Source organism: Manacus vitellinus, unplaced genomic scaffold (genome assembly GCF_001715985.3).
Source record: "Manacus vitellinus isolate BGI_N305 unplaced genomic scaffold, ASM171598v3 scaffold_4_pilon, whole genome shotgun sequence".
Taxonomy (NCBI): domain Eukaryota; kingdom Metazoa; phylum Chordata; class Aves; order Passeriformes; family Pipridae; genus Manacus; species Manacus vitellinus.
The window spans coordinates 31,232,045-31,469,010 of NW_021940604.1; the positions used below are offsets into that span (position 1 = coordinate 31,232,045).

General features: G+C 40.0%; 5 protein-coding genes across 9 annotated transcripts; 2 read left to right on the forward strand and 3 right to left on the reverse strand.

Moving 5' to 3' along the window:
- Positions 1–10,758: 10,758 nt before the first annotated feature.
- Positions 10,759–12,102, reverse strand: GJA10 (gap junction protein alpha 10). Its single transcript, XM_018077782.2, has 2 exons — positions 11,583–12,102; positions 10,759–11,483 (listed from the first exon to the last, which is right to left on the reverse strand). Exons 1-2 carry the CDS (start codon positions 12,100–12,102, stop codon positions 10,759–10,761), a joined length of 1,245 nt encoding a protein of 414 aa, XP_017933271.2.
- Positions 12,103–19,459: 7,357 nt separating this feature from the next.
- Positions 19,460–38,773, reverse strand: CASP8AP2 (caspase 8 associated protein 2). Its single transcript, XM_008929957.2, has 9 exons — positions 38,695–38,773; positions 37,496–37,576; positions 36,127–36,227; positions 34,944–35,018; positions 33,730–33,845; positions 29,017–31,511; positions 25,090–28,030; positions 23,458–23,557; positions 19,460–22,120 (listed from the first exon to the last, which is right to left on the reverse strand). Exons 1-9 carry the CDS (start codon positions 38,741–38,743, stop codon positions 22,064–22,066), a joined length of 6,015 nt encoding a protein of 2,004 aa, XP_008928205.2. The 5' UTR covers positions 38,744–38,773; the 3' UTR covers positions 19,460–22,063.
- Positions 38,774–39,386: 613 nt separating this feature from the next.
- On the forward strand, positions 39,387–137,446 carry MDN1 (midasin AAA ATPase 1). The gene is made up of 103 exons (XM_029962825.1): positions 39,387–40,162; positions 40,528–40,690; positions 46,917–47,143; positions 47,731–47,955; positions 49,482–49,589; positions 49,669–49,858; positions 51,876–52,088; positions 53,332–53,463; positions 54,874–54,977; positions 57,998–58,112; positions 59,758–59,951; positions 61,003–61,084; positions 61,761–61,856; positions 62,795–62,907; positions 63,470–63,618; positions 63,721–63,781; positions 64,277–64,488; positions 65,935–66,038; positions 67,047–67,191; positions 67,723–67,819; positions 69,082–69,195; positions 69,818–69,965; positions 70,130–70,240; positions 70,959–71,110; positions 71,568–71,746; positions 72,100–72,308; positions 73,553–73,699; positions 74,395–74,536; positions 74,663–74,797; positions 74,874–75,012; positions 75,826–75,964; positions 76,059–76,189; positions 77,194–77,338; positions 78,153–78,282; positions 79,576–79,800; positions 80,218–80,415; positions 81,859–82,067; positions 82,598–82,720; positions 83,725–83,922; positions 84,014–84,121; positions 84,704–84,892; positions 85,679–85,768; positions 85,881–86,141; positions 86,264–86,534; positions 87,038–87,197; positions 87,510–87,626; positions 88,790–88,998; positions 89,098–89,243; positions 90,086–90,288; positions 91,426–91,646; positions 92,678–92,791; positions 93,331–93,463; positions 94,124–94,233; positions 94,895–95,028; positions 95,750–95,910; positions 96,240–96,360; positions 96,796–97,006; positions 97,149–97,380; positions 98,526–98,652; positions 99,510–99,680; positions 99,824–100,038; positions 100,137–100,518; positions 100,723–100,832; positions 101,946–102,642; positions 103,061–103,222; positions 103,939–104,212; positions 105,233–105,468; positions 106,137–106,232; positions 106,449–106,543; positions 107,266–107,390; positions 108,521–108,667; positions 108,838–108,947; positions 109,396–109,469; positions 109,656–109,851; positions 111,340–111,499; positions 111,652–111,798; positions 112,741–112,867; positions 113,796–113,901; positions 114,228–114,343; positions 115,525–116,004; positions 116,650–116,876; positions 117,227–117,373; positions 118,038–118,210; positions 118,587–118,748; positions 118,875–119,012; positions 119,238–119,379; positions 120,508–120,680; positions 120,913–121,056; positions 121,712–121,847; positions 122,479–122,795; positions 124,709–124,870; positions 125,222–125,323; positions 125,480–125,681; positions 126,142–126,312; positions 127,810–127,967; positions 129,805–129,894; positions 130,793–130,908; positions 131,536–131,710; positions 132,025–132,098; positions 132,192–132,306; positions 133,211–133,274; positions 134,972–135,114; positions 136,487–137,446. The coding sequence occupies exons 1-103, from the start codon at positions 39,387–39,389 to the stop codon at positions 136,673–136,675; spliced, it is 17,544 nt and encodes a 5,847-aa protein (XP_029818685.1). The 3' UTR covers positions 136,676–137,446.
- A 161-nt stretch (positions 137,447–137,607) lies between these two features.
- LYRM2 (LYR motif containing 2) lies at positions 137,608–139,464 on the forward strand. Its single transcript, XM_018077784.2, has 3 exons — positions 137,608–137,652; positions 137,840–137,980; positions 138,899–139,464. Exons 1-3 carry the CDS (start codon positions 137,608–137,610, stop codon positions 138,977–138,979), a joined length of 267 nt encoding a protein of 88 aa, XP_017933273.2. The 3' UTR covers positions 138,980–139,464.
- Positions 139,465–141,366: 1,902 nt separating this feature from the next.
- ANKRD6 (ankyrin repeat domain 6) lies at positions 141,367–232,197 on the reverse strand. Of its 5 annotated transcripts, XM_018078054.2 has the most exons (18): positions 232,071–232,197; positions 195,988–196,061; positions 190,846–191,001; positions 178,728–178,984; positions 168,886–168,984; positions 158,629–158,727; positions 158,022–158,120; positions 154,588–154,686; positions 153,445–153,543; positions 151,743–151,841; positions 151,433–151,510; positions 150,524–150,628; positions 150,145–150,279; positions 149,731–149,907; positions 147,732–147,884; positions 147,056–147,169; positions 144,960–145,302; positions 141,367–143,649 (listed from the first exon to the last, which is right to left on the reverse strand). In XM_018078054.2, exons 4-18 carry the CDS (start codon positions 178,845–178,847, stop codon positions 143,075–143,077), a joined length of 2,394 nt encoding a protein of 797 aa, XP_017933543.2. In that variant the 5' UTR covers positions 178,848–178,984; positions 190,846–191,001; positions 195,988–196,061; positions 232,071–232,197; the 3' UTR covers positions 141,367–143,074. The 5 variants fall into 5 exon arrangements, with proteins under 5 accessions (XP_017933543.2, XP_017933542.2, XP_017933541.2 ...); XM_018078053.2 differs by lacking the exon at positions 195,988–196,061; XM_018078052.2 differs by lacking the exons at positions 178,728–178,984; positions 190,846–191,001; positions 195,988–196,061; positions 232,071–232,197 and adding exons at positions 166,206–166,545; positions 178,622–178,696 and having other exon boundaries at positions 144,975–145,302.
- Positions 232,198–236,966: the final 4,769 nt, after the last annotated feature.

A 236,966-nucleotide genomic window follows, 5' to 3' on the forward strand; every position in this document is an offset into this window, starting at 1 on the left:
AAAAACCTGGCTGCAGTATTTATGAATTTTAAGAATTTGGCCAGTGGTCACTGTGATCTTCAGTAAGAATCTCCTTGCATTTGTCAGAGGACACATGCAGCATCTGTCCTGTCGGGCATTGCTTGGGAATGGCGTGGTGGGACCCCATCTCCCTGCTGAGCACTGACTCATGGGCACGCGAGTCCTCAAAGCTCTGTCCAGTCTGTATCTAGTCCTCCTTTTCCTCCTTTTCCTTGCTATACTTGTATTGCCAGGAAACCTGATTTCATTTAGGCTTGTTATGCTTTGTCAGGTGAGTACTACACTATATAATGTGTTTGTTTCTCTGCGTTCTCTAGGGGTGCCTTGAACACAATTAAAGCTCATTGCAAGCTGATTCTGGAACAAAAAGGTAGTGAAAAGATTTAAAAAAATTTAAAAAGAGAGGGAAAACAAAACAGAAAACAAGCAAAACAAAAGCAAAAATGTTGGTTGTATTATCAGGAGATCCCAGTATTTATATCACAGACTTCCTAAAGTGATGACTCAGGCGTCAGAGTTTGATGCTGCAGTATAAAACTATTATTTTATATATTGTACAAGTAATTTATTAAATATCTTTCTAAGGGTATATGCTGCTTTTAAGATGCACTATATTTTTGGATCTAATCCTTGTACTATTTTTTTTCCCAAGGAAGTAAAATGTGCTGCAAAGGCAAGCCACAGTGATTAGTATGCTAACTGCTATTTCTCTTTAAAAAGGAGAGTGGGAACTAGATATGTAACTTTGCTAAGTGGATTAACTCCTGCCAGAGAAATTATTAATGATGATAGTGTGGTTGTTAATCTGGAGTGCAACACTTTGTCAAGTCTGTATTCTAAAGAGTGCTTCAATAGAAGTTAAAATGCCTAGATATATAGCTAATTTTTTTAATATGCGATTTTATGATTGCCTAGTAAATAATACAGATCTGCATGCTGGAATCACTATAATCCTGTAATAAAATGAGAACTGATCCACTAGAAGAAAGCATGGTGAAGCATTGCAATTCCAGAATCAACACCACATCCTCACTTGTGTCTTGTAACACTGCTGTGGTAGTGAAGAGAGAGCAAGGGGTGCATTTAAAGAATAGAAGGCCCGTAGTGAATTTTGCAGTGAGACAAAGTGAACATTTCCCAGGTTTCCACAGGCTCACATTTTTTTCCACTTCACGTCCTCTACCTTTGCAACAAGAAGTGCTGCTTCCACCTTTTTTTTTCTAATCTGAGATGTGTTTGAAGGTGCCTCCGGGTGAATGTTGTAGCCCATGGCTACAGCATTTTAAAAGTCTCTATTTTAGGGCTGCCTAGAGAAGGTTTAGCTCAGTATGAGCAGCAACTTTGCATAAGGAGGGGATCTGCTAAGTATAGAGCAGTTTTATTTTTATCGGAAGTGAGGTGAAACTAAAACTATTAACATAAAGAACTTCTGCTCTCTTTTCTGTTAGAAATTCTCACAACAGATTTTGACTTCGTTTCAGTTTTGTCTCTGCCAACACAGTCCAGGTTAATTTTGCATCCATATATAAAATATGTGTATGTATGTATACATACATCTATAATTCTAGTCAGAGTGTGTGTTTGTGTATTTTCCTGTTTATAATACATATATGTATATTTATAATACTCCTTGGAGTATTTCATGACTCAGGCATCAGGTCTGATGCTGTAGAATACAATATATGTGTATATGCATATGTTCAAATACTGTGTGTATATTTAAAAGATCTATTGTTGGTGGTCTGTAGAATAATTATTTCCTTTACTCTCAAAATTTTAATGGCATTACTTGCAAAGACTAAGTGTACAGTATTTTCCTACACTCCACCAAGATAGGTATTATTTATATCAAAGTCAAATATTGATATGCATTTTAAGGTATTACTCAGATAATGTTGCCATTTTTGCAAAGAAAATTGCTTTTTGGCAGGAAGGAATGCTAAAAATATCTTTTTACAAGGTCATTACCCCCAACAAACAACTGCTAAAAAGCCAGTTAGATGACTCCTGTTCTTGTATGAACTTCAGTGACTGTGGGCAGAGCCCTTTCTATAGGTGAAAGTCACAGTGTGGTTCATGCAGTTGATCCCTTTTGGCTAATTAAGGGCATGCAGAAAGAAACTAGTATCCCAAAATAGAAATGGCAACTGGCAGTGTTTGATTTCATTGATTGCTTAGAAGCAGAGATGGTCCCAGGCTATGAACCCAAACGACCCCCATGTTTTGGAGGGATCCAAGTGGGGCCTGCATTTGCCAGCTGGGCTCATCCCTGCAGCCGGAGGAGCCCACACTCTGGGATGTGGGCAGAGGAGGGAGCAGCTACCCTGCGCTGGGGGTTGTGACTGGCTTCCCCTGCCCAGGCCAGCATTACCCTGCATTTGTGATGTACCCAGGAGAAACCTGCATGGTTTCAGTCCTGCTCTAACTACTCCGCTTGCTCTGCCTGAAGCTCTCTGGATCCCTCAAACCAGCAGGAATGATACTAAACACTTTGGTGATATTTTATGCATGGTTGTTTACTCATAGTTCCAAGCATCACCTTTGATTTCAAGGGTGGGGATGCCCTAAAAGTTTGTTCCAGAACCAGTTGGTTACAAGTGCACCTCTTATATATGCCTTACAAACTTCAGAGGCCATATTCAAAACAGGGTTTTATCAGTGTATGCAAGGGGGTGCAACCCCTCTTCTCTTCCTCCCCAGGTCAAACAGTATGGACAGTTTTCACACATATCTACCTGTATAACCCTCTGTACCTCTCATAACTGGTCAATGACTGTAACAGGTTACATCAGGTGTTTTTTCTACATACTTTTTACACAAATTCTATGCGATTAATGTAACTTAATTCAATGCATCATTTTATTGTACTAGTTCTTAAGCTTGTCTTTATTTTTTTTCTAGGTGACTGTGGTTTCTTGTGATTTTTATTGTATAAATAAATGAGGTGGCTGTTGATGCTTACTCTCTGTTACTAAGAATTTTTACCTTTTTGGAAGAAAGCATTGCTATGAACTAATGAATTTAAAATGTCATTTACTCATTGTAAATACAGTATTGTGCAAAAAAAATTAAACCACCCAACCCTTTTCATTCATTTGAATTGCTAGTGTTAACTGAATTTTGTCTAGACACCATTTCTGTTGATGAAATAAAGACATATCATTATGTATTGTAAATCGACTCATCTTGACTCTGAAATTGATATTGCAGGGCTCAGTTAACATGCAGGTTGTAGGTGAGATTTAGGAGGTAGGTTTGATGTGGTTGTTACTGCCTAGCAAATCTCTGGATTGATGAAGAGACCTCTACTCACATGATCCCATTGTTAATTCACTGCTAGTCTTTGATCCAGGGATCCAGTTACCTTTGATCTGGAGGAACAGCCCAGGGTGTTTCATTGCAAAGATGTTTTGGGAAGATCAAATAAGCTGTATCTATACCCATTCCCCTAGTGCATGACTTAAGGCAATTCTGATAAATCTTTGGGTCTTCTAAAGCACCAGTGTGCGTGTTGGAAGGTGAGGGGAGAGGCTAGGGTTTGTTTCCCCTTTAAGGAAAACCTGAGAAAAACTGAGGTTTCTGTAGAAACAAAATAAGATCTGAAAAATATCTGTAGTGTACCTCTCTGAAAGAGGAAACTTGTGCCATGGACCATTAGCATCACTTATACTGCAGGAAATCCAGAAAGAAAAGAAGAAATGACAACAGCCTTAGATGCTGTTACCACAAGCAGGATGCGAGGTCTAGTGGAGGATGTTTGCTCTTTGGGATTCCAAACACATAGCAGCCACCTCTCTTCTTGTGTTGGATCCAAGCTGAGAGCCTGCTCATCGGCTTGCAGGAGGAGACCCAGCAAGGGGGAAGTGGCATGACCAGTTGTCCTACCCCAGTCCACAGACTTGGTGGGATGATGCTCCGTGGAGTGGGAAGGAGGGCAAGCTGCTAGAGGGAGGTCCCGAGGCTTTTTTATCTCCAGTCAGGAAACCCTAAATCACATTCCCTAGGCCACTAACTTGAGGGATACAAGCTGCATCCTCCTCCATCTGCAGCAGTGAAAGTTGCCTGCGATTTTTCAGTCTGAAAATTCTCAGGGAAGAAAATCAAACATGTTACTTTACAGAGTTACTCGGTTTTCTGAGTCTTCCCACCGAGCCTATATGAAGAAAGCTTCCCACCCCCTCAAATCTGTCAGAAGATGTTGTATCCACCACATCTATACAGCCTGGCAGTAGAGAATGTACTTTAGCAAAGCTGTTTCTCCATCCCTGATCAGTTGTTGCTGGCACTTAATAGCCACTATCTCAAGTATTTCAAGTATTTCATTTTATTTTTTACCTTAAAATACTAAACAAATGCACAAGCAAATTGTCAAAGAGTTTCTAGTAAGGCAGAATATGAATGTAAATCTTATGCACAAGAAAAAAAAGACACTGCAATCTTTATGCTTTACTTATTTTCCTGCTGTCCTGCTTTCTGCTAGCCTTGCCTTAGAGTTGTCAAATCATAGGGAATTTTTATGCTTTGGGAAAGCTGCATAGCAAATGAGTTTGTTCCAAGCATCACTTGCTGCTGAGGTGATAGCAAATGTGAACTGTGATAAGCTTGACAAATAAAAGCAGCCTAAAGTATGTGGCCAGAAACAGGATCAGGGACAGTCAGAAGAAGGTGCTTTATTTTCCAGGTACATGAGTGAAAGGACTGCTTTCTTGGGCTGCTTCCTCGTGTATTACCCAGAAATCCAACCTTCCCGAGCTGGGATGTCCTAGCAAATTGAAAATGAGCTCTTTTTGGCTTTGCTTGTGTTTTGGTTCTTCTGTATGAGTTAATGAGACAGTGAAACAAATAAGATTTTCATGACTCCGATGTGATACCTTGCAGATTTTCTTGAACAGAAAACTGAAAAGTACGGATGTTTTACACTTAAAGTAAGTTGCCTGGTATCTCAGTTTCAATTTTGGAGCCTAAAGCTTTAGCTATGAGAAGGCTACATTAGTATGGAAAGTCTCTATCAGAGCTTGAGGATTGCATTAGCACACGCAGAGGAGCAGCAGATATTCTTCAGTTGTTTTTTTCTCTCTCTTAAATTCTTTGTCCTTTCAGATTCCACGAGTCTTTCCTCCATCTTTTTATTCATCGGCTGCTGAAGTCTGGGGAGATAGAGGCCCGTAGCCTCCAGGTTACTTTCAAATCAAACTAATCCTTTCTCGTGGGTGCCTTGGGTCTTAAAGTGCCTTGAAGGTCTGTGGATCAGGCTAGTTTCTGATATGAACACTACTAGCATACACAAGAACTTGTACATCCCATAATGTTCCCCCGAAGACACAAGGCTGTTTTTGCATTGGCAGCACACACTGACCAGGTCCAGCTCAGTCTACATGAGAAAAATCTTGAGCTGTGGAGTGAGCTACCCATCAGCAGTCAGAGTACAGTACGGTTGGGATTGGTGTAAAATGGAGGAATAAAGTGTTTGCTTTTTTAAAGTGTTATTATGAATTTGGCATTATAGCAGCGGGAGAGAGGAACATAGCAACAGAAAATCTGCTTTTATCTCTCTACTGAAGGCAGTTTGTGCTCAGTCCCTTAGTTTATTTCTTCTCCTTAGAATGTCATTACTTTTTCATGATAGACGATAGTTCTAGGAGCATGCTCTGAAAGATAACAAGAGAAAGAAAGCACAAAGCTGAATTGGCTTAAAGGAGAAAAAGAAATGTTGTCATAGTAATTAACCCCAACACATACACAGTTAAAGGAATCTGGTGTTTAGCTGACAACATACTTACCTTGAAGGGCTTTCTTCAGTAATGGCTTTAAACTGAAAGAAAGTAGGTTTAGATTAGATATTAGGAAGAAGTCATTTACTGTGGGGGCAGTGAGGCACTGAAACAGGTTGCCCAGAGAAGTTGTGGATGCCCCATCCTGGGGTGTTCCAGGCTGGGCTAGACAGGGCTTTGAACAAGTGAAAGCTGTCCCTGCCCATGATAGGGTAGGGGCTGCAACTAGATAGTCTTTAAGGTCACTACCAACCCAAACCATCCTGATTCTATGATTCTGTGGTTTAGTAATTTGTTTGAAATCAGTGGACCCATCCTAGAGCCCTTGCTTTACCTATTAAGAGGTTTTGTACATTTTTAAATGCTTTAAAACCATACAAAGAAGGACTCAAGCCAGTTCTGCTTTCTAAAATCCAGGTTATTTGTTTATTACTGCACAAATGCTCAGAGGGGTTCATTAGTTAAACTCTGGGCTCAACTGCTGCTGACCCCCAAAGTTTATCTGTGTTTTTGCAACTGGTGAACAGTTACCTTTGGGTGATCAAGTAGCTGTAGCATGATAATTGGTACACTTGCTGTCATCACCACCAGCTTCTTCTGAGTGGTCCAGGGCAGAATAAAATACAAATACTGTGGGATTTATATATTTATTTTTAAAGAGTTGTTTACATTGAAAAACTGTACAAAACCAGCAGTAATTAACAGCAGATGTAAATGTGAATACCTTTAAGGATTCTCAAAAATCCTAGAGGAACACAGGGGTTTGCCAGTCCATTACCACAACTGTATATTTTCCTAGTGGAGCTAAGCTGTATAACTAACTCCTCTGTGCTTATCAGGTTTGTTATTTCAATGTACATTCACTCTTATCAACCTGTTCCCAGCCCCAGGACCAAGAGCCGGTGAGCAACTAGTTAAATGAGTGGATATTTACTCTTCAAGTGTTGTTGAAAGGGTGAGTAAACATGCCCTGTTCTGAAGAAGACTGCAAGCATTCAGGCTGAATAGCAGCTCTCTCTTTCCAATCCTGCTCACTATGGAGTGTTTTCCCAGTGGGTAACAGGCTCAAAACTGAATGGAGAATTGAGAAGCAGAAAAAGAACTGAACAACACAGAGGAATAAAAAAGCAATGCAGTGAAGGAAAGCGAACCTAGTGGATTGTAAAATTTTCCCTAATTCAGCAGAGCCAGGATTTCAGCCCCCGAGACTTTCTTTTCTGCAAACAAATCGACAGCCCTTTCTCAGACCGATTCGGCAAACTCAGAGTATCAGTGTTGCCACTTGCTTCATTATCAGCTTCATTCCTCTCATTCACCACCAGAAGGAGGCCTTGCTCTTAAAGATACATTGGTTACTTTGTAGCCAAAAATACGGATTTAAAGAAATTACACTCAAAGCACAGATCTCTCTGGAGGAGAGAGTGGGGGAAATGCAGCACTTCTTGAAAAAAAAAAAAAAAAAAAAAAAAACACAAAAATCTGGTATGCCTAAAATGCCTAATTCTTTCTGAAAATCTTAATCTAGTAATTTTGGTTGCTAAGAACATTATACATCTTCTGATGACTTCCAAATTTTTTTGTGATTTAGCAACTTATCATTACTTCATGAAGAAATACAATCATCAAACAATGTCAAGGCCCCCATCCTCTTGGTATCCTTGGGTACCTAGCAAGAGGACTAGCACAGTAGTTCTCTTAACAGGCTTAGTCATGGATGCAAATGTGATCATTAATTCCAAGTCATCTGAAAGATGATGCTAGCCTAATGTAACTACTCACAATCCCAGTTAACCAAATTAAAACCCACAGGCTTTAGAGCATGCCATAGAATTCTTTAGAAAACTATCATATAGAGACAGAAAAGAACTGATGCTGGACATGCTCAGGTAGCATGCAATTGGAATCTTCTGCTTTAGAAAGGAAGGAAGAGACACAGATAGCAAAAGACTTCAAATGCAGCCAGCAACGAAATACCAGATGGCCTCCATCTTTTGTAGAAATGTTTGCATTCAGCTGTTGAATTGGGATGACATTGTGACACTCTAAAGATGCAGTGTCAGGATGTGGTCATGCTCCACTGAGCTTTCTGATGTTCTGCAATTGTTCCTTTGCAGAAAATGTGTGAGGAAGGAGACTGCTTGATTCTGGCAAAGGGTGACTTTGGAAGTAAAGCCCCCTTATTCTCTAATTATTCAGTTGGAGTGCTCAGATGTGATTTTCATCCCTCCAGAGAGAAGAAGAGAGTTATTCAATGGTCCCAATGGCTTCACACAGTCTTACATGCAGAGGCTGTGAGACAATACCTCTTAGTGCAGTGCTTCAAGAGCTAGGTGCTTTTTATAGGCTGTAATTCCTGGCCCTGCCTATTTTCAAGAGAGCACAGATTGTATCTGTACTCGTTATGTGCTGACCTTTGACTGCATCTGTCTATTAATCTTATCAGGCTTAAAAATGTATCATCCACCAGTCAAGGGCCTGACCGGTGCAGATTATGAGGGATTTTTCTCATACTATCATTCATGTGCAGAATCCTATTGACAGCAGCATTAATTCCTACAAATCTTTGTGAATTCAGCTCCCAGCTGTCAGTTGTGATTGTAGTTATACTAAATTCCATCCTGCTCTTTTCAATGAGTTGTGTGTGAAAAGCTGCCAGTTAAGGCCTGCTCGCCTAAGGGAGGCTGGCAGCCTAGGACCATGTAGAAGGTGCCCTTTTGCTCCATAGAGGTATCTCCCCTTAAATAAAAGTAAAAATGTGATGAGAGATGCAAACCTTAGGTCAGAACTATGTGTGTAAGCACAATATCTCTTAGAAGACATGATACCATATAGTCTCTAAGATGAATCCTGTAAGTGAGCCTTGGAAATTTAGTTTTATACAGTTATCAGTGAACAAATTGTTTGCTGTCACTTCAAAGATATGATCTTCAATACAAAGGTTTTGGAGACTTGCAGATAGCCTGTCTTCAACTGTAGACCATTGCTGAATTCCCCTGTCAATGCAGAGTTTTGTAACACTATTTAGGCTAGTTCCCCACTGAGCTGAGATTAGTTATCTGTATAGTCAGTGATGATATATCATTGTGTTTAGGTGGAGCAAAATAAGTTGGAAATGACACTCATGTCGTGCAATGACTCTCCACTTTTGCTTTGCTGTGTGCTTTTTCTGATGCAATGAAGGTCCAGTTTTGGTGGTCTGTCCTCAGAATCTAATAGATTGTTTAGATATAATAGTTGAAACTAGGTGATCTTTAAGGTCCTTTCCAACCAAATCATTCTATGATTCTGTCATTTACACACGATGATTGTCTTCTGGAAGTCAAAACGAATCTAACCAGTGCTGACTGCCTTTGACAACCAAAATTAATTAGTTAATACAGGAGCTTGGGAATACAGACTATTATAGGAATATCCAAGTTTTAATGCCCAGGTTCAGCATATTTATTATGCATCAGCATATTTCTGTATTGAAATCGGTATTCATAAAACACTGCAGCAATGCCAGAGTAAAGTGCATTTGCCAAAATCTTGACTCAATTTTGTTTAGAAGGACATTTACTCTTAAATATCATGTGCTGTAAGCAGGAAACACCAGGTAGCATACCTACATGAGTTACATTTTAAAATGCCAGGACCAGTCTGGTATATAATGATCCCCAAAGGCAGCATGCCAGAGGACTGCTACTTTCAAGAGTAATGACACTGTTTTGCAAACTGAATGTATTTCTCTGAAGATCTCCCCTGGAAGATAAAGTCATTGTCATTACAAAAGAAAAGCTGCCAAACAACTTCTGTGAGTTCTCAGCAGGGTGCTACTGAAATTCTGTCCTGCTTGAATAAATTTCTGCACTTCACCTTTTTAAAATGCCTTCTCTCTGAGTATCAAAAACCAGCAGATCGATTAGATTAGACTCTAGGCCCTCACTTAGTATTAGAAATATTGAAGTGGAAAGTGGTTAAATTGCACCTAAGTGACAATTTATTATGGCTTATGCTGACTGGCTTATTGTAGAAACTAACTCCACAAAAACTGGAACCCACAAACAGTTTTTGGATGAGCAATGTGTAACAGTGCCTTCTGTTTCTTTCCACAGAAGATTTGAAGATAGTTAGTTGTTCTCTTTTGTTTGTTTTGTATTTGGGCAAAAGTGTGGGTTTGGGTTTTTTTAGGAAGAGTGAGAAAAAAACCTGATAGAATCTATGACTTTGAGCATTGTGTAAAGTAAGCTTGTTTATTAGATGCCCTATAAAAAGTTATTTATGGGCTTGCTATTGCAAGCATTTGTAAAGGAGCCTCTATGCTCTCAGAGGACAAAACTGGTGATCTGAGGCAATCAGAATTCAAATAAAATCAGAATTTTAAGAAAGTCTTGTTGATTCTTGAGTGCAAGCACTATATGTTATCAACTCTGACTGTAAGCAAGCCTAGAGCATGTGGCCAAAGAAGAGAAACAGCTGCTGAAAAAGCAATTCTGTAGTCATTGGCTCTGCATTGCAATTATTTGGTGGGGTTTTTTATATGTATATCTTCTGATTTATTAATTGAATTACTGAACTCAGTGGTCACCTCTAGGACAAAGCCCCTGAAGCTGAGAGAAGTTGGGTCATTGAACTCAGTGAATTCAAGACTTCTCTTTCTTAGTGTCCACCTGGGTGGAGCTGAAGAAGTTTTCCCTGGCACGGTCCCCGTCGAGTTGATTGGGATGATAGAATGAGTATAAAGAAGCTGAGATTCGGTGACTTAGAGCTCCTCAGGACTCAGGAATTCCCTAGTGTTTCTGTTTTCACTGCAAAAGGAGACTCAAAGTTTGGCAGCTTGGCATGGTCCGGGAGACCGCGAGGCGCTGGGGCTGTGTTGGAAGTCCTGCCCAAGCCTTCCTGCCCCCTGGCTCGGCCTCTCCTCCCCCGTGCCGGGACAGGGTGCGGGGGCCCCCCTTCGCCCACCTCCCTCGGGCTGCCCCGGGCGCTACTTGCCATGGACACGCGGCGTCCCATATTTGGCGGCGGCGGGCTGGGCGCGCCCTCTCGGCGCGCTTCCCCTCAGAGCCGGACACGGACCCGGAGCCGGGGCCGGAGCCGCCGCGGGACGCGTGCCCTCGCTGTCGCTGCCCAGCCCGGCTCCGGTGAGGACGCGGGAGAGGAAGCTGGACTTGCGCGTTCCTGGGCAGTGCCCGCTGTCCGGGGAGTCGCCGCGCTCCTCATCCCAGATCGCGGCAGGTCGCTCACCGGCTGTGCCTGCGGGGTGCCCGGCGGGCGGCGGCCGGCGCCCACCGCTTCGGCCCCTGCCCCGCCGCCCGGCGCGGCGGCCCGCGGCCCTCCTCGCTGCTGGAGGAGGGCTGGTGCTGTCCGTGGTGCCGGCGGCGGGGCGGCGGCGTCCCCGGAGCTGCCCGCGGTGCCGCCCGGGCCGGCGGCGGGCCGGGCGGCGCCGGGCGCGGCGGCGGTAGCGGGAGCGGGGCGGGCGCGGGGCGCGGCGGGCCGCGTTGCTGGCCAGGCGGGGCGCGCGACGGCACCACGGAGCTCTTCTTGGAGTTGTAAGGCTGGGATCCTCCTCGGCGAGGCCTGCCGGCCACTGCGGCTGCCCGCAGAGGCTCTTCTGGATCTTCTTGAGGCCCAGGTGGGCGATTTCTAGGATGTTGAGGAAGAGGGAGACGGCGGCGATGCTGTTCATGAAAACCATAAAGATGGTCTTCTCTGTGGGTCGGGACACAAAACAATCCACCGTGTTAGGGCATGGGGGCCGAGTGCATTTGTAAAGAGGGGACATGTGAAACCCATATAAAAGATACTGACCTATCATAAAGCCCACTTCGACCACCGACCGGGTCAGGATATGTAGGATATAGGTGCGCAGCAGGGACCCTCTCAGGGGTGCCTTATTCACTTTCTTCTGTTCCTCCAGCTTACGCAGTTCTCTCTCTACTCTCCTGTGTTCCTCGAGCATGGGTTCCAGGTCTTCCAGCTGAGCCCGCAGGTGGGCTTTCCTGTTCTGTCGCTCTTTCTCAAGCGCCCTTAACCTATAGAGTGCATGGCCCATGTACACTAATGATGGGGAGGAGACAAATATGATCTGTAGAACCCAGTATCTGATCAAAGAGATGGGAAAGGCTTTGTCATAACAGATGTTGTTGCAGCCAGGTTGCTCTGTGTTGCAGATGAACTCGGACTGCTCGTCGTCCCAGACATCTTCAGCAGCCACTCCCAGCACCAGCATCCGGAATATGAACAGGATTGTGAGCCAGATTTTGCCAACTATGGTGGAGTGGATGTGCACTTCTTCAAGGATGCTGCCCAACAAGTTCCAGTCCCCCATGGTCAGAAGTTCATTTCTGAAACAAACAAAAGAAAGGTATTTTCATACAATGATGGTTTTCTTTTGGAAATCTCCCATTTAAGTTTGTTTTGTTTCATTTTGTTTTAATAATGATCTTTCATATACACTCTTTTGATAGCAAGAGAATTCCTAGAAGTTCATAATTATTTTCTACTTACTGGGTCTACAAATTAATTCGGACTTCATGATTACTGGTCAAAGATGCAAATATGAGATGACTTTAAGATTAAGAGAGATTGATTTCACCTGTAAGCCACACTGCTTGTAAATGCCTACAGTTTTACACTATTTTCTTCCCACTAGAAAAGAAGACAAATTTCTTTCCTAATTTGCAAATCCTCTGCCAACCACAGTTTAATTCTATACCCACTCCATTCCACGTTGACTGTGGCTTTGCCATAGTTTTGCCATAATATATAATGCTCATGACTTTAATTTCTTGGATAAAGTTTTGAGAAGTATCCTATAACTGTGAAAAAAAAAAGTTTATTTTTTTACCCTAAGGTAGTAGCATTATTAGTGCCATCCATCCAATATATTCCCATCTATCAAGGTAACAATTCACAAGTTTCTCCCTTGGCTTCCTAAAACTACAAATCCATCGCTGATTTACACATAGCTGTACATTTGTAGTTCTAGGATAATATACATGAGTGCTTCTAAGATAAATACCTTTCATTTTATGCATAAAGTTTTACTGAACCACCAAGACTTTGTCTTAATTATTAATTTCAACATATAAGATAAAAAAATCGGGGATTGCACAGTGGAGGGATATGGAGGTTTTTAGCTGTGAGTGTGCAATGATCTTTTTAACTACCTCGTTCCCAGGATCTCTTTGACTTACCAGGAAATTCATCTACATTCTGCTACCAAGCTGCTGCTTTGGAAAAACTTAGGAGCTTCAGGTAAGGTAGGGAATTTAAATGTAAGGTATTTGACTGTTTATTTGTGAATACACTGCATATTTGGTGTTGTGTCCCTGTATTTTTTTTCTGCTAATTTGGCAACAAATTATTGAAAGCATCTGGGATCATATCTACCGTAGGGTTTGCACTTAAATTTTTTATGCTACTGTACTTTCAAAACTTCCCAAATTCCACTAAACTACAGCCTTCAGTAAAATGCAATTTCTGAGCTTTTTTTTTTTGAGTGTGGCTGGATGACATGCCCAAAATCTTACACAAATTTAAATGATATCATAGTTGGGTGATATCACCATTATCGATATGGCTTGGTTACGGTTTATGATATGATCACAGGTACTACAATTCTGCTTTGAGTCTGTATTTATCCATAATGCAAGTAAAGTTTTCCAGTTGTAACCAGCATTCTCAGCATAGGCATCCTACAGATTTTATTATTACGTCTGGCATTTATTTTTTCTCTGCAATCTGAATTTGCACAATCAACTTTCCTTTTCACGTACATAACTGCTTAAGGAAACCTAGCTAGTCAAGTAATTTCTTAGGTGCTGTGACACACACTTGGAATGTCTTGTTTCCCCACTCCTTCCCTCCCATGTATATCACTGAAATAAGACACATGAGAAAAAAAGTCAGCAATAATTATTGTCACCTATTTTCCTCATCTTTAAATAACAATATCAAATCTTTCTTCTGATTTCATGTGGGTTTTATTCAGAGAAGATATCAAATTATTGCAATGTCATTGTCTGGGTGGGTGCAAAGATGTTAATCTGTCGATTGGTTTGCTGGAAAATGTTACATCTCAAGCTAGCCATGTCGAACCTGTTTTTCCAAGCTTGGAAGTGCTGATACAGAACATTTGATCTTCAGCAAAGGGAAAAGTAGAGGTTTACACAGAGCAAGTTCCCAGACCCAGAATACTAAGGAGGCCAAGTACAAGCGGGTGACACTTGCTGGTTGCTCCATTCTACTTCCCCTGAAAGGTGACTGAATGATGGCAATGCAATAGTTAAGCAAAGGAGCTTTGGGTATATTTGCTGCCCTGCAAATGGCTGATCCATCACTGAAATTGATAGATTCAGCAAAAAAATCCTAACATCAAGCAACAAAAACCCACGTGGGATGCTAAAATATAAATGCAGGAATAAAATGGGAAAGGAGACTCGTGTTAATCCCAAAGATGAAATGCTAGCATTCCTCTAGCAGTAGGAACTGTCATTGTCTGTTTTGGAGGAGAAAGTGAATGTAACCCTTCGGGGCAAGAGAGGAGTATAAGCATATCACTCTGGCTTTACAGATGCTTGTTTCTTAAGCTGTTTCTACCAGTATTTAAACAACTCTGTCCTCACCTTTCCTTTATAAAAGCAGACACAAGACAGTAATTGTAGGAGTGGTGTAATTCACCCTGTAAGCAGGTCTATTATACCAGGTCACTTTCCCTCAACTCACTGGTAGAAATGCAGTACAAATACAGACACAGTGAACATTGTGTATGAAGTAAAGAAGTCAGTTTAAAGCCACAAAACCCAGAGTTTCTAAGAAATTAGTCCAAACTGCTTTACAACATTGTCATAGCAGTGTGCTTCCAATTTTATAATTTTTTCCCCTTCCCTGGTCTTAATTGAATTCTATATAATAGAGTAATTTCAGTTTACTGTAAGAGAGTAATTTCAAATGTGATTGATATCATTATCAGTCCATTAGTAAACTAGAAATTCTAGTATTCTAGTACTACAGCCTATTCTAGACTATTAGCCTTGTAGACTAATAATACACCATTTTTAGTATAGATAGTACATACCTGAGCTATTTCTTATACCATCTGATGACCTTTGTGACTGCCCAAGTAGTTTTATATGGTTATTTCAAACAATAAAAATTTATCCATGTAATCAGTTAGAATCAGATGAAAATCTAACACTTCACTTAGATGAAATTTCTTTATTTCTCAATTTTGTTACTTCTTTAAAGTTCATCTGATTATTTGCCACGATTCAAACCACTTCTATACTAAATTTATGCCAGGTTTTCATCATCTGTGGTTGGAAAAAGCAGAGTTAAAGGTTTTGTCAGATAAAGTTAAATGTTAAGATGCAACTACTTAACAGTTGAATTTCCATTGATTCAAGTCTGACAGGACCTGCCTGCTCCGTACTGCCCTAGGAAGAACTATTTTTCTGCCACTTACCTTAGGATAAAGCCCTTGGTTAGTCTCTTGGAGCATTGCAGAAGGAGCATGCAGCACTGCTTGTTATGTCTCAGAGACCTTTCTTTGATAGTGCTAGGACACTTTTTTACCCCAAGAGCCAAAGCATAGATGTTGAATGGACTTCTCAGTTCTATGTAGCTGGATGCCAAGATTGCTCTGTCTAAACTATTCATGCACGGTTTAAAAATCATCAGATGATTGGATGGTGCCTCTAGCCAAAATTATCATGCAATTATTCTAGTCAGTGGCATCTAACAAAGCCATTCCCCCAAGGCTCAGTCTGTACATCAGTAGTTTGTGAAGTCCCTATGCCTGGTTTTAGTCAGTTCTTCAAACTTTACACTTCCATCCAGCTCCCAAACGAAATTTTATTTGTAAAATGGCTAAATAGTCAGCCTTTACAGTACAATAGAGCCTTACATTTTCTTTACATTCCATTAGTTTTGCTTTGAATCAATGCTCAAAGATCGATCGGTCATGTCCGATTTCATACTCTGTTGCCTGGTGAGTTAATTTAGGATGTGTTAGACCGAGTCCTTGCAAATGGAGGCCACAGGAACTAAGACTCGAGTCTTCAGTTAGAAACACAGCTTTTCAGCACAGTAACCCTTCTTCAGCTGGGTTAAAGAGTCACCCACAAGGCCATTAAGAACTGGTATCTATGAGGGACAAGGCTTAAAAAAGGAAGGTGAGAAGCCAAAATGAGATTTGGTGAGAAATCAGGGCCACAAGAGCTGAGATTCTGATACTTAGAGCTTCTGCTATCTAGTCGTGCCCATACCTAAATTTTATGGGATTCCCAAATATTCATTTTTTTCCTCTCTTGCTCTGGACTTTCTGGCTCTTTTCTTCCATCTTATAAGGCATATAACTGATTTTCATTTCAGATTCTTCTCCCTAAAGATAATGCCACTAACCAATGTCCAGTTCTCAAAAGACAGCAGCCCCACATCTTCTTTGGAATTATCTCTGATTGATGCACCATCACATCCTTCTCTCTCGGATAAGCTGTACTGGTCTCCCTGAAAGTCCCATTTGAATATGCCTTCAGAGCCTTGCCCTGCAGCAGATGAGGTGACTACCACATCTTTCCTCTAGCCTCAGCCTAATGCAACAGATGTGTGGTTTATGCACACATTACAAATGCTTTAGGGGCAGTAGGGCTACACTTTCTACTCCTGAGAGGCAGGCTGACATTCAGCTGAAACACTCAGACCTCCATAAGCCTTTCTCATCCATATACTCTCATGTACCTGTCATTGGCATTTCATTTTCATGCCTCGTCTTTCCAAATCTGGTCACCAAGTCCCTAAGGCTTTTCCTTGCTGCTTCAGCTGTCTTGGACCCTTGACTCAGGCCTGGGTGCTCTGTGCTGCCTCACCAGAAGGTGGTGTTGATCTGACATCTCCAGCAGCTTCCACAGTGTTTCTCAGGAATGCCGCCTTCACTTCTGCTCCCTCTTGCTATAAGCATCTGCCATAGATGAAATCAGCTTACAGAGTAAATGCTAGCAGGCAGCATGTATGGATATGTTGGGAGGGAATATCCTGGAGATCAGAGAGACAGGAGCTTGGCCAGTGGCACCTGGAATGGGCAGGAGTGAGCAGCAGCAGAGTGGGAACCAGCATATCTTCATGCCTGACCTTCCTGGACCACAAGTGACCTCCCTGGTGGTAAGTAGAGACCCAGGGAACGTAGTGCTGGGGCAGGAGCTGGTCACAACCAAGGAGGGTGAAAGCTTTAATCTTGCTTTCTTGGTTCTTCAATAAGCCCTAGTATGCAAATCCAGTATGGGGCATTTACTCTACCTTGCCTGTGACAGCAGGATTCTGCACCTGGGGATGGGGCAACCCTGGATGTACATACAGACTGGGGAACGTGAAGTTGGAGAACAGCACCACAGAAAGGGACCTGTGAGTTCTGCTTGACAGAAAGATGAATATGAGTCAGCAGTGCCCTGGCAGCCAGGAGGGCCAACTCTGTCCTGGGAGGAATCAGGCAAAGCATCACCGGCTGGTTGGGGGAGGGGATTGTACTGCTTTGCTCTGCACTGGTGCGGCCTCCCCTTGAATGTTGTGTGCAGCTTTGGGTACCACAATATTAAAAAGACATTAAGATATTAGAGAGTGTCTAAAGGAGGGCCACGAGGATAGTGAAGGGTTGGGAGGGGAAGCCTTGGTTTGTTCAGTCCGGAGGAGACTAAGGGGAGACCTCATCACAGCCAACAGCTTCCTCACAAGGGGAAGCAGAGGGAAGGTACCGATCTCTTCACTGTGGTGACCAGTGTGGTGACCTGAGGGAATGGCATGAAGCTGTGTCAGGGGAGGTTTAGGCTGGATATTAGGAAAATGTTCTTCACTCAGAAGGTGGTTGGGCACTGGAACAGGCTCCCCAGGGAAGTGGTCACAGCACCAAGCCTGACAGAGTTCAATAAGCATTTGGACAACGCTCTCAACCACATCATGGAATTCTTGCAGCTGTCCTGTGCTGGGCCAGGAGTTGGATTCCTTGTGGGTCCTTTCCAACTCAGGATATTCTATGATTCAAAATTGTAAGTGGTGGCTAGTACAAAATAAGTTCTTAAAACATTAGGTCCAAATACAGTTTTTATAGTATTGCAGCTTTTCATATTCTTGTCAGGGATTCACACATTTGAAAACCAGAAAAGGATATACATGGGAACCAATAGTAATCTTGTAACACAGTAGCATTTCCTTATACTAATACATTACTACTCTGATATTCACAACAGTTAACAGTACTAGTCTGATATTCAGTTAACAGTACTAGTCTGATATTCACAACAGTTAACAGTACAGGGTCAAAACCACCTCAAAGTGTATGCGCTTTCTACTGTCTCACTGAACCCATCACAAAACTCTGAAGCCAATGGATGGGGAAGAGTGAGCTGTACAACAGGATGCAGCCAAAGCAATTCAGGCATAGTGAAACGCCAGGACGAAACTACAGAATTTTACCGCCTTTAGCCTAAATCACTCCATGTACGGTATACCCTGTCTAGAACCACCTTGGCTTATTAAAAAAGTCACCTCACTTGAACTTGCCCATTTTTCCATTTTACTACAGATGAACATTACTGCTACTACAGGTACTAACTTGCTCCTTCTGTGGTCTAAACCAGGAAGGATAGCTGCAGTTTTGGACAGGACTAATTATCAAAGACCACTTAATTAATTTAATTACATAATTAATTTAATAATATGGATAACTATGTCCCAGTCCACGAATTCAAACCACGGGCCTCTTTAGTTTAACAAGAGCTGTGCGACTTCCTTTCTGTTACAGTATTTCTCTATTTTCTTTAATTCCCCATATCCTCTCTTGTGATTCAGATGGGTTTGCTTTTGGTGGCACAGCACAGTACTTTCAAACTCTGATGGGAGAGGCTGTGCCAGCCACCACTGAAACTTTATTCATCTTTCCTATCAAAGCCAATTTTGCTCCTGAAACAGCTCCTGCCCGATTTAATAGATTCTTCTAAGAAATCCTTAAACCTGTTTCTTGGCAGGCTTTATTACTGCTGCCTCTCTTCACGAAGATAAATTGCTAAAGAGTATTCTGCAGCTGATTTTAGAGTGAAGACAGTTAGAAGAAAGCCTTAATAGAAATAGCTACAGGTTGCTGGAAAGCCTTAATAGAAATAGCTACAGGTTGCTGGATTGACACCTAAGAGAACTGCCTTTAGTTAAGACAACTGAACTGTACACCATTAGCTGCCAGCAGACTTTGCCTTAGAGAGAACCCCTCCAAATTCAATACCCAGTGCTCTATCATTTCATTATTATGCACATCTTCATAAACTCTGCTACCTGAATTTCCACTCTGGAAAAGTTTTGGAAACTTGCATCCTTCGAGTTTTTAAAGGGAATCCTGTAATGTGTGTTGGATAAAAGCAGACCTATTCTTCAGTAGCAAGTTGGAGTAAGACTCTCAAAGGGCTGCCAGCTATACTTTTCCAGTGAAAGGCCTTGGATACAAAAAGGTCTTTTTCCTTTGTAGTACTCCACTCAACATTAACTGAACATTTCTAGAAAAAAATTTAAAGTTGTAGGTCCTAATTTGTAAGTAGTTAAAGGTTTTATGCAGTTTGTGCAACTGTTTAATTTCTGATCCAGTCCTATCCAGTAAGAAATCAGCAGTAGTATTGAGAGCAGTAATTACACCAGAGCAGCAGCTGAGGAGTTTCATGTTTATTGGCCAGAACATCAACATAGCTACTCATTTATACAAACTAACAGAGTTTAATGCTGCTTCACAGCCTGTGTAGTTGTCAAACCATTAGCCAACAATTCTAGAAAATATTTTCATTTACCTGAGGTTCCACAAAGAAGACTGCAGATTTACATACAGTACATTTTGCATATATGTATCGAAATTCTTGTTGGAGAAATAAATTACAAACAATGGTAGAAAACCACTCCAAGCCAACCTTTGTTCAACAAGAACATGTGTGTGAGTTTTACAGTTTTATTTTTTGCATCTCCCTTACCGTAAGCAATCTATTTAGTTTATACAAAATAAACCTGTAGTTTTATATAGTTAAAAAAATCATCTTTGGCTAAACAAAGCTCTATTTTTATACATGTATTTATATATATATACAAACATCAGATATTTTACATGACCATGTAGGAACCTGTACACATAGTTACAATAGAGAGAACATTAAACAAGTTTCATACTTTTCAAAAAAGGAATCCAAGTCAGACTCAAAACAGTCTAACCCTGTCCCCCATCACCTACACAGATACGAAAGTAAGTAAACACAGACAAGGAATAAACAACTTTGTAATAAAATACTGCCTGCTTTTTTGAGGCAGAGAGGAAGCACTTAAGTGAAGTGACTTCCCTCATTGCCTTCAGTACTGTGCACATTTTGATTTCTAAGGATATGGTTAAAAGAGTACTCTTAGTAGAGTCTGACTTTTCCACAAATATGAACAGTGTTCTGCAAACTGACTATTCTGAAAACAGTTTCAGCTAGATTTAAATCTCCAATTAATAAACAACTGTCACTTAACTGTTTGTTAAGAACAAGCATGGGTAGGTACACCAATCCCCCCTGAAATCACCAGGCACTGCCAGCATAGCATGGAAGGTGAGATTTGATCATCAAAAGCAAACATTTTAGAAGGAAGCAAGTAAGATGGAAGACTGCCAGAACTGACATCATCACCTACTTAAGTCATTCCTTGTAACAATTTCCAGAGCACTGCCTAAAATGAAGACAATGCACTGTTTGGCAGCATAACAATCCATTCCACAGGTCACATTTACAATACTCCAAAGGGGTTACTGACATCATCACTGACAAATTATATGACAGTTTATTAGAAAGAGAAGTCTGCCCCATTAGTTGGCAGAGGGAGCAAAAAAAACCATGCTGACACTGAAGAAATAGTCATTGGACTCTGAAAAAGAGCCAATTCAATCCAAGTTGAAAGGCAATGCACTTAGGTGGGGCTCTTAAATGAAGTCTAACTAAATTCAGCAGACACTCTGACTGAATAAAGACTACAGCAATTCTGATCCTCAATAAAGAATAAAACCTCAAAAATAAATGAATTTATAAAACAAAAACATTTGCAAACTTCCGGGAATGTTTCTCAGGGAGAATTAAAAAAAATCCTTTTAGAAATTTGGGATAAAACAGCAATAGGTATGAGATGTGTGTATATATATATATATATATATATGTATACACACACACACTCTTTAGGTATGTTCTAGTAAAACTGGAAACAGTTATAACAAACTCCTTAAAATAGAACATAATGAATTTTTAATACACTAAACAATTTGTAAAGATAGATACAATTGCTGTCAAAACATGCCAAGTTGACAAGCTTTTGAAACAGCTTGTTTTTATGGAAGTTTTGCTCTGGTTAGTAAGTATAAAGTCACATTCTATAAAACTGTAAAGATCTGTTTTTAAATTAATTTTTAAAAGAAAATCACTTCTCAATTTTATTTTTTTTTAATAGAACAGAATGTTCATTATGTTGAAGACCTAAATTAAGTACCTGTCCCAGATGTAATTTGGAGCAGTAAAACATAATGGGCTTTGCAGCATAGCGTTCATGTAAAATAACATTTATGCTACTCTGCAAACTGACTATTCTGACAACAAATTTAGTTAGATTTAAATCTCCAATAAGTAAACAATTGTCACAAATGTTTGTTAAGAACAAGCAGCAAGATCCACCTATTCCTGAGCATCAGAATTCAATTATTAGATAAGCAGCTTTTGGAATCATTGCTATCACTGCCCTGTCTTATTTTAAAAGAAAAAGGCCTCACTTCTTAAAATACGTTCCAAGGTAACCAGGATGACACACCCGTCATTTTCCAGGATTATCTACCAATTTGATTCCAAACCACTCTAACTTTTTAAGATCACAGTTTGACATCCACCAGTGCAGTACTCTGGCAATCGAAGCAAAAGCCACCACTTTGACTTGACTGCACACCCTTATCTCTGCTTACAGAACACATTTAACCAACTGGAGATGTCACCCCCTTGAAATGATGCTGCTCCATTTGTATGAGCCCATTCTTTCCTGGTCGCTTTGTTTGTGATGTTCCCGCTCTGTTACTCTGTTAAAGAACTTCAGAGGAAACACAGACAAGTAAATAATTAATAGTGCACCAGATTTACCAAATTTAGTATTCTGGCTTGGATATCTGTCAGTAATCCCATTGCCTGAATGCAGTGGTTGTGGTCCATCGTTGTAGGTAACAGCAAGTAAGCCCTGTAATCATGAGGCAACTTGGTGTGACTTTACTTGCACTTGGATTTCTTGAACAGCTTCATTAACTGCTTGAATCTTTCTGAAACCTAACGGAGACAAAAAACAGACATACCGTTAAGGCCTCAGATTTCCATATCTACCAGGACAGATTCATCTGACAGCATAAAGTGTTTTAAGACCACCACTATTTTATTTGCTTCCAATTTAGTAGGAAAATTGTAAGAGCACCATTATTAACAGATTAACTGGATCTAGGAAGTCTTCCTATACCTTTGACACCTGAAATGGCTCTAGCTCTGTGTGGTTAACTTGGAGCCTAACTACTGGTTTAACACAGGTTTCCCTACAAGAAGGAGTTAAAAAATGAAGGCCTCAAAGTCAACGAGCCTAGAATTTTGCAGGTATAACCGTGTGTAAGATTCAAATGTAAGGACAAAAACTTATTTTGTACTCCACAAAAAGCACAGTTTATTGGTTATCTTCTACCCTCTTGTATAACTGTTGCTTCAGGCATTTACAGCTCATTATGGAGTAATGTTCCTACTAGGGATTTTACAAAACTGGTCTGTAGAAGAGAGTCAAGCATCTTTTTGTTTAGCATAGCTACACCTTACATAGAGAACTCATTCAACTCTAAGTTAGTATTTCTTATTGCTACATGCATATTGCTATAGCATATGGACTATCCACCAAACAGCTAACTGGGAAGAGCGGTATAAATGAACAGATGACACTGTTTTATCCAACCAGCCACCCCAACAGCTTCTAAACCTCCCAAAGACCCTGCAACCACACAATACAACATCCTAAAAGCCAAATCCCAAGCATGCAGGATTTCCTAACTTAGTCAAATGGAGGTTTCTCCCTTTTTAGATTTGCAGGATACAGATTAAGAGAGTCATTCAAGACATGTACAAAGCTATATGTAAACCCCTCTGAAAATATTCTACATCAATTTGACGCCTATGTCTTTTGAAATTTCGTAATTAAAAAGTGCATGAAAAAAAAGCATTTTCATTAAAAAAATGCCCTTTCTGCACAATCCTGGTACTTTTTTTTTCCAGTTCTAATTTTAATGCTTTTCTAATTTCTTAAATGTGTGCAAAGGCTTTGAACCTCTCCAAATTGTCTTTCTTTATCTAAGAGCTGATCCGACAATAAACAATCCTGTTGTTCCTGGCGTATGAGTGGTATCAATCAAACAGGTACTACGGAATCCCTGGACCATAATATTTCTATAACATATATTTTTAAGTCACAACTGGGAGAATCTAAGATTCTTATTTTTCCAAGAACCCCCTTAAGAGAAGACATGAGGAAAAGACAACTCCAAATGTGCAGAAGACCTCCAGAGATTTTTGTTCAACTGCAATTGTAAACATAGGTCATTGCTGTTATCAAATATAAGAACGATATCACCTACCTGATTTGGGCTTTTGTTGAGCCTAGTGGCCAAGGAAACAAAGGTTTTGCTTGATGGTCCTTTTCTCTGACATTCCAGTAAAATTTCTCGGTCATCATTTCTATAACAAAAATGCATTTTTAAAATATTAATACAGATAGCTGTGTACATGCACACAAATAAAATAATACATACAGGCATATAAAAAGTTTTGAGTATATCCAAACCACAGAAAACAAGTTAAACCAGCAGCAATGAATTTATAGAGCATCCTCTCCTCTACCAGCACAGAGAAACAAGAGTTAGTACAAACAAGTAGTAGTGGAGATTATGCTCCACAAATAGGAACGGCAGGATTATTATAATAGAGTTAGCACCAAGCCAAAGTCAAAGAGTTTTAAGATTCTAAAGCAGACACTTAAACTGGAATTGAAAGGAACTCATAAATTCAATAGGGGTCAGTGGTTCCAGGTGGACTTGCCTCAGTTTGCAAGGCTAAACAGCAGCTTTCACCTATGGCCTGCTGCCATTCAAGGATTAACCAGAGAGGTGTTTGACTCCTGTAAGTGGCTTACTGTAACAAACATACTCAGAGCACATCTACTGTTCACATGAGAATAAAGAGCCAGGAGGTTAATTCTTTAATATGACACCGATTTGCTGTTTGTCTCATTAATGAATTTAGGCAAAACGTATAGACACAGTCATTATATTCGGTTGAAAGCTGTCACATTCCAATAAATGATATTTAATTTCTTCCATTTCAAGGAAAAATGTAACGACTACTTATTTAAATAAAGTTGGGGTTTTTTAGGTATTGTCCTAAGATAGACAAAAACTGTGACACTGAAAACCTAGTCATATTCCTGAGGAAAACTGTAACAGTCTCTTCCTACCTCATTGGTTTGTACATTAAAAATCAAATTAGCTTTTGCTGTCTTTTTTTCCATGAAGGAGTTAATTTTCTTTCAAAATGCTACCTAGAAACTTACTTTATATCTGAACTATAGTTTAGAAAAGCCTGTTCTGAAAATTTTAGAAGCCCTTTATAAAGCACCGATTGTATCAAGTTGTAGCAAGAATAGCAAAACCTGCCAACTATAGTTTCTTAAAAGTAAGAATATACCACAATAATTTTGCATGCATTTTCAACACATACAGTCATTTATCACCCACATCCTTCTAATTGGAATATATGGGTTGAATTGTTGACTGGTACATTTCTGCAGATTGAGCAGCCTAGACCCCAAAACAAAAAACTGCTCTCATGTCTTCTAAGTGGAGGAAATCAAAGACCTCCATCCCCTACCAAGCCTGGTTGGAATTTTTGGACAGTAAAAACATGGGCAGGGGAAACAAAAAGTACAGACAGTGCAATACAGTAGGTCTTGTTATTTGTTAAGGCATGTAAGCTTTAAAAAGCAAAGCAAAGAGGACACTTGCTTTGGGAGATCTGGGTAAGTGATGGACATCAATCTCACAGAGCTATCCTGCATAGATAGGAGGCTCCCACTCCACTATTCACAGCAGGATGTAGAGCTACTAAATAACTTCAGTCACTGGCTAAATATCCTTGTCTTCCCTCTTTCCAGTATATCACTTAGTTTAAAAAAAAACAACTAAGCCAATCAAACGAATCAAATCAGAAATTACCTTGTCCAGGAAACTACTACCTCTCCCTTCTTTTTAATGATGTTTTTGGCATACAGGCTAGGTGACGATGGAGATGAAACCAAAGGAGAAGAGTCTTTGTTCTGCTGCAGCTCATCCTTCTTATTGGAGCATTGTTTGGGTGGTGAATTTATTTCTTCAGACTTGACATCACTTCCATCGCTCCCCTCACCTCCTGAGTCAGTTTCTTTTCGTTGCCTTTTTGAGTTGGAATTATCTCTGACAGCCTCCTTTTTCCTCTTTTTACTTGTTTTATCATCTATACTTATCTGGCACCCTCCACCAGTCTTTGAAGTGGGTTTTATTTCAAGATTACATTTGTCTGCTACAGTCTCATTGGAAAGCTCTTCTGTTAAGTCTATAGATGCATCGAAGCAGCACTCTTTAACTTCTTCCTTTTTATCACTGACTTCTGGGTTTCCTGTAGAAGTTGCCTGTGTCCCATTATCTGCTCTGGATTCCACTGCATGACATGAAGTTCCACTGACAATATTGTCTGCTAAGGTTATGTATGGCTTCATGCTGCATTCAGCAGGAAAAGAAGCTTGAGATCTAACATGCATTTCATTTATATTTTTGGATACTTTCAACTTGTGTGCCTCAGATTGCTCAGAGCTTTTATGTGGGCTTCTAGTGTTGCAGCTCTCTGTGTTTGAGGGTCCAAGCAACCCTGTAGTTTCTTCCTTTCCAATGCTATTATGTGACTCCTTCGGAACCTGAGGTAAGGCACAAGTTTGTTCGTGTTCAGCCCAGACATGAGGCAACTGATCCATCTCAACCACATCTGGTTTGACAGTTTCTTTCACAGTGGCTGCTGTTGCACTCTGACTGCCCCTTTCTTTTCCCCCAGTTCTTATTTCTTCTTTTCCAATCTTTGTTGAGGATGCCTGCACCTCCTTCACTGAAGCCACGTGATCAAATGCTGGTGAGGCAGATGGCATTGCACGCCTAATCTTTACAATAAAATGATCGTTGGATTTCTCCATGATTACTGCTTGCATTGGAAGGCTGGGGCGACACTGAAAACTGGGAGCAACAGGCCGACTTGTCCACGATGATGAACAACTTGATTTACTGCTAGAGTTATCCGATTCTAAGGCCAAATGAATGTCTTGTTCAGTGGCATCCTCCTCTCCAAGAAGCGCATCTTCACTGTAATGTGCACTGACAACACCCTCAGGAGTTGAGCCAGAATTATTCTCAGGTTTTAGGAAGCTGAGGTGAGCATCTGATTTCAAAGGTGATGGAATAGTTAAAGAAACAGCCAAATCTTCGAGGAGGATAGAAGAAACACACAATTTATTCTTCTGTAAATTGCATTCATCTTCTTTGCATGAAGCTGCATTTGCAGAAACCTCAAACATACAGCTCTCATCCAGCACATCTGGATCAACAGGCATATGAGTCCTGGATGCTAATGAGGGAGCTCTTACAGGTGAAACAACAGTCCAGTTAATATCCTGTTCTGGTTTAGATTCCACACATGCCTCCTTTGGAGCAATCTCCTGCCCCAATTCTGCAGCATTACCTCTGCATTTATGACTGCCTAAAAACTGTTTTTCTGGAGTCCTGAATTCACATTCATTTCTGTTGATACTGCCACCATTTTTTTCCAAGAGATCAGAACCTTGTAATAAGCTTTTGAAAATTTCACCCATTTGAGCATCACTTACAAGATTAAATGTAAGACTGGATGCTTGTTGTTCTGTGAGAAGCTCATAACTAAGATCAGACTTGTTAGCATCTCTGGATAGCTGGAATCCTTCCTTTTCATATTTTACAGCCTTCAATGGAGTAAGAGTGCCTTGCAAATTATTCTCTTTAGAGAGGTGCACTTTTGTTTGAGAATTCCTTGTGTTATCAATGGAGTTAAGACATTTTGTAAAGGCAGTTTTTGGTGCACCTGTTTTATTTTTCTCATGGTGACACTTAGGTTGTTGATAATCCACAATCTGCTTTGAAATGATATATTCTTCAGGTTTTTGAGAACTGGCTTTCAGGGACTTTTTTCTTGATCTCTGCACATCATTTTTAATCTTGTGGTTTTGCTCTCCTGCCCTTTCAAACTTACCCTCCTCACTCCCATTTCCCACATCACATAGCTTTATTATAATTCTTCTTATCTTTTCAAATAAGTAATCAAGCTGTTCATCTACAAATTTCCACAACTGTTTTTTCATATCTGACACTTGCTGTTCAAAAAGACGGTCCACTATTGCATTCTTTTTAACTTTTTTAAGTTTGGACTCTATAATATCACAGATATTCAATTTTAATGTATCGCCTAACGTGCACATCTTGGAAAAGTTCAAGTATCTTATTAATGCTGTAAAATTTATGATCCCAGATTCTATAATTCTGTGAAAATGCTGAACTGGGAAGTGTACCTTGAACTTCATGTAACTTTTCCTCATCTGTTTTCGTACAGCTCTTAGCATCTGCATAATTTCTTGTATATTTGAAGGTTCAACAATAACATGAACTATTTTTTCAAGACAAGTAATGCTCACAGTTTTATTCTTCTGAATATCCCTTGAAGATCTGACTTTGAAAGTCTGACCTTTACGCCTCTCTCTATTCTTTGTGCTTACTTTCACAGAAACAAATTTTCTACTATCTTCATTGCAACGCACAGTTTTGCTATTTTGATTCTGTGGACTGCTGGTCAAATTTCGTGTCTCAGAAGAAGCTTTTGGTCCTGACTTTTCTGTATTTTGAGAGCCTCTTTCTGGTTTAGATTCTTCTTCATCTTCATCGCTACTTACAATTTCTCCTTCTTCTATTTCATCTGAAGAGATACTTAGCTGAGACTCCACCTCTAAGTGTTCATCAGACATGCTAATAGGCTTTTGATTTTCTTTGTTTACCTCCTTTGACAAATTCTTTGATGGACAGATGACAACCGTACTTTCAGGAATTAAATCTATAAAAGAAAAACAGTTTGCTAATCATCATAAAGAATACAATTACTAAACAGATATTTTTCTTCTGTAAATTGACTGTTCAGACCTGTTTGTTTGAAACTGGTAGGAAGTTTGAGCTATAACAAGTTTGGGTGGTTTGCTTCAGCAGCTGCTAGTTTAAGGGATTTTTTTGAGTTTTAAAGGGTAAATTGAGCTTTATTTTGAGCAAATTTTGAGCTTTAAAGGACCTCAGCATTTCACCAAACATGTGATTTATCTCAAAAATACATCAATTGAAAACAGAAAAATATAGCACTTTCCATCAGTTTTGAATTTCTTTCCATTTAGTTTAACAAGTTCTCTGAACTCTGCACAAGCTAAATTATAACTGTCACATAATTATGGACTAACATTTACATACAATATGTGGCTTTTCTTTGAACAGTTTCACAATGAAAACACAATGAGAACAAGTTACCTATTAATGTTTTAATAATCCTGCAAAGGATTATGGTCTGAAACATAAGAAAACAGATTTCAATGCCACCCTACCGTTCCTCTTCCAGTAAGAAATTTAAACTTCCAAGCTACTCTCAAATACTCTCTTCAGTTTTCTCACAAATATTTGAAAGAACATGATCCTGAGTAACTTTTGCCTCCATAATTTCAGAGAAAAACCTAACAAGATCTACTCAAAACTAGGCAAAATTAAGAAACTTATATGCCTTTTTTAATAAGTTAATACAAAACTCTTATTTCAACTAGTCATCTGTCAGTAGTGACTAGCTCCAATTTTTACAGCGTGAATATTCAAATGGCTACAATCTTGGCTGCAACGTTAAGTGGTTCCACTACAAAAAAAAGGGACCACAGAAACATATGCAGTTTAAGAAAAAACAATTTATATTTTTGAGAAAGGAGTTAAAAAAAGTAATTTCTGCTTTCCAGGAGTGGATCTTCTAAGCCTTAATGTAGAAAAGAAATTAGAACATACACATACAAATACCTTTGTTATAAGTCTTCACAAGGCCTTTACAGGGACTTTCCATCTTTACTGGTTTAGTCAAAGGGCGCACTGGACTGTTCAATGGGCTGATTGCCTTCGGAATATACCTCAAGTGATTGAGATCAATGCTCAGTATTGAGCTGTCATCATCAACAGGAATTGGGTTAGTTTCCCTCTCTTTAGTTACAGGACACATTTCACCACTGAGAGAAGATGCTGTTGCTGTACTGATATCAGCTAGGTCTGTCTCTAGATCACAAGCATTCTGATCAACCAGTGGTTCATCCCTATCAGTTATCATAGTTCTGTCCAGTGACTGGGACGTACTCATACTAATTTTGCAGATATCCTTTTCCTCAGTGGGATACTTAGCACTTTCTGCAGCCAAGTTACCATCATCCCTCGTTACTTTCATTAAAGAGTCTAGTTTTGTTTCACTGATACCATCTGCAACATCAGAGGACTTCACATCACCAGAACTTCTGGCTTCTGATTCATCTAAGACAACATTTTGAGAGCCACATTGGTCTGCAGAGCTTTCTATGTCAGCAGCTAGCCATATTTCATCTTCCTCTTTCTTCCCTGCTGCTGACTCTGGAAGGGCTCCCATACTTTCACTGGCAGGTTCAGATTGTGCGACTTCTGGTGCTGGTACATTATCATCCTGCATCACACCCACCCCTGTCCCAGGCAAGTTTTCACACTCTGTCACACTCCCTGTCACCTCCAGGGGCAAAGATACAGGGTGGTTCAGCCCCATCACTGCCACTGCTGTTACTGAGACTTCTGATTCAACCAGATCACAAGCCTCTGCAGCTCCTGACAACGTGTCAGCCTGCACCACATCAGGAACCAGCACCTCTGCTGCTCCTGGCAAGACTTGGGGCTGTACCTGACCCACTTCTGCTTCTGGTAAGGTTTCTGAGATCGGTTCATCAGTTGCCCCTGCTGGCAGCACTGCAGACTGTGCTGGATCTGCTGCTGTGACTTTCGAGGCTTCATTTTCAGAACTGACAGAAACAGGCAGTGCTGGTTCCATGTTGCTCTGAGCTTCGCCATCCAGAACTTGCAGAGTTTGCTCCATGGGATCACAGTCTACAGGGTGGGTAGAATGCAAGAGTTGTGCTTGCAGTGTGAGCTCTCTTCCTCTCTCGTCAGCGGCCTTTCGAAAAGGTGTTTTAAGTCCATCTGTTGCAGAGAGACATTGTTTCTTATTAGGAGAAAGAGTTAAATTTAGCTTTTCCATAAAGCTAAGTTTTAAGTCTTTGTTTTTTGTCCCAGTGTGGTTATCTTTAGTTTTAGGAACTTTATGGTCTTTAAAGCTATCTGCTACTGTGGATGTTTCTTCCAGCTTATAGAATTTGTTTCTCTCACTTTTTGTAACATTTGTACCTTTCTTGGAGTCTTTTACAGACTGGTGAGAAAATTTTTTTGCAAGTTTTTTTTCATTTCTAAAATGCCTATTTTCATCCTGATCCTCTCTTTCTCTTTTCCTTTTTTCTTCAGTTCTGTGTCTTTCTGATTTGGAATGTGCTGTTTCCCATTCATATCTACTACAGCTTTCCTTCAAGCGTGCATATTTATGCTCTCTGCTGTTGGAATTAGAAGGTGAAGTTCTTCCTTCTCGAGAGGTATGATCATCCGTTCCCCTGTCTCTCTTGCTGTCAATATGTTTCACTTTTCTAGACTCTTCCAGACGACATTTACGTGATTCATGAAGACTCTTTGAATGTTCATTCTTTGAGTGTGGACTGCTCCCCCTTCCAGACCTCCTTGGATGTCCTTGCAGCTTTTCATTTGGTTTATTTTTTTGGCCAGCATGCTTTTCTCCTTTATCATGTGTTTTAATGTCTTTTTTTAATGCATTTTGTAATCTCTCATCAGCATACAATTCACCTCTTGTTTGAAATCTGTCTTTCCCAGTTGTTTGTTTCTCCCAGGAAGAAACACCCCTTTCTACTCTTCTTTCTACACTTGGACTACATTTGAGTTTGACGCTCTGACTTTTTTGTTGCAACTCATTTTTACTAGCCTTCTCTGAAAGGGTTTTCAGCTTCTGTTGAAGATCTGAATTCCCCTCTTCACTGTCACCATCATTTCCAGTGCTCTGATGTACTTCTCTTTTGTATTTGCCGACATTTCCCCTGCTGCACTGTTCATTACTTTTAATGTCTTTTCTTTCCTTTCTGTTATCCTTGTTGGAAGCATGGTCATAGCTCAGTGGACACATACGAGTATCATCATTGCAGAGCTCTTCAGGAGGGTATCTCAGCAAATATGGAGTGTTACTTTTTTCAGAGCCAGACTTCCCAGTGTCTGCATTATAAGCTGAGTAAGTGTGGTATGTATCTTTTGAACAGTCACTTTTCATTCGATGGTCCATCTTTATACTGTCACCTAAATCAGAAAGTCTGAATTTGGAGTCATTTGGTTTAGCTGATCCTGGAAGGTATGTTCTGGTGAAAATACTTCGATGATTGGGAAATTCTGCTAGCCTGTTTATAAAAAGAAAAAAAGAGTTGTTTATGTTATTTTTGAATTTATTTATATGTAACTAAAGCTGAACTGCAATGAATCCATATATCTCTAAAAATTGTTAACACTTTCAGTTTCAATTTAGAAAAAAATGGGGGGAAAAATGGAAATTTAATAATTTCCATTAGCACACCACAAAAGAATATAATTTATACACATATTTTCCAAAGGAAATTCATCTAAAGAAAAGGCAAGATCTGTGGAAAAATGCTGTACTGGGCCTAACTAACCATTTCAGTAACTCTAATTAGTATTTCATTGTCCAGCATTATAAAGAGCTTCCCTCCAGGAAAAAAAAAGTTGTTCTTTACAGCATTAGTGATTTAAAATAATAATAATTTAAACCCCAGAAATTCAATTGTTTACTATTTGTTAAACTGGCAACCAAAAGAATAGGTATAATGTGACTGTCCTCACTCTACCCAGTAAGCAAATATACTACCATGCTTGGAAGTTGCTGCAAGCTACACAAAACAAGAAGTAAATTAAGATAATCAAGCCTTATCAAGGCCACATGCTACTGCTGAAAGGTCATCATATTAAAAATAATATAAAAAAAATCAATTTAAAAAGGGCACATGTAGCCTGTATGGTCTAAACTTCTACTCCTTACTGATGAATGCATCAGTTACCTCACTTCTAAAAAAAACAAACCCAACCTCCCCACACAACAAAACCCAAAAAAGAAACAGACACTTTTCTACCATATTCAACAAAACATTTCATTAAAATAACGTGATTAAAGACAATGTCAACCTTTTTATATACTCTCCACTACATAGAAAGAATGATAGTGTCTAATTCATACAGAAGGAAACAGAAGTAAAAGTTACACCAACAAATGATGGCAGTAAACCATGAAATGTCTGGCTCCATTTTAGAGTCAAAGATGAAGTGGCTGCTACACAGACATTTAGTTTTGGCCTGAAATTCTACGATGATTCAGCATCCAGTCATAAGGATTCAATGTAAGTGTAAAATAATTCCATATTTTTCTCCAATACAAAATGGGGTTGGTTTTGAGTTATAAAACCGAACATTTCCTATGGGCCAATACAGTAAATTTAAATTTGAAATGAACAGCTTACAACTGGCTCTACTCCAAAAATGTGACATTGTGATGTGAACTGAGGGTTGAACACAAACAATGCTGCAGCTGTTGGAACACAAACCCCCTTTTTATATTTCTATTTCATTGAAACTGATAAGTTTTTGCTGTGCTTTAGGCTGGCTATTAAATCTATATACATGTTTGATTAATGTAATTGTATCCAAGTGGTGTTCATTTGGTGTTGTGGGATTTTTCTAATAGTTGGGTTTTGGGGATTTTTTTAGATAAGCACTAACAATTCCCTCAGAGATATTAACTTTGAAATAGTCTTCACAGACAGGTGCATTGTTTAAGATAAGGTAATTTATTATTAACCATGCGGCAGGCATGGCATGTTTCTAAGATCTCAAAGTGCTACTTTACCCACAATTTTCCAGGATGGATGTTTCCAAAATACTTAGATCAAATACCTTGTTCATAAATTTTAATCACCATCAGATTATATTGCAATGTAACTTGTAAAGTATTTAATGATGTTAAATATTCAAAACAATTAAGCATTTTCCAAACAATGTAATTTAAAACTCAGAATACTGCACTCAAGTGTGTGAAAATGACAACTATTGTGTCAAAGCTAATCACCTGAAAGAATTACACAAGTTAAAACCTCTTGATCTCCATCAGATATTGTGTGGTAATTTTCAGTAGTTAGAAAAAAATAATTGCAGCTAATATGCTTTTAGCCTTTAGCACAGTAGTGTCAAATGAACCTTCTTTATGACACCTTTTGGCGCAAGAAAATATCAAATGGTCAAACTAAAATACAAACAAACCAATGATGTGGCTGATGTCACACAAGTGACAAGCAGGTGATCTTGTGACAAACTAGGGGTCCTGTATCTTGGACACCTGCTCTGGATTCATGTGCTTCAGAGGCCATACTCTCAGCTACTCTCCCATCCATACTTTACTGTTTTCAAGTCCTTGCAGTAAGACCAGTAGTACATAAAAATAACCAAGAATTCTCTAGTTGCTGTCCTCCACCACTGGAGACAGGGATTTCCTATCTTGACATAAAAACATGATAAGACAAAAACTACGTTTTCAGTTCCACTGTCTATTTGTACCTTTGATGGAGATGACTGATTTCTTCATCCTTACGGTTAATTTCCACTCTTGCTGTTTTGATAAGGGCTGAAATATTCTTTTTGAGGGCTTGGTTTTCATTCTGTAGAATGACATTCTATTTTAAACGTATACAAAACAGACAGCAAAAGAGAGAAGAAGAGAAAAAACAAGAATTAGCTTGGGTATCCAAACACATAATGAAAAACAGTGCAAGTCAACAACTAGAAAAATATCCCACCCTTTGCAAACTGACAGTAGGATGTTTACAAACTCTTTTGGAGAAGTCAGAATTACTGAGATCCAAAGATGTTTGTGCGTTTTTTTTTTTACATCACTCACATTTACGCTCATGTTTGTGTTCCTGGTCATTATTTAAAATGTCTTACACAATTTATTGCTTTCTTGGTCACTATGTCAAATGAGAGATGTAGCTTTTAAGCACTTTCGCAGAAATAGGGTGATTGTATTCCTTTCAAGGTATCAAAATCAACTTTGGGTGTTCTATCATTCTAAAATTTCTAGATATGATGTTCTAGAACCATAACTGTCAATCCTGAAGATAGTCCTTTCACTTGTTAATTGTCCTCAGCAAAGCCTGCTCAGAAAGGTGGACAAGTTTTGCAGAAGACAATACAGAAGTATCACAGGGCAGCAGCTGTTTACCATTGCAAAGCATAAAACCTTTAGGACTTATCTGTAATACACAGTAGAGCACACTGCAGAATTGCCTCAAATAATCTATCTCTGTAGAATGGCACAGCATAGGAACACTAGCTCAAGCTGAAGAGCAGTTCAGATTTATCAAAAAGGCACTATGTCCAAAGCAACACAGACATCCTCTTCCAGTTCTAGTGATAGCTCAAGCACCTTTGCAACCCCCTCCCTAGTGCATTAAAAAACCAAGAATACTGGATACCTTTCTGACAACTATTCATTTGACATGCTTATTTTCTAATTAAGAAGATGGAATACAGCTTTTAAGCAAATAAAGTCTTACTGCACCCAACATCATAAAACAAACAAATGTCCCTACTGATTTTGTCAGTAGGCTATCCCAACAACTATCCTAGGCAGACCAAGCTCCTAGCACCTATAGGGCTGCTCTACCAACCACACATGGATCAAGTCTGGAAAGCATGAAATTGCCTTCTCAAAGCAACATTCAATTTTCTTTACATAAATCTTGACCACGTTTCCCTTTGAACTACAGTACCTGTGCCTGTATTTCTTTAAATTTCTTCATCAACTCTTTAATTTGCTGCTGACATTTTTCATATTCAGCCTGCAACTGTCAAAGAGAGAAGAATTCACAGCACAGAAGTGCAGAAAACGTTAATTATAGAGAAAACTTACATCTCTACACTTATAGTTAGTTAACACAGTACTGCATATTACACAGCTCTGTTTTTTAACCAAAAGTAACATATTAAAGCCATATTTAAACAAAAGGCTCCAATTGGTATGCAGGTCTCTAAACCACCACAAACACTCAGACAAGAGGAAATCTATGTCTGCTTGCCTAACAGTAATAAAGAATAACAGGAAGTCATATTACTGTGAAATTAATGACATCATTATCAAGGAGCAGGAGTTCTGAGCACCAAATAGATGGGGACTTGCTTCTCAGATTTTATGTAACACGAAACAGATAAGGAAAAACACAACAAAAAGTTACTACAAACAAACTTGGGCTGCAAAGGACACGATCCTGTTAGGATCACAAAATTAAATAAAATAAATTTGGCATGAGCTCTTCTTTAAAATTAGATAGGGACAAAGCTTTCACAGAAGAATGGACAACTTCCATTCAGTCAACTGCTCACAAACTTTCAAAGTGACATCACTCAATAGACTCCTGGATATTTTGCTCCTGCTTCTTTTAACATCTGTGGATGTCTGCCCCTTTTACGCCGTTTAAATGTGTCTTATGGGCCAGAAGAGGTGGTGCTCCAGAAGTGAGTGTTCTGTTGATTTGCTAGAAGCAAATGGCTATTCTCAGTCTCAAGGAAAGAATTTAAGATAAATCCATGACCTGTCTGCTTTACTCTGGTAAAATCTGCTGGGAGAAATGTCAAGACTAGCTTTGTATCAGACATCTGAACAGATACTTGACTAGAGGGAAATTACAATACATTTTCCCATAATGTAGTTGATACATAAACTGTGTGCAAAGGATGCTACGTGAGAATGGACCATGTTACAAGAGTGACAGATTCACTTATTCTAATGGGCTTGTTGACATAACAGTTTATTAGCACAGTCTTGTTTTTATTTATTTAAAAGCAGTTTGCCTATTTAACAACAATGTGAGCATGCTGACATTTTCTGTGTTTCACACAAGAAAACTGGGAATAAAAAAAACCCCAAAACAGATTTTTTTCTACATTAATACATACCTCATCGTAGGATGCTTTCTTTGCAGTCCCTTCTTCAATTAATATCTCATCAAATAAATTTAAGCTGATTCTAGATGGAGTAGAACTTGGAGCAAAATTGTCTGTATAAAGAAAATTAATTACATAAGGATAAAGGTATTTTTCTAGTCATGTTGCATTGTGTACGCTGTTCTATGCTGCCCGTGCATTTTGTTTTTACTTTTTGTACTCACAAGGTAACAACACACAAAATAAAGAGCTATTAGATGCTTATGACATATCATGTTGCAATAACATACACTGAGATTTCTTGAGATAGTTGTCCATAAGTGAAATGAAAAAACCAAAACCAACCAATAACCCAACACCCAAGCATCCCAATCATTTAGATAACAGTGCTTTTTCCTCAAATCAGCCTGTGTGCTCTGTTCAGCAAATATGCATAACTGACAAGACCTGGCTTATGACACCTCTGAAATACAGATTCATTTGCAGAGAAATAAATGAAGTTAGCTATCCAAGCTGTGCTCCAATCCTTTGGACAATACCATAATGCAAAAAGTATTACCACCACACTGGAAGAGGACATACAAACATCTTATCCGTACAGAGCAAAAATCTCACCGCTCCTCTCTTCAAATTCCAAAAAAAACAAGGTCCTTCAGAGCTGGACTATATAGACTGTTTTCACTGCATTTTTATTCCTTCTTCTGGCTTTTACATTCACTAAACAACACATCTCCATATGTGAAATACTGACTTAAGAAATGCAAAATGTAAAGCAAGGAAGATATATAGATGCTTTATGTCTGTAGGGTATAGCTCTCCCATAAAAATTCAATGGTCTTACAGCAGTAAGGTCAGTAGAGAAACAATTGCTTAAATATAAGAAACAGCCTTCCATTGAACAGCACATTAAGGTTCCTAAAAAAGAACATGCTGGGTTCATTTTTTTCTTACCTTCAAAGAAGGGAAATTAATTTACATTACCATGTCAAATTATTTGGAAAATAAAAGGTTAAAAGGGTCTCCTGAACATACTGTATCATACAAGAAGTATATTTTGGATCTCTCACTAGGGATTTAGTGATCAGTGTCTGTTTGATCTGATCCAAAAGCTTACAAAACCACAAAATAAAGGTGTTTTTTCCAAGCTAAAATGTCCTATATCAAACCCAAGCCTCTTAAAATAGCCAGTATCACAGGAAAAACGTCTTTCATTCATTCAGCTAATAGATCTAAGAATTCTCTGCTCTATTAATACAGTCTAACATATGTCTTGAATTTTAACAAGTAGTTCAAAGCTAAAACCACTTGGTTTACTGGAAATCAGCCTAAGAAGCAGAGACTATAATGCTCCAAGCCAAAGAGCAAGACACAATCAACCTACCAGAAACCGACAAACTGCTGTCCAAGCCATCATAAATATCCACTGAGCTGTCGTCACCTTCCTTGAAGGGAGAAGCTTCAGCTAAAGCAATGAAAAAAAAAAAAAAAAAAAAAAAAAGGCCAAAGTAATAAATAATTTCATAAACTCCAACCTCTACCTTTCCCATAAAGTAAGTGTAGCTGTGATCCTAGACCAGTAGAGAATAGTAAAAGTAATAGCACAGACTAGTAAAAGACAAGGGAATTTTATCCAGTAATCTATTGCTACTGTGGAGTAAAGATCTTTAGTCACCAGGGAGCGAAGACAATCTCGTAATATCAGTTCCTAAATACAAGAACTGTGCACGAAGCAAATTATATGGCTTTAGGTACAAATAAATTTTAAAATTATAAATTAAATAAACTTGATCTAAATTTGAAATTGTTTTCTAGAACACACTGAATACAAAAGCTATACAACTAAAAACCAAAAGAATTGATATGATAAAACCACTGCTGTTAAAAGAAACATTTCTTGCTAAAAAGAAAGTACTGTAGCAGTCTGTATCATAATTCAAAACAATTTGTTTTAGTATTGCCATCTACTCACACACTAACTGGTTCTGTAAACGTATTTTAATCTAAATCTCCTCAGTCTCTCTTCATGTCTTTTTCCAATGCCTCTTATGACTGTCATCTCCTCCATGCGAACCTCTCTAGTTCTGTAACAAACATTATTTCTATAAAGAAACATGTCAATATCCACAGTCCTTCTGAGGCTGGGAATCTCAAAAATATGTGTCAAATCAACCAACTGCGGAGCTGGAAATAATGCTGGAGCACCTTGATTACTGGTACTACACCGGATGATAACACATAGCCTCTTACAAACAGCAAACAAAAGAGCAATTACCCTACTGTTCATATGCAAGCTTCACTAAGGTACAGCAAAGAGTAACTTATACACTATGAAACACAGGGGAGAGACCAATTCAGATACCCCCTCAAAACACTCCAGAAATCCAAAGTGCACAGTTATGGTTTTAAATACAAGCTTACTAGGGATGAGGCCACAGCCACAGCCGTTTAATTACAGTTGAAGCTTACCAGTATTTGTCTCAACTTTAAATTTATTTTTAAGTTATTTTTGGACCTTTCTATTTTCATAAATCTGTTTGTATTAATTCCCTGCAATCCAGAAAGTAATCCAACACATCTTACCACCGTAGCGGATATCAAACAGTCCCAGTCCATCCTCATCCGCTGCCATGATACAAACTTCCTATGGCTTCCCCATCTGTGAGTAAAACATCAGAGCAAAGAGAACTGATTAACTGGTAATTTCAGAATAACAAAAACATAAACCAGAAGCACCTTGAAATAAGACATTTACACCTGAGCTGCCCGTGGCCTTTCTTCTTCAATAAAATCCAACACCAGAATGAGAAAACTCTTACAACGAGAGAACAAAACACACTTTCAAGTATGAAGTTATCAAATAAGCATTCTGAAGACATTTAGTTGTATTTTATAGCTCCTATAAAGAAAATCTGATATGAAAAGAAGCACTTCATTCTATGAACAGGTTACCTGAAAGTGCATCTTAACCAGTCAAAACAACCTGATTCGATAATCCCGATTTCTCCTCTACTGATCATTTAAGAGCAACTTCCCCTTGTCTGATATCGCTAGTCAAACCAGTAACGAGCGGAGGCAGGCGGGGTGGAGAATGAGGATGGGACATTAGGAGGGGGCAGGATGAGGGACAGCGGGGGGTGGGGGTGGGAGCGGAGCAGTGCTGAGCAGCGGCCAGGCAGTTCAGAGGCAGCGGCCCTTGCTCACTCCTTAGACCTCGCCGTCCCTGTACAGGCGGGAAGGGACTCCCGCCCACCCCAATTCCCGCCACGGCGGAAATGCTCGAGACCTCTGTCGCGGCCCCCAAAACCCCCGGCGGCCCGGGGCGGCTGTGTCCGCAGTGGAGGGGCCCCGGCGTAAGCCCGAGTGGGCATGGCCACGTCCGAGCGTGCGTGGCCGAGCCGAGCCGTGCGGCGACCCGGCCTGACGAGGGCGCGGGGCCGGAGCACTCACCCGGAACTCCGCCGCCGCCGCGCCGCGGGGTGCCGCAGGCCGGTGGGGCGGGGCCAGACGGCCGCTCCAGCCAACGGCCGCAGCCGCGCCGCGCACTCGGCCGCCGTTACGTAGGCGCGGGACCCGCCCCCAGCGCCGTGCAGTTGGCGGCGCAAAAAGCGGCGCGCTGCTGGGGGCCGGGCCCCCCCCCTGGGCCACTGCCCCGCCCGCCGCAGCCCGCCCCGCCGCCCGATCGCACGCCCCGTTCCGCGGCCCGGCAGCCGGGAAGCCGTGCGCTGTCCCCGGCGGGGCTAGCCGCTGTCGCCCGCGGCCTGCGCCAGCCCGGAGATGACGGGCGCTGTGAGGCTGCGGCGAAGCAGGGACGTCTGCCGGGGAAGCGCCGCACGACACACGCGCGCTCACCTGTGCCCGTTCCCCGCTGCTGCGGCGGGGCGTGGACGAGGCAGTTTGTGGCGGCGCTCGCGGGAAAAACACGAAGTTCAATCCGGGCGGCTGCTGCTGCGGCGATCCGCTTCCGAACCCCTGCAGGGGAACATCGTTACCAGCCCGCGAGCCGCGCGGAGGGCTCCGCGAGCGGCCACGGCCGGACAGGGCACCGGGCGTAAACGCTCCTGCCCGCCCGAGCGGAAGCTGCCCGCCCGCCCCCGCCCGCGTCCGCGACCAGGACCGGTGAACCCAGACTTAAAGGCTCGCGGGGGGCGGGGCGGATCCAGCGGCAGTTGGCTCTCTGGGAAGCAGGGAGCGGCACAGGGAGAGCACAGGGCCAACGCAACCGCGCGAAGGCGGGCTCCCAGCGCCCTGATCCAGAGAGACCGCCCGCTCCACTCCCGGGCGGATCCCGCGGCTGGGGGGCGCGGCGCACGCCGGGAGGTGTAGTTCGACGCGGAGCACGCCGGGAGCTGTAGTTCGGGGCGGGGGCGGGGCAGGCTGCTCTTGTGTCCCGTGACGGAAGGCCGGGCGGAACAGTTGGTGCCGCCGCGCCGCGCCCGCACGTGCGCGGGAGCAGGAGGGCGGGGAAGAGGAAGGATGGCGGCGAGGACTGCGGTTCCGCCTGGCGGAGCAGCTGCAGTTGGTGGCGCGCAGGAACGAGAAGAGCAGCGCAGAGCTGAGCAGATTCCTGGCAAAGCAGGTGGGAAGCTCGGCAGAAGTCCCCGAGCACCCGCTCTCCCTCCAGGCGGGTCTCACAGGGACCACCGTGGAGGGGAGGGGGGCACCGCGCTGCCGTCGCCTGCTCCCCGCCCCGTGCCACCATCTCCGCCCGGCAGCTTTGTCTGCTGCCCCTCCGCCCTGTGCCGGCCCTCGGGCGGCGGCGGAGCCGCTCTGCGGGAGCGAATCCCCGCTCTCTACCTGCCCCTTCCCCTCTCTCCCCCTCTTGTGGTGTCTTGCCCTCCTCGCCCCTTTCAGGAGTGTAGTCCGTGAGGCAGGTCCTCTCCTGTGTTCTAGTCCCCCTCCCGAGTGGGCATTTCGCCCCGCATTTAAAATTTTCGGTATCTTCCATGTCCTTTAAGGTGACTCTGGAAGCGTGATAGCGAGAGGTGGGATGTTGTTATCAAGCACTAAGACAGTACTAGTGCCTACCCTGATGCTATTTGCTTGTCTTCTTTAATTACCTTAAAACTGCACGTGGGACACGTGGGATAAAAAGGCGGAGAGGCAGATTTCCTAGGGTTTACTTCGAGGGTTTTTTTTTAATCACAGTCTCACAAGTCGTAGTTGCTGGAAACTTGGTCCTTATATTCACTTTCATGCTTTGACTGCCTGAACTCTGAAAAGCACACCTGCGTTCTAGGAGAGTTGAGGCCAATCTCCTTTGTATCTCTGAAATCTTTGAAGAGATGTAATAACAGGATAACAACACACCAGATGTTGTTTTATTAATATGTTTTGTGATAAAGCTTTTGAAGCTCCGAAATTGTGTGCACATTTTGGGGCTCAAAGTCCATATTTCTCTTTTGAGTGTCTAGGAAATTTCGCAGTTGTTTGAAGATGAAAAGTCTAAAGTATCATGTTTTTTCAGAATATTGGCTTTTAGTCTGGATTGCTGTCTCTTACTTATGGTTGGGGAAGACTTTCATCCTGGTAGTCAAGGTTCTTTGTTGGTAGACAGATGGCTTTTTCTTCTGTCGCTAGAAATCACAGGATCAAAGTAAAATTGACACGAATATATATTCCTGAGATGAAGAGTTGATGCTAATTGGTAGGAAGCAGTGATGAAGGGTTGCTATCCAAGAGAAAGAAACAGCTGAGAAATAGAGCCGGGGACGATGTGGATACATGATGCAGCAGATAGAGCAGTGAACCAGAAGTGAGTCAACGAGAGCTGAGATCGGGAAAGAGATCGTGCCCTTTCCCTTCTGGTGACTGGAGATACACTTCACGTTTAAAAGTCTTGCTAGGTGGAAATTATTAAATAATGATTATATAGAGGGAGTCTTGAACAGCATGTTAATTAGCAATTATGCATCCTTTTGAAAACTGAATTGCTGTTTCCAGGCTTGGGAAGTTACAGATCTAGGATTATGTTAGGTTTATCTTGCCAGTAAACAATCTCCGTCTTCAGTTGTCATGCCTGATTTCCTACAAGTTACTTTGTATGTAACCGAGGAAGCATGCGTTCTGGAAACCCTTTGCCCTGCAGCTTCATTATGCCTTTCTGACAACTAATTTCTTCAGTATTACATAATGGAATAAAACTTGCTTACAACTGCTAAGTAAGGAACAGTCTTGAGGTTCATAGTAGGACGCTGTTTAATGTGTTGATGGAAGGTCTTGTTCCATTGCTTGAGTATGTAATAGAATTAGAGCCTTTTCTGTAGAGTATTTGTATCTAACTTAACTCTGCAAAGGTACAGCAACTGTCTGTGCTCTTAATGAGGAAAATAGGATGAAAAGCTCTCTAAACCAGTCTTTGTTTCCTACCTTACTGTTTTTGAATAATTTAAGCAAACTGTATAAGCAGTAGGGCTCCACAGACGGCTGTATTGTGCTTTTGGTTCTTTGGTGTGTCACCAAAGGTGTGTCAGGAAGACTTCCTTCATAGAATTTTAAGTGCAGTTTTTTGCAATGTATATGTTTTGGCTCCCTGTGGTGATGTAATTTCAGTAAAGAAGTTCATTGCTGTGAAGGTTAAAATGCTATTAGGAATGGAACTCTAGTGCAAAAATATCCGTATTCATTTCTGCCCTTTGCATCTACCACTGTGCAGATATGGAAAGATATAAATCAAAAAAACTGACCCCTTTTGATATTTCTTCTGTTTAGTTTATAGAACCATCTTAAGTGGACTGGAGATCTCGAGCACACCATTCTTAATTTCCTTCTTTAATTTGTTGGTAGTTTAGTTTGGCATCCTTCATTTTGCCTTCCATTTTGCAATGTAGCAGTGAAAATTATCTTTTAGTCCTTCAGTCTTAGCATTTGATATTGATAAATGCCTTTATTCACTTATATTAATAAATGTAGGGAAAAAGAGGTGACCTACCTGTTCCAAATTCACAAAGCTACTCATTTGCTGTCAGAAAAATGTCCTGGCAACCAAGGCAGACCTTTTCTTTCTCCTAAAATATGACTTCAGCTTTTTATTTAAAAGACTAATGAGGCTTTACATCATGTAGCATTATAAATAAAGGAAGATATGTTGCACTTTTGTTCCATCCTGGGCTGGATTGTCATCTTTTGCATCTAGTTTTTGAAGAGTTGGGATTTTTGGGAAACAGCCTGTTAGTGGTACAAAATCAAAGAGGAAGTTCTTGAGGGAGAGATCTGTCCAACCCTGTCAAAGATGATGTGCTGGGAGAGGTATAGGAAATTCCAGCCTGTGCTCCTTGTGAGACTGCATATCCCCTCTGCTTTTAAATTTTTTTTCTTGCGAAAGCAGGCTAGTGCTTTGCTTCATCTTACTGAACTGGACAGCTGCCAAAAAGAGTGGTGCTGCTCTGTTTTCTTTTTGCCTATTCCCAAGGCCAAGCCACACCTGTTTGTTGCTTCTCTTGTTTTGAACCCAGTGAGCCTGCTGATATGAAAAATCCGTTCAACTTTCTCACCCAGTGGAAGACTTTGTAAAAAGGATTAATTTGGATAATCTAGCAAAATTCATTACTGTACAGTCATACAATGATAGAGCTGTTGTGTGAGGGAACAGAGACAAGAACATGTATTCCTGTGTTGGAGGGGAAGAAAGATATCCCTTGCTTCCTCTTATGCCCTCCCACTCTTCAGAAGCATCCCATTGGTAAAGAAATGTGGCTTTTGTGTGGGACCAAATTGCTCATTGCTGTGATCCTTTCTTCTAGGAATCACAGGGTTTGGATTAAGCTGTTATTAATGAAGATTTCTGTACCTTGTGAGCGCTGAGTAAATTGCCATGCAGGTTGGGAAGGAAGTGTGGAACATGCTGCTAGAGCGTGGGATTGTGTTTGGCTCCCGGTCCCAATTCTAGCTGTGTGTGTCTTATTAATAATAGACAATGTTCTGTGTTTAAAGGCACAGTCTTTTATGATGGTTTCTTAAAGCAGCTGTTCAGAACCATGTGTGCAGATTTACAATCCCAGATTTGAACATTTTCAGATCAACTGTCTATTGCTACTGGTTGAGAAAGCTGAGTATTTCATAAGGCCATCTTTAGTTAAAAAACCCCAGTCTGACAGTATTCTTTTCCATAAAATTTTTAATTAGGCTCTGAAATCAAGCAGACGGTCTCTTTGTAGAATGCAATGTTGTCACTGATATTTGAACAGTTTTATATGTCCTAAGGGTACTACACACAATGACTAAAAAACCACTTGTTCTCACAGAATTGCTACTGTCATGAATTTGTCTTACAGTAGTCAAGTACTCACAGAATTTTACCCAGTCAGTCATATTATTTATTTTACTATTTTCTTGTTAACTGGTTTTATTTGATACTGAAAGATCTGGTTAATAAGTTAAGCACCCTGTTGTGCCTTGTGTGGGTAGCCAAAGATGTAATTGATTTGGAAACTGAAAGTACTTTTATTTTTTTCAGTGGAGTTTATTTCTGTTTCTTTAGAGCCATGCTGCCTTTGAACAGCTTGTCAATAATTTTGCCACTCAAAAGCTGATCCCCTGTAACAAACAGTGTCTTGCTTACTCCATTTTTTAATTATTTTTGATCCTGCTCTGATAGATGACAGGAAGATAAACTTATATCATGTTTTGTAAAAACAAACAGAAGACATGTAAGAAACTGCTTGCAATTAATGTGATAGGTTTGATATTTATAGTGTATGTATACTGCAGTTTTTCTGGTTTCTTACATACTGTTAGGGAGTGAATGTCTTTTCAAATTCAGGAGACCCAAGGAACTTGAACAGGTATGCATGTATTGTAGAAGGATGTCATCAGTGGTATAACCTTAGAAGGTCACCATTTCAAAGGACCTCAGCACTCTATATACCTTGTAACAATGAAACCAGCCCATCTGTGAGTTCAGGAGCAGGTTTTACTTGAGTAACAAGAGTCCAGGAGGAGCAGCAATTGGCTGCACGTCTTGCTAAAAACACTACCTGAGTTACAGAATATTTCTATCTTGAATAGGAAAAGGGTTCACTCAGTAAGGAGGAGGGAGAGTGGAGCATCCAAGAGCAAAACAGCTTCAGTGCAAATTCATAATCCTGATTTTCAGAATTACTTATACTGCATTATATGTTAAACATCATAGAAGTGGAGAGGTGCTTGGATAATAACATGAGAGCTCAAAGACCAGAGAAATTTAAGCATAAGACACAAGAAGTAAGTTGTTCTTCTTCTAGGAAGATTGGGGGGAATGTGAAGGAAATATGTGTTGGGGTTTTTTTCTTTCCTTTTTTCCTAGCCGATGTGAATATGTTTTACACGTATTCTAAAGCCTGGTATTTTGTTTCACACTGTTATGATCTGCCCCTGAAGGCAAGGGTAACTCAGGTTCTTTTTAATAGATCCCTTGGGGCGGATTAGAGTGAAGCAACACTGAATGATCAATGTTTATAAATATACACATGTAGGCTTTATTTTAGAACAATTTGGTTGCATGGAAAGGAGATATGTAGCCGTTTTGGTTATTAGCTATAGTAACATAGCTAATATGAAAGCATAAAAATAGCACTTAAGAAAATGTATTAGGGAAAAGAAAGGATAACAGTAGAAAGATATCCCCACCTGTGGATCCAGCAATGAGATTGATTGTTGCAATTTAAATGTCCCTTGGTCGAAGTCATAGTCTTGGTCTGTTGGGGTTGAGGGAAGCCCATGAAATACACAGTTCAGTGGGTTGATATATGTTCAGGTGGGAACACACAGGTACTTCCCTGGGGGCAGGGAGCTTTATACTGTCTGATGTAATAACATTGTGGATCATGGGGGTCTTTGTTGGCTTATTATTTTAAGACATTACAGTTTCCTCTCACTTCAGCAGCCAATTATGGCCCACGAAAAAGGGTGACTACCTTCAGATCTGCCTGTGAATGTCCCAGTACTTCCCTAGAGGGGGGTTTTCACACCTGAGTCATTTGTGTCAGGGAGGACATTGGCATGATAAAAAGCATTATCCCACCTCACAACGTCTGTTTCTTACTGGCCTCTTCCCAAATCTGGCTCAAAACCCAGCTTGTAGCTTCCAGTAGTGGGTGCTCACCCCCTCTGCACTTGGGCTGTTACCTTGCATACAGTCAGCAAAGCACCCTGATGCTTTTGCAAGTGCTGGATTGTTTTGATCCTTAACATTCCAGTCTCTCACACACAATAAATGGCCATTTCTATGTAAAAGTAAAGGAAAAAAAAGTAATCTCAACTTCAAAATTGCAGATACCTGCTGCTCATTGTCAAGAGCATTGCTTGCTGTAACTGCTATTAGAACTATGGAAATAAGGCTGTGATCATGCACAATTGAATGCTTTTTTTTTTGAAAAAAAGATAGTGAACTGGAAGCAACTTAAACTCTCTTTTAAACCTCAAATTCTTAAATGTTTTATGGCTTTCATGGGACAAAGCTGTTGAGAAAGTGAAAATTCTAGTAACAAAGATGTATTAGTTGTTATGACATTGTCCCAATTTTTTTCTTAAAGCAAATAATTGTAATCTTTTTTTATTTTTCAGCTGTAAAGTATAATTTAATATTTTGGGACTGTTTTGTAATTCCTATTTAGTGTATCATTCTGCATGTTACTGGGGTTTTTTTCAGTATTTTAAAATATGGAGAGGTGTGTCAATTAAGTACTTGCATCGGGACTTTTGGATTCCCTTCTGATTTTGAATGATTTGTTCCTGTAAAATTCACTCTGAATCCTGCATGTATAATTGTGAAGTTAAAAGTCCAGCTCATTTTCCATTTTACTTGTTCTTACTTTCCATTCCTTTAGATTTGGACTCAGCAGGATCGGCAGTGCATCCTCGATACGTTAGCACTGTTACTGCTGGATAAAGAATGTACTCTGTTGATTGGCCGTCAAGTTCGGCCAATCTTGTTGGATTTATTGGAAAGAAATGCAGAAGCCATTAAAGCTGGTGGCCAGATCAACCATGATCGGCATGAAAGGCTGTGTGTAGCCATGAGCAAGCTGGTTGCTGACCACCCTGACGTTTTGCCGTGAGTAACGTGATGTCACTTTGTGCAATGTTTGAACTTGGGGAGTATGTGTTTGTCAGTGTTCACTGGTGGTAGAATTTGGATTGTCTCCCACAGTAACAAATGTGGAAAGAATTATTTAGTAAATACGAGTTTCAAACACAACTTTTTAAAATTAAATCATGTTGTAAGATCTTTTTGTGATTTTCATCTGTGATCTAAAGAAGAGCAAAACAGTTGCCATGAACATTGTCCACAACCGAAATCTCTGCATTTAAAATTAGACCTGTAGGCCAGTAGAATATAAAGTTACGTTAGGAATCAGCATTACTTTTTTCAGTAAAAAAGAGTAATCAGAGAGATTTCACCAAAGGCAGTACTGTTTCCCCTTGATAATTAAGTAATGATTTCTAATCCAGTAAAGTATCTGTTGTCAGCTGATTGCTGAAGTGGTTTTCTTTCCCAACTGTGGACAAAGTTAATTATAGACCTTAGTTCTTAGTACCATCAATTACTGTCTTAGGACCTCTACCCTGGCATTTTTATTAGTAGCTGGTTTCCTTTCCTCTGGCTTAAATGTCTTTGTTCCATCTCTTTCTCTTCTAAAGATTTGCTTTAAGATACTTTAAGACTACATCACCAGTTTTCCAGAGGCTTTTCCTGGAGAGCTCAGATGCAAACACAGTCCGATATGGGCGCAGACGAATGAAGTTACGGGACCTTATGGAAGCAGCCTACAGATTTTTACAAAAGGAGCAATCAGTTTTCCGGGAACTATGGGACTGGAGTGTGTGTATTCCACTCCTAAGGAGTCATGACACTTTAGTACGCTGGTAAGTTAAAACCCCAAGTCTTCTCCATTAAAAAAATGTATCTGTATCTTGAACTGTAGTTAACAATGTTGGCATGCGTGTACAAATAATACCAGAAATTCCTTCCAATGGTATCTGTACCTGTACCTCTCACCTGATCTTTTGAAAGCTATGGTGATCTATCACAAAGTGAATTTTAGGCTAGCTCTTAGATGTGCTTAAAGCTATGGTCTGGAGAATCCTTTTGAATAACTTCAGTTTGCCCAAGTTGGCTTCAAGGAAGATGGTAAACATATGACTTCACCTCTGCTGTAAGCCTGTTGGTGTATTGCTCGCATTGTAGCAAGTTATCCTAGGAAACAGTAAAGATTAATATACGCTCACTCCTTCTTACATTCCAATGATATATTTTAGTATACTGCATTGATACATTATTAGCAAGTTGGTTCTTTTTTCTGTTCTGTGTCTATAGATTTCTCAGCCACTGTAAAACTTTGCTTATTTAAGCTACACTCCGTATTGGCCTTGTTACAGGTTTTGCATGTGATTTTGGTCAGATGTTTTATAGTGTCTTTCTGCAGGGCTTCAACCTAATCTCATGTTCTACCTTATTTATAGGAGTGATGGTATTGATAGTGCCTTTTATTTTAAAAAGGATTTTTAATAGTCTTCATTTTTTAAAACATAAATTCAGAATTACTTAAGTAATGCATTATTTTAAAGTAGAGCGTATAATTTAGAAAGGGCAGAAACTAGCGTTGTCAAATCTATGAGCCATTTATGACACTCTTCAGGATGAGATACACATAGATTGTCTTAGAAAAAGAGAGAGTACTTCTAATACATTGAACAGAAATGGTTTGCCTGGTGTTCAGCTAGTAATCTTAAGTGAATGAGCTGACTTATAAACTTTGTCCGAAAACAATCTTCTTCTGGCTGTTCTTCCCTCCCTCCCCCACCAAACACATTGAAAACTTAGTTCCTGGAATGTAAAAGCAGCATTATAATAAATGAGAAGTGGTTTATGATTTATGTTGAATGTCCTTTTGTTACAAGACAGCTTTATGTAGTAATGAAGTCAAACCATGAGACTTGTGGGATTCTTTTGGTCCTGAAAATTGATTTAATTGCATTAGGGTAACTTTAGAAATAGCATGAAATAGCAATTTTGGAAGGGAAATGGTAGGAGAAAAAAAATCAGATAAAGAAGACCTCATTTTCCTTGTCTCATATGTTAATGTTCATTTATTTGGGTAAGTGCTTTCCTTTACTATATTTCTGCTGATAATTCAGTTCTTTGGAGGAATGTTAGCTAATTGGTGTGTAAATGGTAAACTCTGCTGTGATAGAATTGCTTTTCTCAATTCCGAGGTGTTTCTCTAATCCCAAAGAATGTTAAGCGTAGTGCTAAAATAATTTCTATGACTTAAGTTTTCTCCACATTTTTCCGAACTTGATGTTTTGTTTTGCAGTTTACAGTTGTCGAACTACATTTCTTAAGAGTATGTTTTGACATGCTTTGTTCTGAATATAATTATAATTTTTAGGTATACTTCGAACTGTCTTGCCCTGGTTACATGCATGAACGATGAGCATAAATTGTCTTTCCTGAAGAAGATATTCAATCCTGAGGAGCTGATACATTTCAGATTAAAGTAAGGACTTTTAAAGTCTTGAATACTATTTGTTTTTCTTGATGGCTTTCAGTTGAGTTAATAAACATGGGTTTCACAGGCTACTGGAAGAATCTCAGCTGCAGAATGTGGAACAAGCTCTTGTTTTGGCCAATCCAGACTCCTCATTTTGGCAAAAGGAGAAAGAAGTGCAATATACACAGGGACATATTGTGTCAGGTGACCTCTCTGCACATGTAGTAGCTGTATGCGGCATTGTGCTGCCTAGACTACGTGTTTCTGAAGAGCAGGTACGTAACCCATGGTTAAATCTGTGCTTTCTTTCTTTTTTTTTTTTTTGTTTGTTTGTTTGTTTGTTTGTTTTTGTTTTTGGTTTTTTTTTTAGAAATCTCTTAAAGTACAGTGAACTGACCTTATTTCCTGATTAAATGCTGTTGAGATACTCTAAGTAATGTGTCGAGCTTTCTCCCTGTGTGCTGTTAAACTAGTGTCGCATAATATAGACACTGCAAAGAAGCTCTGAAGTGGAATGAAGCAATGAGGGAGCAACAGTACTGTTTGTTTTATCTTCGTGTAGCAGTATGTACAAATTACTGCAAAAGACTATTCACCCTTATGTAGTATCTCCAGTCCAAGTTAGGGTGATGATCCATAGCTGAGTAAAGCCAGGATCTGGTAGAGTTGCTTTTACCTGCATGATGTGGTGTTTTTGTTATAAACCATCTTATAAACAGCCTTTCTCCAAACATATGCTTAGTTCTTCTGTTAAAACAAAAGAAAACAAGGCTACTACTTAGTCTTCTAGAAGGCCAAAAAAAAGGGCAAGGAAGTGAGCGAGAACTTACTGTCTCCACTTGAGTGAAGTGTAATGCAGAATATAGTGCCTTATAGTTTCGGGAAGCCCAGCAAAGGCATAAATGTTTTTGAACACACAGTATTTAACCTTTTTTTCTCTTGAATTGCTATTTAACTTAAGCTGTTCAGGTTCCTCTTTGTAGCTGCAACTGTGTTCTTGACTGTTTTTCTCCTTTAGATATAGTTTTAGCTCTTAGCTGAGTTTTCTTGTTTGATTCTGCAACAGTGATCTACAAGGACAAAGAAATGAATGAAGACTACCAGTGTCTAGAATTTTTTGAGTAACATAAGCAAGGAAAAAAAGAAATTTTCCTTCAAATTTTTCTCCCTGCTCAGCTTCTGTTGTTGAATTTGCTCTTTTCTAGACTTTTAGGTTTTTTATAGGATTTAGAGAATGGTTTGAAATTCATTGTAGCAGGGGAAGAAACTCTAGAGCTGTTTAAGAAGATTGTTACTCCCATGCCAGTGTCACTGCTGTTGCAGCTGTGCTGAAGCTAGGCCATGCTATAAACTGGATTACAGAAAGGATACTCTCTGTCTGTGAGGGAGAAAAGAACTTCCCTGAACATCATGCTTTTATTTTTTTAATAGCCACAGATATTGCACTGATCTGGTCTCCAATGTAGTTCCAGTTATGCTAGAGAGGTTCCAGTAACAGCTTAGGAAGTCTGACAAAGATGTAAGAGCAAACTGTGAGGGGACGAGGTACTCTTAAAAACTAGCATTGTTACCAGACAAATACATGAAACTATTATCTGAAAAGAAGGTCAGACTTAAATAAAATACACTTATTTCAGTGTTCTGATCTCTTTCCTCTGTACCTTTTGGCAGAAAGCCCTGATTTTTGTGCCATATACTGATATATGACTGTAAGAGTCAAAATATTTGGAGACTATCTGTAGCATTGATTAATTACCATTCAATAAACTGCATTAATTTAATTTTTAATAAAATCACTGAATTAACCTTATTTTTTCATTCACTGAGTTTAATGATCTTTTATGTTGACCTCTGCAGAAACGAGTAAATATTCATATTTATTTGGTTAATATTCGTACTTACATCATCTGAATCTAACTGCTGTTTGATTTGTCCCGAGATTTGGATTCATTCTGATGACTTAATTTCGCTTACATTGTGAATTGCATTTGATTGACATACGTTACGATTAAATAGGTACAATGCCTATACTGACAATTTAGTGTGAAATCCCTTTGGGAACAGAATGTACATATACTTTTTATTAAGTATTTCACCTTTAATAGGTTTTTGATGAAATCTATTTTAATATCTGTCATTAAACACAGCTTTAGACTCCTTTATTTTATATGCAGATCTGCAGACAAAAATTTTTCTAGTTGTCAGACCCACTTTCCTAATTGTTCTGTGTTGTATAACCTATAAGAAAAGTAACAATTTCGGTGTATTAACCCAAATTTTATGTTTGAACAGGAAAATAACACAAACAGTTTTGTTTTGGTTGAATCTGCCTTCACAAATCTTCAGAACCTTGCTATTGCTGTAGCAAATCAGACTCCTGTTTTATTAGAAGGACCAATAGGATGTGGCAAAACTTCTTTAATTGAATATTTAGCAACTGTTACAGGAAGAGCAAAACCTCCTCATATTTTGAAAGTTCAGCTTGGAGATCAAACTGATAGTAAGGTAACTGATGAATTTGTTTTATGGTTGAATGATGGGATGTAATTTTTACTTAAATCATGGACTTAATTTTCTGATAAAGTAATGTTTTACTGAAGGACCTCATGGTGCCCAACTCTGTAGTATTGGTCTTACAATTGATGAGAATGAATAAATAAATAAATGTGAAGAAAAGTAATAATTAAGTTTCTATAGGTTTTAAAGTCTTTGCATAATTGTGCTATGTTTGTATCATTCAAATTGTTTTATCAGGGTTTTCTTTGTGGAAGAGCTATATTGATTAATTAAAAAAAAATTGATTTACATTGGAAAAAACATGATTCTAAAATTACTCAAGCTGGTGCCAAAGGTTGTACGAACACTTTCATTTCAGTTTGTGACCTAATGTCAGTTTAATCTGATGCCAGTTTTGTGGTAAGGGTGAGATGAAGCAAGATCCTGTGATGTTGAGGAGATTTGCACTTAAGTATAATGATCTAGCTCTATCTGGAGATATAAAACCAGAGGTGAAGATAATTTCACATTCTTTTGGGTTTTGCCTATGTAACTTCTGAATTTGAATTGATTTATGTTGTTTGGCTCAATTTTATTTAGTTTTCAAAGGTGGTTAGTGTCTACCAGAAGCGCTATCTGAAGGTTTTTCATTGGCATGCATAAGCACTTCACTTGCATGGCACATCTGGTTTCACCATCTTGCAACTGTATGTTTTCATATATGTGATTCAGACTGCCATATTAAGAAAAAGTGGTGAAGTTCAGGGTACAAAGTATGTAGTAGTGAAACCATAAACTTAATTAATTAAGCAATGCTTAAATATGGAAGTTACAATTTGAGAGAGAAGCAACACTTGACTGGTTTTTACCTTTGAATATTTTGCTTTACAGTTCCTTTTACTACCTTAGTCACAGACTTTTCAAAAATGTGAGAGAAAGTTCAGTGCAATCCTAGACAGTTTTCTGTTTGTAAGTTATGGTGACACAGCTCATGGATTCACTTCCAGTTACCTAGTTTGTTTTAATTACTATGTTTGTTAGATTAGCATACATGTAAAAGGGGGAAACTTTTTTTCATAATGAAAAAAGGTGTAATGCTGGGCACAGATTTTTAGATGGATTGTTTAGTAATATGAGGGCTAAGTAAGTGTTACTTGCATACCAACTTTGGTCATATTTGTAATTCTTTTCTCTGAGTTTCTTAAGGGATGTCATGAACACGTCTCTCATTTACTGATTGTTTCTGTCATAGACGCTGCTCGGTATGTATCGTTGTACAGATGTACCAGGGGAGTTTGTGTGGCAGCCTGGAACCTTGACACAAGCTGTTACCAAAGGTCATTGGATACTTTTGGAAGACATTGATTATGCTCCTCTGGATGTGGTAAGTAGGTTTATATTCACTTTAGGGTACTGGTCTTAATGTCCATGATGCAATTTTTGGCAGTCTAATTACCATGGGTTCTGCAACAGCATGCTGAAAATTCTGCTCTTCTTCTAACCTATCTGTCTTTGTTCACATATTAGCACACCACGTTAGGTTTTGTCATTGTTACAGAGTAGTCATGACCCTGCCACTGATGTGAAATTTCACTCTAAAGATTGGAATTGACATTGATAATGAGCTATGTGTCTATTTAATCATGTTTTGGTATTTGAAAACAAAGATGGCCCTGAACACCACAGAATATTGTCAGTGTATTAGGGTGGTGCTACTTTTAAGATCATTTTAGCGTTTTGTTGTGTGGCTGCTCTTTTGGTTTGGTTTTTTTTTGTTTTTTTCTTACACATTTTTTACCTCTAACTTGGATGTTAAAAGTGTGTTGTTGCATTAAGCATTATAGGTTTTAACAGATTTCCTGTTTTCAGCTCCAGAACAACTAGTTAGACTGTCATCCTTCCATTTCAAAAAAATGCCTACTGAAAATGTCATCTGCAAGAATGATGTGCTGTATAGGCCTGCCAGATATTCTGCAGATAGTTGTTTCCTTTAACATCTGTTCTGTAAAGCATCTTTTGTGTGACTGAATAACCTGACTGTTTGTTCGGTTCTAGGCTTCTGAAATATAGAAAATCTATAAAAAAGCTAAGAAGTACTGCCAGGGGGTCATGCACTTACTTGCTTCTGTGGATTCTACTCATTGCACTCGCCATAAGCATGCCTTGAGTAATATCCTGCATTTATCACACTCTCCCTTTCTTCAGGTCCTCCCTACAGCATCCTGTCTCCTTTCTCTGTATCAAAGTGTCTGTGCTTGCCTCCCTCTGTCCTGAGGGATCATTATGGTTCTACCTCCCTTTTTTCCTTCCACCACAATATCCAGAAAAGGATAGATTCTTTAAATAGATACCAAACTCTCCTGGGGGTAGCAGGGTATACACTGAAAAATGTTGATGTTTGAGAATGACATCTTTGAGATGCGTAGGTCATCTTTGTTCAGGCACATAAAGAAAATAAGGCTTCTGATGTGGAAGTGTCTAATAATTCATTCGACAATTTGAGAATAGTTTTGATTTGGACTTGCAGTGTAAAGGCTACAATTTCCATTCTTTTATAATTTAATCTGAATTCAGGAGAAAGAAGATAGTTAAACTTTACACCTGTGACTTCCACTGCCGATTAAAATGGCTCTGCAATTCCTGTTAGCCTCACTTGGAAAAGCAATCTGCAGGAACAGCAGTTGCTGACAATGTAATGGTGGAATTGCTCCAACATCCCAAATGTGAAATGAGTGTGGATGGTTGTGCTGTCTGTTATAGTTTCACAAAGAAAAATGTCATCTTTCACCTCCAGATCTCTGTGCTGATTCCTCTTTTGGAGAAGAGGGAGTTACTGATTCCTGGTCGTGGTGACTGTTTAAAAGTAGCATCAGGATTCCAGTTTTTTGCAACCAGGAGGTAGGTTTGTGAACTTAAATGAGATTGAAAGCATGGATATCTTATTTTTAAGTCCAAGGTACTTTTAAGTGCAAGGTACTTTTTTGGTACTTTTAGCAATTTCTACTTAACAAGCGATAGAAGCCATAGAAACTGTGAAATGTTTTTTTCGCTTATAAGCAGCCTTATGTTACTACTGGTTGAATCCATTACCTCAGCCTTGTTGAGAACCTCACTGCAGGGGAACCTTACAAAACCAACCCCTCACCAAAATAAAATACTACTCTGGAATTACTGTGTGAAGAAGGTTTATTATTGATATTTATGAGAGTCTTGTGTCAATATAGGTGTTAGTAATGTTTTCTAACCAGAAAAAGATTTAAGGTACTCTCCCTGATTGTTTCACTGTAGTAGTGGCTCATGCCTCAGATGTCAAAAACACTTCTTGTATGTTAAGACTTAATATTGTATCAGGATTAAAGGTTAGGGGGTCTATATGGGGAATGGTAGTTACATGGTTTTCAAATGTTTTGTAGTTTATTTTAAAGCCTTTCGCAAATTTTCGTGCTTTTATCTTCCATATATTTGTTTTTTTCTTTGATTTATCTGATCTGTTTTTTTCTGGAATCGAGTCTTTTGTATTCAACTCTTTTGGTTGCCTTATCTCCTAAGATTTTTTTCTTCTTAATGCTTGATTGTCATGGTTTAACCCCAGCCAGCAGCTAAGCACCACAAAACCTGATGGCTCCCTCCCCCAGAGCAGGATGGGGGAGAGAATTGGAAGAGTAAGAATGAGAAAACTCATGGGTTGGGATAAAGACAGTTTAATAGATAAAGTAAAAGTTGCTCACACAAGCAAAGCAAAACAAGGAATTCGTTCACCACTTCCCGTAGGCAGGCAGCTGTTCAGCTGTCTCCAGGGAAGCAGGGCTCCATCATGCATGACTTGAGAAGACAAACACCCTCACTCTGAACATCACCACCCTTCCTTCTTCCCCCAGCTTTATATACTAAGCATGATGGGAATATCCCTTTGGTCAGTTGGGATCAGCTGTCCCAGCTGTGTCCCTTCCAACTCCCTGTGCACCCCCAGCCTCCTCCCTGGTGGGGCAGTATGAGAAGCAGAAAAGGCCTTGATGCTGTGTAAGCACTGCTCAGCAATAACTAAGACATCTCTGTGTTATTGACACTGTTTTGGTCACAAATGCAAAACACAGTCCCATACCAGCTACTATGAAGAAAATTAACCCTGTATAACCAGCACATGGTGAACGGTTTGTATAGTAGGAAATTACAGTTTGCATTGGGCTAGTTAGAGTAGATACAATAAATCTGTTACTGTTTGTAGCTGGGGAATATTATTTAAAAATAAAAGACAAACACAATAAAGTGAATAAATAGATAAAACCAACCAAACAACAACACCAGAAAACAAAAAAACAAAACACAACCCGAAATATAACACTTTTGCATGTGCGAGACTACTTCCATAGTGGGTATAAACACATGGCTGAATAGTTATTTCTGCAGTGAAAAATAGAAAGAAACTGATGATAGAAAGGACTGTGAGTGAAGACTGAGGAAAAGTAATAGGGCAAGGCTGGGAGGTGTAGTGGGTTGACTCTGGCTGGATACCAGGTACCCACTAAAGCTGCTCTCTCACTCCTCTCTGCAACTGGACAGAGGAGAGGAAGAAAAAAAACAGCGAAGGATTCATGAGTTAAGAGCTGGGAGAGGTCACTTACCGATCACCTTCACGGGCAAAACAGACTCAAAGTGAGGATATTACTTAAATTTATTACAAACAGGATCAGAGCAAAAGAGTGAGAAGTAAAATAATCTTACAAACACTTTCCCCCCACCCCTCCTTCCTTCCGTGTTCTCCCTCCTCCCCCCCAGCAGTGCAGGGGGATGGGGAATGGGGGTTACAGTCAGTTGTTGTTTCTGCCGCTGCCCAGGGAGAGGTGTCCTTACCCTGCTCCTGTGGGGTCCCTCCCATGGGAGACAGTCCTCCACGAACCTCTCTGGCATGAGTCCATCCCACAGGCAACAGTTCTTCATGAAACTGCTGTCCTGTGGGTCACTTCTCCATGGGGTGCAGTCCTTCACAAATGAGCTGTACCAGTGTGGGTCCCCCACAGGGGCCGCAAGTCTTACCTGGGAAAAACCTGCTCCAGCGTGGGCTCCTTTCTCCATGGGCTGCAGGTCTCCAGCAGGACCCTGCTCCATCCTCGGCCTCCCACAGGGTCACAGCCTCCTTCATACATCCACCTGCTCCAGCATGGGCTCCTCCATGGGCTGCAGGGGCACAGCTGGTCCACCATGGTCTGCACCACGGGCTGCAGGGGCCTCAGCTCCAGTGTCTGGAGCACCTCTTGCCCCTCCTTCTGCACTGACCTTGGTGTCTGCATTGTTGTTCCCATGTTCTCACTCCACTCTTCCCTGGTGGGCATTTTCACTGCGTGACAGCCTTCTGTTCTTAAATATGTTATCACGGAGGCGTTACTATCACTCCTAATTGACTTGGCCTTGGCCAGCGTTAGGAAGCCCGTCCTGGAGCCGGCTGGCATTGGCTCCACCAGACAGGGGAAGCTTCTAGCAGCTTCTAACAGAAGCCACCCCTGTAGGCCCCTGGCTACCAAAACCTAGCCACAGAAACCCACTACAGGAGGGGACAAGGATGCTTTTCCTACATCTCCGCAATGGATCACAGGTCCTTTAAGATATTTCCCAGGCCACTTCTGTTAGGTTTCTCTCTGCACAAAGGATTCTATATATTGCTTCTGATAGACTTAATTACTGTCAGTTGTCTTTCTGAAAGTATCTCTAAGGAGATCATGCACTACAGGGAGAAAAACACTGTGATAAAAGAACAGACAATTTGAAAAGCATGGATAGGCAAGGTAGGGTATGTGACAGTACAGTGACAGTGTCATCTATGCATGCCCATTATGCTGTAGCAGCAATATGTAACATTTTTTGATGTAAAGGAGTGCATTGAAAATATTGAGTACACTCAGTATGCTGTGTTTCTTCATTAGGATATTCAGTTGTGGTGGAGGTTGGTACAGGCAGCAAAGCAGCCATGCTGCTCTTTTGGACAAATATTGGACAAAAATACATCTGGATAACATGAGCAAAGGAGAACTTAAAGAGGTATGGTGTATGTTGTTCTGTTGTGGCATGTGAAATAATAGTTTCAATTAAGGGTAATAAATGTTTTTCAGTAGTATTTTCAAGTTCCACAATATGCCCTCATAATTTCAGCTTTGTGCTGTCAATTTTGAAGTAAATGGACGGTTCGTCAGGAAAATTTGAAATGAATTAAGCAGAAATTCCTGGAGCTTGCTCTGACTAACACAGTTCTTTGTATGGCTCTAAGAATCACGTTACTTTGCCACTTATTAGCCCAGAGAGATTTAAAAGCAGAGAGAAAAAGAAAAATTGATCTTAACCTAATTTTGAGATCTAAGCTTTGAGTTGGAAAATAGTTGGTCAGTTATCAATTAAAAATAACTGCTTGACATCTTCTGTTAGCATCTCTGGGAAATGTTTGCTTTGTTTAGTTCTTTCGAAAATTAAAGGACCCTAGGACTCATATGAAAATAAAATTCTCTGGAGATTCTCCTTGTGATACAGAGCTCAGAATAGGATCTGATTTTGTAAGAACCTTGCCTAAGAGAAAAGGGGGTGAACAGTCTCTACCAGAAGAATTGAGAAGAAAGTGCTGCATTTTCTAGAATGAAGAAGATAGTTTTCTAGGAGAATTTATTCACTCCTTTGGATTTATTCAGCAACCAGCACAGTTATAGGTGACCTTAGATATCTGTGTGTTTTTCCTTTTTTGTCATTTGTCAGCTAATTGTTAGGAATGGGGCAAGAACAGCATTTATTTGATACTTGTAGATTTTGTTGGAGGGGAAGCACGTAGATGCATGGGGAGGCCTCTGCAGATGGTTTCATGGAGATGTGCACACTTGTGTGCTATAGCTAGAAAAAGATTCATGCGGGAAGCTCAGAGTTGCAATATTTAAAGTAAAGCTTGACTATCAAAACCTCAGGAAAAAAGGAGGCTTCAGTGCTAAATGTTTCACTTAGCACTATGTTCTTTTTGTTCTTCCTTTGTAACTTCGTAGCTTAAGTCACAAAATCACATAAATTAAACAGTGTAAGATTCCCTAGTAGTAATAGAAGAGATGAGGTTAGAGAATACCCACTCACTTGTCTTGAAAACAGACACATGTTCTTCTTAATCTTAAAATCAGTCTGACAGGGTAGGACCAGTTTTCCTGGCCTGTGCCTGTGAAAAGTAATTTTGGCAAGCAATATTTTGTTTGGCAAGCTTTAGCAGAGAGAACTGAAAGAAAATTACAGAAGAAAAATGAACCCCTTAATATGTTTTTGTCAGCGTAGCAAATAGACAACATGTATGCTCAAATAAATTCAGTTATAAAGAAGGACAAGAGGTATGAACTTCTATTATCAGTTGTAGAGTTGTATGATCATGATTTGGATTTGATAGGGTTGAATACCTTTTGTTTTTCCTGTTGGTATTTATGCAAATGTATTAAATGAATTTGATTAGAGTTGAGTTGGCAAAATTAATTTTTGGCATCAAAGTCAATATCAAACAAACCATAATAATTTCTGTTTTCTTCAGATGAGAGATTGCAGTTTTGTGTAGTTTCCTAGCTTAGGTATCTATTGAAAGCATCTCCTAGTAGAACTTGGGGGGCTAGTGGTTTCTTTCAAGGGCTAATGGTTATTTTTTTGTTGTTGTTGGTTTTGTTTTTTCTTTTAGATCCTTCAAAGGAGATATCCCAACCTTGCTCTTGTAACAGATCACTTGCTGGACATTTACATCGACCTTACAGGAGACAAGTATCAGGCATCAGAAAACAGTGCTTATGGCTCCAGTCATATACCAGAAGATTCATCAGAATCGAGATCAGAACATAGGAAACAAAATCTGGAAGGACGAGAACTATCTCTAAGGTTATCTTTTCTTTTACGTTTATTAGAAATCAACTAGCTACAGAGATAGAAAGGTTCTTTTTTTGTTATTTTTTAAAATTTTTTAAAATATAATGATAAAAGTTTGAAAAACTGGAATTTCGTAAAAACTGGAGAAATAAATTTTTAATTAAAAATAACGATTAATGTGTCTTTTAAAAAACTCAGTCTGGATTATTTAAACTTCCTATTTGCGGTACTTACACTTTTTCCTCAAAAAAAAAGGTAGGTTTTGTTATATGCAGTGCTCAGTAGGTATCAACCCATATGAATTAAATCTTAATTCATTTTAACACAAGGTATCAGTACTAGTTAAGAACTGAAATGTGCTGTGCAATGTTCTCACAGGAGCTAGAAGATAACGTTTTCAGGAACTGAATATATTTCCCTGTCTAGATTATTTCATATTGAACACTCACAGCATTCTAACTTACAGATGACTGAAAATAACCAGATTTGTAGTGTACTATTAATTTCAGAATTTTTACCATGAAATGTAGCTTGATACTCAATTATTTCTTCCTCTCATACCAAATGTCAGTTCTACTCATGTAGAATTTCTGTAACCAGTAGTGCTTTGTGAATTAGTCAGTAAATACTGGATGCCTATTATTTTTGTGGAGCATAAGAATGTCAGTAATTTTAAAACATTTATTTTTCTAGAATTATGTTGTTTCCTTTTCTTATCTTTCAGAAGATTTTGCTGTTCATAAGGAATCTGTATTTTGAAAAAATAGGGTTTTATACCTTTCTGCATTTTTAATACCTTTTAGTCTCATAGTTACTTTATGGTTTAATTGAATGTGTGTTATCTATTTCTAAGAAATGTGTCTGAAAGCAAAACTGTTGGTCTTTATGTGTTCAGCTACTGCTCAGAATTATTATCCTATTTATGTGTCTTCCTGTGTACAACTTGCACAACAACTACATGTACAACTGCCAGAAGATGATGTAGTGACCTAAACTGAACATGAAAGAAGGTGCTGTGTGTTTTGGCTTGTTTGTACCAAATCTTTGTGGTTTTTCTTTTTAGAGACCTCCTGAATTGGTGCAGCAGGATTGCTTACAACTTCGACAGTAATTCTTCAACCACAGCAGTGAATATTTTTCAGGAGGTGCGGTAAGACTTCATCCAGAAATCGCTTACCCAAGTTCTAGCATTGTCTCACAAAATATTCTATTTGGGAATGTGAGGTGGGAATTTACATTTAGTTTTGTTTGAAGCAGTTGGATTGTAGTTGGAATGTTTGTGATCTGTCTAATCAGAGGCTTTCAATGCTACTAGGAAGGTTGTTTGCAGTAACGTGCTGAAAGATTTACTGCTGCCATACAAACAGCATACTACAAAATAATTTCAGCTGATATGAGCTGGGATTGCATATGAACAAGAGTAAAGGTTTTAAGTTCTTTCCTTTTTGTTGTAACATGCATACTTTCGTATGCATCATTTTACATTCTAGGTTGGGAATTCTTCAGTGTGCATCAGTCAGAGGCAGTTTTGAGATGTGAGATCTTACAGTGTTGATTCTCTATGCATTTTGGTCCATTCATCTAAAAATAGCTTCTGGGCATTGAAAGGTTTTTACTTTTGGTAGAAACCCACTACATTACAGAGTTTAGAAGTTCTTATTACATCCTTTGGAACTCCATTGTTTGACTCTATATATGGGCTGTGAAATAATTTTACTTACCATGACTGGATTGGATTTGGGCTCATTTAGATTAAAATGGTGCTTGTGAGATCAAGTCATACAAAACTAGTGTTGAACAAGTTGTTTTTCCTCTTGACAGGCATTGGACTGTTTCACAGCTATGCTGTCCAACCAAGGGAGCAGACAGAAAATGGCAAAAGTTATTGGAAGTAAACTAAACATTTCCAAAAAAAAGGTATGTTGAGCTATAATTAGCATGATGTTTATTGCTAGTATTCTATAGCTTGCAGTTTTTCTACTGTTTTACTTATATGTGTTACGCTATTTTTTCTTAAAAATTATACCCACCTCTCTGTCACAAACACCATTTTTGCTCTCTCTTCTATCTCAGGATCTGTTTTTCTCGTGTTTTATATTCAGCTGCCTTTTTTTTTCCTGTAAAAATTCCAGTGAACCTGTTTCAGAGTAAATGGGCTCATCCTGCAAAAGAAGGATCACACAGCTGGAACAACACAGCTGCCTAAGAACATGATACTGCTGGATGCACTGAGTAGTGAAGAAAGTGTTTGTTCTTGGGTGGTTTTCTGTGAGCATTAATCACTTAAACAAAGAGATCAGAGAGAAACTGATCTTTACTGCTACTTGTTTTTAATCATTGATTACAAAATCAAGTACCTCTCTGGAGCCTAGTAATGCTCTATAAATGGCAGAATTAAACTAAATAATTTCTTTGTCAACTATTTCTGAGTATAGAAATTTGTGAAGAAAATCCCTTCTTTGTTACTTTAGGATGACAGATTGATCCCTGAAACTTCCATGTTTGTCCTTCTTTGCATGCAAATGGCAAAATATCCTTTTTTTACCCAAAGGGCTTTTTTGAGGGAGGTTTTTGTTTATTGTTAAAATAACTGTTCAAGTTTATGTAGTTGAACTACCATGGAAGTAGATGAAGTGTAGAAATACAGTGGCATAGACCTGTTACCAAGTTATTAAGTTGAAAATTGTTTGTACAGATAAAAACACTTCTGAGGTCCTTCAGTGCTTTTGGTGATGCATGTGTAAAACCTGCAAAATATAGAATCTTACCATGAAGAATTAGCTTGCTGCAGAGCAGGTGTTTTTACTGTGATGTAATCAATATTCACATTGGAAATGTTGATTCTTTTTTCACAGGTAGAGTTCTTTTGTGAACTCTATAAACCAGAAATTTTAATACGGGAACAGGAAGTCTCTGTCGGAAGAGTGCGTCTCATAAAGAAACAAACACAGGCTCTCGCTGTACAGAGGTAGAGTATCTTGTAGTTTCCATGTAAATTGAAATGTTTTGTGGCGGAATAGAATAGACTGCAAGTCACAGGGTTAAGAAAAATGCAAACTGGATATTTTCACTTTAATGGAAAGAATGTGAGAGTTCTTTCTCTTGTGATCCGAATTTTAACTTGTTTATCATGAAGCTTGTGTGCATCATACTTCTGGCAGCCAAAGCATGAAGATTGTCAGCTTCTTTGAACTAGAGTGTCTTCAAAGCAGTGTGGACCACAGCTGTTACAAGAAAATTTTGACGAATCTATTTTTATAAAGGGAGATTTTTGTAGTATGTGTCACTAACTCCGTTTTCTAGGAAGTTCTTTGGGAATCCTGAATTTCTAGGTTGTATCTTGAAAAAAATGTGTATCTTAAAAGGATACCTTGGAACTATTTTTTTCAGACCTGTAATAATAATAATAATAATAATAATAAAAATAATAATAAAGATCCCAAATTCACCCACAACGCAGAAGAAATAATAAACTTAAAATTACCTCCATGATAGATCTTAGTTTTGAATTGCTTCCTTTGTTTTTTCAGAGCAAAACAAACCTTTGCTGCCACACGGCCATCCGCAGTATTGATTGAACAGCTTGCAGTGTGTGTTGTCAAAGGAGAGCCAGTGCTTTTGGTTGGTGAAACAGGAACTGGCAAAACCTCAACTGTTCAGTACCTTGCTCATATTACAGGTAAATAAAGTGGTAAGACTGTAACTTACATGAAGATAATTTAAAAAAAAAACCAAATGAATAAACCCACAAGCTGATGGTGCTTTCTATTTCTGTTTCAAGGACACCGTTTGAGGGTTATCAACATGAACCAGCAAAGTGACACAGCAGATCTATTAGGGGGGTGAGTTACTGAACGCTGTTTTGTCTGTTCTGCATAACAAATTGGCAGTATTTATTTCATAGTAATATAAATGTCTTAATAAACATGTCTGCATTGAGAAACCTTGTAGTCCTTGCTGAAGAACAGAGCAATTTCACTAAATTGTGTGCACAGCTGTATGTGATGAAGTCACTTAAAAGCACAACCCAATGTTTCTTAAAAAATGGCTAAGCTGTTCAATATAAAAGTGATGTAATATTCACTGGACGTAGTGGTTGGTAGTATTAAAAATATTTTAATTATCAGGGTGGTCCTGCCTTTATAAAATCACCTCATGAGGTGCATTTAAATATGTACAGTTTTACTTTTTCATTAGTTGAGTAAAAAACTTCGGAAACCGGGGTTCATTCATGCACAATGTTGTTGTTTCAGTAACTGGTTTTGGGGTGGTTTTCTGGTTTTGGTTGACAGATTCCTGTGTCGTAAATAGGTAAATACTCTTTTGCTTCTCTTCAGTTACAAGCCTGTGGATAACAAGCTGATCTGGCTGCCTCTGCGAGAGTCTTTTGAGGAACTCTTCTCTCAGACATTCTCTAGGAAGAAAAATCAAACGTTCTTGGGACACATTCAGACTTGCTACAGGCAGAAACGTTGGCATGATCTGCTAAAACTAATGCAGCATATTCATAAATCTGCTATTAATAAGGAAGTAAAAGAAAATGCATCTGGTGAGAATTGAGACTGATCAAACACACATTAGCACTGAACCATTGCAGAGTAGATAAATCTGGTGATTTCTTTTGGCCTTTAAATTTGTGTTGGTTTGGGGTTTAGTTTTTTGTTGTCCCCCTTTATTACATTCTTCTGGTTTTGAAAAATGCAATGTCTGCCTACAGCAAGACATTCAACATGCTGTTAGAATAGTCATTGGGTTTGTATTTTGTTTAATTTTTTCCTTTTTCTAACTCATCACTGCTGTCAGCTATGTCTGACAGTGTGAAGGTTGATTTTTCTGATCTATGATGCCCTTGACATGTGGTCTTCACTCAGCAGTTACTTATTTGCTGTGCTGGTGAGCAGTCCTAGTCATTTGTGTGTTAGTCCTGCATGTGAATGCATTCACTTTCAGTCATGGAACCTCCTTGAATCTCACAAATATATCCTATTTAAAAACAAATAAAACAACAACATAAAAAACCCAGACCCAAAGTAATAGCTCTTTTAGGGTAGTAATGATATTAAGAGTTTGCTTTTCAATCGGTATCACTGTCAGTAACTTGCCTAGTGCTTTAATTTGTTTTGATGTGGTTTTGTCTCCATATAAGTTTGTTTTGTTTTGTTTTATACTTCACAACCCATTTTGGGGCAGAGGCAGTGTTGATAATTTGTCTTGCACGGAGTTGTTTCTGGTTCTAGACCAGCCGAACAAGAGAAGTTGTAGCTTTCATTCAGTATAGGCCAAGTAAAATTAATCATGAACTTTATCTCCACTCTTAACTGGTTCTTTTGAATGTGCAGATACTAAAATAAATACCCACAAATGTAAAAAAAAAATAAATTTAAAAATGAGTGTTTAAAGACCACTTATTGCAAGTATTTACAATCCTAAAATACAGACAAGCTGAAATTTGTAATTTGCAAAGTTACTTAAGTAATTTTGATGCTGTATGTAGCTCAGGGAGTGATTTTAAACAAATAACTGAAATCAGTGCAATATTAAATAATGTCATAACTGATGCACAACAGTGTTTTTAATTGACACTGAAGTGTTCATTGTTAATCTGTTCTGTCATAGGATTTATAAATTTGGATTTTTTTTTTTGATATGTCATTTTGTCTCTGGAAATTAGAGAGTGGTAACAGTCATTCTGGAACAAAGTGCAGCATAAGTATTTGTTCTTAAGCTAAGAATGAATGGCAAATTATCTGTACCCATATGTCAATAGTGTTCAGTTAAATTTAAAACACAGCCCTCCTCTTCCCAAAATGAAAACAATAAAATTTAAATTTTTTTTATTCATGAGATGCTATCTGTTGAACTTGAATGTTTTCGCTGCTCAGCCAAGCTTACTTTTGTATCTCTGTGCTTAAAACATCCTGATTAAAATACTGTTATTTAACATTTTTTATGATATTGTTATGATGGTACACACTTGAATTTGTTTTGCTTACAGGCTCACCACTGAAGGAAAAGTGGGAGGCATTTGGTCTTAAACTGAATCATGCTCATCAACAGATGAAAATGACAGAAAATGCTCTGCTCTTTGCATTTGTTGAGGTATTTAGAGTTGCATTTTGATGCTAGGAGGAATAAGGAGAAGTATTTAAAAGACTTTGCAATCAGTATTATATAAATAACTTCTTGGCAAGAACCTTGCTATGAAGTAAAACATATTCCATGATAGCTCTGTGAAACAAAGTGTGCTGCTTAAAGGGGGGAGTGGTTAGATGGGTGGTGGGAGAATGTTTTGTGGTAGCCCATTAATTCAATACTGTACAATAGGAATTAGGACTTGTGTGATAAAAGAATACCAGCAGTATGTCAGATCATCATTTCAACAGAATGAGATTAGAAAAAACTTCCCGATTAAGTCTCCAGTAGGACATGCTTCTGTCTAGGGATTCTTGTGAAGGATTTAATAATAAGAATCTGTGCTGTTTATCTAGAAGCGGTTTTTTTAAATGTTTCAAACCCATGATATGTTCTAATGCCATTAGATGTGATTAGGAGAAACTGTGAGGTTTATGCATGCTTGTTCCTTGTCACCCTGTTAGCCTGAGTATATTCTCTCAAATTTCATGTGAAGTGTGTAAAATGTTGACCAGTCCTCTATAAAAAGTGTGTGTATGAATAGTTGGAGAACCTTTGACTGACATATAGTTTTAATTAATAAGATATCATTTCCTTAGGAACATAATATTGTTTGTGTCTTTGGATTTCTTTGGATTAACTGTCTTTATTCTTGAGTGGTGTCAGTGAAGTGTATGCACTACAGTGTTGAATATTACTGGTAGGCAGCATTGCACAAATAAGAGAACCTAATTCTATAGGTTCTATATTTGAGCCAGTCTAAGTGGTAACTGATGTAGTGGTGATAACCATCTGACTTCTGTGGCTTGCAAAATAATTGCTGTTATTGAGAGAGAGCAGTAAAATTGCTATTGCTGTTAAAGGTCTGGAGTTGCCATTTGTCTAATCAAGCCACAGATTGCACACCAAGTATTTCCAGCATATGACTGCTTCAGTTGGTGGTGGCGTGATTTAACAAATTAATCTTATTTTTAGGGTACTCTGGCACAAGCAGTAAAAAAAGGAGAGTGGATTTTATTGGATGAGATTAACTTGGCTGCAGCAGAGACTTTGGAGTGCCTGAGTGGTTTATTGGAAGGATCATCTGGGTCACTGGTGTTACTAGACAGAGGAGACACAGGTACTATTTCTGTGCTTGGTTATGCTATATCTTGCTATTTAGTTGATTTCCCTATCCTATATGGCTCAAAATAATTCAAGAACATTTACCATTCAAATGAAAGTGTGCAAAAGAGAGCAATATGCTCTTGTTAGACTTCAAACTTTTATGCAAAAAGTGAGAGTTTTAATTCACTGTTGACTCAGGAGATTTCCACATGCAGAAATTGTAGCTTTTGCCTCTTTGAACTCAACAAGAGCAGATCTCTCCAGTGCTCCCAGTAAGCATGGATGTCTCTACAGACTATTGAAGGACTGAAATTTTTTTTCTTCATAAAGCTGAGGTAGCTTGATGGATGCTCGTGCAGATGCAGATATTTCTGATGAAATTACATAGGGTTATTCTCTGAAAATTTTTTACAGTGGCATTTTTAAAAAAAAATTAGTAGTGCAGCAATGGAAAGCTGGCCTAGATAAAGTATACCTTATTTAACATAATAAATATCCTGTGGTTATCATTAACCATATGTCTCTTATTTCTGTTTTACTTTAGAGCCTCTTGTCCGTCACCCTGATTTTCGCTTGTTTGCATGCATGAATCCAGCTACAGATGTTGGAAAGAGAAATCTTCCTCTAGGAATAAGAAACAGGTAGGAATAATGATTCTGTGACAAAATACTTAGTCACTGTCTTTTTCAGAGTTTGATTAGCTTCACGAGTTGACCCAGTGAGGAATGCCTTGTCTGAAGCCTAAGGATATAAGTTTGAACTCAAATTTACTGCCTGTGAGAGATGCTTTCCACATTATGGTGAAGGTTTTTCATGAAATAGCATTGGGAAAATACTCTGTGAAGTTGCTGAGCCATGAGCAGATGGTCTAGCAGTAGTATAGACTGTTGTCACTGGGGGCAGGGGAATGATTATTCTTTACAATTAAACTGTCAGTGCCTGGGAATGCTACTGCAGCATCCTGATGGGGATAATAAAGACAAGTGCTTTGTGTCTGCTTAGCAGCCTTTCTCTTGGTAACTCAAAAGCGTTGATGATCCTTGCAAAAAGCTGCATATCCAGCCTTGGAAGGTGGTTTGCGTGGTGAAGCAGATGTGTGATATTCAAAATATTTGCTGTGTGGCCTTAAAACATCTAAACTGTGTCCAGGAAATTGGAGTTGTGGTAAATTCATTCTTTGGTACTACCTACCTATTCCTGAATGCAAAGATCTTCTGCTTGTATTATTTGATGCTGTTTCCCTCCTGAGTGCCAAAAGTTGTGTGTGTGATGGTTAGAAAATACGTTCATTGGCTAGAGCTGCCCCTGCAGTGTACTAAATGGGAAACACTGGCATATTTAAAGGTAGTCAAAGCTTCTCTGTGTATGTGTTTACTGCTAATTTTCCTTTCCTTATTATCAAGTTTTATTATTTTATCGTTCCTGAGCTGGATATTTGTAAAAGGAGAAAACAACCTGAATATGCTAGTCATATCAAAATCAGAACGGGTGGTAGGTAACTCTGAAGTGTCCATTCTTTAAATAGAGATATCATTAGAGAGTCCACTTTGAAAAGTACTCTAGCTGTGTCACTGCTTCAGTGTTCAGGCTGTAACATTTGGGTATCCATTGCAGATTGTTTAGAATTTTAATATAAGAAAACAGTCCCATAGTTCATTTTCAGTCTTTCATTTCAGTTAAAATAATTCAGATAAATTACTTGAAATCAATAGAAGTAACTTATTTTCTTATGTACTCTGGTTCTTGAGTCTGTTTGTAGGTCATTTGACAATCAGTATTCTGCTACTTAAAAGAACGTAAATGATATATGCCATGAGATTAATATATAATGTGGTTTTTAAAATTTGGTCAGATGTCTGAGCATTATGGATTGATTTTTATTTTGATGGGTTGATTCTTATAGGTTCACTGAACTGTATGTAGAAGAATTGAGAAATGAAGGAGACTTGCAAGTTCTTATCATGGATTATCTGAGAGGCCTGAATGTGAACAAAAATACAGTACAAGGAATTGTGAAGTAAGTTGATCATAATATCTTTAAATTCTTGATGAAATAAGTCACAAAAAGAAAGTATGTAACAGTAGTCTGTGGTTAGATTGTTTTGGGAAACACTATAATGCTCCCTACCCAGCAATTTGCATAGCCTTAGGAAAAGGAAGAGAGTAGACATCCATCTTCTTAATTCTGAAGGTTTCTGTATTTGTGAGGAAGAGATTTATGGTTTTTTTTATTCAGAATTCTTTTCTTGGTGGCACCAGTTAAAGAGCACTGATGTTGCAGTACTCTGAGAGACTAAAATGTTTTGGTTTTGTGGATGATACCAATGGAAGTCCTATGTGTTTATCTAGAGTTGCCTTTCTTTCCCCTAGTATGAGGTGAACTATCTCATGTTTAGAATACTTGGAATTTATAGGCACTCTCTGCATATCAAGCTCTCTCAAAAATAATGGTTCTAAAAATACTCTGTTGCTTCGCTTCACTGGCTATACAGATGGCAGAGCTTGGCGTGGCTTTCCTAACCTGGAGCTTTTAAGAAAAGTAACAGTTGGAGATAAGCTGAAGTGTTCATACTTGGGTTTAATTCCTTAGTGCAATGGTCTGATTAGTAACAGGTCTTTGTAACTCTTTACTTTTGCAGCTTTTACTTGTCTGTCAGAAAGGAAGCAGAAACAAAGTTGGTGGATGGAACAGGCCACAGACCTCACTACAGTCTCCGGACACTTTGCAGGGCATTGAGATTTGCAGCATCTAATCCCTGTGGCAGCATACCACGCTCACTGTATGAGGTGATTACTTATGTTGGTGTTTGTTTCAGTGTGTGTTCACAACAAAGGTGGTTTGAGTAAAGGATAATCCTCTCTAAGTGCAGTGTTGAACAGGAATGGTTCTTTAATCTGTATATTTTTTCCTTATTTTTCATTTTATCACTGAAAATAGTTCTTCTTCTTAGGGCTTCTGTTTTAGTTTCCTGACACAGCTCGACAGAGGTTCTCATCCAGTAGTTCAAAAGCTAATTTGCCAGCATATAATCTCTGGCAACATCAAAAGCCTTCTCAAGCAGGTAGGTAACTAAGCTTCTAAAGACCTGTTTTTTACTTTGTTTGAAATGTCCATATGTTAACTAGTTTATTTGTTAATTTGAAAAAATATGCAAGTCTGAATAATTAAAGCATTGTGGAATGTGGGCAGCTTAATGCAATGACTGCAACTGTAAAGCTATCACAGACTTTTGAGGAGCTTTCACAGCTTTTTTAGACTCTGAATGGAGAACATATGGATACGATGCAAACATTTGTGATTTATCTCTAATGGGAAAGAAAGAAAGAATCTCACTAGTGCTGGGAGCCCAGCGTGGGTTTATGTGGAGGACTGGGCAGTGGGATGGGGAAGCCAGTTTAAGAGACAGGTATTTGTTTCAGAATAAACAAATATATGAATATGTATGAATATAAAAAGATGAAATATATATGTATGAATATGTATGAATATAAAAAGATGAAAGCAAATATCCTGCTTGGAAATTCCCTTCAATATTCAGTGCTAGAACTCCTGAACCATTCTTATCTTCATGGCACTGGCTTCATGACCCTGAAGTAATCTGGTCAGGTTTTTCCTGTGATTTGCATTCTGTGGTAAGGGGTCAGTGCTTACTGCAGGAGTACTCAGGGATTAATTTAAAATTACTTTTTACAGAATATGTTGCAGTGGTGTAACAGTAGTTTTCATTAGCAAATTGAAACTCATTTGTACAATCTGTTGTTTCTGTCATGTTTCCTTAGCAAATACCAAAACCCCAAGGTGGCAGTTTTATACTTATAGAAGGATACTGGATTTCAGCTGGGGACAAAGAACCTACTGTAGATGAGAGTTACGTGCTAACTCCTTCAGTTAAACTTAATCTGAAAGACATGGTCAGAGTTGTGTCTGCAGGGTAAGCGTTTCAACTTTTTAATTAAAAAAATAAGTTGAATATGTTTATTTAGGCCTTGAGTTTTGGTGCTTCTCTAGCCTTTATTGTTTGTATGAGTAATGTCTATTTTCCTTCTACTTTACAGTTAACTTTTCATTATAGAGTGACTTGAGTTTATACTGTACTTTTTGCTTTATTAAACCATCTTACTGCCATACCTTGTTTTATCTAAATTATAATCTAAAAATTTGCAGTTAGAATAACCTGCTTATTTCACAATGCCATGAAAAGCTTCATGGATAGCTGTTGGCACTTGGGAGTAAAGTTACTTATGTTACCCTGTTAGTCTCTGATCTTGGATACCCCGAGTGAGTTAAGTGATGATGTTTTTGTAGTGTGGTTTGATAATGTTGACATCTTGTATATGAGAAAGATAAGGCTCGTGCTTCAAACTCACTATTTTGGTTATGGCTCTTAGGACTCATCCAGTACTGATTCAAGGAGAGACCTCTGTTGGTAAAACCAGTTTAATTCGCTGGTTGGCTGCTGCTACTGGGAATCACTGTGTAAGGATTAACAATCATGAGCATACGGACATCCAAGAATATATTGGCTGTTATACATCGGACGCCTGCGGGAAGTTGGTATTTAAGGAAGGTGAGTGGGTGTGTTATATATACTCCAAAGTCCTGTCTCACTTCACTGTTGATTTTTTTTTTTCCTTCTTTCCTGCTTGTCTGTTCTATTACAATGGGGAGATGACCTGTCATAAAGTTAGTAGCTGCACATTAATGATAATCAGTTATGTGAATTTCAACAAATTCTGGAGTTCATGTCTGTCTCATCATGCTTGTCCTGTTGAACATAAAGAAGATAATTCAACAACTTCAATAAACTGGATTAGCATTTATACTGAGTGAAAATGGGTTGCTAAAAGTATCTGCAGTGCCCGCTTCTGTTAGATTTGCTTTGTTAGATTTTCAACTAGGACTTTTTCTGTTCTCTCCAAGGCATTCTCATAGATGCAATGAGAAAGGGTTACTGGATTATTCTAGATGAATTGAATTTGGCTCCCACTGATGTTCTGGAGGCTCTCAACCGTCTGCTGGATGATAACAGAGAGCTGTTCATTACTGAGACCCAGGAAGTTGTCAGAGCTCATCCTCGCTTCATGTTGTTTGCGACACAGAATCCTCCAGGTCTCTATGGTGGCAGAAAGGTCTGTATAATACATTCCTTTGAGTAGATAAGACTTTAGGGAATTAAACTCTCTCAGACATGTGTGATGTGAAAACATTTTGATGCGTAGCACAGAATTAACGTGAGTCCAGAGGGAGAGTGCTGAAGTGGCTGTGGACTAACTTTCAGTACAGCTGGGTTCTGTTTAGGGGAGTTGCTTGTTTTGCAGATACTAAATTTCTAATAATTTAGAGTAGTTGAGATTTTAAGTACTTTACTGAACTGGAGCTCATTTATATTGTGGGAGTAGCCTAGCTCATTTGGTAAGATTGTGGTGCTAATAACGCCAAGGTTATGGGTTCAATCCCCATATGGGCCTTTCGCTTAAGAATCTGACTCTGTGATCCTTGTGGGTCCCTTCCAACTGAGAATATTCTGTGATTCTGTAAATATTATACTTGACTCAGCATTTCTTTTTCAAGAACACTTGAAAAGAGATTCTGCTTAGGCTGTTGATGTCCATTTTGTACTGGTTTTGGCTGGAATAGCCACTTTTCTTCGAGGTGACTGGTATGGTGCTATATTTCCGATTTGTGATCAAAACAGTGTTGATAGCACAGGGATGTCTTAGTTATTGCTAAGCAGTGCATGCACATAGTCAAGGCGTTTTCTGCTGCTCACACTGCCCCACCAGTGGAGTAGGCAGGGTGTGCACGAGAAGGTGGGAGGAGACAGAGCCAGGACAGTCAACCCTAATTCACCACATTGATGTTCCATACCGTATCAAGTTGTGCTCAGGAGTCAAAAGTGGAGGGAGAAGGAGGAAGCAGAGTATGTTTGGTGTCTGTTTCCACAAATAACATTTCTGCCTGATGAAGCCCTTATTTCCTGGATGTAGCTGAACACCTGCCTACTGATGTGAAATGATGAATGAATTCCTAATTTTGCTTTTCTTGCACGTGCACCTTTTACTTTACTTATGAAAACTGTCTTTATCTCAGCCTACAAGTTTTCTCACTTTTACCCTTCCAGTTCTTTCCCTCATCCCATTGTAGGGAGAATGAACCTATGGCTTTGTGGTGCTACTGTGGTTAAAACACAACACATTTTAAAGTTTTTGTCTTCAACCAGACTATCTCTTATGATTTCTTTCAATATTTATGTGTGTGTGCTAATTTGTGTGCTGTGACACCATCTGTGTTTCCTTTGGATGTGTAGGAGAAGATATAACATGAGGAATATCAAAGGAAAAGGTTCAAGCAATAGTATGGTCTCCTATTTCAGGTTTTGTCCAGAGCCTTCAGAAATCGTTTTGTGGAACTGCATTTTGATGAATTGCCAAGTGCTGAACTGGAAACTATCCTGCACAGGAGATGCAGTTTGCCACCTTCTTATTGCAGCAAGCTTGTCAAAGTCATGTTAGACCTGCAAGTATGAGAGTCTTTCTTTTTTTAGTATAAGAAATGCAAGCGTATTTCAAAGTAATATGCACAAAGTAATAGAAATTCCTGAGGAGGTGAGGGGAGAGGTATTGTTATCTGAAAGATATTTAAAATCCTAAACCATAACTGATGGAAGAGAACCCACTAAGGTACTAATTCCTATGGTTAAAATAGAGAATAGGGAAGGTGATGCTGGATTTGAGAGAAAGCTAGCAGCAAAAAAATGACTGGAGACCTTGGGATTTGATACACAGAATTATCACTTGCTCTGGATCTAAAGTACAGTACTGGATTTGCAGCTGTCTTTGGTTCATGTGAAATTTGCTTTTATTTTTAAACAATAATTTGGGATGCGTTCGGACACTCCTGTGTTCAACAGACATTTGACATTTAGTGTGTAGCTGTATTTAAAATCAATTACAGCAGCACTAGATTTCCTTTTATTCCAGGTACCTATTTTATTCTTAGTATTTTTTTATTGCTATCTATATTATTTTGTTCCTGGTACCTATCAGATACATGCCTAAAGGGGGTTTGTGTTCGGGAGTTGTGACTGTACTAGACTTCTTTTTTTTCCATAGAATTTACTTGTAGAAGTGTCACAACAAAGACTTCTGCTTAGCTTTGCTTAAAGCATTTGAACAGGTTCCTAAAAAAGTGGCTCACGTTTTGTTCTCGTGACAGTCTTATCGCAGAGGTTCGACGGTGTTTGCTGGGAAGCATGGGTTCATTACCCTGAGGGATCTGTTCCGTTGGGCTGAAAGGTACAGATTGGCAGAACAGCTGGAGAAGGACTATGACTGGCTTCAGCACTTAGCAAATGATGGTGAGCTCTGCTGTGTCAGCTCTTTGAGTGTCTGTAGAATTGCGTTCCAACCCTAGTTCTTAACTGTAAATTTTTGTCTCTGATTAACCAGATAGTAATTGCTTTCTCTCTTCCTCTGTTTTATAGGTTTTATGCTTCTGGCAGGCAGAGTCAGGAAACAGGAGGAGGTGGATGTTATTCAGAGTGTCCTTGAAAAACACTTCAAGAAAAAAATATATCCTGAATCTCTCTTCTCAGGGGAAAGTGTCAAAAAGCTACTGGGTGAGTTTCCTAGAAGGACCTCACTGGTAGTTCTCTAGGTATGACTGAAACTGATGGATTGCTTTGTGTTGTGCAGCTAAATCTTCCACGCAGATGTCAGTGATGGATAGAGATTTTAACCATGTTGTCTGGACTCAGGGGATGAGGAGACTTGCCATTTTGGTGGGACGAGCCCTGGAGTTTGGTGAACCAGTACTGCTGGTGGGAGACACTGGGTAATCTTGCTTTTTATGATGCAGTTCTTTGTAATACTGCACCAGCCACTGAGTCAGACACAAAATGATTGTGTGGGCTTCAGTGCTGCTTTGATCTGGGACATTTGAGCCTCTCTCATGGCAGACTTGCAGCTCTTGTTTTTCACAGTTCCTTTTTGAGGGGCAGCAATTGCGTCCCTTTCAACACAAGTCTTTAATGGAATTATTTGCACTAAGTATAACTTCATAGAAGTTATACAGAAAGTAGTAAAATGGAAGTGAGCTGACTTCTGTCCCCACCTTTTACAAGGTGTCCTGTAGAATCTCACTGTGCCTCACTGGAGGGGCTGCTTCTGGGGAATTGTAGTGTCTTTCTATTTAAGAGTACATTCACTTTACATATTTTAAGAGCTTGAATATAGCCTGCTACCACTTCTCCGCTTCATATGCTGCAAAGGAGGTTGTGGAAGTAGATGCTGTCCCTTGGACTTGAGCTTGATCTGGGCATGTATCGTTTCCAATTAAGTGAAATGTTAAGCTGGTTGAGTATCCATAAGGGCACACTGAAATAAATTTGAACCTGCAAAAATCCATCAATACAGATATTGATTTAAATTTAATTAAAGGCGTCTTGTGCAAGTCAGCAACAGTTGTTGTGCCAAAAATGGCTTCACGTTGCATAAACTTCTTTCAAGGAAAGGAGCGGGAGGAAATTTGCATGCTGGGCCTTTACCTCATAGGTCTTCAATGAAAGTATGAATCCTGTCCAAAGCGAGTTGATTGAGTTTTGGTTTTTTTTAATTCATCCCTTTCAATTAAATTATTTTGTTGCAGGTGTGGCAAAACTACCATTTGTCAGATCTTTGCAGCATTGACAAATCAGAAGCTATACTCGGTGAATTGCCACTTGCATATGGAGACGTCAGACTTCCTGGGAGGACTGCGCCCAGTCAGGCAGAGGTCCAAAGAACAGGTTCGTCCTGCATCAGTAATAGCTTGGATAGTGTGACCACAGAAGCAAAAAGTAGCAATTATTATGACTTCTCATTTCCTTTTCTGTTTCTTAGGAAGAATCTGATGGTTCTAGACTTTTTGAGTGGTGTGATGGACCTCTTGTTTTAGCAATGAAAGAAGAGGGTTTTTTCCTCCTTGACGAGATTTCTTTAGCTGATGATTCCGTACTGGAGCGACTTAACAGGTATGTCTTAAATATGTTAGTATTAAGCATCCTCAGTGTGTTCATTACATAAAATTGAATGAGGTAAGTCTAGCACATTTGTTTCCTGGCCTAGGTGAGCTGCTCTCTTAGTTCTATAGTTCTTACTGAAAGGGACAGTGGCACAAATAACTGGCCTTTTTCATATTTCAGCTTCTGTGCCGGTTGGCTTTGTTTTTCTAATTGTCATCCATCTGTCAGTGGTGGTAGTTTTAATCACAGTAATACTTAGACCATTTTTGCTCTTTGAAATTTTGATTACAGCTAGGGTAGAGGATAGTAGGTTAAGACGACAATATGCTGTGTCTTGCTGAAGTCTTAATGTCTTGTATGGAAAAATAAAAGGTATTTCTGTTGGAAAGCAGATACGTTTATATCCACTTGACATATGTTGCTACACTGATTGTATTGATTTCAAATGTGTTGGTTGGTGCCATTACTTTATATTTGGCTTTATAGTGCCACTACAGGCTAATCTGCATTTAAATAGCTGTTTTTGTTTCTGTTTCATGGACAAAAATACAATGATTAAAGGATTTGCTTTATTCAAGATCCTATGTCCCTGGATAAAGAAATTAAGAACATAAACCTTAGTTCAGTTGAAACAGTTTAAACAGCATCTGAAGACACTTCAAACCATGAGTCAAGTTAGAAAATAAAACTAAAATTAAAATTTCCAGTTTAGCATCTGCAATATTAATATTTTCAACCTGTCAGTGAGCTCTTGAAAACTATACACCCTGTCAAATCCCAGGAACAAAATTTAGTTATTTTCCTCCTTACTGTGTGTAAAAAAATATTAAAATATAAATTTAATTTCATTATCTGCTTGCAGCAGTATCCCTCATTTTAGTCTTTTCTGTTACCCATTATATTGGGCAAATGAAAGTTTAACCAGGCCAATTAATTTGATTTTCATTTTTAAGTGACCTTTTGAAGTGTGAAACAAAATTTAAAATTAACAATTTTTTTGACCTTCTGTCTAGTGTTCTTGAAGCTGAAAAGACATTGGTACTTGCTGAAAAAGGAGGTCAAGATGATGAGGAGAGCGAGGTAGAACTATTAGTTGCAGGAAAGAAATTTCGTATCCTTGCGACCATGAATCCAGGAGGTGACTTTGGGAAAAAAGAGGTAAATGTCAAAACATCTGGAAGTACAGCATGCATTTTCAGGTCATATTTACCATTAAGTGATTAGAGGTCTAAGGTGCATTGTGCCAATTCTGGCATCCAGTGCTTTCTAGTAGGCATCTGCTTCATCGCTCTAAAAGAGGATTAGGTTGTATCTGTTTTCCATCGCTTTTGTGTGGTATCATTTTGACATTGTAAGTCAATACTCAGCAAAATGTCAAAGAAAGCTTCAGACCTCTCAATACTCTAGGTAGGCTTGATATATAGGATATTATCTTGTCTGTCTCAGTAAATATGAACATCACATCCCAAAAGGTCTTTCTTATTAAATGGAAAAAATCTGTTTCTAAACTTCAGGTTTAAGTAACTAAAAACAGGTCAAAGAAAACCCCAAAGACAACAAACTCCCCCCAAAGCCCCACAACTTTTAAACAGTGTTGGAAGCTAGGTCTAAGAAAAGAACTCTAGTTTGTGTCTGTAAGCAAAGGGAGATTCCAAAGCCATTGTTTGATACATGGTGTCCTAGAATGAAACGGAACTTGGGTGCTTGCAAACCAGGTTCATTTCTTCCCATATTGTTTTGAACTTTCTTTTCCAGCCATTTCCTATGTTGATGCTACTACTAGAAATCTTAAAATATGCATTCTCTCAAAGATTTTGATACATCCTTTTCAAAATTAGAAGGAAAGGTCTAGCCTTGTTCACTTTATTAATGGTTTACAAGTAGAGCGGCTACAAGGCTATCAGTTAACTGTGACATTAAGGAATATGATGTAATGTAATTTGAATTGCTGTATCATTCTACTTGTTTGCAGCTTTCTCCTGCATTGCGCAATAGATTTACAGAAATATGGTGTCCACAAAGCAATGGCCGTGATGATTTGATACAGATTGTAAAACACAATCTTTATCCAGGATTGTCTCTGGGTGCAGTAAACCATGAAGGTAGGTATTCTTGTGTGTTCGTATTCAAACATTGCTAAGAAAATAAAAAGTTTAAAGGTTGCCAACCCTTTCTCAGAATTTACACCACTGTGACCCTTTTTCTTCTAATTACATCTCTTTCTGAGGAGAGTTATATTTTAGATTTTGTTCTTTAATATGTATGTTATATGGCTAGCCAAATTAAGTTCAAGGCTGTATTTACTTCACCATCCAGGTAGTTGAACTATCCCCAGCTCTTCAGTGTCCCAACTTGGTTTCTATGTAGAGTGTTAAAAGAACTGTCGCTTTACTTTCTGCCAGCAGCTTCACTGTTAATATTAGTCACTTGATTCTGTCTTGTTACTTGAATTTAAAAGGATCTGTAATGACAGCATAGGCATAAACTTACTGTACCAGGGTGAATTTATGCTGATACTTTTGGTCTGTTTGGCCCTGCCACCTGTGAAAGCTTTGCTCTTTCCTTGCCAATTTATGGGAAAACAAGCACTGATAAACGGGAAAGTTGTCCTTGAAGAGAGCTTCTTGTATAAACTGTTTTAATTGGTATTCCATGATTGGCTAGTTATCCTCCAAGGTCACTGGAAGGAGAGATTGAGGAGGAGGATGACGAAGGCTCGGCCCCAGACTCAATTAAGAAAGTCCCCCAGAATGTACTGTGCGTGCACGAGGGGATTTCTGAAGTTCTTGCGTGTGCACAGAAGAGATGCACTTACATAATAGGGGGTGGGACTGAGGGCCTCTGGCTGGGTGGTGCTGGTCACACCTGGGGGTTGTGGCCACTTAATTAATTGTATAAAAGGCAGATAGTGCTTTCTTGGTGGGAGCTAACTTCACACCAAGGACAACGTTGCCTTTTGGCAGGGACGCCTGCCAGTTTGTCAACTTACTGACTCTCCAAGGATGCAGCTTCTGCTATGGGTAATTATAGGCATGCTAGGTCTGTAAGATAACTTTATGGGCAACAGCTGGGTAACTGGGGGCTTATTTCTCTCCTCCTTCCTCCCTTTTGGGTTTGTTCGTTTTGTTGGCCACCTTTTGGTAATAAATATTGGTTTTTGTTGAGCTCACAACAGTGTCTGTTTTTCACGTTCTAGTATATCTCGGACCTTCCCTAATACACTTACTCTTCAGTTATTCTGCCTGTTAGGATATAGAGTACCCACCCACGTTGCTCTGCATTACAGCTGTACCTACTTTAGAGATGTTTTTTACAACAGTGTGGTAGATGTGACCAATAAAATTATTTTCTAACTCAAATTTATTTGATTTTTATTTATTTTACTCTCTTTGTAGGGGCAGACATAGCAGAACTCATGATGGACTTTGTTGAATGGCTGACTAATCAAGAGTTTGGTCGCCAGTGTATTCTCAGTGTGAGAGATGTCTTGTCCTGGGTTAATTTTATGAATGTCATGGTAGACAATGAGTCGAATTCTGCCAAGGGATATAATCACATTTCTCCAATGATGTCTTTTATCCATGCTGCATGTTTGGTATATATTGATGGAATAGGATCAGGTAAATCTTCAGTGCTCATTAGTAGCAAAACATATGAAACTGTGTATTTGTATTAATATTTTTAGTCAAATGCAAACAAAATGCTTTGGGCCAGCATGGAACACTTCTGGGAGAAGTTTTCACTGCCATTTAACAATATCATGTATGTCATATGCCTTCTTGTGTTTCAGTAGCAAGAGTTTGAATAATACAGAAAGCTTTAAGAGAAGAACGAGCTTTGGAAATAAGGTGTCCTTAATTCTATTGCTCACAGAACAATTTGTCCATGGTAAATAGTACTGGAAGCATTTGCAAGCAAAAGCACTAAAATAAAATATAAACTTGTGTGCACAGAAGGAATTGAGTTTCTTAGTTATAAAATTAATGTGCCTAGTTATGTTTGTAAAGCACACACTTACTTAACTTTTCTAACTACAGGTACAACATCCTACTCAGCTGATACAGCTTTATTAGCTCGTGAAAAATGCCTGACATTTTTATGTGAGAAAATGAGTCAGTTCTTTGAGCTGACTGATTATCAGAAGAATGAACTGAAGATTTATGACAGAACAAAGGAGAAAGAGTTTGTATGGATGGACAGCTTCATGGGAATTTGCCCCTTTTTTATTCCAAGAGGCAAGAGACTTTATGGGAGTGGGTGGTTATTTATTCTGTGGTTTGTGTTTTCAGTAGCTTTGTTATTCGCTAAATCTAAGTAGGATACCTGAACCATCACAGAAAAATTTATTTGTTCTCAAACCTTAAAAAAATGCCTTTTCTGCCTCCACAAGTGTGTGGAATGCAAATCAATCACATTTATTAAGAAGACATATCTGTTCATCCCTTTCTTTGATGACTTCTTAATGGTTAATGGCCTAATTTTCACAGACTTTTTTGGTTTAACAAAGCTTTTTTAATTTTGAGTTGTAATTTTCTGTCACTTTTGCACAGTCAGAATGCCTGTTAAGTTCCAGTAACTAAAGCTGCAGCTCCTCCTGGCCCTTGTGTAAAGCATGGGAAGCAGGGGTCCTGAGTACAAAGCTAAACAGAATGGAGACTAATGCTGTAGGCTCTCAAAAATTTGCTGCAGTCTTTGCAAAAATTATTTAGTCCCTTCATTTCAGTTCTTCATGGGACAGATTAATGCAGATGGGACTAGCAAAAGAGTGCTTTTTACCCTTAAAATACAGTGACAGGACTAAAAAAGTGATGACTGTGAGCTTTCTAATTCAGCTGGTTAGTTTTTACTACACGGAACTGTGTGTTCCTAATGTTGTATTGATCATTCATATTTGAACATTTTGGCATTCATGGATTGTGTTAGTCGTGCATAAAAGTGGACAAGGTAATGCTTTTTTGTAAATTGCTGAGTTCCTCTGCTGATCATAAAAGGATTCTCTTTGGATCCTTTTCATACTAAACAGGTATCAAGATGTGTAAGATAAATTGGTGATTAGTGTCTTGTATACCTGAGTAATGCTGTATTACATATTTGGGGGAGTGATGTCCCAGTGAGCTGTACTAGCCGGAATTTGGCAGATGAACTCTGTACTCTCTCCCCACTGTATGCCATAATAACAGTAAAGAGAAAGCACATTTTAATTAAAGCAGTCTTCCTTCACAGAAATAGCAGTGTATGGAAAAGATTAATACATTATTCTGTAGCATGACCGAATTGGATCCTTCAGTGTCAGTTTTTCAAGAGTTGCGTTTGAGTTTTAAATCCTCACGTCTGAAGCACAAGGACAGATTTATGTTTTTTTTCAGCGATAGCTCTCTAGTTTAGTTCATGAACCAGAAGGTGTTGAAGTTTCCTGACAAAATCAATGATATATTCATATGCTTTTTGCAAAATCCAACATAAATATGCGGAGATGGGTTGAGACACAGCTGTGGGTCAAACAGAAAGTGTATGTGCCTGATCTCTGAGAATGGCATACAAGCTTGATCTCCACTGCTTGCTGTACTGAGATCAGCAATTTACAGACATAACGATCTCATTCAGAGGCACACTGTCAGCAGCTCCAGCATAAACATTCTGGTTTAATTGTTTTCTGTTTTACTTTTCCTTTGTTTTAGGCCCTGTTCTCCAGAGGAACAACATGACAGATTATGCTTTAAATGCTGGGACTACAGCAGTGAATGCACAAAGACTGTTAAGAGCCCTACAGCTTAACAAACCTATTTTGTTGGAGGGGTCACCAGGAGTGGGCAAGACCAGTCTAGTTGCTGCCCTGGCAAAAGCCTCAGGAAACTGTCTTGTTAGAATCAACCTGTCCGAACAAACGGTAGAATAAAGTACCATCTTTGTAACTTGGTGTTATGGCAGGGTAGAAGTTTTGTTTAACTTTAAAAATGCAGTTCTTTTTAACTTTGGCACTGAGTCTGAGATGTCAATTTTTCCTTCTTGGTCTAAAGATAAAACTGAATGGGTGGGGGAACCAGAAAGAGCAGTAAGCTTCTCTGAGTGAATGCCAATTCCCAGACATTTCTATTCTTTTCAAGTGAAGTCGTGCGTATCTTTGTGTACTGTGTTTTTCTTGGCTTCTGCAATGTTACTTGAAAACAGTTTTAAGGCTTCTTAGCTTTTCTGTTCCAACTTAAATTTTTGTTTTTAACAATAGTAGCTGGTCACTGGAGTACTGCAATGGAAAACCTTTTAGCATTTTGCAGTTACTGAAATTTTTTAAATAAACCTAAATGTAGGTATTAAAAAGGAAGGGAGAAAATGCTAAGTAAAGTCAACAAAGGCTGTTTATGAACTTTTGTGAAGTCTTGTAGTTCCCCAACTCCCCCGTCTTGTTCTCTACTCCCAAAGGATGTGACAGACTTATTTGGAACAGACTTGCCTGTTGAAGGTGGGAAGGGAGGAGAATTTGCCTGGCGTGATGGACCGCTGCTGGCAGCACTCAAGGCTGGACACTGGATTGTATTAGATGAGGTAAATTCAGGTTTGGGGGACAAATAAAATGGAATATTCTAGAAGAACAAACCTGATGTTTTGGCATGTAGGAGAAATAGCTTCAAAGGTTGATGACAGAAATAAATTTTGCTTACTTTTAGTTATGTGCGTGTAGTGCCACATTGAAAGTGATCATTACATGTATGAGAAAATTAATCTCCCTCTACTAAGTCCCTTTGCCCATTCAGTCTCCATAGAGACAGGCAAGGACTAGACTTCTTTGATATGATAGAACAAGGGTTGAATCCCAGCCTAAATTACTGCAGAAAACCAAGGATATATTTGAATTACATTGGAAAGTTTTTAGGGAAGAGTGTCAATAGAAGCTTTGGTATACATGATCTTACATGAATATAATTTCACTGAAATAGAAGATGTTTTACTGGGACAAATATATTGTGTTGGGTACTGATTTAATTGATATGGAGAAGAGTTCCATCATGTGAATATAAGCTGTCCTGTCACCACAGGTTTGTTTGTGTACCATGCAGCAAATGCTTTCAAGCGTACATGTGCACAGATCTGCCTTCTTGGCAATGTGCATTCTAATTACTACACAGTGCAAATTCCTGCATTTTTTAGCCTCTTGTATACCTCTTTTTTCCCCCCCCATTGAGTAGAATATGACTTTAAACAACCATTATATTTAAATAGCCTACTCTGCCGCCTTTTAAAAAACAAGCCAGCAAAACACTGAATGTCACAGAAGTTCAGAAGAAACATCTTGAACATGCAGGTTTTACAATGGATAATTGTTTTGATATCCAAATGAAAAAAACACAGTACAAATAACAAGTGCCCATAAGGAAAAGTGCTAGTTGCCCCAGTGTAATAGCAGTCTAGCTGGAGGTAGTAACATGTCATAGTTCTAGAACAGCAAAGAAATTGAATTTTACCTTCTATGTATTCCCGACTGTTAAACTAGAGGCTATGCAAAAATGTTTTGTGGAGCATTAATATTATATCCTTATTTCTTTCCTCAGTTGAATCTGGCTTCTCAGTCTGTATTAGAGGGGCTAAATGCATGCTTTGACCACAGAGCTGAGATTTACGTTCCAGAATTGGGAATGAATTTTCACGTACAGCACAAGACGACTAAGATTTTTGGATGCCAGAATCCATACAGGCAAGGAGGTGGAAGGAAGGGTCTGCCCAAGTCCTTTCTTAATAGATTTACACAGGTAAGCTTATTTGTTTGGCTTAAACTGTGTCATGATCCTGTCTTGTAGTTTTCTGATTGTGTCAACACTCTGAATCCTCTTGATTTTACAGGTGTATGTTGATCCACTGTCAGCAGAAGATATGAAGTTTATTGCGAATACATTGTTTCCTGCTATTGATAAAACTGTTATTGCTAAAATGGTTGCTTTCAATAACAAGGTAAGTATATTTTAATTTCTTTTGTGTAGAAGTAGGCAAAATGCAACAAAATTGGAAAAAAATTAAGTCTTACGTTATGCATTTTTATAGAGAGCTGCATGGGTAAAATGAGAGGGATGGAGGTATATGCAGAAGAAAGTAAAGAACACCGCTAAACCCAGTACCTGAATTCTTGTACCACGACAGTCAGGTTCTTGGTTGATGATTGATGAGGCATTGTTTTTCATGGAAGACAAAACATGCATACACAGTAGTAGTAATCTTAAGAGAAAGTAGTATTCTGTGACCTTATGTAAAATCTCCTGTGGCAGCATCTTACTGAATGTTAATTTATAAGAGTGCAAGAGTGAACAGGAAAATTGAGCTGAGTGTTGGAGAAATAGTAGAGGACAGACAAACTAAATCAAGCTTTAGTTCTGACATATTTTCAGCAAAGTGAATGTAACTTGCTCTTTCGGTTGTCATCTGTCTTGCAAGCAGTGCCAAAGGCAGAAGTTCAGTTGAGTTTTTTAAAAAATATTTGAAACCACCTCGTGGGTAGAATAAAAGATTATATTTTTAATTACTGCTTTTTTTTTTCAGATTGACAAAGAAGTCATGGCTGAAAGAAAATGGGGACAGAAAGGAGGACCCTGGGAGTTCAACTTACGTGATCTTTTCCGCTGGTGCCAGCTAATGCTTGTTGATCAGTCACCAGGATGTTATGATCCAGGCCAGCATATGTTTTTGGTATATGGAGAAAGAATGAGAACTAAGGAAGACAAAGAAAAGGTGAGCTGTGTGTTCTCCTTCCTTGCTCTTCAGATGGTCAGGAAATATTTACAGAAATCCAAGTGTAAATTTGAAGATTCTTTGCAATTCATTCATAGACATTATCCCTTACAAAAGAAAATAGGTTTGTTTAAGATTTTGAGGTTTGACATACATACCTGCTCCCCTTGCTGTTTGAAATATCAATTTATTTAGAATAAAAGCAGAAAGCTGGTGTAAGTGAAGGCAAGTAGAATAACAAAGGACTTAAACAGAGCAAAACAGAACGTATTCTTGTGTGATTCTGTTTTAAATAATGTTTGCCACCTACTTTTCCCTCTCTTGCCTGGAAGTCTTTTGCTTTTGTTTAGTTTCACAGCATTTAAAAGGTATTAAACTAGAAGTCAAAGACTGAAGTTACTGACTGTATGTGACTGCATATTTTTCTCATGGGTTTACTTTCCCCTCCCTGTAACGTTGTTATATTTTTCTGTATTGTCAAAGAGCTTACTCATTAAGTGAATTCTATCCCAGTAGTTTGTTAAAGAGAAGCATTGCTTACAGTATTTCAAGTCACAGGAAACCATGATTAATGAAGGGGTTGCTGCATGCAGCTCACACTCGTGTTAATGGCTGGCTGTACTTTGAGTTAAATGACATTTGTGATTTAACTGTGTTAGTGACTATCACACGGCTGTGGAGCTGAGAGGAAAGGCTACTTTAGAAGTAAATTTTTAGAAGTAAATCTTTGGAACAATGGATACCTTGAACTGATTAGTCTCTACTTTGCTCTTTCGATTGTTCTAGGTTATTTCCATATTTAGAGACATTTTTGGCCAGGAGGCCCATGTCTATACAGGAACCAGGGCGTTTCACATCAATCCATATAATGTTCAGGTAAACTGTTGACAAGAGATTTTGTGAGGGGAGAGAGAAGTAAGCAACTTGCACAGCTAAACTCCCGTTTGCCTCTTGGAGTATTCATCCATGTGTCTCTCATCCCTTTCAGATTGGTTATTCAGTTCTTTCTCGTGGCAACTATATTCCTCATCCTGGCAGAAATCTCTCATTTCTGCATCATTCACTGCAGTCCCTCGAGTCCATAATGAAATGTGTGCACATGAGCTGGATGGTAATCCTGGTGGGCCCAGCAACTGTCGGCAAAACCAGTCTTGTTGAGCTGTTGGCCCATCTCACTGGCCATCGACTAAAAATCATGGCAATGAACAGTGCAATGGATACAACTGAACTCCTGGGCGGATTTGAACAGGTAAATGCTGGTTTGGTTATATTTCTCCTTCCTACCTAACAGTGACCAGTCACTGTGAGCTTAGTGTTTACTACGTCACCACAGTCTTCTGCATGAGCTAACTCTGTATGGCCTGTTTGCAGGTTGATATCAATAGGCCATGGCAGCGCCTCTTGGAAAAAGTGGAGAATGCTGTGAACACACTTGTAAGGGACAGTCTTCTCCTGACAGAAATTTGTGCAGATGACGCTGAACTTGTGCTGCGTGCTTGGAGCAATTTCATCCTAAATTACAAACCCAAATCTCTGGGTGAAGGAGGTAGAAGTGTTACAGCTGAGTTAGTGAGCAAACTGGAGGGAATACTTGTGCTTACCCAGCGACTGAATAACAAAATAAATTCTTACTCAAAGGCAGGTATGTATGGTGGGCAATTTAAAGTACTGAAATTCTCCTGTATCGAGCTACTCAACATATGATTCAATACGAGCTCTTGTATTCCTAAGAAAGGGAACTTGGATATGCTATTCTTGTGTTTTTACTCTGAAATACTTATCAGCTGATCGTTATGAATGTCAACAGAGTTGCTTTTCCTTTTTTTTATTTTTTTAATCATTGTTTAACATAAGGCATTAATATCCATCAAATTTCATCTGATGGGATGAAGGGGTGGAGAAAAATATCTGTTTAGGGAGGAAAGTGTCAGTTTGGGTTTTATATGTCTCTGCTTGCAAACCCCTTCTGTTCACATGGATTTGGCTCACGGGAGGCTACTTGAAGAGTTGGAGCCTCTGCTGTTATGTGCCCCTAAAAAGGAGGAAGCATATACGTTTATGAACAAATAACAACTATTTTTCTTGAATGGAACAGGAAGCTTCCTCAGCAATGTAAGTCTCAATGTAAGATATACTTCCTTTCAGAGTTTGCTCACGTGGTAGAAGAGTTCCGGCGCTTCAAGCTACAACAAGCCCAGGCTGCTGACTGTAACAACCATGGCACTTTTGAGTGGGTGGATGGAATGTTGGTTCAGGCCCTGCAATCTGGAGATTGGCTCTTAATGGACAACGTTAATTTCTGCAAGTAAGAGATTTTAGTGACCTTGTTTCAGTGAGTGAATCCTTTGACCTACCCAATTGACTTTGCCTCTTACTGTATGGTTCACAGCTGAACATTTTGCATTAGATAATACACAGGAGTAGTAACTTAGGTTTTTTGGAAGAGTGTCTTCCTTCTTAGCTTCCTTCCAGCTTAGCAGTTGATGGTTGTCCTGTTACTTTATAAAGTAATTAAGTGTTTTGCTTTTTGTTTAAGACTGGTACCATTTTGATTTCAGATCAGAAAGGGGTCAGATTGTTACCTTTGCATAACCGTATGAATTTCTTTTGAATACAGCCCTTCTGTACTGGACCGCTTGAATGCTTTACTTGAACCAGGAGGTGTTCTTACCATGAGTGAGAGAGGTGTGATAGATGGCACAATTCCTACAATAGCTCCTCATCCAAACTTCAGGTGCATTGCATTTCTGTTTGGTGTTGTTTTGGGTTTTTTTTTCCTTTTATGTTCCCACCTTACCAAATAGCAGGTTTAGAATAAAAATGTCATCAGTGAGCCAGTCTTTTCGTATTTGGAATGCTGTTCAGTTTGCCATGTACTGTAGTAACACTGTCTGGCAAGGAAGAAAATTGCACTGTGATAAGCATATGAGAGAGAGCTTAAGAGGCTTTGCTTTATATCCCTGTTGTAGCACAAACTATATTCCAAAAAATTCATAGCAGTGTACCACTGTCTTGATTTTCCATTTCTAAATTAGTATTTCAGCACTTCCCTGTCTCACTGTAGTTGAAGTTGAGGGAACATGTGTTGAAGATGGTGAAGTATTTAGATATGCTGGTAATGAAAGCTGGTATATGGACATAATAATTTTCTTCCCAGCTTTTTCCATCTCATCTATAAATTTGAGTTTCCTGCAATGATAGAACTTTTAACCCCAACAAACCACCCAAACCCAAACAGGCAATCTGTTGTCTCAGATCTGAATGAGTCTGTGGGGAAGATGGGAGGAGAGCATACAGAGTATTCTGTATAATTCTTACCTCTTATAAATTCATGAAAAGAATATTGGGACTGATATGCTCTGGTTCCTCTGAATTGGAAATAACATTTTAACTTCTCAGAAACCTATTTTCACTGCATTGTATCTCAGAAGTAGATTTTCCTCCTTGCTTTTAAGAGATGTCTGCTGATAGTATTAATTACTTGAGTAATTAATATTTTAGTTTTTAAACAGCACAGATTTATCTGAAGCTGTTGCTAAGACTTTTAAAAGCCTTTATAACTCAGAGGCATAGCTTAATTTTTCTTTGGAAGTGAGCAAATGATAAAACAGACATAACTCAGATATGAGTTTAAAGTCATGCAGAATATCTGTGTCTAATTTCAAAGTATAACTATTAATACAGATTTCTTATTTAAATTCAGTAGATGTCTCTGGCTTTCTAGATATTAGTGTCCCTATTTTTATGAAGATGAATTTACTTTATGGAAGAGCAGATTTGGTGGTTCTGGAGTGATAGTTTAAGGACCTAAGTTACCTCTTAAGAATGTAAGGCAGTGGAACTAGATGATGTTGTAGATCCCTTCCAACTTGACTATTCTGTTCTAATATCCAACAGGCTTTTCCTTTCTATGGATCCAGTTCATGGGGAAATATCCAGAGCCATGCGGAATCGTGGGATTGAAATTTACGTTCCTGGGGAGAATGATGGAAATGTATTGGACAGTCTGGATTTGAAGTTACTCCTGCATGGCTTGGGTTTAGTTGGAGATAGTGTCTGTGATGCACTTATGGCTGTGCATTCAGAAACCAAGGCGGCAATAGCAGGTAAGAAAAGTCAGTTTGGTGTTTGTTAACAACTTGGGCTTATTACATACATATGGATGAGCTCTTCAGTATTAAAGCTAAATGCTGTGTGTCTTTCAGGTTCTGTGTCATCTTTGTCACCTTTGCTTCAGGCTGCTGTATTGATTGTGCAGCAAATACAAAGAGGTTTTGGATTAGCAAAGTCTTTTTACAGAGCCTGTTGGGAAGTTTATGGCCACTCACAACAACTGCAGATTAACCAAAAGGTAAAAGTCCTGTATTTGAAAGCTTCTCTTGTATCATCTAGATAAGTGAAAAATGTAATTTCCTGAGGCTATGTCCTGTTTCCTAAGTGCCTAAGAGTGAGGGATTGATGAAGATGGTGCTCTTGGAGAGATAAATCAAACAATTCTAAACATCTTCTCAATTATTTGTCAAGTGATGAAGAAAAGGGGTTAAGTGGCATTGGAACATTTTTTGTATCTTTTAGATACTGAGCCTTTTTTGGCTCCGGTATAAGCAGTACAGTTCTCCATGTAACTTAACAGATTGGTTGAAGCTCCAGAAGTTGGAGCTTTTTAGTATTGAATGGTGAAGTACAGTGAATTTCATCTGTCACCTGCCCTTTCATGACATATTTCCTCAGCCTTGTGGCATTGCTACTGGAGACAGAGGTCAGATGAGTGAGAGTTGCATAAAGACTCTGAATTTGTGATATGCTTTTTGAGATAATCCCCAGGGGATAAACATGATTTGTCCTACATTTTGTAGACAGTGGCTCACTCATTTGCAGCATAAGGGATCTGGAGAATATCCAGTTTGGACTCTGAGGCTGGTTTTTAACAGCTTCAGCTGAGACTTTAGGATATTAATACTGATGAGCCTGTAACACCTGCAGACGTATTCACTTCCTGTTTTGAACTGTACAATGTGTTATTCCACTTCTGGTAGGAATGTTTTGGTACTTTTATTGTGTTTCTAGAACATTTGGTTTATAGTGATTTCATAATAAATACATGTAATTAAAGAGTTTCCTGAGCTATTGCGCTTGAATATGTGTTACATGTTTAAATATGATTCTAAAGTGCTTTTTGGTTGTTTGTTGTAGCTTGTGTTAGAATTGGTTACAAAGCATGCTTCCTCTCTGGCTTCCCATGAAACTTGGGGTGAGTCTTTGCTAGCAGTGGGACTGTGGCCAGACTCCCTACCTACAGGTCTGTTTGCAGCTGAAGACTCACTTCTTTCAACAGTCCAGAGTGATGCACAGGTCCTAATGTATTGTCTGCATAGACTTAACCTTAGAAACTGCAGGTAGGCTGGAAACATTATTTTTGTCTAATAAATAAGAAGTGATATATGTGAACTACTCATGGCATGTCATTGTTCCTTGCAAAATTCTTCATCAAACTGCACAGGCAGAAACTGTGATCTTCATGCTCTGTAACTGTGTTCCTGTTACCTTTCCATGCAACCACTACAAATAAAAGTTTAATTATTTACTGTTTTATGCTTCAGTCTTCAAAATACTAAAAATATATATAAAATACTTAATTCTTTAATCTTCATTAAGTATACATTTGACCCATTTTGAGAGTTGCTAGGAGTATGCATTTAGCAGAAAATGTGAATGCAAACACTGGATTTAATAGGTAATAAGAGCTACAAAATTTATTCCTTCAGTTTCCTTCTGAGCTTTAAAAAACCCAAGTATTTAACTAATTCAAAATATACTAATGATCCTTGGCATTTCATGTTTTCATGTAATCGATTATTCATCAGTTATTTTAAGTCCTGTAGCTTCAGGTGAAAAAACACATTTTCTTCTTTAGACAGAGCTGTCTGAGAGAAGCAGAGGCCCATGTGCAAGGGCCACATGCAAGAATTTTTTTTAATGATTTCTTGTGCAACTTATTTTCACAACACTGATGTAAAAACTTCCTTTCTACCTTCTTTGCTTAGTAACCTACTCTGGACAGGTACCGTGGTTTGCTTCCAGTGAAAGAACAAACTGTAGAAATTATTATTACTAAGATATAATGTTGAAATTGTAAAACCTTAGCAACATTCCGTGGTGTTTGCTTTTTTGTTTGTTTTTGTTTGCTTGTTTTTTAATCAATTACACTTGCTTTCTTATCTTTGTCTTTTTTTTTTAACTTCACATATCGTTCTGGTGCACAAATCAGTTAGAATTTCTCAGTGATATGCTGTGCATATTCACTTTGGGTACTGCATGAATTTTTGGCAATAGTGAGTTCCTAACGGTAGACACCCCCAACTGATTTGAAGTTGGAAAACTGGTTTTAAAGATAAATAAAGGAGGAAAGATTACTGCGTTGCTACCCTCTTGCCTGCAGGTGGTTGCATCCTGAGTAGCTTGACTTGCAAAGTATATTATTTCCTGGATCTGGCAGTTTGAGCCCTTGATTACTGGAATTCTTTTTGTTTCAGGACACTACCACTGACTCTGCAAGATCTTCAAAAAATTATGCAGTCCACTAATCCCGAGAGTCTCAAATTCAGTCCTGTTGAGATAGATGCAAACTGGATGGATAAAATGGAAGTTCTCCATGCTTCAGTCAAATTGTTCATAGAAAAGGCAACCAATCAAGATTGGAAATTACGAGTTAAATGGCTTAACTCCTTAGCCAAAAATCTCTCACAGGTGCTTGGTATGTAATTATTTAACTTTTTGTTTTGCTTAAGGGATGATTTGTTGTATTTTCACAAATTGTAAGTCTTCCATGAAAACATTCAGACCATACAAGTTATATGACATGAAAACTCTCAACTCTCCAACTAAATTGAGGGCATTGAGGCTCCACAGAGGGACAGAAACAGGTTGTGCATATTAGGGACAACAGGAGACTTTGGGCTAAACGTTGTCCTTTATTATTCAAGCATGTGTGTAACTTGTACCACTTTTGAACTATAGTTATTTTTGGATCCCTCTTGGTCTATGTATGCAAATATGCCTTTCTTTTCACTATTTCTTTTAGTGGTAGTAAAAACAGTAAAATGTCTCTGTGTATTTGGTGTTAAAATACAAATGGTTAGAAAGCCGAGAAGGTGCAGAACTGAGATTTACTGAAGCAGTGTTCACTGAACATTCAGGATAGTAGCTGAGATGAGCTATTCACTGCTTAATTACATTATTAATCACATTAAACTTATGGAGAATTTAGACAGGAGTTAGTCCAAGTAATCCACACATTTAACTTCCTTTTATGGTGTGAAATTTCAGTTTGTGTTTTCCCTACGTTAATGGGATTGCTTCCCCTTTATTTTGCTGTCTTTTCAAGCAGGTAGGTCTATAAACTAGAAAATAGCTAGAAAATTACTTTAATGAAAAGTATGCGCTTTTTTTTTTTAAATTAGAGAGAAAACCCCCCCACAAAACTAGTCGTACTGAGAGGAGGATTTGAAGGTATAAGCTCAAGGATTTTCACAAGCCATATTTTTAAAGCATACATGAAGTATCACCAGTTTAACTAGAACTCTTTACTGGATTTATGTCTTCAACCATGACGTTCTGACTGCTTTTAAGACTGCTTGAAGCTAATACAAAATAGTATAAACCAGCATATCCAGAGTGCATGCACAGATTTGATTCAGTCTGCTTGTACTGGCTCAGTTGAATTTATTTTTCTTTGTTTGTATTAAATGCTCCTTTATGCCTCTGTTCTCTCCTCTTCACCTACAGATTCAGTGCGGATTCAGCTGGAAGCAGGTGCCATAGCCCTTGGTTGTTTCTATGCCAGTCCCCTCTCATCTGGAGTCAGTAACATGATCAAGTTGCTACAGCCAAATATGACAGGTACTTTGAAAAAAAAAAAGATGTAAGACTTAGGTGCTTCCAGAGTTAAGCAATATTTTGAAGAGTGATGCATATATCCCCTGCCTTTCTGACTTGGTAGTTTAGACACCCTCTTTTTCCCCAGGATTTTTTGTGTTAGCCCACCTGAAACCCACGTTGTGATCTATAATTTTCCCTTGGTGTTTTATAGAGTTCAGGCCTGTAGTTCCCTTTCCAAGCTTGTTAGGTGCAGTGACACTGGACCTTTTATGGGTGGTTGGCGATCTTTTGCCTAGGTTATGAGTGGGACTTGTTTCCAGGCTGTCTGTTTGGGTACTCTGACTGCTGTTTAATTTACTGTCACTGTTCTGTTTTACAGAACCTGCAGTCAACTTAATGTTTTTCTGCTTGGATATCTGGAGTGAGAGAGTTCAAGACTCTGCCTTCCTCTTAGGCTTCCTTCTTTCTTTCTCTGATGTTCTTGCATAGGCAGGGGGATCAAGAAAAGTCTTTCACTGAGTAATGTTTCCACTGCTGTCCTGTCTTGTCTGCCTTTCCAGATGAACATGTGATGCCTCTGGACCCAAGATGGAATATGCAGTTTTTGGAGATCATTAGAAATTCGACGAACTTGGATACAGAAATGGAACACACAGACCAGCTTCTAACCCTTTTGAAATCTGCAGCAAATCGGTAGGTTACAAAAAAAAACAACTTGTAAAGACTGTCCAATGACTGTAATCAGTGCTGAGTGAACACTTGTGGTGTCTGCCAAGTATGTTTTTAGGTTTTGACAGATGTGATCTAAAATACCAGGCAGAGTTTTTGTACAGTATTTAAATTCTTTGCTTCTGTTTTCTGTAGATGCATACTAAAACTAATCACTTAATATAAGGAGCAGAGCTCACAGCATTCCATATAGGCTGCAGTACTTCAAAGACAAACCACAACTGTGGGACAAAGCAGTAAAGAGGCTGAAGCAGCAGTGTGAAATCTCTAACGTAACTTAAATAGTTGCCCTACTTTTGAATTTGGACTACTTTTCCTAAAAAAGTAAAAATTATACAGATTTTGAGGTTGCAGCATAAGGAAGCAGCTGCTCACATATCCTACAGGCCACGATGTTGCTTCTGTTTAGTAGCTCACTACTGTTTTGTGCCTGATGAAGTCAGGAATCAGCTCTTTGTGAAGCCTGCTTCTCCAGAAACCATATTCAAGCAATTCTGCAAGTGCTGCACTTTGTTCTTTCATAATACAGTGAATGTAATATGGTTCACTTTGTAGTTCATCACCCACATAAGGCTGAGGCTTTAAAATAGTACTGGATTTTTAACAACTTTATTTTTACTTCAGGGCAGCATTATTTCTTGACCGAGAAAAAAGAAGTCACACTGAGAAGAATTTGATTTCCAGCAAGAAGCCAAGAAACAGTGTCTTAAGAATGTCTGTAGATTTCCGCAAAAGTAGGTTGATTTTCACTGTTCCCTTTGGTTCTATATTCAATTTGAAATACGGTTAATTTGCAGTATTATGAAATGTGTACTTTAAACATGGTATGTCCTGAGCGTGCAAAGAATGTGTGAATGTAAAGCAGTCAGATGAGGACTAATGTGGTATCTAACACTTTATTCTTAAATTAGATATACCTTATTTATGTCCTGCCTTTACTAGGTAATGAGTGAATATAATTTCTCTCTTAATTATCTAAACTTTAGGGTAATGGTGGAGAGAAATTAGAATAGTGTTTTGTCTTGAGCTAGTAAGAAGAGCCAAGTTCTTCAGACATGCTTTTGTTTTATGTATGTAGGAAGTTTAACTTCTAAAGCAAAGGGTAAGAATTCAGTGATGAAGTTACTGTGCTGCATAGAAGCAGTTGATCAATGATTCCCTCATTATGGGTTTTATATCTATAGATATATATAAAATGCATAGAGGTAATAGAGAATTGTGCAAATAGCGAAGGGCTACTTTTATTACTTCAATTCTTAGAACTTTTCAGATTGTTATTTTTTTCTCAACCTTAGAGAGGATCTAGTGATCAGAAGTTGACTCCTATGTATCATGTGATGTGGCTGGAATGTTTAGTCTCTCTCTGTCTTTCTTTCCCTCTTCTCCAAACCTCAGATCCAGGAAGTTACAACTGTCTTCCTCATGCAATTGTGGTCAACCTTGTTGCTTTCTTTGAACTTTGGGATGCGTTTACACTTCACTGGGTGAAGTCTACTCAGGTGGCCTTAAATGACGATGACATGCATGATGTGAGTAGACTTTTTGTCATATGGAAGTTAAATGAAATGAGATTGTGTGAAGAACACTATTTTTAGTTTCAGGGACCATGGAATAAAACACAGTGCTTCTGTGAGTATTCAGAATATACCTGGCAGCAGGCAAATGATCATGTTTGTTTTAGTGGCTGTATTTGTACTCTTTCTTCTCATTTGTTCTGTGTGGAATGTAGGTTTTCAGCCTGCAGATACTTGGGGTGGGAATTATCTTTCCTAAATGTACATACCTGGGATGCAGATAGTCAGAACTTGATCATCAAGCCTTCTAATGCCTGCTTAGGATGGCATGAATTGTGCTGTAGAAGTGCCTCTTTCTCTCCACTGATGGTAAAGGGACTATCCACATCTATCCGCGATAAGAACATCTGAACCTGGTGGCATGCAGGTCACGGGGGTGGTTCGCTTCTCCCTCTTCCTTTTCAGACCATGAATATCATTTTGCTGAAATCTTGACATTGTAGACATGGTGCAGGGATTGCTTGGTTTTGGCTTGTGGTTCCACCTGCCAGTACAGCTGTGTGATATTTTTAGAGAACCTATAGTTGAGTACTGGTTGTGTAGCAGTAAATACAAAGCATCGTGGGAGCTTGAAGTTAATGCAAGTGGTAGTGGGTTTGCTCTTTCTCTTGCTTGAAGTACAAAGTATTCTGTAATATGCAGCAGTGGTAAAACTGTGACCTTTTTGGCTCGTTAGATTTTATACTGCTTGCTGTGGCGTGACCGGTTCTGGGCAGTCTCTGACACTGTGACAGTGGATTCGCCAGGGTTGTCACTTCTGTCTCTGCACTGGCACTGGGTTATGAAACACCTAATTGACAGAATTCCTCAGATGCTTACTGGATCAGACCAGAACAAGTGAGTGGCTTTGTGTAGTGGCTCTTGATTTGTTTCTGTTAAATGTCTCTGTAAATTACTATTTTCTTTAGTATTATAGCTAATTTGCATTGTTTGCTATTAGTGATGCAAGTACAGTATATTAAATAGCTGTTCATTTTTAAAATTCAGGGTTCCTAACATTGGGCTTCTGCTTGCTCAAATGATCATCTAGAATTTTTACCCCATTGGTAAAAGGATAAGAGAGGGACTTGCCTTTCTTATGCATCATTTGGCCTTGTTTCTTAAATTTCTGTTAACTGGTGGGCTTTTTTCTCCCCCCTACCCCTCTTTTTTTTTTTTCCTACAAGGATTTCCAGGGAAATTCAGTCTGTTTCACAGCAGATTCAGAGCTGCTTGGTCAATCCTGCTGGTGTTTCTGCCAATATGAAGATATTACAGAAGTCTCTAGGAAGACCTCTTCCTTTTAAGGTAATTACTTTGGGGACTCTGAAGAACATTAAATGCTTACTAAGAACTTGAGGAGATTTTTCTAAGAAAATGTATTTAAAGTGCAGGTGTAAACTGCATTTTCTTATAAATGACAGTAGCTGCTGGTATTTTTTATTATTCTGTGTATTTATTGCCCCTAGTTTAGTTAGGTTGCCATGTTGAAGTGTTGTTTGTCTGCATATTTTATGTAGTTTCTTCACGAGAGAAAAGAAAAAAAAATTGACAAGGAGGAATTGTGGGCAATGATTTCAATTTAGGTTTTCTGCTGTATTGAGTAGGGCTACTAAAAGGTTGTGAACTTGTTGTGCAGTTGTGTGCATGTGAATTTGAAATCTTAGTTTTGACTGCAGTCACAAATCTTGTTTGCTGTTTTGTTAGTGCTGCTGAAACAAATTGTCCTTTCCATGTTTCCAGGATAAGCTGGGCATGGAATGTTTTTCTCAGTTAAAAGTCCTCAGCAAACCACTTAACATCTTGGAGCTAAGATTGGCCTTTGGAGAAAGTAGATGGCAGGAAAAAATGTGCTGTCTGAAAATTGCTGCCACTGGAATGAAGACGAAGAAAGCGTTGCTGCAAGCTGATGGCCTGATAATAAGAGCCAACCATTTAGAAGATGTTAGTCTGGGTAGGTCACACTTTTAAAGAGCCCAACAGGATGATTTCTGTCATCTCCATCCTTTCTGTATACAAATTGAAAGGATGTTAAATGTTCACTGGCAAGAAATACGGTACATGCATTTATGTACCTCTTACAATCTGTCAAACAGGTCAACTACAGATTTTTTTGAAAGCTGTGCATTCATACCTGAGAGCAGAAGGAGTTAAATATAGTCACGCAGAAGAAAGGTTTCCTGAAGACACCATCTCCAACCAGTTAGACCCTGCCTTGCTAAATCAGCTCTGCAGTCAAGTTCAGCTGTGGCCTGCAATGGAATACATAGGCGTGCTCTGGCAGTACAAAATGACAGCAGATTTTGTGGCCAGGGCTTGTACAAGAAGGTAAGAAGGCTGGAGAAAGAAATCCTGTATTCCTTCCATGAGATTCAGAATCTCTGGCTAGAAGCTGCAACTTAGGTGCTTTATTTCTGCATGTAAATCTCCATGTCTGTACACATATGTTATATATATATATATATATATATACATATATATATATAGCTGTGTGTATGTGCATGTATATCTCTGTAGGACACAAATATGTGTATTTGTGTATACAATGCATGTGCACTCCTTGTCTGCATGCAGAATTGCATCCGGGCAAATATAAAAAGTATCAGCAGAGAAATGGTTTAGTGTTATATTGAGAAAGTAATTTTTTTCTTTTCTAGCTTGCTTTATTAAGGCAAATACAGGGATGCTGATGTCCAAGCCCCTTGAAGTAAACACACGAGACTCCAGAAATTGCTTTATTAGTGGTAGAATGGGTTATAGATGACTGAAAATTAAAACCTTTTATGTAGCAAATGGCACATAGCATTTTTCTTTTGCAAATACATATTTGCCTTTTAATGAAATAGAAGAGTCCTTCAGGTTAGGAATCAACGTGAAGATGTTTATCACCATGTTGTTGGGGGCTGCTGCAGTCTGGATTACACCTGAAGACAGAGAAAGTACACTAGCATGCATGCTTCCTTTTGTGTGAACTATACACACATAGAATCATAGTTTAAATTAACATTATTAATTTAGGATGTGTTACTGTTGTTTTAAGGGGCCAAATATATTTATTTTTTATCTGGCTTCCCATTCCTTAAAAGAGAGCTATTCATTTATGGATTTTAGTCAAAGTATTGTTTGTGCAATGAGACTTAGGATCACTGGTTCACTCTTGAATTCAGCGAAGTTCTGGTTTTTTACAAAAACTATAAAGCTAGAAGCCAGTTTGTTCCCAAATGTTTTGTATGTTTTGTTGAACATGTAGCTTATAGCTACAGGAGTTTCCACTTCTTCCTCTTTTTCTTGTGTTTTTGTCAGCTTGGAAGGATTCAAGGTATTGAGTGCTTGTTCTTCAATGTTTGAAATGCTGTTGTTTTAACCTTTCAGTGACTTTGCCTGCCATTCTTGATTTGTTTTACTATTCAAATAATTTATTTCATGTGCCCTGCTTAAACATTACTTAGGTTGTAATTTTTTACCTGCTACAGGGAGAACTGCAGTCAAGAACTAAGCATGTGTTCAGAACTAGCTCAGTTTATAGCTTTTTCTCTGAAGATGACACCAGCTGCTTCTCATCAGCTCTCTGGACTGTGGCACTTGTTACACCTTAATGAAGTAAGGACAAGTTTTAGTTTAATTAGCCTTGCAGATGTTTTCAACAGATTATTCAAAATATGTATATCTCTCAGTTTCTTGACATGCAGTTTTCCTCCCCGTGCCTGGCAAAATCTGTTCCTTCTTTTAATAAGGAACGTTATTAACTGTGAGCCTTCAGAAAATGTAATTAAAATATGACGTTAAAACATAAATAAAATACAATGAAGTCTTAAATAACATAGTTCTGTATGATCTGTTTTGGTAGTATTGTTCCATTTATCCATCTGCGACCTAATGGAATGGCAGGTGCCAGCCTGGTTGTATCTATGTATTCAAAGTAACATTATGCTGAAAAATACCTCTGTTCCTGTGCATCTCAGTTTTCTTAGCTCTATGTTGCAAATCAAATAGACTGATAAAGTTATTTGATGCATTTTCTGTAGAACATTTAATAACTGGTTGATATTTATGATACAGTGGTTGTGTTCCCATAAAGCATAGTAAACCACAAGTTCACTTTCAATGCTTCAGAGCAGAGTATTGGATAGCTTTACCTGTTTCATGTTTCTGCACCCCTGTATATTGTAACAAAAGGTTGCACAGTCAAAGACTAGAAGCTATATTCTAACAAGTTGCTCTGTAAACATGCTGCATATTTCACAGGCAGGAGATAGTGCAGACTTCAGGAAGTGTACTCTTTTTGTTGAGACGAGCATATGCAAGAAAATGCTATATGAATTTGAAAAAGATCTAGAGTAATATCTTGTACTGTCTGTACTGAAAAACAGTATCATACTTTTTTTGTATGTGTATGTACCTAATTCTCTTTTGCTCCTGTACATTATTATCAACTCTAGGTTTTTCTTTTTCCTTAGATAACACCTGAAGAAATGTCTGTTCTGTCATCTCAACTAGTTAATGCTGTGTTAGCATCCTTTTGGAGCAGTACTTTCACAACAGACCCAGACTACTGGTTGACTTGGAGGCCACTGCCTGCAACAGAGGAAAAGAACTTTTCTAAATCCTATATGAACCGTTCTCTGAAGGTTTGTCTCTTCTGACCTAATCAAACTCTAGGCTGAATACTCTTATTGAATAATTCAGCAGTTTTCTAAAGCAATATTGAAAGTTCTAGCTTAGTTAGTGCAAGTTGCATCTGAAAAATCTAACTCTTGATCTCTTAATTTAGGGCCCAGGCATTTTGACCCGAGCCATTTTCTCAAAGTGCTTCTTTGAAATTCTAACTAGCAGCAGCAAGACAAGCCAGTGGGATGTGAGTGAGCTTCCTGTTCTGTTATCATCCCATGTAACACTGGGAGAATGGATGGAGAGAGCACAGCAGCTTCACAAAGTCAGCACAGCACTGTGGACCAACGTGGCTGTCTTTTCAATAGCAGATTTTAGGTATTAAGACCTTTCTTCCACATATATGTTATATAAATAAAACACATTACAGAAGCTTGCTTACCATGTGTAAACTTCTCTCATGCCTTTTCCTTCAGACATACAGATGCTAGACTACAAGGAATAATGATAGGCAGACAACTCTCTGCCCTGATTGATCTGGTTCCAGTGGATCTTCAAGAAGAATTTTTGGAGTGCTGTGAGAAGCTCTACCTCAAGGATCCTGTTGCATATGAGTACCTTCTCAGGACACTTGGAAGCATCACTGATCAGGAGTTACTTCCTAAAGAATTCCTGTTTCTTCTGCTCACTTGCTTGCATCAGTTCTATGGGGAAGGGCTTAAGGAGTTACCAGAGACAGCTTGGCGAGGAAGTCTCTGGGTGATTATTGGCTTGGTGCAGCTCCAGGTGTGGCTCCCACAGACCAGGTTTGATCCAGCTGTTAAAAGAGAATACAAGCTCAAGTATGCAAAAGAAGAGGTGAGTATGAAGCTGAATTGGCTTTTACCTTTGTAATGTATGGAATCAACACAGAGGAGTTTGGCTTGGGTATTCTTGGGCAAATATTAAGTCATGATTTTTAAACTATACAGTTAGAACTTCTTTTAATGTCCAAGATGATGATGTACCTACTTGATTATAAAAATCAGAACCTCTGCAAATGGTTTATTCTTTCCTTTTTAGTTATACCAGCTGGAGTGTGAATGGAAAACATACGATTTTTCGTCCCAGCTACATACAGGAAAAAGTATTGATGATGAAGCAGTCAGCAACTATATTCATCCACATATCAGGTAACATCCAGGCACTTAACTTGTCTCTTTTAGATTAGACATGTCATCTTTGTATGGTCAGGCTCTGAAGGTTTTCTCCAAGGCTTTACAATGTTTCTGTCTTTCTGTAGAAACAAGAGTTGCTGATTTTACGGTATCAATTTCCATATTGTGGTGGTAAAGATAAGTGCAGAGGCTGTGCTGTTTACTTGCAGTGACTAAGGAATTATCTGTACGCTCTTTTTACTGCTGTAAATAGAACAATTAAAGGATGTGGCCTTTGTATATTGATAAAGTTGAAGCCAGGCCCAGAAGTAAAAATAATGCCATACATCTAAAGTACAGTACTTTCTTTAAAATGTGACAGTGTTATCAATGAGTTGAAATTAGCTGGATTGCTTTATCTATCACTGTACTTCCTCGAGGCCTTTCTGCATCCCAGTGCTATTTTGCAGAGTTCTTCAGATGATTTTACTGGGGAGAAATCTCCATATGTATATTTTAGAACTAGCCTTTGCCTATGGTGCTGTGAGTGAATTAAATTTCTTACCACATAGAATACACTGTTGACATTCAGAATTTGTAGCCACTGTTATTTTGTTGGTTCGGTTTTTTGTTTTTTTTTTTTTAATCTGAGGAACTTGAGAAGGAGATTTTAAGTGAACAGAGCTTTTTCCTTTGCGCAGGTGTCCCGGTGTGTTCCTTGTACATGGAGATAAAAGCTGTCTATTATTCATGATTTTCCACTATTAATGGAAGTTTTTGATTTCACAGTGTTACATATAGAAGATCTGGTAGTTCTAGGCTATTGCTGAAGAGAAAGTCACTGAAAGCGGGTTCTGAATGACTGAGTCTTAGCAATTGCTTGCAGTGATATTACTTTTTTCTAAATGCTCACAGAGCTGTCAGGTAGCAAGCAAAAAAAGCAATTGAAGTTTGTTGAAGTGGTGGGGGGAAGAAATATACATCTGCATGCTATAAGGGTGTCCCTTTTTTTTTCCTTATTTGCTGTTTCACACAAACTAACAGAATATTTCTAATTAAACTTTTATGTATCTAACTGTTGGATATATTTAAGAAGTTTATATGAAACATGTTTCTATGTTTAAACTGGTTAATGTTATTTCTTAACAGACTGTTGCATGAAAGAATGCAGAAGTTGAAGGAACAAATGAGCAGCCTTTCTAGAAAAAAGGCCTTCAGGCCTCCAGCTCCACTATATGATTGCTTATTCCAGGAGGCCCACCAGTACATCAACAGCATAGCACGGGTTTCTTCAGTCCAAGATCTTCTAACCCGCCTTCTCCAGGTCCTCCGTGGAGAAACACCAAAATCGCTTCAGGCAATACAAAACCTGTTGAATGAAGAAGCATCGTGGCAACAATCCCACCATCAGTTTAGAAAACACCTGTCAGAGGAGTATGCTGTATTCCCTGATGCCATCATTCCGCTGCAAGCTGCCATCTTGCAGTTGCAACATGGCATGCGACTAGTGGCTTCTGAAGTTTTTGGAGTACTCCAAAATTTTGTGTGTCCAGCTGACCTCACCAACCTCCTCACTTCTTTGTTGACATTTCCTTCTGTTGGCCATGCCTTCCCCACCTACTTTGCTCGGGCAGAAATTTTATGCTCAGTGAATTCAGTTGAGGTCCTTCATGGACTTAAAAAATTTTCTCTGAAGCACTCTGAAGGAGAATCTGAGGGAGCTGAGCAGCCTTGCCCAACTTTGGAACAGCTCCTAGTGAATGCTTTGTTGCATCTTCGATGCCATATACTATCCAAAGGAGAGATGGACCAGAAATCTCTGCAGCTTTTTAGACATCTGTGTCAGGTAACATCTGGATGCCAGTAGCTGGGATTCTTGTACTAAACCACCTTGTCCCCTGCTGAAGACATGGATCTCTTAAGGCAGGTCTAGAGGAGGGCCACAGAAATTCTCAGAGGTCTGGAAGAGCCCCTGCTGTGAAGACAGGTTGACAAGGCAAACTTTGTAGAGACTTTCTTTATAAAATGGTTAAGAAAAGAGATTAGAACTTGGCCAAGCACTCTGTTGCACACTATTGTCTTTGTGTTTTCCTTATTAGCTTGTTGAGAGGGCAGTTCACAAATCTTAGATGGCTTTGATTTATACTGTTGTAGACTGTAGAAAGGGGAAGAGCCAAGCAAAATAGATGCTGTCCCTTTGATGAAAAATGAGATGATTTTAGACATTGACTTGTTTAAAAGCATACTGCTTTGTGTTTCCTTAGGCAATTGTAAATGAATGGGATGAACAGGAACGCCGTGCCCAAGAGCAGGAGGCAATGGAACGCAGTCTGTACAGATACAGAAGTAAAAGTCATGGGAAAAGACGGAGTGAGGAAGAGGAGGAAGAAGAAGAATTCAGGAGGAGATTTCCTTTTCATGAAAAGGTAATAATTGTAACTCTGTAAAGAAATACAAAAATTACATCTGAAGTAGCTCCTGAAAATACATGCCATAAGATGAGGACTGAAACTATTTTTCCTTTAGCCAAAAGCAAAATGTGGGGCAGATTTTGATAGGTGTTAAGTATTGTGCTTTTATTTTATTTTATGTTTTGGTTTAGGAAAGTTTTTGGAATTAACTTCTGGACTTGAAGCATGCTGTGGCTCAAGTGAACAATCCCAAGTTACGTAACTGAATGACAATATAGTTAGTTATTTGTTGTAAAATTCTGAAATTTGATTAATTTAGCAAATAAGGTCATATGAGATTGTATTACCTGGGTAGAAGGTTATTCTTGATTAAATAAAGCATCTGGGATGTAGCAGTTCAGGTCTTCGAGCTACCACACAGCACTGAGGTGTTTTATCAGCATGCACAGCTGCTGCTGCTTTTTCTGAAAGAGTTTTAGTTGGTAGCAGCTCCAAGGATCACTGTACTGCACCCTTGCCTGCTGTGGTTATGCCCCAAAACATTCTGTAGACCTGTGTTCTGTTTCAGACTGACATCTGAGATGAGAGGCAGGCAGTGCTTCTGTATGGTACCAGCTGCAAATTATTAGCATGTTGTTGCAAGGCCACAAAAAGTGCAAAAAGGCAGATGGGGAGAGAAGGCATTAAAAGAAGAAATTATAATTTACCTTTGATTATCATGTAACATGCAGGACTTTGAAGATATCACAGCTCAGCCAAGCCTAGAAGAAAAAATGGAAACTGAAGATCCATCAGAAGACTACCTGGAAGTTGACAGAGCCCTTTTGTCCAAGAGCTCCATGCAAACAGTAATGATGGTTCATCAACAGTTATGCTTAAACTTTGCTCGATCCCTGTGGTATCAGCAGAGGCTGCCTTCTCATCAAGCCAAGCATTATTTCAGTACATTTATTTCCTGCTATCAGACTGGAGCATGCCTGGTGAATCAGTTCTATCCTTTAATTGGTAAGATTGCTGGCAATATTTCAGATATGCAGGTTTAGCTTTCTAATGATTTGTTCCAAATTAATTGCATTACAGTCATGAAACAGATCTATTATGGGGAAACTGAATTTTCTTTTTCCAAAGAATTTGTCCTGTGTTCAGAATTGTCTTGTGGAATGCTTTGATTTTTATTCTTTTATCCTTTTATAAAAAAATTATTTTTTTTATTCCGTTTGGGAATGTATAAGACCAACACAGTTTAAAAATAAATTGAATGCTAAGTGAAATTTTGATCACATGGATCTGCATAGTCTATGGAAGATAATACACTTGCAGAAATTTCCCAGAATTAAAATTTGCAATGAAGTCCATAAAGGAATTGGTTTAAATGTAGCTTCTATATATAATTTAAAAGAAAAAAGGGGGACTTTTTTTGTGGGGTTTTTTGTTGTTTTTGTTTTGGTTTGGTTTGGTTTGGTTTTTTTGTTGTTGTTTTTTTGGTTTTTTGTTTTGTTTTGTTTTGTTTTTTGGTTTTTTTTTTTATTTTTTCCCAGCCTGAATTTTGGAACACTTGATATGTAAATTGTTTCAAGCAATTGTGCGAGACCTCAGGATCATCACTTTTCATAGCAGAGCTGTATATTTCAGTTCTGATCTAACAGATGTATGTGTGCAATTAAGGTGAAGCATATAAGGGCTGCTGTTTCTACAGTACCTTGTTTTTGTGTTTATATCTGAGGTGTAATGTATGTGGGATTTTTCTGTGTTTTGAGTTACTTTTCCACAGAGCCTGTGTTCTTCTGACAGGATCACAACCCACCTTTAGGATGCTGATTTTACTTTTACAGAAAAATTTGACAAAATAGAGAATATAAACTCTAATTATGTCTCTTTTGTTCCACACTCCCATCTCATTATTTATGAGTGGCATAGTCTAACATGCTAAGGCTTGGGGTACAGGGGAAGAAAGTCCCCAACTTCATCTATTCAACCGAAAAAGTATTAATTGCATGTGTGATGTCTTCCTTACTTGCCTCCTAGGTGCCGAAATGAATGATAGTCTTTTGGGAAGCCAGCTTCTACTTAGCACTCTTCTTCGCAATACCTTTTTTGAGGAATTAACTTCAGATCTTGTGCTGCAGCAAGATGGCCCATATGACTTCTACCAGCACCCTAATATTCAGCAAGTCCGACAGTGCCAACCTGTACTTGATAATTTTGCTAAAGAAATAAATGGGCTATTGCAGGAATGGCCAGAGCATCCAGTACTCGTGCAGGTAAAAACACCTCAACAAGTATTTGGGGGAAACTGGAGCATTTTAGGATTGCATTATGTATATAGATATGCATAAACGTGCAGAGAGGTTCATATTCTTGCCTAGATGTTGTCTGTAATTCTTACACGGATGTTTTGAAGTCATATCTGTTTATTCTTTAGAGGTATTAGGTATTATTAGCTGTTCTATTTTAGCTATGAAATGTTAAGTGGTATTCTGCCTACTCTTAGAGCTTTAAGCAATCTTCAGTCTGCCATAGCTCAGAGATCCCTGAGGTCTTTTGCTGTTTGTGCTCCTGTTATTTTCCAAAGTTCTTTCTTTCCTAATTCTTTAGTGTGCTTATTTTTAGTACCACTTATGGGACCTGTGTGACTATCAGGTTACATTTCTTAGAGCAATACAGAAACTCAGATTCTATTGGAAGTCTTTGCATTAGGTCATTTGTGCTCCTTTCCCCAAGTGCACCGGTCTTCACTGAACTAGTAGTGAGCTTATACTAAATTGAGAAAGCAGTTTAAAAATGAAAAAAAAAACACAACAAAACAACCCAAAACCATTCTTACTTCTTGCAGGGGAGGGTTACACTTATAAAAATTAACTTAACTTCATGACTACTTTTGTTGAAAAACTCTTACTATAGGTGGAATGCTTGTGTTTTTATTCTGCAGCTGTTAGTTGTGTTGGACAGAATCCGGAGTTTTCCACTCTCTAGTCCTCTCTCAAAGTTCCTGAATGGCTTGGAAATTCTTCTTGCAAAAGCACAGGTAAGAAAAAAGCTAAGAGGAAGTTTTATTTTCTCTTTCATACTTCTTTATTTGTATGGATACCATGTTTTTAATATGAAAGCAGTGTGCTTGCCAGGATTTGAGGAAGTGAACTTGCTCCAGGCTGACAGTTTGAAGTATCCAAAGTACTGCGAGCCTTGCCATGCAAGGACTAATTTCTGTCTTTGTATAAAGGGTAACTTTTTTGTTTTCCAGGACTGGGAGGAAAATGCTAGTCGAGCTTTGTCCTTGCGGAAACATCTTGATTTGGTCACACAACTGATTATTCAGTGGCGTAGATTGGAGTTGAAGTAAGAACTATCCTTCCATACTGCTTTTTCTTAGATACTGTAACCCTCCGTCTCCATATGAAGGCACAGTCGAATGGTGAATTGCCTTAATTGTGGAAAATGCTTCTATGTGCCTGTCCTTGTAAAAATGTGTGGGGAAAAAAACCCCATTAGCAGCTGTAGTGGTTCAGAATGAGCATGTCCAACCTGTGGGGACCCTATGTATTTGCCTCAGGAGAGGAGGAGAAGCAGGACAGATAACTACAGTATTTCATCCTAGTATTTTCCCAGTGCTCTCCTGTTTTCATCGTAGGGTTTACTCAACCTGCAGTGTTTTGTCTGTTTAACAACCCCCACATTAAATTTTCCTTAAAAATTATTGTCTGGTCTCCTGTTAAGACCATGTAAAATTTTTATAGCCACAGTATGCCATGATCAGGAATTCCACAAGCCTGCCTCAAGTTCTGAGCAAAAGAAATTTTTGAACCTGCCTCTGATGGGTTTTGTTTTACCATCCCTAGTTCTCACACTTCTTCTCTCATACTTCATACTATTGGCAAAGCAGTGATCCTCGAGAGTTGAATGTATATATTAAGCATGTGTGCAGATTATTCCATCTTGTTAAATCTTCCATTAGTTTAGTAGAAACAGAGAATAAAGTTTGTGTTGTTTTGAAGCCCAAATTACCCATGATATTTTTGCTTTATTTTTTTTTCTTTTCTCTCCTTCCTTATTGTTTCCAGTTGCTGGTCAGTAAGTTTGGACAATATTATGAAACAGCATGTAGAGAAATCCACAAAGCACTGGTTCTCAATCTATCAGATGATTGAGAAGTATGTTCAAGAGCAGACAGAGGCAACTACAGAAGGTAAGTGCTTGCCTTAAAATGAATGTGTGCTGCAGTTCTAGCAATTTCTAAGGATGCTTGATTAAGATCCTAAATGCCAGAGTTTGACAATGCACTTTCAAGTGTAGTTCTTTGCCCTACAATAAATTTCATGACTGTATAAGGTCTTATGTATGGAGTGAACTTTGCTTGTATGTGTTTCTGAAACCACCTGTGGCTCATAGGGCCAACACTGTAGGTGGTGTAAAGAAAAAAAGATGTCTGTAAAAAGCACCTAAAAGAACGTAGAACTATGGCAGCTTATGTCATGCACATATAAACATTTCAAACAGATTTGGAGGGTAGGATGCCTCCAACTGCAACTCAAAAAGGCTTCTCATTTTTTAGCTATAGAAAGCATTATTCATATTGGAGCTGAACTGCTTTGAACATTGTGTATAAAGCCTAAAGAATTCTTACAGCTGGTATGTTTTGGTACATGCTGTTCTTAGCAAATCTGTCTGCAGCTGTTCACATTACATAAAATAGGGTAAAGAATACAACTCTCGGTCGCTTGCCTCCCCCAGTTTAATGGAATTATAAAGATGAAAGCAGTATCCTCTGGCATGAGGCAGAGTTCTTCCAATCTCAGGATTAATTAACGCACTTCTGATGAGCTTCAGATCCTTGGGTTATATTATATAACCCATGTTATGTATGTCTTCTATAGGTAATACACTGTATTCTCTACCAGATTCGTCTATGATATATTTCTATCTTCATGATTTTTGAGGAGTTAAGGAACTGGCAGCAACTAATTCATAGTATGGCTCACTATGACTGAAAAAGCCATTCATTATAGAGAATAGCAAGTGTTCTTTAAATACTTGATGGACTCTGAAATTGGACACCTAAATGGCCTTCTCAGTCGCTATCTTAATGTTGCCTCTTGTTCCCTGTTCTTTTCTTCCACTGTGGTGTTTGTTGGTTTTACTTCTTATTAAATTAGAATTCTTGCCCTCCCTGCCTCTTTCCTATTTTGTTTGGAATCTTTCCTAACAAAGACCTGATGTTTCAGCTGAAAGTTTACAAAGAGCAGGCCACAATTTTCATGTTGATCTTTTGGTTTGTTTTCCCTTACTTCTACTCTAAATTTCTGATGCAATGTTCAGAAACTGAGCAAATGGATCTGAAAACCCTGGTCAGCACATTGCAGGCTTTCATTGAAGGCTCTACTCTGGGAGAGTTTCATGCACGGCTTCAAGCACTACTGGTTTTCCACTGCCATGTCTTGCTGATGCCTCAAGTAGCAGAAAAGGGTAAGTTGATTACCTGTGTTGAGTCACCTTTACAGCAATATGGCCATCGGGTATTCCAGACTTTCCAAGCTAAACTTTGTGATTCCAGATAGAACTGGGGTGCATTTATCATTGTGATAATGAAGAATATCCTATTGTAAAATAAGATTTTTATTGTCTGTCTCTTCTAGATGTTCTGTGCAGCATACTGTGGAATCTGTACAATTATTATAAGCAGTTTTCAGTGTGTGTTGAGGCCAGAATCACTGAACTTCGTCAACCCATAGAAAAGGAACTTAAGGTAAAACGAAACTTGGTTCAGACAATACACTGATCTAATTAAAGGAAGGGTGGAGCAGATATTATTTGAATTTGTATATAATAGTTCTGCTGGCCACTGAAATCCCTACAACACATTTTCTTTGGCAGGAATTTATTTTAGAGGGGGAGGGAGGGGGGCTGGTTGAAGGCTTTAAGGTTTGATCATTCCCATTTATCCATGAAAATTTCTGCCCACTGGTGAAGCCCATTTATATTTCACAGCATTTGGCTATGCAGCAGTTTTAGCATAAACACATATATTAATAGAATAAGATGTCTATGCAATAATATGCTCACTTATTGAAATGTCTTGCATTTTAAGACTACCACATCGTCATAGCTGATCAACTTTAAAGATCATCTTTGATATGGAAATACTTAATTTTATTTATATGAGTAATCCCACTGATGATTTATTTTCCTAATAGGAATTTGTGAAAATTTCCAAGTGGAATGATGTCAGCTTCTGGGCTATAAAGCAGTCAGTTGAAAAAATACGCAGGTAACTCAGAACTTGAAATTAAGGTCCCTATTTAGAAACTTCCTTCTAGATGATTTCTCTATGACATTAAATTTGAATGTAAGAATACTTCTGCTCATAACACAGTGGAAACATTTATTTCAAGTAGATGAGAGATTTCTAGGATTATAAAACCCAGTAACATTTCTGCTTTCCTGTGGTAATCAGAACCCTCTTTAAATTCATGAAGAAGTTTGAAGTTGTTCTGGATGAGCCGTGTCAGCCTGCCTTGGTGGAAATTGGTAAGGAAGAGCAGCTGGACTGCATGCAAAAGCAGGAGGAATCTGAGAACAAAGAAACCAAAGTTCAGAGGCTAAACAACACATTAAGAAAGATTCTCTCTGCTAGAACAGATGTTGCCAAGGTAACTATGTTCTTTATTCCACATGTGGGTAGAATATTTTCTCTGTTTTCATCCATATGTTGCTTTTCACTGATTTATGCAGAAAAATCTTATGTAAGTGTCAAATCTGTTGAATATATCATAAACTTTTTTAATCTTACTTGTGTTCAGTGTTATGAAACACTGCAGATGGGTGGGGATGCAGCATGGAAAGACAAGCATGATCTGTACTGATCTGGCACAGTGTCTGTGCTCTAATACAGAGATGAAGATTTCATCTTCAAGTTCCTTACATATTGTCTGCAACAATTTGTTACTTCCCTAATAGTGCAGTAAAACAGACTGCAAGTTGAAATTATTATTAGCTCATTTTTTCTAAACAAGGACCCAAACACATGATCATGTAGCTGTAGGATTTGTGCGCACATAAGCTCTTATTAAATATTGAATCACTTTGGGCTTGGATGATGAAACAGGGAATGTACTACATTGTCTTACATTTGCTCTTGACTGGCAATTTGTGTACTGTGAACATTTGCCTTGGACTAGCTTGGACTACACAGTGTTTAGCTTGGACTACACAGTTTTGTATATCTCCAATTAAGTTACCCAGCTCAGGGAGGAAGTCAGCTAATTTTCTTCCTGAAACAGATTCCTATTCACATCATTAATTTTTATTAATAAGATGCAAGGAGACAATTGTAACCCATCAGAATTTGGCAGTGAGTGGGAAATGCTCAGTTACTCTCAGTTTTATGCTAAGTTGCTCTCAGTTTTGTTCAGTTTCTTCAGACCAAGAGGGGGCTGATCTTGCACGTGTCCTGTGACAGTCAGGAGGGTAGAGTGAGAAGGCAGTAATCTAATGCAAATCTAATGTGCTTGATTGATTGAGGGTTTGGTTTGTTAGTTGGTGACTTCCAAACCTATTACTGATAGTTAATAGGGTTATTGGTTTTACTTCTTGAAGTTTCAAGTTGTCTTCATTCCTTAAAGAAGATGCAGCAAACTTAAATTGAACAAACTCTAGGGATTAGCTTTGGACATGCTGGGTAATTACTTATGTTATTTAATGATTTCTACTTGCATACTGGTTTTGTTGTTCTTTGGGAACAAAATTTGTGTCTAGTGAAAACTAAGTGAGGGTGTTCTTATCTAACACCCTGGGGGCTTTAGTGATTTAGGGTTGTGCTTTTGAGCTTGTCAGGCAGAGGAAGCTGACCTGAAGCAGTGATAACCTCTATGGAAGCGGTAATGACAAACACCTAAGACAGTAGGATCATACCATCTTCCATTTGATTGATTGTTTTTAAAACTAATGTATGTCTGACATGCATGTATTATGATTTTCCTCAAGTATTGGTGCTGAACTGTTCAAAGGATCATATGACGTGTTTTGGGATTTCAGATGAATGCAGAATTCAGCCCTTCTTTTTGCAATGATTTACCCTAAGTGGTAAAACAAGACAGCTTTGAGTATATGTGTATAATTTGTTTTCATTTTTTTCTCAGAGGGCACTCCCAGAAGTATGTCAGGATGGCATTACATTTCATACAGAATCTCTTCAGTATCGTCTGCCTAAGCTTACTAAAAAAATGAAGAAGATGTGTACAGCAGTTACAGAAAATAATTCATTCTTAAGTCTGGTGGAAGATCTTGACCAGTTCACAGGTTAGGTATTCTTGTGATTTCCATACTACAGTTGACCTTTGTAAAATAAATGGAACAAATCAGGAAAAAGTACCCTAGACTGTCTTCCCATGGTTGCTTTGTGTACATTAAATTTTCACATCTCTTACCTTTGTCTGCTGTCTTCTATACAGGTGGTATTATTGTTTCTGTAGCTGAACTGCAAAATTTAACATTTGATCAGACAGCAACTAAGGAGAAGCAGAAATCAGAGGCAAAGCATATTCAGATGCAAAAGCAACGGGCTTTGTCAGATCTCTTTAAAAGTCTTGCTAAAACAGGTGAGCTTTGGCTAAAAATAGGCTTGGTTTAAAAGCACAAAGTTCTTGAGCATTTTATTAGTTTTGCCAATATATCTAAACCCACCATAATATAATATGATTTCTTAAAGTCATTAAGTAACTAATAAATTTAGAAGCATTTAAGTCTCTCTCTTTGTCTGTTGACTATGAGGCCTGGTGTGTTTGCCATTTCAAATACTTACTATTTTTCTTACATTCCATTAGATTTGTAACAGTAGCTTTTCTGTAGCAGAAATCTTCTTTATCTCTAGTCAGAAGTCACTGCCCAGCTTCTAGAAACAAGAGGAAAGCTCATTACTTTGTAACCCTTCTCTGATATAAAAGTGAAATGAAGTTAGCTAATTAAATGAGAGCCCATCTCTCAGTTGACAGACTGTCAGAGATCAGATTGACAGAGGTGTGGTTGAGTTCTGGACACTGAATGATCTATTAATGGCATTTTTTGCACCCACTGGTGACAAAGGAACATCTGCCATCACTGCCCTGTGAAGTCTGTGCTGGAGGAATGACATACTATGAATATTTAATTAACACATGGGATTCAAATTCTTTACTGGGCTCCATTTTTGACTTCAGGTGACACCTTTACTTTCCTCATTTATCAACCTTTTCATATCTTTAAAAGGAGGTGATGACCCCTAACTCAGCTTTCTTAAAGGACCAGGAGTGGTGAAAAGTCCTTTATACACACAGGTCTATGTTTGTCTTATTTCAGCTGCATTGTTCAGCTTTATTCAGCTGAAATAGCTAAGCTACAATATGTTCTTACATTACAAAACTTGCAGCATGTTCAAAGACTTATCAAAATCAGACAGCATCAGAAAACCACATCAGAAGATTTTATATCTTAATACCATTAATAGTGGAGTGACATTTCTCATATAAAAGAATGAAGGGATGTGTGCTCGGATGTCATTCCAGGTTTGTCGTACCGGAAAGGTCTTTCATGGTCCCGTTCAAAAGACTATCATGAAGTGCTCTACCTACATCCACTGGACTTGCATAGTGCATTGGCTGTACTGAATTGTGCACATGAACTGGATGACATGTATGTACATGTACAAGTATTTTTTACTTTTAGATTGTGTTAATTACAGTTGGAATATATAGAATTCATTGCATGTTGATTTAGACTCGGATTTCTGGACTGTAATTAAGTCAGGCTTTGGCATATTTCCTTCCTCCCATTAATTCTCAGTTTGAGAATCCTGTACATACTGCACTGGGATGTGCAAATGAGCAAGGGTCGGGTGGGTTTTTTTGTTTTGGCTTTTTTTTAAATTTGCACTTTTGACAACTGTACCCTCAGTTTCATTATTTCCATGAATTAGGTTTCAGTTAGCCCTCCTCCACTGTCCTGCTTTGCCTGGGATGCTTTCCTAGCATCATATTAGAGTGTAAGCTGCTAATGCTTTTATTGAAGAGAGTTGTGATTTGCAGAGATTACTTAAATGTTTTGTCTTCATTAAATAATGGGATATTTCAAGAGAAGAATACATACACTTCAAACTGGGCATTTCTGGAAAAACTTTCCTAGAGGAAAGATGCTTTTTAATGTTTTCTTACTGTTTTCAGGCAATAAGTGCTTTTTTTTTGTCATTGAGACATGCTGGTTATTATCCTCCTCAGATGTTAGGGTTTAGTGTATGGTATCTTTTATCAAGGCCAAAATAAAGGCTTCCGTATGAAGCTGGATTTATCTGCATGAGGAAAGAAAAACAAAATCACTCTTTAAGTGTTAGATGATATTCAAAAATAGAGATCTCGATGCTATCACTTAGGATTTCCTTAGAGTTTATTATAAAAATTAAGTGTTTTCTTAAGATTAGGATACTTGTAGAGAAAATGAAGAATTACAAGATCAGTGCATTTGCAAAACAAGAAATTACAAGCAAAATTATTAGGTTGAAGAGCTGACCCAATGCCTTCCATGTGCTGAGGTACTTTCTAATACCAGATTTTTTGTGCTCTGTCAGGTTGCTGACAGAGATTTCTTCTGCCTGGGATGGATGCCAGAAGTACTTCTATCGGTCACTTGCACGTCACTCTCGTCTCCAGACAGCACTGTTAGCACCTGCCAAGGTAAAAACAACGAAGTGAAAATAGAAATCCTGCTTCTGTTAACTTCATTTTACCAGCTTGGACTGAAATTTTCTAGTAGCAGAAAGGTGATGTTGCAGAAACTACTTGAAAATAGAATTTGTATGCAAGATATATGGAAGATGCAGAAAAGATGAACATGGGGAAACTGTAATAATTATAACTCTTGTCTGTGTTTTAAGACTTTTTCAATTAAACCATAGCCTTTCAGCCTGCTCAGTGAAATGAAATGGAGGGACACAGAATGCTATTGTCTGCTTGTTCATCTAACTGTTCCCTCCCACTTTTTCTGTATCTGTTTTCTTTAGGATATTGGATTAGGTAGCATTGAACGATGCAGAGGGTTCACTGCACACCTGCTGCAGATGCTTGTCAGACAGAGACGGTCTCTTACTGCATTGACAGAGCAGTGGGTCTTACTGAGGTATTTGTCATTTTCCAACATTTTAAATGCTGGCAAGGAGTCTTGACAGTAAGCAATTCAGTTCAATAAAAATGGAAAATAAGGTAGAAGAAAATAAAAAAATTCCTTCTGCTTCCCCATTTCTCTCCTCCCCTCAATTTAGCCTAGTAGAAAAGATTTAAGTTGATCCTATCACTGCAGCCAGTATTTTGGAATCAAAATAATTTTGGAAAACAAGTTAGGCATACATGAAGACCATGAAATAACACAGTTAAACCATTAAACTTACAGATCGTTAAATCTCTCTCATTTGGTATTGGCCTAAGTTAATTTTGGTTACATTCAAGTTGTTGGCTTGATCTGAAGCAAATAAATGATCTGGATGCTACTTTGAGCTAAAACAACAAAAAAAAAGAGCTTACAAAGACAAATTCTAGAAGGGTGGGAGATACTAAATCTTGCATGAAAACTTTAAAAGGAAAAGTGTGTAAGAAATCTTTCTCGCTTGATTTTTCACTCCATTGCTTGACTCATCAATTTAATTGCAAACTCCACCATTGTTTGGCATATCTGTGCTCACTACTACTGTAATCCATGAAACTTTTTGAAGTCAGGTTAGGAACTTGTACCTTTGTATGTAGAAGGAAATCTGGACTGGAAATTACTGGTGCAAAATTTACTTAAACCCCATGAAACCTGAAAAAAACCCAAATAAAAAAAAACCAACAAAACAAACCCCTCAGCATTACAGTTGCAGGAATAGTAAGACTTCTGAGATATTTATCTGCACTACTGTGACTTTCATCACAAATCAGACTAATCATTTTTATGAGCTGACTGTTACACAGCAGAGAATGAAGGGGTGCTAGAATCTAATTTGCTTTTATAGTGAGGAAAATGAACAGTATTTGAGTATCGGGCCAGGAGTTTAAAGATTGTTTGAAAAAATGGTATAGATTGTGAGAAATATTACAAAACCCTGTTTTCAGGACAACTCAATGCAATGGAGAGAAAAATTCACTAATTAAAAAAATTTTTTTTTAAATACCCTGTCATTATAGTTTTCCCAGATAAAGTTTGGCTTCCACTGAGTCCATATTATCTAGTTTATGTTTAATTAATTTAGACTGAAGGTTGAGCTTTCAAAAGGGAAGTATAACATAAAAATCAGTGATTATAACTTCTTCTTTCTTCTCATCTAGGAACCTCCTGAGTTGTATACAAGAGATAGATTCTAGGTTGACTGCTGACAGAGAATACAACGTAGCATTTCCTCCTCAAGACAGTATTCAACAGTGGACTGACAAACTGCAGCAACTTTCCATGCAGTGCATGATGGTTCTCGAGGAGCTGTCTTGGTTTATCCAGTGCTGCCCAAAAGAAGAGTTAGCCAAGTGCACTGACAGTGAAAGGACGGATGTCAAAACAAACATTTTTCAGAGTTTGGAACCTGAAATTGGAAACATTTTTACGGGAATATCTGACCTGATTCCCTCAGAGCTGAAATACTTGTCTCCAGTAACAATTGAGCAATTGCCTCCTGGATGTAGGATGCGAAATAAGGATCAGTTATGGCTGCAGGTGGCTACACAGTTGACCACGATGCTGGCAAATGTGAAGGCAATGAAAGCAGAAGTGGACAAAATAAGACAACAGTCACGCGAGACCTTGTTTTACTCCTGGTGAGTTCTACATATGCATGAAATTGAATCTCTCCTTTGTTTTCATATAAGAAGTTTGAAGTCATCTTGTAAATGTTTGCCTATGCATATCTTGAGAAGTGGGTTCAGGTGTTTTTGAAACATTTTTTTCTGTTAATTTTTTTTGCAAAATGCAGTGCCTGACTTTTTAGAGGAGAGTATGTCTTCTCACACTCCCCTGACAAGTCAGAAAAACTGCTCCATCTCAGCTTCTCCCTTTGTCTTTGGTCTCCTAGGATTTCATCCCCATAGCTCCTTAGTTAATGAGGTGAATTCAAGTGTCAATTTAGTGAGGAAATTTTTATTTTAAAAGAAAACTGTAGCTTATTTAATAACAATTCTCTGATTTTCTCTCTGCTTCAAACAATGTGAGTATAAGCTTGTTGTCAAACTTTTTATTTAATAAATTCAAGATGGGAGATCACAGAATATTCTGAGTTGAAAGGGACCCACAAGAATCATCAAGTCCAACTTTTAAGTGAATGTCCCATACAGGGCCATTGTTGTTATTAGCACCATGCTCTAACCAACATCTGCTACCTCTCCCTTATTCATGCCTCAAGAGAAGGTTTAATCTTAAATTGGACTGTTTGTTCTTCTTTCACTATTATGGTATTTCTGTTGCAGGAGAGATTTTGAAGTTTGCACATCAGCTGTGAGTTGTTTGCTGGAAGTCTCAGCTCAGTTACAAGGCATAGAGTCCCTGTTTCTTCCAAATGGGGAAGACAGGCAAGCTGCAAGTCAGATGGCCCTAATCAAGAGCCTAAGCTATATTCAGGAAGAAGTTACTAATACATCTGCAGACTTCACAGCCTGGAGAACACAACTTCTTGCTTCCATGTCCAAGTGCAGTGGTAAGGACAATTTTTCTTTGCCTGGTTTGTAATATAGATAAAGACACAAGAATTCATTAGTTTGGGTATTGTTGAAGATGGCCCTGTGTTCATTCTGATACCCAAAAACACTTCATGAAATTCAAACTTGCAAAATTTTGTCCAGACTTAATTTGTTTGGTATAATTTTTTTTACCATCACTGTTGACGACAGATCTTACACCATAGTTGTAGGTCAGGATTAGCAAGATTTTGGTAGAAGTGTGTAGAAAAAATTGCATAATGGTGTCATGGTCCTTGGATAAGGAAAGCATAGAAACTTGTAATCTGATGTGTTTCCATGTAAAACTACCTGTGTTATGGTTTAAAAGGAAATCAACAGTCGGATGAAGAGTTCATGGAGCAGTTCACAACAAAAGTGGAAACTGTGATCCGTGTTGTTCTCTATGCCATTCAGTGTTTGGTCGAGAGGAAACAGGAAGGTGAAAAGGAGGAAGAAAAATCTCCAGAGGAAGATGGTAAATTTGTTAATTTACCTCAGTGGTATAGGGGTAGGTGCGCTTTCGGAACAATTTGTAATGGGAAACTAGAACTCATTTTTCTCTTGGGAAGCTTTTTTTCTGCCTGCAAAGTGCAGCTCTCAAGAGGGGTAAATGGGTTTTTTTCCCCTTCCACATTTCAGAGAAAGTTGCAGAGAGGGTGGTGAGTGAGGCCTCTCTCTCTGCTATGCAGAAGAGAGAAGTTCTCAGACATTTACAGGGCCTCCTCGGGCTGGAGAGGGTGGGGGAGGACACAGAGAAGACAAAAAAAAAACCCCTGGAAGAGCGCAGGAACCTGTCTTTTCCCTGAGGCCTGGTGCTGTCTTGCAGCACTGTCAGGTTTTTGTAAGTTTTTAGTGTCCTTGCCTCCAAAATAAACCTTTCTGAATCCTTTCCAACTGCCTTGGCATTTTTGGGGAAATACCTGCATGTATTTTACAGTGGGGAAAACAGTTTAAACTATGCAAACCTTAAAATTTCTTAAATTGTGTGTCTAGCAGAGGTACCAATACACAAGGAAATTGCCATTTTAGTAGAAGTTTCTATTTAAATAGATAGAATGGGTATTTCTAGATTGCTTACTGTAACGTTTTTAGAATGTCTGACTTGATTTCCGGGTTTTTTTTATGTATTTCAAACAAAGAGGATGCAGCCTCATTTGATGTGATTAAAGCAGGACATATAACTAAACTTTTGGATGAAGATCTCTCTGCTGATTTGGATTCTTTACATGTGCAAAAAGCAATTTCAGAGGTTTCAGAACTCCTTGAAATCCTGAAATCCTATGGGGAAGATTACACTTCAAATAAACATAAGGTAAAATTGTTCTTCTCAAGAGTCTTTTGGCTTTAGGTGTCTCAAGAGATTTGGAATTGTGAACTTCGGCACTTAAACGTGCATTGCTGCTTCTTGCCCAATATCTCAGAGCTAGAAGCATGTGAGAAATTATGGCCGAATATAGGTAGTCTTCTGTAGTGCAAAAGCCAGATGTTCCTTTAGTGAGAAGACAAAGCTTTAGTTTTTTGTGAAACATCTAAAAAAAGCTCCAGAAACTTTAGAAATTGTACTTAAACTCGTCCACTGATACGTTTGCTTTGAGCATCTGTTTTCCGTCGGTACCATCACCCTCTCTGAGGCACATCTCAGTATGTACCAAATCATGTTTGACTGCTGGTTTTTGTTTTAACTGCAGTTCTTCAACCAGTCCTGCTATTTGCTGGTGCGTCTAATGCCCATGCTCTGCAAGTATTCAGATCTTCTCCTGTTCTATCTCACTGTTTCACTGGCGTCTCACAGGAGTACTGGAAAATTGCTTTCTGTTCTAACCAGCATTTTTACAGAGCTTGCCCAAAAAGTAAGTTATTAACAGTGGATATATGGTAAGCATATATTTAAGGTGTACAAAAGTCTTTAGTAGAAACTAAGCTGAAAGATGTACTTACTACTACAGAAGGTTTTGCATTTCTGTTTGCCTTTGTAGGGGTTTTGTCTGCCAAAAGAATTGCTTGAAGATGAGGCTGGAGAGGGAGCAACAGAGTTTCATGATTATGAGGATGGTGGTATTGGAGATGGGGAAGGCACGAAGGATGTGAGCGACAAAATAGAAAGTGAAGATCAGGCAAGTGTTTGGGGTTGGTCTTGTTTAATTGAAGTAAAACTGAAAAAGCTCCTGAAATCCACAGTGTGGATGTTTCGGGTAAAAGAAACATGAAGTTACCTTCAGTATCCTATTTCTGTTGGCTTTTAATTTTGCATATCAGCTATAAATATTGTTGTGGTAGTTAAATAAGCTTTAATACATAGGCAAGATCCATTGTAATTTTTGACTTTACCAATAATTCAGATAGAAGACAGTTTTCGAAAGGGTGAAGAGAAGGAGAAAGAGGATCAAGATTCTAAACCAGACATTGAAGGAGAAGACAATGCAATTGAAATGTCAGAAGACTTTGAAGGAAAAATGCATGATGGAGAACAGGAGAAAAAAGGTTTGGTTCTTCCACTATGGCAAACTTGTAAGAAAAGTTATAGATGGTTGATACTTTTGTATAACAAAACATATACTGAAAAGTCTGTGTTCTACAACAAAGAATATCCTAAGTTGTAAAGGACCCACAAGGGTCATTGAAGTCCAGCTCCTGGCCCTGCTCAGGACCATCCCCAGGTGTCACACCATGTACCTGAGAGCATTGTCCAAACGCTTCTTGAACTCAAACAGACTTGGTGCTGTGACCACTTCCCCGGGGAGCCTCTTCCAGTGCCCAGCCAACCCTCTGGGTGAAAAACCTTTTCCCAGTAGTGCCATTTGGGTACTAGAAGTATTAATAGGAATGCAAAGAAGCGTACGAAGGAAATACTATCTCCTTTCACTGTGATGGTTTTGGAATGGAGACACTCTTTTCTTTCTGTTGTAAGTTGACCTATAGACACCTTTTAAAACTAGTCACAGACTTTGTGGAACTGTTGAAGATCATCAGAATACTTTGAGAACATGGCTGCAGTTAATTTCGGAATGTGACTATGAAGTTATTGCTAACTTTTAAGCAATGGAAAGAATGTAAGTTTACCTTTTTAAAACAGATAAATGAGCAACATTTGGTAGATTTGAGTTGCTACTCACCCAAAAGGTAGCAGTTCTTCGCTTTGAAGGGTAACAGCTTGAACATCTGAAACTAATGTAGCTTAGAAATTACAGTAGTGTTAATCACTTCCAAATCTCTGAGAAAATGCTAAGAATAATTTCATCTGCACAAGAAGGGAGATTCCAAAACTAATAAATAGGTAAAGTGGAATGGATCTTCCCCAAACTGGTAATGCAAAAAATATTTTGAAAATGGAGGATATTGAAGGTAAGGAACAGAGAATTTAAATCATCCAGGTTTTACACGTGGGACTTGTTAGTTGGAGGGAGAGAATGCTGTGTGTGAACACAAGACTTGGAAGCACTTAATTAGGACCCTGCTTGTTTGGGTGTTGGTGCATGTGTGTCATTTTCCACCTATCTCAGCTGCATAGGGTGATGAAATTAAGATGCTAGGTATGATTGCTTTTTTGTTTATGAAGTTAACAAAAACATTATCTCTTCTGTACTGAAACACATTCTGAACTGTACACAGAAAATGAGGAAAACTCAGATGAAGAGGAGGAACTTGATAAGCAGATGGGAAATCTTGATAATGCTGAAGCTGATGATAAACTGGATGAAAGGCTCTGGGGGGATGAAGATGATGATGATGATGAAGATGCTAGTAGTAGTAAAACAGAAGAAACTGGACCAGGAATGGATGAGGTAAAGAGAAAACGAGTGGGAACAAAAGTATTGAAGGAATTAAACTCTGTGAACTTGGCGTGACTTAGAGTGTGAGCTCTTTTTCACAGCTCTTGATTCTGGAAAGGGATAGTTTAAGGGGATAAGTTTTGTTTAGTGTTGTCTTTTTTTCTGTAGAAAATGATGTCTTATCACTGAGACTTTGAGAACTGGGTAGCATAAATGAGTTTCTTTTGGATTTGTTGGTTAATAGGAGGATTCAGAGCTCGTTGCAAAAGATGACAATTTGGGGACAGGAAAGAAGGATAATAAAAAACAGCCTCCCAAGGATGAGGAAAAAGAGCAACAGGAAGAGGATAGTGGAAACAAAGAGAAAATCCATGAACAAATTGATGAGGTAAAAATTATTTGGACTGCATGGAGTATCTTGCTGTTAAACCACATTGTGTTGCTCATATCACATGTTTCTGAGAATTTTAAATACTCTTTACTTAATAGTGAAAAAAGTTAGTTCATTTCAGAGCTAAAAGTAAACCATATTATATCCATTATATTATAAATATATTTTCTGATCCATATTCCAGAAACAATTTTTGTTTGCACTAACTTGAACTTGTAATAGCTGCCAAAACAGGCTTTACACTGAATTGATGTTTTAACAGAAAAAACTCTTATTCTGTTGTGTTTAGCAGCAGAAACACTTTAAATATGCAGAACTCTTCCTAAAACCTGTGTAGAGTGTGCTTGAAGATTCTGCTAGGATGCCAATTCTGTTTAGAATGTTTCAGCTAGGAAAATTGGATTCTGAAAACAAAACATTCTGGTTTTAAGTACCACCAGTTTATGTAAATGCATTTGCTGAAATTAATCTTTCTGCTCTTTATGCGTGAGGATGTTTACCACTGGAAATCCATTCTTAACTGATCAGAATGTAATATTGTATCCAGTATTTCTTTGTCCTAGAGAATACAATAGAATCTTATGTCTTATCTTTGCCTTTCCTCACACTTATTACATGCCTGTTATTTTTTCCCCCATTCTTTTGCTGGCAGCGTGAGTATGATGAGAATGAAGTAGATCCTTATCACGGCCAGCAAGAAAAGGAGGCTGAAGTTGAACCTTTGGACCTTCCTGATAATTTGAATCTGGAGAATGATGAGAAGAGTGATGAGGAGGAAGAGGATGAAGGTACAGTGGAAAAATCTCTCTACAGATTCTTAGATGAAAGCCAAGTGGAAATAGGGAGGGACAATGAGATAATGAGCCCTTTTTCTCTATAGAAAGAAGAGAGGTGGTGGTGAGATTCTGTAGAACCACCAAGAAGCTGCAAATTCATTTCTGTGTATCAAAATAGCAACATACCAAATGCAGGCCAGATAAGAACTCAACATTACAACATTCTCCTTTACCTCCCTTTCGTGAACTCTGTGGAGCAGCCTTTCTCACACTATCCAAGTGATATACCCTGTCTTACGCTGGAAGCTCCTTATTTAATTGGCCAGTTGCTTTTGTGGTTTGGGGTTTTTTTCTTCTATTGTACTTACAAGTATTTGTACTCTTAAGTCAACTGACCCTCAGAAATATTAGGTTAAAGGAAATTAGTAGGAATTCATCCTACTGTATTGTTAGTTAGAAACCAATTTTCATTTAAAGGAATTATCTTGCTATAGAAAATCATAGATTCTGTGTATAGAACTCTCAGTATTTTAAGATTTTTTTTTATATAGACTGGGCAGTTTTATTCCAAATATCTGTAATATTCAGTCTCTGTACTTTACTGAAAGTTTTATACACCTTTCTGATTTTTTGTTTAATCCAGAAGAGAATGCTTTTGAAATAGATGAGAAACCTGTGGATTTAAATGAGGCAGAGAAGACAGAAGAACAGAATCAGGAGGATACTGGTGAGACAGAAAGAGGTGATCAAGATGCAGAAGCAGCTGAAGAAGACCTTTCTGAAGATAAAGAGGAGAAGGAAGATGAAGGGGACAAAGATGCTCATGATCAAGAAGAAAATGCAGGGAACACTGAGGATGCAGAAGAAGAAGAGGAAGAGTCACAGCCACCTGATGAGTCAAAAAATGAATCTACTGAAGACAAGGGGATCCCTGCTGGTGACCAAGGCCTTCAACCTCAGGTAGAGAGTAATAAATAAAAGCCTGATTTTCTTTGTTGTTTTAATTACCTTACACGAGAGTTAAGAAATGGATGGTGTTCTGTGATACTCTGAAACAAATTTGACATTAAGTAGGTGTAATGTTAGTGAGAATCTTCATCAAAATAAGAACTGTGCTTACTACTAAACATGTATTTCTGCCATCTGTATTCCTACTATCTCCTTGGCCTTGTGTTAGAACAGAATAGACTATTTCAGTTGGAAGCAACCTACAGTGATCATCTAGCCCAACTGCCTGATCACTTCAGGGCTGACCAAAAATTTAAGCATGTTATTAAACATGTTGTCCTAATGCCTCTTAAACACTGACAGCTTTGGGGCATCGACCACTCTCTCGGTAAAGAAATGCTTCCTAATGACCATTCCCATGCATCCTGTCACTGGGTACAGGGAGAAAAGGTCAGCATCTCTTTCTCTACACCCCCTCAGGAAGCTGTAGAGAGGAATGAGGTCACCCCTCAGCCTCCTCTCCAAACCAGACAAGCCCAAAGTCCTTAGCTGTTCCTCATAGGACACTGTTTCCAACCCTTGCACCAGCTTTGTTGCCCTCCTCTGGACACATTCAAGGACCTTCACATCATTCTTAAATTGTGGGGCCCACAACTGTACACAGTGCTCAAGGTGAGTGTAGGTGCAAGAGACCTTCAGAAGAAATAGTGAGGAGGGAGAGCTTCCTCCTGCTCAAGGAAACTTTTGCTGCCAGGGAAAAGCTTTAATGTGGGAAGGAATTCGTTCTGATGCAGGATGCTGTGTATGTTCACTTTATCTGTCTGCCAAGAGGTAACTCTCTTGCTACAAGTGATAAAATTCTCACAGACATGCCTGGAGGCCCCTGCAGGGGGGCCAGGAAGGCCATAAAGCACAGGGGAGAATTCAGCCTGGAGTTTTATTGCATATGCAAAAGGTGTTGTTATAAAAGCAACAAAACAGGTTGATGTTTTCATCTTCTCAGATAGCTGTATTCATCATTAAGATATATATATATATTGCAGTATATAAAATAAGTTTTCTTTAAAACTTAAGCCACAGCCTGGGTTACCTGCATGCATGTCAAGCCTTACAGCAAGGCTGCACCAACGCTGAACAGACCAGGACAATCACCTCTTTTGACCACGTGGTGTTGCTCTGTTTGATGCACCCCAGGACAGGGATTACCCTCTGGGCTGCCAGGGCTCACTGCTCACTCACATTGAGCCTGCTGTCAGTCAGCACCCCCAGATCCCTTTCTGCAGGGCTGCTCTCCAGCCACTTCTCTCCCAGTTGTGCCCAGCATTATTCCATCCAAGGTGCAGAATCCAGAATTTGTACTTGTTAAATTTCATCCCACTGATCATAACCCAGTGCCTCAATCTGTCTAGATCCCTCTGCCAGGCCTCTTATCCCTCAAGAGAGTCAACAGCACCTCTCAGTTTGTATCATCAGCAAAACTTGCTAACAGTGCATTCAACTCCTGTATCCAAATTATTGATAAATATATTGAACAGGACTAGTTCTAGAGCCGAGCCCTGAGGAACAGCACTGGTGACTTGTCACCAGCCAGATATAGCCCCATTCACTACAACCCTTTGAGCCCTGCCCTTCACTCAGCACACTGTGAATCCACTCATCCCACAGCTGAACAACTTGTCCAAAAGGATACTATGAGGGACAGTATCAAAAGCCTTACTAAAAATCCAGAAAAAAAACATCCACTGCTTTCCCTTCATCTACTAGGCTGGTGACCTCATCACAGAAGGCTATGGAATTACTTAAATAGGACTTTCCCTCTGTGAACCCATCCTGACTGTGCTGATGACTGCATTTTTCTCTAAATGCCTTTCAATAATACCCAGTTCCTGATGTTTTTTAGAATGTTAAAATAATCATTATTTCAGGAAGAAGATGGTAAAGATAATACAGAGATGGATGAACAGATTCCTGAGGCTGAGGAAAGAATGGAACATGAAACACAAGGGCAGACCGGGCAAGAAAACCTGCAGAGTGACAGTGCTGTTGAGCTGGCTGGAGAGGCTTCAGAAAGAGACCAGTCTAAAGAGGTAAACTACATGGAAGTGTCTGAGTTAAAAATGCTAAATTTGTGAATACATTTTTGAGTTACAGTCAAGGAATTGCTGCCATAAATTTTAAGAACTGTGTATAAGATTCAGTTTACACCAGTTATAAATTCATTGAAAAAAATTGAAGACCATGTAGATACCCTGCAGTTTTCACTCCTGTAAAGGTAAGTTTAGGGTAATTGTTGAGCTGCAGAACTGGCTTGTCTGCTCTCCATAAGAATAATACTTATATGAGCCATTTGTCATTCACAACAGAAGGTAGCAGAGCTTCCTTCTGAAATTTGTTTACAGTAGTTGCTACAGTTACAGTTGAATTTTTTTTTCTTTCAGGAAAGTGGAACTGGAGCTGCAAGTGCAAATCAATCAGAAGGCCATGAATCCACACGCATGGCCCGGATGGCTTCTCAGAAGCAAAGCAGGAAAAATACACAGGTTCATCTCTCCATTTTAATTTTTTAAAATTTTTATTTAAAAGTCTGAATATTAACAAATAGGCAGGACTCAGTTTCTCCTTGTTAGAACACTGCTCTCATTAGTGTTGGGTTACACCCCACTTGAAGTTCATGGTGTTAATTTATTCTTTTTCAGAGTTTCAAGAGGAAGCCTGGCCGGGCAGACAATGAACGCTCAATGGGAGATCACAACGAACATATCCACAAGCGACTGAGAACCATAGAATCCAGCAGTGAAGCAAAGCAGGATACAACTCAGCCTAAACAAAACGTGGAGGAGGCTGATGCATTTGAACATATTAAACAAAGCTCTGAATGCTATGATGCACAGACATATGGTATGGTGGCATTTCTGGGTGTAAAGAGTTATTGCAGAATCAAATCCTGAAACAGTCCCATTTGCTGTAATTTTCTCTGTTTGCTTTTTAAAGTTATGTTTAACAATCCTTGCAACACCATTTTGCTATGATAAATGCTACTCTTTCGCAGTCAGATTCAAACTAACAATAACATTTTTGAAAATACTGAATTGACTCATGAAATGGATTTTAGCTTAATAAACATATTTAAAATCTGTTCTCACCAAATCTTACTTCAGTATATCAGGTTTCCAGGGCAAGAGCTCACTGACAACACAACACAGTGAAAGATAAAACTGAGGTCTGAGACAATAGTTCATATTTCTTCTGAAGTTCACTAAAACTGATTCACAGTGGCCTCAGAATGCAACATTTATTTTGCAACTTGACTACTTCTCCTTCCACTTGCCCCTTAATAAGTATTGTTGTCTTTGTACAGATGTAGCTAGCAAGGAGCAAGAGAAATCTATCATGCCTCTTGAAGAAAAGGAAGAGGGAGATTCTGAAGATGCAGCTATGGAAACAGAAATGCAGAATGAGGATCTCACAACAGTAGATGCAGAAGAGCTGAAGCCAGAAAAAAAGAAGTCTACTGCCACTAAACCTTCTGGTACATTAACCTAAAAAACCATTTTAAATATACACTGATGTGGATCTTTAAATGTATATGTAGGTATTTACATTTGCATGTAATGGATGAATATCATACGACTCATCTGTCATAAGATGTTTCATAAGACTAAAATGTCTGCTCTTACTTGATTTTTCTGCAGAAGTATTCTTACTCAGCATTAGCCTTGCTAAATTGGTTGAGTGACAGAGGGGTTTGCTGCTTTCTTTCAAGTTAATGGTCTCTAATCTTTATCCACTACTTTGAAGAAATAAAAAGCAAACACTTCCCCGCTGTTCAACACAATGCCAATTCAGTTAATTAATTGGCATATAACAATGCATTCCAGTGTCACCACCATCAGCACCACATAACTCAACTTTTTAATTATAACTTCTGAAAAAAAAGCCTAGCAAGAATTTGAGGAGCTGGTCTGAACAACATCCGGTGAGGAAGCACCAGACTGTCACTATCTCACTGGTTTCTTCCTTAAGTGGGAATGAAACAAAACAAACCCAAGCTGCTAACAGAAAATGGCTATTGGATGCAAATGGTTGGTAGATGAGAAGACAGGTCTGACTTGTCAGCCACCCAGCCCCCCCCCTCCTTCCCCCAAAATAAGCAAGATAAAAGCATCTCTTGCCAATTGCATCAGAATAATTTAATTTTGATGAATCTAAGTAAATGCAGCATAGTTTGGAATTTTATAGTTTTCTTCTCAAACAACACACAGGCTGGCTAGAGAGGGGAGACAACTCTTACAAACCTATATTCTTGCTTTCCACTCCTTTCAGGTTTAATCACTTAAATATCTTGCTAGACTCATTTGCATTATGGTACAGGTGTGCATGGAATCAGCCTATTTGTTTTTCCACATGATTCTCTAACAGGCTGTTCTGAAAAACTAGAATCTCTGAAACATCTCCTACAGTGTCATATTTTTTCCTTTAAAATAATTATGTAAAAATTAGTTGTTAAACAGTGTAGTATAGTAGAAACAATTATAAAAGAAAATCTTTAATCCATTCCTTTATTTGTAAATTGATTTTTGATTTATAGAAAACTGTTCTGTTAAGATCAAGAGTGTAAAAGCTAAGAAAAAATTGCCATTTTTTAATGATAATTTTCTGAATGTTTTCTAGTTACCTTATACTTCCTGTCATCCTGTCAGAGAGGCTATGAAGATCAAAAAAACATACTTCACTAATGTAATTTTCAGGTTATAAAGATCTGTTCACTCATTTGGCAAGCAGGTTATAACAGAGAAAAACAATTTCCTTTAGGAAATGCATATTCATCTGTTCCAGTGAGTTGCAAGATGTATTCATCCTATTCCTAGAATTAAATGTCTTAAAATTTGGGCACTTCTCTTAAGCAAAGTTACGTCTGGACTGCACTACAAAGCATGTGAGATGCTTCATAAAAGAGTCAGGATACAATATTGCTTCTTGTATGATGTGTGATCCACAAAGTTAGTAATTAGTTTTGTGGTTGTAGGACCAGGTGATGTGGAGCCAGAGATCCAGACTTTTGACTCAGAGGATGTCAATGACTCTGCAACAGAAAAGGTGCCAAAGGTGACTGAAGAGAAGCCAGAGAGAAGCAAGGACTCGACTATACATACAGCCCATCAGTTTTTGATGGACACTACCCAGGTATGATACCCAGTTTGCCTTCTTACAGATACAGTAGCAGAAATAGACTCTTTTACTTGACCTGCGTTAATGGAGTTCTATGAATGCAAAAGTTCAGAATTACTTGTGTTCAGACAACTGAGTAGCTTGCTATTATTTAATAGCAGAATGAAAAGTAACAACTAACTGCTGTATATGCAGCTGAAAGATGCCTTTAAAATGAAAAGTCCTCCCCATCCTTAGGGTGGAACCTTCCCATGTCACTTTTTAAAAAAACTTCTTTTTTTCTAACTGTAAAGAACTGCTTTGCACAGATGAATCTGCAGAGGAAAGGCTTGGGTAGATTGGAAAGCAATAGGCAAATGTGTAGCCTGAAGATAACAGAAGGGTTCAGAGTGATGAGGGAACTAGGCATCAGTGACTTTAAAACATTGTTGTGGACAAAGAATTCACCTCAGTTAATTGATCACAGTATACTACTTCTTCATAAAAGCTGATTGCAAGTATTTTAGAACCTTTTGAGCTTTTTATGAATGTCTCAATTCAGAAAATGTTATCATAACCTAGAAAATCCTAGAGCTTCATGTGACACTCATAGTTTCCCAGTGCAAACTGTTGGCTGTGAAAAAGCACATTTTATCATAAAGACTAAGGTGTAGAAGCACATGGTGGTGGATAACCAGTTGATAAAGTAAAAATATTTTCAGTCTCTGTTTTTTTAGAAGTATTGACCTTTCATTCTAATAGTTTTGTGTCCCAAGTACATACTTGGAAGGCAGTATTTTACTGTTTCTACGTATACCACATAAAGGATTGTGTGCCAACTACACCAAGTGCTTCCGTCTTAATGCCAAATGTTGCAGCTGTTTGGAAAAAGGCTGCTGAATGCAAGAGTGTTCTCCTGTTGTCAGAATAGTTAGGTCCCTGCTGTTTTCGGTCTTGGGGATTTTCCAGTTGACATGCAAAACGTGGAACAGGAGGGGGAGCTCTTGCAGCACCAGTTCAAGGGGAGGGGAGAGACGCTGCTGGGGGAAAAGTGCAGGTCATCACCTTTCAGCAAAAGGGAGAGGAAAGAAGTCCCCTCCACGTGTATTCTTCCTCCCTTCCTTAAACCTGCAGTCGGTGACCGAAGGGACAGCTGCTGCTTCTTGAGGAATGAGAAGTTATTGGGACTACTGAGTTTGCAATCATGGGCTTATTTTCCTTAATCCATAAGTCTGCAAGTTATGCAGACTATATAGTGTTGTTTGGCTAAACTGTGGTTTTGTAAGTCAGGAGCAGAGCTTGTCACTGAAAGCACAGTGAAAGTAAAAGAAGTATCATAAAGCTTGAGTGTCCTTTAACAGAAGGGCTTATCGAAGAGTATTTGCTGGGAGGTGAAGAGGAAGATGTCATGCAATTCTTCGAGTGGTTTGAATGAAACTTTTAAAAAAACATAATTAAGTGAAGTATACTATATTTTGGAACATACTAGACAGGTAGCATTCAATAGTTTGGTCTCCATTATGTTGTCATTAAATCTGGAATTTGTCAAGATAATTTCACTGATTTATCTTGAAGTTCTGTATTTTATTATGTTCAGTGTTGGTATCATACATGTCCTAGCTTTCTTTCTATGTTGATTATGTCACATATGAAGGTATTTCTGGGGAGATACTTATCCTTCCTGTACATGGAAACTATTAAAGGGGGAAAAGATTTAGAATCTTCATTCAAGTGGGTTTTTTCAGGTCTTTTTGTGTCTAAAAGAATAAGAACAATGCATTTATACTTTTTTTTATGGTTTGCTATATTTTGGGGGTCACCAGATGTGTAAACTTTTTTTTCTGTCTCATAAATTGCATAACTACACTTCTAGCACATTGTTAGAGATCCTGAAGAGCTAAGAAAGGAACTTGAAAGACAATTGGAAGCTTGGCAGACACAGCAGCCTGGAACTCCAGAGGAGGTTTGTGACCTCATTTTAATATAAACCTGTTATAAGAATCCTTTGTTGCATTATTTCATCTTGTTTTACTGCTAAAACATTGAGGAAGCCAAGCAGGCTGCAATCTAAATACTCAAAATCACATGATTTAGATGCTATTTTTGTTATTATGTTTAACTACTTCTGAAAAAAAATTACATAATTCTTAAAGCAGGATGATGTTTCAGATCTTGTTTTGAATGTGCTATGTGCAGGAAGTTACTCTGTTGATAATGACTTCTAAAACTTGCATAGTTAAAAACATTTTTCTTAGTCCTGTCAAGTTCCTTCCATTTTGAGTTGTTACCTTCAGTTAAATGCTGGACACACCACTTCCACAAAATGATGATAAAGAGAAGCCATCTCCTTCAGTTGCAGTGGTGGAGTTTGACCCAACAGCAAAACCAGAATATTGTACTTGCTCTGACTAGTCCTAGTTTACATGAATTGTGAACCATATTTGGAATTACTTCTTGAATATAATTGCCAGTGTAGAGCCTCAAGAATTGTGCTGAATTTTAATTAATTTTAATTTTTGATGGTCAGTGAAGAACCTAGAGGACTTCACAGTTTGCCTTTCTGTAATACCAGCTATCAGCACCTGGCTGTTCCAAGATCATCTTGTATCAACAACAATGCCAGAGTTGCTTTGGGTACCCCTAGAGAAAAGATCATTGCATGTTGCAGCTTTGTAGCAGCCAGGAGCATCCTAAGTTGAATGCAAATTGTCATAGGAGACACCCTGACAGTTTTAGCTGGTAGCTCCCTGCTTACTGCCTTCCCCTCCTACACTGAGGCTTGTTTTCTTTTTTCAGACAGTACTTTCCAACTTTTTTGGTTTTTTCATAATTCACTTTTATTTCTTTGTGTAATGTTTTAGGAGAAGGAAGCAGCACAGTTGTGGCAGAGGTATTTAGTACTGACAGCTCCTCTATCACAGCAGCTTTGTGAACAGCTGCGACTCATACTGGAACCCACTCAGGCAGCCAAGTTGAAGTAAGTTGGATCTTTCTGAGGCTTCCAGTTTCTTTAAACTCCTGGTTTTTGGCAGCTTTAACTTCTGTAAGACTGCGGCTTTGTTATTCTTGCTTTATAGTAATTATTCCTGTTTGCAACTGCATTTAATTTCCTTTTGTAAGGGAACACTAGGTTATTTTCTGAAAAGCAAATATGATATAGTAGTAGGCACCTATCCTGAGGGTACTGCCTCCTACTTTTTTTTCTCCTGTGCAACAGGTGATCAAATCAACTTAACCATTTAAAGATAAGTCAAAGATTGTGTTAAATGTCAAAACATTTTATGTTGTTGTTAACATTAAGTAATCTTTTTTAAGAGATCTAGACTTGTTTCAAACTGGAAGAATCTAAATTCAAAGCCTGCCTTCCATTTTAGGCACATAGATATAAATTTCTTTTAAAAACACTGAATATCCATCTTACATTGAAAATGTGATATATTTTTGTCTATAACTAGATATGAATATTAAACTATTAATTTTGGGTTTGTTGTATTTTACAAAGAAAGTGTTACTTTGGTGTATATGGTGCATAGGCCAGGGATTTCCAGAATGAGATATTTACTGATAATCCCTGTCCCCGTGTCTTTTTTTTCTTAACTTCCAGAGGAGACTACAGAACTGGGAAGAGACTGAACATGCGCAAAGTGATCCCGTATATCGCCAGTCAGTTCCGAAAAGATAAGATCTGGCTGCGAAGGACCAAGCCCAGTAAACGACAGTACCAGATTTGCTTGGCTATTGATGATTCCTCTAGTATGATCGACAACCACTCTAAACAGGTAAAATGAAACCCCAGAAGAAGTATGAAGAAACTGCCTTTTGTTGATGAGTATGTCAGCTGCTGACCTATTTCATACTGGGCTGGTGGTTGCTGAAAAGTCCGACTGGTAATTCCAGAGCAATCAGCTGATGCCCTCATGCAGAACTAGTGCAGTGACTGTCTCACATAACTGTAACAGGTAAAAAGATAGGCAGTCCCTTAATTTATTTTTCTAGATGATGGAAAACTAATTTCAGTAACATTCTTCATATTTAATACTGAGCTTTGAGTAAAACTTTGAATATCCTATTTTTGATGTAACTTTTTTAACAGCTTGCATATGAATCCTTGGCAGTTATTGGAAATGCACTGACTCTTCTAGAAGTGGGACAAATTGCTGTGTGTAGGTGAGTTTATTTGAAATACTGGGTTTTCTTCAAGACTTCAGAGCAGAATGTAAATACCAGTTTTGTGCTGTAATTTTTTCTTCTTTTCTAAAGCTTTGGAGAGAGCGTTCAGCTGCTGCACCCATTCCATGAGCAGTTCAGTGACCGGTCAGGGACACGGATATTGCGTCTTTGCAAGTTTCAGCAGAAGAAAACAAAAATAGCCCAGGTACACAAGAATGCCTCTAGGGCAACAGGTTTGCCAATCTTTTCCCGACAAGGTATCGGCAGCTTCATGGTTTCATGATCACACTGTAATGTTGACCAGTTATTTATATTTGAGATAACAAAGAGATCCAGTGGTCATAATTTTGTAACGGGAGGAGTGTTTTCTCTTTTAAGCATTCATCTTTCTCTGTATTGGGTCTTAAACAGTATTTTGGGTACAAGCTATTGAGTACCCCAGCGCCAAATACCATCAAAGTTTGTGGGACTTTAGAAAGTTTTCATGCCATGGATTCCACAGTAGTAGGAGGAGGAAGTTTGTCAGACTTGACTGATTCATGAAGAAAATAACTTTCTATACTAGTACTTTCCAGAGAGCTGCTAAGTTGTCTTCTTTTAGGAAGGTTTTAGCATTCTTACCTTTCCAAACTCAAATAAGATCTTCTGTTAATATTAAATGGAAACAGATAAGACCCAAATAGCTCAATGGCAGTCTTATAAACCAAAATTGGGAGAGCTTGACTGTTGATTTTCTTAATTTTAATGGGGATTATGAAACTAGATACTTCTATTTCAAGTTGAAACCAAAGAAGTTCAAGCTAGAAATAGGATATATATTTTTAATTATTCCATTAATCACTTCAGCAATGTACTGTTTCAATGGCTTTGCTAGCACTGGAAAAAATTAAAATCCAGTTCCAAGGCTTCTTGGAAGATTCTTTAGTTCAAAAATACTTATTAAATTTGAAGCAGGAGTTAATATAGGAAAATGCCAAGGACTGTGTCTGTGTTGGATGGTCAGACTATCATGGCATTTAAAATAAATATGTTCTTTAAAATTTTTTCATTATTAAGTTTATTATTTTTATTATGAGATAACTTAATCTTCTTATTTGTTTCCTCTGCAGTTTCTTGAATCATCAGCAAATATGTTTGCTGCAGCACAGCAGTTGTCTCAAAATACTAATCCGGGTGAGCTTTTTTTTTGTTACTGTGCTTGTTGCTGTGGCAGCAGAATGCTCACTACAGTCCCAAAGTAGGATCCTGCCAGGAAGGCTCCTAGCACTGAAACATGACTTGCATTAGGGCTTTGGGTTTTGCTTTGTCAAAAGGAATGTTTGGTTGAAATGTAGCTCAAAACCCAAGAGACACCTACTTCATATTTGTCAATAATTCACTAAAATTTTAAGACTTTTTAAAAAGGCACACATTACATGTCTCCCGTTACCTTATGTCTCCAGACTGTATTTAAGTCTTAGACACTCCCAGCTTAGAGCACTGTCCAGCTTCCCAGTGACCTTGACTCTCCAAACACTTCTGCTCTTGCTTGAGAGCTTGAGTTCTCTAAGTACCCAGAAGCACAGTGTTCTGAGGAGGGCGTTTGCCTCCTACCTGCTGCAAGTCTAGGTCATGAGCTGCTTGAATTTCCTAGAAAAGCTGGAAGACTGCTTGTCTCACATCTGACTCACAGTTACTCGAAGGAACTGCTTTGTGATAGTTAAAAGCTCGTCACAGAAGCACCTGTATTTTTTATAAGTTCTTGTTAAAATAATACAAGAAATGGACAGTCAGGGATTTAAAATCCACTCGTTTGCCACAGGGTGGCCAGGCTGTACGAATATTCAGAGAGGGAGCAGCATCCAGTCCTTTTGACTTAGGCTGGGATGCAGCAGCAATCAGCTTGCTAGAATTGGGGAGCTGGCAAGAGAAAAGGCAGAAGGATCCATTACTCCTTTTTGTAAAAAGACAAAGCCTTGTCACATTTGGGGCCTGTCTGCAGAAGTGTGCTCTGCATCCTTCCATAACCCTTGGGGCTTGCATTCTGGACTGTAATTACTGTGATTTCCCACATAATTAAAAGATGAAAGATACATAAGTTAGAATGTTCCTTTACAGGGATATATCTCTGACTTGGGGGGCAACTTGGGTTAAATAAAGTGTCTCCAGAAGATTGCTGGTGCTGAGGAACCCAGCATCAGTGCTGTGTATGTTTCAGGAGGTTTACTTCAGACTGTCTCCTTTGGTCCCAGGGACTCAATGCTCTGCAGTGGTTGACTGCCTTGACTGTGCCTTTGAGGCTAATCTTCTTATTTACTTTCATCCAAAAATCACCCATTTTGGGCAGTCCAAGATTGTTCTCTGATGGAAGCCACACCTGTTAAAACAGGGACAACAGGACAAGGTTTCAAAAGCCCTGTCTTAGTCCAGGGTGAAATGCTAATACAGATGAACCCATAGGTACCTGCTTTGGGAGGAATAGGTTTGGGCTCTATTTCATAGCAGCAGCAGCAGGTGCTCTACTGAGCCTAGTGGCTGGACTCTTATGGTACAGCCAGTATTCAACCCCTGGACACTTACCAGGCATGAAAGACAAGACCATGACTGCATTTTCCATGCATCTCATCCTTGATTATATTACTGATGGATGGTGGGTTCCCCTCCCTCCAGTATTCTCAATGGTGTCACCCAGTATGTTCTTTCTTGATCCACTGTTAACTGCAGCTAAGCAGTTGTTTAAGTCACCAAATTCTATTTGATAAAGACTTAATTTCCTTAGGAATGCTCCTTTTTCAATTATACCCATAGGGCAAACAAAAGAATAGGGGGTTTTTTGCCTTTTGAACAAGTTAAACTAACTTAGTTAAATTTGAAATGTCCTTTGTGCTCAGAAACAGCGCAGCTGCTTTTGATCGTATCTGATGGAAGAGGCCTTTTCTTGGAAGGCAAGGAACGAGTGACAGCAGCAGTTCAAGCAGCTCGGAATGCCAATATCTTTGTTATTTTCGTAGTGTTGGACAATCCTAATTCCAGGGTAAGTAAGGGAGCAAGGGAAAAGTATTCAACTGCAGTGAATGAGAATCCGATACAAATCTTCCTGTCTTTTGTAGTGCCATACAGCTACCTTATCTTTTGTGTAGGTTAAAGATATTTAAGCCCAATTTCAGTTTTTCACATCTGTCAGATCTATGATTTCTTCCTACTGTGCTTCTTATATCCTCTTTTGTACTTAAAAAAACCCTCAGCTTCCTAGCCACAGAAAGGCTAAGTAAGAGCTCCCATCTTCAAATGTAATGGTTGTAGATCTTGGCCACCAGGGAAGTAGCTGGCAGGTTGATAGATTTGGAGTCTGAGAGATGCTTTGTTCCATCACAGTTCTGATTCAACTTGATAATTTCTGACAGCAGTCTCCATTTGACATGACAGCTGGAGCCAATATGAGATTAAACATAGACAGAAAGGAGTATGTGAGAGTTATTTAGTGCCTGAATTGGAAAAGTTGAGTTCTGTATCTGGTAGTTGGGGGAAAAAAAACTGTTAGATATCCTTGGCTGGGAAGCTGAAATACGTGGGAGCTTTTCAGGAAGACTCTGAGTGCAATAAGTGAGGAAACTTAAGCTTTATTTTGAATTATGTGGTGAAGACTGATTTTGTAGTTCACATTTTCTTCCTCTATTTTTTCATACAAAACTCATCTGCTATATTTATTGTTGAAAAACTAACAGATCCCTTGCTGACAAACTGTTCTGATGAAGCCTGGCTGTTCAGACACTGTTGCCCAATATCAAGCAAAAATTATGGGTGTTTTTCGTAAGCGTTTTTCCTAGGGAGAAAAAAGGTGTTTTTTCATAAGCTTCATTAATTTTCTGAGCTGCTACACTGAGCAACTAAGAAGTTACTTTACAAGAAGCACAGGTGGACTTTAATCTGATTTTTGTCTTTGTAGTATTTGTTGAAATATTTTGAAGTAAGTTGCTAAAGAATCTTGTATTAGAGCACTGCACAAATACAAGTTGAACTCAGCCCTAAAGAGCTTAAAGACACGAGTGTCGGAAAGGCACCAAATATATAAAACTAAAGTGGTAACAGTAAACTCGACTTATAAAATGCTAGGGAAAGGCAATATTTACGGAACTTGGTATTGCAGAAACTTAAGCTTAGTCTCTTCTAGCCTGTAATTCATGGATTAGGGCACTTTTATCTAAAAGGGCAAAAGTATTTAACTGCTTTGTGTTCAGATTTGATCTGATTTACCATTGAATGCTTACAGCTTTTAATCTTAGAAGTATTTTATTAACTTTTAATCTAATGGGAGAAATTATAAGTATTTGAAAAATAGGATAAATTATATCAGTGGTCATAAAAGATGCATGTCATTTAGCAGTAACATAAATACTTTTTTACAGGATTCCATTTTGGACATTAAAGTACCTATATTCAAAGGACCTGGAGAATTGCCTGAAATCAGATCTTACATGGAAGAATTCCCATTCCCATTCTACATGATCCTCAGAGACGTGAATGCACTTCCAGAAACTTTGAGTGATGCGCTCAGACAGTGGTTTGAACTGGTGACTGCCTCAGACTCTTTGTAGACTTTGTAGACAAAGTCAGGACCCGATTGCTGCTAAACTGCTGAAATACATGAAACGGTATTTCACTGGAGGGATCATAAAGTCCCTTCCTAAGTAGGATTAACCTGCAGGAGCTGCCCTTGGGCAGTCAGACTGCACAGAACTAAGTGATTTAGGTGCATTCTTCCATGTTTGTCAGAGGACAATTATGCAATGGCAAGACTGTCTCCTGCTATTCCTACAAATAATGTAAAACTTTCAACTTCTCTTGTAATAACTTATTACCTTAAAAAAAAAGTATTTGTAATATTCACAGAGGTACAATTATTCCTGCCACTCTGCTGCCGTAGGAAAAATGCTTCTGGGAAGGCATTTCTGTGTTAGAACTTGAGGTGTCTGGCAAAAAAGCATTCTTTAGCTTCACCCATGTGGCTGTTGCCTCTGGGAAGGCGTAGAGGAGCATGGAAGCAGGTGGTTTTAAACAACCAAAAAAATGAGTACTTGAATACTTGGAAGTACTCTGCGGTTTAACACATCCTATTTAATTATGGCGGATTTTTGTCTGATGATATCAACAGGGAGTTTTCTGAATAATGCCATATGCTGATCTCCGTACTATCAGTTTACACTGTGAATTTGCCCCTCTGTCCGAGGCAGACATTGAGGATGTTTCATAAATCCAATGTCTTAGGAGCACGGACGTGATTTTTCATTGCAAAGGCTATGCATCTTGTATCGTCTGTACTAATTAAAAGAGGTACCACTCTTTTTAATTATTATGTCTGTTCTTTGAATTGATCAAAGCTGGAATGAATAAGCCGAACTTCCCACAGGGAAGGAGCACCGCGCGCTCCCTCCCTGTGCGCGGCGGTGAAACCCCAGCAAATGGCGGCGGTGGCCCCGCCCGCCGGGGCGGCCCGGCGGCCCGTGCGGGGCAGAGGGCGAGCCGCGTCATGGCGGCCGGCGCGTCCCGCCGGCGCGCCCTAAACTTGAAGCAGGACGGCGGGCCTTGGGCCGGGGGCGGCGGGGCCTTGTCCCGCGGCGGGACGCGGGCAAGCTGCGCCTTTTAGAAAAGGCGACGGGGCCCTCTGTGTTTGGTTAAATGTCCCTCGAAGCAAAGCCGCCGAGGGTGCGGCTGGCAGCAGTGTCCTGGGGCAGCGGGCAGACTTCCTCTCTTCTTCCCAGTTCCTGAGGCGGCAGCAGGTCCTTCAGTTATACCGCAAGATCCTGCGGGCGATCCGGGAGGTCCCTGCTGAACAGGATCGCCGCTACTTAAAGGACTGGGCCAGGGAGGAATTCAAGAGAAATAAGGATGCTACAGAAGAGGTGAGGATCGGGAACCCGCAGCCCTGACCGCCTGCCCTCGAGAATGGTCACTGCTATCCTGTCCTGTGTCTTGGGGGGGGTTGTTTTGTAGGTGTCACTTCCAGACTGGTGAGAAGTCTCCTGTTACTATTTTCTCATTTGTAGAAGAAATAATCCATCATATCTATAAATATTATCCCCCATGTTGGTGGTAGTAATGTTTCTCTTAATTTCCAGATAATAATCTGGAATTAAAAAGCTAAAAAACAAATATTCTGCTTACTCAAACCACAGATCAGGCAAATTGTACTGAGTAATACGGTAACTAACATAAACTTATTAATGGTTAAGCTTTTTTTTAAAAAAAAAAATCTTTCAACTACATTCAAGCAGAATACAATGAAATCAGATGGTTTGGGATATGACACAAGTATGAAATGCAGAAACCTCCGCATTTCTTGTATGTCTCCAGTCCTCCTTTCTTGTTTGTTCCTTTTTGTAGCCAGAGCCCAAGGAATTTGTGGCTGAACTATGCCGACAAAGCCTTAGAGAACATATATAATGTTGGGAGGAACAGCCACCTGCTCTGTAAAAGCCCTGTCTCCATAATGCCCCACAAGCGCCTGTCACTACTGACGTGCAGAGGTGGTAGACACAGAAGCATAAAGAAAACATTGTTAGGAGTTTGAATCCAGTTAAAAACTGAATTATTAAACAAAACCACAACCAAGCACATCATTAAGGAACTGGGAAAAATTAATTCATTTAGGCACCTGTTTCTTAACCACCTCAGTGACTACAGTGTTACTTCACACATAGAAATAGATGACAGCAGTGCCGGTAAGAATTTTATGTATTTTAATGCCTTAGAAATCTGCATGGTTGTGTAAAACCTGTGTACACTGTGTTCAGTTCAGTAGACTCTATTTGGTTTTACAGGATGCAATCAGGATGATGATTACTCAAGGCAACATGCAACTGCAGGAACTTCAGAGAACACTTAAGTTGGCAAAATCCTGATACTGATTTTGTTGACAGTTGGACTTTCATCTGCTGCAAACAAGAATAGTGGTTTTTTTCAGAATGTGGTTATAATGGCAGCTTTTGCTGGCAACCTGGTAAAGTTTGAAGGGGGAATCTACCACAGTGGGGATGTTGTTTGGTTTTTCCCCTTCCCCTTTCACTTCTTGGTTTGGTTACCTTCCTGTGTGGAAATCACTCAGACATAAGGAACCGAATGGATGATGTAGCATGAGCTGTGGGAAAAGCAGAAAGCACCAAAAATTACAACAGCAGTGTTACACCTGTGAAATAGAAAATAAATATGAACCAGATTTTTTTGTCTTATTTTTTACTGTGGCAAGTGTAGGTGGTAACATTGACAGTGCTAACAGCTCTCCATGTACTGTGCCAAGGATTTTTACCAAAATTTATGATTAAAAAAGCATTTGGGATAAATAAATGGGCCCAGAACAAATAAATGTGACAAAACTCTGAAGAAAGTGTTTTGTATGTAGATACTAATTTTTCAGTAGTAGCTGAATAAAACTTATGTATGAATATGAGAGATTTTAGCCCCAGAGACGGTTATTACCAAGTCAACAGGAATTACCTTCAAGCTAGTATTTAAAAGCCAATATAAAGCAGAATTACAGCTAGAAAGTACTAACTGCAAATATTGTGGTTTGGTTTTCCAAATATTACGATACTGCAGTTTTGTTAGCTTGCAACTGTTCTGACTTTCTTTGAGCTGCAGTATATCTTTTATATCACATATATCACATAACTGGATGGACAGCAGCAGAGAGATACCTGACTATCCAGTACTGTGTGCAATTTAGGTTGTGGTTCTAAGACTTGCAGAACTCCTTCCTCTCGCACTTTGCTGTTGCAGTTCCCTTAGGGAGCCACCCCCCCATGCCAAGGTGGCTTTCTGCTGGGTTGGTGAGCTGGACAGCAAATCCAGTAAGTGCCATCACTGGCACAAGAGAAGGGACAGGATGCTACTCCAGGCTACAGGAGGGATGACAGGCCCTAGATGAGAGCAGGAAGTATGCTGCTTGCTGGAGCCAAACAAAGCCTCTTCAAAGTTGCTTCGCAAAAAGCTGCTGCTTAACAAGGAGGAATGCCTTTTTTTTTTTTCTGATTATTTTTCTGAAAGTCAGTGTAGAATCCTTTCCTATGATGTTTATTTAGCTTTGCAGTAAAGAATGTGCCTCAAGCAACCACTAAGGCTGCTCACAGATATGGGTTTGTATAGACAGAAGCTTCTGAGCATCAGTCAGTCAGTGAAATATATGTATGTAAAAACATTTTGTTAAACATTTACATTCTGCTAACATTTTCTGGTAGGATACACTGGCAGTATTAGGGTGTTGGGGATTGATTTTACATGTTAGTGGACACTGCTGCTTAAAAAGGAATTTTGATTAAACAAACTGTAGCCAATTTTGGCTGTTACCACAGGTAACCTTCCCTTTCCCTTCAGCCAGTGCTTGGATTTCTGCTCCTTAATTAGGAGGCTTTATGCTGCTGCCTCGTTTTGGAGCCCTGCACCTGCATTACTCCTGTGACTCCCAGTTTTTATGTTTCTAGGTTGTGGGCACCTAATCCAGGACTAGAATTGACAGGCAGTGCCTGGACAGCTGCTGACCTCATGAGTGACCCTGAGACTGCCTTGGTTGCTTAGAGCATGGTGCCAATAACACCAAGGCTGCGGGTTTGATCCCTGTGTGGGCCACTCGCTTAAGGGCTGGACTCAATGATCCTTGTGGGTCCCTTCCAACAGAGAATACCTGGAAGTGCTGCTGCCTGTCATCTCCACTGCTCTGTGGGCTTGTTGAGGTAAAGCTGCCTGCCAGAAGTCTTTAGGAGTCCAACATAGTCTGTGAGAGTAAGTAAATTTACCAAGTATGTCCTGCAGAGGAAGACAGAGGTATTTGTAAAGTCCAAGGAATTAGGATAAAATGCCTCCGTTTCTTTTACCATACGCTCATGAGCTTCAGAGAACCTCTAATGTCAGTAACCTGCAGCCAGGTTGCTGTCTTAAATTACTTGGATTTACTTAAATTACTTGGACATATGACCTTAGTAGCGTGGTCTGTATGTGAAACAGATGAGCTGAAGCCATGGCCTCTCCCTTGTGCTTGGGCAAGCTCAGGAGTGTGTGTGATCAGCTGCACAACTCAGCCCTGCACCAGTAACTTCTGAAATGGTGGGTGCCTGCACCAGCTAAGAAACAGCACTCACTCCCTGCAGCCTCCCTCGGGACAGATGGTAGGCTCTGTTCCCATGGTTTATAGCCACAAAAGCTTAGAAGTTGAAGTCTAATTTTCTGCTCCCTCTTCCAAGTGAAATGAGGGGATCCAATCAGTTTTCCCTGGCTAGAAAATGTTACGCCACAGATCTCTGAGCAACACTTACTTTAATTGCTTGGCAAAACATTAACTTTATCCAGATGATACAAAACTTCAGTAGCATGCTTCTGCATTCCTACATAGCTTAAACAAAACTGTAAACATAAGAAAGTGTCTATATTAGACTACAGAAGTCAGAGCAACAAAACTAGTATTTCCATAGATGCAGATACATTTGTCTTGATAGTGCATTAATAGGAACTTTAAAAAATATTGTTATATGATACAACTTTCTTTATACATCTGCTAAGAAGACAAAAGCTTAATTACTAATTAGTCAGTGGTGTCTTCAATGCTGTATAAAGTATTTTGTACTGATTTTAGGGCTCCCCAGTACAAAACTATTTTTCTCCTTGGCAGTACCATACTGTGTTAGAAATCAGTTCAATCATGATCTGGTAAGTAAACTTACTTTCCTAACAGAATCTGATGGAGCCTTCTTAGAGGTATAAGGAGGAAACCCTAAAGGCAATGAGTTACACTGCCTTTAGATCATTTGGAGTTTGTCAGTGTGGACAACATTGGCCAGTGTAATTTTGATTGTATAACAAAAGGCATAGATAAAGACTTGAAAATGCTGTTAAGTTCTGTTTTGTGGGACTTTGTCCTAAGACCTTCAAACTCACCAGGGCCTGGTCTCCTTTTTAGAGATAAAGGAAAAAACCAGAGGAGTTATTCACAAGAACAAAGGTAGACAGTCCAGACAAAGTGTCTGGGAGAACATCCTGACTGCAGAAAAAGAAATATTGGAGTAGAGGGAACCAAGCTTTCACTTCTTTAAATAAAAGACTTTTTCAAGCTTCTTCAACAGTTGAGAATTCAGCCATTTGCTGCTTGAAGGAAAAGAGATTTATATAAAACTTACACCTAACAAGTAGACCATGGTTACAATAAAATATTTGCTATCCAGGCCTTAAACAAAACTTCTCTGTCAAATTACAGGAGTACAGCCCCAACAATTGTGTAACCACAACGAGCTCTGCAACCAGGACACCATTTAAAAGACGATAAATCTGATTTAGCATTCATTCTAATAATGTAAAACCAAGAGTAAAGCAAAATGGCAGCCAAAGCCTATGTCCCTATTGGGATGAGTTGCCTTAGCATCTCCATCCACGGTTGCCTGCCCTTTTCCAGCTGGAAGCCTACATCTGTCACCTACCTGGGCTTGATTATAATTGGAGTGGGTTCTGTAGCTTTTCTTCATTGACTAGAGACAGGCCCTGGGGAGTATCTAAAATAGGATCAATAGCCCTTCATCACTAAGGAATTCTGTCAAAAGCTCTCAAACATCCTGGATTTATTTCAGTAATGGTATGACCACGTGTTTACATGTAGCATACAGTGGAACCCTCTAGCCACACATGACCTATGTGGAAATAAGGGAATTCCCTTTTCAGAAAGCAGTTTTGGTTGCTAATGCATTTGTTTTCAAGCAGCATCTGAAAACCGAGAGTGCAATATTAACAGACTCTTGGAAATAACAAAGAAAGGATCTAATCTGCAGCATCTCATTGTTATCAGTGTAGTCTGCATATGAATTCTCCTCAGTTATGGAGCTTCCAGAGTTATTTCTACTCCTGAAAAAGAGTGTTTTGTTTGGATGTAACAGGCACTACAAATATCTGTCAATATTCCAGATTCCCATACAGCAGGTTCCAAGATGAGTCCTGTTGCTTGACTGCCTGCTTGGCAGTTGCTAGCTGTCTTTCTGCACCTTAGTCCTTAATTTGCTGAGCTCCTCTTCTAAGCATTTAATGTGCTCCTTGAGTGCAGCTTTGTCCTGTTGCGCTCTCTGGTTTGCTTGGCACCGGGCTTCTTCTATCTTCCGCTCATACCACTTCTCCATCTGTGTGGACACGGCCTCGAAGAAGTACTGTGTTATCTCCAGGGCCTGGGAGGTGTCTCTGAGGGGAGGGGCGGGTGGCTGTCCTGCAGGCAGGGGGCAGGGCTGCTGCTCCTGGCTCTGGTGTGCCCCGGCGTGGTGCAGAGCTTTGTGCCTTGACTGCCCACTTTTGCTGGACTTTTTTGTCTGAGTTCCTTTGTCAATGAAGTATCCACTTTGTGGTTCAGTCTTTGCAGGTTCAGTCAATGGCTGCAAAGCAGCTTGAACCTTAACATGTCTTAATTTGGAGCCCAAAAGCTCAGAGGAGGGCAGCTCCTGCTGGAACCTTTGGAACGTGCTGGCACTTACAGCTTTGTCCTTTGGCCTGACATCTTGACCAGGGGCAGAAGAAGAAACCGGTCCACCAGCCATTGACTGTTGCTCTGTACCTACAGAATAAAATATAGATAATATGTTAAGAAAAGCTCTGGGCATTTATTTTAGCATTCAGAAGCCCTCGTTTGATGAATGATGCAGTACCATGCTGTGTACATTGTACAGGCTTATATTAGTTTAACACATCTTCACAGTCAGGTGATGTAGTAAAGGGAAAAGCTGGCTCCAGCAGGGAGGTGCTGCACTGTGGCTGTGGGTCTGCACACTGACCACTGTGAGGGTGGTGAGGCACTGGAACAGGTTGCCTGAAGAAGTTATGGATTCCCCATCCTCGGAAGTGTGCAAGGCCAGGTTGGATGGGGCTCTGAGCAACGTGGTATAGTGAAAGGTGTCCCTGCCCATGACAAGGGGGTTGGAACTAGATGATCTTTAGGGCCCCTTCCGACTTAAAATTCTGTGATTCCACAACTTCATCAGAAGGACGTGTAACAAAGGTCAGCCTAGATTTCCAAAATAGGTCTGCTGATATTTACGAACACTCTGCTTTTATAAAACTTGAAGCCCCAGTAATTATGAAAAGGTCTCACATTTTGATACTTTTGAACTGTTCAATGCAGAATAGCTCACACTCATGTACCACAAGATCTCCCATGTGCCTTTCTAATCTGATGGGGCATCCATGTCCATGTCTGTTCACTCTGCATTCTACTTGGCTGTGGAGACCTGGCCACTCTGCCCGCATCTTCATTTTTTCTCAGAAGTTTCCAGAGCCAAGCACAGAGAGGTGGCTTAAACCATATCTTCAGGTGGCCTTGATCCCTGAATGGGCTTCAAGGTTCTCAGCTATTTTTATTCTTGCCAAATGAACTAATAATTAAACAGACTTCGGTTCAAGAGAAGAGGAAAAAGAGGTTTATCTATATACTTGCAGTTTGAATATTAACATGGGAAATGAGTATTTTAGGTTCACATCTCTGCCCTTATAGGTTCCAAACATCTGAAAAGCACTAAATAACAATACACTTTTTTCAGTAGACTTTGGATGATCTGCACAAGCCCGCTTTCCTGACAGACAACAGGGTGGGAGCATATTTGGAGAAGGTGGAGAAACTTCAAAAAACAAAGTTATTCAGAGCACCAAAGGACTTGGCTTCAAAGACACCAGAAGTATCAGGAAGAGTCAGTAGAATTCCACCCAGCCATATCTTAAAATGTTCCCACTGGCTGCCTTGAAAGCATATTCTAATCCCAAAACATCAGGTATATGGATGGGGGAAAGCACACAGCTAGAATTAATATATGAGATGTTAAAGCATCCCTCAGTTAATCAGCTTGCCCTTGAATGAATATGACATCTAAGTACCTGGCATGGTTGTACCTGATGCACCATCTTGTTTAATGCAAAAGTGTTTCCCAAAGCTCTGTTCTGGCATCTGGACTCTGCTCCTTCCCCCATCTTCCAAGAGGCTATTTGGAAGCGTGGTATAGGAATGCTGGTGGGAGCCCTCTGACTGCAGCACAGGCTGGTTGGCTTTACAGTCCTTGGCACTGTGGGGGTTGTTGTCAGTATCCAGGGTCTCGGTGAGAGACTCACAAGTGGACAAAGTTGATTTTGGTCTTGATGACCTCGAATCTCCAGAAAGCTTGAGCTCCAGATTCTGAATCTTCAACAAGCACCAAGTCTTCAGCTCATCGACCAAGGAAATCTATGAGAAAGAGACTGCAAATTAGACAATCCTATGATGAGATCTCACGGTTCCTGGACTGCTGAAGATGTGTGGCAAGGACAAAGAGAAGCAAGCTGGGTATCTGGGCTTCAACTCCCTGTACAGATGTGCATGCTGTCACTGAGGATATTTAAAGGACTGCAAATCAGACAAGGTGAAAAACTGCACATTATCTAATGAAAGGCACCCTCCTTCCTCCAAGCTACCTCCTCTTAGATATGACTTCAAATGCAACTCTCAGTCCTCTGATCAGGGATGACTTGTTTAATCATACAGTCGATGATACTTTCTAAGTGCAAGGAACATCACACGTGGTCAAAGCTGACATTTTTTTAAGAGTGAAATTTAAATTAGACACTTCTGGGACACAGCTTTATATCATTACCAACCTGTGCTTCTCTGTTCATTCAGTGATTAAGAAGAGTCCCACACTAAATGATAAATCACTAACAGCTTTCAGATTACAAAGGTGCTTAATAAGTGTCAGCTGCAGAGTCATTTAAATAATTTGAAAGAGGAGTAGCTCTTTCACCCTGTTCAAATGACATCATGAATTTAGGTCAAGCCTTTCTAGGCACATTTAGTCAATGTGTTTAGTAAAGGCCATTTCTGGTTTTCCAGCAGTTTCAATGAGACCCAACAGAGCAGGAACAGCTGATATCGCTTAATTCAGTGCACCTGATGTATCACTCCAGCATCTCATTTCTTAAATGGAGATTACATGGAGATGGAGTATAAACCTAGACTTTCAGCAGCTGATATAATACTTATGTCTCTTATAATGAAATAAAAACTAAAGCTGCCTTAGTTTGGTAAGTAGTTTTCTTTGGAGAACAGTGTTTTGTGGATGTTAGACCCAAGTATCTTAATCAGTAATTTATGCAAGGATTATCAGAGCTGCCAGTCTTTTAAAGCAGATTTGGAACAGTCTTACAAAAACTCATGACATTTTACTAGCATAAAGTGTATTTCCCAATTCTTGGAAGAATACTAATAATAAGAAAATGAACTGTATTTTAAATTTACCCATGTGAGTAGAGAAACACAAATTTCTTAGCAGGTTTTAATGGTGAGTTTTTGTAGAGGCTAGAAGGACAAGAGCTGGATCAGCTGGATCTCTATGGGAGCAGTTATTCTTGTACTGCTGGTTAAACAAGCATACAAAAAGGATTTGCCTAATGGCACTAATACACAGTTTGGAGATGGTGCCCTGTTGCTAACATCAGAGGGAAGAACTGCAGCCTTTTAATACATGGGGGGAAAGAGATCAGAGAGAGAAGGGAGAGATTCCCAGGGCCCACAACCAAATGGATGAGAAGTAAAAGGAACGACATAGATCTTAGCCTTTGTTACCATTTGCAGATGTTCCTGCAGATGTCCTTTAATAAAACAAAAGCTAAAAACACAACTGCAAAAAATTTAGCAGTAGGAATTTCTGTAAAGCACTACGTTAGAAAAGCAGTATTTTGTTATGGATCCCACACTTGAGGCACACCAAGTTAAATTACAACAGTGGGACTGGATTTCACATTCCTCATTTCTGATGCAAAAACTTTATAAATTTGGTTTAGAGATTAAGGTGGTGGATAGGAATAACTTGGTCTTTGAAGCTCTTTTCCCTGTTTAAACAGATGAGATAAATCTCCGATATTCTCTCTGCCTACTGGAATGAAATTCTTGAGCTGAGCTAGCAGGGAATGAGCTAACAGGGAGTAGCTGTTTTGAGCCCTACCTGCCGCTTCTCCCCCTCATTCTTTTCCAGCTCAGTGTGCTGCTGCAGGCGGTGAAGGCACTCTGTTCTCTCTGCAGACAGCCGCTCAGCCATAAGCTTGTCTAAAACACGGAGCTGTGGAAAAAACCACAATTCAGCTGAGATGATCACATTCAAAACCAAACAAAACTCCCATCTGTGAACCTTGTAAGTCAAAGTACAGTCTGGCTTTCAGTTTTTGTTTCTAGGAACTCTGCCAACTACAATTAGATATAGCTTGCAAAGGGGTTCAATCACAAAATTATCAACTGAATAACTATTAAATAAAAAATGATTTAAAGGATCTTGAATCTCAGTGCATATGTAAGTCAGCAAGACAGACTTTTACAATTATGAACTGACCAGCTCTAGGGCTGCCTTGTTTCCCCCTTAGTGGTTCAAGCCATTAAGATTCCTTGTCTAATGAAGCACTGGAAGCCATTTAACATATTAAATGTGTCTTTTCTCAAGACCCTAGTTTGCAACATTAGATCCCTGTGGAATGTCACAATTCTCTGGTCTTGAATATTATATTTCACTGTATTTTTTTACAACATAAGAAGCAATAAACGAATCATGACAATAAAAATAGTCATTAAGCTTAGGATACGTTTCTAATAGTCATATGGGCAAGCAGAGCTCTGGGTCATATTCTTACTTGATGTTGAGTTTTGCTTTCCATCTGGCCCAGCTTAATATTCATCTTATCTTGTACTGTCCCAAACTCAGCTTTTAGCTCTTCCACTGTTGCCTCCAGCTGATTCTCCAGTTTATTTATCAGGGGCTCACAACGACATCCATTTATCGGTGCCTGAAAGTAGTAACACATTTAGTTGCTACATCCCACCATCCTCTTAGCGCACTTGGGATATTATCTCAGCCTCCCTGAGTCAGTCTTGGGCTTTTCTGTATCATATAATGTATCTCACTGTCCTGAAAAAATCTTACAGTAGCTCAGCAAACAGGCTATTAGTTGAAAAAGCACAGACTAGAATAAAAGATTGATCTGATTTATATGGACACATCCTAACACAAAGCAGTGTTGATTTCACTGGGGCTACAAGGAGCACTGAGCTCAAATCGTGTATGCTGTGGTACTGAGTGCTGTCTGAGGGGATACCATATTACAGGCCTTATCATTATAACCCTTGTCTCAATGCCGTAATTCTGAATTCTGTAATCCTGCTGTAAAAAAAAATCTGATTTTGTGGACGTGTGTAGATTGTGTGCATTTGTTTTTAAACCTAATGACAGCTAATCCTCATTGGCCTCCTCTGCAGCCCAAAGGCAGAAATTGGCTCCTTCAGGGGTATGCCAGTAGTCCAAAATGTCTGTTCTGAATCTGTCTGCAGAGGAGCCTCCCTCTCTCTTTTGGCAGCACTGTTTCACAAACTGGGGGTTATTCCCTTGGCATGGATAGGTGGGTGGTTTGCTGAGCACTAAAGAAAGCTTCAAAGTACACGTACTTAAGAAATTATGTTTGCTATTCAGGGCCTGAGGGCATCAAAGAATACAGACAAGCAAAAAAAAGAAGAGAGGAGTGTCATGTATTTCAGGAAATACTATATGGGAGTCTAGCTCTTTTAAGCTAATCTTTGTGAGTAGATGAGATTTGTATAGAAATCCTATCTGCTCTCTGCACCTCTCTTTCTGCTTCCCAAGTCCTTCCTAATGGCCTACCCTCCTACCATCAGATGCTTGGGGCAGGAAGATACTGCTTTTAACATATAAAAGGTCCTCCATCCTTCCTGATGTCTGCTATAGGATAATAAACTATAATAGTGCCCCTGTCTGGAAATTTCTTGAACATTCCACAGAGAGATTGGAAAATACAGCCAAAGTAAAACCTTTGTAGCCTGACTTGAATGATCTTCAGAATCTGCTGACTTTCTTAGCTACAGCAAGGGACCAAAGAGAGCTGGTGGATGGATGTGACAAACTAAGGAAATGAAAGGACAGACCTCCCAGGGGTACAGGAGGGCAATATTAAGAAAACGACAGTGCGGATGTTTACAGTGTCTACAGGGTAATTTACTGACAGTTTTCACGCTTTCTTGTAAATGTCTACTGGTAATTAATTGTGTAATAAAATGATTAAAATAATATCAGTCTCAAAACTGGAATAAATGCATATGAGTTGGTAGCTTCAGGTTTATTTATGAATCAGTTTCTGTACAGGTTCTGCCTCCAGGAAACACAGAATACCCAAAGACATGTTGCAGTACACAGAAAGAACTGAAACAAAATCTATTGAGCTTACTCAAGCTCTTGGTTTAGGGAGTAAGCTTTCAGTGCTCACATGATGCTTTTCCTTGGAAAAGTTCTTTGCATTTCCTGTCAGAAATCTTAATGTTTCAAAGTATATCATAAAAGTTCTTGTGTCATTTCCCATCACTGTTCACACCTTATCTCCAAAAAGGAAATACTTTGTAGATCAAAACTACTTATGTCTTCTTTAACAGGCACAAAACCAGCTTATTGTTTGCCAGACTTCAGGCCAAAACGCAGCTGGAACCCAAACAAGGGAAACGAATCCAGTCATGATTTCATGCCCCTGAGAGTGCAGTTAACTGAGCATATTTTCTGTCCGTTACCTAAGTGTGCCCCAACTCCAGGTGCTGCTCCCAGCATCTCCCTCACCTGCAGTGCCAGCTCACCTGCATCACCTTCCCGTCCTTTCCTCGGTACAGTGTGTAGAGCTGGTAGGCTCGGACCTCATGGGGAGGGGGTGGGGAGGAGCAGTGATGTTTGCTTCTGCGCTTAGGCACGTTTTGCTGGGGCTGAGGGAGTGTCTGCTGATCAGATGGGGAGATGGGGTCCGAGAGTGCTGAAACCTGCATAAAATACAGATGTTTTCCCTATTTATGAGCCCCTTGGTAAACTATTCCAGCTGGAAACAGGACAAATCCACTCTGACAATTACAGCAAAAATTGGTTTTATCTGAAGACTATCTCTGCCCCATGAGCACGGCAGGGCTGCTGCCCTGACTGACCAACACACCAAAGGGACACCCACCTGCTGCTCAACAACTCTCTCTTCCCTCTCTTTGCTGTTTTAAATCTACTGATACCTTTTCCTTTGGCTTTTTCTTTTTGCTCTTCTTCCCTTTGGGATCTGGTGAGGTTGACCGGGGTTCATCCTTCAGATTGTTCTTCCTCTCCCGGGGCTGGTCGCTGCTCGGTGTGTCAGCAGCTGAGATGCTGCCCTGCTTGAAGCAAAGATGGGGAGTTCAGAGCAGTTGCAGAGATGGGGAAAAGGAGCCTCTTTGTCAATTGCCCAGTTTTAAGCTGCTCTGCACATGGGAAGCTCTTTAGCAGCAAAGCATGACAGACTGCCTCAGGCAGCTGCCGTGGCCATGCACAAGTGATGGCTCCAAAAAGACTGAGTCCTCATGGGTTTTTAGTAACTCCCTCCTCACAGCAGATCCAGCTGGTAATGCCAGGCTGTACCTTGCTCTGTGCCACTTCATCCCGTGGCACTGACTGAGCTCGCCTTTCCTCCTTCAGTCTCTCTCTCTTCTTCCTCAGGCTTCTCCCACGGTTAAAACGCAATACCTGAAGGCAGACCACACTGTTACTCAGTGATGTCATGCTCTTTCCTACCACAAAAGACAAGTAATAGATCAGACTTTTTCCACGTCTGTACAAAGGGCAAAGGATAAAAGAGAGTGCACTGCCAGACGGACACTGGTGGGCCAAGCAATGTGGGTGCTTATGCCTGTGAAAACACACCACTGAGCTCAGTCTACTGGGGCACTTTGCTGTCCCCTAAAAGGATAAGCAACTCTTCCTCTGTCCTCCTGTGTCCTTGGGCTGTTTGCCAAGCCAAGCCCAGCCCTTTTCATGCAGAGGTGACAAGGAGGAGGAGGGAAGGGATAGTGCCTGTTCTCATACCCTCCCACCTCCCTTCCGGCCTGAAGAGCTTTGCAGCATTTCACGCACAGCTGTGAAGTATAAACAGGACATTTTGTCCCCATTTCAAAGCATCTTCCGTCTTGGGGATGGGACATGCCTGATGCAGGCAGCAGAGTGACACAACTCAGGAGCTTTTGGGTACAGGGCAACTTTCTAACCCCTAGGCCACTGCAGGGAACAAGTGTCTCTGACTGCTCCATGCTCTGCCAGTCAGGATAGTGGGACCTCTGACAGCACCTTAATGCTGAGGCTTAATCTGCACACCTTGCTGGCCTTGGGGGCTGAAAGGCTCTGCATCAATAGACCTGAGGCCAGCCCACGATGCCAGCAGAAATGTAGGCGCCTTTCACAGCACAAGATAAGGACCAGGGGATGCAGCCTCCCAAGGTTAACTGGCCTCAGCTCCATGTGTATGTGTGTGCTGGGAGGAGATGCATAACATACCTGTGATGCTTTAGTGAGGAGGAGTGCAACCTCGGGGTTATTGTGCTGTCTAGCAACCTCTAGAGGGGTCTGACCTGCCTGAGAGGAAAAAGAAAACAGCATTTCCTTTAAAACACAAGCTACTGGAAATGTGGAATTTCTCCAACCAAGTTCAATACATTGTGCACAAGAGTAAAGCGACTAACTGCTTTAATTTACCCAGATATAATTCAACACATATCAACCAAGTATTTTTTACCAAGCCTATGAAGAATGTTGAAGGGACTCTACATTAATATAAAATACCAAAGAAACTCCACGTCCTGCTTACATTGTTGACAACAGATGCATCAGCCCCTGCCTCCAGCAACAGCTTCACCACCTTCTTGTGATTTAGAGCAGCAGCTACATGGAGCGCCGTATCCCCTGCCTGCAAGGCAGAAAGCAGGAGACAAACTTGTGAGACAAGTCCTTGGGTCTCACTACAGAATTCACACCTTCATAAAAGATGCTCAGAGGTGAAAAGACCTACACTTACTGATGTGACAACTAAGCTTAAATAAGGCCCGGTCAATAAAAATTTAAAAAAAAAAAAGCTGAATTGGGAGGAAGGTGACAGGAGGGGCAAGGAGCTACTTCAGCCTAGGTTTGAGAAATGCAGCTGGGGTGCTGGTGATCTAATTAAACCAAGTGATACATGATGCAGCTTGGAGACAGCCCAACTCTATCTCCAGTAAAGGGATACAATATCTGAGGGCAGAACCAGTTTTCCCACCACAACCTTCTCTTTTTTTTCCTTCTCCTAGTTTTGATTCTTTGGTGCGCAGGTGGCAGTGTATCACATTACTCAGAAATAATCAGATAAGTACCAGCAGCAAGATGGTTGGCATTCTCTTCACAAGATTCCTCAGGAAAAACAGATTTTGGACCAACGCCAGGATGCAATCCAGGTCCAGCACTAACACACTGCCCTGCCCTTGTCCTGGTGCAGTGAGGTGAAGACGGCCATGATCAGATTTAAGCACCAGTAACAGAGCCAGCAGCTGTTCAAGGGAGACCCTACACGTGCATATAATGCCCTCCTGTCCCCCTTGCCTTGCATTTTGTCTTCACAAATTTCAATCTCCGTGGGACTAGGGGTTATCTATTGCTTGTTGCTAACTTAGACAAGGCATATGCCTATATCAAATCATTGTATGTGCAAATACAGAACAACTTCATGTAGTGCTCGTGAATGAAGGGAAGGGATATCTTCTCTGGGCCAGGTTCACAGCAGTTGATCCTAATATTCAGTAACTCATTTTGCAAGTTAAAAAACTGATTTCCAAATAAAATCACATAATAAATTTAACATGCTGAAACCCATTTTGTTTGCTGTATTATCTCATAGCGAAGAAAGAAGATTAAATGTACAGATCAGAAAATATCTTTATGATCTTCAACTACACACGGAAAATTTCCCAGGAACATGGGAAAATGTGGTTAAGCACCACATAATCTGTTTATTTAGCAGATTTAACATATTTTAATGTATTAAATTTATTTGCTTCTACCACCCAATTAGGGTATGCTATAGGTACAGGAATCAATTACTTCTCTATAAAACAACTATGGATGATTAATCCAAGGCTGGACTGATCATTACTTTGAATTTAGAATATACTTTTTCTTCACTTTTATGTCCTTTTAATTCCCCCCACTGCAAAATGCAGCAAAGAAAAGTATTTCAGAGGAATTCACACTTCAGTAGCATCTAAATGTCCGTGAGTTCTGCTTCATGATGTCTCTGTAATGGCCATAAGATCATTAAATCACCTCATAAATAAGCAATGTGTTAAAGAAATGATGCAAATGCGATGGCAAAATAATAAATCATTGATATGCCATTACTTAAAGGCTATTCTTAAAAGCTTAGGCATTTGGTGGTACAGTGGAACACAGAGTGAAGTGGGATTACTTGGGTTGGAATCCCTCTTTCCAACAACTGGCCGTATGCAAAGGGCACAGAGTCACAATGAGGTTCATGCACTGACCTGGTTCTTTTCATGGACAGAACAGAAAGCACTGAGCAGCACCCTAATGATGGGCAAGTGATTATAACGAGCAGCCACATGCAGACAGGTATCTCCTGCCTGCAAACAGAAACAAAGCTCTGAGCATGTAACCACAGTGAGAAAGCCTGCATTTGTCATGGTGTTTGGGGATGAAATAATCCTATTAAACCAGAAAGAGCCATAAATACCACACACCTCCACTGAATAGCTATGCTGTCTTCTCTCTGGTACAAAATGTGCTATCACAGGTGGGAAAGTTTAACAAGAGGTGGGGTCAGGCAAGGTGGGGGCATGAATTCATTAACCACTGATGGGAAATACCAGAATTATAAAATGCTGGTTTACTGCACTACAAAACCTGAGTTACGTTTTCCCATTAAATCTCTCTTTCTGAACCACAAAACCAATGCGATATGGAATCTCAATCAGGGGGTTGTACATAATGTAGAAAACATGAGGAATGGGGGGCCAGGACAGCAGTCCCATGAGGAGTGGCACTTGTGCAGCTGAGACTGGGAGCTGGGAGCAGAGCCACACACAGTTTCCACTTCTGTGTGTCTCTGCCCACTTTGTTATCAAGCAGAGACAAAAACATCTGGCTTCCTTTGTAGATTGGTTTTTTTCCTTTGTCATGCCAGAATCATTATAAAGTAGGAGGAAAGCTGTCTGCTACTGAGGCCACCTTGAATCTACCTCCTTTGACAGACTGACACACAGTATATATGATCTGCAGGTCTGAAGACTTTCACCACTCTGGCATAAAACCCCTTTAGGTTTTCCATCTTTTTGAGAGAGGAGCCCTTTTGCAGAATTGCGCAACAGTGTATGGGTCAGGCCATCAGGACCCCAAAAGGCAAGAAAGACCAGCTGCCTCAGTCTGTGCAACAGCTAAAACCCTTTTGGCTCCTTCCATCCCTGCTCAAGAGATGGATAGAAGTAGTGCATCACTCAGTCCTACCAAAAGCATTCCTGTACATGATGTATACAATGGTTGACTAGTGGGTTTTTTCAATATCATTTATAATAAAAATCACAGCTTAAAGCCTGAGTATTTCTACAAGTTAAAGCAATACAGCTAAAACAAAATCACACAAAAATGAAAATGCTGTTTTCAAAACTCACATTATTTTTGAGGTCTGCTCGAGATCCTCCAAGTAACAAAACACGGGTGCTCTGGGAATGGCTATTCTGGCAAGCCAGGTGAAGAGGTGTATTACCTGCCTTAGAGAAATGCAAGAAAATATAAAAGCCATTTAGAAATTGGACATAAGCATTAAAAATAAAACCTCACAGGTCTTCCCACATGAAGATCTACCCAGCAGTGGGAAACTATCACTGTTAGTTTCCCAAACACATGAGCTGAATGAACCTGGAGCCTGAAATCCCCTCTTCATCCTGGCAACAGCTTACCTGGGATATAGTAAAGGCAGAAATTGAACAGTCTAATGATATCTGCATTGGTCAAGTCTGTTTGCAGGAAGCAAAGACTCTGGAAACTGTCTCATTTATTAATATCAAGTATTTCATTTAAAGAACTATAATTCTTGTGTTTGGGGTTTCCCCCATGCACACACACAAAGAAACACACTGCCAGGGCGTGGCATCTCTGATCTTGAGTGAGCCCAGCTGCAACTGCTGCAGGGGATTGGGCAGAACAAGGGTCACGACGACTCCTCTCTCCTTATGATTGTAACACAAACCTAAGTCTGGCTGGAGTTGTGGGTGGTCTCATAGGGCATAGGTCTCATAGGGTCTCATCCTGCCCTATAAGAAGAAGCCTCAGAAAGCACAAAAATCTCCAACAAAGATGAGAAAGGGGAAAAAAAGCCACCCAAACTCCAGAGAATCACATGCTATTGTTCTTGAAAGAAGCCAACATGTAGTTTTTATGGACAGAAATCAAAGAAGCATTTGCTTGTCTTTTGTCTTTCTAACACTATGAAAGATTTTATTGGTGTGACAAGTTTTTCTGACAGCATTTGGCTTTTGTTGGCCTGAAAATGTCTGTAGTTTTTTGGCTCTTGAGAGCTAGAAATTAAATCACCTCAGGTAAAAAGGTTTCCCAGGCTTATGAGGCTGCCCATTCACCTTGATTATGTCCTTTAATTTGTCCTCCATGCTTTCAAAACACAGATCAAAGCTGCAGGGTTTGAATTACAAAAGGCCAACTCTTGATGTGGTCTTAGGTCTTCACTCCCGTGTTTCAGACTATTTCAGACCTGAATGTAGTCTCCAAGCTGCAGCAAACATGAACATTTTCGTTCTCAGCTAAATTGTATTTAAGTGCGAATTTTTTCCCTCCTGGGTTTATATGTGAATATCTCCAATGCCTTTACCATTTGCTGTTTGGCAGGGAGACCCCAGAGGGAAGGCCAGAGGTCCTGTGCAGCATGTGATGAGTGAGGACCTCAGTGCTGGGAGAAGTCATGGTGCTGGTGCTAAGGGTCAGGGATCACAGAGCAGCTCATCTGGCTTGTCTCCCATGGAGCAACAAATCTCTCACCAGCTTCTGGAGAGGGAGAGGGGGTCCGAGTTGTACCAATCTGGGAATCTCCACTGAAATGTACAGAGTGATAGAGGATCTAAAAAGAAGGCTATAACTTATCTCACTGGATGATCTATCACAGCAGAAGAGTTTTTATTAAGCCAACTTGACTGAAAATAAACTGCATGTCCAGGGTCATTGCTGCACAGAAGGAATACAGCTACCCAGGTGATATTAACCATGAGTTACGGAAAATATGGAGTCAAATCCCTCCTGTCTTCTGCCGCTTCACAGGATTTGACAAATCTAGCAGCCCGTATCTGTCCCATCCAGCCAAGATCACACAACTCCCAGATGTAAGACAACAGCCCATGGGATACTCTGGCACATGGCATCAGCCCTGGCTGCCAGAAAAGCTGTCAGAATGCTTATGCCTTGTCATCAGTAACACAAAAAGCTGAGAGACCAGAGGAACCATTTGGGGATTAAGTAGACTTAAGCTCTTCGTTTTTCTTGAAGTTAAAAGGGATAAAAACACGTGGAAGCATGCATAATTCCCACATTTTTCAGCAGCTCCTGAGAACAGATCTTGTCCATTAAAAACCACCCAAAGAGTGAAATGCTAAGGGAGAGGATTGTGAGGGTAAGACATCAAAGGCCAGCACAGGAGCTGTTCACACAATATTAAAGTTTGCCAGTCATATTTCAGCCATCAACCCTGCTGAGCTATTCTGTGCACATACTTTCCCAGAGGGGTTGTCTCCAGCTGATATAGGCTGGCTTCTAAGCTAAATCTTCTAATTCCCTGAGGCATCCAAGCATGCAGGATAACCAGACTTGCATCTTAAGCCCACACCTTTGTACAGAAGTGTATGTACATACATAGACAAGTGTATCCAGGGGTAGAAGCATAATGGTTCACAAGATTTTATAGTCTTTATAGTCAAGCATGGGAAGTTTTCTGAAGTACCTTTGATACAAATCTAGGTGGATATTACAGCAAAAATAAAAAGAAAATAAAAAATAGTAGTTGAAATAATATAAAAGAAGGAATACACATAAAATAATATCAAAGATTATGTAATCACAGACCAAAGTAACAATTGTACACCATAATTGTGCAAACACATGGTTATATACTGCATATAAGTGCATATACAGAAACACTATGCCCAGACAACGTGCCTTTTTACTCTAAATCTTAGACTTTGGACAGCTGTCTTGGCTCTTCCCCAATCCCCTTCAGTTGTTGTTTTAGAGACACATTTACCAAAAAAAGCTCAGAGATCCCACAAAGCCATCCCAAAGTCCTCTTACCTCTAAGGAAGGGCACAGTGCCAACTGTGTGATCTGACCGACCCATCTGCAGAGGGATCCAAACTCTGACTCCTCTCACACCACAGACTGCTACCACTATTTCCTAGACTATTCCATTAGCTTTTGAATTAGTGAATTGAAGTGTCCCACAGTTATAACAACCAGAGTGGAACTAAAACCCCATGCTTTGTTATTCCTTCCTCTAAACGGCTCACAAGGTATTATAAATAACTAAAGAAACATAATCCAGGTTCATTACAAGATTTTGGGAAGAGACTATGCTAATATATTAGGAAGAACTTAGTAACAAAAAGATACACTTCCTCCCCCACCCCCACCCCATGGTTTACATTCCTTTGGCTGTTGAATTCCTGGAAAAAACCCACATTTTCAATACCATTTTCCTATTAGTACAATTCATTTCCATTTTAAATCATACCAATCACAATGAATCTCCTTGGTATAAATTAGAGCACCATGGAGATTTCCACAGGAATGGCAGTGTTCCTCAGCTGTAATTAATGTATCATTCAATGTGCTATTGAGTTTATCCGGCATCAGCTGTCAAAATATGAATTTCCTAATGCCTGTGGATGAACCATCCAGGCGTGACAAATGCGAAAAAAAAATATCAAAAAATCCCACTAGGAGCTGGTCCCCCCACCTGCTGAGAAATGCCATGACCAGAAATATCCAATTCTGAGAATCGGCCACCTTATACCAGAACTGAAAGCTCCTCCTGCATGGGTCTCACCTTGTTCTTGGCAAGAACGTTGGCTCCTGCTTTAACAAGCACTTTGGCAGACTGACTGAATCCATGCCAACAAGCTTCATGAAGAGCAGTGTTCCCATCCTGAGGAGCACACACACAAAGAGGAGAAGGTTATGTGCTGCATAACCTGCTCTCTCAAAAACTATTTTCCTTTCCTACTAGTTTATTTTCTATTTTATTTTTAGCAGATGGCAAAAATAGGGTTATTTCTTTTGTCTGGAACTTGAAATTAGTTATATTTGCTCTCAAACTAAACTTAAAGCCTGGGATTCTCAAGTTGCTGAGATAATCATGGGAAACTGCAGTGTTTTGAGCAGGATGTAGTATGGTTGGACATTACTTTATTTCTTCCCTTAATGAGCTGAGAACAGACTCTTAAACCAAAAACTATCAGCCTAATACAAAAGCATAACTATATCAGCAACTTATATTAAAGAAATGGTACAACTTTTTTATTTTCAATGTAACTGTTGCAATTACTTTCAAAGCATCAGAAGTATAAACTATAAACTATAACTTTCTCTCTGAGACCTTAATATTACTGACTGGCAAGGGTGCCATCCCACAGGGCTTTGCTTTTGCCTGTTACCTTGTCTTGTCTGTCCAAAGCACACCCCTCTTGAATCAGAGTTGCTATGATATCGGTGTTCCCTACCACAGCAGCTCGGTGCAATGCCGTCTGATCACCCTGCAAAAAGAAGCAAATTTGTAATTGGTACCGTTCCCATCTCATTTTGACTCACTGCAAATGCAGGCAACACACACAGGGGCTGCATCTTCAACACACATACTGTTTAAATCCAAGCTGCCTTGAAAACAGTCCCTGTAAACAACTACCAATAAAGTTTCCAAGATCAATGAAGTAATTGAAAGTATCAAACAAACCGTTCACAGAATTTTGCAAGTCATCACAATCCCATACACAGCGCTGAAACATTCTAAAACTGGTGGTATTAGAAGGCAGTGAATCGTTTGGCACGACATGTGGTGGGGGAAAAAAGTTTTCCCCCTGGAGTTCAAAAAATGGTAACCCCCAAGGGGGTGGTGTCCCTTGGGGTTAATCCAACCAGCACTCATGCAAAATTTAAACATATCACAACCAGGTCGGAAAAGAAGGATGACGAGGTAGTAGTTGGAGAGGAGAAGTGGCCATATTTTGAGACCACGAGGAGAGGGGTCTGGAGCCCCGCTGGGGGCTAGGCCCCCCCCGGCCCTGGCTGGGGGGCTGCAGGAACTTAGAACAGTGTTAGACTGGGCCAGGTAGCTAAGAGCTGGGGGAAGTCTCTCCACTGTGAGCAGCAGTAGGAACGGCGGCAGAGACAGCAGTGAATGGAGAGACTATGGCTGAAAGCCAAGAGATAAGATGCAGCAAAAACGGGCTGCAGCCAAGCAGGAAGACACAGAGATCTCTAATGGAGAGAGAGAGAGAGAGGACTAAGCTCTACAGAGAGAGAGTTAAGGGTAAGAACTGAATTGAATTCTCCAAAACCCCTCTGAGACCTCTAGAGAGGAGGGGTGGTGGACTCCTACTTGAAGGGAGTCTTAGAATGCAGCAGTACCGGAGAGAGGAGCTAAAAAGCTCAAAGACGTCCTGGAGCTGGACCAGGACAGCCAAACGGAATGCAGAGGGGATGACCTTGCCCCATCTCGCTGCTGCCAAGCTGGCAGTTTTGAGACAGAGCACAGGAGCTCTGGTAGAACTCTTGAGGCAAAGACTTTCAACTGAAAGCTGCCCGAGACGTTCTGACTCAGGGGTGAATCCCCTGAGGAAGGGACTTTCACGAAGATGCCCCTGCAGTTCGTGATATGCCCATAGTGAAGCGAGTTTTGTCCCTGCTGGCAGTCCGTGGGTGAGACCTTCGCTTGGAGTCGAAAGGCCGAGAGGGGTGAGAGGACTCCCTTGTGTGTATTGGAAAGAGATCCAGCTACAACAATCCAGTTACAGCTGCAGCATGAAAGAAGAGAGACATTGCTGCCCTGAGAGTGGAAAGGATCTTTCCTTTTCCCTTCTGGACTTTTATTGGAAAGAGAAGAGATTGATCCATTGTAAATACTGATTTATCATAGGAGAGATAGTTAAGATTATGTATATACTGTATTATAATATTTATTTGTGTAGTCATTGTAATATAATTCCCTTCCCCCCATATTGAGTCTTGTGTCGTGTCTGGAAAACCCATCTCACACTGGGTGAGATGTGGGGGGGGGGCTTGGATTTGGGAATTGGATTTTAGGAGTCTCAAACTACGACACTAATAATCAACAGTATCTGTAGGGAACTACAGGGAATTACAGGCTGTCGCAATTCATCATAATGATCCTCCAGTACTTACACTAACTGGATGAGGCTCTCCTGTTTTGACTCTCATTGCTCCATCAGCCCTGCTTAGGATAAGGAGCACAAGATGAGATCAGTCTCTTCAGTACCTCTGATGAATTTACCAATTAGTGCTACAAGTGGAAGCAACTTTATGATGAGCATCACAACGGCAAGACTTGATTCACTCAAACAGTTGAGCAATCTTGAGGTCCAAACAACCTTCATTTCTCATTGACCTGCCATGTATGAGCAACAGGCAAGTTTCTTACATCAGTTTATTTCCTTTATGGCCAAGGTTCCAAAAGAAATGATGCTGATGTGGTCATCTTGTCTGACTGCCCGTCTATCTCCCCTCTAACAACTGTTGAACTCATTTGCTGAATTAGAGAACCCAAGATTAATTTTCTACAAGCCTTCCAGAAACTGAAGATTAGGGAGATGCAAACCACTGGCCCTGCCCAATGAGGGTTATCTATATATTTTTATGTGCATGTTGGTGAGACCCTGATAAACGAGGGGAAAGGGAAGGATTTATGCAGCAGTGTGTAGGGATGTAAGACACCGACTGATGGGAAAATGAGCTGCAGTAGCTCCACTACTGCCACAACAACTGGTCTTGGCTTTTCTTTGAAATCACTTTGAACCCACAATGCTGAAGCACAGCCTGAGTCCACAAGCAAAGACAGGCTTCAAAGCTACACACAGCCTTTTTCGGGATGAATAAACAGAGAGGGAATCCAATCCACTTCTACCTATCTAGATAATGGTCACCACAAACACACGCAAGGCAGAGATACGCCATGTATCCTGGGGGAAAAAGGCCCACAGGAAGCTAGTCCTAAACAGAACAAAATTTCTCTGCTACAAATCTGTATCAGATAATAGCATATTATATTAAATACTAAAACTAGAGGAATTTCTGTGTTTTCTGTTCTACAGTCTACAAGTCTTTAGAAAACTGGCTAATTTGAATAATTTGTTCTCAAAGGTAATTAGCAGCTGACTTAAAACTTGCTCTTTGTGGGGTTCTTTTGTGCTAATGATACCAAACTAGTTATTAATCTGTATAGAAAAAATGAGTATTACCAACTACAACCTTTCAATAATCCCTAAATCATTAAATTGGCTTATAGTCATGAAGTTGATTTTAAAAAATTGTGTTGAAGGTCCTTTTTTAAAAATTGCTATCTATGTTTTTTCTCTAGAGGCTACATACTTTTACTTTCATTCTTGTGATTGGAAATGTATTTTAAGAGATTTTGAACAAAGACAGTAATGCTTCCAAGAAGTGGGACTTTCAGAAAAGCACAAAGTGTTGGAAAACTGACAGCACTGCAAGTGCTCTGAATTTTTGTATTTGTTCCAAATTCAAAGACAATCAAAATGTTATGGAAAATGTCCAAATTATATCATCTCACAAGTGCAAGTGTCAAATAGTTACCAGTAACTATGACTATATGGAAATTTGCTCAACAACAAGCTTTCTTGAAAATGCATGGCACTGATGACTGGCGCAGCTACTGCTACTGCAGCAATGGGTAACGTGGACAGTGCAAAAGTCATTTTATCTGACTGTCACAAAGTGGAAAGTAATCCACCAACCTATCCCTGCCAACTGCTATTGCTGCACCAGCAAAACTACAGAAGATATTATAAAACAGACTAAAACAAGATGGTAACTGCCACTGCAGTGAATGGAGTTTGAACAATGAATGGTTGGTTGCTACTTCTTTACAGTCTAAGAAATTACTGTGGAGAAGATTAAACTGGAGGCAGGAATGGTTTGTACTGGATTTAGTTTGTAATTAAGGATCTTCTCACTGGGCCAGTTTAAAACAAGGCTGTTCCTGTCATTAGCCCAATCTCGTCACAGTAAATGCAGAGAGGTCAAAGGCCATTCAGTTTTTTAGAGTGTGTTGATATTACAGCTACTTTTAATGCCATCTCATTTCATTCATGGCTGGGCTTCCCGAACGAAGATTTGGGAAGGGCTCTACCCACGTTTGTTACAAGTGCGCTGGTGGCTAAAAAGGCCAATACGAGACAGGCATGTCCGGTTGCAAAAGGCACAGCAGAAAGATTCCTTAGATGGTGTATTCTGCAAGACACAATTCTTTCTGCATTGTCTTTTCTCCTCAAGAGTGATCCTGCGTGCTTTCTCAAGAGCATCAGCAGCGTTATAGATGGTGTGTCTCCAGACCTCCCGATTGGAGGCCAGAGTAGACCAGTTATGTTGATCAATATGGCCAAGGCTGAGATGTTGTTTCAGGGAGTCCTTGTACCTTTTCTTCAGGGCTCCTCTCTTGCAGCAGCCAGTGGCAAGTTCACCATAAAGCAAGATCTTAGGGAGGCGGTGGTCCTTCATCCTTGAGATATGCCCTGCCCAACACAGCTGTGTTCTCAGCAACATATGGCTTCAATACTTGTGACTGCTGCTTGTTCTAGAACAGACGTATTGGTCACATAATCTGACCAGTGGATGTTTAGGATTGTACACAGGCAGCGTTGAGGGAAGCATTCTAGGAGTCACAGGTGGTGGCGGTAGATGACCCGTGCTTCTCACCTAAAAAACCATTGTGCAGGCTCAAAGGCTCTACTCACATTTGCAAAGCCCTGTATCAACATCTTCTACAAATGGCATCTCATTTAATTTCAAAACAAACACATTTGTTTATTTGGAAAGCAGGAAGCATGCCTCACTGCTGCAAGAGCACGTCTCCCTTGGGCAGCCCAAACCCATGTGCTGGAGTAGGACTGAGACAGCTTCAGCCATGCCTGAGCTTTGTCCCATATTCGATTCTGGTCCCTGAAGTGGAAGCCCAGGTAAGCGAAAGGATGCAAGTCCCGCAAATGGCAGGTTCAGGTGCCTCCTGTCCAAGGTATGGGCTTTGGTGCCAACATCTTCCCTACACAGCATGGGAAGAGCCAAGCATCTAAGAGTAAGGTCCAACCCACACCCTGACTGGGAAAAATAAACACCTCATCCCTGTAACAGGGACTGTCAAAGGATATCTCAAACCCTGTTTCATCGACTGAGGTACCTCCCAGTGATGAGATGGCACATATCAGTGTCCTGGTGTAGGTCCATCCCTACCATCCCCTGGCCCCTCAGCCAGCAGGACAGAGCAGGACTCGGTCAACTGTTCCCTCGGACCTCAGCACAAATATTGACCTTAAACTGCTTAAGGTGCTGTGAAAGCTGAATGACCAGATTGCAATGCCCTCTGTGTGAGAGTCATTGAGTGCCCCAGCCATGGATGGCGTAGCCCACCTATAAATAACACTGCCTGTCCTGCTGCACTCTAACCTGTCTTGCCTTCCCATCAGCAGTGGAGCAAATCCCTACCTTGCCTTTTATGGAGTCAGAGAAAACAGATACTTTTTTTTCACAGCATGAATTTTCAGACAGTGTAATCACTGAGTTGTGCATCTTTTATTAATTGCTAAAATAACTGTCTCTGAAAGCACTCATCGGATTTCTGCTTTTAGCAAGGCATTAGGGGGCTCTTCCAGAGGCTCAGAGAGCAATTACAGCGGTAAATGTGTATTAACTGTCCAGACTATTATACTGGGCACAATTTATGATCCTATTTGCAAGAGATTTATGCCTTCGGAACAGACTGCAGATCAGTAGCAATAAAGAGGGATAACTCCAGCGCTGTGTCACACAAACATGACCTTGACAGAAAACAGTCTGCCTAAATGCAGATGTGGGCCCCAAGCCAAAAAGACTTAAAAGTGAGGCTAGATAGAAGTAAGGCACTAAGGTCTACACTAGTGAATCTTAAACCCCCTTAACTCAGACTCTGACTAGCCCTGAAGGCAACTCAAACTCATTCCACTCCAATGCCCTGGACATCTCAGTGTGCAACACTGCCACAGGGCACTGCTGTCATGGTGGCACTGCACACCCTTGCCCTGCTGCAGCCCCTAATGCCGACATCTCTCCTCCTCTCTCTCACCCTACGAGTGCTCTCCTCATGTGCTTGCTGGAAGAAGCTCCATACATGTTGCAGGTATGCCCATCGCCCTTCGAAATGATGCCAGTGAAGAAAGTGGCCACTGGCTCTTCTGCAGCAGCCCAGAGGTTACTTGCACAGTTTGTCTTGCCGTGACAGCACTGCAGTGTTGAAAGTGCTCCACTTTTAAGAAAAATCTTGGTATTCATTGGAATAGAAAGAGGAAGACACTGGGAGACTGGGATAGAAATCTGCATCCCCTGATGCAGAGGATGCAGGACTGCACATCTGAGAGCTCTACCTGTAACAGGGCTGTTACACAGTAGAAGGTAAATTTCCAAAGGGTGAAACCATGTTCTTTATAGAGAGCTTAAGCACCTGCTGTCAGGAGAGGGTTGCAGGCTGGGAGTTCTGACAAAAGGCAGATACTTAAATCTTGACCTCTCCACGGACTTCAGCATTACCCTTCCTTTAGCACTTGTGCATTGGTTAGGCTGGGCTGGTGGCATTTGCTCAGTGTCCTGGTTTTTGCAACTACCTCCCTGACTACCTTAAAAAGGTGGATGCAACCACTGGGATCAGGCACCTGGAAACTGGACAGGCATCTATTTTACATGTGAAGTTCACCCCAAGGGAAATGAAACAATACAAGTGACTTACAAAACAGTTTCAGACAGACTTCTGAACAGCTCTTCTGTGTTACTGGAGTCTCTATTATAGACTCTACTACCCAAAATGAGTGAGATTTGGTTTACGATAGTTTGTAATACCTGTTAATTTTTCCTTTCTCTGATTTAAAAAAAACAACCTATAACCACCATAATTTGTTATCCTGCACGCTCCTATTCTCCAGAGCATCCATCAGTTGTACAATCTCCCTTAAAGCCCTTCTCCAGTGCCACACTTTACCTTCTCACTGTCCTTCTACGTTTGCAGAAATCAACAGACTGTCTTGCTACTAGAGAATTGCACCAAAATCACAGAATGGTTTGGATTGGAAGGGACCTTAAAAGATCATCTAGCCCAACCTCTCCACCACGGGCAAGGACACCTTCCACTAGACCAGGTTGCTCAAAGCCCCACCCAGCCTAGCTTGGAACACTTCCAGGGATGGGGCATCCACAGCTCTGGCGAACCAAAAAATACCAGCAAAAACTCATGGCTTCAATCCCTGATACAAAGTGCTGGATGGCACTTGCAAAGTCATATACTATAAAATCAAGCCACTAAATTCACAGTAGAAATATCAAAATATTTTAAAGTTAAAATATAACTAAGTGTTGAATATTTGCAGGACCATACAAGCATATGTGGATAACCTGAAGCAACCCTTACAAAGGCAACTGAATATGCCCTCATGTTTCTCAGTGTGTCTGTGCTGCCTTCCTCCTCCTTTGCTGAAGAGAGACAGTCATCATGATACACAGGGAAAACAACTCCACTCTGAACAATAAATGATGATGCATGATCAGCAGAAGTGATCAAGGCATGAAAAATAATCATGAATGAAACAAATTACTGTCTAAATGAAATGGAAGCACAGGAATAAGCCACTTTGCATATTTTCATTCAGCTAGAAATGATTATGAACCCTGGGATATTGCTCCATTATTTGAAACTAAGTTTCTGCTTCTTAAATTGGAGTTTCCAGAAGGGAAGTTTCGGGGCCTCTGGCCTTTGTTTTAAATGACATTGTTTTCCCAGTTAGATCTTCAGAGAGTGCATACAGGGCAGGAAAGCTGATGCAGAGCACCCAGCCCCAAGCTGGCCATGCAGCCATGCAGCGCCGCAGAGCTCAGCCATGCCAGATCGCCCGGCCAAGGTTTTGCAGCATGCACTGTGCGAGGTGTCAGGCTCAAGGCAGGGGGGATGCACAAGAGTTCTAACCTCCTTCTCTCTCTCTGATCTTCTAGGTTCCTTCCTAGCCTTTCTCTTCTGGTTTCTCTTATTTTTTTCATCCTTGATTTCCTTCACCGGAACAACCTTCTCCTTGACTATTTCTGAGGTGTGTGCTGTGTGGATACTCATTGACCACTCAGAGATGGCATTGGGATCCCAGTAAGAGTTTTCAGTATTGGCAGGGAGAAGAAAAGAGTTAGCTCCCGGGGTGGCGTATTCTACAGAGCTGGACTCCACCGGCTGAAATTCATAATAATCCCACTCCAGGCCACTGGAGGTCATTCTTCAACTAATTCTTACGGCTCTTAACCATGTTTAAAGAATGTATCTGTAGAACATGAAGGGAGCATTTTAATCTCTCCATGACATTTAGCAACTTTTAAGTTTCTGCTTATCAGGCGGCAAATTAAAAGTTGGTCTTGAATTTGTTCAAAATAAAATCTTTAGGTTTCTCGTTATTTAGAAAAATAAAATGTAGATCATCTTTTTGGATTCTTGTGTGTTATCACAATGACATAGACCAAAATCAACAAAGTAATGTACTTTTCAAACAAATATTATAATCCCCACTCTCACAAGCATTTTCACATCTGAACCTAAATCTGTATTCCTGAAAAACAGCAGTGAAATGGACAGATGTTAATCAGCACTTGAAACTAAGATGCCTTCACTGCCACATAAGCACACAATAAAAGTGGCAGAAGGCACAATCAATAGATGGCAACTAAAAGAGACTATGAACATATTCTGTGAGGCATAAACTGTAAAAATGAATTACACAAGAGAAACCATAAATAGAGAACTTTCTTTGAAGACCTATGTAAGAGGAAAGCAGAAATATTTTAGTTAATACCTATCACAAGCAAAAATCTTCATTTGGAGTTTTAGACTTCCATCTCCTACAATACAAATCCAAACATACCCTCTGAGACTCAGCAAGTCCCAAGGCTCTCCTCAATCCCAACCAAATTACTTTGTACTAAATACAAAGCTAAAAATCAAAATACATTTAAACGAAACAGAATCTATGAATCCAGCATGCATTTATTCTTTCATATTAATCACCACATTTAGAAGCAGTATCCAATTGTCGTGAGCAAAGTCCCTGAGAAGTTTGCAAGACAAGTGAAATAGGTCTTCTACAAGCTGCATATTTCTACAACTACAAGACTCTTTAAGGAACTGAAATGATGTTAAACATTGATTTACTGTTTTTCCATTACAGCTATCAGGTTTATATATAAACAGCCTAGATTTTATTCCTAGAGGATTAAAAATAATAAACCAGACTTACTCAAAAACCGGTTTCCACAGAAATCCAATTTGACCAAATCAGTGGAAGCTGTTGCTTTCTTAAAGCAGCAACTTGCTTTTCTCAGGAAAACTGACTGTACTTGTAAAGTACCTGCAATTTTGTCTTAAATACCTGATGAATCATTTTCACCGGGAGAAGTCAAAAAACATACCCAAGATACATCTGAATAAACTGATACTTCCACTGCACTTGCAAATATGTTCCATTTCACAGATGGGCACAGTGAAAGAATAAAGAGTGCAGGAAGCAAATTTTCTTTCTAGAAAAACAAGTTTCCCTGTGAAAGGCTGGCCACATCAGTACCACAGTCCTAAGTTCGTCAGACAAGCTGCTCATGTGTCACAGGGAATCAGCTACTCATGCAGAGGAAGAAAACAGCTTTCTAATTTCTATAGATATTTAATTCTCTAGATGCAAATGAATGCCTATGGGGATTTTCAAAAGGCACCTAGAAATTTCCAGTGTCCTTCTAATAGTCATACAGATGCCTCTACTAACCATCTTTGGACCTTTAGGTCCTTTGAAGACTCTCCACCTTTACAGGGGGAAAAAAAGCAACCCTTCCTCGAAGTTCTTCCAGCGTGCCATCAGAAGTTAGCAATTAAATCTGCAGAAATCATGTTTATTCGACTGCTATTTCACATTTTTCATCAGAGTGAGATAACTAAATCCATGTTACCTCATGTTACCACGTGCCTCAAAGGCTGTTCCAAGATTAGAACTACTCTTACAGAAACCTGAGAAATTTCAGTAACTTACATGTTTTACTGAATGAAAAAAAATTTGCAGAAAGCTTGTTTCATTGTGCTGGTGCTTCACCACACAACACTTTCACAGATGCGACCACCCCCACATCACGTGTGGCTGCCAACGGGACGATCTCCCTGCAGTGTTGCACAGTGCTCTGGGCAGCTGCTCAATACCTTAGATGCTGAGGGATGTGCCTACACAAAAAGTATCTCCCACTTCAGGCCAACATCACAACTGGTTGTGGTCCCTACCTGACATCCTTCAGTGCATTCCCACAGAGCACAATGAGCTCCTAGTGCATTTCTACAAAAAGCGGCAGATGATGACTCTCACTGCTGCTAGTCACACCCACCTGGCACAGCCAGAGCTCTTATAAAGCTCTGCAGCTTGAGCAACAGGACCAAATTATTCATTGAAAACCACCATATTTTACATTGTCTCCCATGCAGTTTTGCATATCCAAACTGGAGGTTACATCTCTGAATTAGAAAACAGACAGATTTTGCTTTCATTTAATCCTACTTCAAAGAAGTGAAGGTCCACTGTTACTTGCAAATCATCTTTCCCCCTCCACTGCAAGCAAGAAAGTTTTTATTTACTTACATCATCCTGAATATCCAGGTCACAACCCGCCTTCAACAAAATCTGGACAACATGGAGATGACCCTTGTGGGCAGCAAGATGCAGGGGGGTCCGGCCATGCTATGAATGAGAAGAAAATAATAATAATACATTAGGGTGAATTTTTATGCATGGCAGTTAAATATAATTTTATCTGCTTTTCATCATTCTTCTGTTTGTACCTCACTCTCTGAAACCTGCAATAGCAGCAACTGACATATATTAGTGTGTCAAAGGCTTTATCTTAGTTTTGTGTATGCTGTGTATATTCCTCCTCCCCCTTCTGTAACATTTCAGTTTATCCCAATGACACTCTATAAAAGGGATATCATATTCACGTAAGGGTACTTCCTTAGAAATCCAGCTCTGTGTGTCCATGCCTAAGCAGAATTCATGACCCTTTTGTTTCTGTCCCTCTGGAGCACAGAACTGTCAACCACTTTCAACTTCCCTCTGTACAGCAAAGTTGCAGTAGCAGGTTAATTCATGTATTGTAGTGGGCACCTTCTTTGTGACAAACACAAGAATTACTGAACTGTTGTGCATGACAGATGCTCCGATGAAAAGGAATGGAAGACTTGTAGTCACTCCGGTGACCTCATGTGTATGACGACTAACTTCATTTTGCTAAAGATCTGTCAGGTTTTTTTTGGACAATACTTATTTTTAAACATTATCTTTCTCTCTCTCTCTCTCTCTCTTTCTCTCTCTGAAATCTCAAGGCATCAACACGAAAACTGAGCGAAACACCTCAAGGTCTGTTAAACAGCAACACTCTAAAACTGTTCACTGCAGATTATTTAATCACAAATAAGCAAACAGGATTCCAGCCATTGCTAAATTCACAAAGTATCTTCACAAAGAATGCTGCTTTCTCTACTAGGTTTTTTATGAGTCACATTATGCTTCACCTCTATCTTTATATATCTATTACTTCATTACTGGTGCTATTGTCTATTTTTCCATCCAATGATTCCACCCAAGGATTTACCCTGCAAAGGAAGATAAACAGCCCTACAATATTACCTACAGAAGGAGCAAATACTTCAAAAGCTATCTGACTACTAGTGGCCTGAAGTAAGCAGAAGGCAACTATCTCTGAGGTTTTAAGCAACTTCTTCAGTGAGCAAACTACTTCAAGTATATAATAAACCAAGCTCGAGACAGGATTGTTTTCATACAGTGAATCCCATACCCACATAGCTGTTAAAACCTTGGTAACTCAGCCTCTTCAGAGCAAAAACAAAAAACAGAACGGCTGGGGACAAAATGTCTGTCTGATTACTGATCAGCTGTGTTGTGCTTCAGAAACATTGTGTTGATTAATTGTCCTACATTATTGATTTGAAGGGCCAGATCTAAGGGCAAAGTCCTCATCCACTCTGACATATGGGTTTCTCAAAACCCAAACATTGTCTCCCGTTAGTAGCAGCAGTTCATTCCCATGTGGGAAACTTCCATTCCTGTTTTGCTGAAGGTGTGGGAAGAGTTCACTTTCAGCTATCACCACTGCCCCTGGGCACCATCCACCCTGTTGCCTGGGTGCCTCTTGCTCGATCTGGTCACAGGTCCCTAAATGCCTGGCCCTACGTGGAAGGGCACTGAGCTGCACTGACCATGTTTCCTTCTCCATCAGCTTGGAGGAGAGCCAGGGCTATGTCACTGTTCTAGGTAACTCAATAGCAGAAGGCATAAAAGTCCCCAAGCAACCCAGGTAAAAAAAAAAAAAGGAGAGAAAACAAAAAGAACCCAAATTGACAAACAATTCTCGGCTATGAACAATATGTTTGGATTATGAATATGTGTGTCAGTACATTCAGATTTACAGGTTCTGACTTTTCTGCATTACTTAATGCCAATATGTAAATCACCTAATCCAGGCATCTATCTAATTTCCCAGCAGGTTATTAATATATCGCGAAAACAATTTATAGCAATCTGTACATGGATCAGGAAAAATCCCAAACCAACCCAACTTGAAGCCAGCTCATGTACATTAGAAGGAAAATAGTGTGAACAACATGAGTACATCCCAACAGGAAAACTTTCTGATAAGATAACCAGCTCTAACCACCAAAAAAATGCTGACATGCAGCCAAAGGCACTGTGTTAAAAGTAAACTATGAAAACAGAATAGGAGTTTGTATCAATACGAGGGGCATGTTTTCCTCAACCATCACATGTTCCTAGGCAATTGTGAGACATTGTGCCTGCTGGCAGGGCACAAGCGCAGGAAAAGGCTGCAAAACCACAGAAGATCAAGATCACATGACCTTCACCTGCCCATTCAGTGCCTTAAGCCACATTAAAATAAAGCTGCCCTGAAGAATGGGCTTATCTGGAGGAGGCTGCCCTCACTCCAGGGAGCACTGCTGTCCCTGGAACCTACCCAACAGGATATGGGCGCTGGAGGACGAGAGGGCACTTGCTGGAAGAGGCCACTGCAGGGCCAGGGAGAGCTGCAAGCAAGGGCCTGGATGTTCTTGTCACTCATTGAAGAGAGGTTCATGTTAACTGTGCATTTCCCCTATCGTCATCCCCAAAGCATTCAAAAATATTATCCAGGTCCCTAAAACTCAGGTTGTTTTTTGTTTGTTTTTTTTTCTTTTTTAAATAAATTAATAAATGGGTTGAAAGACTAAAGGACCACTTTTATTCCAGAGGGTTTGTGTGTTTCAGATTCTCTATACAGAAACATAGGTTCAGAGGCATCTCATCTATTGGAGAGCCCTAGAGAGAGACCTTCAGTAACCAGAGCTTCTGCACACCTGCAGTCCTTGAGTTCTTCCCACTTTAAAGGGACACTATAAACAAAAACTGTGACAGTACCTAAGACAGGAGAGTGGGAAGAGAATCAATTCCAGCACATTATACTAATTAGAGGTTCAGGCTTTTGAAAGAGCACCGATCATCTCAAGATTAATCATAACCCTGCAAAACCTGGCAATGCCAGATTTTCTTCCCAGTAACATTCAAAATGAGAGCAGAGATGGGTGGTACAGATGGACAGTGTTCCAGTATGGGCAACACAAACACTGGAAAAACATTCCCAGCCATTTCCCCACACAAACATACACACAGGTATGTATGTCCATATGCATGCACACACTAATCCAGAATAAACCGTGAGGAAGGGACAAGGAGTTTGGGTGCCCTTCATGCTGTGATGACAAACTTGGAGCACAGCAAGCTTTGGAGAGAAACATTGAATGAGTTTTTGCCACAGCAGCAACAGTCAGGGCTGTAAGTCAAACTAATAGCCCACAAAGTTCTTCTCTCACAGCAATGCACCCTACCCAAAATACATAGGTGGAAGAGAGATGAAGATAGACAGACAAAACTCCCTCTGTGTGTCTCCTCCATAAAGACATTTTGCACTCAATGCTGCAGCACCAAAGAGGGGGTGTATTGGGTCTGGCTGAGCTGGAGTTCATTTCTCATAGTAGCCTTCACAATGCTGTGCTTTGCATTGGTAGCTAGAAGGGTGCTGATAAACACACCAGTGTTCTGGCTACTGCTGAGCACAGCATCAGCACTGTAACATTCCTTCCTCAGTCGAGGGCAAGATCCTGGGAGGGGACTCAAGTAGGCCAGCTGACCCACACTGACCAAAGGGATATTCCAGACCATGTGACATCAGCTCAGATATAAGCTAAGTCAAGGAGCAGGAAGGCAGGCATTCACTGTCTCCAATGGCTGCCTGCTAAGGAACCATTACATGTGCTGAAGCCCTGCTTCTCCGGAGTGGCCAAACATCGCTGCTCATGGGAAGTAGAGAATAAACTATGTTATCTTTCGCTTCCCTTTTGCACGCACAAGCTTCCACTTTGCTTTTGCTTTAAATAAACCACCTTATCCCAACCCATGAGCTGTTTTCTCCACCTTACTCTCTCCCCTGTCTGGCTGAGAAGGGGAGTGATAGAGCGTCTGGGTGGGCAGCTGGTGTCCAGCCAAGGTCAACCCACCACAGGGGGTTTATCTGAATACACACAAGGGTCTAAGGGGGAAAGGAAACATGTACAAACATGGGTGTCTCCTAGATGCTCATTGCAAGGAGACAACACTAAATGGAGGGACTGTTCAACATGCAGACTACTGACTTAAAAGCTTGTGAGCATTGCCAAATATGAACTGTAATGGTTTGGGGGTTATTACAAATATAAATGAGAGACTGCTACAACTTGGGATTAATGAACCAATAAAGCAGTCACTCATATGTTAAAAAAAAAGCAATTTGGACTTCTATTCAAATGTAAACAATTGCTTCATCAGGCAACAAATCATACAAATGGTCCCCCGTCATGGACTTATTGACAAAATAAATGGGAGCTATTTGACTAAGGCTGCAACTTCCAACCACCATGACACGCTGCTATAGCTGTGGGGCGTATTAGGCTGCAGCCAAGCACTGTAAACAGCCACATGAGTTTCAGCAGTAAAATGCAAGGGTAGGTTTTTGTTTGTATTTAATCCGTATTCTAACTTTCAGACATTGTCAGGCACCTGTCGATACACACCATCTAAAAGCAGAACTTTCAGAAGAGTATGTTTGCCAGTGTATGCACTCCACAACCAAACCATCCAGGGGGGCCTCAGTAGCCCAAGCTGCATGATCTTTCCCTATGTTTATGTATGTGTAGATACTTCATGAAAGTACATTCAGTTCTCCATCTCACCCTGCACTTGTGATGCACAAGGACTGTTATTTATTCATCCATTCTGCACTCGTACAAAAAATGCCTATCCACATTTTATTGGAAAGCTTGAAAGCAAAATCCAAGTCTTGTCACATTGTTCACACTGATGATTTGTTAGACTGTTCTCCATGAATAACCTGCTTGCTCAAGTCAGCAGAAAGTTTCCCACCGACCTCAACAGGCATTCAGAAGTCCCTAAATGTTCGCTAGTCCCTTTTCATTTATCTTTATGTATTGTTTAAAACAGACACAATTAGCTTTACAAACTGAAGGAGTGCAAAAATGTGAAAGCACCAAAATACATTTCCTTTTTTGTTTCTGTCTTAACTTAAAACAGAAGAAAAAAAGAGATTGCTTTAAAGAACTCAACGTGCTCTGAAGTTGAGACTCAAAGTACCCCAGCATTACTAAAGTGTTGCCACATGGCATGTTCATAACATGATTAGTTCAAAAGTTAAATCAAACAAACAGAATCACTGAATCAAAACAGAAGTACTACTTTTTGCATTTCCTTGGGGCTTTTTTTTCTGAATTATCATTCCTTCTCTGCAGAATTCAATTTTATAGCTATGATCTTAACGCTATGTTCTGCAGAAAAGCTATATTCTGCTTCTCTTTGAAAATACTCATAAAACCCATGACACTACACAAATTACACTAAAAGTGCCTGTGCCACCTTTATGATTTCTTCTGTTGATCTTTTCTGTGTTTACCAGAGAAGCAGTGTGCTCCTCTGTGTGTGCTTCCTAACACAGCTTTTTCAGGCCCTATTAATCTTGCTATTGAATGCTACACCCTGTGCTGCAACACCCCAGTGAAACCCAACACCCAGTATTTGCTTTGGTGAGCTGGAGCACAGAGGTTCATACCTGGAAATTTGAGCTCCAGAAGTGACTTGTTTCAGCCAGGCATCCTTGGGATGCACCAGAAGCAGATGTCTGGGAGGTGAAATCCCACTGCCCTCCATGCTCCAGGCAGCGTTATAGGAACAAGCTTGAGAGAAGACCTGACCTGATTTGAGATGTCACTACCATGGCTCCTCCGGGGCCATTCCTAGTGGTCCATAGCCCTCTCCCTAATCTACCTCAGAATGAAAAGAAAAGTAACCCAGGAAAAGGACAGCAACATCCTGAGAGGACCGCAAGACATCAGCTCAGCAGAAGTTCCAACGCTTTTGTGTCAAAGTGCAGCTGTCAGTAATGTCACTGAAAGAGAGCTCTGCTACAAAAGGACTGAAAGAAGGGACCAGTTTTCTTGCTTGGAAGAAAAGACTGAATTATAGCAGGCTCAGTTCCTAGTTTTCCAGGTTTTGCAGCTTATTCACCAAAGTACTTGATAAGGGAACCTGCTTGTTGCATTAGCCAATATGTATGATCGGTTGTTCAGGGGATTTTTTTGCCTTTTTCATAAAGAAAACAGCTATACATTTGAAGAACGTCACATGAAAAGGCGTAAAAATGGAAATTACCTCTTTGTCATATGGGGCAGAGTGGCAACAGAGCACCTGACGGAGCAGGTGCCCTTAGAAAAGAGCAGAGTCATGAAGCCTCTGCTGAGCACCACACCTTCTCTTGGCCACAGCCCCACATCCCAGCACCAGGACAAGCACTCAGTGCATGTGCACTGCAGTGCCACCACCCCTCATCCACTCTGGCGAGGGTCAGTAGCAGCAGAGTGACCTAGTGCCCATCAGCTCTTCTTTACATATTCTAAAAGGCCCCAAATCTGGAATGAGCCCAAGTGTCCCTTGCTGGAGTCAGAGGAGGTGCACCTTTCCATATTGACTTCACCTGCACAGATGCCTTGCTAGTAATGCTGGCAAAATGAAACAAGTGCATTCCCGAGGAAACACTAGTGAGCACCTGGACACACAACTGGATTCTCCAGTTGTTTCTTTCATATTCTTCTTTGTCTGAAATCATCTACTTAGAGGTGACAAAAATGAAATACTATTTCACAGTTGAATTGTTGTTTTCTGAAACAACAATTGTTGTTTTTCTGAAACAACAATTAACTATATCATATGACCTTCCATATACAACAAAAATAGAACTGGACAAGCCAGCTATCTGGCACTTACTAGTACTTGATTTGTTACAGAAAATATCCTTCATTTTCCTTAAGCTATGCTCAATTAATCCATTTTGAATAAAGAAGTCTCTAGCATTTAGCTCTAGATCCTAGTCACTTCAAGCTGTGGCTCTGCACAGTGTTATTCATAAGAACTGGTCTGTGCTTACAGATGCATATCTGAAATACATTTAAAGCCTACAGTGCTATGGGAACTTTTTCTCTCCCTTCAAAGAGCTTTGTCTCCTCATGTCTTCCTCCAATAAAACTCACAGAATCCAGCAGGAATTTTGGTTGACCAGTACCAGATCCAGGGTTTTTTTAATGCAAATCCCTATAATTTAAAATTAATTTGACAGAACAAACTGAAAACTGAATAAAAGAAGAAGACATACAGGTAAAAGAGAACTAAGGCATGCACATGAATAAATTTATTTCTATGCTCCACTGTGCAATGAGTTTTATCTTGGAGGAGGAGACAGCTCTAAATTTCAGTTCATCTGAAAGCTTTGTCTAGATCAGTGTGCTACAACAAACCTGCCATCTAATTTCCATTCTAAAATTAACAACTCCTATCCCAAAAGTAGTTCTTATTTTGCACTTTTTCTGCTTATTGAAAGACTGCACAAGAACGTGTTGCTGTAATGGCTAAAAAATCCCTTTAAATTTCCAGTTTAAATATACTTGAGACTAATTTATACATCCTTGCTCTTGTGACAACCTTGTCCTTAACTTTACACATCTCTTTCTCCTTCCAGCCTTTGTGTGCCATCAGATTAGCAAGCCAAGCTCTTCCCAGGGTATGTTTATACAGCCTTTCATAAGCAAATATGCATATGCTCTCTCTATACAGCTGGCTGAATGAGAGCCAGATGCAAACTGGACGCTGTGTAGACCTGGACAGGACACTACAGAGCCTGAACTGATGGGCTTTGTTGAGGGCAGCAGCTTGGTCTCACGCCTCTTGGTTCACATTGCACTCACCTCTATCTGGCTCACAGCATGGGAGGAATAAGTGTGTGTGCACCTCCAAAATACCCCATGCATGTAGCCTTGGTTGCTTCTCTGAGTGCACTCCTCTGTGCACTCCTCCACAGCCTTGCTGATCTGACTTCATCTCTTCTGAGCAGGGCTTGTCACCAGGTTACCCGAGTACCTCATCTGTACTGTCTGGTGGTGTGCTGGGATGCACCCAGAATGGCAAGAGGGACAGCTTTTGTCATCTTCCCTCCCTGGACTCCATGGGGATAACCTACAACTTTCAGGAAAGAATAGCTACAATTCTGCAATACTAGATCAGCTACAGGAATGGCCTCAGAGTTCACAGCTGTCCAACAGAAACATGAACTCTGTACCTGGGTGCAGTTCAGCTGCCAAATAAGCTCTGCTTTGATTTTCCACACAAGGGTTGAACAACAAAGCAAGCAAGCCACTCTGTGTCATACAGGAAAGAAAAACTTATCAACTCTGGCAAATCTGCATTATATCAAATTAAACTGATTTTGTGTTTCAAAGTCAGATCTACACGATGTGTTTGTTACTGTAATTAACAGAAGGCATTGACAGTAGTGCAATAATCAACCTTAAAAATGAGAAACTGTCAATTTTGCATTTGAATTGTGGATTAGGGCAACTAGTTCCATAAAGCAGTTAAATTTTGCATTTGAATTGTGGATTAGGGCAATTAGTTCCATAAAGCAGTTAAATCAGTGGCATAATTATTCTGGAAACCAAGGGATATCACATTTTATGTTCAAACAGTGTGGAAACTAAATTCGAAATTACATTAATGCACACATTTATACAAAGTACAGTATCCTTTCTAATATTTGTGTATTTTCAGGTAGGTTCCTCAGTAGTATCCAAAGCTCATGATCTTAAAAATATCAAACAGAAGAAAACATGCAACCACAAAACCCTGAGCTACCAGTCAGGCATCTGTAAGTCAGTATTTCCTGGTCTATTACTGACTACCTTTAATAGCTGTATATCAGCTACAGAGCTGCTTGGACTACAGAGCCAAACAGGCATCTTTATGGGACTATTCATGTTTATTACATCTGTGCTTTGTATCTAGCAACAAGAGGCCACTTATTTTGGCAAACAAAACTCACAAACACAGGTTGTCCTTGGATCACTCCAGCTTTCAAAATAAATATTATCTACAATTCAAACACTGCAAAGGGACTGAAAACAACTGTCACTGACAGATAAGTAATCTGTCTTTTCCTCTTTTTATCAAGTGTACTCACATTTGCTTTCTATCTGTAAATATTAGCTCCCATACATATATAAGGTTCAAAACCAAAATGGAAATGCAAAAAAAATAGATACAATGGAGAACAACAGTTCATCAAAACAGGTTTTTTGCTGATCAAACCTTCTCCGCAACAGCCAGATCTACCTAATTTTTTATATGCTAGTATTATTTATAACATGTTGAGAGTTAGGAATAGGTGAATAACATTTTGAACTCTCTTAATATCTAAGCAGAAATCCTTTGATGCTGGCCTTATCTCGAAGGTATGGGGAACACAGTTTGCAACCCCCAAGTCTGGAACTAAGGGACTACACAGAACGAATCAATGAGAATGTTGGGTATAAGTGAGGCTGCTGTACCAAGAGACTTCAACAAAAAGAAATACTCTCTGCATATCCTACCCTACCACAGAGGTGGCTTTTCCCCATCCCCTCACCCAGAGAGATGGGTGCTCTGAACTGCCTTCCCTTGACAGTGATGAATTGCTCCATTCATCAGATCACACAGCGCTCAAAAGCCAATGCATGCTTTGAAAAATGTCGCTGCCCGTCCATCAACACACTGTGTTTCTGAGGACTCAGTGTTCATCACAGCTGCGTCCGCTGGGAAGTGTATAAAAACAAGACATGCACTATACTGCAAATTTACGTGAGCTATTAAGTATAAACTTTAAGGAAATCCGAACACTAACCTCAGTCACATTCAGATTGGTAAAGCTAGGAAGGCATTTTCACAGACAATGGTCTAGGAGTTACATTAGTTCCCAGGGCTTTCGCAAAGCGTTTTTCTCTTGTTACCTTGGTAACCGCTACCTTGGCACCCCTGTTGATAAGCTGCACCACATTCTCCACTTGGCCTTTGTAGGCGGCTACAAGCAGGCGTTCTGAAAGCACGGCGACCACATCCTGCTGGCTCATGAATTAGGAGAGAAAGGTTTTCAGGTTTCTTCAGTCCAAAAACAAAGGCTTGGGATCAGTTCAAGCAGCATGCAAACAGGCGAGGAAGGACTCCAGCTCCCTGGACAGTGACGTTATTGCTATGCCATCCTCTGGACCTACGGATCAGAAAACAACACTGCTGTCAGCAAGCTTTCAGAAACAGAAGTGCTGCAGCAACTCCTCCCTGAGTGTTTGTCTTTGCACTGGTTTGGGAGGGGGTCACAAAAACCCCTTGGAACCCACTGAACACATTGCACTTCTGTTACAATGCAGAGGGGTGTAGACAGTAGCACATTTTGAATGTGCCCTCGTTTCCCTTGGTTGGGACAAAAATCCTTAAACTTTCTGAGAGCTTAACTGTCTTTTGGGCTAAACTGCATTTGTGTGGCCCCCTTTCATCCTCTCCTTCCCCCCAAGTTTCCCAGACTTTAATTAGCCAAGGATGGGTTAACTACTGTTGGCCAAGGGAACAAGAATAGGTTATAGTTACTGGTTGCTGATATAAATACACAAACCTCTGTCCTAGAAGGACAGAGTGCAGTCAGCAATTAAAGGCAGCTGACTATTCCCTCACGAGTATAAAATGCTTCATAGCCTCCCCTGAACCATCCCAAGGACACCCTAGGGAGGGATCACAACCTGCAACTGGAAAACAATCATCTTTGCTGTCAGTGAGAAACTATGTTCCCCCCACAGTGCTGACATCATGCCCCACTGACCACAGAAACAATTCAGATTTAGAACTCATCATGCAAACAGTACGTTCGTCTGCCTGGGCTACACTGACCCATTCAATGAGCCATCAGAGCTGAAAAGAGATTTCTGATATAATTCCAGAAAACGTATCCACAGAACGCTTTGACACATAGGATCCAGAGCGTGCCCATCTGAGGAAGATATCAGCTTTATTTGTGCTTTTGCCACTTTGGTATGTAATTGTTTCAGTACAGGAAAAACACACTCAAGATAACCAGTGTGTATACAGATGATTTGTCTTTCTCTATCTCTTGAAATATCACTGTACTGCTCCTTAACAGCTACTAGCACGATACACTCCACATAGTCTAAGAATAATAGGTGCAGGACTAGATGATCTTGGAGATTGATAGTGGAATACAATGTCTTTCACCCTTATGTTATACCTTTGAATCCATCTCCAAACAGCAATAACTAAAAGCTATTACTGCTTAATGGCTTTGCTCCCCCCTAAACTGATTTGTTTTTCTCAGTTTAGCTGATAGTACAAGGCCCTCCCCATCATAATCCCACCACTCAGAGTAGTGACATTTTTGCTAACAGCTTCAGCAGAACAGCAGAAAGATTTTATTTCCAGCCTCACACCAGGAAGACACTCCCAGCAATAAGGAGAAAATGCATGGCTGGTTGTGGCACATGAACTCCCCGTCTCCTAAATACTGAGGACAAGACCCTTCAATGAACATGGCTCCAATGTTACAAGCTTGTATTCACCAGTACACCTCTGCAACAAGAAGATGCTGTAGCCCTGTTTAACTGAATGCTTAACAGGGTATTGTGAAACCGGTTTCTCTGAGGTTAACAGCAAGTTATGTAAAAGCCAGGAAATAACTCCACATAACTGACTCTTGATTTCTAAGTATAAGCATTAGGCAATACTATTTCCAGGCAGAAGATTCAGGTTAGTTTTTCCTCACCTTTCTCTTGCTTTCTAAGTGCAAACATGTTTGAAGCAACATGAAAATAGCTACACATTTCTTCAGAGAAACCAGACAAAAACCTTCTGGGTCTCAAAGGCAGTGTAACATGGGACAACACAGGAACAGTGCTGTGCTATGTCACTGGACTGGTCTTACCCACACTCTCAACGTGATGGACACAGTTTGGACACCCTGGGAACATGGAAAATATGGAAGACAGAAGAAAAACCCCTTGTGTGCTTCACTAGCACTGTACACATCATACCCTGCTCCTCTGGCACACTGCTATGCACTGTATAGTACAAACCATGTAAAAAAGCCAAGAAATACAGATGGCCTACACTTAATTTGATCTGTGAAAAACAACACAAGTTTCAATCTCACCTCCTTAAGTATTTAATTTCCAGCAACTTGTGCTACCAAAGCAAGATGAACACTCGCCCTTCCTCTGTGTCCCTCACCACATGATCCTGGCCCCCCTGCTTCCAACATATCCCTGACCCTCCCATCACATCCAAAGCTGCACCTCCATAACCCAGGAGCACACCCCACTCCTCCTGTCCATGACTGGCACACAGTGCAGGGCACGCCTTCCAACAAGGATCTTTCTCCATGAGTTTTTAAGGCAGTGGGATGGTGTGTTTCTGTGCCAGCCCCTGCTTGTGCAGTGGTGGTTTCCAAGTGAACTGTACCATCGTTTGTCCCCAATCTTACCCATAAGCTGGTTGCCTACACTTTGGATGGAGTCATGCACAATACAATGACAGCTCTGTGCATCTTAAAACACCTGTGGTCAGATTCTGCTTGGTTTTCTTGCCCTTTAAATTAAAAAAAAAAAAAAAAGAAAAGCAGGAACATCATTGTCACTGAGAGATTTCCATATTCACTGCAAAAATGTCAATGGAAACATTTTCCTGACACACTGACATTTCTGAGCAAATCTGCAGAACCGTGGATGTTCATCACATCTTAGCCACACCACTAGAAACACACACTAATACCTGAACTGACACACAACAGTGGACAGTTTGGGCTGCCAGGGAAAAGCCTGGATAACAGGTACATACCGATGCAAAGTAAATGCTGGAAACTGTACTCCCTAGTTTGACTGTGTTCCTTTTCTCTCGCTGTCTTCCCATTACTGCAGCACAATCCCCCCTGGAGATCACAAGCCTCCTCAGTCTACCATGCCCTGCCATGCTGGAATGACGAACTGTGACAGCATTGCTGTTATCACGTAGTTTATCTTCTTGCCTTCTCCCCCACTTGCATCATACGTAAAAAGCATAGCAAGGTGTTGACTCAGGTATCAGTCTTTTACAGATATCTCCCACTTTGTCCAAGTTTCCAGCAGTTGTCAGTTCCCGTTTCCAGAGGGCAGTCACTGCACAAGCCTGGCTCCTGCTCCCACAACAGGTCTCATTCCCTACGACATCTGCTTTACATCTCCTCCGCTGGGATTATTTGCAATTCAGAACAGTGCATCTGATTAGGATAGGAAGCCCAGACAACTGAAAGACCAACTTTCCTTTTCTCCTGAGCTGGTAAGAAAAGATGGGTGACCAGTGCGAGTGGGAACAACCTTCTTATTCCTCTCTCAAGGGACCCTTCCCTGGCACAGTGGCTACACTGGCAGTGGCATTGCTCCCCACCAGCTTTAACTCTCTACAAGCCTCAGACACACAGTGTCTTTCCTTGAAAACGTCTGCAGCAGGAAGAAGGTACCAGATGCCCAAGGACTACAGTTAGAAGCCCGACTGCTCCTTTCACACCCAGACAGTGCAAAATTAACCTGACAACATGATTACAGGCACTGCATCACATCCCTGCTGCCAGCACCTGCTGCCCAGAATTAAATCCCTCATTATCACCCCCCAGATCCAGAAGCTCAGGGGAGGCACAAAGCATGGGAATATTCAAACCTTCTGCCTTCAAAACAACAAAAATTATTTTAAAAATATTTAATGCATTTTTAAATAAAAAACAGCCATCTCTATGCTTCTTTGTTTAAGATCAAATTACTTACCTGGGGCAGGCTGGGAAAGCAATACCTACTTCCCCGAGCCTCTCCAGGGAAACTGGCCAGATGTGATGCCCACAGGTTCAGTTGCTCCACTGCAGGGCAATCCCTTCCAAGGATAACCTGCTCACCCCCGAGGATTATGAGTTCACCCCATCAGTGGAGTGTGGAAAAGGACAGGTTGAATGTGGATTAGTATTCCTGATCGGCAGCAGTGAGACACTGTCCCCCGGCGCTGAGGTCCAGCTGCATCCCCACGGATTATGCCCTTGGCTCAGTGAGTCACACTGCCCTACAGATGCTCTAGGAGATGTTTGTCTGGGATGGCACAGCACGGTGCGAGTGGGCAGCTGGCTGCTTGGTGGCAGGGTTTTAAAGCTCGCAGCTCCCTCTTCTCCCATGCAACTGGCAGAGAGGGCAAAAAACACTCTCCACACCTTCCCCCTCCCCAGCTCCCTCCCCTCCAAACTGCTGCCAGGCTGCTTCAGTGGCTGTATCACCTACACGTCAGTAACAAAAAAAGCACAGGAATAATGATTTTCGAAAGTCAAAGGACAGTCCAGGACACATCACACATCACAGATACTGAAAGGCTAGGCGATAGACTCTCCTAAATTCATGGAAACAGTTAAAAACACCAGCTTCCTTTCTGAGGGAAGAGAAAAAAAGCCAAAATTATGAAAGATTTAAGAGCTATGAGCTAATCAATTTTATGAAGTCCCCTGAGCTAAATGGAAAAGATGCAATGCCAGAGCACAGGTCACTCTCAGTACAATCACTATGTTAAATTAGTATTTGAATAAAAGAATGCTTACATAGCTAACAAAAAGTTTCTGTGTGTACCAAGGTACAAGATGAAAGAGGAAAAAAGAAGAAAAAGGGATTGCAGTTTTCCGCAAGGGACCCCAAATTCTCTTTTCTAGTTTATCACCAGAAATTGCACAGAATAGATTCATAGAATCATAAAATAATAGAATATCCTGAGTTGGAAGGGATCCACAAGGATCATTGAGTCCAACTCCTGTCCCTTCAAAGGACAGTCACAAAAATCACACAATGTATCTCAGAATATTATCCAAATGCTTCTTGAATTCTGGCAGGCTTGGTGCTGTGACCACTTCCCTGGGGAACATGTAGTCCAAGAAAAACTCCCAGCACCTGGTAGCTTCATTTTATGCAACATAAACAATAGAATAAAATAAATTCTTTTAGAATAGCCCAGTATTAAGATATGGAGACAGACCATTCTGTTATGGGAGGGTACATAATAGCTACTATTTTATAATAACAAAATAGTCTTTCTAAGAAAACTTCCAATGTCTAAATACTGCCCATCTGTTCTTTGCTCAGCTCTCAGAGAAAAATGGGTTTCTTTTTTTATTAGTACATAATAGTATAATAAAATCTATGAAATACTCTTTTTCTTCCTCTTTGCAAAGCAGTTTATCATATATAAAATATGACGTAAACACAAAGATTGTGTTCACTTTAGAATAGCAGCATTTTTCAGCAGGTGGATTATTGCATTAGAAAGAGTGAGCTTCCTGGAACTCATTTATCATTTACTGCAGGATGCTGATATATCTGCCATTTCTCTGAACTGATTTTAAGAGGGTTTGTCCAAGACCTGCAGCATTGCTTCCCTTTCAGTGATTTTTTCTCTAGTTCCACCACGGATCTAGTATAAACTACTAAGGAAAAAGATCTATGTATTTTGCTAAAGAGAGGACACTGCCTCTCACCCCTTCCTGCCCCAAAAGACAGTTAAAAACCAGTCAAAGGTGTCATTGTGAAAACCACATCATCATCAGCTATATCTGGAAAACAGCAAAGCCCCCCACCAGGTCAAGAACAATATGCTTTTGATTGTACTTTTCTTTACAACATCATCAATACTATTTTTGGACTTAGGTTTTATACAAATCAACATTTTGAAGTGGACACCACAGACATTTGGTAGATTATATGTTGGTCTCTGTTCTTTTTTTGTTGTTGTTTTCATTACATATTTTATTGTGGCAAGTAAAATTATTCAGTTTTCATATGGACAGTTGCATGATTCATCGCCCTAAGTATCACCACTGTCTGGGACATCTGAAAACATATTCTGGGCTTTTTTTTTTTCACTTGTTGCTATTAATTACTTCAACAATGACTATTTAGTAGCCTCCCAGGGAGCATCTGCATAACAGTTGCTCATCACGCTTCCCAACACAACCAGACCAGACTGATTGATGTCACTGCTCCACTGCAGGTGGCCGCCTGCAGACGGACCAACAGCCAACCCCACTTGGCAACAAACACGGGGAGACAGTGACCGCAGCCTCCCCAACTGCTTTGTCGACTGCAGCTCCATCCCCTGATCTCCACTGTTGGCTTCACTGAATGTAAATCCTCAGCTGCCTTGCAGCTCTTCAAAGATGTCTTGTTATCACCAAAACCAACCTCCAGAGTTGCACCTGCCAAGCAGAATGCTCCTGGAAAGAGGCACAGACACGTGGAGACCAACGATGACGATCAGAGGCAGTTTCAAGTCTTTGGTTAGATGTCACTAATCTTGTACAAAGAAAACTGTTTTTCTTCCCCTCATACTTATCTCTTTGCTGTGTAGCCCTGACCACCTTTATCCAACACACAGGTTATATACTTACCACTTTCCATATAACATGATTTGGGGGGGTTATTTGGTTTATCTCATTGAAGTTTCACAGCTTTGTTACTCTCCCTGCCCTCTCTTTCAACACCTGCATGCACACACATGTCAAAACCATTCAGTGTAAGTGAGCTCAACTCTCAGCAAACCCTGTTAGTTGAGCGCTATTTACATGACAAAACAATATCTATTGTCTGACAGGGATGGTGCCTGTGTGCAAACAGGCACATGCATGAGATATCTCACTCCATTTGCATAAAACCAGTTAGGAGATCTTTCCAGCTGACTGCTGTTAAACAGTAGTGCTGGAGCCCAACCTTGGGAACAAAGCAGACACACGGGCTGTGCTCATGGGAGAGTGGGGGTTTATGTTATGCTCGCACACAGTGGGGTTTCTGGACCGGAGAAGTGTTCCTCACCATCATCTTCTGCGCAGGAGCCACCTGCTCCTCACTGGGAGCAGGAAGTGCCATAATCCTTTCCACAACCAACTCCCTTTCTTTCTCCACTGCTCTTCCCTCCTTTCCCAAGGTATGTCCTTCACTTCCAGGGTTCAAATTACCTAGAGCACAGACAGAATCTGTCATTCAGTTTGGGGACCCCACTGCTCCCATGTCAGAGTGGTGGTGCAGAGGTCTCCTCCTCCTCATGTATGAGCTGAACCCTCTTCCCTGCTAGCACAAGCAACCCCACCATCTCCCAGTCAGCACGTAATAGTAATTCAGGTTAATAGTGCAAAAGACACACTAGAAAATTTAATAAAAACAATAATTCCTACATTTATAGATTTTTTCCAAGGCCAAAACCACCACTATGATAATCTAATGCCAACCAGCACCGAGGTAAAAACTTCTATTTGAGCTAGATCCTATCTTTTATAAACATTATTAAAGATGTGCAACCAGGCAGTGATCTGGAAATGCTCTGGCTGACAAAGCAGGGAAGAAAACACATTTACCAGCTTTTGAAATGTTTTCCAGCTGGCAAAAGAGCATTGAAGATGTTCTTCCTCTTCAAGAAAAGCACGACTTGGGAGCTGCCAGCAGCGATGACACAGTCCCTCCTGTACCATCACAGCTGATGTCTTGGGAGAGCACTTGGACATGCAGCAAGGTAGCTGGACCACTGCCACCCAGTGCAGCACCGAATCACAGACACGACACAAGTACTCGAGATGTTAGGGTATTAGCACAATATTCCTCAATACTGCTAGGCATCTGGCCTGACAGCAAGAGTCTGGCAGGCCGTGTGTTGATTAAAAGCTTAATGAGGCTCAAGCTGAAAGTCAGCGGATGAAATCCTAGGGGTGGAGTCGCCAGGGTGGGAGAGAGATGTATTCAGAGCAACATGGGTGGAAATGCTGAGTATGTCCACTCTAATCCATGGAGATGTGTGTGCCTCTGTTGCGGTGCATACTGTTACCATCAAGAGAACATGATTTTTCCAGTTACATCCCATCACAGGGTACTGCAACTGCAAGAGAAAGCACAAATATCCAGGGATCTGGCACACCCTGGAAAATGGGCAAGTGAAAGAAACTGCGCGCAGCAGGGAAGCAAACATGCTGGTCACATTCCGATGCACAGGATCACCCTACTAGTCAGCACAGCTGGGACAGTAAGTCCCATTTCCTAATCCCACATGCTGATCCCCCAGCACCGCTTTTGAGAAGCTGCCTTTAACTCCCAAGACAAAAATAGTATTGATGGACTAAAACTAGCTGCACCTGATTCACATAGGGAACTACTTTAGGAAAGGTCCCAAACCTGCTGAATCTGCCAGAGGGCTCTTTCTGACTTCAGCAGACTTTGGAAGAGCCCTGAAAATGGTCTCCAAATACTGGGAAGCATCTTTCAAGCATCTCTGAGGAGATCTTAGTAAGGAGAGAGCCTAGCCTTAGTGACTACAAAGTCTGCTGAAAAAGTGTGGGTTATACTATCCTATCCGTGAGTTTAGGTCAAAGATAGCAAAGACTGTTTGCTTAAAAAATTTGTTTGCAAGTTGGAAAAAACCAATCACTATGGGCTAAATATATTTTCCTCAAAGAGGATCATGAATCAGTTCAGAAACTTTCTGCAGACCTCTTGATTTCTCATTCAGTTGCTACACCTGAGAGGGCTGCACTGGAGAAGGCCAAGTTTACTGTTTCAAATTGCTGGCCACTAGCTTGAATGGGTTGATAATTTTTAGTATCTTTTAAAAATACCATGACTACCACCTCCTGAATCTCTAGGTCTGTCTAATAGCAGAATTTCAGTATTACACAGAAGACTTTTACCACCGAAACACATTTTAAAACAACAGCTTAACTGCACAATTAATCCTTCATGTAAAACACTGACACCAGTGAGTACTGTGTTATTCATGTTGCAGCAAAGTAATGTTGAGAAGTGGGCCCAAGAGAACATAATGAGGTTTGACAAGTCCAAGTCCAAGGTGCCGCACCTGAGTCGGGGCAATCCCAGGCATGAGTCCAGACTGGGAGAAGAACTCATTGAGCCCTGAGGAGAAGGACTTGGGTGCTTTTGTGGATGAAAAGTTGGACATGAGTTAACAGCGTGTGTTTGCAGCATCCTGGGCTGCATCCAAAAGGGTGAGTGACCAGCCAGTCAAGGGAGGTGATCTTCCCCCTCTACTCTGCTCTTGTGAGAACCAATCTGAAGCACTGTGCAAAGCTCTGGGGTCCTCAGCACAAGAAAGATGTGGACCTGTTAGAGTGGGTCCAGAGGAGGGCCACAAAGATGATCACAGGGCTCGAGCATTTCTCCTGTGAAGACAGGCTTGAGAGAGCTGAGGTTCTTCTGCCTAGAGAAGAGAAAGCTCCAGAGAAACCTTATAAAAGCCTTAGGGGTTTATATAAAAGAGAGAGAGTGACTTTTTGCAGGGGCAGATAGTGACAGCACAATGGGGAACAGTTTTAATCTGAAAGAGGGAAGATTAAGATTAGATGTTAGGAAGAAATTCTTTACTGAGAGGGGGGTGAGGCACTGGAACAGGTTGCCCAGAGAAGTTGTGGATGCCCCATCCCTGATTCAAGACCAGGTTGGATAGGGCTTTGAGCAACCTGGTCTAGTGGGTGACATCCCTGCCCATGGTGGGGATGTTGAAACTACATGATCTTTAAGGTCCCTTCCAACCCAAGCCATTCTAATTATCTATGAATAGATCCAATATATTTGCTTTGCTTCACTGATAATTAGTGTAACGGGCCATTACAAATCTATGAATCTGATGCCCTGACTCCAGTTCCTTCACGGCCCTTCACTGGAAAATTTATTAAGCTATAGTCATCTGAAGCCACTGAGATGAACCACACGTTTAAAACTGGACACATGCTCATTGGGTAAAGGTTTACACAACAAGAAGAAATTACTTCTTCATTCAGAGAACAAAAAAGTCTGTAAAACACCAGAGTATGTTCTACTCATAGGACAGTTTGCACAGCAAATAAACTACTTCATTACACTTGTGATCTAAGTGGTTATTCTTGGAATGAGATTAGGAAACCTAGAGATTTTCACCAGTGGGACTCAAACAGCAGGACAGCATCCCTAGTGCAAACACGCTCCAGCAGTACACCACCAACCTGGAGCATGCTCATGCTTTTTCCTCAGCACTACTGACATTCTTGTCTACTCTCTCCTCGTTAGCTTCTTTGGTGTCATCTGCTTCTTTTCACATGCACAGAGCTCCAAACTCAATATTCAGACCATGTCCACCGCCCACGTGACCAGTCCATGCTTAGCTCTGTGTGCTGCATGTTTGGATCACTCTCATATCTTCCACCCTGCATCTCTTCTACACATGCAGATTTTCCAAATAAATGTAAGAAACAATGAGGTTGATTCCAGCTTCACTCCAGCTTCAGTGAAATTTGAAACAACTTCACAAAAGAATCAAAAGCCAAAACAGGGATTCCTCTGTCAATCACAGTTGTATTTTCATAAATTCTTATTTTAGATCTTCAGTGGCACAGTCTACATATTTAAGACACATGTTCATATGCAAGTTTTACCATAGATCTACCATTCATGGTAACAGTTCATCACTTCCATTCTGTTACATGATGTTCCTCCCGAGACAGTCTCTGCCAATTGAAGCCAAATCTCAGATTCATGAGAGCAAAACTAAAAAACAAACTGACCGCAAGAAGTGATTGGCACTGCCTCTGCTCTGACCATTATGACTGAATGTACATCTTCAAGACTCCCCAAATCTCAAGGGCTCTCTGGACAGCACTGTGACAGCACACATAAAGAAAAAGGTTCACTGGGCAGTGCAGACACCTACCACCAACTTGTTCATCTAGGCTCCCTTTATGGTGAACAAAAGACATGGTCCATGCCATCCTAAAGTACATTTCAACTGTCAGATAAACAACACTCTAAAATTATTTAACTTATTAATCATCATCTTGGACATGCACTGTAAGCATCCAAAGTTAGATTAACTGAATCCTATACAAGGTATTCATGAGAAACACTCCACCTTCTGCAATTTGCTAGAGGACTTTTATCTGCCTGATTTCACCATGACATCTCCTGTCCATGGTAAATCACTGTGATTTATTTAGAATTAAACCATGTTGATCGGAAAAGAAATGCAAAAATCAACTGATACAGAAAGTATCAGCATATCTCAGTAATGACTTGACTTCTGCATGGACTTCAGAAATCACACCATACTCTCAGGTTTAATTTTCTAAGCCCTAAGCTGCTTCTGGTGATGATCCCAAAAGACTGGCTCATCCTCTAGCACTGAGATAGAATTTATTTCCCAGAAATGATGAAACACTTTAGTGCATGGAAAGCCTCTCCTTGTCCAGAGGATGGGATTTCCTAGGGGGACAGTCTCTGACTTTGTCTTGAAAACATCATCACAAACCTTATTCCAGCAGGTGCACAGTGTACTACTGCAACATGCTATACACAACCAGGGTAGGAATACATTATATGACATCAAATACATACCTTATTCAAATAATCCACTAAGATTGTGCTTTGCAGTGGATTTCTAAACACAGGCATTCACTATTCAAAAGTAAAAGACAATTGAAAATAACTGAGAAAACAGCAAGCATCCTGAAGATGGTCTCAGTCTCCCTCTGTCACTAGAAACTGCTGTTGTCCACCTGTTTCCTGAAGAAGGCAAATCAGGGCACTGCCCTTCCAATTCCTACGTGGCTCCCCTGTTTGAGCAGGTGTATGTGGTTTACAGAACAGGACATCTGTCTTCCTGATATAGCTGTCCAGGTACTTTCCCATGCAACCTTCATATCAGCCCCAGGAGCTGGTCCCTCCCAGGTGATCTTTTCCCTTCCTTCTTAGAAGCCAGCCTCTTGATTAGGGAAATCCCATTTCAATGGGATGTTTGACACTCCTTGAGCCACTGGTCCTTAGAAATGCAGTTCATCAAAGGTGTACATGGACGGTGGAGGAGGCAAGGAATTACATACAACAAAGGACACAGCAGTGTGACGTAAATACCATAACCCAGTGCCACAGGTAAAACTCCAAGCTCTTCACAATCCCTAGTTACCCAGGAACTGGAATGCATTTCTACATGCAAATCTGCATTTTTATACACTTTAGACAAAAAATTTTAAAAGGTAATCTATTTTTCACTCACTCTTAAGGATCTACCATTCAGTTTTTTCTGAGGAACATTTTACAGGTCTGTCTTGCAAGGCAACCTTTGGTGAAGGACAACAGGGATTCCAGCTTCAGTCTTTTCCAGTGCTGACAGCAACGGTGAGTCTCTGTACCACGGTATGGTACACTGCTCCTAGGTGAGGAGAAACAAATCATAAACGGAACGTCAAAGCAGAAATACAGAAATTTAATACCAGTGCTTTCTGCAGCGTTTAGCTGTCTGCATACACCTGGGCAAACCCAAACATTTCCTCCTGAAGTTTACACACCCACTTCCCACTATAAACAAAACAAGTTCCAACCACGGCTCTCTAGTTTGATTCCCACTAACTGATCTCTGAAAATAAAATTGTGCACCTCTCACTGCTTTGTAAGAACATGGAAAATGCGACAGAGACCTTCGTATCTTCCCATAAATCACGTGACTAATCAATAAAATCAGGAACAGGACACGTTCACAACAGTGTTCACAATTGATGGAAGTCACTTGGCCTGCATGAACTTTTGAGAGCTGAAAACTGCTAAGGATAAATAATCTCTCTTGATCTCTGAAGCAGAAATGATTGCTGAAATGCCAGTTCAGTGACTTCAATTAGAAAATGCTGTTGGAAGACCTTACCATCCCTCTTTCCTACTAATTAAAATCTCCACATAATTTAGCTGATTTTCCTATCCTTTTTCCTAATGCATTCAGATCAGCAGATGTGTTTATGTACAAAAACCCATCTGTAATATATGAAGGCATTGGATAACTAAATACTAGTTATGTCTGTGAATTGACCTTTTGGTACTGTTTTGCTGACAATGTCATTGTCTTGCAAATACACCTTTCTGTTTCATTTTAATTAGAAATAATAACTGAAATATAAAAAGCAAATAAATAAACTGTATCTAAATTACAAGTAGACTATTAATATCAATATTCAAGAGGATGTGCAAAAAGCCATAGCCTAAAGTTAGAATCACAGAAATGGAAATTGGAAAGAGAACTTCAGAGTTTATCTAATCCCTTCCTACAGCTCGGATGAACCTATACACTACTTCTATTTAACAATAAACTCTACTCTGAAAACAGGTTCCCAAAGTGTCTCAGAGGTGGTAGAAGTTCCACAGGTTATTTGCTGTTACAATTGCACATAGGAACTGGAAAAATAGAAAGTTCTTCTTTTTAAAAAACAAACCACAAGCAAACAAGAAATGCAAGTGCTGTAAACCTGATTAAGCCTAATTCAAGAGAATTTTGATTAGCTGTTCCCCTCACCAGGTTCAGCAGCAACACAGCTAGTGGGATTTCAATTGGGTGCTTTATCTCTTATCTACACTCTTTGAAAACTGTATAATAACAGACATAACTCTATATCTACACAAATAGTTTATCTGGTAAGTAATACCTAGAATGCAGACTACAATGTATAAAATTTACAGAACATGCTGCTAATTTACACATTATTTGCTAAAGAGTACTCATAATCTGAAACTCAGTTCAAAAAAAAGGATCCGAAAGGTGAAATAGATCCCTATTCCATATTTGTGAGAAAAATCAGGAGGCAGCAATTGGACAGACTGGCAATGTAGGAGGGATCCAGCAGCAATGCTGTGAACAGTTTAAGAGCCCAGGAATGCTATCAGCATCTTGGTTGCCTTTTGGGTTTTTTGCAAGCATCACAGTAAAGCAAGAGGGAGGTGCTGAGTGAGGCTTCCCAGACAGCACCATGGATTTTTTCAGGTCATTCTCCCTGGGCACAAGTGTTTGTTTCGAAACAGGCCAAGGAGGGAACTGAAGGCGACATTCTGAATCAGCAAGGGATGCAGTCAAGATCTTAACAGTGAACAGAAGATGAAAAATCACCACAGGCTTCCCCAGAGCAGCAGTAGCAGGGAAAAACTCTCACATTACCAACATCACTGAAGCATGCTTCATTTACAGAGGCAGAAATTATAAGACATAAATTCTGGACACTGTTTTAACACTACAGAAGTATACAAAAGAGATTAATGCAGAAGAACTTGACAAGTTTTAAGTACGGTGTAGTCACAATCACCTCGGGGAACCCTGAATGCCCTTCCAGTACCTAAAGGGGGCCTACAGGAAGGTTGGAGAGGGCCTTTCTACAAGGCCCTGTAATGACAGGACAAGGGGAAATGGCTTCAAACCGAAAGAGGGCAGGTTCAAATTAGATATTAGGAAGAAATTCTTATTATGAGGGTGGTGAGGCACTGGAACATGTTGCCCAGAGAAGCTGTGGATGCCTCAACCTTGGAAGTGTTCAAAGCCATGGGAGAGGAGTTGGGCTGCATGATCTTTAAGGTCCCTTCCAACCCAAACCATTCTATAATTCCATGATTCTATGAATTAAAGAGTTTCTTAAGAGAAATCTGAGTGGCAAGAAAGATGATGGTGTTGTCCAAATGATCAAAAATATGTAATTGAGGAAAAAAATTGGAGGTTATGGGATAAAAAAATGTCAGCTAACATTTCCATGTCAGAAAGACAGACATTTCTGGCCCATAGAGATGATAGCGGGCGCACAGCACCAAAGAGAAGTCTTCAGCAAAGACGCAGGAGTTGAGCTGATGTTTATCTCAAGGTAATCTCATCCATAAGGCACAGAAAACAAAGACAAATTACAGCCTCAGAGAACAAATATCCGAAAGATGGTTGGGGGAAGATCCTCCAGGCAAACTGGTGAGGTGGCAGAAGAACCTGAAGAGGACACGATCAGAGAACAGAAGCATGGCAGCATTTCAAGAACAACACTAGGGACTACAGACAGATGACAGGTGATGTGAGGCTGAGGAGGCAGTGCACATCGTAACCTTTGATGAGGAAGAGGTCAGTAAAGACACTGCCCAGAATGAAATGTGCAAAGCTAGGCTGGAAAAGGCACTGGTGCATTAGACAGTCACACTCCACCAACAACTACATGTTGAGCAGAAGGTATCTAGAAGTGCAAATGTAACTGGCGATGGCCTGGACCTTTTTCCCAGCTGGAAGAGGTTCAAATGAGCTTATGTTCAAAACCAGAGAAACAATGGTGAGGGTAGATACTAACAGAAAAGCTGAAAAAACAGTGAAATGGAACATGATCAGCAGGGCAAAAGAGAGCAGGCAAAGAACTTCTGCCTTTGCTGAAGAACGAAAGGCTTGAAAGAAAGGAGAAGAGAGCGCAAGCAATGAAATAGCTTCTTTTACCAGTATTCTCTTCAAAACAATTGCTCAGTTCCTACACAGCTCTCTGGACAGAGAAAAAAGGGAACCTCCCAAGGACAAGCCCATGCTGCCAAAAGCCTCACTGGGGCTGTAAATATTTATAAGAAATTATAAACTGTCACATTTGCTTAGTGCACATGATTTCAGAAACACATAGGTATTTCCCAAAATGCACTCCAGTCCATTTAGGAGCACGTATTTCTAATTTTCTTTAGGTAGGAAAAGAAGGTTTATATACTCCTGTCTTTTGTATCAGTCATGCAAGTCTTGCAAGTCTTTCTTAAGGAAGTTTATTAACACTTCTTTTTCCTCCACCCCCCATTTTCTATGTATGCACAAATCACTTAAAAAAACCAATGCTGTAGCTGTGACATATAAGGGAGCAAATTCTAATTGCTGGAGACCAACAACAAAACTTTAATTATCCACAGTAAGACGAGAATTTGAGTTTAAGAAAGCGTGACTCTAGAACACTAATAAAGCTGTTCTCATCTTCGAACTGTTGCTAAGAGTGTTAAGCATTTCATTTCAGATTAAATATTGCATTCATCTGATGTGCAGAGTTCAATTGTACACTGTATGCACACAGAAAAACACACAAAGCTGTACAAACCTGTGTTTAGGCAAACACATTATTTTTCATGCATATTACATATATTTTAGCAACATTAATATTAGTTATTATATTGTACAAGAGCAACTTTTTCTCTATAGAATCATCAATTAAACACCTTCATATATTTATATTCAGTTAATAAAAGGCAAAGCATGTATTTCACTACCTCTGAATATAAATATGTTGAGCTCCACTATTCACCTGGTGTACCTGGCAAAGTATTGTAAGTGATGTTGGAAAATACAATGAGTTACAAAACAAAGACTGATAAGGCTAAACAATGTTGATATTGATGCTGTAACTATTATTTAGATGTTAATCTTCTAAATCCAGGGCACACAGTTTTGGTTTAACAGCTGATTTGTCAGCTCAACAGTATCTTAGAAAATCAGCTGTTCGCTGAAAGGTGATCTGTTTTTTCTCAATACTGAGACTTAATAAGGTGGGGGATTTACTTTCACAATCATCATCATTGATCAAATCTTATGTTGGTAAAACTGACCTAGATCCCTCTTGAAACACGTTTGTTTTTCTCCTAATGGTGACAAATCTCTGGTCTGCCATGCTAGAGATACAGATAATGAGCAACACTCCCCAAAAAAGGGCAAAACAGTCTTACTGAAAAGTGAGTTGCAATTAAAGCGTTCCACACAGTAGCCATAAAAAACAGACACAAAATACATAGCACATGCAGCAGTAATTTTTTTCAACCTGTCCCAGAGAAGGGAGAAAAAAGAGAGCTGGCACTGTACTTTATAATATATTTGAGGAAAGCACTCATAAAAGGAAGTGTTTAGCCATTCACAGACGGTGCTTATATTAATTATTAAGTCCCTCCAAGCTCCAGATGACAGCAGAAACAGATGCTCTGTTTTCCTTGAGGCACTTTTGCAAGTTCAACCCAACGAACTGGGGACATGTCGGTCCCTGGCTGTGCACCCTGCAGAGCTGCACTGTTGCACCTCACGGAGAGCTTTGTCTGAGAAAAGATGATTTGTTCGTGCAAAACTGGATGAAAAAAAGGGTAGACCTAGTTGGGCTGGGTTTAACACAATCTATCAGATGGTTACTGTCTGAAGAGTATTCAATAACATGCATTATTATGGCACAATATACTGAATTTCTTTCAAGATGACTGGACTTCACTATTTGTGTAAAATTAGCTGGACTAGGTGATGTTGCAGCAGCCCTCAGTAATGGCACAAAACTGAGAGCACAGTAAAGCCCCGTCTCACACCAGGCCACAGCAGAGAGAAAGAGTCTGCCCAAAGACCCACTGTCATAGCTCATACCTGTTTTCATGCAGCAACATCCAGAGAGGGGAGATGGTAATTGGGTCTCTTTGTTCATTCAGTTTTTAATCTCTCTGTTGAGATTGACAATGGGGGAGACCATTAGTGTCAGCTCTGCTAGGACTTTCTGTTATTAAGGCTACTTAAGCTTTTCCAAGTAAATTGCATGTGTCAAACTAACAGCACACTGATGGGCAAAAAAAGCCATTATACAACTGCTCTCCCTTTCTATTGATCCACCCAGGTGCAAGGGGGAAGGGAAAAGACAAAACCCTGGAGACTTCAGCCAATTCTTTGCAGCTCCGTTCTCCTCCCACTCATTATATTCCTATTTTACACTATTTACAGGCAATACATTAGAAATTCTTTCTCTTAACTGGAAGCTAATGATTGGGCATAAATGTCCCTGTCAAAGCCTTGCAATAGTCCCCATGCTGGATACATCTCGCCTAACTTAAACCTTATAAAAGATTTGGTTTAGACTAGTTTAATTTCCTTCTACAGTCAATGGAGAAAGAAAAACACAGGATGAGTGTCCCAGGTTCTTGCTGGCCCCTTCCTCTGACCACAAAGGGACCTCACTTCTAATTTTCTAATTTCACATACCTCCACTTAGATGGTGAGAACTCCGTATATAACAACAAACAGGCAATCCATTAAAAAAAGTACTTTGCTATATTAAGGATTCCATGTTCCTACAGAAAGAGCTAGAAACTGTTTCTAGGCTGTCTTCTGAACTGTAATTATAGCCCTGAGCCCCCATCTGCAGGCCACGGGATTCCCAGCACCTTTTAACCACAGTTCATTTCTCCATCATTTAGTATCTTTAAAGCAGCAAAGCCGTTTCTCATGCCACATTGAGTACATCTAATCTTACCTATGCAAAACCATAAGTAGAAAATAAGTATGATCCTTGACCCTATTATATCACAGGGAATTTACTGTTAGCTTTGATGGAGTTTGGATTTTACTCCAACTCATGATACCCAGAGAGCTATAAGGTTTGTTATTGTTCATGTTACGAATGGATTTAAATCTTTAAGCTACTTGTTTGAATCTTAGAACATTTAATTTATGCATATTCTTGATCCGTAACATAGCATGCTGAAGAATTCTTTCTGCTAAGTGTAATGTCTGTTATTAAAATCCATGTAGGTTCTTTTAAGTGAACAGGGATGGCCAGCCTGTGATACAACTCCAAAACAGGAATTTTAAAAAGAATGGTTCTTCTTAATTCAAGTATGTGTTCAACTAAATTATAGCATTTCTCCATTATATCTTCCTTCCTCTCTTTTGCTAGTTTCTTTAATGCTTTTCAGAAGAAAATCAAACGAGAAAGGGGAGAAATAGTAGAAGGGAAGTTTAAGTACATAGAAGCTAGTCAATTTAAAGTTATGGCTGTCAAAGGAACGTTAATTCAGCTAAGTGCACAGCCACTGTAAGGCACACACATTAAAATCACATACTGTAACAGTCTACAATGCACAGACACCAGAGAACTGTTACTGTCCTTGCAGGAAAACACACCTTTATATTTATGAACTTACTGGCTTAGTTTATTTTTCTCTGTTTAAATGCTTCATGATGAACACGAGTGGCTGTGTCACTGTTCCATTAAGTACTCTGATATCTTAGCTATATGTTTCTAAGAGATTTATGCCCCTCCATCCAAAAGGGGCAAAAGAAAGGCAAAGATGAACAAAGGGCTCTAGAGCAGTGGGAATGAGAACAGCAGAGCTCTTTAGATAACAGAATGGCTAGCCTATGAAATGTCACTTATTCAGCTGTCTCTAAAATATGGGGAGTTTTAGGACCACCATGTATAGAAATTAATTAAAACAAATGAGCAAATTCTTAAATTTTCCCACTAGAAGAATCTGATGTCTGCACTGCTCCACCTCTCTCCCTCACCACAATATTGGAACACAAACCACCACCATGCAGTACAGACAAGGTATGAGAAATAAAAATACGTTTTTTTAATATAAATAGGCATATCGTGAAGTTGTAAGATATCCAAGTTCCAAGACCTGAACTTGGGTATCAGGGTCTCTTTTGGTGGGATAAGGGAAATGAGAAAATTCTTAAAAATTAAATCTTTTAGGGCCATTTTGTACATGAGGTTCTTCTTCTCTTTGGGCTAAGAACAAAGGAAGATCCATCACCTTTGACAGGGGATGGCTTGCAGCTAATTGGGATAAAGGAAAAGCCTCTTTTCAGAGAAAAAAACCCACCTTTTTAGGTAAAAATGAATACGTTAAAACTTATCTGAAAAGAGTGGGATTTTGTGAAACTATAAAATGTACGGAATTTAAACCGAAGGGGTCTTTTTCCCCAGAAACTCGGTGAGAGAAAGACCCAACACGTTGAATAAATTCTTCCTTGTTTCTTTGTTCCTTAAGTTTATGCCGTCTTTCTAAATTTAAAGAGAGGGATATTTTCCACAAAGAGACTGGGAAGCATATCCTCAGGTTGCCCAGACCCACTGTCTTCAAAGACTGCAGACATGCTTATGGAGACAGAGATAGAAGGCAATCCACACTAGGCACCTAATTTGGAGATTTTGTACATTCCTTTGGAGGAAATACTTCTCTTTCCATTTATTCAGTGAGAGTCCCAGGTAGATAGATTGGTTTAAGAGTCAAGTGTCCAAATTTGCATAGCCTGATGTTTCACTAACACCTGAAAGACTTCGCAAAATGACCTATTTACTTTCTCACATTCACTAAATCAACATGTTTTAAATACATTAGCAAATACAGGAACTATTTTCCATCACCTAACATAAACTAAAATGCATACTTTCCATATACGTATGCGAGGGCAGTCAATCAGTCCCATCTGTCTTTTGGATGTCGAAACCCAAATATGGGATTCAACCTTGGTGGTTCCCACTGTTCTTCCACTGCTGACCATTTCCAGTCTTCCCACAAAAATCCAGCTCAGAGCAGATGCACAGATAGATCTGGACAGGTAGGCAAGTCTGTCAGAAAGTACACCCACTGTGCTCCCAAGTGCACACCTGCTCAGTACACTGCCAGCTTCCCATCTGCGGCATGAATAAAAAGAGGAAAAGGGTTCAAAATCAGGTAACACAGCTGGATAGCTACAACTTGAATATTTGCAAGACAAAGCCAAAAATGTACCAAATACCTTCTGCTTTATTTGTTCTCTTAAGAGAAACCGACAAGCACACTATTTTGAGGTTAGTCCATCAGATCTCACTAAAATGAATAGATGTGATGATGAAAATAGTGAGTAAAAAGGTCTGCTTTTCAAAACAATATTGTCATCAGCTCCAAAAAAACCCACCAGAAGAAGAGGGGAAAAAAAGTCAGGAGTTGAAAGGAAAACATTCAAGAAAAAATATAAATGTAATTTAAAGTATTTTTGTGGAGGTTTGTGGGTTTTTATTGACACCAATCACTTTACATGGGTTTATTAATTATGTATGCTCTGAATATACATTTTTATAATATAGTCAACAGTCATTATTTGTTTAAGTCATTTATGCACATGAAAGAAAACCAGAAAACCTGTACCACCATTTGATATGAAGGTCTTCAACCACAACATTTGTCAAAGGTTTTACTCTAAAACTCTTACTTAATGTTTAAGGAAGCTTAACAGGGATAGAGTCTGATTCCTGGTCTCTGCTCATATGCACAGGAGGGCAATTTCCCTTTCACACCCACACAAGGATGAAGCCTCTCTTGATTGAGATGTTGTAACAGATAGCAACAGATAAATGTTTTTGCAGAATGAAAGAGAAAGAAGGAAATTAAGTATCTTTGTAGTTCTTTGTCAGACTTTTCAATTTACTGATAAGAATCAAAACAAGCCTAATGATTTTAGATCCCTACAAAACCAGCATGAACTACATGAAATAAAGAAGCCAGGTACTGAGATATACGCTAGTTTTGTCCCATCTACTCAGGTCCTAAGGTTTTCAGATTGCTGCTGGGTACATAGTAATGAAGAAATTTGATTCTTTATTCAGCTGTAACATAAAACAATGCATACAATATAAAATAATAAATAAAATTTCCTTGACAAAAGAGAACCATAGGGAATTTCTGAAAGTGACTCCATAAACAAAACCCAGTGATTTAATAATAGGCAAAAAGTTCAGTAAGAGGATTTAAATGTCCATATATTTTTCACAAATTAAGGTAAAAACCATTTTATGATCATCTTGTTTGTACTAAAAACAGGAGGAAAAATACTGACTCTAAGTATTATTCATGATTATCCTATATCTGCTGTACCATCTTATCAAGAGAGAAGAAGAGCAGCAGCCAGCAGGTACCCCAGCTGTCTACAGCTGAAGTCCATGGCAGAGGAACTGGATGTGGCCAGAGCAAAGCGGCACAGTTGTAAACCCACTCCAGCTGTCCAGAAAATAATTCTGAAAATCTATGCACTACCAGTCAGCTGTGCTGAAGTTTTGGCATTTAGCCCCAGGAATACAACCTCCCACAAATGCAACAGAAAAAATACATTTCGCCCAGCTTTACACCTTCTGAAGAGAACTCGACAAGTCCTGGGCTTTTATGTACAACAGGAAGATTCCTTAGAGTTTTTCTGAGCAGCAGATTCAACTGGCATATATGTGAGACATTGGAAGGAACTGATTTAATTATAAAAACTAATTTTACATGTGATTTAAAAAATGTGAAAGCTTGGCATCTCTGGTAATGATAAGGACACAACAATTTGCAACAAAATCTAAACTTTATAGTAAAATTTGACAGTTCTGTTTTTTAACCAAAAAGATACCGTATTTTCATAAATGTCTACTCAGTACAAAGAAAAGTATTAGAAAACAGTTAATTGCTTGGTATTTTTTTTTATACATCATGATTATTACTTCTCAATATTGTGCAGAGCTGTTTTTAGAGGGAATGGTATTTCAATTACAATGGTGAAAAACAGTGGTGGTTAAATAGTTTTATTCATTCATTCAAACCACCTTAAAGACTGGTTACAATACAAAAAACCTCATATATAACATTTTTCTTTTTGATAGTTCACTGACTATTTGTTTTGGGGTTTCGTGCACTTGGGAGGGTTGTTTTTTTGTTTTTAACTTTAAGTACCCATTGCATGTCAAAGTATACTTCGAAGAAATCCAGTACCAGCTCCATTTTCCCCACACAACCTTAGAAACACAAGATTAGCTAATAAGGTTTTGAAATCTTTCACTTAGTTGCTTTTGACATACTCAAAAAATAAAATTCGTATTAAATGGAGCACACATATAACATCTGATATGAAACAGTTAAAAGAACAACGTTCATTAAATGGGTATTTCCAAATCAATTTAAAGACCTTCAAAAAGAATACAGATCAAAACAGGAGTAGAAAGTATTTCTCAAATGAAGCTGCACATTGCACAGCAAACACCTGCACCGTCGCCACAGTCAGACACCTGTGTGTGTGTATATATATATGCCTATGGATCTATCTCTGCATGATATATCTCTCATATCCCTCATTAGACACCTGCATCAAAATACACAAGATACGGTAATTGCTACCTGCCAAGATTTTCAAGTGAATTATAGTGACTTTACTTCCTCGCCTTGCCTCAGAGCTGACAGTTCTTTGGGGATATCTTGGCAGAGAGTGGGCTCCCCTGACCCTGTGGGGTCCTGAGAGCAGTTACTCCGGTCTCTTCTTAACATCTGGGATGTCTCATGTCTTACTACCTTCCTCTTCATTTCCAGAAGCCCACAGTGCATTATTCCCCACCCTGCAACTCAGTAGACAGAAGGAGGAGAAGGAATCCTCTGTGCAGGATCATCGAAGATTATACTTAGCCCAGTTTGATCCCATTCTCAGTAATACTGGCAACAAAGAGCTGCAGCTCCACTGGGGGTAGGGAAGAAGAGTGCATCTCCCAGCCTGCATCTCCCAGTGTGCCTGATCCTGCCATAAGTAAACCAACTAATCCCCATCTGAACTACTTGAGTCCACCAAAGCAATTATTTTAGAAGACAGACAAAGACATCAGCCAGTCTGTATTATCCATATCCAGATGTCCATAAGGCTCTTGGACAAACTCTCAGATATATTTTTCCTGCCCTCACTGATAACTACCTAATGGTGGTTATGAGGGTCGCCTCTCAGGGGGCGTAGGGTTGCTCACTGGTTTGAACATCCCCAGCAGTCAGAGCCAGCAGTCTCTGGATGTGTCAGGCATTCAGCACACAGAGCTGGGACTCAGTGCAATACAGTGACAGAGAGAAGGAGAATTATAGGGAAAAAAAAGCAAAGATCATTAGAGGTTCCTGATAAACCTACAGCATCACAGGAACTGCAGAGGCAAGAGATGTATGTTGCTCTGCTGTCAAAACCCTCAGTAGGACCAAGCTTTTAAGTAGGCAGAAAAGAAATTTGGTTAGAGCTGCTATTCACCAAGCCTCGGCATCACCAAAGCAAAGTACAGGAGATTAAAGACAAAGTTCAGACGTCAACTGAAATTCTGGTTTTGAACTTCAGTCCTTCCATAATATCACAAGAAAAGGGGGAAAACAACTCAGCTGCCAAAAACTTGTCTAATTAGCGGGAATTTGTTTGCTTCACATTTCTTGAATTCCTTTCTCTTTGCCAGACAATTGACTAAGAAATACTCCTTTCCTCAAAAAAGCACCCAAGCAGAATAAATAGAACAACTAATATAAACTGGCAGCTGTAAATTAATCTATACAGTAGGCGGTCTGGAAGGCTTTGTTCATTCCTACGGCTTTGTCAGCTACAAACCAGAGGAAACAAAAACAACCCCAAACACTCATGCACATCCTCAAACTGTTCATTAAACAGCAGCGCTAATACTTAATCTCGCCAGATGCTGGGATGAAACAAGCAGCACAGTCTCGGTGCACTGAAGTGTTGTTGTGCCAAACAAGAACTGTTCCAGCGCTGGCACAATTGTCTGAAAAAACAATCAGACGAACATGCACCCATGCACAAGCCAGCAAGCGAGCAAGTCAAGTTCTTCCAGCGCTGCCTAAGTTCCTTCCAAAGCTCTCACACTTCTGAAACTTGTTACAAACAGATTACAGTTTATGTTCTGTTTTTCTAAAGGTGTCCTTTCACCCTCAATTCCCATTTGTGCACTCATAATGCAGAATTTTGAGCGATTGTAACTATTTTTGTCATATTTACTTTCATGTCCTTGTCAATTTAAAAGAAGCTGGACCTAAGAAGAAGGATGGAGTTTGCATAGTAAAACACACTAATTTATCACCTCTTTGGTAAGAAGAAAAAAATTACAGCTTTTCTGTAATACTTAGTACAGTGCTTTGTTATTAAGCGTTTTTTTCCCCAAGCCCATCTCAAACACGTTATTACATCTTAATAACACTGCAGCTATAGAAAAATATTTATCAAAACCTCTGATGAACAGTTTTATAACTATTTCTTCAACACTGAGCTAGGAATGAAAACGTAAACAAAGAAGGCTGACTCTAAATGTTTATTATATTCAGGTGATGATATCTGTCTCAGAGATACACTACTCAACAGAAAAATGTATTGCTCTATTCAACATAAATAGAACAATATATTCATTTGAAGCATTCAGATCTGGATCCTCCTGGGTTTTTCAAAGGAAAAGGCAATGTCAGTAAAAGCAATTTGTTTTTTTTAAACTCTCTCTTGATTTATGGTGTCATATGGAAAAAAAATCATTATATATAGCTGTTCATATTACATACTGCAGTATGCAAATATCATGGAGAAAAGCAATCAAAATAAATCACAGTCTTCTCCTTCACTGCCATTTAAATGTATTTCATCCAGGAAAGTAACCTCTAGCTGATTACTTGCAGCAGCAGCATCAGTAAGAGTGTCACAGCTCATTTGGCAGAGCTGCAAGAATGAAGCTCATTCTGTGCTGGAGACGTACCTCCATAAACAAAGTGAACAGGTGCTTCTGAAAATACCCCCTTTATGAGATCTGACTTTTGGTTTCTTGATCTATAGCACCGCTACCAAAGAAAGTCGACAGTTTCAGGTACCCACCTAACAATGCATTAAAAAAAATTAATACTGAAACTGAGTTATTAACCAGATCAGTTCATACAGCAGTAAAATAAATTTCTTAGGGAACTGCTGTGATGAAGAAGTTTTACTATGCTAAAACATAAAAAAAGAGAAGTAAAACCAACTGAAAGATAAAGGAAGTCATGTTATGGCCACTGCCACTTTATGATTTGGGGTGAATCCAGTACATTTTGGAGGCAGAACACTGCCAAGGCAGTGGACAGACAAACATCTTTCACTGAGAAAACACGCACACAGCACCTGCCCAAGTACATTTGTCTCATTCATGTTCATTTCTCCTGAACTCATCTTTATCCTTACTTCTACTTCTGTCAGATACTTGAATCACAAAAGCACAAGACCACCAAGGCTGACTGTGAAGACCAACAAGGTGAGCAAAGTGAAGCTTTCCTTACATTCAGAATATATTTCTATATATATCAATTTGATATATGTATTTGATACCTTTATATATATCAAATATGTTTCTATATGTATGTTTTAATTCACATTACTTTCTACACTCTACATTATGGTTTATAAACACCTAAGGGGAGTTTTCCCTTCTTTTGTTCTGTAACACCACCTACCACACTGACCTGGTAACCCTGCTCTAGGCACCCTTGGCACATAGCCCTACAGCCAGGCTCTAGCCAGTTCCAAACCCTGCAGTCCCAAGCTTCAGCATCTCTGCCCTGGGGTAAGGCACTGGTCTCTCCACCAACACTGCACACAATCTGCTCTCCATCACAGAAGAAAGCTTCTGTTCCCCATCAAATCCCCTTCAGCAACAGCTGGACCTGAGATGTCTCTCCCCTGAGCAACTCCCGTCTCTCTTTGCAGTTCATCCACACTGTCCTGGCACGCGTGTCCAAGAGAGCTTGTTGTTGGCTTGGCTTTGCACCACACGCCTTGCTCTTGTGCTCCCACCCAGGCTGAAGGGAACTGAGGCAAGCCCCAAATGCCAGCCCTGGTGTGACCAGCAGCAGCTCAGCTGGGAGGCAGCGGAGAGAGGACAGCGGAAAAGCACTCATGGAACCCTAACCCTAGGTGAACTGATGCATATATTCATGCTGCCTGCATCTGGAAAGACTACATCACTAAAAAGTAGAGAAAACCCTGGATGTAAGTGCTAAAAGGGTTACAGCAAGCTATCAACATACCCATTCATATCTCTGTATATTGTGCAATTCCTTATGGAAAGGATTATGTCCCCAGGGCACCGTGCTCTGGCCAAAACACACCCCCACACCTCTCCTTGGAGCACCTCCCTGGATAATCCCCAGCAAATAAATATTACCCCTGCTGACATGGTGCTGTCAAGTGCTAACAGAAACAGCAGCTTGCAGGAGCAAAACCACTTCCAACCCTCAGAGGAAAAAAAACCCCACAACGCCAGGCCACCACATCCCTTCACTGAAACATAAACACAAAACAAAATTATGTATGAACAGCAACTGTGCTCAGTTGTTCTATGTGTGTATGCACATACATGCATGCATATGCATATATATTGGGCTTCTACTAGCAGCTGCAGAAGGCAAATACAATCCCAGCCTAATCCCCTCTCCACGTGGGAAAACAGCTCCTTTTACTAGCTGAATGCATGCTATATATTTTCTTTATCTATGTGTATCATTAGGCATTCTTTTCTCTGTGTCATGAATGAATTGGGGAAGAGTCACTGATTTCTAATGAGAAAGAGCAGAAAGGCAGGGTGACAATAAAAGGATCCTGTATTAATCAAATGTCCAGCCCAGACAGCAATACCAAGGCCTCAATCTCTATCTGGAAGAAGTGTTGCTTAAAGCTTTCACTCAAAGAGAAAAGATTTCACATAGCAGGTGTTGCACTTGCTGTAGCAGTGTAAAACTCCATTATGCCAGATATCTGGGGAACATTAGAAGAGAAAGAGGGCAAAGAAGAAAGGAGAAAGGAAACAATACAGGCAGCAGCCTCAATGCAGAGAGAAGTGAGAAGGAATGGGATTTCTTGCTGAATTCTCACATTATTATGCATTAATAAATTTAAACACACAAAACAACACAGTGAGCCAGAGCACTTGTAAGCAACTCAGATGAGGCCACATTTTGTTCCGGCACTGCTCCCCGCATGACCAGTGGTATCCATGCAGGACAGAGACAGAGCGCTACAAAGCACAAGCCTGCCTGGCTACAAGGTGCAGTTTTGTCTATACACTCCCCGTGTTGCGATCCTGCTCTCATCTCTTCCCGAAAGGATGTTCCTGCCTCTTGGCTCAAGTACCATAAGTCTCTTCTTTGCCCATCCAAAATCATGTAGGCACAGCTGGTGCAAAACTCTTTTCTGTGCTGCTCATGTAATCTGGAAGAGCCTCTGTATGCCTCCCTGCCTCATCTACTTGTCAACTCATCTCAAAATGAAGGAGAAAATGTGCCTTGCCTTTCTTGCCTGAGCTTCTTAATATCTCTTTGTAACAGTATTACTTAAATCAGTGAAGTCTTTTGGCATAAAAATTGTGTGAAAGACTCTTAAAAATGACCGGCCACAGAAAAACTACCCTCTGCCTTAATGCAATATTAAAATACATATTTAGGTAAGGAGAAGGAAAGCTCCTGTTTGTTACTTATATTAGAAATTTGTGTCTTGCCTCTCCTGGGATGTCTCATGAATAACTGGAAAGGTCATGTCAGAGGAATAAGCATCACTGAAAATCTGCCAAAAGAAAGGAAAAATCCTTTTTGCTCCTTTGTTTGTTTTTGGATTATGTTCAGGAAGATGCATCACTTCAGTACAATTGCCAAAGTGTTTCCTGCGTCATACCAGTGTGCAGCCTAGAGCTGGATCAACTCCAATCCTAACCGTGCTGGTCCTTCATGGAGACTTCCAACACATTCAGAGAAGACTTCAGTGTTTGAAACACTGCTATGGTGAAAAGTAAAACAATCAAGACAAACAGCAGACCCTTTCAGGCTTGCGGCATGCAACACTGAAATAAAAGAATATATAGTCATCTTCTTTCATTCACAGATGAACTACAAGCAAACAAAGTGGTGGGGCATGATTCCTAGACCTGGTGAGGTCTTTGCAGAGCCTAATTTTTCCAATTACCAGCTTCATAAAAACACACAATTAACAGTGACATTTACATCTCACAGGCTAATCTAAGACCCACACAAATTTACAGCTCTTCAGCTCAAAGCACCATGACTTCAGGATATTCACCACCCACCCGTACCAAACATATCCCACACTTTGTATTTCTCTCTTTCCACTGTTTTGCCTGAATCGGTCATCCTTCTTTCATCACTCTCCCCTAAAAGCAACTACTGTTTTCATTTAAAATATAAACAATGCTTCTTAACTATTTTAGAGAAAACTTTAATGAGTCATGTTTATATCCCCAAAATAATGTTGCGATTATTCGATTCTCATACAATATATAAATATTTGTCTTAACTCTCTAGGCCAGATATCCTTCTGAAGTCATGCCATGGTTTACAAAAAACCCACATTATCTGCAGCTACAGCAGCAGTAGAGTAACATCAGGAAAAATTTCAAGAAAGTTCTGCTGAAGATATAAACATTTATTATATGAATATAGTCTGATTAAACATTCAGCAACAACTACGTTGCAGCAAAAGAACTGTTTCATCCTCAGAAATGAACACAAACATTCATTTATGAAACTCAGGAAATCAAACAGGTTATTGTTATCTTGTCTAGAGAAAGTCTATAACTAACATGTTACAGACAACAATTTGTAGAGAAAAACAATTTCTGTTCTGAATTTTTCAGAGGTTATTCCCAAATATAAAGAAATATTATTTCTTTATTCCAAAGAAAAAAAAAATCCCAGAAATTATTTCAGACACACCCCTGAATATGTGTGCTGCACCAACACTACTTGCAGGACATGCTCTGAAGTCCTCCAAATGGGTGTGTTTGCAAGACATCTGCTGCTGGAGATGCGTCTTTCCTTGTTCCCTCTTTCAAGGGCTGCTCATCTATAAAAGCCTACTGATTACATACATCACATTATTTGTACAATACATTCAGTGACACAAGGGAATTTTCAATGAACTGTCAAAAAGACTTTCTCTACTTTAGGAAACACTCAATCCCTAAATATGATGGTACACACAATTATATAAATTGGAAATAATTCTGAAGTCCCTATTCTCCATGGATAACAGCAGTTATACATTCTGTATACGTTTTAGTAAGTATTATATCCACATCCCATCATATATTATTGAGCATATTTATGATATCAGAAGAACCAGTATCCTGCCTATGGTACTACCACGATGGAAGGCATAATGGAGAGCCAGAGGAACATGTATACCAAAGCAGTTCCAGAGTGGCCAGGCCTGAAGCAATTTGAGAAGAGCTCAAATTAGGAGAACAATGAGAACAAGAAGATGAAAAAGTCTGACAGACAAAAAAAGAAGTAATTAGACACAGAGGTAGCTGGGTCCAGTGATGTGACCAGAATACCTATACTCCAGCCCCAGGTTTGACAGTGCCTTTCTCTGTGCTGTTGAGAAGTCACTTAATTTCCCTGCACTTCTGGTTTACAAGCTACAGAGATGCTGATCCCAGATTTACTGTGACATACAGTGGTACTGCAAGAAGTAATGCACTACCATTTACACTGAGCTAAGTTTCTTAGAAGGAACATAAAAGATTAAAATAGAGAGTAGGGGAAAATAGTGTAAGGGAGCAAAAGGAGAAAACGAAGAATGCAACAAAAAACCCCACCAAAACCTGAAACAAGGAGTTTCCAACAGAAGTTTGAAACTGACTCTTAAACTCAAGATTAACAGTGTGAAAAATCATTAATGTTTCTGAAATACAGGTTTCCATTAAGCCTAAGGCAAAAACTCTGCATCTCAGCACGAAGCAAGTCAGCCTCTTTGTACAGGCTATACAAATAAATACGTAAAAATAAGATGTGTGTTTATTTTAGTAATATTATCCAGGATCAGCATACTGACCAATCACAATGAATCATTACACATGTTCTAGGAAAACATCATATTGGAAAAAAAAAAATTAAAAGCAGTACAAAACATTACTGATTTGCTTTCTGAAGACTTATTTAGGATACATTATCAAATTGTCCATGTGACAAAGATTTCTGCTGGCCAAAAGGCACCTCCAATTTCCCCAAGCTTCAGCCACTTATTTTCAGGAAGAAAGGAACACTGTTAGAATGTCCTGAAAACTGGTTTTGTTTGCTCAGTCTTCCACTTTGAATGGAGCAGAGGTTCATAGGCAATGTAATAACAGAAATGACTAATGGTACTCAAACTAACATATGCCTCTATTTTTATACTGTCCTCCATTCTTCTGCCAGATGCTTCTCTTCTTTCATTTCATCTGCTTAATGAAGCTCAGCTATTTAGGACCCAGTGCTTTGATTTCAGAAAATTACGTAAGATACTTTACAAAAATACATTATCATTATTATTAAGAAGATGACTGCCTGCCTCAAATTTAAAAAAAAATGCAACACGTAGTTTATCTGTTCAAAAAAGTATTCAGTGGTGCCAATATCTCGAGCTTCCAAAGGCTGAAACCAGACACAAATCTCCAGCCAGCAAACTGACCACCTGAATTAAAACAAGCACTTACCGCAGATATGGTCATACACATGGAAGTGTATGTGATATTTTGTCCCCGTTTGGGTGGTGGCAGTTTTTTTGCACTGACAAAGAGATGACAATGTAATACAGATGACTGAACAGTCTGCAGGTCTGGATGTTTATCTAGGATCCCAGTGTACAGGATTCCAGATCTGTGGATGGTTTCATCATCCTGGGATCCCTCTAAGCCTAGCAACTCTCAGTCTGTTATTTTTCTCACTGATAATGAATTAGTACACTTGCAATATCCCCTGAAACCTCTTTATTGTCTCATCATACACAATGAATTTAAATTGCTAACTTGGATGACCTTATCATATACCCTGTTACATGACTAATTTTTAATTTGCCTTAATTGAAACACCAAGGAAGGAATATAAAAGTTAAAAAGCAATATAAACCATTTCAAACTCATATTTATTACTACTCTCAAGGGTGCAATTCATCTACCTTGAGGCAGCCAAAAAAGAGTGGAAGGTCTCATTGGGATGTTTTTCTGGACCAGTAAGGACCACTGTGATAAAAGCAGAGCACAACAGTCACAGAATGTTGCTTCTCTGGGTAGAGAAGGAGTTACAAAGCAGATTCAACCTCCACAAGGAATCCTCACAATCCACCATCTGTCTTATATAGAAGATGGTACCACCACTTCCAAACAGAAGTGAAGAGGCAAGGCTGGAAGTAACTCACAGCTGTAGGTGCTCAGGATCAACGCCAGAAGTTGCTGTTAACCTTGCAGGGTAAAAGGAGTCTTAAAACTGAAGCACAGCTCCCACTGCACACACAAAAGCAGCTGCACTGCCCTGTCCAATCACTCTTGGAATGACTGACGTCCTGACAAGATCTCACTGCTTCACCTGTGAAGCTGAATACCCAGTATAAATACCCAGTATAAACCTTTTGTTGTAAACATCCCTGCTGTTTTTATCTGAATGGTTACATTTTCACCACTGTCATCACCTTCACCAGATGCTCTACTGCTCAAAAGCTCGTCAAGGGAGAAGGACAAAAACATGGCAATGATGTAAAGGTAGCTATGAAATGATTACTAGAGATGAAATCAATAGCAGTGTGGTTGTTGGGAGATCAGCAATACATTTGAAAGCTACTGAGACAAAAGTGGTTTCATCTTCAATCAGCCTGGTGTACGAGGACCTGATTTAGTTCTCTTCAGGTTTTTAAAGCATTGTTCTAACATCCAAAGTGTACAGCTTCCACAGACCTCCAGCCATCACTTCCAAACTCAACTATTACGTGATATGAAGTTAGAAAATCTTAATCAGCACATATACTGGAAAAATATGAGAAGACTTTGTCACTTTTAATATAAATTCATTTGTACAATGACTGTAGCAATAATTCAGTCTTAGGGCTTATGTTGCATGTATTCTACTTGCCAGAAGAAACCCGAGATACTAGTGGGTCAAAGGATTGTTTCATATGGGAATATAATTACATCCAATGGTGGGTTGAACTCTCCTTCAGCAAGGGAATATTTGCAGTAACCCTTTTTTAAATACCTATAAGTAATTTGATAGAAGAAAAAAGGTCACACATCTTTCGCAGAGAGAATGGTAGGCTCCTACTGCTATTAACTCATTTTGAGACTGCTCAACTGTCCAAGACAGCCACTGGCAGTGTCTTATTTTAAATATACTGTTGTGAGAGAAGCTCCAAAAAGAAACTGATCTTTAAAGATAGGAGAATTAAGCTAGTTTTCCATGTAGGCTATATATGTTCTTGTTGTCAGAGACTCTTACTGTCCATTAATATGCACAGTTAATATTGCTTCCAAAGAACAATGCGTTCGGGGGATAACATATAGGATAACATGTTTCATGAGACACATTTTCAAAAATGAAGAAAGCATATTATGGTTATTGAATTTGCCCACAAAATGATGGATGTGTCTTTCAGGAAGCAGTTCTGAAACAACAATTTCATCAGTCCGGCTTTATTAGTCTTCCCACCAGAAAAGACAACACTGTAATCAGTGCTGGCTCACTTGGAGTACAACAGAATGTGAAACAGAAACAGCAGGAATACCTACATCAGATGATCTGAGCAGTATACTAAAAGCACATTCAGTAGTGAAACCTCAGTTGCTTCTTCCATGAGAAGCCAGGAACAAAATCAGGAACAATCCTGATCACTTCATATGACAACAAATCTGCCCATACTTCCTTCGGGGAAAAATGTGCTCTAAATTTGGATCTTTAGGAGACTCTGTACAGGTTTTCACATCTATTTGGTTCGCCAATTCAGACATTTCCACCTGTTGTGAGACTCAACTCCACATTCACCTCTGTTTGAGCAGTAAGCATCATTCCTCCTCAGGAGATGTTTAGTCTGGGCCTTCCTTGGTGACCAGTTTGTAACCAAGGAAGTGCCCAGATTTACCCAGTATTCCCCATGATTTTTACGTAAGCCAGGCTATAAGAAGAAAGGAGGAAAGGCCTTCACCCCCTCTTTCCTTCTGGCGGCTTTGAGGGTGTGGGTTTTCCCTGCTGTTGAGTCTGTCGTGTTGGGGAGCGAGGCCTGGCAAGGCCTTGCCAAACTTGGGAGACGGAGGTTGCCGGCGGTCGTTCCAGCGTGACTTTCTGTTGTTCCAAGGAGAGTAGTAAGATATTCTTTTGCTAATTCTTTTAGTTGCTAGATCTTGGGCTATTGATCGTGTATATTTTATTCTGTTTGTGTTCCTTTTTCCCTTCCCCCTTCCCTTTCCCTTTTCCTTTTGAAATTGTATATATATTTCAATTGTATATAAGTGTAATATAAGTGTAAATATATTTATATATATTGCTTTAGCTGTCTCTCTCTTGTTTCAGTTCTCTTGTTGGTTTTTTTTTCTCTTCTCCCTGAGGTCTGGGGGGGACTTCTTGTGGTAAGGTTTGGAGACTTGGCAGGGAGCCAGCTTCAAACCATATCAGGAGGTCAAGAGGGACCTAACTCACTACATCATCCACATCAACTTGCAGTCCCCGGAAAGGCCCGTGGCTGCACAGATGGTGCCACACAACAAAGCATTCCCAATCTGCCTTCCCTTCCTGCATAGGGACTGAGTAAGACAGAAACCATTCTTACAGCTACAAACCTCCTTGAAATAGAAAACATCAAACACCTGGTAATGACCACTCCACCAGCTCTCTTGCAACACTATCATATTACATTTTGACTGTCATACAATAAAGAGCCCTCTGTCTTCATTAAATGAATGAGGAAGTGGCAAGCTGGGGTTAGGGAGAGGAGGCAGCAATGACAGAGCTAGCAAGCCTGCAAAACATGTTCAGTCCTGATGCTACTGCTTGGAGATTTGTAGCGACAACACTAGGCAACAGCACAATCCTTTAACAAAACAAAAACAAAAACAAAACACCCAAACCCCAAACCTTTAGACCTGCCAGTCTGCAGGATGTGTAATATACAGCCGCAAATTTTCTTGGGCACATGCACGCTGCAATTTTCACAATATTCAGTATTTTCTGCCTTCAATCAATAGTTTCTATGATCTCATAAGAAAGAAGGAAAGGTCTGAAGAGAACTAAGGATACCAGATCCATCTTTCCTTAAGAACAAAGCCTCACCTTTACAGTAATGTTAAAGAGTTAAGACTGAGGGAGTACCTTTGCTGGGAGTAGAGACTGTTACCTGCTGGCACAAGAGAAAAGAGTACCTCAGCACACTTGCAGGGAACCATGTGTCTAAAGCTCTGTTTTCTGCAGGGATCTGCTGTCTGCTTCCAAAGAGGCCAGTACTGTGCTCCCCAGCTAAAAGAACAGACTTCATAATGAATTCTCTCAAATAAGCAAAAGAAGCAATCATGATTTATGACAGGATTCATTCCCTTAAAGATGCTTTATGCCTGTACTATCACCTTTTGCAAGTCGGAGGACAAAACCGATCACAAAAAGCATTCTGAAAAGAAGACTGTGCTTGTCTGTGAACAAGCAGCACAGAGAGGCAGCACAGTCTTCCCAGTCAAACTCCTTGTCCAAAATAAAGAAGGGAAACACAGAACTTGGGTGCAGCGCAGAAAGCAGCAGCCTACCTCCCAAGTTAGATATTTTGTCCAGAAGATTTTTGTATAACATAAGCATTAGAGTCTTCTAAACAGCTCTCCCAGACAAGAGCGGCTGCCAAGCCAACACATCAGCAGCCAATGCAAAAAGCTGGAAGCAATCTGTGGAGACAGGGCAGCTCCCTTGAAGCTGGAGACTGATGGCTCTGGCAGCAATGCTGAAAGGATGCTGCAGTTTCTGCTGCAGCAGAGCTCCATGCTTCAATTTGGAGAGAATGGACATTGCAAATGGACACAATAGGAGCTCCTGCAATTATTGAAGGGGTAAAATGACTGAACTATTTAAAAACACTTCTCTCTCTCAAAGTGTTTAAGTTAATAAACGCCACAGGAATTTCAAATAATGGATTCATTAATTTCAAAAATGTTTGTGTGATACCCTGTCAGACCTAATGAAGAACTAAAGTTTTGGAGACAAGTCTATGAGATTCAGTTCTGCTAACTGTGAGCAAGGACTCCTGTCAAACTGCAAGGCAGTTCCTCCATTACACCAAATGCCCCTTCTTGAAGTGACAGCTCACACATTATGTTTACGTATTATTATTACCTCTTAGTAATTAAATACTATCATCTGAGCTGTGCTGGCTAATTTTACCAAGGTATACTCCTGGGACACAGCTGCTGCAGCCCTGACATACACTGCATGTCACCTTGTTAAGTTAGAAACTGCCACAGTTCTCCTGCTGTTACTACAGGAAAACTCTTAAGTATGTTATAGAAAGCAGGGGGAAAAAAAGTATGTTTGGGATTCTGACATTGGGACAAAATACACATGCAATCCAAATTCACCTTGCAGGAACCTCCAAGTTGAAGTATCAATGACCAAAACAAATTTTAGAATAACAAAACTGTTGCAAAATAGTTTTGAACTGAAAAAAAAACATTCAACCTAAAGAGAGATTTATTCCAAGGAAATGGGAGTCAGTAAGACCTGAATGTCGTTTAAAAATGTCGTTTAAAAAAATTTGGTTTCAAAACTGAAAGTTTAATTATCATCTCTCAGCTTGGATCAGTAAGTTCAAAATCAAACTTCCAATGTAAATTTAAATTTTCCAAAACTGAGTAGTTTTAGAAGTGAAGTAATACCATGGCTGCATCTTCAGATTTAACAAAGTGAATCAACTCCCTTTGAATTTTCCCCCACCCGCTGCCCTCAGCGTCAAAGCAATTCATCCCTCTGGTAATTCAGGTAAGCTAGAGGGAAGTGTTGCAGGACAACACTTAACATCTCCTCCTCTCCCCTGCAATTCAAAAGAAGGGAATGAAAGTCTTGGTAATGGAAAAACATTCTCTGAATGAAAAGGTTCAATTTTACAAGATTCATCACAAAGTCCCTTATTCATCAGCAGCCTTGGCACTCTTACTCTTCTACCTCACACAGACATTTCTGGAATGTGTTTCAGGCTACTGAGGAGGGAAAAAAAAAAGGTAGTTCAGCAGGAAGCTGCAGAGGCTAAAGAAATGAAGAATCTGAAATCGATCCTGCTCCTGTCCTACAAAGCACAATTTCTGCCAGAAGCATCAAGCAGAGCAGGATTGTCCCCTTGGTGAGTAGAGTTTTCTTTTTACTTTTTCTTCTTTTGTACCTCCACTAACATTGACAAACTATTTACATATGAGAACAATACTTGCAATTTTGCATCAACAGACTTGGAGCTGTTTTCTTATAAGGCATCTGAGATTTTATATGAACTAGATTTGGAGATTGAGAACTACAGATCTGTGTTTTCATCTAGGAAAAGTTCTACTTGAAAAGATTCCTCCCTGCTAGACTGCATGATGGTTTACTAACAGACCTGCTTGGATAAGGATACACAGGAATTCACTTTAGAAGCTGCAGGAGGTTTTACTACCGTTTTTATTGCTCTTGCTTGCTCTGATCCAAAGCTGACAAAAACCCATTAAGAGATTGAAACAAAGTGTGTGGAACCAGCATGAGCAAGAAATGTCTTAACTGAGTACTGGACCTGGCATCCAGGCAACCTTTGCAACAGACTACCAGTCTCCTCTCAAAGAATACCTCCTCTGCACTTCCAGAAGGCAGTTCTGCTCTGGATCAGATGAGGGACAAAAATCTCATTATTTCATTCTCTGGATTTAAACTCCTGTGAATTGACCATCAGTAGTGTAGTGCAAACAAACTTACCCAGAGATCAAACCCCTTGGTATAGTACTACAGTGATAAGTATTAAAATGAGGAAACAAAAATCCTGAAACATTGGGGTTTTTTGAGATTTATGTGCAGTGTAAAGTCATGCAACAGAATACAGTAAAAGCAACTGATGTACCAAAAATTATCCTAGTTTTGATGAATGTGTCAATTTTGGAGTGCAACGAGAAACCTAAGGAACTTATTTGCCCTGAGTTAATATAACCCTAAGGAGAAGGAGTTAATATAACACTAAAGCTGCAAAGGAAATCATAGTGAGTGCAGGAACTGCCAGGATTAGTCAACTGTTGTTCCCAATGGTGTGAGCCTGCTCTTGGGTTCCAGGTCACGGCTTCCACACAAAAGTACACTCTTACCTCTCCAGCGCCCTGCCCAGTCACTGCTTGTCCTGTGCACCACACAAGGCATGTCTTCCACAGGGTAGCAAATACACGATGATGTCTTTAAAGTTTACACCACAGCACGCTCTTCTTATGTTTTTTCATGTTTAATTTCCTTTTCAAATAAAAGCTACAGAAAACCAAGTATCCAGCAGCATCCCAGGCTTCTGCATTCCCTCATACTACTTGTCCATGCTAATGATCCACAGGACTCGTATCCAGGGTGTTTAAAACCACAGTATACGCCTCCTCCAGTACTTGAACTACAGGAATAAACTCTGGAAGAAACAGGAATACAAGGCAGTAGAAGCAGACTGACTAGTGGTGAGGAACAGAGTCGGCTTCTTGCCAAGGACTTACACAAATATACATAAGACATGAGAGGAATGTTGGGAGTCAAGCTTTTTTTTTCTTTTTTGGAGGGGGGGAAGGAGAGGGAGGTGTTACTGAACAGTGAGAAATTACGTCTAGTGGCTGAGTGCAGCATAAATGAGAACAGGTTTGGCACTTTCTGAAAGGCAGCGTAGATGCTGATAAGACTTAGAGCACCTGTTGTAACTGGTGACCTCAGTATGGGCTGGAGTGGGTTTCTATACCTGTAAACATCATTGTGAGTTGTGATTACAAATTATGAACATAAATAATGCAGAATGATTGCACCTGCCTTATTTCTGTGGCTGTAATGTAAAGTCTTGTTCAAAAACAAAGAAAGAAATGCATACATTAACACAGCTGGGTTGATGAAAGGAAACCAAAAGCAAAGACCTGCTGCCTTGTTTGTCTCAAGTTACAAAAACCTTCTTAGAACAATGCAGCAAACTGCTAAAAGATTTTCAGCTTTATTTCTCAAAGACAAGTCACAGGAAAATTTTCCAGGAAATATCCAATGCTGAGGCCCTGAATGTTTATTTCTTTTATTTCAAATTTAGAACAAAGACTTCTAGTCCTTTACCTTTCCACTACCCCTCTCAAACTGTGTTGCATTTAAGCAAAGAAAGTCTGTACTTGTAAGTGGAAAACAGGCAAACATTTGGTTATACCATTTGCATCTGCAAAAGTTAAGCTGTTACCACCATAAAGTCAAAGGCAAACATTTTAAGAGGATACTGTTTCAATTATTATTTTTTTCTTTTCTTCATAAATCAAGCAAGGAATTCCAAAGCAATTCTCATTAAAAATGCCCCTCGGGTTCTCTGAAGACATATTCTGGCATTCCAGTAAGATTTTTACAATTGCAGATTTTGAGGAAAGAAGGGGGGGTGTTTCTCCTGAGAAAAAGTATGTGCTGGGACAGACTGCACAACAATGACAGCAGCAGAGTTTTGGTAAAAGATCTTTGCTTCATCAAAACATACTGGGTTGAATATATTAGTAGGACACATTTGCTGACCCAGATGCTACAAGCTCAGAATCCAGGAATAAGCTTAGTTTATGCAATACACACTTATTTCTGAAGACAGTCCCAGCACTGGGTGAACAACGTTGCCAAAGAAGTTTGAAGAAATATCTGCAAAAGGCCTTCTGCTGCTCTGACCCATTTCACACCATGCCCACTCTGGTTGCACCTTCGGCATGAAATCAGCAAATCTGAAATCGTTTGCCAAGGTTTCAGTCACTTCCAGCTCCTTCACATCCAAATACTTCAGATACCAAGTCTTAAGTCACATCTAAACCACAAAAACCATACATTCCATGTAGAATTAGTTCTTGAGGCAAATGTCTTTCCTACCCCACTCCAGCTCCATCCTTCTCAGCTATGCTTATGCATCAGTCTGTTAAATCAAGCTGTGTACCCATTTTTTGCAGTTTTTATAAATTGTACAGTATGTGATCTTGTCTAATGGAACACTGTTTATTGCAAAACTTGCAATGATTTTTCAACCCAAAAGAGATTAAAGTATCCCTCTTAAGCACTACAGACACGGGTGCATGAATTCCTTTTAAGATACAGAACAATCAAACATACATTTACATATGTAACACCAATAAAAAACACTGCAAAGAAACTTAGCAATTCAGGCAACTGGTTCTAGGTGGCCCCGCCCTAGGCAGGGGGTTGGACACGATGACCTCCAGAGGTCCAACCCCAATCACTCTGTCATTCTGTGATACATCTAAAATATATTCAGTGACTTACGCAACACAGATTAATGATTCTTGGTTAAGTGTATCAAGATGAATAAACCAGGTAGCTATGTTAAAAATCAAAAATTTGTAAAAATGTATTCAAACACTTATTCTCATAACTAAAGAAAGACACAACCACCAGATAAACAAGGACCAGACCAGAATGTTCCACACATGTAGCGTTAACCACTTCCCTCCCTCAATTCATCCGGAGCTGTTTAACTATTGAAGAAGAAACAGTACAGCAGCAATGTTCTACTTGTCCTGGTTTTGGCTGGGATAGAGCTAATTTTCTTTGTAGCTGGTTCAATGCTGTGCTTTGGATTCAGCGGGAGAATCGATAACAAACTGATGTTTTGGGTGTGGCTCAGTAGTACGCACTCTAAGTCAAGGACTTTCTGGTGCCTCATGCTCTGCCAGTGAAGAGGGAGCATGGTCAGGACAGCTGACCTGAAATTGGCTACAGGAATATTCCATACCCATAGAGCAGGGGAGAGTTGTCTAGGTGGCTGCCAATCACTGCTTGGGGACAGGCTGGGCATCAGTGGGTAGTGAGCAATTGCACTGTGCATGACTTGTTTTTCTGGAATTTTATTTGATTTTTTTTAATTACTATTATCATTAGTATTATTAGTATTATATTCTACTTTGTTTCAATTATTAAACTTATGTCAACCCATGAGGGGTTCTTTTTACTTTTTTTTTCTCCCATCCTCCTTCCCATCCCAGCAGTGGAGGAAGGAGGAGTGAGCAAGCAGCTGTGTGGTACTTAGTTGTGAACTGGGGTTAAACCATGACACTTCTCCATGCAAATCTGAGAATATCCAAACCAATGCAAAGTAAGGCAATTTCTCTGCAGCAAACACAACTAAATCAATGATTTTAGTGGGCACATCAAAGTTCATTTTCCTCATCAACTGTTCATATCCAAGGAGGAAATGCTGTGATACTCAGATCTCTCCTGCACGGTGTTCTTGCTGGTATTTTACGTGATGCAAAATAAACACAGGTAGTCAAGAACGGTGGCACTAGTCTAAAACTCCATGATTCTGCGCCTCTTAGACATTCAGTTTGCCAGTAAGGTTTTTAATGCATTAGCCTAATGAACCTAACTGTGAGTGCCATAACCACGATAAGTACAATAGGGTTATATTTGGATTTGTAATTCATAGTTTTGTTACTGAAGCAAAAAATCAATACAGTTAATGCAAAGAAGATGAATTAAAACTGAAACAAGGTTTATCGCTAAAGCTGCAAAGACAGAACACCGTGGGGATTATCCTATATAGAGAGATAAACTTGGCAATTACTATCTCAATAGTCAGTTTGGTCTTATTTTTTTAAAGTCAGAGAATAACCAGCTTTGGTGTAGCAAATCACACATTAGGGTGGTTCATGAACCACGGGAAACACATCCTTTCAAAAAGTCTGAGAAAGTACATGGATGAGACTTACAAAGTACAGAGAGGGAACATATACATGCCTTATGTCCTGTGTCAGTCTGAAGGTTTTCTGAAGCCATTCCCACTGGAAACTTTGAACAACAGAAATGAACAGCTTAACTTTGCCCCTAGGTAATTAGACAGTATCAGTGGAAAGCAGATGTCTGAAGTAATTAAAAAGTGGGAAAAAGTCATCAAGGATGACAAGTTCTGGACTTGGGGGACCAGATTCGGGACTTGATTCCCCAGTGAAACAGGACTTTGATGTTTAATGCACTCACCATTATCAACAAAACTCAGGGACAGGAAGACTGAGATGCCATGCAGATACTAACATGCTTTGAGTTCTTCTAGAAGAAAGACTATCATAAGAAACAGTATCTGTAAAAAGTGTTCTTAATCCCCCTATGAAGTATACAACGAGGTCAAGTTGCCCTTTACAGCTGTATCTGTATAGGTGATGTTTGTGAGTGATCTCCAATTAGGTCATGCAGACAATACTTCGGAAGTCCTGATCCTCCTGCCTGACCCCATGGCAGACATGGAGCTGAAGGATCTCTCAGTGGGTTGTGGACACCCTCTGTGCTTTCTTTAATATTTGCTAAATTCTCTGGAAATTCTGCAGAAAACTCTTCCCCACTCCATGCAGGAGTCCAATGGTGGGAATCTCAGTCAGATAACAGAAGTCTGCCTTATGGTTCCCTACCCCAGGGCTCCTTTGTTCCAATCCATCAAACAGCCCGGTTCTCAAAATGCCCTTCCTCATTTGTACTGGCAGGCTAAGGCCATGCAGAGCCACAGTCTTATACCTTCAACTCAGCATTTAACTCACAAGGAATGCTTCTCTATCAAGCTCAAAATAAACTAAATCATATGTTTCTCTCCTATTCTACTTATATTGCAAACCAGCATCTCAGTTAAGTAATTCTAAAAAGCTACACATTGACACAAAATACTTTCAGACCAAGTAACTGAAGTTAATCTCAGTGCAGGCTACGGCTCGATTAACACAACTCACCTTGAATATCACATTGCTCTTCCATATATCTCTTGAGAATCTTGCCAGCTGTACTAACATTGGAACAACAGAAGAAAATAGGTATCACAAAACCTTGGATCTTGCATCAGGTGACTGTAATAAGTATTGCACAAGGGTGCTTTGATGTCACAAAAGACCTAAGAAAATACCAATGACTCAGGGTGTATTCTTGCTGTGTTTACTCTCTTACTAAATGGCACTTGTCATACACATGCCATCTGCTGCACTGAAATGTGATACCCAACCAGGTAAAATAAAATTTCCCACATCAGCAGACTCTTTGCACAGATTAAAAGGAACATCACTAATGTAATTTTAGGTGATTAAAGAGTCTACAGTACAGAGATTGCATCTCTTGAAAGTTGCTCCTCTTGCAGAACAGAATCTCAGCTCCCAGTGAAGACTCTGCCCTTATGGCTACACACAAGAAGTCATAGGTTCATCATCCAGAGATATTTGTACTTGTGTCACATACAGAGAGCTGAGAGTGCAAGAGGAACACAAATGACTCCCCCTCACTGCTCCTTTTTCCCCTGCCTTCTCCTGTGTGCTCACAGGCCCTGCAGGAACCCAAAGGAGAAACCTTGTAGTGGAAGCCATCTCTCTGGGAACTGAAGCTGGGTTTAAAGACACTTGGCCTCTCAATGCTTGTGGAGGTTTTCCACAGCTTGCAAGAAAGGAAAATCTGGAAAAGCTTTACTACATAGGCTTACCTACTGCATCTTGGTAAAAGTCAGGGTCCCTTAGTACAAGAAGCTCCTTAGTCAGCCATTGATAGGAACCGTGAAGGATGATGCTTTTTGTTGCACCCATGTCAGTCTCCTTACGTTTCTAATTTGTCTACAGCCAAAATAGATGTTTTGGTCTTATTTCGAGTACTGAAAAGGATTATGCAGTTCAGTGTACCTGCTTTATAGTTAATGAATATTTTGAAATTTCAGCATATCTGAGTCTCCTTCACACATTATGAGAGACCAGCTCATGCAAGATCATGCTAACACATGGAGAATATTTACATTATCTGCCCACAGGGGCTGCCCAGACCCCGAATGGAAATATGAAGCAAAAAACCACCAAAATTGACAATGGAATAACAGAGAAGGGCAGGGTCATGCTAAAGGGACATCATGTTCCTGGACCATGTTCCCAGAAACAGGTAGGATTTTTCTCCTGGCCTTCTGCTTCCCTATGTTTATGAAGCTTAGCATCCCCATGCCTGTTATATTCCAGTACACTCTTCCAAAAGAGATGCCATTTTCACTTTCACAACATACAAAAAAAACCACCAACAAAAATCTCAAGGAGGTGGCAGTTCCTGTCCAATGAGATAGAAACAGATATTCCTTCATCATCCTTCCTACCAAGGAACACAGTGAACCAATGTTATTTAAAAAAGAGTGCACTGATAAGGACTGGAAGCCTAATAAAACTGGAAGAGCAACCAGAAAAGCCCATGAGCTGACGATGTTGAAGTAAAAAGAGCTGAAAGCAGATATAGAAAAGTATGCCTCAAGACCCAAACATTACTAAAGTTGAAGTGAAAGCAGAAAAAATGAGACTGCAAACTGAGACAGGTAAAACCTAGAAGATAGGACTAGGAAGAAAATCCTGAACATAGAGCTTTTAAAAAGCCTCAGAAGACATGTCACAACCACCAATCTGGTAAAGAGCACTTGGAAAGGCATGGAAGAGGGACATAGATCCTTTTTCACTCTCTCACAAATTCTTTGTTAAAGGTTTGACAAACAACCTTTTGCTGTATTCACATCTCTGGGTTCAAAGTGGTGACTCAGCACTCGTTAACCACTGTCAGAACACAACTAGCAAAACAACAAGAGATGTGTAGGGGATGAGGAACAGATCAAAGAAAATCAGATGATTCTCAGAACAAGGATGCAGAGTATGAGGACAAAGGAGAGGACAACAATACAGAACTTTTGGAAGTGGCACAAAATGAAAAGGAATTTTGCATGGGAAAATGAAATGGAAAACAGGTCAAGGACATCTTCATTACCTTAAAACCACAAGAGTGGCCTAATATGGCTAAAACACGTTAGCATTTCAGTGCAGACAAGATCAAACTTCACTCCTGAACTATGCAGATCCATCTTTGGATGTGCAGCTGCTGCAATGTGCGTATGGAAGTGTTAACAGCACAGTTTTTCTTTGTTGGCACTACAGGACTGAATCATACCTTATCACAGGAGCTGCGTTGCCACACAACCAACAGCTCTCAATAGTGTACAAAACAAAGAGAGAAAACTAAGGAAGGACTTACCCTAAGTGCCATTTTCTTACAGTTAGTCTTCCCATTTATTTTTGTCTCAATACAGTGAGGCCAGAACAGAGGGGAAGAAACAGAAAGCAAACATATATATTTGTATTCTTGTTTTCCAGTCCTTCCAGAAAGGTCAGTTTTGTAAACAGAAAGAAAGCTGGGATTTTCTTTATCGTGTTAACTACTCCCATGACTGTAACACACCATGCAGAGTTCACAAATATCTCTCTGCTGAACATTATCGAAAATGCACTGCAACTTCTTTTGCAACACATGTTATTTTAGTCAGGCTATCTGCTCCTTAAAACACTCAGCCTATTGTTTCAACAGCACAGACCTGCATGCTGAATTATAAAAATTGTACAATATCATATCATCTTGGCTGCAGATTTAATTTCACAGAATACGAAACTTCACTGCAAATCATTGTACAACAAGACAAGGAAACATAAACATTGGTTTCTTTTTCTTTTGGTTTGGTTTTTTCACATTAAGTGTGAGCCTACTACAACTCCCTCTGGGAGGATGTTTTTCATACAAAGCCACATTCTTTGCACCTTATTCACATAAACAATCATTGAATTAAATGAGATCAGCCAGAGAAGCAGGGAAATCAAGTTTTGATTCAGCATTACCAATACAAAATACAACATAAAATTTAATTTAAAAAAAAAAACAGGATAATAGGCATCCATCTTTAAACTATCTAATAATGCAAAAACTAGTTGAAGGTTTTGTTTTTCAGGTCTATCCCTTGAGATTTAATACAGTAAACTAATTATAATTTTGCTACACACAAGTTGTTGATAATTACCTCTTTAAGGGCCATACTGTTATTCGAGTACAAAGCAAGAGAATTTTGTTAAGAGTCATTACTTAAGTATCATTTTATTCTTGATCCTTAAATAAGCAAGGTCTGAGAATCCCACTTACAGAACATAAGGAAAGTGATTTTTTTAATGGTACTTGGTAAAATCTGCTAACTTTTGCATTACAGACACTTTTGCCTGATCCTGTTTTTCTTGAAACACCATATACATTTTAAGCTAAGCTTGAGATATACAAAACCATGGGAAACTTCCCTGTTAGCAGAAGAGTGAATACTCACAATCAAAATTTGAAGCATGAGAACTAATTGACTGAAGGTTAGTTTGTTTTTCACTAATAAAAAGGACAAACATACAACAGATGCTTGTTGCTATATTAAAATTTAGAAGGTGACTTTATTAATAACAATTGAACTAAGACACTGCCTATATAATTAATGCTTTTCAAAATCCTAGTATTTTGGGGAAGAGGACAAGTATACAGCTCCTGAGAACGATAGAAAAATCCATCATCTCAATGTGAAACACTCTAGTACACATTTAATAGTGTGCTGAGAAATTCCATTATAGTGTCACTCTTCTCTGATAACCCTGCCTGGCTTAGCTTACTTGAAAGTGCATTTAGTGTTTTTTCCACCAAGGCAGAGTACCTGTGTGTTTCATGAGAGCTACAGAGGACTGAAATACAGAGCAAGTTCTCCATTCCACTGACACTCTTTATGCCATCTCTGGGAATGACTGAGAACAGGTCCCAGACAAAACTGGCTTTACACTGCAGCCTCCTGAAACACTTTTTTCAGCTTAGTCAAGGAGAGTCTTAATTTCAAATTATGAGGAGAACAAATAAACCTTTAAAAGGTTGTTTTGCTTTTTCTTTCAAATACTGTGCTCAGTTCTCCTGAATGCAACCCTACCTGTTTTCTTGGTGTGCATGTTACCAAAACCAGCTCATCCTATGTAATTATATTCAGACACTTGCTGGATGTACAAAACCACATCTGGTATGTAAACAAATTCATATTATTTTAAAAACTTAAAAGCTGGAAATACATGGATCCAAGGTCTGTATGCTAGATTTTGAATAAAAGGTGCTTCTAGGTTCCATGCCAAGTATTTCACTTTGAGGATTAAAAACAGAAAGAAGAAAAACCTGACAAAATTCTAGTAAATGAAGCAGCAACATCCTCCTCATTTGTATGTCGGCAGTTATAGACATGAAAGGCTAAATTCTCTGAAAGAATATTGAACCCAGAAGTTTGGTTTTAAACTTCTTAAACACATGTTGGTGGGTAGAAATAAGGGGAAGAGAGAGGAGGCAGAAGAAAAGTTAGGGTTTGTTTTTTTCAACCTAAATTATTCCTGTAGGGAGACAATAAATCTGGGAATCCTTTTTAAAAATATGAGTTTTTTCAGTTAAGAGACTCTGCCAAGGACCAGAGCTTATACCTAAAAATTCTGCTTTGATTTACTGATGTGGCATGCTACTTGGTGCAAGTATCCATATCAATCTTTTAATTTTGCCATTCACTTTTCACATTGGGTCCCACCTTGCTACCAGATAAACAAAGCATAAAATTCTCATGGAGAAAGAATGGATCTTTTCCAAATAAGCAAGGCAGGACTAAATATAGAAACAGTCATTCTGGTCTGACAAGTAGGAAGAACGAGAAGTGGAAGTGAGTTACTCTAATCCACTGAGGGTACTCTTTGATCAAAACTAAATCCCAAAGAGAATACTGAAAGTTAAAATTTTATGAAGCAAGCTGAGATGTGATTGCAATGTAGAATAGTTAGAGCTGAATGCTAGTTGTTTGGACAGAAGACAGATGTTTAAATTAAGCTACTTCATATTTGTGGTAAGTTTATACATAGCCTGTTACCACTGTTTCACTGATGTAAAGTTATTCCTCAATAACTCATGTCCAATCCCCAAAGATTCCCCTCACAGGAAGGAAGGCTGCTTTAAAAAAAAAAAGGCCAAACCAAAAAAAACCAACCCCCCCATATTATAAAAACTAGGCAGCTACAGGATAACAGGAAAAGTCCTCATCTAACAGAGAACCAGTTATACAGGAAATAAATGGTTCAAGGTCAGTCTTCACAGGGGAAGGACACAAGCCTAGCAGCTCCATGGCCATCTGCATTAAAATATACTGAGTTCATTATAGCCACCAATGAATCACAGGGGGACAGGGAAAGAAAACAACTGTTAAAATGACTGGCAGAATTCAATACCATTTAAACACAGACTGATATTCGTGGTGTGAAAAAACACCTCAACTTCATATGCATAATGATGGGCTCGGGATGATTCAGAAACGAGATCCTGGATCTACAGTGGACTATTCTTACTAAAGCATCAGCACAGTTAAAAAGCAGGGACAGTGCTAAAAATTATTATTGCAGAACCAAACCCACCTTTATTCAACCATCTAAGAAGTTCAACTGCATCCTGGAAGTTGTCACACTGCCCTCTCTTCTTGGAAAAGGTTTAGCAAAACTAGAAAAGTTTCAAGGAAGGAGAACATAATACAACCAAAGGCAACACATAATTAAGTAGAGAAAAATCAGGTTGGAGAACTACTAAAAGGCACCATATTAAACCATCATATTTTGGGCTTAAAGCAAGGGAGAAGAAATAGCTCTTCTTATTAAAAAGCAGTTTTCAAGCTGTGGTTTCCATAGCCTTTCTTCTCTGGTTTTCTCAGTCTGTTTCCCATTCACTCATGTTCCCTCCTCAACTTGACAGAGTTATTGATATGGATGCCCTAAAAGAGTAAAAGGCACTAAGGAGAATATATGTAATTTTTCTCTGCAAATTAAATGGAGTCAACATAACAGAGATGAGAATTAGCCAGGCTGACATGAAAGCATTCACCTACACCACCAAACCAGGCTCAACATATCTGCAGGCATGTGACCTGTTCAGCTCCTGGCCACCTCACAGGAAAAACTGAAAGAAATCTCCCCAGATGGACAGTCCTGCCCTAGTCAGTGAAAAATGCCCAACTCTCCCTGCCTTCAGGTTGTCTGAAATGTTATGATTTGTGAAGATGGTCCCACAGAGAAGCAGCTAACTTTAGGCATTCTGTTTTTCTCAAAGGCATCTATGTCACTTGGTAAGTTTTTGAACATTCTTTACATTACTAGAATTTAAATAAATTAGATTTGATGTTGCTTACTTTGAGGCTAGCAGAAACTAAGACAGCTAACATCAATACCCGCTGTTGACTGAGGTGTCCTCATTCACCCAAATTCAGTTCTGCTTTATCAGGCACGCTGGTAACTAAGCTACTCATCTGCAGGAGCACCTCCACTTGCAAAGACACCAGAGAGTGAAATGGATGACAGCCTCACCCAGTGCATGCCAGGTCAGGATTTCTTAAATTCTAGCTTCTCCAAACTGATTAAGTGTAATCTTAGAGGGAAAGAAAAGAATCCAACTTGGTAGCTGACTGTTCATTAATAAAATACTGTACTTCAAATTCATGCTTCAGCTTATTCCACACCTGAGTCTGCCATTCATATCAATAGACAAACTGCACTAATGCAGGGCATTCAACCATATTGAACAGCTGTTCCAGGAGGAAACTAGCACACCTCTGGAAGAAGTCATCACACATCAAAACTGGGGTACCATCTCCCATGCTAAAGCAAAGTTATATCTGCTCAGGGGTTGGAACCATTGGATCCTCTACAACCCCTTTTCGAGGGGAGGCATCTGACATAAAACTGACAAGTCCAGAGACTGGATTTCAGCATGTCTAAGAGAATCTAAACCTGTGAAAGAAGTGGATATTGCAGGGAGCATAACACAGGGGCAGGAAGAAAAACAATTTTCAACTACATCTTGTCTCCGAGCTTTTTCCATGCTACCAAGTCTTTAGGGCAGAGACTCCTGTTTACTGCACAAATAACAAAATGATACAAGTTAAAGCATAACATTTACACTTATTCTAACTATCTTTTGACTCTGACATGAAAAAAGTTGGTCAGCATCTTCTGCGACATCTGTGAGCAACTCCATCATCCAGCACTCTTCAATGATTAAATGTAACACTGAAGACATACTTCTGCAATTTTGTTACCATAAAAAAAAAAATCTATACGAACTTAATGTGCTTCCATACATGCAAATTTTAGATCTTGGAGGCTAGCCAAAGGCTGAAGTTACATCACAGCATAACAAAAGAGAAAGAATTTAAGGACTTAAGACCAATGACACTCTTACTTAGAGAAAGAAATACAAACAAGAGCACATGGAAAGAGCATGGCCTGATTTTCCACAGAAGCTGTGGAAAAAAACATGCCTGCAAGAGCTGCTGTAAAATTTGGAAAAGGCAAACCGATAACAAAGTGCTGTACTTTCAAATTCTGGATTTAAACCAGAACAATAATGTCAATGAAAGACTGCAGATGGCAGGCAGATAATTCCACAGCCAGAAGAAAGACAACCCTCGTGCCCCCATCCCTAAATCCTCTCAAAAGACTTCAGCCAGACATGGTCTAATCACAAAAGTGGTCAGAAAGAAAATGAAGGAAAATTACTCATATGTAAGCTTTACAAAATACTAATGAATTGATTTAAGAAGTGGGCATGCCTTGCAGATATTAGTGCAATTATTTGAGACAGTAGTGATACGGTGAAAAGATCAGATCCTGCCCAAGACTCTGAACCAGCTGCAGTTTCTGCAACTGTTGTACACCCAGACGTCAAACTCTTAATAAAAGTAAAACATACCTAAAATCATTCACTGTGATAACTATTAAAAAGTTATTTAAATATTGCGCTTATATATGATTATCATGCACTCACGGTGCTTTTTAATTTTATAAAGCTGGCACTTTTCCTCAGTGACTGACCTATCTGAGACAATTCAGGGAATTCTAACTCAGAAGTGTATTGCCTCAATATAAATAGACTAGCAACAGGTCTTGCTAAGATGTCACATTGCAGATGCTATTAAAACCAACAGAAAATATTCCTGACTGACTTAAAGCAATTTGCATCTCAAACTGGAAAAGGAAATTAGCCCACTGCAATGCAGACACAATGAAGATACACACCCTTAAGGAATTAATTTTCATCAAATCCAAATGCATTTTCTATAATGCAAACAAAAATGCTTTTGTCCAACAGCATGCCAGGACATGCACACAAAACCTTTATCTTCAGTGGCTCACTTCACAAAAATGGATGGTGTTTAAGTGGGGAAGGTGGCAAGTCATAAGAGAGAAAGGGAAAGTAAGGGATAGACTGTCACAAGAAGCTTGTTTAAAACCAGGATTTGAAGGAGGTAAAACTTCATGATTTGAAGAGTGCTCCAAATATGCTTTTGATCACAACATAAGATAAAAAAAGCTTAGGTTTTTTGGCATAGGGGCAGATAAATTTTTCCTCAGGATTAGGGCAAACCCACTAGGGTGCCCACGCTCAGCACATCACACCCCAGCACCCCATAGCCCCAATACACTCCGTCTAGCTGGCATCTACACCAGATGCTTCCACCTATCACTTTCCACAGATGTGCCCAAATCCCATGCCCAATCACAGCCAGCTTCCCCTGTGGCCATGGCTTGCATGAGATGCAGCTAGGATTTGGAAGACCAGCAGCAGATCTGAGGAGTGGGAAGGAGAGAGCCACAGAGGAGCAGGCAGGAAGACATGAATGCTGGCACTGAGAAAGAGTCTTCCTGTCGATTCTAAGGACCCAGAATTTCATGTCACACATGGCAGAATCACTGACAAAGGTTCAAAAGTAAAACAGTAGAAGAACAAGCCAGCAATCTACAGTCCTGCACCATATAATGAGCTAGCTATGCACTTGATATTCAATCAGAAGTATATCACTGAGGCTATCAAGACAACCCTGCACAATTGGATAATGCAAGAATTCAAGCTGATGTACTGTATTGGTTAGGCCATCCAATGTGGCTTCATTTACCACAGCAGGACTGTCTTCACAAGACATCTACTACTTTCAATATACTCGATTAACTATTAGTAGTAATGTGCTACATTTCTTTCAACCTCAAAGTCCTGTGCAGCCAGCCCTCATGCTTCATTTATCACACACCTCTCAAAAATGTGTTCTAAATTGACATTTATTAATTTCATTACTGTTTTTTGATAACACTCGTGATCCTGGTACCAAACAGCATCCTTCCCTGCTTCACTCTCAAGACCTGCACACCTGCAACTGGATCTCAAAGGGTTGTCCAGAAAACAAGAAAAATACTTGTCTGGCCAAACTAGCACCACTTCTGATACAAAGCATCACTGTGTTATGTCATCAAAACCTGTAAAAGGAAGCAGAATATGGAGAACATCCAACACAAATGCATATGAAAGCTACACAACAAATAGGCCTGGAATTCACACGTTTATTCCAACTTTTCCTAACTTTGAAACACCTGCATTCACAAGTCCATCTTCTGAATGGCAGCATGAGGAGTAGAAAAAGTTTAGAAGAGACTAGATGGTAAAATTAATTTAAGAACTTAAAAGTGCTTTAGAAATGGTCGCTGTTATGCCACCCATCCAAACTGATAAGTACTGTTAGACCTGTTATACAGATTTAGTGAGTAAGGGGCAGCAAGATCTTTTTCTTACATCACAAAATGACTCACTGGCAAAGTCAAGCAGAGGTGAAGCTGAAGACAGATGGAGAAATGCAGCTTGAGGCTCAATGGCTCATTACCACACTCTACAAGCACCTGATTAAGATATCATTCATCTAATCTAGTCAAAGAACATCATAAATTTGATAATCTGAACTCCAGAACATGCCACCTGTGACAAGGTCAGGATGCTAAGCCTGGCATTGCAACTACATTGTAGCAGCCAACATTGGAGCCCCATTAGTCCAGACAATTTCTGTTCCCAAAAAAAGAAAACAGCTCTGCAAAAAGCTTTAAGAAAGCACCTGGAGGATTAGGAGGTTGATCACTTTATTTTTACCCATCATTTACTGATCATTTCATTTCTAGTGTTCAAGGCCAGTCTCCTACATGAGGTTGATAGCATTGTCTGGGTAAGTACTAAGGAGCAGGGGAAAGCGAAAACTTTCCTGAGTACTATCACAAAGCCCCTTTTGAATTTTATTAGTTTATTTTCAAACAAAAAAAACAAGGAGAGAAGCAATGACATTATTGTTACAGAATTCCTATTCCCTCTTGCAGACTAATAGGTCCTCACTGACAAACAGGCACACATCATCAACATACCAGGTGTCTAAATACTTTATATAGCCAACCAACTCTACTTTTGGTACATGCAGTGTATTCAACAAGTGTTTTCTGCTCAGAAATTATTATGAAGGTCTGAATGAGTGTCATTACACCATGTCTTGTGGTCTGCGATGCAACTGAAGATCTTACATGTAATCACAGATCTCCAGAAACACTGTTTTCCAAGTATCTAGAGAATGAAGATTACACAACACTTGGAACTTGAGCCTGCCAAAATAAGTTGTTATAAAACCAGATGCCCAGCCAGACATACCACGTTGAAAGCAAGTAAATAACATTCTCCTCAGAATAAACCTCAGTCCTACTAGAGGATGTGGTCCATGCCTAACAAACACTGCATAAGAATTTAGGCATGGTTATGTTTTTCCATCTTTGAACAGAGACAGATTTACTGATATTCCCAATACATTGCTCCTTTAACATTGGTAGGACATTCTAAGTTCATTTAAACAACTGTTCCACCTACCAACAAGACACTTTCTACCCCTCTCAGTGTTTTCCCTGTGAACAAAAGCTATCCAGTAGCAGACAACATGTCCTTTTGGTCATGTGCATTGCAGAAATACCAACCATGAACCTAAAGAATCACTTACCACATAATTATAAAAATATGAAGATCTCAATTATGTCTTTAAAGAAAAAAAAAACCAGAGCGCTGTCTACAGCTTATGCGGTAATGCACACAACACCCCAGGGCATGATAAGCCCTTTATTAATGTTCGCAATAAAATGAACACTGCAGAACAATTACATGCCGTAGCCATGGATTTTCATAATCAGAGAGCTCTACCAGCAGCCAGTGTGTACTCACAAGGCGTTGAGACCTCAGGGACGGCTGATGTTTGCAGTAAACTAGTGGAAATATTTCCAGTGGAGTTTTCAGGTGATGTCAACAACAGGAAGAATTACTTCGAGCCAGCTTTCCATTTCTCATTAGACTCGGCCTTAAAAGTTGGAACAAGTGCGTTAAGGCTCCTCGTCTATACTCCCAAATCTGCAATTGAACCCCTACGTCGACACAGGCTACTGCACTTACGGGACAGCCCGGAGGGTTCGTGTCTGCCCGAGGCGGGGGTCCCTCCTCGGACCCTGCTCCGGGCCGGAATACGGGAACACTTTCTCTACTCGGGCGCTGGACACTGGCTTCGCCGGGCCCGTCCCCAGCTCAGCCCCGCCACCTCCGCCATCACCTGTGCGTCCCCCCGCCACCTCGCGCCCCCGCACCGCCCCCGCAGCCACCACCCAATCCCCGCCGCGGGCGGCGCGGGCTGGCGCCTCCCTCACCTGCGCTCCCTCCGCAATGCACACTGACCGCCGGGCGCGCGGCACGGACACGGCGGGCAACGGACACGGCGCTGCCGCTTCGCAGGCGCAGCCGTCACGCCGCCGCGCGGGGCTGCCGTCGGTAGGTGGCGCCAGGTCCAGAAGAGCCGCTCGTGCCCCGCTGCAGGCGCACACTCAGCTTGAGGAGAGACTCAGGGCAGCGGACGGCGCGGGCAGCGCCACCCCCCGTCCGGCACCCCCGGGCCTCACGCACCCCGGCGAGGGGCCGAGCCGGGACCTGACCTACGCCCCCACGTCCCGCCAGGAACGGACTCGTCGCCAAGATGGAACGCCGAGCTCCGTCCGTAGCCAGGCTCAGCACGGGCCGGACGCGCTCCTGAACCGAAGCTCCTCTGCAACTTAATTATGGAAGCTCGTAACAGTTTGCGTAGGAGCAGAAGCGCTACAGAACGACGGAATCACAGAATCGGTCAGGTTGGAAGGGGCTACAGTGGGTCATCTGGTCCAACTTCCCTGCAGGGTCGTCCTAGAGCACATTGCACAGGATTGAGTCCAGATGGTTCTCAAATATCTCCAGTGAGGGGGACTCCATCACATGTCTGGGCAATCTGTTCCAGTGTGTGGTCAACCTGCATAGTAAAAGTTCTTCCTCGTATTCAGGTGGAACTTCCTGTGCATCAATTTCTGCCTATTGCCTCTTGTCCTAGCTGTTCGGACCACTGAAAATACCCTGGCTCCATCTTCTTGGCACCCCCCTTTAGATATTTATACACCTTAATGAGATTCCCTCTCAGTCATCTCAGGACTGAACAGGCCCAACTCCCTCAGCCTTTCCTTATAAGACAGATATTCCATTCCCCCAATCATTCTCATTGCCCTCCACTGCACACGCTCCAGCAGCTCTGTGTCTCTCTTGTACTGAGGTGCCCAGACCTGAATACAGCAAAATTTTCCCAATTTCGGGGAGGCCAGATGCCCTTCCCTCCAGCTGGGAGCCAGCCAGCAGGCTTTGAAGTCTTGGGCAGAAGGTCAGAGAGGGATGCCTTGAAAGCTGGTTCTGCCTACTCACCACCTCACCCACCCCTCCAGCTATCACAATGTCCCAAGGGACCTTCTGCTCACCCAAGTCATGTGTTTGGGCAATTACAGGCGAATGTCAGTAATTCACAAACTGGTAAGGAGGCAAGTTAGACTGGACCATCCATAGACACCAGTACAGGAGAAAGGAGTTTGAGTAGGGTGAACAAAATGATAAAAGCAGGATCAGAAGAAGAAGGAAAACCAGAAAGCAAGCGGCTCTTCCTCCTTGATCCCACAGGCACATCACTTTCAAAGGCCATTCCTCTGGCTATAAGGTATTCTCAGAATGCCCTAAATGAACTACACATTGAAGTATCACATGTTAGTGATGAATATATTCTTTTGAAGGTTTTTGCAGATAAATCTACTTACGCCTTTTTCACTAAATGATTAATATGGTAGTCATCGCTCCATGGCAATAGTCACACCATAGGTTCACGTAAAAACCCTTGGTGCTCTGCAGGAGATCGACTGACTGGATTTATTGTTCTGACACCTCTCTGATCTTAGCAAAGCTTTGTCAAAACGACAACATTAGTCTGAAGTCTGGTATCATTACTGAATTAGAATGTAGTTACTAAAACATATAAAAATACACTGTGATTCCTCACACTACAATTTCATTTGCTCGTTTCCATATTCAGGATAGGCCTACTTCATGTGAATTTTCTTTTACTTGATATTGTGTAAAATTTTGATGTAGGAATGGAGGTATTTGTGTGAGTAACAATTAAGCTCATGTTAAATAAGTTCCATATATGTAAAAGTTTGCAGGACTGTCTTGGCTATGTTTGATCATTATGACTGAGAAACAAGATATTAACACGTTGCAGAAAAAGGCTGTCTTGGCACTGATCTGCCACCAATCTATTTCATGGGAGTTCTCCCTCTTTAACAGGAACTGAATGAGATGGTATCATGATCCTGCAAACCTGGATGCAGATAATGTAGATGTCAGTGGGGCTATTTCCTTAATTAACATTAACCTTTTTTAATCCAGACAGCCAACTCTGTATTCTTATGGATATTTTTTTCCTGTTGTGAAGAGAAATTCAAGAGGGATTCCGTCAGTTGCATTAAACAGAAAATGTGTCATGTCTATGAACTGCAGCTCCCCACAGACAAAGTTCAGTCACATCTAACACCGTACATATCATATATTCAAGTACTCAACCCTTCATCTACCTGCCCTTACTACAAGTCCTGTGACTGAAGGCTGGGCGCTGTTTCATTATGTGCAACCAGCTTCAAAATCAAATGGCCTGACAAAAGAAAAAGAAGGAAAAAGGCCAGGTGCAGAGGGGACAGAAAAACACCTGGAGGCAAAGGGACAGAGGAGGCTTATGTAGATTCCATGACAGATTATATTGTTAAAAGGTTGGTAGAAGTGCTTCAGCCCTACTCTAAAAACCTATCTGGCAATAGACCCAGAGTCTATGTGGCTTTGAACCTGAAGCTGTGGTCAGGCAGGTCACTGACATCAGTCGTGGGAAGGTTGTGGGAAGAGCTGCATTGTAACTAGTCCTCATTTTTGAGTTTCCACACCCTGGTTTAGTATTTCAATATCTCCAAATTATTTTCTGTCTCACTGGTGATGTTTCATAGCTCTTTGTATAAAGAAAACCTAATAGAGACAGTCAGATTTCTGGGCAAGACCCACTTCCCATAGCTGGCCTTGAAACCTCACAGCCCGTTTTGCACAGATGTGATCAGATGATGTGTGAGACAGATGGCCCTTCATTACAGACCTGGAAACTCTCCTCCTCTTTCCATCAGGAGTTTTCAGCAGATTAATTCCTCCCAGGGCTGTCCCAAGACACGATGCTGAAAACATGACTGGTAAAAAAAATCCTGCTGCAAACCTAAGTCCTAATTCCTTGTAAGGGATTTAACTTTGAAACGTTTCCCATGATCTTTTAGTACACTATTAATCTGTTCAAGCAAAACTTCAGAGTGGGTTGATAAGTTGAGAATAAAGGCAGGCATTTCAATAAAATTGTATATGGGTAGGTTTGGCATGATGTGGAATATAAGAGGGGGATTTCTACCTCTCCAGACAAAAAGTGTGCCTCCCTTATCTCCAGTGGGTTAGTGCAACCTGGAAGGCCTTCCGATGAGAAGACTGTCACACACTGTAAAGGTGGGAAAATAATCAGCTACAGAAAACACATGGAGACTTCCAACATAAATCCAACCATTACATTCAATACAAAGAGGGAGAACAGGGCAACACGAAGCAGTAAAAGAGGAAAAATTGCTGTTGTAGAATCAGGAACTCAGTTGCTAGTCACCATGACAGGCAGCATGGGATGACAGGCAGGGGCTAGCATACACGTTCTGGTACTTAGATTGGTACAAGACAACAAGAGCAGCACTGGAAAATCCTGAGAAGGGGCCTGGCTAAGGGGCAGAAGGTCTGTCTTCGTGGAGCAGGCCTGGAGAAAGCAATGACAGACAACTGAGTGCACCTTGGTCTGACAGGGGCATCAAAATCCCATCCTCTTCTGAGGTTTCACTACTATGGCTTTCTTTAGTGTTTCTTATTAATCAAGTCATTATTTCTAAAATAATCTCTCTCACCATTACTGCAAATATGTTACCACCCGCCATCAGTGCCTGGCTTAACACTTTGAGCCTGCACATGCGCTGGCATGGAAGGAAAGCGGGGCAGGCATGAGCAGTGCTGCCGGCACCATTTGGCCCTGGAGCAGGCAGGGCAGATGTGTGAGCTGAGCAGCACCAGGCACACACAGGTCCTGCCTGGGTCCCACAGTCTCTCACATGCTGACAGCATGTAGGGGTGATGCAGAAGAGTCCTGAGAGCCCATTTTTGGACTCTGTGCTAGGTGAGGCTGCAGGACGTGACCAAGAAAAGAAGGCTCAGGGGTGACCTTATCACCCTCTACAACTACCTGAAAGGTGGTTGTAGCCAGCTGAGGGTCGGCCTCTTCTCCCAGGCAACCATGAGACAACATGGGCCTCAAGATGCACCAGGGTAGGTTTAGGTTAGACATTAGGAAGAATTTCTTCACAGAAAGAGTTATTAGATATTGGAACGGGCTACCCAGGGGGATGAGGGAGTTACCGTCCCTCGAGGTGTTGAAGGAAAGACTAGATGTGGCACTTAGTGCCATGGTCTAGTTGCCATGGTGGTGTTAGGTCACAGGTTGGACGCGATGATCTCAGAGGTCTTTTCCAACCTAATTGATTCTGAGGAAGGCTGCCTGTAATAGAAACACCAGCTGTCGCCACGGTGCTGCTGCCTGGCACACCAGGCCACTCGCTCACCTACTCCGGCGCCCCGCACGCGTGAGGCAGCGCCTCCCGTGTGCACCGCTCCCAC

Bases quoted from the DNA above. Each gene is read 5' to 3' on its own strand.
- ANKRD6 (XM_018078050.2), bottom strand. From the start codon at position 166,499: ATGACCTCCAGTGGCCTGGAGTGGGATTATTATGAATTTCAGCCGGTG. The intron at 158,728-166,205 runs GTTAGAACTCTT...TTCTTTTTGCAG, and splicing joins GATCAGAGAGAGAGAAGGAG to GGTGATCAGACGGCATTGCA. The intron at 143,650-144,959 runs GTACTTAGATGT...TTTATTCTGTAG, and splicing joins ATCAGGTACAACCATGCCAG to GTACAGAGCAACAGTCAATG.
- CASP8AP2 (XM_008929957.2), bottom strand. From the start codon at position 38,743: ATGGCAGCGGATGAGGATGGACTGGGACTGTTTGATATCCGCTACGGT. The intron at 37,577-38,694 runs GTAAGATGTGTT...TCATTGCTTTAG, and splicing joins GTTTGATATCCGCTACGGTG to CTGAAGCTTCTCCCTTCAAG. The intron at 35,019-36,126 runs GTATGTATTAAT...TCTCTTTGACAG, and splicing joins AGAAAGCATCCTACGATGAG to TTGCAGGCTGAATATGAAAA.
- LYRM2 (XM_018077784.2), top strand. From the start codon at position 137,608: ATGGCGGCCGGCGCGTCCCGCCGGCGCGCCCTAAACTTGAAGCAG. The intron at 137,653-137,839 runs GACGGCGGGCCT...TCTTCTTCCCAG, and splicing joins GCGCCCTAAACTTGAAGCAG to TTCCTGAGGCGGCAGCAGGT. The intron at 137,981-138,898 runs GTGAGGATCGGG...TTGGTTTTACAG, and splicing joins ATAAGGATGCTACAGAAGAG to GATGCAATCAGGATGATGAT.
- GJA10 (XM_018077782.2), bottom strand. From the start codon at position 12,102: ATGGGGGACTGGAACTTGTTGGGCAGCATCCTTGAAGAAGTGCACATC. The intron at 11,484-11,582 runs GTCAGTATCTTT...CCCGACCCACAG, and splicing joins CGAAGTGGGCTTTATGATAG to AGAAGACCATCTTTATGGTT.
- MDN1 (XM_029962825.1), top strand. From the start codon at position 39,387: ATGCTCGAGACCTCTGTCGCGGCCCCCAAAACCCCCGGCGGCCCGGGG. The intron at 86,142-86,263 runs GTAAATGCTGGT...GCCTGTTTGCAG, and splicing joins TCCTGGGCGGATTTGAACAG to GTTGATATCAATAGGCCATG. The intron at 100,039-100,136 runs GTATTAAGACCT...CTTTTCCTTCAG, and splicing joins TTTTCAATAGCAGATTTTAG to ACATACAGATGCTAGACTAC.